This window comes from Gobio gobio (genome assembly GCF_949357685.1).
Source record: "Gobio gobio genome assembly, chromosome: 1".
NCBI lineage: Eukaryota > Metazoa > Chordata > Actinopteri > Cypriniformes > Gobionidae > Gobio > Gobio gobio.
In genome coordinates, this window is record NC_137097.1 from 63971119 (window position 1) to 64259476 (window position 288358).

The 288358-nt window shown below is 39.2% G+C and overlaps 7 protein-coding genes across 11 annotated transcripts in view; 4 read left to right on the forward strand and 3 right to left on the reverse strand.

The window, feature by feature from the left end:
* The window catches only part of dnmt1 (DNA (cytosine-5-)-methyltransferase 1), a 22139-nt gene extending 1365 nt beyond the window's left edge, over nt 1-20774 (forward strand). The window contains exons 3-34 of the mRNA XM_079834813.1: nt 3043-3150; nt 3241-3475; nt 3584-3656; nt 3829-3913; nt 3993-4030; nt 4119-4173; nt 4252-4335; nt 4448-4557; nt 4638-4756; nt 5496-5588; nt 5683-5834; nt 5917-6104; nt 7979-8162; nt 8250-8347; nt 10896-11049; nt 11126-11241; nt 11349-11547; nt 11625-11758; nt 11837-12016; nt 12094-12318; nt 12445-12637; nt 12912-13002; nt 14108-14239; nt 15039-15321; nt 15418-15559; nt 15732-15898; nt 15978-16155; nt 16492-16687; nt 16785-16948; nt 20090-20206; nt 20289-20379; nt 20458-20774. Coding sequence (XP_079690939.1) covers nt 3043-3150; nt 3241-3475; nt 3584-3656; nt 3829-3913; nt 3993-4030; nt 4119-4173; nt 4252-4335; nt 4448-4557; nt 4638-4756; nt 5496-5588; nt 5683-5834; nt 5917-6104; nt 7979-8162; nt 8250-8347; nt 10896-11049; nt 11126-11241; nt 11349-11547; nt 11625-11758; nt 11837-12016; nt 12094-12318; nt 12445-12637; nt 12912-13002; nt 14108-14239; nt 15039-15321; nt 15418-15559; nt 15732-15898; nt 15978-16155; nt 16492-16687; nt 16785-16948; nt 20090-20206; nt 20289-20379; nt 20458-20489 — 4416 coding nt within the window. The 3' untranslated portion in view covers nt 20490-20774. The remainder of the gene's footprint in view (nt 1-3042; nt 3151-3240; nt 3476-3583; nt 3657-3828; nt 3914-3992; nt 4031-4118; nt 4174-4251; nt 4336-4447; nt 4558-4637; nt 4757-5495; nt 5589-5682; nt 5835-5916; nt 6105-7978; nt 8163-8249; nt 8348-10895; nt 11050-11125; nt 11242-11348; nt 11548-11624; nt 11759-11836; nt 12017-12093; nt 12319-12444; nt 12638-12911; nt 13003-14107; nt 14240-15038; nt 15322-15417; nt 15560-15731; nt 15899-15977; nt 16156-16491; nt 16688-16784; nt 16949-20089; nt 20207-20288; nt 20380-20457) is intronic.
* Nucleotides 20775-31977: 11203 nt separating this feature from the next.
* eif3g (eukaryotic translation initiation factor 3, subunit G) lies at nt 31978-39679 on the reverse strand (the record flags this gene model as incomplete). Of its 2 annotated transcripts, XM_079834849.1 has the most annotated exons (10): nt 39561-39679; nt 39439-39485; nt 37230-37318; nt 35597-35656; nt 35115-35219; nt 34738-34933; nt 34544-34651; nt 34324-34460; nt 33963-34069; nt 31978-32076 (listed from the first exon to the last, which is right to left on the reverse strand). In XM_079834849.1, the coding sequence occupies exons 1-10, from the start codon at nt 39581-39583 to the stop codon at nt 32061-32063; spliced, it is 888 nt and encodes a 295-aa protein (XP_079690975.1). In that variant the 5' UTR covers nt 39584-39679. The 2 variants fall into 2 exon arrangements, with proteins under 2 accessions (XP_079690975.1, XP_079690976.1); XM_079834850.1 differs by lacking the exon at nt 31978-32076 and having other exon boundaries at nt 33959-34069; nt 39561-39643.
* Nucleotides 39680-43553: 3874 nt separating this feature from the next.
* p2ry11 (purinergic receptor P2Y11) lies at nt 43554-49298 on the reverse strand. The gene is made up of 2 exons (XM_079834839.1): nt 49223-49298; nt 43554-44703 (listed from the first exon to the last, which is right to left on the reverse strand). Exon 2 carries the CDS (start codon nt 44679-44681, stop codon nt 43782-43784), a length of 900 nt encoding a protein of 299 aa, XP_079690965.1. The 5' UTR covers nt 44682-44703; nt 49223-49298; the 3' UTR covers nt 43554-43781.
* On the reverse strand, nt 49011-60054 carry ppan (peter pan homolog). Its single transcript, XM_079834838.1, has 12 exons — nt 59882-60054; nt 59516-59686; nt 59335-59436; nt 57818-57868; nt 57462-57632; nt 57203-57279; nt 56920-57027; nt 56618-56741; nt 52714-52792; nt 52496-52625; nt 50037-50200; nt 49011-49952 (listed from the first exon to the last, which is right to left on the reverse strand). The coding sequence occupies exons 1-12, from the start codon at nt 59894-59896 to the stop codon at nt 49579-49581; spliced, it is 1566 nt and encodes a 521-aa protein (XP_079690964.1). The 5' UTR covers nt 59897-60054; the 3' UTR covers nt 49011-49578.
* Nucleotides 60055-60835: 781 nt separating this feature from the next.
* angptl6 (angiopoietin-like 6) lies at nt 60836-77299 on the forward strand. The gene is made up of 7 exons (XM_079834898.1): nt 60836-61227; nt 62807-63329; nt 64251-64388; nt 64490-64697; nt 70283-70476; nt 75101-75371; nt 75451-77299. Exons 2-7 carry the CDS (start codon nt 62847-62849, stop codon nt 75633-75635), a joined length of 1479 nt encoding a protein of 492 aa, XP_079691024.1. The 5' UTR covers nt 60836-61227; nt 62807-62846; the 3' UTR covers nt 75636-77299.
* Nucleotides 76048-152091, forward strand: LOC307137294 (vascular cell adhesion protein 1). Of its 2 annotated transcripts, XM_079834873.1 has the most exons (14): nt 76048-76260; nt 84514-84759; nt 84844-85173; nt 129731-129976; nt 130061-130390; nt 142015-142281; nt 142387-142716; nt 143306-143548; nt 146574-146831; nt 146936-147265; nt 147367-147603; nt 150512-150739; nt 150824-151069; nt 151246-152091. In XM_079834873.1, the coding sequence occupies exons 1-14, from the start codon at nt 76206-76208 to the stop codon at nt 151416-151418; spliced, it is 3519 nt and encodes a 1172-aa protein (XP_079690999.1). In that variant the 5' UTR covers nt 76048-76205; the 3' UTR covers nt 151419-152091. The 2 variants fall into 2 exon arrangements, with proteins under 2 accessions (XP_079690999.1, XP_079691000.1); XM_079834874.1 differs by lacking the exons at nt 129731-129976; nt 130061-130390 and having other exon boundaries at nt 76126-76260; nt 151246-152083.
* A 1152-nt stretch (nt 152092-153243) lies between these two features.
* Nucleotides 153244-196320, forward strand: trip10a (thyroid hormone receptor interactor 10a). Of its 3 annotated transcripts, none has more exons than XM_079828853.1 (15): nt 153314-153642; nt 166493-166608; nt 171324-171380; nt 173518-173665; nt 176114-176176; nt 177872-177976; nt 178158-178286; nt 178415-178561; nt 178857-179045; nt 183333-183497; nt 188278-188387; nt 188604-188736; nt 188819-188907; nt 194658-194782; nt 194863-196314. In XM_079828853.1, exons 1-15 carry the CDS (start codon nt 153619-153621, stop codon nt 195012-195014), a joined length of 1752 nt encoding a protein of 583 aa, XP_079684979.1. In that variant the 5' UTR covers nt 153314-153618; the 3' UTR covers nt 195015-196314. The 3 variants fall into 3 exon arrangements, with proteins under 3 accessions (XP_079684981.1, XP_079684979.1, XP_079684980.1); XM_079828854.1 differs by lacking the exon at nt 183333-183497 and adding an exon at nt 184516-184539 and having other exon boundaries at nt 153327-153642; XM_079828855.1 differs by lacking the exon at nt 183333-183497 and having other exon boundaries at nt 153244-153642; nt 194863-196320.
* The last annotated feature ends 92038 nt before the right edge of the window (nt 196321-288358 follow it).

Here is a 288358-nt window from a genome sequence, read left to right on the forward strand (position 1 = left end):
ACCGATTTGTATACAATTATTTAAATTACACAAGGCAGTTTTTATTTTAGTATTTTTATAATAACTTGACAGTTGTTTCTCCAGTTTGTATTTTAAAATATACTCACTCAAACTGTGTTCTTCAATATTTAATAGGGCTGGGTAAAAAAATATTTCTCGATTTTAATCGATTCTCACTTTTATAAAAAATTCTTAAATCCCAAGAATCGATTAGTCATCCTGTTTCAGTTGATGAATGAACGGGACATTACAGCGTGCATCCCTTCTAATAAATCGCAATAATCATTGTGCTTTACTACTATTGATATGAAACAAGGTGTCAGATTTCAAATTGCGTCTTTTTTTTTATTTAATTTTTTACGGAATTCAAAAACATAAATGCCGTTGTGGCGCGAGAACGCTCTGCTCAAGAGAAGCCACAGCGTGGAGCGCACATGAAGGGATCTTCTCTTCCGCCTTAAAATCAGTAACAGCGCAAAATAAACATGAATGAGCTTCTGAAAGTGTGTTAAGATACAGGACAACTTCCCGAACTCCGTATCATGTCACATAGAATAGCTCAATCAGTGTTTCAACCGCAGAAAGACGTCAGTAAAACGGCTTGTAAACAATGTCAACGTCACATTTACCTCGGAAAAACCATATCCAGTGTCCATAAACTGGTTAGTCAGCTCGAAAAATTAACTCTAGAGGAGCATTTTGCTGATTTTATGCACCACATTACATAGGATATTCATTGTTATTTTTAATGTTCTTATTTAATGCATGTAGGCCATTTATGAATGAATCTGGCAAGTTTATGACACTCACCATTTAAATGTTTATATTAATCAAAAAATGATTTGGAGTAGAAATATAATTATGTAATTGTAAAGTTAATATTATAACTTTATTATATATAAAAAACCCATCATTGAGTGTTTGTATACAGATCAGTTCATTTTTTACCTTCAATATTATTAGGCTAGTACCAACTGACTTCCATAGTTTACAGCATTAGTCAAGAGATTTGTTTTCCTTGAGAAAATTTGCTATGTATTATACCTGATGTGCATCCAAAATCGAATCGAAAGCTTGTAAATCGAATTGTGAAATTTGTCAATACCCAGCCCTAATATTTAATGTTTGAAAGAACCTACATGAACAAGTTGAGTTCGCCTCAACCTTTATTTATAAAGCACTTTCAACACCACAATGTGGAAGTCAAAGTGCTGTACGGAAAGAATAAGTAAAAACATAAAACCATTAACCTCTTAACAAGCGCCCCATTTTTGTGGAATTTTTTGAAAACGATATACCCAAATGAAAATGTCTGCAGCTCTTAAACCCTATGGTATATATTCATAAACCTGGTCTTATTTTAAACTAGACACTTGAAATATTGCTACCCAAGAGTCATAATAACTCAAAGTAATATGGGAACAGAGTAATATACATGTAAATATACATGTAAGTGACTCACGTTTTTTGTTTTTTGTTTTCACTTAGGGAAAAAAATATTATAATTTAATGTTAAGAGCCTGAAAATAACTTAAATATAAAACTGAATGTCTAATCATGTCATGATTCAAATATGAGGATGATTCTCTCAGTAATGTGGCTTCTGTGAGCTTTTATGTCAAGAAAAGTCTAGGCGTCATTTCAAAAAGGCCATTTATTTCAGAACATTTGCTATTGTAAAGAGTAGTTTTTCATTCAAATAAATCTGCAATAAACTGCAATATACTACTAATTATAATGGATAAACAGTTACTGAAAAACTAAAGCAACTATTTACAGAGATTACAAAGTGTAAAAAACTCATTTAGCTGATAATAAGTGTCAGTGAGAGACAGCGCGCTCCACTGCAGTTGCGCCATGGAGAACGTGCAGCCAGCGCGCAAACAGTATTCACCAAAGCCTACTTACGCAAACTGCGCAAGATAATGCCTTTTGATTGGTTACTAAGTCCATCAATCAAACCTTTGTTGAAAAGGCATTGGCTGGGCACCGAGTGCCTTTATCCAACGAAAACCATGGGCGCAATGATTGACAGCTCACCAAGCCTGTAAGGCACTTCCTCTATATGATGCATCCCAGAAGAGTCTCTGATTGAAGGAGAGAGACGGGGGAGGGTTTAAAATACGTGGGAGAAGCCATTCTAGCAGGGGGAGTTTGCCAGACCATCGATATTTCATTGAAAATGGACATGATTGATCACGCTAACTCAAAACTCTCTTGCAAACAACGGAGGATTTTTAGTTTTTTCCCTATTTTTTCGTTGTTTTGGATTAAAAAGTGGGATGCATTTTGAAGAATGGACTCTTACACAGAGATGTATGCGGGTGTTTATTGGATTCGTCCGATCTGATCTGAACGACAGGAGATGAAAGATGAGTAACGCTGATATTTTGCTAATGTTTACATGGACGGTCCTTTAGCATTTCATTTAACCCTTTCCTCTCTGGTGTATTTATTGCAAAAACAAGTTCAGAACATGAATCTTGAGTGTTTTAGCTTTCAAATGATGCATAGTTTGTGATAGTTGATTGAATATTTTGTATAAAACAAAAGTAAATAAAAGTACACACCCCCCCACTTCCGTCAACCCCCCCGTCCACGATCCGATGCGGGTTAAGAAGTTAAAACACACCACACAACAAAACACAGTAAATTACGAAATGCTTTCAAATGCTAATGAAAACAAATGAGTAACATAGTAAAAACGTATGTAATTTTATCAATGCTCTACAGTGTTAATTTTTCTTGCTGACTATCGAGCTATGAAGGCAAATGTAACGTTACTTGCCAGAGCTTTTCGTGCTATAACTATCAGTTTAGAGGAAGAGATGTGCCGCTTGAACTGAGGTGCTAACAGTGAAAAGCTTACAAATATCGTCGTGACATCAAATTGTCAATTTGTGATATTCACAGATGGTTTCATCAAAAATAACAGCAACTTATTGTGATTTTATTGGATTATAAAAATGTTTGTTGTTCAAGCATCTACTGAAAACGGCACAGCCTAAAATTATTTCTTGCATTTGTTTCTTCATTGTCTAGGAGTGTGTAAAGGAAAAGCTCAGGTTACTGCAGGAGTTCCTGCTCGCTGATACTCAGGACCAGCTCAAAATCCTTGAGGACAAGTTAAAGAGCTCTGAGCTTTCCACTGTGAGTTTACTCTGCCCTTTCAATCCTCCGGTCTGAAATCATTTCTAGTAATGCGTACTTGAGCTCTAACTTGCGTGTCTTTCTGTTTAGGAGGTTTACACATCGGAGGTGAAGGCCATACTGAAGAAAGCTTTGGGAGTTGCGAGGGTGGAGGACGGCGTGGAGCAGAATGGACATTCAAACGGCCTCTCTGAAAACGGATCTCACAAAGACGATGGCGAGCAGGAGGGAGCCATGGAGACTCAGGAAGGAGATTCTGTAAAGTCTCCCAGCGCCCCGAAGGGAAGGGGTGGCCGTCGCAGTAAAGCAGACTCTGAGCCCAAGAGTGAGCACGGGTTTATAGCTTTTAATTGTCATCCATGTTACAACAGCTGTATCTCTACATTGTGTACATAGTGTTTTTATTAATCACTTCCCCCCCCCCCCCCCCCAGAATCTCCAGCCAATAGCAGGGTTACACGTAACTCTGGGAAACAGCCATCTATCCTGTCAATGTTCTCCAGAGTGTAAGTCGAAAATATAGTATCCGTTTGGTGTCCTTTTGTGCAAATCTGATTTTAATTTTTGCCTTGTGAAATGCATTTTGTGCTTGAGCAGTTGAAATAATACATTTAATTTGTATTAAGTTTTAGTCTCTTTCCATTTATAAATGAATGGTGTTGTACCCTCTTCTAATAGCCCAAAACGCAAGTCTGACGAGTTGAATGGAGAAGCCACAAACGGTGATGCAGAAGTTAAGACTGAGGAGAAAATTACAGAGGAGGTAATATTATTTTGCAACCTAATGCCATTTTATTAAGTCGATGGAGGTAACTTTAACAGCAGCTTTTCCTTTTGTCAAGATCCATGAAGAGAAACGCCTTAAAACGGAAGATGAGAAGTGAGTTCCCTGTTGATACAAATGTAATAAAACTGCCATTCTCCATATGTAATGAACGTATGAGCTTAATTATTATCCCCTCTCTCAGGCCTGACACTGAGAACGCCACTAATGGCAAAATCCAGCCTGTGGCTACAGCCAAGGTGACTCATTTCATTCCCCATTTGTGCTGCTGGTTTTTTTTTTATGCATGAAATTAATCCCATTAATCTGCTCTTTAGACCCCTCCACCTAAATGTCCCGACTGCAGGCAGTATCTGGATGATTCAGACCTCAAGTTCTTCCAGGGAGATCCTGATAATGCTGTGAGCATATTTTTATTTACACTAATTGTTTGAACAGCACCATGACAGCTGTTTATCTATTTAAAGTTGATATTTTAGTTTTTTCAATGCGTCAATATTGTGTGTATTGTAGTTGGATGAACCAGAGATGTTGACCGATGAGCGTCTTTCCCTCTTTGATGCAAATGAGGATGGTTTTGAAAGTTATGACGATCTGCCTCAGCACAAGATTACTAACTTCAGGTGATTTTACATGAATGTTCAGTTTGATGCATCCCTCTTTACTTCCCCAATGATTTGACACTGGTAATCCTTGTTTACAGTGTGTATGACAAGCATGGGCACCTGTGTCCGTTTGACTCTGGCCTCATTGAGAAAAATGTGGAGCTGTACTTCAGTTGTGCTGTTAAGCCGATCTATGATGACAACCCATGCATGGATGGTATGTCCCAAGTTTCTTTACTAAACATTAGTCTACAAGACCAGGCTTAGTCTATCAAAGATGTATTTATTGGTTAAAGGGTGGTAACTGCACTTTTCGTTCCATTGACTTTCATTCAAAAGCAGGCTAATGCATCAGACCGGAAACGCAAACTCGTGTGAAAAGTTTCACGCTTTGCTGTGTTCCAAAGTTTGAGTTTGGTGAACTCTGACCTGTGAATTTGCATCACGTGAAGACCAGTAGAAGATCAATTGTCACAGTGTTGTTTTTATTTTATTTGTGTATTACTATTTGCTATGTCGAATCTATGAAAGGCATTTCAGTGTTTCAAAGACTGAGCATGCGAAACTTCTTCAGACACAGCAACAAAGTCTAGTGTGATCGCGACTGCCACTTCCTGTGAAGTTTTTCTGTGACTAAAGTCATGCAGGCCGCTAGTTTATTAATGTCTCCTTGCTTTTATTTTGACATTCATAGTTACTTTTTCCGGTGCTTTGCAGAAAACGGGCTTTATATCATGTGTATATATATTAAAGGTTCATTATGATTTGGTATTAGTATACTTTAAAGTAATTAAAATAATATAAACGTGCAATTTGGTCAATGGCTTGAATGGAAGACTAGTCATCTAAAATTTAGTTGTGTGCAGCCATTTACAAGAGAGACATTGCTAAATTGTATTTTGCTAATTTTAGGCTTTAGTGCAGATTGAGAATTTAATAACAATTGTTCTCTTTAGGTGGGGTTCCTGCTAAGAAGCTTGGTCCCATCAATGCTTGGTGGATCACTGGTTTTGATGGTGGGGAGAAGGCTTTAATTGGCTTCACAACAGGTACTTTTTTTTGTTTCAATTTTTTATTAAGTATCTTCTAGTCAAATTTCACCATGCACCGTTGGATCCAAATTTTTCTTTTTTTTCTCCACAGCCTTTGCTGACTACATCCTAATGGACCCCAGTGAGGAGTACTCGCTTATTTTTGCTCTGATGCAGGAGAAGATCTACATGAGCAAGATTGTGGTTGAATTTCTCCAGAAGAACCAGGACGCCACTTACGAGGATCTGCTTAACAAAATTGAGGTGAGCTGATTGACATGCTAAAGCTCAGTATAAGTCTCTTGTCACATCAGAAGCAGTGCCAATGTGTTCATCTGTCTTTTAGACTACAGTTCCACCTGCTGGGCTCAACTTCAACCGTTTCACTGAAGACACACTTCTGCGCCATGCCCAGTTTGTGGTGGAGCAGGTGGAGAGCTATGATGAGGCTGGAGACTCAGACGAGCAGCCCATCATCGTCACTCCCTGTATGCGAGACTTGATCAAGCTGGCTGGTGTTACTTTGGGAAAGAGGTGAGTTTAGTATTTTACCTAGTTATTATATTTTGTGATCATTGAGTAATGGTTGACTGATATAAAAGTGTATTGTGGCAAGGGTTTTAAACTATTTAAACCTGTTAAACTAGCCTGAAACTTGATGCTCTTGAATACAATTTTAAATGAGCTGATATTCAATTAGGGCTGCAACTAGCGATTATTTTGATCCTTTAGTTGGCCGATTTTTCAATTTATCAGAAAAAAAAAACTGACAACACTATTCCACATCCTGGCCAATACTGTCTTTCAAACAAGCTGAGTGCTATATGAAACCATACATGGTAAATCTATGGTTAATTCTTGGATATTCACTATGAATAAAACAAGCAAACAAAATGATAGTAAATAAATGGGTTGTAGTTGATCCATGGTAACCACAAATTAACCATGGGTTTTGCTTCAGATCCATAGTTTAACTATGGTATTTGTGCAGTCATACAAATGGTAATCAATATGCCAAACATGGTTTTACTATAAAACATGGATATTTTCTTAAAGGCTAGTCTGTGCTATACATTATGTTCAAAGCAAAATTACTTTAAATCCCTACATTAAAATTGTTAAACGCACACAATGTTCTGCAGGAACACACACTAGCTATACTGCCATTTCTTTGAATATAAATGCAATGTTTCTTACGGCCCATTTACAGGATAACTACATGCGGTTATCCCTTTAGTTACTACTCTCATAAAATACTTCAATTGCATGTTTGCTTTTAAACCTAAATGTAGTGCCTAAATTAATATTCAACGCAAAAACATTTAGCAGAAATCTGCTTGTCTCCCTCTACTGTATTCTGTCTCTGACGCACATGTGCGCCCGCAGCTTCCAGCGCTCGTTCAGCGAAGATTGCAGTGCAGACTGTCTGTCATGCAAAATGGAAATGCTTGCATGAATTAGTAACATTTGCCGATATGGATAACCTGTAAAATGAACGTTTTGTGCACGCAACTGTCAAAGCCCATGACGGTAGGCCTATGTTAAACGATAATTCTTTATTTTAAGCTTCAAGCTAATGCATTAGCATGTTTTGGGCGCTTGGATCACATTCCTTTCCTGCAGCTCACGCTTTCCTTCATTGTTTTTAAATGAATTATCCATAAAGCGTTATTCAGTGCTGTTATTAAAGTGTGCACCGAGGACAGACCGACTAATCAATAATGAGAATCGTTAGAGATGTTCATATTGATGTATCATGGACTAGTTGTTGCCGCTAAAGCCTAGTGACTTAAAGGCTTACTTTAACTTCAGTTTGGGTGAACTATTTCTCAACGCTTTGCTAGACTGAACATTCAGTGGTTTGTTGGGATTCACTTGTGCCATGATCTCATGTTTCTAATGATCCTCTAACCTTCCCTAACGCAGCAGGCAGCTGTACTGGTATGTAAAACCTGATGTTTGTGTGGCTTGGTTTTTTTTATCTTTTCCTATACGCTCCACTTCAGTTGTCTGTGTTGGTGGTAAACTCCTTTACTAGCTGAAAGGGGCGGGTGATGAGAACAACAAGAATATTTTCCATAGCTCTTTACCCCCCTGTCTAGCATGGCTATGCATAACAGATGTTAATTTGCGCTCCCATTGTTTGAATTTTACAAGTTTCCCATTTGGAGAAACTAAGCCTCTGAAGGAACTGAATGTTCTGTAAAGAACAGGACAGATCTGCACAAATGATCTTTAAAACAGACTTTTAAATTATACATTTGCATCAAACTGTCAATCCATTCAGTGTATGTGACCTCCATTCCTATTACATGCATGGCTCTATTTTCACTTGGATGTTCGTGGATTCTGTGAAAATCTAATGTGTGTTTTGTTGCTAATTGCATTTTTGTAATTTTCCACCTCAGGAGAGCAGCCAGAAGGCAAGCCATTCGTCATCCAACCAAGATTGAAAAGGACAACAAGGGCCCGACTAAAGCCACCACCACTAAACTGGTCTACCAGATCTTTGACACCTTTTTCTCCGATCAGATTGACCAGAATAATAAGGATGGAGGTGGAGTGAAGAGACAACGGTGTGGTGTCTGTGAGGTAGGTTCTCCAGAAATGGCCTTTTATTGCAATCAAATTAAGCCTGTAATGTCCATGTGACATGACTGGCATCCCTTTATCATTCAGGTGTGTCAAGCGCCTGATTGCGGCAAGTGTTCAGCCTGTAAGGATATGATCAAGTTTGGAGGCAGTGGCAGAAGTAAACAGGCCTGTCAGAAGAGAAGGTATGCTTGCTCTGTGCAGTCTTCATACCAGGGATGGAAATTGGCACCCGCCACCAGCCAAATGCGGGTGATTTTGTGTTGTAGCGGGTAAACTCGCTTCACCTACCGGCCACCTTGGCGGGTAAATAAAAATAGCATGGCCTACTGTTTCACCTGGATGGCGGACACTTTTAGGGGAGGCACACCTTCAAAAAAAATGTGGCGTTATAAATCAAATTCACAATAAGTAGTAGAGAAGTTAATTTGTGCGTGGTTGCGTTTTAGCGGCTTTCATAGCGGTGGAGTCTCGAGAACATGCGCTGTAAACTTGCACGGTTTTTAAAAAAAATATTGAGCTTGAACGCAAGAGGATCTCCAGATATAGGGCTGAATAGAGAAGTTTTCAATGGGTCTGTCCAGTAACTCGTGATGAACCTCAGGCGAACTGCACACTTTGCAGAGAAGCATTTCAGTTTCTCAGACTGTCTGACTTAAAGCAGCAGCGCTGACAGACCGGTCTATGTGACAGACACATCCGTGCTTCTAAAGGTATAGGCCTATTGTCTTTTTAAATGGATAATCTATTTATATAATCCATACATTATCAGAGCTTGGCAGACAGAATTATCATATATTTTTAGACAGGTTAATTCATAGATTATAGCTTAATTAATGTTATTAATGTATCATTTTAATCATACATAATAAATAATCCTGCCATATAAAGTTTGATATTTATTAAAAGAATATTTAGATAAAAGTGGGACAAATAATTACATAAGTCATCATTTAAGTATATTAATAAAAAAATTAACAGTTTTGAATTTCAGAATTGTCAAAAAAGTGGTTAGTGGTTCAGAATGACTGCTTAAAGGGACAGTTCACCCAAAAATGAACATTCTGTCATTTACTCACCCTAAGTTGTTCCAAACATGTACACATTTCTTTGTTGAACACATAGGAAGACTCATTCCTACTATGGAAGTCAATGGTGCCCCCAAAACAGCCTGGTTCAAATTTTCTTCAAAAATCATCTTTTGTGTTCAGCAGAATAAAGAAACTCATACTGGTTTGGAACATGAGTGAGAGTAAATGATGACAATGTTTTAGTTTTGGGTGAACTATCCCTTTAAAGTGCACCAAATAGGCTACTAAAGAGTTCTTTAGAAATAATAATTAATTAATCAATTGTAAAATAATATAACATTTTATATTGTCAGAATGGGTGTCCCTTATTTTGCCACACTGAAGGTGGCATCCTTAGTAGGCCATGTCGTCAACATGCTTCAGAAGATGCCAAAACTAAGTTACATTGTTGGGACTAAACCTAAAACTGGAAGCCATTAAAGACCACATCATCAACCATAAAATGCCACATCCATTAAACTGCCCTACTCATTTAATGAAATGTATATCAGTTCATGGTTTGTGTGTGTATAAGAGAGAGAATGTCAGTATTTCATTGAGATTTGTGATTAAATAAACTGCCTAAGTATTGTAGAGCTTGTAGTATTAATTTTCACATCCAGTTACACTGTCGGTTAAAAACAAAGTGGCTGGTAAAAACAAGAAAGTGGCTGGTGGATTTCAAAATCTACTAGCCACTCAGTGGCCGGTGGACAAGTTAATTTCCATCCCTGCTTTATACTTTGCCAAATTGTGTTTTGATGATGTGAAACCAATGTCAATCGATAGTCTCTAACATGACTACTGCTTAGGAGACTGATCTCCCCTTGCTTTTTCCTCCTGTATTTGCAGAAGCAGATTTTCACATCTAGAAAGAGTAGCAATGCCTCATTGTTTCCATCTTTTGTTCCAGATCTGTTCAATGCTGAATTCACTCAGTGCTGTGACTAATGCTGATAGTGCAGACTCTTGCTTTAGTCCAGAGTTTCCGCAGGGACTTAGTCTAAAAATTTGCTGAAGTATTGAGTTCTAGGTCTTATAGGTCAATAATTTTAAATGGATCTTAATTGTTTGCCGCCTGCCAGCGCTTGTGAGTATACTGAATGTGTTCTGTTTCTAGGCTTATTGCCCTTAAACGATCAAACACACATTTATGCCCATGTCCATATTGGCAGCGATCATGTTAAAGCTAGATGGCACTTCTTTTTTTTTTTTATAAAAATGCACAATGTTAGGTACCTGTGACTATTGTGCATATAACATATAGTAAATGTGACATTCTAATAATGCCTGTGCATTTGTCCACAAATTCCTGGAAATTACAACAAAATCCATCATTTATCTCCATTTATGAGCTATGGGGAAGTGCAAGTTTACTGATGCTTTGTTCATTTTGAATTTGCTTTACAAGTAATTGTGATTCTGCGTTTCCTTTTTTATGATCATACAGTAGGTCTTAAATGTCAGTCCTAATGGTCTTTAAAAAGGTCTTAAATTTGACTTTGTGAAACCTGCAGAAACCCTGTTAGTCAGGGTAGTGCAGAGTGAGAATAGGATAACCTTTTTAGGAAGCGCTTTATTTCCTGCCAGTTTGTTATCCAGCTCTATGGCCTTGGATTTTGTTTCCCATGTTAAATCTAAATGGACGTCTCTTCTTGTCCAGGTGTCCCAACCTGGCAGTGAAAGAAGCGGAGGATGATGAGAATGTAGAAGAGGAGGATGTGTTGCCAGTTATTAAAGACACAAAGAAAGTGTCTCAGACCAAGAAAAAGAAACCGACCAAGAATAAGATCAGCTGGGTGGGAGAGCCCATCAAGGTATGTGATCTTTGACTTGCGGTGAGAACCTGGATGTCCACTTCTAGAAGTTAAAGTATTGATATTGTCCTTTCAGACTGAGGGAAAGAAGAAATACTACATGAAAGTGCGTGTGGAGAATGAGGTGGTGGAGGTTGGTGATTGTGTGTCTTTCAGTCCTGATGACCCATCACACCCCCTCTACTTGGCCAGGTAACCTTTATCGAAGCAAACTTGGGTTGTTTGCAGTGAGGTTAAACTAAATAGCTTAGATTTGTGGCAATTATAACGTCAATAAAATGTCTTTTTTTGACTTGTAGGATTACAGCATTGTGGGATGATGGTGACAAAATGTTTCATGCCCACTGGTTCTGCCGTGGTACTGAGACAGTGCTTGGAGAGTCATCGGACCCTCTTGAGCTCTTCCTTGTGGATGAGTGTGAAGACATGCAGCTGAGTTTTGTCCAAGGCAAGGTCAACGTCCTCTACAAGGCTCCATCTGAAAACTGGTTCATGGAGGTACAGATGCTGAAGTTGGAGCTACATTTGTGTTTGTAATGAACTGGGCAGAGGTTTTAATATTTGCACGCTTTCAGGGTGGAATGGATGATGACATCAAAGTAATCGACGATGATGGCAAAAGCTTCTTTTATCAGCTCTGCTATGAAAGTGAATGTGCTCGCTTTGAGACTCCTCCCAGTGTCACACCATCAGAGGATTGCAAGTATAAGTGAGTGCTGCTTTTGAACTCCTTTTCTTTCCAGTGGCATTTCTCTTTACATGCACTTTAATGCATGTTTTATGGCAGGTTCTGTGCCAGCTGCACAAGGATTAAGGAACGAAAAGATCAGGATGCACCTCATGCCTATGAGCCCCTGGAGGATGAGGAGACTGACTCTAAAGTCTTCTATGGGTTGGCTAGCCTGAAGGGGGAGCAGTACAGAGTAGGGGACAGTGTCTATCTACCCCCTGATGCTTTTAATTTCACGTAAGGGTTTTAAAAAAATGTTAAGATGTTTTGAGGTTGAAAGGAGTTTTATTAAGTGTGTATGTTTTCTCTTGAAGGGTGAAGGCTGCAAGCCCAGTGAAGCGTTCTCACAGAAAGGAGGATGTTGATGAGGATCTTTACCCAGAATACTACAGGAAGTCCTCAGATTACATAAAGGGCTCAAACCTGGATGCTCCAGAGCCCTTCCGCATTGGCCGCATCAAAGAAATCTTTTGCAGCAAGCGCAGCAATGGAAAGGCAGACACAACCGAGATCAAACTGCGCCTCTATAAATTCTACAGGTGACACATTTTAATTTGCATTTCTCTAGCATGTTAACCACTGTTTTAAATCATTTAAAAGCAGATTTCCTTTTTCCCCCTAAGGTTGTACATTTTAAACTGACCTGATTTGACTGTTGCTTTCAGGCCTGAAAACACTCATAAAGGACCAAAGGGTGCCTACCACTCTGACATAAACCAACTCTACTGGAGTGATGAAGAGGTGAACGTGAACATGGCGGAGGTGCTGGGCCGCTGTCGTGTGGAGTATTCAGAGGATCTTGTGGAAAGTGTGCAAGACTATTCAAGCAGCGGCCCTGATCGCTTTTATTTCCTAGAGGTAAGGATGAGAGTTGGAGCAAACTGGTGGTAGTGTGGTTAAGCCATGATGCTCCTGACTGAGTTTTCAACTTTGTTTCAGCTGCACTGTAATTTTTGAAGTTTTGTCATCTAAAAACATCTTTTCATACAGCATTGCCAACCCTCTGTTTAGTGTTGCTGTTTAATTACTGTATTTGTATGTGTATCTATCTATATTGATGCTGTTATTTTCTTGTACAGCTTTGAGAATGTTTAGCCAGTTGGCGTTTGTTGTTTGACTTTGTTTTCTTTAGGCTTATAATGCCAGGTCTAAGAGTTTTGAGGATCCTCCCAATCATGCCCGATCAGCTGTGACTAAGGGCAAGGGCAAAGGAAAGGGGAAAGGTAACAGTGTAAATTCTCATTCACACCAAGGATGACTAATGATGGCTAGAAGTTAAGAATCTTTCTAATTTAAAAGAATAGCGTAGCTATACAACTACAGCACTTGCTTTTAATAAACAGAACGTTGTGTGTTGGTGTGGACATTAATATATAGGGCTGGGTTTAAAATACAGATTTCCGGATTTTAATCGATTCTCACTTTTGCAAATCAATATCGGTTCTTAAATCCCAAGGTTTTCAGTTGATGAATGAACGGAACATTGTAGCACGCCTCCCATCAAATATTTTTCGAATCTTTGTGCTTTCAGACTTCAAATTAATGGTAACTGATTTCAAATTACGTCCATTTTATTACAAAATATAAATACAGTTTTGGAATTGTGGCGTGAGATAACTCTGGCTCAGCTCAAGAGATGAGCTGATAATTTCCTCGCCTTTAATACCAGTTACAGCGTGAAATATGAATGGGCATCTGAACGTGTTGGAGTACAACTTACCGAAATCTGTATCATGTCACATGGAATTGCTCAGTTAACAAGTTTTACTAACGTCTTTACACTGGATATAATTTTTCCTGAGGTAAATCTGACGGTTTTAACCACGTAAACTCCTATAAACTATATACTATCCTATAAACTAGAAAAATTAACTCTAGAGAGGAGCATTTTGCTAAATATATGCACCATATTACATATTCATTATGTTCTTCAGTATTAAACACCATGCCAGATTTATTTCAAACATGCATTTATGACCTCCACCATTTAAATATTTCATAACTTTATTATAAAAACCTAATTAAGTTTTGTATACAAATCGGTTAATTTTTACCTTCAATATATAGTAGGCTACAACTGACTCCCATAGTTTACTGCATCAGTTTAGAGATTTGTTTTGTACCTGATCTATATCTTAAATCAATACATTTCGATTCACAAGCTTGCAATTCAATTAAATATCAAAGTGTGAAATTTGTCAATACCCAGCCCTGCTAATATAGTTTATTACAGCTATCATTCTTTTTGAAAATGGGCCTTAACTTTGAGATGAAAGTCATGGAATCCTTAGAATTTGTTTCCAATTTGTGCATCGTGATTGTTTGCAGGGAAAGGGAAAGGTAAAGCAGCCTCACAGGAATCGACAGATCAGGAGCCCCAAGAGCCGACAGTCCCCAAACTGCGCACTCTGGATGTGTTCTCTGGCTGTGGTGGTCTATCTGAGGGTTTCCATCAAGCAGGTTGGGCTTCTATTCAAAACTGGATTATGGAACTGTTATTGTATTCGGGGCTCAACATTAACGCTTGTCTAGGACAAGTGAGAATTTTACTAGCCCGACTGGACAAAGTAGCCTGATTTAAGTCAATAACAAAAAATAAATGGGGATTCATAAATGCGAGTGAATCTGATTTTACTACATTTAGTTTAAGTGGCAATTGATGGTGGATAATGTGTAATTTACTGACTAAGAAGGTTCCGCTGTTGAGGCTTATGCAACCCCTCGAGGAGTAATCTAAACAAATGAGCACAGCACACAGAAACGGTTAAAATACTGAGGTGGAATTATATTTATAACCTATGATAGTTAAGCAACATCACACGAACCAGAGTGCTGTCTTCCTGAATGCATTACGATTGAAAATGACTAAATCAATATTTGCAGTCATTATTTAATTATCGTATTAAATCAGTTGGCACTCACTTTTTACACTCAATATTGACACTTTGTTCTTTCAGCAGCAACAATTTTTCCAAATCAAGATCACAGCAGAACCATAGCGCATTTTACAGCCACGTTTCATTACTGAATGATTCAGTGTTTTGAACTAATCTGAGTCGAACAACTGCATTCTTGAATGAATCAGTTGTGTGAACAAATTGTGACGTTTTAAATGTCAAAGCTGAGAGCACAGAATATTGCCTCGGAATATAATTTTTTTTTTAAATTGTTCTAAGTGAATCATTTTACTTGTCCTAAGAACAAGCACATGATATTTAATGTTGAGCCTTGCTTATACATTTCTTTTCCCAAACACCAGGCATCTCCGAGACTAATTGGGCCATAGAGATGTGGGATCCTGCCGCTCAGGCCTTCAGGTTGAACAATCCGGGCACCACAGTTTTCACGGAGGACTGTAATGTCCTTTTGAAGCTGGTGATGTCCGGAGAGAAGACCAACTCTCTTGGACAGAAGCTTCCACAGAAGGGTGATGTGGAGATGCTCTGTGGTGGGCCGCCCTGCCAAGGTTTCAGTGGAATGAACCGCTTTAACTCGCGCACATACTCAAAGTTCAAGAACTCTCTGGTGGTCTCTTATCTGAGGTCAGCATAAGGAGTCTTACTGTAAAATGAGACTTTGCATATTTGGAAATGTGCTGTTGCTGGATGTTTACACTTGTATCGGTTTTTCCTTTACAGTTACTGTGACTACTACAGACCCAAGTTCTTCCTGCTGGAGAATGTGAGGAACTTTGTGTCATTCAAGCGCTCCATGGTCCTGAAACTCACGCTGCGCTGTCTTGTGCGCATGGGATACCAGTGCACCTTTGGTGTGCTACAGGCAAGTTGTATTAAATAATCTATTATAAAAGTGCTAATTTGATGTCAACATGGTTGCCTATTTTAGCCCCCATATCTGACTGTAGATTTAATTTTTGAAATTCTTTCTTTAGCACTTGAGCAAAGTATAACTGAGTGCATATTTAAATTTACTCTTATCTCCTCTTCTGCAGGCTGGGCAGTATGGAGTGGCCCAGACCCGACGCAGGGCGATCATCCTGGCTGCAGCCCCGGGTGAAAAGCTGCCCCGTTACCCAGAACCCCTCCATGTGTTTGCTCCACGAGCATGTTCTCTTAGTGTGGTGGTTGGTGAAAAGCGATACATAAGCAATGTGACTCGGTACGCATTTGTGAACACTTATGTTGGTCTCTTTAATAAATTCTGCACTTTTCTATACTAATCTTGCGCTATTTTCCAGTGGAAATGGCGGCGTTTATCGCACAATCACAGTGCGGGACACCATGTCCGACCTCCCTGAGATCCGTAACGGAGCCGCGGCTCTGGAGATCTCCTACAATGGCGAGCCACAGTCCTGGTTCCAGAGACACATTCGTGGCTCTCAATACCAGCCCATCCTGAGGGACCACATCTGTAAGGTCAGTCCCTCAACGGTGCTGTCGACAGGGACTTGGTGTCATTTGACACTTGGACAATAGTAATAAGGACAATACTTTTTCAGTGGCTTGGAACTAAATGTTGCTTATTTTTCGGTGGCTTGGAACTAAATGTTGCTTATTTTTGCATTTGACACGCAATGTAATTAACTTGGACCAAAACTGCAGTTGTAGAGAAATTTCTTGTCAGACATACAGGAAGTTAAGGGTTAGATACTTGAAGAGCTCCCTTTAGTCTTCTGAATATTTGCTAAATTATGTCTTGCGAGAGAAGGCACCATAGCTCAAGCGGGTTAATAATTGGATTTTGTGGTGTAGGACATGAGCGCCCTGGTCGCGGCCCGCATGCGCCACATTCCTTTGGCTCCTGGTTCTGACTGGAGGGATCTTCCTAATATTGAGGTGCGGCTGCGGGACGGCACCACCACAAAAAAGCTTCGCTATAGCCACCCTGACAAAAAAAATGGCCGCAGTGGCACCGGTGCATTAAGAGGAGTGTGTTCCTGTGCTGATGGTTTGTAATTTGATAAGTTGGAGCTTTTTTTTTTTTTGGTTTCTTTTCAATGAATAAAAAAAAGTCTGACTTACCAGTTACTGTCTTATTGCTCTAGGAAAACCATGTGACCCTGCAGACAGGCAGTTCAACACATTGGTTCCCTGGTGTCTGCCTCACACGGGCAACCGCCACAATCACTGGGCTGGTCTGTACGGCCGCCTGGAATGGGATGGGTTCTTCAGCACTACGGTGACCAATCCTGAGCCTATGGGAAAGCAGGTATTGCCTTCATATATACCATATGCTAACTTGTCATGATATGAAGCATAATAAAAAAAATAATAAAAAAAAACAGTCTCTTAAGATTAACTACTTTCTGGCCCTAAAGTTTTGAACAGGCATTTTTATGTATGTTATAGGGCTGCTCGATTATGGAAAATCATAATCACGATTATTTTGGTCAATATTGAAATCACGATTATGTAACACGATTATTTCACATGACTTTGGGAATGTGTTGCATTTATTAAAAATACACCTTTCAACAATTCAATTGAAATTGTAACATTTGTACTTTTTGAACTATTAAAATAAATAATATAACATATATTCAAATCAAAGTATAAAAGTATTCACGTAAAAATGATAACCACAAATAAATAAGATCAACAATATGGTTCGGCTAGATATGCTTTTCAGGTACGTCTAACATTAGTTTTCAGGTACAGAAATGTATCAAATGTAAAATAACATTGCATATTTAAGTGCATAAATTAAAGATTAATCCTATTAAACTTACAAAAGCTATTCAATCAAGAGCGGTGAGTGATGTCCTTGTCTTTTGTTGTTTGACATTAAACAGACGGCAGTAAAGGCTACTGCCCCTTTAAGACCTAAAGCTTGGATATGCGTCGTCTTTCTCGACTGTATAAAGTTCACTTAAGGCATATACAGACTATGTCTGCTAGGATGCTCATCAAGATGGACATGTTGACACACGTTTTGTGTGAGTTTGTCCGTTCAAGAGCAAGACTTGAAAGAACTCAATATTTGCGCGCTGTGAGACGCACATTTTCTCACAGCGCGCGTCTTCTCCGCGTCTTCTCATTCTGGCACTAAACCTGGGTGAAGACGGCGAAATGACAGCACTCGCATGCATTGAACAAAGTTTACAAAGAGAGAATTATTTGAAAAATATGAAAGAAAAAAAGGACGTTTACACGGCATCCCTGCTCTCGTCAGTTTGTTTCTATATTAGATTGTCATAGGTCACTCTGTTTAATTTTCAAGTGATTAAACAAATTCGTGGTGTTCCCTTGCGTTGCAGCCACTACCATGTAGCAAATCTTGCACGTAGCATGTTTCTGCTCGTCGTCTGATTCCTCGAAGCCAAACTGTTCCCAGACAACGGAGTTGGTTTTGCCTTTTTTGCTCCCCAAACGCTGCTGTAACTGCCCTCCTTCTGCCATCTTTACTCGCGCCGAGTTTTTACATTCCAGCGGTTGATATGCACACTAGGGCTGCAACGACGCGTCGACGTCGTCGATGACGCCGACTACGAAAATACGTCGACGTGCGTGAAATGCTTCGACGCGTCGGCGGCACATTATTTACGTTCTAGAATGGAACAGAAGATCTAGAATAATGGCAGCTTCTGCTCCCGGGCATAGTGAAAATTATAATTTATCATATAAAGCCAGACCGCGACATTCAAAAGTGTGGGAGTACTTTAAACAGAAGCCGAGTAAAACTGTGCTTTGTTCGCTCTGTAACGCCGGTTTCACACTGCGCGCGCAGGCAGAGCAGAAGCTGTGCGCGTGGAGAGCGGGAGCTTTCACACTGCCAATCAGTGTTGCCAAGTCCGCTTTTTTCCGCGGAATTGGGCTACTTCTACACTGTTGCCGCGGGCTGTGTCTCATGTCCGCGGGTTGAAGCAAAAAAACACACATATTTAACCCCCCGAACGCGATGTTTACCAGAGAACCTCCCCGAAACGCGATTGGGCTTGTTTTGAGTAACGAATGGGTGGGTTTTGTTGTGTAAACCTGGCAACCCTTCCAGTGTTCTCTCGCGCAGCTGAACCGTTGCGCGTGTATTGCAACAGACGGTCACATTTTCCGGGGTTCTTCTCCGACCCCAGTACGTCTCGTGCTTTTATTTATTATGGGCTGCATATATCTCCTGTAAATGCGACCTGGTTCCCCTCTGTCCCAAACACATATGCATAAAACATGCTGTATATAGGTAGTTTACATGATTAAAGAAACATTAAAGTTAAGATATGCCTCTAGCTTTAATCATTTAAGTGTGTCTTTGAAGTTTGGGCAAAAACTTCTGGCAGCTTTAGTCGTTGTTTATGCACATGTATCTTCAAAATAGACGACTAGTTATACTATATTAAAACTATGCTGAAAGCTCCTGTATGTGAACCTTTTGCAGATAAATACAAGTGCATTTTCGTTTACTATTGACACAAATCAATAAGTAAATCACTCAACTACTAGCCTATAGTAAACAACTTTTCCTTATTAGGCCCGCTCTGTATACATTTTATTATGAATAGTATCATTATATATTATGTTTAAAAAGCTTCTTGTGTTCATATATTTCATTATAAAATGGCATACTATGTACACTACCTTTCCTGAAATACAATTAATATTGTCATCATTCATTGATTTCATGTTAAAATAATATACAAATTCACTACCCTCTTTGAAATACAATAATCAGTAAAAAAGAATAATAAGATTAATCTGGGAAAATAATCGTTAGATTAGTCGACTAATCGAAAAAATAATCGTTAGATTAGTCGACAGAAAAAATAATCGTTAGTTGCAGCTCTAATGCACACGAGACTCTCAAACTGAGTTTGGCTTCGGGAGGGGCGGATGTGCGCATTTCAGAACGCAAGACAAAATAAGATCGTTCTTGCAAAACTGAACATGGCAAAATCGTTTTTTTCTCGATTGTACCATTTTGGTGATCGTTGGGAGGCGAAATCGAAATTCGATTAATTGCACAGCCCTAATGTGTTAATTTTTTTTATTATTATTTAGCAAGGATGCATGAAATTGATCAAGTTACATTTATGTTTGAGGACTAAGTGTCTTAATTTTCTATTCAAAGAACCTCTCAAATGATTTCCACGTGTTAAGCAGCGCAGCTATTTTCAACATTGATAATTGTTTATCAATTCATATTAGTGATTTCTGAAGGACTGTGACACTGAAGACTGGAGTGATGCTGAATATTTCAGCTTTGCATCACAGGAATTTCATTTTTAAACATTAAATTTTGTGGTCTTCAAGGTTTTTATTGAACCACTTCTCCGTTTTGAGTTCACAAGTGGACTTTCCCCATTAAATAGGAAGTTCTACCCTGTTGCAGTGTTGTTAATTAAGGTGTTATTTCCCCCAGGGACGTGTCCTTCACCCTGAGCAGCACCGTGTGGTGAGTGTCAGGGAATGTGCACGCTCACAGGGCTTCCCAGACACCTATCGCTTCTTCGGCAACATCCTAGACAAACACAGACAGGTATGATGCCTGTGCTAAAGACGTTCAATTCTTGTGAAAAGTATACGTTTAACAGGAACACTAATGTCCTTGTATTTCTCAGGTTGGTAATGCTGTGCCTCCACCCCTCTCCAAAGCCATTGGCCTGGAGATCAAGAGATGTGTGCAGGAGAGAATGAAGGAGAATGCTACAGGTGTGCATTTATTTTTAAGTGTTTAAACTGTCAGTGAGGGAAACGAATACTTAATCTCTTCAACATCCTTTCTTTCAGAGCCTGTAAAGCAGGAGAAGATGGAGGTCTAAAGTCATCTCTTCATAAAACCGCAGCTCATTTGCATTGTGTTTGGGAGTGTGTGAGGCATCAGTCCCGTAAACTCATTCCATTATTCATAAGCTGGTCTGGAGCCTGGCCACTTCAGTGGCTTTTCTATGGACAGTCTGTGCAGTGCCATTATGTGATTGTTTTATCAATTTCTAAATGTGGTTTTAACCGTGTATTTGCAATTACCCACTCTGAGACAGTGGTATTAAATTCTATGTAGTTTTTATATGTTGTAATATTTCAAATAAAGCTCTTATTCAATGGTGTCACAGTTTTCTTTATTTTTTTCCAAAACTGAATGGTCCCAATGGGAACATCTTTGATTCGTTTTAATAGTTTAAGTTAATGATCCCGCTTTAAAGTTATTTCAAACTCTCGTTTCCTAGTTTTGGTGGTCGAAGCTGTTGAAAAATCATTATCCTCTATCAATTTAAAACTGGAACAATACATCTTTGTAACATTGTTTATATGACGCCTGTATTAACCCTAACTGGGTTAAAGTGCAATAAACCAAAAATCAAGATAAACTAAATATTAACCATTGCAAAAGCAATGTTACATTACAAAAATAAAACCTGTATTTAACAAAGACATTTTTACTGTTTTCCAACGTATTCTCCCAAACTGAATATTCTGTATCTACATTTTTAGCTTAATGTTATTTTGTTTGTTGGAGGGGGTGGATTTACAATCCCTTGTTTATTAATGAGTTTAAAATCAGTTTTCTTAAAACAGTGCATCTCTTCTGGTATTTATTTTAGAGGCAATGTCTGCATTTGCTCTCTGATTTGACTGAAGGTCTGAGTTATGCATTCCTGACATGAGTGTTTATTAAATTAGCCCGGCTTCCAGAGAATGAATATATAGTGGTTTTGTAATTTGCTCAAACAAGAGTCATGTAGAAAGACATATAAAGACAGACAACCATCCACAAATACATAATTAGCAAGTGATTCTTAAGATTTTTAACACATTGGTCATTTTGTTAAATTATGGGCGTGAATCATGTGTAGAAGTTGATATCTGTTCTATTTCAGTGAAGTCCTGTCAAAACAGCCTTGAATGGAAAATATATCGCATGTTTTATTATTTTTAGTAATCGAAAGTTTGAGACATGTGACCTTGCCAAAGAAATAATCTCCAGGATATTTTAACTGCGCGCCGGAGAAGAACCAAATACTGGGACTGTCTGGGGAAAAAGGGGACGTCTGGTCACTCGGTTTAACGTTAAGTTAACGTTACTCTAATTATGCGTTACTGGTGTTACACGACTTCACGTCAAAACGTCTTGTATACGGCCATTAATGTGCTCAACCTTTGAATTTTTGTTATGAACTGTATTCTGAGCATTAGTGGTACTTTCTGTTTGCTTGCTAAACTTAATTGATTATGGTGAATGTGTGGCCTGTTATGCAGCGTAACTAAGGTTACGTTAAATGTCTTGTCTCGTCAGTTATGTCATTAAAGTAACATTACTGTCGGTCTTTTAACATTTCTATCGTAAAACACTTGTATTAAATGTTAAAAACACAAATATTGTTAATCTATTTACATCTTACCTCGTACGTAAATAACGCCTTTACCGTTAAACTGACGCGTTGCTCTGGAATGTTCTGAAGCCCGCCTTCTTTGATTTGATTGGTCATTATCAGAAGTGGTAGTCGGGGAGCCAAAGTCTCAAAAATGGGTTGAACCTGACATGGTCTGCCTTTTTTTTTTTTTTTTTTTTTTTTCTGTTAACGTTGACCCTAAGAACCAATAATTGGAGGGTCTGCTCTGCCGGAAATATCGCGAACATTTTAGAGTATGCACCCTTTATTTTTTATCAGAAAAATTTGAAAAAAGATTTTTTCCTCAAATCCTCAGTGGGTTGGGTAGGGTGTTAATAAATGCATTCCAGATATACAGAACACATGTGCTGACAACATCCACTGAAAAAATAACTCTTAAAAAACATTTCTAGATGATTTTGCATCAATTTAATGCAAAGAAATAGGCGTTTTCTCACTTTTTTTCCAGTATTTTCCAGTACCCTGCTGCCATCTGGTAAGCGCTTCCGTAGCCTGATGGCAAAGACTGAAAGACTCAGGAGGAGTTTCTTCCCCCAGGCCATCAGACTCCTGAACTCAGTCACGTGACTTCACTTCACCCCGCACACGCATAAACATCCAGTTTAAACATTAACATCCATATACTGCCATTGCACTGCACTTTACGTTCCTATTGTTACTGTGTAACAACCTGTAATAAACCTTGCACATTATACTTCTTTATATATACATATATATATATTTTATGTTAACCACTTATTTTTAAGTCTACAGTTTATCTCACTTATCATATCCACATATTTTTTATATTTTTATTTTATCTTATTTCCAATTTTTATCTTTACTTGATTTATTTATAATTCTACTTATGTTAATACTTTTTATTCTAATTTTATTCTATTTCTATTTTAATTTCTTGTAACTGTTATTTGCACTGTCCATGGAGCGGACCTGTTTACATTTCACTGCCAGTTGTATATTGTGTATATAACTGTGTATGTGACAAATAAAACTCTTGAATCTTGAATCTTGAATCTTGAATCTATTTTCACCTTTACTTCATTGGCAATCAACTATTCCCCCAAGTTATGACATCTGTCAATATGCCATTCTTTTCACCAAATAGTATACTCATTCCACAGAAAAAATTATAAAAATCCAAACAAAATCAATGGATCTGTGATGATTTCACTACTAGTTGGTGATCAACAATCTCAGAACCTAAATAGAATTTTAAGCTACTCTCAAAATTATGAAAAACATGCTGGATATTTAGCATCATGGCACACTTATGATCTTAGTCATTTGAATGAGTTTGGAACAACCAACAAACGGTAACCAACAGTTACCAACGGACTTCGAAGCTGCTCATCATTGTTTGTGGTATGTGACAGGTCTGCCCCAGCATTTTGGGAAAAGAACGGTAGGCCTAATATGGATATTGTACTGGTAATTAACTGAAAGGACCACACCAGTCTTCAAACAAGTACATTTCTGTTGATTCCTCATCCCAAACGTATCCCTGTAGCAGCAGCAGAATTCATTCTCTACTAGTTTACTTAGCTAGCTTTAGCCGTTTTAGCTAATTTCGGTGGTTTCTTTAAACGGCCATAACTCCTCAAAGGGATGTTTTTTTTTTTTTTTTTTTTAAGTACGTCTACGACTGCTCCCTGCCGGTCAGCTGCTTTAGGGGGTCGGGAACGAGGCTCGGTTGACACCCGAGGCCAACCTTGAGAGGCTGGTTCCCTTAGCAGATTATCTCGGTGCATGGTTATGCCTTCCGAATATATCTGCTTGGGCCCTGCAACTGTAGAAAAGGGATACAGACAGCAGTTCGGCTGCCCTCCCCTGAAGTTCAACAGGTTGGTCTGGACTGCAGTGGTCCCAGAGCAGGTTCGGGTAAGGGAACAGGAAGTTCTCTCTCTGTTGGTAAAGGAGGCCATAGAACGTGTTCCTCTGCCAGACAGGGAGTCCAGGTTCTACAGCCGGTACTTCATAGTTCCCAAGAAGGATGGGGGGGTTGCATCCAATTTTAGGTCTGAGGTACTTGAATCGTTCTCTGAGAAGATTCAGATTCGAGATGCTCACAATTCCAACCATCGTGAGTCAGATCCAGTTTGAGGACTGGTTTGTCACGATACTTCCATGTATCCATCCTTCAGGAAGTTCCTGAGGTTTGTTTTCGGGGGCGAAGCGTACCATTATCGGGTTCTGCAGTTTGGCCTGGCTTTTCCCTCTCGCATGTTCACCAAGTGCATGGATGCAGCTCTGGCTCCAACTGAGTCTCCGAGGCATCCGTGTACTGAACTACATCAACGACTGGCTCATATTGGCCCAGTAGTGGCAGTTCGGCATTGAGATGTCGTCCTTGGCCTTCCTGGCACATAAATTGCCTTAAAATGCTGGCGGTCTACAAAGCTCCGAGGAGCTTTTTCCCGGACCTACGCGGCCACCATGTCCTGATATATCAGTAGTCTCATATCTAATTCATCAAGGGGGTCTGAGGTCGCAGTGGTCAGCCCTCTATGCAGACTGGCACACCAGATCCTCCTGTGGTCACAAGGGAGACTGTTGAGCGATATATGTCTCCAGGGACCAAAATCAGGGAACAGACGTCCTGTCAAGGCAGGGGCTGAGGCCTGGGGAGTAGCAACCTTACCCAGAGGTTGTGAAAGCCATGTGCGAGAGGTTCGGCCCAGTGGAAGTGGATCTGTTCGCGTCTCGAGAGACATCCCACTGCCCTCTGTGGTTTTCTCTCAAGTGCAGACGTGGCTGCTGCGTCTATGCATTTCCCCCGTTCACTCTGCTCCCGGGAGTCTTGGAGCGGGTCCGCCAAGAAGGGATCAGCCTACTTTTAATAGCACCCTGCTGGCCGACCCAGGTATGGTTCTAGAACATCGTAGCACTGCTAGCAGGCCTCCCGTCTCAGGCAGGGGGCACAATATTTCACCCCTGGCCAGAGCTGTGGAACCTTTGGATCTGGCCCCTGAGGGGTCTGGTACCTAGAGGCGGGCCTATCGGCAGGTGTAGTTGAGACCTTACTCAGCTCCAGGGCTCCTTCCATGAGGAGATTGTACAGCATGAAGTGGAATGTGTTTTCCACTTGGTGTAGAGAGCATTAGGTGGACCCAGTCAACTGCCCAGTGGCTTCAGTGCTGGAGTTCGTCCAAGATGGTTTCTCCGCCGGTCTTACCCCATCCACACTTAAGATGTACGTGGCTTCCATTGCAGCTTTCCACTCGTCTGTAGGTGATGGGCCTCTGGGTAAGCACCATTTGGTTGTACGTTTCCTCCATGGAGCTCGGAGGATGAGGACTGCGACTCGGTCCAGAGTCCCAACTTGGGATCCGGCAGTGGTTCTGGAAGGGTTGTCTGCGGCTCCCTTCGAACCGTGTCGGCTGAGGCAAAGAACCTGACCTTTTAAGGTGGCCTTTCTTCTTGCTATCACTTACTGAGGAGGGTGGAGGACCGGGGTCGGTTGCGCCAACTTGCCTGGAGTTTGCCCCTGGTGGAGTTAAGGCCATCTTACTTCCGAGGCCGGGCTATGTGCCCAAGGTGCCATCGAGTGTGGCACGGTCAGTGGTTCTTTAGGCCTTCCATCCTCCACCTCACGTGACGGTGGAAGAAAGGAGACTTCACCTGCACTGCCTGGTCAGAGCAGAGTTCTGGAAAAAAGAGTTTATCTGGAGAAGTCTTCACAGTGGAGGAAGTCAGACCAGTTGTTGGTGTGCTTTGGCTCACCCAAGAAAGGGCTTCCAGCGTCAAAACAGACAATCAGTAAGTGGATTGTCCAGACTATAGCCACGACTTATCAGGTGCGTAATTTGCCTTCAATGATAGCCATGAGGGCTCATTCCAGAGACATGGCATCCTCTGTGGCCCTCCTTTCTGGAATCTCGCTTCCTCGCTGGCACTAGGGTGCTCGCGTCCTAAGTGTGCCTGGGTTTCAGCTTCACACTAGGTTGGGCGTGATTCTCGTGTGGCCTAGTGGGTATTCGTTCCCCAAAGTGTCGTTAGATGCAGTGCGAGTTCCCTCGAAAGGGAACGTCTCGGGTTACAACTGTAACCCTTGTTCCCTGAGAAGGGAACGAGACGCATGGAGCGTCTGCTTGATCGCTATGCTTAGGGAGCGTCCCCAAAGTGTCGTTAGATGCAGTGTCTCGTTCCCTTTTCAGGGAACAAGGGTTACAGTCGTAACCTGAGATGATTTCTTTCACCTGAATGCACAATATTTCCCATTTGCAGATTTGGTTCTGATCTTATTGGGTTTGCTGTGGAGGAAAAGATAGTGAGAAGAGAAGGCAGCAGAGGATTGGGACAGTAAAGAGGAGTGGAGTGGAGAGTGGAGGATTGAACGGAAGAGAAGCGTGGAATGAGGAGAGAAGAGTGAAGAGGATAGGGGTGGAATGAACAAGAGATAAGAATAGTGGAGGAAAAAGAGGAGTGAATTGACCAAGAAAGAAGAGTGGAGAGGTATGGAGAGGAGAAGAGGGAAGAGGAGAATAGTGGAGAGGAGTAGAAGAGGAGAAGATTGGAGAGGATAGGAGAGGAGAGAAGAGAAGAGTGGTGAGAAGTGGAGTGGATTGGAGAGTAGACTAGAGAGTGAAGAGTACAGGAATGGATTGAACAAGAGAGAAGAGTGGAGAGGAGTGGATGGAATAGGAGTGGAGAGGGGAGAAGAGAAGAGGAGAGGATTAAACAAAAGAGGAGAAGCGTGGAGGAGAGGAGGAGAGGAGTGAACAGGAGAGAACAGGAGAGGAGTGATGTGAATTGGAGAAGAATGAAGGATGAAGCCTGAGTTCTTAACCAAACAGCTGAAGAGAAAGCTGCTCAGTCCTAACTATACTGCTTGCATAATATGTCAGAAAACCGACAGTGACGCTAGTCCTCTTCAGAAACTGACAAATCAAGGCTACCCTTCCCTCCTATATGCTGTAACCAACAGAAAGGATGATGTCTCATACAGACTTGACAATGGGCTGAAACCTCAATGTGACTTTCTGAAGAGGAATACTTTGTGGCACACACAATGTTGTGCGAGGTACACAGATCGTAAAACTGTTGACCAGACGAGGAAAAAAGTTGAAAAGCCAGAAGTCAAGCTCTTTCATCCAGCTCATTTCAATTATTCCATGGTGACAATGCGGGCAGATCAGTAGAGCATCCCTCATTTTGATCGCCACTTATGACAGACAGAATGCAGTTTGGGAAAAAGCAAACAAACTTGAAGATAAAGAGATACTACACAAGATTTGTGGTCCTGATGGAAACAAGTGTTCTGATATGATTGCTGAGGTGTTCCGGTACCACAAGGAATTCATGACCAACTACCTGCCAAAGCGTCTTCGTTCACAGGGAAGGACTAGTACTGCCACCACTCCATATGATGCTGCACTAAACCAACTCATATCTCGGATAGATGAGCCCTTTTTCAAAGAGCCATATTCTTAGTTACAGCTTTGAGGGATGAATTCTGTAAATACTTGGAAAGCCTTGGAGTTCAGAATGTTACCTCATACAGATGTCAGTCCTTGATTGCCCGCCTTAGAAGGCACAATGAAGTAGGTGGCAATTGTAAAATAATGGTTGTTCCACAGAAAAGATGTTCCAGCCTGAATGTTCCAGCAGAAATTAATGTTGGCTGCATGCTCTCAAATTTGAAGGAACTTTAAGGGTTACTTCAGTGATTAAGCATTAAGCTTTGTATCAGTAGAAACCCAGTAGTATATTCAAATTATGGTACTTTCCCCCCTCATATCCCCCTGAGACGAGATAATTATGCATTTTATTTCTGGAAAAAATCCTCAGATGATGCAAATATCTGAGTTGACAGCACCAGATGATACCATAGTCTCTTCCTACAACACTGCAAAGAGAATATGGAAGGACGTCCAGAACCAACGTAAGCAGATCCGGAAGGAAGCAAGAGAATCCAGAACAGCTCAAGCCAGTGGAAGTCAGCGGATGCCTGGAAGTATGACTGAAGACCCGTCACTGCAGCTAGAGATATCATACCTGGACACATCCCGAAGAGTGAGCTCTAACCTGTATAACCATCTGGCATGGATGATAACAGATGCAACACCACAGTTAGGCGAGGACGACCGGGTGAAAGTCAGTCCTAAGCAGCAAGAGCAAGAACATTCCACTTCATGCTGTCTGAACCTTGCCCAGGATGACGCCAAGCAGTTGCCAAGATCCCAACACTCTTCCATTGGGAGAAAAGGGTTATGTTGAAATTAAAAAGATGCCTAGGCCATGATGTTTAACAATGTGGACATTTACAACCATGTTAAATATCCAGTATATCCAGAGTAGCCTAAAATTCTATTGAGGTTCTGAGATTGTTGATCGCCAACTAGTAGTGAAATCATCACAGATCCATTGATTTTGGTTGGATTTTTATAATTTTTTCTGTGGAATGAGTATACTATTTGGTGAAAAGAATGGCATATTGACAGATGTCATAACTTGGGGGAATAGTTGATTGCCAATGAAGTAAAGGTGAAAATACTGGAAAAAAAGTGAGAAAACGCCTATTTTTTTGCATTAAATTGATGCAAAATCATCTAGAAATGTTTTTTAAGAGTTATTTTTTCAGTGGATGTTGTCAGCACATGTGTTCTGTATATCTGGAATGCATTTATTAACACCCTACCCAACCCACTGAGGATTTGAGGAAAAACATTTTTTTCAAATTTTTCTGATAAAAAATAAAGGGTGCATACTCTAAAATGGCCACAATTTTTTTTCGCGATATTTCCGGCAGAGCAGACCCTCCAATTATTGGTTCTTAGGGTCAACGTTAACAGAAAAAACACAAATAAAAAGTATGGCAGACCATGTCAGGTTCAACCCATTTTTGAGACTTTGGCTCCCCGACTATGGACAGTAGGCTAGTGAAGTATTTTTACTTTATACTCAAGTACATTTTTCAAGTATATGTACTTTATCAGTGTTTTTCTTTGAAAACTTTTACTTCACAACAGTCCAAAGCATAATGTCGTACTTTTTACTGTGCTACATTTCATAAATAAAAGGTTTTTTTTAACCTTTAATAATTACATAAAATAAATTTAGTATTTTCTTACTTGTACTCAAGTAAAACTTTGAATTACTTTTACTTGAGTAAAAGTAAGAAAGTAAGTACTACATTTTTAATGTCACTAAAGCTGCAGTTTTTGCGGTTCTAGGTTAATGAACAGAACTGCATGCGTCTTGCGGAAGAACATTGTGGCCGGAGCTACTTCTCTCTGTTTATGTCTATGGCGAGTCACGCAGGGCCTGTGCTCCTCCGCAGCGGTTCCTACCAGACCGCTCTGAAATAGTCCCAATTTAAACACTTATTATAAGTGTACCATAATGATTCAGGCTAAGATTAAAGAAGCTAGATCTGTCTCTGTCAAAAAGAGAAGCTTAAATGAGAACACTAATGTGCTGTTTATGAAGGCTATATCTCTAACACCAAGCATATCTGTAGACTCTGATGATTTTCTCCTTGACACCTTTAACTCAAAAGTTAAGAGTGTAATTGATGATATTGCTCCTGTGAAATTCAGGAAAAAGAGTGGCAGACAAAAAGCATCTTTCAGACAAGAAACTCAACAGCAGTGCAAATAATGAAAAGACAATGCAGAAAAGCTGAGCGCATGTGGCGGAAGACAAAACTTGTAGTCCATTATAACATCTATAAAGACAGCCTTCATGCTTTCAATGTGGAACTAGGCAAAGCTAGACAGACCCTTTTCTCAAATATTATAACTCTTTTTGCTACTGTAGAGACTCGACTAACAACCCCGATCACAACATACTTCTTGACAGGTTGGAAAACTGGGTCAGGCTTTCTGGAATGGTCCTGAAATGGTTCAGGTCATACATAGAAGGGAGAGGTTATTATGCGAGTATAGGTGACCATAAGTCTGAGTGGACATGACATGCGGAGTCTCACAAGGGTCAATTCTTGCACCACTCCTATTCAACCTGTATATGCTGCCACTGAGCCAAATAATGAAAAGAAAAAAAAATTTCCAACACCCAGATCTACTTAGCACTATCACCTAATGACAATAGCCCCATTGACTCTCTGTGAAAATGCATTGATGAAGTTAACAACTGGATGTGCCAAAACTATCTTCAGTTAAACAAAGACAAAACTTAAATCACATTATTTGGAAATAAAGATGACATTCTCAAAGTGAACGCATATCTTGAGGCTAAAGGTCTAAAAACAAAACAAAAATCAAGTCAAGAATCTTGGTGTGATTTTGGAGTCAGACCTGAGTTTCAGTAGTCATGTCAAAGCTAAATCATCTGAAAAATATATCAAGAATTAGACGCTTTGTTTCCAGGCAAGACTTAGAAAAACTTGTTCATGCTTTCATCACCAGCAGGGTGGACCATTGTAATGGTTTTCTCACCGGCCTTCCCAAAAAGACCATTAGACAGCTGCAGCTCATACAGACAACGCTGCTGCCAGGATTCTGAGCAGAACCAGAAAATATGACCATATCACACCAGTCCTCAGGTCTTTACACTGGCTTCCAGTTACATTTAGAATTGATTTTAAAGTACTTTTACTTGTTTATAAATCACTCAATGACCTCAATACATTGCAGATATGCTGATTAAATACAAACCAAAAAGATCACTCAGATCATCAGGATCAAGTCAGAAAAATTAGAAAAACCAAGGGTTCATTCAAAGCAAGGAGAGTCTGCGTTTAGCCATTATGCCAGCCGCAACTGGAACCAGCTTCCTGAACAGATCAGATGTGCTCCAACAGTAGCCACATTCAAATCCAGACTCAAAACACATGTTTAGCTGTGCATTTACTGAATGAGCACTGTGCCACTGTATGTCCGACTGATTGTACCTTATCTTATCTATGCATCATGTTTTTATTCTTTTTATAACCGTTTTGGTTTACCGTTGTTTCTTATCTTTGCTTATTTTATCTGTATATCAACATTTTACTTTAACTGTATATTTCTATTTTTTTATGCATATTTTTGGTTAGGGCTGTCTGAGTGCAAGAGATTGGAAAAGGAGAGCAGTGTGCTTCGCTTCATTCCGCTTGTGAAGAGTGAGGGAAAATTATACTAAGGGTTAATGGTATAAGAAGAGTTACGTGCTAAAGGCATAGGTAAAGCGGTAGCAGACAGTGCAAAGAAGCGGACTCAAGAAAGGGGAGGCCCTGCGGGGCATAGGTAACGTCCCCTACAGGAGCCCGTCCTGGACCGACTTGTAAGGTCCAAGAGACATTGCCAACCTGCTCCATCTCTTCCATCTCAGATAGGGGTACCCCGAATTTAGAGAATCAGGGAGTTAGGGATCTATTTATCATCATTTTATTTTTTTTAATTATCTTTACAACTGTTTTATTTATCCTTGTTTCTATTTTTAATTCTTATACATGGTATTTTTATTTCTTATGCATATGTTATCACTATTTTAATTAATTTTCTATGTAAAGCACTTGCCTAAGACAAAAACAGATTAATTCTTGTTGTACATTCTCATACTAGAAAAACTGATGAAGTACAGACAATGGAAAAATGTCCTTAAGCAGAGTAAATACACTTAACTACGGTCTGCCTCTGGTCATTTTTAAGCCCACCTTAAAAAAACATCACTTAAAACTTGAGAGGGGTGCGTAAAGTGCAGCATCAAGAATACATCAAATATATCATACTACATCTAGGGTGGTTTCTGCCTTGTCTTTAATGATGCCCACCTTCAAGACCTCTATAGGATTCCTCACCCCACATTTCTATGTACCTCCAAGAACATTTAACAAAGCCATTTCGGCATTTCCCTCGAGATTTCTTCATTATTCCTTGTTATTTGTAAGTGAATCACTGCAAGTACTTAGAAAACAAGCTAATCAAAGACAAATTGAGGAAGAAAACAGACAACTGTATGATTTATAATTTGCATTTATTTGGATCACTGCCTTACACAATTGGGAGAACAGCTCTAGATCTCCTGGAATAATTATGGGACTCAGTTGTTGGATGGTCTGAAAAGACAAAGAAAAAACATGATTAGATCAGAGATAACATATCTATTGCTCGATTTAGATTCTAAAGGCGCTTATGTACTTCAAGCTAAATCAAATAATTAACAAGCGTGAGGTCATTTCAAACAAAATAAGGCCAAAAAGTTTGTTTGGAGAGTTTGAAACAGCTTGCTTTGAGGCGCCGCCTCCTTTGACTTTGAAATCTCTTCTGGTTTATTTCTTCTGTTCAGATGTGAGTAAAAATATGAACACACTGGAGAGCCACATTATGAGTTGTAATTCTAATTGACAGCAACACTGACACGGTTTTGTTCATGTTAAAAACTAAAGCTGCTTGCAATATATTGCTGTATATTGTATAAAGTGGCAAATAAATAAACGTGATGCGACTGGAGTGTAGAGCTTACGCAAACACATCCACATCGCTATAAGCCGATGGATTCTTAACTGCTGATTTCTCACCTGTTTTTTGTTGTGTTTAGTTTGTTATTGAGCGTAAAGCACGCAGCACATATTTACATATTCATCTAAACGCCACTCTAAGCAACGTGGACGGCGTTGGGATGTTCGCTAACAGTATACCACGAAGATATTTCCCTTTTTTTTGTACATACAAGCGAAGAAGAAAAACGAACTTCGCTGAGAGTACATATGGGGGCGTATTACAGAAATGTTCTATCTTAGGTCTTAACTTAAGATATGATAAGTTAATTTAGGATTTTTCACAATTTCGTATTACAGAAGCAAATCTTAACTTGATTTAGGATTCTTATCCTATCTTACAAACTCTCATCTTATCTGTAGTTGGGAAATCTTAAACCGCTCCATCGAGTTCGGTAATCAACTGTCAGGTCTGTTACCAAGCAACCAACAACGTGCTAACTGCTTCTGAGGTAAACCTAAAATCAAAATGGAGAAACAACAGCGTGCTTTTAATTCCAGCACGGCAGAAATTTACATTTTGATAAGCTACGTTGAAAAGTTAAAGCCTGTTTTATAAATCGCCTTTTGCAACAAACAAAAAAAAAAAAAGTATGAGGCGTTAGTCACGTTGGTTTGGTGCTACTAACTAGACGTTCGATAGGGGCCGTCTCTAAAGTTACATACGACATTGTTATACACATTTCTAACTTCAATAGCATTTGAACGGAATGACTTACAGTATCAAAACCAACTGTACAGTGTTCATCTAGGTGTCAGCTATGATGCACAGCACACGTTTTACATATTCCGTTCAAATGCTATTGAAGTTATAAATGTGTAGGTTCCAATGTCGTATGTAACTTTAGAGACGGTCCCTAAATTTGCGCATATTGAACATCCATCGTCAAACCAACTTTATGCCAGTGAAGAACGAACTGTAATGCTCTGTGACGGCTCATTGGCCTCTGTAATGTGGGTCGCAACTCATCAACTAACTGCAAAATTGTGTCGTGGGAGTCTAATTATGTACAAATATTTTATCATCAAAGCACAGCACATCCTCTGGGTCCTCCAAAGGTCTCTCCACCATCAAACATCACTGCTCTTCATCTTATATTATTAATAAATGTAACGCCCTCTCGAAAAAGGATATTTGTACTGTGATTTTTACCGTTGGATTTCAAAAAGGTTTGAAGTTAGGACACCAGTGGGGTTGTCCTAAAATTGAGACCGCTTTTAGGATTTTTTGTCGAGTTAGGATGCTTCTGTAATACTCATTTCCTATCCATAGTTAAGATAAGATCAAGCACTTAAGAAATGTCATTCTGTAATAACGTTTGTCCTAAATGCGGTCCTAACTGAAATTGCCATGGTTACCAAACAGATAAGATAGGATTCTAAAGTTAAGATGTTTCTGTAATACGCCCCCTGAGCCTTAAGTTAAGACTTTATGGAGGACTCACTTGGCCCATTCCACGTTGAGAATGAGATGATCGTATCCAAAGCCCGACACACCAGCGATGGCTCTAGCTGCGTCCTCACGGCGGTGGAAGCTGATGAAGGCAAAGCCCTGGAGTGATGGGGAAAAAAGTTACATGAATTTCTGCAGAATTTCTGCAGAATAACTCATATGGACTCATATGGTCATTCATGTGTTTCTTACAGTGTGACAGTCAAGTGTGAGCAACTCTGTTTATTTTTAGGTGAACTAATAAACTCATGTTCCTGTTTTGTTCAGACGAGTCAGCTTGGATCTTTTACTTCTCGTTGCTGTATTTGTCATTCGAAGAAGAATCCGTCATGGTAATGTTTCACATCTCTCACCTTAGACTGGCCTGTGTTCTTGTCCTTGGCCAGATAGATCCTAGAGATGGAGCCGAAAGGCCTGAAAAGTTCCTGCAGATCGGTCTCCCTGGTGTCCTCGGAAAGGTTGGTCACACGGATTGTAGCATTATCATCAGCTGCAGAGAAAACACCAACACATTAGCATCAGTCCTCTTGACTGAAAACATCAGTGTAGGAGATTTGCACGTCAAACACGCACCTCTGCGGTTAGGCTGCATGGACTCTCCTCTGCGCGTACCACCGTCCCGCAGGCTGGGGGGGACATACTTCCCAGTCTTGCTTTGGACCGGTTGGGCAGGCTCAGGCTCTGGATAACAAAAAAAATTGTATAAAAAAAAAACAAGAAAAAAAAAAGAATACAGACTCCCAAAATATGCTTAACATGAAGCATACCTGTCCCTGCTGCCTTCTCTTTTTCTCCCGTGGACAGGCCCAACTGCTCGGCCAGTTCCTTCTGCATTGGACCAAGCGTGTCCTTGTACGGACAGCGAGTGGTCCAGTGATCCCCCTTACAGATACGGCAGGACACGATCTTCTGTCCTTTCAGCTTGTTCATAGGGTCCTCATCTTGGTCTTGAGCATTCAAGTCCTGGAAAACAGTGGGGAGAATCACTTCAAGTTGGCATCGGTACAACAGGGAAGTGAAACGCGTCAAAGGACTGAAATATATCAGCTTGCACCAAGTCAGAACTGACAAAACACAGCAACACAACGGTTTCTTAATATGGATCAGAGCAAAAACTGTGAGCTCATCACCATCATCATCATACCTCTTTGCTGGAGATGAAGGTCATGAAGACGTCATCACTCACTGTAGTGGTGGCAACATTCGGACCTGGTTGATCAAATTCAGAGTTGCCAAATTTCTTCCAGTTCTGTTGGGAAATGACAATCAATCTCATAATATGTTTAATGGAGATATAAATGGGCTGGTCATGATTATTGATTAATTGTCTAATTGTGGTTCACAATAATTGGCAAAATGTTACTGAAATTCTTTGTGAAACTGCACAAAGAATACATAAAATAAAATTATGTTGGAAAGTACACAAAAGAAACTCAGTCTTCCTTCATAATTATATAAATATATATTTTGTATAGCATTTAAGTAAATCATATGAGCCTAGATTATAATTTTAAAATGTAAAAAGAAATGTATTCAGCTTGCACTGTAAATATAACATGAACAAAAAGGAATTAAATTGCACAAAATGTATGATTGTGACAGGCCTAGATATAAATTAAGACATACCTTCCTCCTGGCAACTGCTTTGGAAGCCTTCCGCGTCTCAATTTTGAACGTCCGGATAATCTGAACATAGAGAAGCAAAGAAAAAATATGCTAATCGTTTATCGTCAACGGCACTACTACGCGTGGATGTGCTTTTTGGGGACTTAAAGTTTGGATATACTTGTTTGGGACTTGAAACAGTTCAAGATGCTTTGAGTGAAGCATCCTGACCTGCTGCTGCTGAAACTGTTTTTCACGCTTTTATAACCTCCAGTTTGGACTATTCCTTATACAGCGGCTTACCTACCAAAGCTATACATCGCCTTCAAATGGTGCAAAACTCAGCTGCTCGAGCCCTTACATTTAACAACAACAAAAAATCGGCACATATCACTCCCATCCTCAACCATCTTCACTGGCTTCCTGTGGCGAGACCAAATATCATGTGGTGTGACCACTGCAGAGTGTTTTCCATCATAGATACATGTCCTAGATTGGCAGTTTGTGCGCTTTTATATTAAATTGATGGTTTAAAACAAAGTACTTTATTTTAGTATGATTTGGAATAGATTTTTCTCCAATTTGGGTCATTTACAAACATTTCAGGTTTATTTTTAATCTTTGAACACCATGAGAAAATAAATAAATAAAATAAGAGCATTAATTTAATTTTAGTAATTATGCATTTATTAGAAATGTATTATATATTTATGTCTATTTTAACAGATGCCACTGCCAAGCAAAGAAAAAACGCTCGCCTTAGGCAGCATGTTAACTCTGACCCTGCAGCAAGAGCAGGAGAGTAGGAAGGTGTTAAAAAAATCAATTAAATGTTGCACTTGTTTGCAATTTGATTTTTATAAAAATCAAAAACGATTCTGTGAAATATATGAAATATGGTTTAAATACATTTTTTTGTATGAAATGTATTGTTTATTGATCTCTTTAAATAGATGTTTAATAATATTCGAGATCATGTCATTTGGATCGACCACTCATCATGTGGTGCTGCCAATAATAGCAAAAACTGTATTAAATAAAAAAATGTAATATCTAATTTCTGTGGTTGAAATAGGAATCACTGATACAGAATGCTTAAGTGAATGTTTTTTTTTTTTTATGTATCAGTTTTATGAAATTTTCATAGAAAAATAAGTCTGTTAACTACATTTAAAAAGGCAACTCTGAAAAAAAAAAAACCCAGTGAGATCAACTTTTGCAAAAGTGTTAAAAATGTTAAGGAAATAAATTAATTTTAAGATAAATCATGGTCGCACATCATGCCATTTTTTAAGGCTACGGCCAATTCATCTAGATGAAAAAACAGTAAAATCAATTTAAATTAATTAATGAATTTATGTGTACACAACATTCTTAATGTTTATGATTATTTTTTGGATTTTAAAATTGGCCTGTAGAAAATCCTTATACGTCATTGACCCAGTTGTTTGTTGTCTCCATCTGCTTGTTTATTTTAATAAAAAACAGCAGGCTGACTGTTATTTTGATTGTACTCTTGTACTATATTGTGAAGCTGCCTTGGGTTCCTGAAAGGCGCTATAAAAAATAAACATTATTATTAAATATGAAACCTGATTTGAACCCTTTCACAAATACAGTATAATTCATATAAAGAATATAAAACTCTACTGACCTTACACTTCTGGCCATCTTCATCTATCTTGTATTCTGTGACGGTCTTGATGTTACCTTTGACAGTCTCTTTCGGCGAAGGCAGTGAACCTGTTGATAAACAGTTCCCTTATAGATGGATTACTAGGGTTAGTTCACATGGCAGGACAAGCAGTCACAGTATGCACTTTGTTTTCTAACTCTTGTAGAATTATTTTTGTTTTAAAACTTCAAATGAATTGACTGCATGGAATTAGTATGTTTAGTGTTGTCACATATTCAAGTAAACTGTAAAAAAACAACAACAACAACAACAACTATAGATGTTTAAAATGGTAGACATTTTAAGCCGTTTTGAGCATCTATACATAATTTGCCTAATTATTGTCACTACTCACATGTAAATAGTATAGTACATTGAACAAAATACTGTATACAATACTATATTTGGGTGTAGTATAGTGTATAAAACACACAAGCACGCACATACATACATACGTGTGTGTGTGTGTGTGTGTGTGTGTGTGTATATATATATAGGGGTTAAATTGGGTACTGCGTTCCAGCACCTCAGATAAATTAATAAATATATTCAGCAGTCGCAGCGCGAGAACAGCTGGATCGTCTCGTTCGACACTTTCGCCGCTCTATTTAAGTGACAACGAGCACCAGGCAGTCGCGTAATCCATTTGAATACAAGCGCAACATCAATTACATGGCCTACAGTAAAGGCTCTGTGGCGAAACTAGCTGAACCAGACTGAAGAGCTCCGCTCCGATCATGTAAAGTGAAGTGTTGAGGTAAACTATAGGCTGCCTACACGACTGTAATAGTGGCCGTAGTCAGCTATGAGGTCACCGATGATCCGGACCGTGGTATTTTTCCGAGGTGCATCTATAATAAATGTTGTAAAATAATTTCAACCAGATTAGGCATAAAATGACGAATGCGTGTGTGTACATATTCTGAATTAATGTATTAAACTTTATAGCATTCGTATCCTTCAGTGAATTAACTTCAGTTAACCCTTTCTTCACTGACACAGACGAAAATGAATAGACTATCAGCCAGAGTTCAGCTTAAGGAGGGGAAGAGACAGGGCAAGAGAAGGAGACTGAGAGAAAAATGAAGTCTGATGGAAATGAGAGAGTGATGAAATGAGGAGAGAGCAGGTATAATCTACTGCCCCACTAACATGGTTTGTTTTGAAAGCTATATATTATTTTTAGCCTTCAAACCTCGTAAAATACACATATATAGATCAGAAAAATAAAAAAAAATTATTGGGGGACATGTTTTAAAACTCCTTAAGGCGGTATATTCAAATTTAGTTTGCTTTGACCTCATATCTGGAGATAATGCATGGAATATTTATATATAGGCCTACTTAATATTAAAATTGAATATTCAGACAGTATATACTCATTGTATCTCTGTGCTTTGACGATTTTGTTTTATAAAAAAAAACTAATTATTTTTGTGGAAGAAAACGTTGTGACTCCAAGATCGGCTTCTATGGGGGCCCTTGGGTTTGTTATAGCCCCAGGGCCCTACGTGTTCTTAATTCGGGATTTAATCATTTTTATGTTTGAATTTACATTGTGAAAAACAAGGTTGTGTCGCATATTATTTTAACATGGTATCATATCATCATATTAGTGTAGATGGACCAAAATAAAATCATTAAAATATCAAGTAAATAAGTTTTGTGATATTTGGTGCCACAGTGACACTCTTATCCCAAAAACTATTGCTATACCACGATACTCAATATGTTGTTCCACGGTGAGTCATTTTTCCCTGTTGCACCTACACAAAATTTGAGGGTTCCCCCACCTGCCAAATCCCACGTTAACCACTGTATGTATGTATATGTATATATGTATGTATGTATGCATGTATGTGTATATATATAACTTTATATATATATATATATATATATTATATATATATATATATATATATATATATATATATATATATATATATATATATATATAGATATAGTAACGTTAGCCATAACACAAAGCACCAGCTGCCTTCTTCAGCCAGCCTCGGTATCCTGCTTACTTACTTTACAGACATATAAACACACTGCTTATTGTGAAAATTACAGTATGTTCTCAATCGTCTTCATATAATGAGTGTAGTTTAATGAAAGAGTGTTTGAACACGTGTGTGTGTGTGTGTGTGTGTGATGTATAAGCGCAGGCTGCGCGTCGGCCTCGTACCTTCATCTCCCTCCTCCTCCACCTGATCAGCCCAGCTCGGCTTTGAGCTGTCGAGAAACACAAGTCATTAAATGCCTGTTAACCAGCGGTAAGAGTCAATAAAAACGATATGAAAAACTTACTCGTCGAATTCGATCGACGGCATCTTTGCGGGTTGTCTTGAGCCTCGAGAGGAAGCGTTTCCGGGACAGCAGTCGAGGAGAGGACGCGCGTCGCTACAGCGGCCCCTGAGCGCGCGGAGGAGGACTGCAGTGATTTGAATAGAAGGGAAAGTGTGCTAAAATTAGCTAGTTTTTGTCCTCTCTAGGTAAAGACGAGATATCCTAATTATTTTTACCTACCTGGGTCAATGACATGACGTGCATATCTTTGTGTCCAAGTGCATTATTTCTTTTGAAAATAATTTGATACATTCAGGACATAGGCCTATTTTTAAAACCTATTTAGTTTGAATTCATTTTTAGTACATTTCAATAATAGGCTACATATTAGTTTATGCTTTGTTATCTTAAACCCCCAAAATGTCAGGTGGTGCAACTGGCCGAACAAATGGACAGACTAAGAAAACTATTTAAAATGGCGTCTTAATAAAAAAATAACTAAATACTATATGGCATAATTTTAGGTTTGAAACCTTTCATAACACGTTTTATAAATGTCAGTAGTCTAGTTTTAAATCTGTTGTTGAGATAATTGAAAAACGTTTGTCCAGCAATTTGTATATTCTCAAATGTCAGGACATGGAAACATGGCTCTTTTATTATGAATTGACAAGGTAATAATAATAAACATGATAATGCACCATCCAGAGGACCCTAACTGATCCTTGTGGCAGTATTTGAGAATAGGTAGGTTGATACACTTTCCGTGTCAGGTGGTACAACTACAGTATACATACAGATATTTGGTTGTACCGCCTGACACAAAAACAGTCAAAAATTATCTTAAACACTTGTTTAACAACTGCAAAAATATTCATATATATATATATTAATAAATATATATATATATATAAATATTCATGACATCAGTTTGAAATTTTAAACTTATTTGAAGCTTTATTTGTCAATGACCCATCCGCGTAGGGACATAAGAAAATGCCTTTACAAAAATGTAACTACAAAAAAGTAATAGTAACCACAACTTTTCTATGAAATGCGTAATATTATGTTAAGTATGGCTATTAATTTATTGTTTTTTGTCTCAATAATAACTAATGGTTTGGCAGTAAATGTGGTTGCATTGGTTCATTTTATGAGATATTTTTTGAGCTCTTCATTAACATATTTTAAAACATTTTAGTTTAGTTAGTAGGATAGTGTTGTCAATTTTACTGAATTATTTATTCAATGAACGCTATAGTATTAAACTACACTAATATGTAACTATAATATTTGGCTTATGTATTGTAATAGCTATTTATGTTAATGGGAACATATAGAATTAGTCTTTTAATTTATTCTATACATTGTGCGTTCTGAGCTTTTACGATGATACAATTCTAGAGAATGTACAACTTTAAAACACCATAGAGAAAGTCAATCATGATCTAAAACAGCCACATAAACTAAAAAGACTGATGAAAAAAAGGAGAAAACATTTAACATTTAAACTTAACCACCCATATAGAATTAATCTCGTTTTATTGCATTTATTGAGGTAAATTCCGACTAACTTGTACAATTTATAAGAGATAGTTTAATGAAATTATTTATATTACAACTTTGGCATGTTGTAGCTATAGTTTCTAAATTTGTAGGCTTTTTCTTAAAAAATCCTGTAGATCGATTTAGATCAAAAAAGAAAAAGTCAATTTTGGCTTAAGCATGATAATGAGGATCCATCAATGGTCTTGCCTAATTATATCCTTATTGTAAACAAATGCTATAGCCTAGTTAATCAATTACAAAAACTATGGTACATTTTTATAATGGCAAGTACAAGTTAAAATCAAGAGCTTTAAAGTCTGGACTTCTTGAATTATTGACCAAACAACCAGTTTTCCTCATGTGTAAAATGTGCTTTGTTCTAATGACGGCTGATATTACAAAAAACCTGGCCTTCACCGTCCAAGAGGTGACTGTCAAAACCACTAAGAGCCTCATGAATTGTTAAGACAATATCATTTTAATATAAGAAAAGTGAGTTTGACTTCCCATGGCACATTACTTTATGTCTGTTATTAACCAACTTTGCATGTGTGGATGATAAGATACCACAAAAGATCATTTTGCATAAACCTCACGAGGGACCTCACTAAAACAGTTCACACTTCAACTCCCAATGTTCAAACCAGTCAGAGCTTCAAATGTTTTGTTAACAGCAGAATGTACAATTTTCTCTAAAGCTGCTTTAAATCATTAGGTATTAGGAAATTGTCTATAAAAAAAAGTTGACTTAACTCTGCAAAGCCTGACAATATGAAATAATAGTCAGAAAAATGTAATTATTTGAAATGGAACCGTTTATTGAGCCTATAGAGAAACTATTAAAAAAAATGCTTTGCATGTTTGTTTGTTTGTTTTGTTGTTGAGCATCATGCATTATCTTTTTATAGTATTATTTAAAGTATGACACAGTGAGAATATGGAGCTCATATGGAGGGAAAAAAACCCCTCAGTTTCATTTAAAAGCCCAATCGATTAATCGTTGTTTATGCACATGTACATCTTCAAAATAGACGACTAGTTTCACATTAAAACTATGCTGAAAGCTTCTGTATGTGAACCTTTTGCAGATAAATACAAGTGCATTTTCGTTTACTATTGATACAAATCAATAATTAAATCATACTCAACTATTATAGTAAACAACATTTCCTTATTAGGCCTACTCTGTATACATTTTATGATGAATAGTATCATTAGTTATACATAAGGTTTAAAATGCTTCTTGTGTTCATATATTTCATTATAAAATGGCTTAAGTACACTACCCTTCCTGAAATACAATTAATATTGTCATCATTCACTGATTTCATGTTAAAATAATATACAAATTCACTACCCTCTTTGAAATACAATAACCGGAAGAAAAGAATCATCAGATGAATCTGGGAAAATAGTCGACTAATTGAAAAAAATAATCGCTATTAGTCGACAGAAAAAAAATAATCGCTAGTTGCAGGTCTATTTTATAGTATTATTTAAAGTATGACAGTGAGAATATGGAGCTCAAATGGAGGGGAAAAAAACCCTCAGTTTCATTTAAAGGCCCAATCGATTAATCGCGATTAATCGCATCCAAAATAAAAGTTTGTGTTTACATAATATATGCGTGTTTACTGTTAATAATTATTATGTATATATAAATACACACATGCATGTATATATTTAAGAAAGGTTTTATATTTATATATAAAATATGTATATTTATATACAAGTCAAATTACATAAATATAAATACAGTATCTACATGCAAATATTTCTTAGATATAAACATGAAGGAGTGTGTATTTTTATATATACATATTAATTATACAACACAAGCATATATTATGTAAACACAAACTTATATTTCGGATGCGATTAATCGCGATTAATCGATTGCCCAGCACTAGTTTAAATGCTTAGTTTTATGATCAAAGCTTTGTAGCTTTAACTGTGGAAGACAAACATATAATGCAATACGATACAATGATGATTGAGAGATGAACAAATAAGCCAGATGTGTCATATTTGATACTCACATTTTAACATAAAACTTAATTGCTTCATTCCAGTAAGTGTTCCTCTTGAAATATTACTATTTACTCTAAATATAGAAGTTATTCGTATGTTTACATTATAAAAATCATTTTACACATGTATCACGACCTTAAGGGGTCATTTTTAGACTAAAGGCCTTTTAGTTACTAAAAAAAAAAGGTATAAGACAGAAGGCATGTAGATTTTGTGCAAAAGTTTTTCAGCAAAGTTTTGATCGTGTTCTTGATAATTAGAGGCTTTATAAATTTGCATATTCAATATGATGGTTCACTGGAATTATGCATATGGGTAATTTCTCTCTTCTCCTCTGCATGCGTCTAGTTGGTTTTCTCTTATAGTTTCTTGTACATTGAACATTATTAGTTGTGAAGTGCAATATAAAAAGTATTTTTTCCAAGTTACACATTCTCTTAAATATCTTTAATTGGTGTGTTTTTTGCAGCTTCAAAACACATATCAAGCATTTTAATAGTCAGTTCCAGTCAGAAATGTTCTTATTTGCTTTTGAATACAAAAATAGCATGTGCAAAATGTTTTTCATTTGTGGTTTGAGGTTTTCAAAATACAAGCATTACAAGCAAATCGACATCCAGGAAGCCACTACGTCAGGATTTGGTAACAGATAATGTATGAAGATTAGTCATCTGAGCTCCTTCCACAGCAAACTGTCCGTATACTGTCAAACACGGCCATGTACAAAAGCGGATGCACGCACATGTTCAGGGTGGTCAGGCCTTTTGACACTTGATATGAATTGTACACCCAGCTCTTCTTCTTTGTCGCCGTCTTCAGATACTCATGGTACGTCTGCAGAACGTGATAGGGCACAAATGACGTGGCGTAAAGGATGCAGACCAGAGAGACCATCAGAGCTACTTTCCTCTTCTCTATTGTGGTTATGTTTTTATTTTTCAGAATGGTCCAAATCACACCCAAATAAGATGCAAAGGTAACTACCAAAGGAATCATGCAGCCTACAACCATAAGAAACACCCTGTACTTAAAATGGGAATGTTGCAGGCCTTCATCGTGGCATGAGACGCAAAGAGTGTGGTTGCCTTTCAATTCGGTTCCAGCAAATTTGAAGACTGGCGATGAAGCGATGATCACGACGAACCACGTCAGCACGCTTGCGATCTTCGCATGTTTAGGGAGCACGTAGCTCCGGCTGAAGAAGGGGTAAACTATGGCGATATATCTGTTGACGCTGATGCACATGATGAAGAATATGCTGACGTAGAGGTTGCAGTTGAAGAGGAAGCGTTCGATTTTGCATGCGGCAGGTCCAAAGGTCCAGTGCTTCTCCTTGGCATAGTAAATGATGAGCAAAGGCAAGGTCAGGACGTAAAGAACGTCACAGATGGCCAGGTTACAGGAGAACACTACTCCAGTGTGCCAGTTCTGCCTCTCTCTGGTCGCCAGGAGCCACAGGGCAAATAAATTCCCCACCAGGGCCACACACATCTCAATGCTATACATGGGGGGAAGGAGGAGGACTTGAAAGGTGTATAGGTCTTTGTCTGAACTGTTGCTCATCGTCTCTGGTGTTGTCTGACCCCTAAAAAATACAGAGTTGGTAGTGTCCAGTTATTCCTAAACCAGTTATTTGGTTGTTTGACAAAAACTCAATCCAAGCAATTAAAAAAATGCTACACTCTAAAAAAAATACTGGGTTAAAAATAACCCAATTGCTGGGTTAGTCGATTTTCAACCCAACTTGGGTTATTTTTAACCCAGCATTTTTTAGAGTGCAGGTTTTTTTTGTAATATCAGCCATCATTAGAACACAGCACATTTTACACATGGGGAAAACTGGTTGTTTGGTCAATAATTCAAGAAGGTCCAGACTTTAAAGCTCTTGATTCTAACTTGTACTTGCTATTATAAAAATGTACCATACACTCTAAAAAAATGCTGGGTTAAAAACAACCCAAGTTGGGTTGTAAAAATGGACTAACCCAGCAATTGGGTTGTTTTAACCCAGCGGTTGGGTTAAATGTTTGCTTAAAACAACACAATTGATGGGTTAAAACAACCCAATCGCTGGGTTAAAACAACCCAAATGCTGGGTTAGTCCATTTTCAACCCAGCATTTTTATGGTGTATGGTCAGTAAGTTAAAACATGTTTTTACATTGCTTTAACTCATCAAAATAAGTTAAGCAATTTTCAACTTTTTCTTAAAGTTGTACACTATTCAACTGTTTTTCTTTTTTTCCCCATCAGTCAGTTTAATGCAATTTAGTTTGAAATAACTAACGGCAATTATTTAAGGCAGCAACTTGTTATTTTTATTTTCAAGCCACTATTGATTTGCATCTTTTTTTTCACCCAACAACACGCAAGAAACACATCCCACAACCACATTGTTACTTATTTCAGGCTGCCTTTTATATAATATTGCTACAGATGCTATATTTTATATTGTTGTCATAAACATACACTTGCAATGTGCTAATTTTGTTCAAGAACATGAATTTTACTAGTGCATATTTTGAATTGTGGTTTGGTAAATGGCACAACTTGTGCAGAATTGGCTATTGGCTACACTCTTAAAAATAGTTTTTTTGGCACTGATTTGAATACCGATTGAACATTTACATTACACAAAGGCTCTTTAAAGTGGAAAAAGGTTCTTTAGATAATAAAAATGTCCTTCATATTAAGAAAAAATCTATTTGGCATTGCTTTAAAAAACCTTTTAGAACCTTTATTTTGGTCTACAGGGAGTGCAGAATTATTAGGCACGTTGATTTTCTGATCATATTTTTTTTCCAGGCACATTTGACCAATTCCAAACCACAGTAATCCTAATAACTACTATTGATTTAGTATTTAATAATGTATAAGTGATATATAATTGTTCATGAAGGCTGGAAATGAAAAACACCTTATATTCAGGTGTGCAGAATTATTAGGCATGTTTTCTTTTACAGATAAATTGAGCCAAAAAAGAGATTTAACTCAGACTGAAAAGTCAAAAATTATTAAATGCCCATGAGAAGGATGCAATACTAATGCAATACTAGACATTGCAGTTAAGGCGTGACCATTGGACAGTGAAATGCTCGTTGGGTCAGCAGGGTCAGACAAAAACAGGTGGTGAAGAAAAGACACCTGTTTACTGCAAAAGAATTAAGAATTAAGGTGAAGAATTAAGGGTGAAACCATCAGGAACCCTTTAGTCTCCAGCGCCACCATTTTCCAGAGCTGCAACCTACCTGGAGTCTCCAGAAGTGCAAGGTGTCAGGATCTCAGAGACTTCAGTTAGGTAAAGAATCCTAAAAAATGACCCCCACTAGATAAGAATCACAAGCTGAAGTGTTGTAAAATAAATGAAGAAGGTTTTTTTATAGGCTTTATGGACAGATAGGTTGAGAGTGACTCTTGAAGGACCAGCACCACATCCTCTAGTACCACTGTTTGAAGAATTCATCTTCCAGAATCTGGCAGTACGTTTTGGGAGTTAATTTTAGTCCATCCTGAAGTCCGTTTTGCAGAGATGGACTAAAAATGAACTCCCAAAACGTACTGCCAGATTCTGGAAGATGAATTCTTCAAACAGTGGTACTAGAGGATGTGGTGCTGGTCCTTCAAGAGTCACTCTCAACCTATAAAACCTATAAAGCCTATAAAAAAAGCAGGCTTCATGTATTTTACAACACTTCAGCTTGTGATTCTTATCTAGTGGGGGTCATTTTTTAGGATTCTTTACCTAACTGAAGTCTCTGAGATCCTGACACCTTGCACTTCTGGAGACTCCAGGTAGGTTGCAGCTCTGGAAAATGGTGGCGCTGGAGACTAAAGGGTTCCTGATGGTTTCACCCTTAATTCTTCACCTTAATTCTTAAAGGGTTAGTTCACCCAAAAATGAAAATTCTGTCATTAATTACTCACCCTCATGTCGTTGGACACCCGTAAGACCTCCGTTCATATTCGGAACACAAATGAAGATATTTTAGTTGAAAGCTGATGGCTGAGAAAGGCTTCACACAGGCCTCCATTGGCATTCAGTACATTGACACTTCCAAGATCCATGAAAGGCACTTAAAACGTCGTTACAAAGTCTATCTCACCACAGTGGCTCTACAATAATCATACAATGCGACGACAATAGTTTTTGTGCGCAAAAAAAAATCAAAATAACACCTTTATCCAACTTGTTCTTGTCTTCCGTGTGCGCCTCCACGACGCATGCGCGAGAATATGACGCAGATCCGGCGTTCGGACAGATGACCCAGAAGCGATTTGTTTACGAGCAGAGGAAGACGCGCGTGTCTAAGCTGTTGGATTCTACATTGATCGTGCTTTAGGTCTCGCCGTAGTGCTCAAAATGGGGCTTAAGTGTGTATTTCATCGATTCCCGAACACCGGCGCTACGTCATATTCTCGCGCATGCGTCGTGGAGGCGCACACGGAAGACAAGAACAAGTTGGATAAAGGTGTTATTTTGATTTTTTTTTGCGCACAAAAACTATTGTCGTCGCATTGTATGATTATTGTAGAGCCACTGTGGTGAGATGGACTTTGTAACGACGTTTTAAGTGCCTTTCATGGATCTTGGAAGTGTCAATGTACTGAATGCCAATGGAGGCCTATCTGAAGCCTTTCTCAGCCATCAGCTTTCAACTAAAATATCTTCATTTGTGTTCCGAATATGAACGGAGGTCTTACGGGTGTCCAACGACATGAGGGTGAGTAATTAATGACAGAATTTTCATTTTTGGGTGAACTAACCCTTTAATTCTTTTGCAGTTAACAGGTGTCTTTTCTCCGCTACATGTTTTTGTCTGACCCTGCTGACCCAACGAGCATTTCACTGTCCAATGGTCACGCCTTAACTGCAATGTCTAGTATTGCATTAGTATTGCATCCTTCTCATGGGCATTTAATACTTTTTGACTTTTCAGTCTGAGTTAAATCTCTTTTTTGGCTCTATTTATCTGTAAAAGAAAACATGCCTAATAATTCTGCACACCTGAATATAAGGTGATTTTCATTTCCAGCCTTCATGAACAATTATATATCACTTATACATTATTAAATACTAAATCAATAGTAGTTATTAGGATTACTGTGGTTTGGAATTGGTCAAATGTGCCTGGAAAAAAAATATGATCAGAAAATCAACGTGCCTAATCATTCTGCACTCCTTGTATAATGTTCTACAATGAACTAACAATACTTTTACAGTATTTAACTTGGTTGATGTTTATTTCTACATATACACTTTTTAAGATTTCAAGTTGTATAAAAGTAAAATGTATAAAAAAAAGTATATAAGATATATATTAAAAGTATAAATTAACAGTTTTACATTGTTAGTTGACACCTGATGCATTAACTAACGTTTAATGAATCAACTTGTTTGTGATTCAACTCCATCTTTTGTTTTTTTGTACCATGCAATTATAAAACGATTTTTGTTATAGCCAACACAATACCTTTTCATAATCATTTAGCTAGATTATAAATATGATTAAAAAAAAGAAATAAATTACTACCTGCTCACAGTCTTAACGTCAAGTAATTCAGATACACGCGCCACAGTGTGCAAAAGTCATATCTGCATTGTGGTCGGTAAAGTGTTGACTACAAACAGCTCGACCCGTGTATGAAAAAGTCTTCTTCAGCACATGCAAACAATTTTACACCCAAATGATGTTTATGGTTCTTTGTTTCTAGGCTAATGCTACAATGTTATTTGCTTTAATATACAAATACGTTTTTATAATTTGCAGCTGTTTCAAAAACAATAATTCATCGTATTTGGAAACAAAAGGGCTATTAACTCTCAATGGGTTTATTGAAAACAACAATTTCACCTAAAAAGATTCAAGCATAAATAAATCCACATCAAGTAGAGTTATAGATCAATTACCCTTTATTCAACTGACACATGTAATAACATGTTAACATTGTTCCGAGCACATGTACAAGAGGACCGCAACAGAAACAAGCCTTGGTTTTATATTATCATCTGCATCGTTTTAATTGTATGGAATTGTGTATCAATCTTGTACATTTTAAAGAATACGTTTTTTAAGTAAAAAAAAAAAGCAAGTTGATAAAACTTACCAAATATCTCCGCTCTACTAAATACTCCGACAGCCTCCCTTGAAACAGTGTCAAACTTCCTGTCTAGTGCAGGGGGTGCAATTTTTTTTTTGAGAACGTGTGAAATCGCTCAGGCAAGTACACACATGCACACTTGAGTGACACTTCACAGAACCAAAAGCTGCTCGGCGGTTTGAAAATTTATTGGCAATTGCATCCAACTCTATGAACATTTATACAAGGCACAAGTCTGACAATACACTGGATTTTTGCTGATGTTTGCGTAGAAATACATCAGTCTTGACGCATTAATCGAGCAACACTCCCACCTTGTGGTTCAGCCCTTTTAGATGCGTCCACCGTCATTTTCATTTCCTTCAGCTTTTTCCTTTTTTGTGCTTGAAGTCCTTTTTTCCTCCAGCGCCTGTTTGCCGTTTCACACCAGCACGTCCTTTAAACGTTTTGTGTCCACCGTACTTCCCAGTTTCTCCTTTCTTCTGCCCTGCAAATCTATTGCCCTTTCCCCCTTTTTTGCCAAACGTCTTGCCTCCTTCACTCTTCCTAAACCGGTTTCGCCCTTCTACTGCGGTTCTAACCCCAAACCGCTGACCTCCAGCTTTCTTCCCCCTGTCAGGTGACTTAAAACTCTTCCTGTCTTGGGGAGGGCCCTTCCCTGGTGACAGCTTCCTCTTTTTGAAGGGTTTCGTTGAATTTCCGTGGCCACGCTTCCTTTTTGCGCCAGGAAACATGTCTGAGATGGGGTTAAAGAACAAAATTACCACCACTGCCAATTATAGCAGTAAAACTTTGCAAATAATTGAGTATGAAACAATACCTTCGTCTGGTTCCTCCCCTACAGCCTCTCTGTAATAATCTGCTTCGTCCTCAGACTCCTCGGCTGGGGGCTTGTCCTCCTGGTTGCCAGGATCCTCCACTTCATCATCCGACGCCTGCCCATCCTGCTGCCACTTTCTCTTGATGCCCTCTAAGCTCCTTTTCCTTTAAGAAATTAAATACTTTTAGGGCCAAATACTATATCATTAACATAAAAAAGACGCCATATTTACAATAGATATAATATTGTTTACAAGACTGGGTAAAACCAGTCTGATCTACCGGCGATTTGATTTCGCCCTGCAACTCAGTCTAGAAACCTGTACATTCATTTCTACTGCTTCTGTTACACTTTTGCGAGAACCAATCACAGACTGGCTTATCCACCTGGCACGCTATTAGCGGGTTTAACACTATGACGGGTAGAGAAGCAATGGGTCGCTGCCATTGATCACGCCTCACGTGGTCTGATTGGTTGAAGGACTATCCAATTGCGGACAGAGTCATTTGATTTATGCTCGTTTATCACGTCTCTTGTGCAGTAGAAAATACATAGCACCACTCCCCAGAACAATGTTCAATCTTAAATTGAGCTTGGTCTGGTGACAGGCAGACAAATTATTTACAGCTGTTCATGAAGTCTCAGGAGCTAAAACCCAATTACAGGTGATCTATCACAACAGCCTTGGCCCGCCGACCAATCAGAGGCCCTGTTTACACCTGGTATTAACCTTCGTGTTATGTTGAGATGCAGTTTTTGATCGAGTCGACTGAAATGCTGATTAACCCGTTTCTCTTCCCTTGACATTTTGTGACTCATTTAGTGTCATAAACATTCTTTCAAAGTTCCAACACACTGACGTGTTTTGACATGTATACATTCATTACGTTTGTGATGCTCATAGGTCAATTTGACCCACATATTTTAATGTACTATGGCAACTGAAAAGACCCAAAATAAACACTTCTTGGCTATTTTTTTTATGCTGAAAGTAGCTTTTTCCCACTTATTCCAATATGGAAAAATAGTTTGTCTGCTACAAATGGTAAAAATTAACATTCTTCTTTTTTGTGACGCTCTCATTTAGGGTCATGAGCATGCAAATTTTCAACATTCTATTCAGAAGTGGGTCGGGCAGTAATGTTAATGATTTGAAATCAACCTCTAAAACCCAGATAAAAACAAAGAAAGAATCAGGGCGTGCGTTATGGTTTGGCACCACATCACAAATGGAGAATATTTCACCATCTATCTATTGCTCTGGCATATATTTTAAAAACTAGTCACCAAGCATGAAACCTAAAGTCTGAAAGCTTTCAAATTATATTTTAGGTTTAGATCAAACTATTATGATTATAAATATGTACTGGCAAATGTCCCACATGTGTGGGGGAGGGGCTTTCTTAAAAATAGTTGATACAAATATTTTTTTTATATCAGATATTTATTATTTGTACTGTGTGAAAAATATTGATATTAAAAGTTCACTGTTTGCACCAGATTCTATGAGGTTTTGGGGAATTTTATTGAATCTAACTGGACCCACTCCAACAAGATTGCATGCAAATTCGAACATAATATGAGGTTTAAGATGCATTTTGGGCAATCAAATCCCAAGTGGACGAGAAAGACACATTTGTTTACACATGGTGTTTTAATCAGTCTCTCGTCCACTTCTGTCATGATTTCTTTGAGGGGAGGGTCTATGGGCAGGTGAATGTATGGGCTTTTAAAAATATTTAAATTTATGGATAAAATAAGGTCATGCAATTTACATATAAATGCGACCACAGAAAAAAAAAAAAAAAAAAACATACAGAGAGCAGCAGCTTTCGTTTCTGCTCTGACAGCCGCAGGACCACAAACACAGTGATTGTGTGTTAGAATTCAGGATCGGTGAGAGAACATTGTGCTTGGTAAGTTTTTCGTCTTCAAACCAACTTGGGTCTTCAGCTGACAAAGTTTAAATCCTGTCTGGCTAGCGTGCTTCCCATAATGTTTACGCGCTAGGTCAGTAGGCGTCTTTTGCGGCTGTTCGAATACATATTCGACCACATGAGTGTTTACACAACAAAAGCAATCCGATCAAATGTGGAAGTGGTCAAAAGTGGACAAGCTCAAAATGTTTCAGACCCCGTTTACACCTGTATTTAACGTCATCCAGAGAAGGCAGCTTTTCTGAAAGGCGGCATTAAAAAAAGAAAACTAGGAATAAAATCGATTGTGAAAAGAGGTGCTGCAACATACAGTATAAAAAATATATCATGTAAATGTATTCTAACAGAGTGCAAAAATAAAGGAACTTGTAAAAGAGCATAGCGTGCAATTTAAGGAAATGATAGCTCATGGTTAACTTGTGAGGTTTGTGTACACAGCTCCCTGGACAACAACACTGCTCTTTTAACCACCAGACTGCACCACATCTAGCTTTTCATCCCCACCAGAGATGGTTTACTCACTTGTTCTGATCACGTCTCTCTTTTTTTAGAGCAACGTTTTCCTCTTGTTTTCTCTTCCGCTGCGCTTTCTCTTTCAGACGAGCCTCCTTCCTCTTCAGCATCTCCTGAAGCTCTTCCTCTGTTCTTGAGACTGCAGACAGAGGACATTAGCTCAGGGATACGCTCAGTAATGACTACGTTTTGTTTCTAAATGGACTGTTACACAAAGCTATACTTACTGATGGAATGATGAAGCACGTTTCCTTCTCCCATGCCTTCTAATATCTTTACCAGCTGCAGAGTCATTCTGGGGCCAATCTGTTGCAGAACAGACACCCATCATTTTTCAGTAAACAAACTGTTCCAAACCCCAGTGAACGGCCAAATCAGGCGGTGTTTTATGGGGTTAGTTCGCCCAAAAATGAAAATTGTCCCATAATTTACTCACCCCCTAAAGCAATCCTAGGTGTTCATTTTCCTTTCTTCATTAAAGGGTCATGAAACCCTAAACCAAATTTTCTGAGATTGTAACAGAATTGTGTGTTGAACATCATGGAAGACAATGTTACCATCTGTTTGTTTTGAATGAGTGAGAAAATAGTTAATTTGAAACCTTTTTGCTCTATTTTCAACTTCCTGGTTTAAATTAGTCTTCATGTCAATATCATAAGCTGTTTTCTCGTACTATAGTACGGCGATGACTCATCGTTGTCTCAATTATTCATGAGACTGTGTCTTTATCCTATGAGAAGATGCGTTGCTTAATTAATGACAGTACTTGCTTAATTATTCATTACCGCATGCGTTGATAGGCATTTTCCTCTGACTGGCGCTTCAAACTGTGAGATCACACACAGTAAGTGAGAGATGCATTAATGTTTGTTTTTGCTTTGTATGAGTTTCTGCTGAAAGACTGGGAAAGGCTGCTATGCTAAATTGTCTGTCTGAGGAACAAGGACTATCGAAAAAATTTAAGATTTGCATCTGAATCCACTCATCCAGTTATCACTCTCATCAGAGACAACGTCACACAGAGTGAATTATTTGCTTTTATCTACATCCCTTTCCTTTCACCTGAAACTTCCCCCAAACTCCTACTCCCTCTCATGCTGAGATCACCTAAAATACACCCAAAATCTATTTGATTTAATCATGTCAATTCTCACTATACAGCATTATATGCGTTTGACATTTCAAGATTTCTGTATTGGTCTGAGCATAAAAGGAAGTGTGACAAAAGGTTCGGGGCTCGATACTGTAATCAGTTCAGCCCATAACGCAGAGTGTCTACTAGACGCTCTGCGTTATGTAATATTCAGAAGTCAGGTGTGCATCTTTCACACTTTAGGCTACTGCAGAGTATTTGATGTTATGTATGGATTATCTTTCAATTGATTATGTAATTGGCATTATACATTTACCTGACTGTTAATTAGGGTTGGGTATCGTTTGGGTTTTTTTCGATTCCGGTGCCAAACCGATACTTTTAAAACGGTTCCGGTGCCTAAACGGTGCCTGAACCGATACTTTTTTTTTTTAAAAAGGCCACAAAACGAGGTGGATGACATTAAATGGCTTTTTATTTATTTATTTTTTATTTAAATTGAACCATTTATTAAAAGTTTAATGTATACTTAAATGTATGAATATAAATAAATACAAAACACAATTTACTTATTTACAAATTATAATTGACTTATTTACAAATTCACAGTAAAACCTAAGCCACCTAACCCAACTACAACAAGCCTAATATAACTCTTAATTACAGTAATAACAGCAGTAGTCTGTATTCTTGGTATGCTACTAACCAGCTTCGAGCTTCAGCTTTATTTTGAAATATGATCATATTCTCTGGCTAAATATTTTAGAACGCATCGTCTTAATGTTTCCATGGTGACGCGTCATGTTTCTCACATGACACAGCAGCCGCAATAGCGCTGACAGCTCAGCTGTATCGGGTTTATTTCGTTTTTTCTTTTTATTCAAAATATTCACAAACTTCTTAACTGTGTCACGAACTATCTGATGTTCAAATGTGTGAGTGAAGCTGTGTTAGTTGATCTATAAAGCGCAATGGGCGGCGCCATGTTAGTTTGCGCCTCAGAATCGGATCTGTCGGATTTACAACACTTGAGTTCATTCTCGTCTCACGAAATACATGAAAGTAAGTGACCAGTGAACTGGAAGAAGAACAGAGTAAACGCTATAGTTACTATATAATGTGCATGTATCTGATGTGAATAAAACATGTAACGTTAGTCAAATTATAATCGTCTGAAAGGATTGTCATAGCCGCTTTCATAGACATCAGGGTGTGTTTTTTGCTAGTAGCCTAACGTTACTTATGAGCATTTAAATGTCTGAAACCTGGAATAAACATGATGTCGTTGAAAACACTGAATAGTTGTCATGAGTTGTGATGTGACCAGCGCTGAGCGTCTGTCTCTGGCTCAGCCAAAGCGCGAAAGCACGTTTGAATTTTGGCACCGAAATGAGGAACCGAAATCTGCGTTCTGATTCGGTCCGGTACATACCGGTTATATAAGTACCGGTGCCATATTGGAACCGGATTTCGGTACCCAACCCTACTGTTAATACATTTTTGATCTATTCTGACTTACTCTGAAATTAATCTTTAGTAGTTTATGAAACGGGTATAATTTCAACAAAGGGTTAAACGGAATAATTAAATGTGTGACTAACTATTTAATATAAATGACCAAAACCAATTTGCATTCTAACCTAAATTCGAGATTATGATAAATGGAGTCAGGTAAAAGATGAATTGGAATTAAATCCCTTTTCCCAGCTGAAAAGACAGAACGCACAGCGACCTTCACCCGCAATAGTTACCTCCATTGGAACAAATTTCAGCAGCCTTACACTGCTTTGCCTACATTCTCTTCAATAGATCCTGAGTATCCGACAATTCATCCACAGTGTAATCGTTCTTTACAGCCATTTAACTGGCTTAAAAAAACTCCACAAAATAAGCCTCAAAAAGTGATTATATATTTTCGATGCAGAGAACCAATTGCGAATGGCTGGGAATTTAAAGGGTTAGTTCACCCAAAAATGTAAATTCTGCAACTTTTATAGCAACTCTGGTGAGAACTGACTGCTGCTGAAACAGGGGGTTCCATGACCCTTTAAGCCAAACACAATCAGAGTTATATTTAGTAGTGCAAGCTACCCCTCTCGTGGTTCGACAAACTCAAGCTCTTCCGACAGTTCTCTTTAAAAATTCTCGTTTTAGACTTCTAATGAATGAGCGGTGTTTTGCACCATCCTCTGTGCTTTCAGCAATACGTCATGTGTCAGGTCAGAGGTCACTCTTCTGCCAGAACTAGACTCACGTACGGCCGTCTGCCGAAAGCCAGTGATTATGGTTTATAAAGTTATAAATATTGATATTTTTCTTACAAAAACGCATAATTTCGGCGTAGGCCTTTATTAACCCACTGGAGTCATATGGATTACTTTTATAATGGATGGATGAGCTTTTTAGGGTTTCAAAATCTGTGGTTCCACTCACTCCCATTATAAACCTTAGAAGAGCAAGGATTAATAATTTATTTCAAATGTCTATACCTGCAACAAAATGTGTATGTGTGTAAGCATGTTTAAAGGAGTTAACATGGAAAATGTGCCTTAAAACTAAGTTTTATGAAATGAAAGTGAGCCAATGAGTGGCTCTCTGCTGCCACCTGCTGGGTAAAATAGACATTGTCACACTACTCCTAATATTGTTCTATAATTAATATTTAAACATTATAAAATCACTACAATAACATTTACAATCACATTTTCACCAAGGCCTTAATAATATATTTCCTATGGCAAATTGGAGTTAAATTGTCTTTTCCTTTTATGATTTAAGTGGTTACATGATTGCTAAATAAAACTTGATATATTTTTATGCATATGTGCTTAAACAACTTAAATGCTTGAACCCCGATAAATGCTGCTTGCAGCTTTAATTTTTTAATTGAAATGTGTTTGGCTGAAAGAGAAAGTGATATACACCTAGGATGGCTTGAGGGTGAGTAAATTATGGGATTTCTTTTGGATGAACTGTCCCTTTAAGACATCATAGGTGCACTCTCAACGTGACTAGTGGCTTGCAAGGAGTTTCCTCACCTCAGTTAACCGAACAGCACTCTGCTGGGAGGCCATATTCCCACGACCCGAGTACACCTGAGGAAGCTCCGTGATGTTGTGATCCCCGTCCTGCTCCGCCTCGCTCTCAGAAAGGTTGACGCCTCTGAAAAGTGTGCAATGGTCAACAAAAGTGTGACTTAGAAAACCATTTACTTAAATTACAGATATAAGTATAAAGCTGGTGCATCAGAGCGTTTACTTTGAAACATCACTGTTCCGTCAATCATAATACATTTCATCATATGCATTCAATTATGCGGATGAGCTCATGAAAGACTAACTTCATGAGGAGCTCACTGATGTCCTCAAGCTTGTTCATGTTGGGGAACTTCTCCTGCATGAGCTTCTTCACCCCTCGACTCATGCCCACGGGCACCACCTTCAAGCTACTGCAGAAGGACACGGAAAGGGTTAGGAGACATCTTAACAAACCTCACAAGAGCATTCGTTGGAGGGTGCATCAGTGCGTTTACTTTGAAAACAATCACAGGAAAGTCATGTTCAAAAACTTTCATCATGTGCACATTGACTTTGTTACAAAAAACCCAAATCCAGGCTACTTACTAATGACGAAACTCCACCTCCTGAGACACCGGGTCATAATTTAACAGCACACATCTCTTTATGCAGTTGAGGTTGAGCTAAGAGACAAGAGTTTAATGATTAAAACAAGCACAAAAACGTCATGTGTCACCAACAAGAGGACAAGAACATAGACTATATTTGGGCATCAGCAGGTTGTTCACATCACTGATCTCAGAAGACTATACTTGCATCATGTGTGGAGAAAAAAACAACAAGTTTACATCTGTGAGTGACTTACCTTGTGTACGTTGATCGAGGGAAACATGTTCTGGAACATGGTGGCCATCAGCTTGATCTGCATGCCCTCCATGCCGAAATTATTCAGCACTAGCAAAGGATGATGGGTAAACTGCTGTTCATGCATCCTGTGCCTTTTTAAAGATGAAACTACATCTTTGATGAGTGTGTACTGGAACAGAGACAAATTTACTTTTAGAACAAAATACGTTTAGAAGAGCATTCATAATGCGTTCAAAGACACATCAGTGCGTTTACTTTGAAAAGACATCACTCAACAGTCAAAATATTTAAAAAATTACATCATTTGTGCCCTCGGATAGGAGAAATCAAACCAAAGATAGTGCAGTCACATACCTTTGCAACACGGAAATATAACGTTGGACCTTTGGGAAGCCGTGCAAGCCTCTGTGAAGAAAGAGCCATTTCAGTAGTTAACATACTTGATCTCAAAAAGACTGAGAAGATGATCCGTCCATGAACTTTAAAACAGCAAAAAGATATTTACCTTAAAGCTAAATGTAGAAAGTCATACCATGTATTATTTCATACTAGCCTCCAGCAGTGCCTCGTTGCTTTTATTAAATCATTAAAAAATATAAAAAAAATAAAATAAAAAAAAAAAGCCTTTCCTGTAGCTCTAACAGCAGAGCATGGCACTAGCAGCGCCAAGGTCACGGGTTTGACTCCCAGGAAAAGCAAGAACTGATAAAATGTGTTTCTTGAATTAAAAGTTGCTTTGTGTAAAGCGGTCTGCTGAATGCATAAATGTACATTCATTAAAGTCACAATTGAACAGAAATAGCGACGGATCTTTTCTTCTGTTTTGTGACATTTAAGTGAAACAAATTATCAGGGGAAAAAAAAAAGTTCTGTGTTTTGGTTGTTGATTGGATTGAGGAATATCTTAAAGGGATAGCTCACCCAAAAATGAACATTAGCCCATGATTTACTCACCCTCAGGTCATCCTAGGTGTATATGACATTCTGCTTTCAGACGAATAAAATCTGAGTTATATTACAAAAGTCCTGGCTAATCCAAGCGTTATTATGGCAGTAATAATTGCTCTGTTTTTGAAGTCCATAAAAAAAATGCATCTGTCCATCAAATAACGTGCTCCACGCGGCTCTGGGGTGTTAATAAAGGCCTTCTGAAGCGAATCGATGCGTTTGTGTACGAAAAATATCCATATTTAAAACTTTATCAAGTAAACTTTCGGCCGACTGCCTTCCCTGTTCAATTTATGGAAAAATTATTAAGTTCCCCTGCTGTTCGAAAGACTAACGCGACCAGGTTCGCATCTTGAGTTTCACTTTCAACATTCAACACTTTTCCACGGAAGGCGGTCGGCCGAAAGTTAACTTGGTTAAGTTTTAAATATGAATATTTTTCTTACACAAACGCGTCGATTCGCTTCACTAACACCCCAGAGCCGTGTGGAGCACGTTATTCGAAAGACAGGTGCATTTTTTTTTATGGACTTCAAAAACAGAGCAACTATTATTGCAGTTGTAATGCTTGAATTAGCCTGGACTTTTGTAATTTAACTCAGATTGTGTTCGTCTGAAAGAAGAATGTCAGATACACCTAGGATGACTTGAGGGTGAGTAAATCATGGGCTAATTTTCATTTTTGGGTGAACTATCCCTTAAGCAGACTAAATGATTGGAGAAGACAGGCAAAAGTCATCAGAGAAGTCTGCCATTTCACTGGAAGGTTAAATTGACATTTTGGTTTAAAAAAACTAAAAATAACAAAACAAAACAAAAAATATATATATATAGACAGAAGAGGTGTTCACAACAAGAGAAATAATATGAATTTGGAAAATAGACAGGGTGAATTTCAACCGTCATAATGCAAATATACTCACCATGTTTACAGTATTTTCTGTTTTGGTAAATATTGAGAAGTGCGTGATTCCTAACGGTCCGGCCACAGCAACGAAATCTTTCAAGACGTTTTTCTTCCGCACCTGCAACACATGTCGAAGGGTTCAGTGTGTAATTAATCGCTAGAGTTTGAATGAGAGCAGCAGTAATCGAGAGGAGCACCTTTAAAGATCGGGCAGTGAAAGGCTCCATGACTCGTCTCATGTCCAGCACCAGCTGACCGACATTCTTGCCGACCTGTCCACGCTGGAACACGAAGGTGTGCGGCACAGTGGAGTAAGACTCCTCCGCCACACGGCTGGTGGCCTCACGGGCTTTCTTCTGGTTCTTAGTCTATGAGAGGAAAACAGAAATGTAACAAATATCTCTTTTCTTTAGCTTACCGCCACTGAAATTACACTGTCATATGCGAATTAATCAATTTCATATCTCCTCTCAACGACATTTAGATATCACAAATAAAGACAGGCGGACTAGCTGTGTCTCATTAACGTTTACGTTACCTCTGGAAGCAAGTTAAACACATACCTTTGTTTTCCCCATTTTTTTTTCGAACAGCACAACTTTTCCAAGCCGAGAGTGGAAAGCTAAACCTGACTTAAAAGCAAAAATCTTTGCTAAAATATCTCACATGTCTCGCATCCATCTTGAAACTCCTAAAACTCTGCTGTTAACCATGTGGCATGGTTGCGCATGCGCACAAGACTACACGCTGTGTGCATCATGCATGGTGGATGTTTGATCGCGCCGTCTCTTGGATGGGATGAATAACTACATATACACACCACGCGTTGGTAAGTGTAAAGCGATAGGGTGAGTTTCTTTTTCTTCTGCTGAACACCAAAATAAGATATTTAAGTAGCCAAGTTCCATAGGAAAAATAATACTATGGAAATCAATGACTACCGTCAACAACATTCTTCAAAATATCTTCTTCAGTGTTCGACAGAAGAAAGACATTCATACAGGTTTGGAACAAACTATCCCTGTAATTTATCTCATTCATAAAGGCTTATTTGCTGCGTTAGGTTTTGAATGTCCCATATGGTTTTAAAATAAAAATGTGTTGTCATCTCTTTTTTTTTGTTAGTGTTTCTTTTTATTCCTAATCGTTCACACCTCACACTTTTTCCTTGTAAAATATATTAGTTTAAGGTTTAGAAGGGTGTTTAGAGAATAGATAATATTGTTAGCTCAGTGTTAAAACCACAGAAGTTAATAAACTCCCCACTATGAGATAATTATAGTATTACAACTATCTTAATTTCAAAGAAAAGAATATAATCATGTAAATAACCATATATGAATTTGATCACTTTCCAGCACATTCTGTAATAATGCTGCCTTGTTATGGGGGGAAAAAAACATTTAAAAAGAAACTTTAAACTGTATTTCAACACATTGTCCAGTCATGGTCAGTCTGAGTGATGAACACAGGAGTAAAGGAGAGGGTGGTGTGTGTGGGACAGGCAGCGTATGACCAGATAGGAGGGGAGGGCTTGTCTCATTAGGATGGTTTGTAATTATACTCTTCTTTGTTTAGAGATCCTCTGACAGGAGCTGATTTTCCTGCTTTAAAAGTTTACTGTCCGTTAGGGTGTCTCCCTCTGCCCACTGCCTTTGAAGATCTCCTCTGAAGACCAGCCTGGAGCACAGACCAGACATCCACCGCTTCAGTCATCATGTTCAATTATTAACAGCACAGGCCATGTTTAAGTTGTGTTTGGCAATATGATAGTGATTTTTCATTTATATTATAATCTTTTAGTTATATAAGATCAGAAGATCTTGTTTGCATCAGTTGGAGGACAACGTAATGAGTTAAACAAAACCAAAAACAAAAGAGAAGATCATCTGGTGATATAACTGAGAAGGTAAGATAAATATTTGTTCATAGTGTGTTTTATTTTCTCATAATCATGATTCATTTTTCTATGTTTGTTTTTATTTTAGTGAAATAAATGATGTGTCCTTCTGTTGGAAACCTCCTTAGTAGTATTACTTTGATATTTGTATAATGCAGTTTTTTAATAAGTCAAACTTTTTTAAAATACATGTGTGTTGTATATGTTATTATGATAATTTATACCTTTGCTTAACATTTCAACATACTTTTGCTATTAGTTTTGGTAATTTTTTAAATGAGATTTATAATTCCATAGACATCAATGGTTTTTTTAGTTGAGTTGTTTTTAAGTTGTCGTCCCATTCAATGCTTAGACGCTTGCTTTTATGCATTTATGATGTGTGCCAAAGCTGTCATTTTCATCACTATTGACTTTAGCAATTGATTTTGACGATCAGATGAAACGATGGGTTGACTCAGGCTCCGTTTCTGTTGACATGCTAATTAACCCAAGAAATGGCAAAACTGTGTTTTACCCCCCATCGTTAAACAGAAACATCTGGCATGCATCAAAAACTGCAGGCCTCTCCAGTTCCGTTCATGACTGACTGGATGGTTACAATGTTCAAAAAAGCTACAGTGTCTATCTGGTTTAAGCTCACTGGAAAATTAATGCATAATACATTTTTGGCTTTTGGCTTGCTCAGTTGGGGACACCAAATATTCAACTAAATTACTGATCAGCTCATTTCAATTATCTAAAAGTCATAATTAAGAGATAGCATGTTGAAATATGATTTTAAATGTCCTCATTGTTATATAAAAAGTCAAAAATATGATTTTAAAAGTCATAATTGTGAGATAAAAAGTTGAAAATACGACATGATAGTCAAAATTATAAGATAAAATGTTGAAAATATGATTTTAAAAGTCATAATAGTGAGATAAAATGTTGAAAATATGATTTTAAAAGTCATAATAGTGAGATAAAATGTTGAAAATATGATTTTAAAAGTCCTTATTAGATAAAAAGTCAAAAATATGAAATGCGAAGTCATTGTGAGATGAACCATTGAAATTATGATTTAAAAATTCTAAGATAAAAATCAAAATGTTGGATTTAAAGTCAAAATTATGACTTAAAAATCCTAATTATGAGATAAAAGGCTGAAATTAGATGAAAGACATTTAAGAGATGAAATAATGCTTGTTATTGTTTTTTTTTTAAAATACGCTTTTAATTTTTGATTCACACTTATAATAATAATATGTACATTATTGTTTTCATATTGTGCAATATATTTTTTTTACATTTTGAAATCAGTTTACTGTAAAACTTACTTTACCTTTTCATCTAAAACAAAATTAATTTCCTATCATCACTGTAAAGCTGATATGAAGCAACGTGTTGTGAAAAGGGCTATAGGAATAAAGGTGACAAGACATTTTTGCATGTCAGATTCGGTCTAATCATTGAGTTACTAAAGAAAACATGCGAAATAGCTACAATACAATGCATTTAAAATGAAGTTAAACTGTATTAGCAGAGTTCATTTGAGATTTATGCTTGTGTAACTTGCTCAGACTTTGTATTATTTGTTTGTTAGGATTTTGCTGGACAGTTTATTGGAACAGTAAAGCACACTCATGGAGATTCCAGTGACTCGTGCCTTGGTTCTCCTGCTGTTTTTTGGTGGGGCGTGCTTTGTAGAGGGCCGCAAGGAAGACTCTAATGCAGACACCTCCCAGGGTGATGACAGTCACAAAAGGCCATCTCGAGCATCAGAGAATAAGCCGAGCCGCTGTTCCTACACCTTCATCGTACCCCAGCAGAAGTTAACAGGGGCACTTTGCGTGAGCACCAACACGGCCCGTGTCAACCGCTCTGAGATGGCGTCCATGCGCACGCTGCTGGACCAGCAGCAGGAACAGCTGGATACAATGCGTGGGCAGCTGGAGAAGGAAGGCGCACTGACCAATGAGATGAGCGTTCTGCGCCAGGAGAGCGTCAGCATGAACGCCCGCATCACCCAGCTCTACGCCCAACTGCTGAGCGAGATCCTCCAGAAGAAGGATCAGGCTTTGGAGCAACGGCGGCTCGAGAGTTTGGTGTTTAACGCAACATCCCAGGTAGCTTTTCCTACTGTAAAGAAACAGCATTATTGTCTCAGTTGCTTCTCCAGACAGTAGTGAGATTAAATGGAGAGCAAGCAGAGACTTTTCCTTAAAGGGATAGTTCACCCAAGAATGAAAATTAACCCATAATTTACTCACCCTCAAGTCAGGTGTATATGACAGTCTTCTTTCAAACGAATAAAGAGTTATATTACAAAAGTCCAGGCTAATCCAAGCATTAGAATTGGATTCATAGTTGCTCTGTTTTTGAAGTCCATAAAAAGTGCATCTGCCCATCAAATAACGTGCTCCACGCGGCTCTGGGGTGTTAATAAAGGCCTTCTGAAGCGAATCGATGCGTTTGTGTAAGAAAAAATATCCATATTTAAAACTTTATCAAGTAAACTTTCGGCCGACTGCCTTCCCTGTTCAATTTATGGAAAAATTGTTGAAAGTTCCCCTGTCGATCGAAAGACTAACGCGACCAGGTTCGCATCTTGAGTTTCACTTTCAACATTCAACACTTTTCCACAGAAGGCGGTCGGCTGGAGTTTTACTTGATAAAGTTTTAAATATGGATATTTTTCTTACACAAACGCATCGATTCGCTTCAGAAGGCCTTTATTAACACCCCAGAGCCGCGTGGAGCACGTTATTTGATGGGCAGATGCACTTTTTATGGACTTCAAAAACAGAGCAACTATTAAACAAATTCTAATGCTTGGATTAGCCTGGACTTTTTTAATATAACTCAGATTTTATTCGTCTGAAAGAAGACTGTCATATATACCTAGGATGACTTGAGGGTGAGTAAATGATGGGCTAATTTTCATTTTTGGGTGAACTATCCCTTTAAGTCTCCTTTGGACCACTCATGAAGTTTTATACTAAAATTCGGATGACTTTTTGCAACCCTGCGATGGCAAATCCCTACAGGTGCTTCAAGTATCCAGCAGTTACAGAGACCTGGAAAAGAAGTATGACACACTCACTTCTCTAGTGAGCAACCAGAGCCAGCTAATCACACATCTGGAGAAACAGTGCCAGCTCAAGAATCCCGCCAAAACATTGCAGGTAAGAGCCATCTGAGCTTTCATGTTTCTCTTCAGCAATATCCCACATACTCGCAGGTGAAAAAAACTGAAAAGCGAAATTTCTGATGAATTTCTTTACAGGAAGCCACATCACTTCCGGTTCAACAGACAAGTGGTTTTGTGAATGCCAACACAGAGACTAAAGAAGTTGCCAGCAATGTCCAAAGAGACCAAAGTGTCCCTTTGCACCAGGAACAGAGTCGTCAAGAACTGTTGGAGACGTTTGAGGACTCTCCCAGTCCGCCAACAGACACACCTTTCATCAGTTTCCCCGTGACTAAATCTCCAGGTAGCATAAAAATACCTAATGAATTCGCTCTTAAAAATAAAGGTTCCAAAAGTATTTTTTTTTACAGCAATACCAACCACAAAAGAAACATTTTTGGTTCCCCAAGGAACCTTTCATTTACATCATTTACATTTAGTCATTTAGCAGACGCTTTTATCCAAAGCGACTTAAAAATGAGGGCAATAGAAGCAACTAGAGCAGTCAAGGGCAACAATATGCAAGTGCTGTAACAAGTCTCAGTTATTCTAGCACAGAACAGAATTTTCTTTTCTTTTTTTAAAATAAATTAGACAGACAGACAATTTATAGAATGACCTGTTCACCTTTCAGTAAACCGGTTTAAAAGAGCCTTTTTTCTTAGTGTGAAGAACATTTTAATAGTCTAAAAAAACTTTTTTCCAGTATAAGGAACCTTTTGTGCGATTGAAAGATTCCATAGATGTTCAAATTTCTTCATAGAACCATCAATTTCAATCAAGAACCTTTATTTTAACCCTCTCGGGTTCTTTGGGTCAAAAATGACCCGAAGCGTTTTATAATTTTGAAAAAAAAAAAAATCGTCCGAATGGTCCGAAACTTGGTGACTTTATTGGTACTTGTATATGAACACCCCAAAAAATTGGGGACATGATTTGAAAAGTCTAAGTGACTGTAAAAAAAATAGTCACACTGAGGACCTTCAGGTCAAAAATGACCCCCATAGGAAATGAATGGGAAATTGGCAAAAATATGAAAATACAGAGTTTTTTTGTGCATACAATCTACAAATCAGCCAGGATGCAGAAAAAAGGACTCGACAGTGAAGGGGTGAATCTCTAAAACATCAAGAATGCAAAACAGACAAAAAAACTCACACACACACACACACAAAAACACACGCACACACAAATTAACACGTGCCATTCCAAAAGCTAATTGTGTTTTTGTGTGTCTAAGAGTTTTTTTGTCTGTTTTGCACTCTTGATGTTTTCACCCCTTCACTGTTGAGTCCTTTTTATTTCTGCATCCTGGCTGATTTGTAGATTGTATGCACAAAAAAACTCTGTATTTTTGCCAATTTCCCATTCATTTCCTATGGGGGTCATTTTTGACCCGAAGGTCCTGAGTGTGACTATCTTTTTTTACGACCACTTAGACTTTTCAAATCCTGTCCCCTGTTTTTTGGGGTGTTCATATACCAAGTACCAATAAAGTCACCAAGTTTCGGTCCATTCTGATGAAGCTACGATTTTTAAAATAATTTTATAAAACGCTTCATTTTTGACCCAAAGAACCCCAGAGGGTTAAAGAGTGTAGGTTGGCATGTTTTTAGTCAGTTGCTATGCGGTTTATAGGGTGTTGCTTAAGTTGAAAGAGCTCACCCAATGTGGTCCTCCTTCGATTAATTGTATGCCCGTTTTATCATCCACCAAGTGAAAATCTTAGGAAATGCTTAGAAAAGTAACAGCACACCTTACCTCAACAAGCCACCACATGAGATATCATTCATGTCTGCAGCACAAACAGTTTAGGGTTAGGTGTCTGTTTAAAATTATAACATAAAGTATGAGCAATTAGTGACCATTGCCTTAGCAAAAGACTGAGAATCCCAGATATACAAGCCATATGAAACTATCCGTGTTTCCCTTGTAGGAGTTCAATAGCCCTGAGTGTCAGTGACCTGTAGTCAGGAAGCTTTATCTCGGAGCATTCCAAACAGTGTCTTATCAGAGGTGGTGACCCTCATTAGTCTTCACCCGACGTACAGACTGTGAGAGCTGTGCTCCGGCTGAAAGCTGTTTATTAGCACACAGGCAAGTTAATCACCACCTTTATAAAAGCTTTGTGACACAACCCTTGAATTACAATGCAATGCTTTTGCCTCCACCAACCCGAGTGTGAGATTACAGGACGCATGTCGTCTCCATTTAACAGACCCCACTTACACCCGGTGTTATGGCTGCCACGAAACTGTTTTAAAGAACACTCACGCTGACATTTACAATTGAAGAAGGATTTCGAGGTAGATAATTGTATAGAAAAGAGCTGTACAGTGGTTTCGGTCATCTCTTTAAGCAATTTGATAGCTAAAGGGCCTCCTGGGAAGGAATTCAGCATATTTTTATGTTCCCGTTTCTTTCTTGTGTCTTTGTAGCCCCATTTCTACTAAAGGGAAATCTGTTTTTCTTTAGATGGTTTCATAGGTAATGTCTTTAGACATGCATGTTTATTTACATATAAAAAAATCTTAGTCTTGACTTTTGTTTTTGGGGCCTACTAGCAGGGGCGCCGCTAGCAATTTTGGGCCCTATGAAAGAATATGATGTTGGGCACCTTACCACACCAACCTAGCTATCCAAAATCTTTGTCTGCTATTTAATAATACTGACCAATTAAGCTCTGCTCGCTCAAACCAGAATTCCCCAATTGGCTGATGAAACATCGATTAAAATTAAGATACAATTTATACAAAATAAAACTTAATGAAGTGGTCACAATCATGTCTGACCCATCTTATGATGTGTCTTTTCTCTCTCATGCTGTTCACTATTCATATTGACAACATAAATAGACATTATTATACATATAGACATTAAAATAACATTATAATATTTAAACATAAATATAAAACTAACTACCTTTTCTTTATGGCTACAACAATTATAGTAGCCTACAATACAGAGAAATTTCATGTCAGAGTGGGATTTGAGCAAGTCGTTTTAACCGTGAGCGGTTCATGATTGGAGCTTTTTGCTGTATTTTGCCGGAAATGCAGAAATAAGCCATAATTTTGTTATATTTGTAACTCTTTGGTAGATTATACACTTATAATTTGTATTACATTACTACTAGTACTGTTACTACTAATAAAACCAATCTCTGGGGGCCCCAAAAGTGCGTTGGCCCTTAGTAGGCGCCCCTGCCTACTAGAATAGGTTTTCTTGCTTGAATGTTTAAAACGTTTTTCAAAATGTGCACATATTTGACATTGTTGCAGCATCTCTCTTCCCAGTCTGTCAGTAACGCTCTGTTTAGTTCCAGTCTCTATGAAGCCCCTCCTTCCGAAAAGCGCAACGTGCTCTGATTGGTTAGATGGACCAGTGTGTTGTGATTGGTCAACAGCTTTGAGCGTGTTTTGCAAATGTCACGTCCCTTATCGTAACCGCAAGGTTTAACACACTACTTCAAAGCCCCTAAAAGGGACATGGTTAAATGTCAATGCTTTTGCGTCCCCGGAGAAACTTTGCTCGCAAAATGTTTGCGTTCTTCCCCCGAGAAACTTTGCGTTCGATTGCGAAGTTCTTTGGCGGGCGAAGGCAAAGTTTCTCTGGGAAGCGTACGTTTTTGCAAAAGAACACAACGATTTTGCGAACGTGAAGTATCTTGGGTTGAGCGCAAAACTTTTGCGAGAGAACACAAAAGCATTGAAATATTTTTTCCCCTCCTATCTCATATTTTTTTAAATCACCCTGTCCCTTTAGGAGCTCCTGACACTACTAACTTAACCAGGCCTCGCCACTTTTCTTTTTTCTTTTTTCGTATGTACAGGAATTATTTACATGGATAATATTGTGACGTGTCCGTTCCCGGAAGAAAACTCAACTCAATACTACTCAACACCTTTAGAGTGACTTTGTAACTTTGAATACCTTTTTCATGCTCAAACAGCAACACTACACACTAAAGAAAGTTGAAAAAAAAAAAAAAAACATATATATATATATATAAATATAATAGGTTCTTTTTAAAGCTATGACACTTTGCGAAAGCATTCTATCTGGTTTTATTTGAGAGGTGCTATTCATTTTTTAAAGCCAAATACAAGTAACTTTTTTTATTAGCCAAACGCTACAGAGTTGGTTGTGGTAGGAGTTAGTCTCTGAACAGAAATAAAGCACATGTAGACATGTGAGAAGACTTGAAGACTGTGAAATGCAAGGCCAAATTAATTTAAAACATTGTAAAATAATTTTATCTCGTTATTTTAAAAAACCTGAATAGTTTTAATTGCTTACAAATAACATGTGAAGACAATAAAACATTTTTAAATAAAGTTCTAAAAATATAACAAAGCAAACGATTGATTTTATGTTTTGGTCTGTATCTAGAAGAAGGCAGTGATGTGCTGTATAGGTGAAATTCTTTGGCTTGTGGGAGCGGGAATTCCTCTATGGTGAGCTGATAAATGAAGGCTGAGAGCCGCCTGTAAACAGAATACAGATCATGACCTTGCTGCTTTCTGAACCAACAGAGCAGCAGCCCTTCCTTACCGTCTGTCCAACTCCTCCACACTGTCTGTTCATTATAGAGCACTGCCACACGTCTCATGTACTCACACAAATGCTGAATCTAATATCACAAACATAGAAACCACCCATAACTTCTCTAAAAGTTCCAAATCTGCTGATTTTGTTAAACCAAAAAGAGCAGGATCACAAGGTTAGGGATGGAAATGTAAGGGATGGAAATCTTTTGATTCACAAATAAAATCAAGGAAGAAACACCAGGAATATTTCTTAGAAATGGACAGCAAATTAACATGATCCTTCATAAATCATTCAAATATGATGATTTGCTGCTCAAGAAACACGTCCTCTCCAGCAGCTTGAATGTTCCCCGTTGCAATGGCAACCCACAACGGCCACCGGGGCTTATACAGTTTTATAAAGCTATTCATTATTTGTTGTAAAGTGTAAGAATCACCTCAGAAAAATTAATTCTTCTGTCAGGCGCAGTTGAAGCCTAGGACAAACTCTGTCAAGATGAGATGGTGTAGCCAGGCTATGTATGTGTCATTATTCCAACATCATGTTCATAACATGTTACGAAATAAAAAGTTTAATACCTCAGAAAATTAATTTTCCTCTCTTGTCAACACTAGCCTGGTGTGAGCGCGGCGCGCGCTCTTCAGTTGTGGAGGCGCGCGCGCGTGCTGTATATCACGTCACAGAAAGACGTGCACTCAAAGTAATCGGATCAGGTCGTTTACATGGTGGAATTTTTCGTTTGATCGGTTCATAAAAAGGTTTATCCCACCCCTCTCAAACCGATCTTTGTAATACAATTACATTCAGTTTGGCCATTTTTATTCCGATTGAGGTGTTTATATGGAGCCTTTTCATTCGGATTGGACTTTTAAACCGATTACAGTGCTCCATGATGTAAACGCACCAAATGTTGAAAACAGTTGTGCTGCTTCATATTTTTGTGGAAACCATGAAAATTATATATACCATATATATAAAAGTTTGGGGTAAGTAATTCATTAAAATTAATTGATTTATTCAGCAAGGATTGAATGAATCATCCAATAACTATTATTAATAACTGATTACCAATAATAACCCAGCAGCAAATTAGCATATTAGAATGATTTCTGAAGGATCATGTGATGCTGAAGAGTGGAGTAATGATGCTGAATGTAATATTATTGTAATATTATTTCACAACATTTTTACTGTATTTTTGATCAAATAAATGCAGTCTTGGTGAACATAAGAGATTTTTTTTCTCCAAAAAATTCCAACATTTTGACCAGTAGTATACAAGATGGGGATGTGAAAATGTGCTAAATAGGAATGACCAGCACAGTGTCTCTTTTAAAGGGCCGTGGCATGACTGTCATCATGTGCTGGAGTCAGGAGAGAAGACCAGCGGCATCTACCTACTGCGACCACGCAACACTAACCGTCTGCTGCAGGCCTGGTGCGACCAGAGCGGAGATCAAGGTGGCTGGACAGTCATCCAGAGGAGACAGGACGGCTCGGTCAACTTCTTCAGGGCCTGGGATCAGTACAAGGTACATGAAACAAAACACTTGGTAAACTTGATATTATAGAAGTTGTCTTGCTTCACTGCCATTCACAAATCCTCTCTTGTTTCTTCATGGGTTATTAAAGCGTACATCAGATGCGCACTTCAGAATCTAGTAGGTCATCTGGGTACTTTCTGCCTACTGTTTTTGTCTAATATTTAGTTGGAAAGTATGCATATTCAGATGCAACCACAGTAGCAGTGTTGTGTTTCTGAATGAATCAGTTTGTTTGAACAAATCGTTTGCTTGAATAAATACAATGACTCACTCATTAAAGGTCCCATGGCATGAAATTTTCATTTTATGAGGTTTTTCAACATTAATATGAGTTCCCCTAGCCTGAATATTGTCCCCAAGTGGATAGAAATGTTGATCGGTGTAAAACCGAGTTCTGGCTGTCTCTCTCTGCCTTTGAGAAAATGACAGGCCAGACTAGCCAATCCTGAAGTCTCCTGGTTTGACGTCCAAGCAGGAACGGTTACCTCCATTTCCTCCGCCCAGAGAATCTGGCACGCCCATGCAAACGCTCGAGAGATCATGGGTTGTGAACGAGTGAATGCTGGCAGTTTCTCAGTGTTTGGATGTACAAATGAAAACAGAAGTCTTTTTTCAGTTCCTTCTGGTCTGTGATCAGTGATTTCTTATGTGTAGCTAATTATTTATTATTCGTGCACACACTGCAGCTTCTCTCTCTCCCGACAGAACTGTGTTTTCGTGTTTTCTATCTTGTGAGTCAGTGTTTTTGTACGTCCTCGTCGCGTCTATCTGTTCTAAAATGTGCATACAGTCGTTTCTGCTCAACATTAGCAGAGTAACATCTTTAGAGATAAACCTCACACACGCCGAAGCTCGGGCTGCACTGGCCGGTCGGCCTTCAACATCCCCGACCCCCCAGTACTGCATCTGGCCCACAGCGGAGGCACCAAACGCGGGTGAGATTAAGCAGACGGGGGGTAAGCGTGAGCATATCCGGGCTAGCCAGCCTAGCCCCACAATAAACTGGATTACATTCGATTACTGCTGTTGTGTCTTTGTTTGCGCTGTGTACTCAACACTGACGGTTTTCATATGATAGGAACATATCTAAAAATAATGCTATTATCAACACTTACTCGTAACTCGTTCATCTCGACAGCTGTAATGGTACTTTGCATGTGTTACAAAGTTGGTAATGATGAAGAAGGACTCGCTGTGACTGGGACTCGTGTTTATTCAGAACTCTCAGATACAAACACAATAAACTCGCGCTGACTGACAGCGCTCTCATAACTCAGTAGTTACTATAAATAACTTTGTTAGCAATCGCTGAGCTCCGTCTCTGGTACGTTAGTGATGTCCGGTTCGCGAACGATCTTTCTTTTAAACCGGTTCTTTTTAGTGAACCGAATCAGTTCACCAAATCGGACTGAATCGTTCTAAATGGTTCGCGTCTCCAGTCAGCGCTGATCCATAATTTACTAAAGTTACTAACTTTCTGACATGAGTGACAGTCCCTCCGACTAGAAATAGACTAATAACCTGAAGTATATTCTAGTAACTACAACCGTTCACTGAACTGAGACTGACAGAACCGATGTGAAGTGAACTCCGGTCCATCCGTCTCTCTGGCAGCAGCTCGTGCCTCGTAGACCTCGTTAAACCACGCCCCCTCCGCTCATTTCAAATGCAAAGATGTTAGCCAATCACAACAATGGGCGTTTTTACTGAAGTCTCACAGCAGACACGCCTCTTGAAGCAGGGCATTCAGCCACAGGGCAAACATCAGTATTGAAAAAAATGCTTTTTATTTATAAATTATGACATTTTATGACGTAAAAATCATACTAACAATATAAGTACACCTCAGGAAACATTATAAAATAATAGAAAAATGCCATGCCATGGGACCTTTAAGACCTTTATTGACCGTTCGCAAAGACCCGCCCCCTTTAGTTACTGTTGCTATGTCCGACAAGCCATGGCGCTCTCACACCACACACGTTCTCACGTAGAGAAAATACGTCGCGGAGCAAAGAGAGCACTGACAACATGCCGACAGACAGGACAGAGCAAGTTACTTTTGATATGAAACAAAGTCTCAACTTTGAAATTGTCCTTTTGTAAAGAAATTTAAACGATAAATACCGTTTTGTGGCTCTTTTATGTGTCGTGATCGCTGTAGAGCCTCAGTTAAAGCTGCTTGTGAACCGATAATCTTAACCATTGATGTAACTTATTGATATATTAAATTTAAAAAAAAAGTCTTCTTTACCAAGAAATAATATTAAAATCTCTCCCAGGACAGTTCAATTCTATATAATATAATATGAAAAAAATTAAGCGGTTACACTGAGATGGTTCTTAATGTGTTTTTGTACAGTCATTTATTAGTGACAGGCAGCATTAAACCATATTAAATGTTTGTTTATTGCTTATGAATTTCCAAGATTTTCTATATCAGGGGTTGTCAAACTTTTTAATGGCAAGGATCCCTAAACAATCCCCTTGTGAGATCAATTCTTTATTAGGCTTACACTATAATACAATTATAATAGCCTATAATATAATATAAAAATGAATGGAAGTATTTCAACTGATAGTATATTATATCAGTTTAAAATAAATGCTTCAATTGAAGTAATGAAATAGATCTAATAGCTAAATATGTTCATGGGAACATGTGAACTCTTTTATAGTTTTCTAAACATCCCTGAAACCCAAACCACACACACATCTATTTAAACTGATGTGTGTTACTTAGGTGTTTAGAGTTTGCACGCTACACTTGTGGTGGGTGTGTAACTGTAAATGTCTGTTTTGTTACCGTGCTGTGTCCATCATCTGTTATTCCAGCACTTAATCAAGCCACTCTTCTTTAAAACATGATGAGGTTTTATTCCACGTCTTTGCGTTTCTCGTTGCCTCTCGTTTTGAGCTATTTGGACCGCGAACACAACCCACTGCTATGTGCTCACACGCTACATCATTGTCTTTCTATGAAGCCTGTAAACCACATTCACCGGTCCTAACACGATAGCGATACTTACTCTAGCGGTAGAACAGAGCACTGCAATTATTTCTCATTTAAACTACAATCAAATGGTTTTCTCTCCACATTTCGCGTCTGTGTGTATCGCCTGCGCGGCATTTTATTCTTTCTGCGCGGCCGCGCAGGTGCGCAGATTAGAGGGAACATTGCTCCTGACTGCTTTGTCGGACAAAACGGCAGATTCGGCGATGTGAATGGTCAGATCGCCTGTCAATCAAACTAGCGGCGAAGGGTGAATTGTTCAAAGGCCTTTCGCAACTGATGGTCTCTCAACTGTTGCGTTCCAAATTTTGGTGAGATAATGCTAGCCTAGCTCCGCCCTCCTATGTACTTCCGCTCAATTTTCATTTTCCTTCAGTACTCCGTCTGGGACTGCTGTATAGTCTTAGGTTTTCTCCAAACAAATTTTTACCGGTCCAATCAGCGAACAGAGGGAGTGGCTGAGAACGATGACGTTGATGTTGTGCGCTAGTTTGAGTTGTAGTTCAGTAATGGCGGCGCAGAAAGATGCGAGCGAAGCCTTTCATTCCGTTGTGGCATCGCTGCCAAATATCCAGAAGTTAAAACCGGAGCAAGAACAATCTTTGTTGAGTTTTTTTGGTGGCCATGATGTCAAAGTTTGATTTTCCAGCTCGCTCCGTTAGTGGTGAAGGAGTTGGCTGAAGCCCCGGCAATTGTTTCTCGTGCGGTCGGAATGTATTGTCATCATTTACAGGGGCTAGTCAGTGATTTTATTGCCGTCCGTCTCCCACCACCCGCGTAAAAATCCCAGGCCGAATTACCTACTGTTTTAGACAAACGCCAAGGTCATGTGGTCATTTAATTGCTGTCCGAATCCACATCTCTGAGTTTTCAAGAATATATCACTTCAAAATTTACTGTTTATATCCTTTTTGACCCCTGCAGAGCACCGTGCGGTTGTAATTTGGATGCATTTCTAGTCTTGTATTTCTTTCAATGCTGGCAAGTATTTTCAAGAGCAATATATTTCATCACCGCTCAAAAAATAAAAGGAAGAAAAGCACGTAAACATTTGAATTGGGCCGTTATTTACGGCAGCATTTATTCTTATCATACCAAGCATATGATATTTTATTTACAGCATACACTCATGTTACGGACCACGTGAGCAGCGCGTTCCCGATCACAAAACTCTCCCCTCCAACGTGAATAAAGCACAATGCGATTGCACAAGGTTTTATCGCCGAGGTGGCTGCACATTTATTTTTACGGACTTCCATGTGAGAAATAAAGGCGAACGGCGCATGACATACGTCACGACCAAACGTTAGCGATTGGTTATGGCAGATCCAGAGTGGCTCTGGGCAGATCCAATAGTTTTAAACTTCAACAGAGCTCCCGCCTTCAAGGAAGTAAGCGCTTGTCAATGGAGAGCGGCCAGACTCTCGCTCTGTACAAATGAAATGTACGAGAATCTGGTAGGACCAGGCTAAGATAATACCACATAAGCTGCAAAAACAGGGTCCACGGGGCGCTCATGAGCAAAATAATTAGTATTTTAAATGCACAAAATGTACTTTTTAACGCAAAATGAAATGCATAACTATTTCCTATACACAGCAAGGCTTTGGGAATCTGGATGGAGAATATTGGCTGGGTTTGGAGCACCTGCACTGGCTCACCTCTCAGGCCACCTATAAGCTGCGAGTAGCTATGGAAGACTGGCAAGGACGGCAGGTGTATGCGGAGTACGACAGCTTTCGGGTAGAAGCGGAGAGTGACTGGTATCGTCTACGATTAGGCAGTTACCAAGGCAGTGCAGGAGACTCCCTCTCATGGCACAACAATAAAGCATTCACCACTCTGGACCGCGATAAGGATGGCTACACAGGTGAACAGTCGTCGTCCCCCAACCGCCTCTTTTCTGTCCTTAAAAACTATTTTAAAGCCACATTCTCTGTCCTCCATAGGTAACTGCGCTCATTACCAGAAGGGCGGTTGGTGGTACCACATGTGTGCCCACTCTAACCTTAATGGTGTGTGGTACAGAGGTGGCCATTACAGAAGTCGGTATCAGGATGGTGTTTACTGGGCGGAGTTCCACGGAGGCTCGTACTCCCTAAAGAAAGTGGCCATGATGATTAAACCTGCCTAAGCTGAACCGAAACTACTACTCACAAAGATAGGACAATGAGCTCTAAATGTTCTTGTGGAGCTTCAGGTTATTTCATTGCTGAAGTTTTCTTAATGTCAATGGAACAAAGACATGATTTGAATATGTCTGATTTAGTTTTGGTTTATTTGCATTAGACTGTATTGTTTAAACTGTCAAAATATAAACGTCTTATTTTTTAATAATTGTGTATAAAATGTACATATTTTTAGTCACTACCAGAGTATCAGCCAAACTTCTATTTTTTTGTTCTTTTTTCCTTTAAATAAAAGTAAAACAATATTACAGTATTCATTTATAAAAAAGTTATCAATTTATATTTTTTTGTGTCATATTATTTTTAGAAAATATTGCCTCACACTTGTGGGTTTCCTCTTTCAAACTGAGTTCGAGCAGGATTTCCTGTTCAATTTTCACCTTCTTAAGACGCATCACACTCTCCTCACAGTTAGAAGAAAATAAATCCTTTTCAACAGTAAATGTGACTCTGCATCTATCATCCACCAGCATCCTTACCGCTTCACTGTTGCTTATCGTTTGTATGTGCCGACAATGCTTCAGCTTCAACAGTTGATAGGTCTCTTGCTGATCATCCTTGCTCATGCTGGTAAGTTCTCACCATTTTGTCTTTTCTGAGTACCTCATCTCTTTTCATGGCTAAAAGGCCAAAAAAGTCCTCCTGGGTTTGAGTTCATAATAATGTTTGTAACCCTGTTTCTTTGTAGCCCTATGTCTACTAAAACTGAATGTTTTTCTTTAGATGCTCTCATAGATGATGTTGTTAAATCTGAATATTCTTTTGCATATAAATTGTTTTAAAGCTATGGCACTTTGCAAAGTGTTCCATTTGATTTTATCCGAGAGGTGATACTCATTTCTAAAGCAAGTACCTTTAGCCAAACACTGCTTTGTAACTTTTGAAAATGTTTAAAAAGGTGTGCCATTTGTTAAGTCTCTTAACAGAAACTAAAAGCACATGCAGACAGTCCTTCAAGTCGGTTTCACACTTCTAACGCCCAAAAGTTTCACACATGTTGACCTATAATTTTCTTCTGTACTCAAGGGTGGGAACATGTGAATTATATATTTCCTGTTAACCCGAATAAGTTTGCAAACTAAAAAAAATTGAGGCAATCAGTTGTAAGTAAGCAGAAATTGGAGTTTTTTTTGTAATCATACATTTTAAATGCTCTGAACTTGAAATATTTCAGTGAGCCAATTCATTTTACTTAAAAATCTAAATTTTTAGTAGTGGAAACTTGACTGGCTTTAACTTCAATAAATGCTACCTTGCTAACTGTCACATGTCTGTCTTGTCTTGTTTAGCACATGTGGTGTTTTGGGTATTTTGTGTCATGTGTGCTCCTGTCTTCTGTATTGACCCCACCCCTCTTTGTTATCTGATTATTGGTTAATTTGCCCCACCTGTTTCTTTTCCATTACCTGCCTGATTTTGTCACCATTTATATTCCTTGCGTGTCTACAGTCCGGTGCTTGATCGTTGTCTTTCGTGGTTTGGTTTGTTTTCCTGTTTTCTCGTGTCCTGTTCCCGATCCTGGTATGTTTCTTGTTAGCTATGTTTGATTTTCCCCCTCGTGGGTTTTGTTTTGTGTCTATTTTTATTCATTAAATACTGTTTTCCCTGCAATTGAGTCCTCACTCACCTTGTGGTCGAAATACAATAAGTACAGCCTATTGACGTTTATACTGTCTGTGACTTGGATTGGTAGGTACATGGCCAAAATCTTAAATCTTACTGTGTGACCTGGATAGGCTACTATTTATTCCGGACATGGCCATAGAACATCGTCTGGTCTGGATTTGTAAAATGTCCTGGGCTAACAAACATGAACAGCAACATCTTCAGAAAGACAGACAGAGACTCTGAAATGGAAGCACTTGATATTTTCCATTACCAGTCAGAACACAGAAAAGAAGCCACGCCTTGGCTACAATGGACGTGATGAATTTGAAACGAGACCACAATTTCACTTCACATTCATATTTCCTATTTGTACATGCACAACATGTGACAAACGCTTAAAATACAACACGTTTCAAAGATCAAAAATAGAACGAGGTGTCGGTTACAATAGAACATTTTGTTGCGTATGTATTAATACATAAATGTAAAAATAAATAAATGTAGAAATGAATAAATGTGGAAATAAATAAAAGAATAAATAAATATGGAAAAAAATAAATATATACATAAATAAGGAAATAAATGTATAAATAATTGTTTAATTTTGGGATTTTTTGCTTTTAAATGTATATTTATTTATTTTTGCTTTTTTACAATTATTTGTATATTTATTTATGTATTTATTTATAATATTAGCAGCTTTGGAATTCCATAGTACACAGCCTTGACGCAGTTTTGAGCAATCTCTTGCCACAAGTTACAACCCATGTAAATACTGCAAAAACTTTTTTAAATGTGCACTGAAAAAAAAACAATAAGTAAGATTTACTTAATTTTTCTATGGCAAGTTTTTGCGCACTTATTTTTAAAGTAAGTTTCACATATGGAATTAAGTAAACTACTTAACTAAGTTAAGTAAAATTAACAAAGAAAATAATTTTAACTTGGCCAGTAAAAGGTTGAAAAATTTCTACTAAGTGGAAGTTTCCTTTGCAATACATTTGACTAAAAATAAATAACATTGAATTAAACCACACTTTTAAAGTGTATGCTTTACTTAAAAAATATCTAAGTAAATAACACTATATATATTATTTTATTTTACTGCCTTTACTAAAGTGCTAATTTTCGAATTCGGCATTCAATAAAATTATTATTAAAGGGTTAGTTCACCCAAAAATGAAAATTATGTCATTAATTACTCACCCTCATGTCGTTCGACACCCGTAAGACCTCCGTTCATCTTCAGACACAAATGAAGATATTTTTGTTGAAAGCTGATGGCTGAGAAAGGCTTCAGATAGGCCTCCATTGGCATTCAGTATATTTACACTCCCAAGACCCATAAAAGGCACTTAAAACGTCGTTACAAAGTCCATCTCACCACAGTGACTCTACAATAATTTTGCGACGACAATAGTTTTTGTGCGCAAAAAAAAATAAAAATAACACCTTTATCCAACTTGTTCTTGTCTTCCGTGTGTGCCTCCACGACGCATGCGCGATAATTTTTTTTGTGCACAAAAACTATTGTCGTCGCATCGTAAAATTATTGTAGAGCCACTGTGGTGAGATGGACTTTGTAACGACGTTTTAAGTGCCTTTTATGGGTCTATTAATGTACTGAATGCCAATGGAGGCCTATCTGAAGCCTTTCAGAGCCATCAGCTTTCAACTAAAATATCTTCATTTGTGTTCCGAATATGAACGGAGGTCTTACGGGTGTCGAACGACATGAGGGTGAGTAATTAATGACAGAATTTTCATTTTTGGGTGAACTAACCCTTTAATGAAAAAATAAATCATGAATCTGTTAGTCTTGACTTGACTGGCAAAGCTACGATTCGACTTACCCAAACGTGAGCAGCACCCGATGATGGAGAGAGAGCGGCCAGGTCGAGCAGACAAAATTGAAACAACATAGAAGTTTGTAAAAAACAAACAAGAAACTATAGCCTTGCAATGGCCAATCAGAGGTGTTGAAGTTAGAATCCACTCACCGCTGGAGTTTTTGTCCAGTGCCGAGTGCACATGCGCTAATACTCTCTAAGTGTAGACATATTTCAGCTTCACTGATTAAGAACTTTGTGAGATCACGTTCATTGAATGAGTGACAGCTTTTAGTGATTATAAAGGGAGCGCTCTTTGCATGCTGTCTAGGCGATAAAAAGATTATTAACAGGCCTATGACATATTCAGAATTTGAATAATACTTTTGTTTTCTATTCTTGAAAATATTTTTGTATCGAAATCAGGCTAATATAAACGTCAGGAAAAATTGGTAAGTTGTAAGGAACACTATATCAAGTCCAAACCTTTAGGTTAAAATGATAACCGTTTTTTTTGTATTTATTTTTTTACTTGTGTTTCCCCTATTAAAATCCAATCATACAGCAGATCTTCTGCCACTCAGTCCCGGCTAAGGGGGCGTGTTCCGACGGGAAAGTGTCGGCGATGCATACATTTGTTTTTTGCTAAGGAAACATTCGCATTACCTCAACTTTAAAGTCCCAGTGAACCGGAAGTTGCAACCGACTTTATTTCAGTGATTTGACGTATTTCCGAGAGAAACGGAAAACTAAATGAGCAGAACAGAGGGCGTGGTTTGTTTTTTCCTCCCTGTGACCTGATTGGATATAGAAACGTAGGCGTTTCATTAAAAAAAACGCAACTCCTCGCCATCTCTGTTTATTAGCTCGCGGGCAGTTGGATGGGCGTGTTTAATGATGGCATGTCGGTGTCGAAGCCCAAGCCGTCATACAGACGTCATCAAAAAAGGCCTACCAATGTAGAGGGGAGGAGCATTTTCAGATTTTGATTAAAGATTACGAAGCCAAATAATTTTTTGATGCGGATTGACTTGCACGGATGGATTGTTCACCACAAAACTAGCAATTTGCGCTAACAAAGTAAATATGATCAATTTTGATTTCACGAGGACTTTAACAAACTTTTTCCCAACTTTTCCCAAAAAGGCAGGAAAAACTTAGGTAAATAAAAAAATAATAATAAAAAAAGGTACATAACATTGTCTTTCCTAACCTGCTCATCACCGTATCCTCTTGGGTTGCTCACTCGTGCTGAACTTGAAATATTACCGCTCGCTTCTACTGGAGGTCTGTGCACAAACCAGTGCCAAACCGCTTCACCAGAAACCCCGCCCTGCAGCTTATTTCATTGGTTAAGGTTACAGTGACGGGTAGGTTTAGGGATCAGTGTTTGGTCAGTACTGTGATTGACATGACCAATAAAATCATTAATCATCGAGCTGTTCAGAATAGCGCAGACTGTTTGTGTCAGAGCGGCGAAGTAAAAGTCACCTCTTTGTCATTGTGAAAAGTGCTTTTCAGCTTGCACATCAGGGGTGGCCAGAGGGGTGGCCAAGCTTCAAACAGGGGTGGCCATGGCCACCCCTTAACTACGCCCCTGCCAAGATGGCAACGGCCAGCTCGTCCATAATTTGCGCTTCAAAACTGCTCCTCAGAATCCAATGGGTGACGTCACGGACACAACGTCCATATTTTTTTTTACAGTCTATGCTTCAAGTGCAGGTCAGTTTCATCTGTAAATACTGTACTTTCATTGAACTGCTAGCGAATGTTAGCGGTAGCGCCCCTTTTACTATCGTCACTTAATTCATATTATGTTAAGTTGTAAAGTTACAGTAGTAATTTAGCAGACAACTATTCACAATTATATTGTAGGTAACGTTATTGGGAGCGGGGAGACAGAAGTGATAGTGCAGACATCAACAAACAATAATGCAATAACATTTTATTAGGATTTTTTAAAATAGATACAGTCAAAATGTAGTTTATTATTGAATACATGGTGACACTTTACAGTAAGGTTGTATTAGTTAACATTAGTTATTAATGAATTAGTTAACATGAACTAACCATGAACAACACCTCTGTTCAGCATTAGTTAATCTGTGTTACCGTTAGTTCATATCCAGCTGTTCATGGTTTGTTCATGTTAGTTCACCAGTGCATTAACTGATGTTAACAAGATCTTAATAATGCATTAGTAAATGTTTAAATTAACATTAACAAAGATAAATAAATGCTTTATAAATGCAGTTCATTATTAGTTCATGTTAACTAATGTAGTTAACGAATGGATCTTATTATAAAGTGCTACCGAATACATTTTGACATTTTTGTAATTACTTTTTGTACATATTGTATGCAATATAGTGTTGCTAAATTTTTGGATATTTAATTAAATTTGAACATAAAATCAACATTTTGTCTTAAATATAATACTTTGATTTTTACTAAAATAGATGTAGATTCTGGGCAAACATAATAAGGTGGTTGATTTTCACCAAGGTGGAGACAGTTCTGTTTGTAACATGAGGCTAGAAAAAGGGACATGTGAAGAAGAGACAGGTGCGAGAAAAATACACTACGTTATACATGCATACATATATTAATATAATGTATGTTTTAGTTTAAATTTCCAATAACACTACTCTAAAAAAAAAGGCTCGTAATCATAGGGGAACCTTTTTTAGTGCTATATAGCACCAATTTTGGTGCTTCAGTGGTTCTTCAGAGGTGCTATATAGCACCTTAGTAAAATAACCTCTGAAGAACCGCTGAAGAACCTCTGAAGAACCGCTGAAGAACCACTGAAGCACCAAAATTGGTGCTATATAGCACTAAAAAAGGTTCCCCTATGATTACGAGCCAAGAACCATTTTTGGTGCAATATAGAACCTTTTTTTTTTTTGAGTGTAGTTCTCCTCTTTACTTAGTGTATGAGGCTGATGATCCTGGTAGAAGGCAGATACAGAGAGATATTAGGGAAAATTAAGAAAAGGAAAAGGGAAGTGAGGGTACCTTTCAAGATAAAGCCTTTAATTATTTAGGGGAAAAATAGGGTTGTCCATGTTTCTAAATTCTAAATTTGGCCTGAAATTGTGTCCCAGTCCGGCCCTGCCACAAACAGTGAGTAACAGTGTTCATTAATGCCTGATCTGTGATCAGTGATTTCTGATGTGTAGCTAATCATTCAAGTTCACACAGACTTTCTTTCTAAATCGTTTAATACTGTTTATGCATCAGCGAATCAAGCCAGTGACTAAACCATCAACTTCACATGGTTTCTCTTAGTAGCATGAAACAAATCTGTTATTTAAATTGGGATTAAACTACAGAGAGTGATCAGAGAACACTCTCTTTATAATGTTCGGAGCTGTCAATCACACATCGCGAGTGTATCTGCACACTTGCCCAAACTCCCGTTATAATGAATGACGCTGTTATGCTACACAACGAAGCTCTTACTGTATTCATATGGATATTGTGTTTGCTGTTAGTTGTGGTGAAAACATTTTGTGAGAGAAATAGCGTTGCAATGACGAGATCACTGCATTCACACGATCAACAGACTGCCTGTCTACTCAATGCTCATCACTGCAGCCTTTCATGTGATGGGAAAAGAAAAATAATGCTATAAATCGACACTTTCACGATTCGTTCATCTTGACAGCTGTAATAATAAAGAAACAGTAAAAGTATTCGAGAGGGGTTCCACCAAGCCTGTAGTGCTCCAGTCAGAAATTGAAGCTTCCGCGCCTCGATCGCCCCCCGGTGGCCGGTCCCAGTATAGCTCCTAAACCCCACCCCTCCATGTATTTGAATGGGCGCGAGACACACTAAACAATTTAATTACACTTCAAATAATTGTTTCCTTAAGATGGTTTCTGTCCTTTTAGGCAGTTTTTATTACAATAATTTCATTTCAAGTGTTCGTTTTTTAAATAAGTTTAGTTTTAGTGAGTTATTTGATGCTATAAAAACGGGGGGTGTGACGTCATGATTGACAGCTGAGATTGACGGCTTCTCTGAGTGAAGTTGTCACTGAGGCACTAACGGACTTTTTTCTGGATTTTTGGGAGGAGATTGGAGCTTTAGCTTTAATTTCTACATTTCCATAACTGTTTATTTCACACCAACATAATTAATTGTTCTGCATCTGTGAGAGTGTGGGCGGGCTCTTGATAATCGCGCCTCTACTTCCTGTTCTCTACTGCGCAACTCCGGTCCCGAGATGTCAGCGCCGTGAGCGGGCCTATGAAAGCTTCAACTATGGTCAGCGGAAGTCAATGAAGTCGCGTCGTCCATATTTTTTTACGGTCTATGGGTTCCACATGTAATACGCATTTCAAATCCAAAGATGCCAGCCAATCACAGCAGTGGGCGTTTCCACTGAAGTCTCACAGCAGACACACCCCTTCAAACAGAGCATTCAAGCCAGAGGGAAAACAGCAGGATAGAAAAATGCCTTTTATTTCTAAATTATGACATTTTATGATGTAAAAATCCTACCAACAATATATGAGTACACCTCAGGAAACATTATAAAAACAATTTAAAAAATCCACGTCATGGGACCTTTAAAATGTGTCAAGTTTTGAGTACTCGAAAGAAAAAGAAAGTTGTAAATACTCTCACTTGTTTAGTTTGAGTTGGCTCTACTCAAACAAATTCATTATTTTTGAGTGTTTACAGTGTATAGGGCATCTTTAAAGGTATTTTGATGGGAGGTGGTTGTTTTCTAGCTTAGAAAAAAAATGGCACAGCTGTCCTCAACAAGCCACGTGATTTATAATATTTGCTGGATATTAATACATCTGAACACCTGGATCAGTTATGTACCAGAGAGAAAGATTTAGAGTATGCGGGTGGTTTGTTTCCTATAGCCACAAGTATGAGCAAAAGAAAAACAATGTTTGCCTTAACAACCACTATAAACACACCAAACCACTACAGTCAAAATGACTCAGTAGCTCCACAGAGGAAATAATGTCATACTGATTTAGAACGATATAAGTGTGAGTGTGTGTGTATGTATATATATATATATATATATACACACTCACCCTTATATTGTTCTAAATAAATATAAGGTATATATACACCTTATACTATACACTGCATATAGCCTATGCTATTCCTCTCTTTGGGTAAATACAAGCCACACAATTCATAAAACATAAATGCAAAATTCTAGAAATTTTGTTACATCAAGGCAGAACAAAGAATTAAGTCAGAAAAGTCAATTGAGCAAAGTCAGTTAGGAGTTCAGTTGTTTGTTTTCTTAATGAAAATCTTAACTTAACTAAATCTTTATGAACTCCAATACTACTACTTTTCAGATGAATCAGTTTTATCAGAATGCACTGTCTTTGTTCTCTCTTGACAGACTACTGTCCCATTTTCTTCGACCCTCCTGAGGTGGTGGTTAAATATGAAGCTTCATTCTCAGTGAACTGCTCCACCAACATGACAGACAATTTTGGCTTGAGTTGGGAGGGATATAATGACATAGATCTGATCCCTGCCGAGATCTCTGAAAGGCGAAGTGTGATGGACTGGGAGATGCAGCTAACCTGTTACATTGAAACGAACAAAACAAAGTGTTCACAGAATCTGCCACTTATTATTTACAGTGAGTTTTTTTTAAATCTCAGATTATTTTCTGTAATTCATTCAGGACTGTGGAAATCAATACCTCTGAAATCTTCCTCCACAGAGACTCCAGACAGTGTGTCCATCAGCACTGTGAATCACAATGGACCAATGATGGCGGGAAACCAGTATGAGCTCCAGTGTGACGTTCTCAATGTGGCTCCTGTTCAGTATCTCACTGTCAAATGGTACAAAGGACAGACTCTGGTGAATCAAACCAACTTCACTGGCACCATCAAGACTCCAGTCAGTAAAACATCTAAACTCCTGATCCGTCCAGACAGAGCTGATGATGGGGCTCAGTACAGGTGTGAAGCAGAGCTGGAACTGGGAGAAGAAGGACCTCAACCTCCTCCTAAAGTCTCATCAGATCCTCTCAACATTACTGTATATTGTAAGTAAGATCCGTCAGCTTCTATGATTAATCTTTTAAGAACATCTGTTGTCCAAACCAGGCTTTTAGTGGTTGTAGCACTTACCATGTGACACAGGGGCTGCATCTGAAATCGCATACTTCCCTATATATAGTAGGTGGGATGGGGGAGAGATGGGAGAGGATTTGTGAATGGTAGTGAAGCGACATAACTGATGCTGGTCACATGATATTGACAACATGGCGAATGTTTGATTTAATTAAATCTATATTTTTTAATTCATACACCCTCATAAATGTATTCAAAGTAACTTTCTCTCCCACTTGCAACCTCTTCTCTTCTCTTCTCTTCTCTTCTCTTCTCTTCTCTTCTCTTCTCTTCTCTTCTCTTCTCTTCTCTTCTCTTCTCTTCTCTTCTCTTCTCTTCTCTTCTCTTCTCTTCTCTTCTCTTCTCTTCTCTTCTCTTCTCTTCTCTTCTCTTCTCTTCTCTTCTCTTCTCTTCTCTTCTCTTCTCTTCTCTTCTCTTCTCTTCGGCATGAGAGCGGGGCAACCGGTCACAGACTGTTGGTTGAATGTCTGATTTGCACACAAAAATAGGAAACACTTCAGTAGTGTAACGAAGATCCACTGGAGGCAAGTTGAAGGACCCAAGTGCAGTTTATTTATCTTAACATAAAACAAAGACTTGACTTGACAATAACGAAACTCACCAACAGCGGGTTACAACATTCAATACTTGACCAAGACACATGGTAAACATGAGGGCTTAAATACACACACAGACTAATGACAAGACAAGTGACACCTGTGAACAGTGATGAGACAATGAACCAATGACAGGACAAGACACAAGATCACATGAGGGCATGGGAGTCACATGACAAGACCAGGAAGTGCACGACAAGACTGTGAACATGACAAACTCAAACATAACCATGAACATAAACTGAAAACAGAACCAAGAACAATGAACATGAACCATCACCAAAACACCCTGTGACAGATCCCCCCCTCTATGGGCGGCCCCTGACGCCCAAACAATACCATAACACCCATGGCCTAACCGAGAGTCTTAACAAAAAGTCTTGGGGGGCGGTCTTGGGGGAGGGATGGTGGGCCAGGCCCGTGCAGGGGCACCGGACCCAGACATGACCTGGACGGGCCTGGGAGCGTGGGCGGACCTGGACCCTGAGGCGTGGGCGGACCTGGACCCTGAGGCGTGGGCGGACCTGGACCCTGAGGCGTGGGTGGACCTGGACCCTGAGGCGTGGGCGGACCTGGACCCTGAGGCGTGGGCGGACCTGGACCCTGAGGCGTGGGCGGACCTGGACCCTCAGGCGTGGGCGGACCTGGACCCTGAGGCGTGGGCGGACTTGGACCCTGTGGCGTGGGCGGACCTGGACCCTGTGGCGTGGGAGGACCTGGACCCTGTGGCGTGGGAGGACCTGGACCCTGTGGCGTGGGAGGACCTGGACCCTGTGGCGTGGGAGGACCTGGACCCTGTGGCGTGGGCGGACCTGGACCCTGTGGCGTGGGAGGACCTGGACCCTGTGGCGTGGGAGGACCTGGACCCTGTGGCGTGGGAGGACCTGGACCCTGTGGCGTGGGCGGCCATGGCGGCAACGGCAGTTCACCGGGCCGTTGCAATTTTCTTGGGCGGGACAGCGGACGGGCCGTGGGCTGGAGCCTGGACGGGGCCGTGGGCTGGAGCCTGGACGGGGCCGTGGGCTGGAGCCTGGACGTGGCCGTGGGCTGGAGCCTGGACGTGGCCGTGGGCTGGAGCCTGGACGGGGCCGTGGGCTGGAGCCTGGACGTGGGCTGGAGCCTGGACGTGGACGTGGGCTGGAGCCTGGACGTGGCCGTGGGCTGGAGCCTGGACGTGGCCGTGGGCTGGAGCCTGGACGTGGGCTGGAGCCTGGACTTGGGCTGGAGCCTGGACGTGGGCTGGAGCCTGGAGCCTCCACAGTCCCCACCGTAAAAGAAGACCCAGCCAGCAGAAGAGCAAAGTCAATATATTGGGCCAGGGAAAAATGGATCTTCCCCCCTGGCATCTGTGAGCGGATAGGGTCGCTAAGCCCAAACCTAAAAATGTCCTTGAGGGCCACGTCATTAAAGTTTACCTCACTGCATAGTCCACAAAAGTTCTGAACATAATTTTCAATGGCCTGATGGCCTTGACGAAGGCGTAGGAGGGCAACTGCTGGGTCCATTGTTGACGGTCAAGTATTCTGTAACGAAGATCCACTGGAGGCAAGTTGAAGGACCCAAGTGCAGTTTATTTACAATTAAACATAAATCTCAACATAAAACAAAGACTTGACTTGACTAGATCCAAACATAAAGACTAGACTTGACTAGATCCAAACATAAAGACTAGACTTGACTAGATCCAAACATAAAGACTAGACTTGACTAGATCCAAACATAAAGACTAGACTTGACTAGATCCAAACATAAAGACTAGACTTGACTAGATCCAAACATAAAGACTAGACTTGACTAGATCCAAACATAAAGACTAGACTTGACTAGATCCAAACATAAAGACTAGACTTGACTAGATCCAAACATAAAGACTAGACTAGACTAGATCCAAACATAAAGACTAGACTAGACTAGATCCAAACATAAAGACTAGACTAGACTAGATCCAAACATAAAGACTAGACTAGACTAGATCCAAACATAAAGACTAGACTAGACTAGATCCAAACATAAAGACTAGACTTGACTAGACTTGACTAGACTTGACTAGACTTGACTTGACTTGACCTTGACCTTGACCTTGACCTTGACCTTGACCTTGACTTTGACTTTGACTTTGACTTGACAATAACGAAACTCACCAACAGCGGGTTACAACATTCAATACTTGACCAAGACACATGGTAAACATGAGGGCTTAAATACACACACAGACTAATGACAAGACAAGTGACACCTGTGAACAGTGATGAGACAATGAACCAATGACAGGACAAGACACAAGATCACATGAGGGCATGGGAGTCACATGACAAGACCAGGAAGTGCACGACAAGACTGTGAACATGACAAACTCAAACATAACCATGAACATTGAAAACAGAACCAAGAACAAATATAGCTGCAAGCAGCAATACCGGGGCCAAGCGCAAAGAAGAAGACAAGACATGCCAAAATGGCTGGCAGTGTCAGATCAACTGCAGCAATGAGAAATTAATCACGTTTTAAGATGATTTTAGGCAAAAGGCTGAAAATGCATTGTAGTCTGAGAGTGTCAGACCAACTGCAGCAATTAACAATTATACAGTTTAAGAAGATTAGGCAAAATGGCTGAAATATCATATATAGAGTCACTGATAATATAAGTTAATGGTTTATCACTTTTGACCAATAGGTGGCACAGTTACGAAATGTATGTGGTGTGGTCAGAATAAGGGAACAATGACACATGCAAAGTTTGATGCCAATATGTCAAAGCATTGCAGAGATACAGCCTCAAGAGTCATTTTGGCATCAAGGCTCAACTTCGTCACTGCGGTTTACAAAAACGGTTTCATCTATTGATGCAAAATTCCTAACTTTTTGTTGACACAGTCTGAAGATGATACGATTCGATTTTGGTGGAAATTGGACAAACAGTCTAGGATGAGTTTGAAAAAGTAGGTTTTGATCAAATAAGAACATTGGACAGGATGTTTGACCAAATATGGCAAAATTAGTATCTATGTTCTCGGCATGAGCCAATGACTGTATTATGACCAGTTTCATTAAACTAGGCTAATTTAATCAAAAGTTATTAGCATGTTTGTAAATTTGTTTATAACCTCTGACCACAAGGTGGCACTGCCCCAAAACTTTTTGAGTACCTTCAAAGCATGGTGCGGAAGACATGAATTTTGGACAAACAGTTCAAAAGTTATAAGCAAAAATAGCCATTTTTTGTATCTCCGGACCAGTAGGTGGCGCTGCGCCGAAACGCTGCATGTTGCCTCAGGTCATGCTTGTGATGACATATACCAAGATTGGTTTGAATACGATAAAGCGTTGTGGAGATATAGGCTTATGAGTGTTTTTGCAACTGCTACGCAAAATTTGTGTGCGCGTTTATCAAAAACGATTTGACAAATCAACTTGATTTGCAAGATTTTTTGTCAGCATGGTCTGAAGATGATATGGTTCAATTTCTGTGCAAATCGGACAAACCGTCTAGGACGAGTTCGCAAAAGTAGGTTTTTTGGAAAATTAAAAATGGCGGGGAAATTATCATGACCAAAAATGACATCATAGGGTGCAATTGAATCGGCATGAGCCAATGACTCTATTATGACCAGTTTCAATATACTAGGCTAATTTAATCAAAAGTTATTAGCATTTTTGTCAAGTTTGTTATATCTTTTGACCACAAGGTGGCACTGCCCTAAAACTTTTTGAGTACCTTCAGGGCATGGCATGGAAGTCACATACCGAGTTTAGTAACAATATACTAATGCATTTGTAAAATATAGCATTTTTTGTCAAAATTCAAAATGGCCGACAGCCAAAATGGCCGATATGGTACAATTGAATATCAGACGACTCGGCATGCCGTCCTGAATGTAACGAGACCACTTTTATGATTTTTGGACAAACGGTTCAGAAGTTATAAGCAAAAATAGTAATTTTTCGTATCTCCGGACCAGTAGGTGGCGCTGCGCCGAAACGCTGTATGTTGCCTCAAGTCATGCTTGTGATGACATGTACCAAGTTTGGTTTGAATACAATAAAGCGTTGCGGAGATATTGCCTTAAGTGTGTTTTTGCAACCGCTACGTAAAATTTGTTTGCGCGTTTATCGCAAATGATTTGACGAATCAACTTGATTTGCAAGATTTTTTTTCAGCATGGTCTGAAGATGATCTGGTTCAATTTTCGTGCAAATCGGATGAACCGTCTAGGACGAGTTCGTAAAAGTAGGTTTTTCGGAAAATTAAAAATGGCGGGAAAATTTTTATGACGGAAAATGACGTCATAGGGTGCAATCGAATCGTCTTGAGCCAAGGAATCAGAGGAAAAAAGAATTTAGTTTCTAGCCCTTATGGTTCAAAAGTTATTAGCATAAACATGAGTCAAATTTTGGACTGATGGTGGCGCTAGAGGGATTGAGTTTGAGACTCCAAATTTGCTACGGTGACATTTCAGACTGTCCTCTATTAGTGTGCCAAATTTCATAACTTTTTACCATACGGTTCTATGGGCTGCCATAGACTTCGTGGCGGAAGAAGAAGAAGATGAATAATAAATATAGCTGCAAGCAGCAATACCGGGGCCAAGCGCAAAGAAGAAGACAAGACATGCCAAAATGGCTGGCAGTGTCAGATCAACTGGAGCAATGAGCAATTAATCACGTTTTAAGATGATTTTAGGCAAAAGGCTGAAAAATGCATTGTAGTCTGAGGCTGTGTTCACACTGCAGGGCTTAATGCTCAATTCCGATTTTTTGAAAAAATGCGATTTTTTTGCAAGGCCGTTCACATTTCCAATTAAATGCGACCTTTTGTGATCTCCTGTGTGAACGTGAAATGACCCAGAAGTGACCCGCATGCGCAGAAGAGTACTCAACGGTCAACGACGTCACTTGTTGTTTACGGAAGTAGCCAAATATGGGTGTCAGCATTGGAGTTCGTTTAGCTTTATTAAAGTTATTTTCCAGCGGAGCCAGCACCATTACAACCTTCTCATGTTAAGAAGAAAATTAAAAAAGAGGAGGAGAGCAAGGTTTTTGGCCATGGCGTTTTGTGGAGCAGTGGTAGCAACGTCGGTACAGAGAAACGTGTGTGTGCGCCTGTGTGGAGCCGCAGCCAGGAGTGGTGGGAGACTGATGTGAGTGGCTTTACTGATACCGAATTCGTCAGTAACTTCAGAATGACCAGATCCACCTTCAATTATGTTTACGAGCGCCTTCAACTAACTTTGTCACGGGAAGAGACACGTCTGCGGCGGCCCATAGTGCAGAAACGCGTTGGAGTGTATTTACTAGCAACAGGTGCGTACTTCTTTTATTGGCGGTTAGCAACTATTTCTTGTGCATTACCGCCACCACTGGACTGGAGTAAGGAACGGGAGTTACAATGATGACGTTTGTCGCGTATCAACGACGTGCGGGTCGGATATATGTGACCTGGCAGTTCAGACTGAAGACGCATTTCAAAAGATCGGATATGTATCGGATTTGGACCACATACCCAAGTGGCCTGGGTCGCATTTGAAAAGATCGGATCTGTGTCGTTCAGACTGTCATGAAAAGATCACATACAGGTCGCATAAGGGCAAAAAAATCGGAATTGGGTCGTTTCAGCCTGCAGTGTGAACGCAGCCTGAGAGTGTCAGACCAACTGCAACAATTAACAATTATACAGTTTAAGAAGATTAGGCAAAATGGCTGAAATATCATATATAGAGTCACTGATAATATAAGTTAATGGTTTATCACTTTTGACCAATAGGTGGCACAGTTACGAAATTGATGTGGTGCAGTCAGAATAAGGGAACAATGACACATGCAAAGGTTGATGCCAATATGTCAAAGCATTGCAGAGATACAGCCTCAAGAGTCATTTTGGCATCATGGCTCAAATTCGTCGCAGCGATATACAAAAAAGGTTTTGCCTATAAACGCAAAATCCATAATATTTTCTTGGCACAGCCTGAAGATGATACGATTAAATTTTGGTGAAAATCGGACAAACGGCCTAGGAGAGTTTGAAGAAGTAGTTTATTAACAAATAGCAAGATGGAGGACAGGAAGTTTTTTACCAAGTATGGCAAAATTTATATTTATGTTCTCAGCAGTAGCCAAGGAATGTATTATGACCAGTTTCATTATTATAGACAAATTTATTCAAAAGTTATTAGCCTTTTTGTATATCTTGTTATACATTTTGACCACAAGGTGGCGCTGCCCTGAAACCTTTTGAGTACCTTCAGGGCATGGTGCAGAACTCGAACACATAACGAGTTTCATAATTATACTCCAAAGCGTTATTAAACAAAGGCCTAGAATTAATTTTTTTCATAATCCTGTATTTCATGTTTTTTCTATTATTGTGCCACCAAGAGATATGATACCACCATTTTTTATGTGTCCTCGGAGTGAGCCCATACATATGTGTGTCGATTTTGGTGAAAATATCTCATTTTGTTTTTGAGTTATAGACATTTATATGAAAAAACACATACAAAATTACTGACACCTGACTTTGATTGGATTTTACTTCCCCTTAATGTCAATATTTTGACATTTCGGTATTAACACTTGGCTATCGACCTATGTTTCAGAACTTCTGACGCTGGTTTTGTCTTGGTCAGACTAGCATTCGAAGATATCCGCTAATGTTTTTTTAGCGCTAAGTTACCATGCTGCGAAATCTGGCAAGTCTGGTATCTTTGGACTTGGCAAGGATTCAGGAGACAAAAAAAGGTTACTCCTATGAAAACAAGTCAACCACACCCAAAGTTATAAGCATTTGGGAGGGGCAATCTCCACTAGGTGGTGCTGTTTCTAAACCTCTCAGGTTACCTCAGGGCATCGTGGTGATGACCCATACTGAGTTTTGTCAACCCTATGTCAACCAAAAATGTATTACTGAGACCACAAAATATGGCGGAAAATGAATACTTAAACAATAATACTTAAACAATAGGCTTAAACAATAATATTTTATACAGACTAAACATGCTCACACACACAAACACACATTTTGTTGTAGATACAGATATGTGAAATATATGGTGGGAACAAAATGTTTACTGCAAGTTTTTTTCAGGTTTCACATTACTCATCATGTGGCACAATTGTCAATACCAATACTTCAATAGAAAGGAAGTGATGCATTTTACAAAATGTGATTGTAAATGTTATAATAGTGATTTTATAATGTCTAAATATGAATTACAGATCAATATTAGGGAGTAGTATGAGCACAAATTGATGACAAAAACTTAGTAGAAGCTGTATCGTTAGATTTTAGCTCAGCATTTTATGTAATGGATCATAAATTATTGCTGGATAAATTGATTGTTTAATATGTGACAATGACTACGTTTACATGGACAACAATACTCCGATATTAATCTGATTAAGACCATACTCTGATTAAGAATCTACCATGTAAACAGTGATTTCTAATTACCTTAATCTGGTTAAAGTCATACTTGAATTAAAGGTCCCATGGCATGGCATTTTTCTATTATTTTATAGTGTTTACTGAGGTGTACTTATATTGTTAGTATGATTTTTACATCATAAAATGTCATAATTTAGAAATAAAAGGCATTTTTTCTATATTGCTGTTTGCCCTGTGGCTGACTGCCCTGTTTCAAGAGACTTCAGTAAAAACGCCCACTGTTGTGATTGGCTGACATCTTTGCATTTTAAATGAGCGGAGGGGGCGTGGTTTAACGAGGCACGAGCAGGCACGAGTTTGCCAGAGACGGATGGACCTGTGTTCACTTCTCATCAGTTCTCTCAGCATGTCTCAGTTCAGGGTGAACTGTTGCAGTTACTAGCATATACTTCAGGTTATTTGTTTATTTCTAGTCGGAGGGACTGTCACTCATGTGGATCAGCGCTGACTCGAGACGCGAACCGTTTAGAACGATTCAGTCCGATTTGGTGAACTGGTTCGGTTCACTAAAAAGAACCGATTCAAAAGAATGATTCGTTCTCGAACCGGACATCACGGAGACGGAGCGATTGCTAACAAAGTTATTTATAGTAACTACTGAGTTATGAGAGCGCTGTCTGTCAGCGCGAGTTTATTGTGTTTGTATCTGAGAGTTTTGAATAAACACGAGTCCCAGTCACGCCGAGTCCGTCTTCATCATTATTCTACCAACTTTGTAACACATGCAATGCACCATTACAGCGAGATGAACGAGTTAGTAAGTGTTGAGTATAGCATTATTTCTAGATATGTTCCAATCATATGAAAAGCGTCAGTGACGCGCATTGAGTAACGTTACACAGCGCAAACAAAGACACAACAGCAGTAATCGAATGTAATCCAGTTTATTGTGGGGAAAGCTGGCTAGCCTAGCCCAGATATGCTCATGCTTACCCTCCTTCTGCTTAATCTCACTGCACATTTAAGACTGTATGCACATTTAAGAACAGATAGACGCGACGAGGACGTACAAAAACACTGACTCACAAGATAGAAAACACCTTTCTGTCGGGAGAGAAGCCGCAGTGTGTGCACAAATAATAAATAATTAGCTACACATAAGAAATTAATGATCACAGATCAGAAGGAACTGAAGAAAGACTTCTGTTTTCATTTGTACATCCAAACACTGAGAAACTGCCAGCGTTCACTTGTTCACAAGTAATGATCTCTCGAGCGCTTGCAAGGGCGTGCCAGATTCTCTGGGCGGAGGAAAGGGAGGTAACCGTTCCTGCTTGGACGTCAAACCAGGAGACTTCAGGATTGGCTCGTCTGGCCTGTCATTTTCTCAAAGGCAGAGAAAGACAGCCAGAACTCGGTTTTACACCGATCAACATTTCTATACACTTGGGGACAATATTCAGGCTAGGGGAACTCATATTAATGTTGAAATACCTCATAAAATGAAAATTTCATGCCATGGGACCTTTAAACAAAAATCGAATTAAGACATGTGGAGTATGCCTATTTTAGTCGCATTATCGAAGTGCATTGTAGACATGTATACACCTTAATCTAACTATTAACGTCGTCGTGTAGGAGTTTTCGCCGCATTTTGTGACAGGACACACACACACACACCAGGCAAGTGCAGAGCGGAGGAGGGCCTTGGAGCGCGAGCCCCTGTCCTTTTTAAAAATGTATCAAAAGTGCCCCTCTCAACAATCATCAATAATATTGTGACAAATAAAACAGAATTTGAATTATAATTAATATAACAGCGCGTACAAAACAGTAACAAGGCACTCAAATGTCCCGTTTATCTTTTACGTATCTGTCAGTTTGAAATGTCGATGCCATGACGTGTTGCTATGGTTGGTGCGTGTCTTGCTTGACTGCTCATTCTGACACTGCCTCCTCTATATTTTTTTCTTTGTGTTGTAATATGTAAAAGTACATTGTAAAAGTAAAATACAATAAGTTTGTATCTGTAATCTCAGATTCATACTTGTCTGCTTACAACAGCGGTCGAGAACCTCTAGGCTCGCGAGCCATATGGCCATTCAGTGAACGCCTGTGGCTCGACGGCAGAAAAAAACAATCCAAACAATCACGATTTTGAAACCTCAATTTTCATCATTAATCAAAGCTATTAATCGAAATGTAGGCTGTCAAGAAAGAGAAAAAAAAAAACTGAAAGACACAACATATAATATTACAAAAATAAAACAACGTAGCCTATATATATATATATATATATATATATATATATATATATATATATATATATATATATATATATATATATTACATTAAAAAGTACAAAAATCACTAATTTTTATAAAGGAACACTGTCCGACAGCGACACCCGCAGGTAGCCTAAAGTTACAGCGGTTTGCCTGAGCCTAATGATTTTAACAGACCCATGAAAGTCGCACTATGATTGGCCGTCGGGTGGCATGGAGACGTAATGACGTGCCATTAATCGAGCTATGTTCTATATGTAAAACGGGAACATGAACGGAATATTCTAAAATCAACTCATGTAAACACCTTAATCAGATTATTGTCTTATTCAGATTAAGGGCAATAATTAGATTACTGCTGTCCATGTAAACATAGTCATTGTTTATGTTATTATGGAAGTTATTCAGATTTTAAAGAGCAATGTGGTGTTCCTCAAGGAAGTTGTTTAGGACTATTATTATCATCATCATTATTTTATCAATGATCTTCCTCCTGTTTTAAACTGTGCGCAGACAGTCATGTATTTTGTTTTGAAAACCACTGCACAACAATGGACTATAATATCTGGAGGAATGAAAATTTGGAATGATTTACTATCAGATATTATAAAATGAGTTTTACAAGGAAGGAACATTTAATGGAATTTGTTAATGGGATTTGTATGTTTAATTTTATTGTTGTTGATTTAATTAGGGCCTGAGCACCGATGGTGGTCTACATGCCAATATTTAGTCAGTTATAGTGCCACCTGTGGGCAACAGTAAACTGTGATTAACTCCTCATTAAGATTGAACCAGAATCATATTTGGTCAGTGTAATCTTAAGCCTTAGTGATGTAAAATTTCAAAGATCTTGAGTTTTGTTGAACTGAGTTTTGAGTTTTGTCTATGGCATCCTGACAAAGTCTGATGTTTCTGCAAAATTTTAGTTAGTCATAGTGCCACCAGCTGGTCAAGTCAAGTCACCTTCATTTAAATAGCGCTTTCAACAAGTCCAATTGTTTCAAAGTAGCTTCACAGTGTTAACTATCTAACTATCTAACTATCCAGCTAATTTCAATTTTCATATAGTGTCAATGCGGGCAGAACGGTAATATATTTGAAATTGAGATGTCCCCAACTGAGCAAGCCAAAGGCAACGGTGGCAAGGAACCAAAATACCTTTCAAGGCCAGAATGGAGAAAAAGAAACCTTGGGAGAAACCAGTTTGGGTGCCAGTTGTCCTCTGGCCGACGAACAAACAGTGTATGATTATAATTCTGGCAACATTACAGTTCAGAAGTCATATTAGATAAATAGATATTCGTAAGATTATTCGATAGATTGGAGTCGTCGTGCTGGAGACGGGTTTAATGAGGGTGTCGTTTAGATGCAGCATTTACAGGGCAGAGTTTAGTTGACAGGCTCTCTTTAGACATATCAGGGATGCATTGGTCATGTCCAGGTGCAGGTCCACCATCTGATCTGAATACAGCCCGGTAGCAGGAAGTGTGGCAAATACAAATGATTGATGTAGTCCTCCTATTTTTATATTCTTAAATGCATATTGGCCACCGTGCTCTGTGTTCCTAAAGCCCCAAGGTGGTGGTGGCACAGGTGCGAGATCCCTTTCATTGCTCTTGCAGCTTTAATGTAGTTTTGTATTTTTTACTTTTTGGGACCTCATGAAGAGTAGTCACTGCCTAGGTACTGGCTAATGGGGATCCAAATAAACAAATAAACTTAGATCATAGATGGGAAAGAGCATTGACGGCAAAACAGGCAATTTAACTAAGGAAAAATATGTTTTTTTTGACAGTTTTAACACATCTCTGCTTTTTTTTAGGTGTCCTCAAAGTGTGCCCAAAAATATATGTGTAAAATGTGTTGTAAATATCTCATTTTATTTTAAAGTTATAGCCACTTATATTTATTTTATATAGAGAATTGGCTGGATTGATTGGATTTTTTTTTTTTGCCACTTCCTTCCAAAATGTTGGCTTTTGGTCATTATTGTTTAGCTATTGACCTATGTTATGTGTCTTGAAGACATTCGCAAAGGTTTTTTAGGTGCTAAAATACACCTTTTCACATACCATAAGGTGAAACCTGGCATGTTTGGTATCACTGGAATTCAGCAATGATTCAGGAGTCTAAGGAGGTGAATGCTCATTCAGGGCATTGTGCCAATGACGTATACAGAGTTTTTTGAGATATGCCAGTGTCCTCATAGACTATCATGGCAACCTGGATGAAGACAATGAATGCCCATTGTCATCTGACTAATGTTTGGGTGCCTGTGTTGCCATTTTCACGTGTTTTTCCCCTGTTATAGCGCCAACAAGTGGTTAATAGTTGCGATTTTTTTCATGTGATCTCAGACTGAGCTCACATACATGTGACCTGAATTTGGTGAAAATATCTCATTCCGTTCACAAGTTATAGTCATTTTAGTAAAAGAGGTCACGGTTACATCAAACATTTTGGCTCCCCTTAGCGACCATGAATCAAAATGTGTTTTTTTTTTTTATAGTTATTGATAATCACTCTCCAGACAACATTTCTGCAGTGATTTGGTTCTGATCAGGTTAAGAACCTGGGAGTAATTTGCAAAAGTAGGTTTTACAAAAAACCTAAAATATCTCGAAATTGGCGCCTGAAGGGCGAGCAAATCCGAGGCATGCGTTTTGTCCGCCTTGAGCCAAGGATTCCAGCGATATAAGGCACCCGAGGCTATGCCTTACGGTTGAGGAGTTATGAGGCGTTTCGTACTTTTGATCGCCGTTTCGTACTTTTGATCGCTGTAGCGCCCCCGTCAGGCCGATCGGGGTGTGCTTCGGTGACGTCAGTAGTCGTTGTGAGTACTACCATCCCTGCAAGTTTCAAGTCTCTACGACTTACGGTTTGGTCTGCCCGATCAGTTTAAGCTGGAGAATGATGCATCATGGGAAAATGAACAGTTACAATAGGGTTTCAGCCTGACACCTGACTTTGATTGGATTTTACTACCCCTTACTATCAATATTTTGACTTTTGGGCTCGCGAAAGTGCCTAACGACCTATGTTTCCGAACTTCTGACGCTGGTTTCGTCTCGATCGGACTAGCGGTTTCGAAGATATCGGCAAAAAAGTTTTAAGCGCTAAATTACAACGGTGCACAAACCATACGGCGAAACCTGGCAAGTGTGGTATCGTTGGACTCGGCAACAATTCAGGAGTCTAATGAGATGAGTCTCGTGAAAATAAGTCAACCACGCCCAAAGTTCTGAGCCTTTTAAAAAAAAAATCTCCACTAGGCGGCGCTGTTTTCGAAACTTGTCAGGCTACTTTGGGGTATCGTGGTGATGACCCATACCGAGTTTTGCAACAATCCGTTCATGCGTTGATAAAATACAGCATTTTAGCACATAATTCAAGATGGCCGACAGCCAAAATGGCCGATATGGTAAAATTGGATATCCTTCGACTCGGCATGACGTCCCGAATCTAACGAGGCCCCTTTTATGATATTTGGACAAACGGTTCAGCAAAGAAAAGCTAAAATAGCCATTTTTCGTATCTCCAGACCAGTAGGTGGCACAGCGCCGAAACGCTGCATGTGGCCTCAAGTCATGCTTATGATGACATGTACCAAGTTTGGTTTGAACACGATAAAGCGTTGCGGAGATATTGCCTTAAGTGTGTTTTTGCAAACGTCATGTAAAATTTGTTCGCGCGTTTATCGAAAACGATTAGACGAATCAACTTGATTTGCAAGATTTTTTGTCAATATTGTCTGAAGATGATCTGGTTCAATTTTCGTGCAAATCGGATGAACCGTCTAGGACGAGTTCGCAAAAGTAGGTTTTTCAGTTAATTGAAAATGGCGGGAAAATATCCAAGACGGAAAATGGCGTCATAGGGTGCAATCGAATTGGCACGAGCTCAGAAATTAGAGGAAAAAAGAATTTCGTTTCTAGCCCTTACGGTTCAAAAGTTATTAGCATAAACATGAGTACACATTTGGACAGGTGGTGGCGCTAGAGGGATTGAGATAGAGACACCAAAATTGCCATGGTGATATACCAGACCATCCTCTATTAGTGTGCCAAATTTCACAACTTTTTACCATACGGTTCTATGGGCTGCCATAGACTCCCATGGCGGAAGAAAAAAAGACGGGAACGGTTTCAATAGGTGCCTTCGCACCTTCGGTGCTTGGCCCCTAAATATAGCTGCAAGCAGCAATACCGGGGCCAAGCGCAAAGAAGAAGACAAGACATGCCAAAATGGCTGGCAGTGTCAGATCAACTGGAGCAATGAGCAATTAATCACATTTTAAGATGATTTTAGGCAAAAGGCTGAAAAACGCATTGTAGTCTGAGAGTGTCAGACCAACTGCAACAATTAACAATTATACAGTTTAAGAAGATTAGGCAAAATGGCTGAAATATCATATATTGAGTCACTGATAATGTAAGTTAATGGTTTATCACTTTTGACCAATAGGTGGCACAGATACGAAATTGATGTGGTGTGGTCAGAATAAGGGAACAATGACACATGCAAAGTTTGATGCCAATATGTCAAAGCATTGCAGAGATACAGCCTCAAGAGTAATTTTGGCATAATGGCTCAACTTCGTCGCTGCGGTTTACAAAAACGGTTTCATCTATTGATGCAAAATCCCTAACTTTTTGTTGACACAGTCTGAAGATGATACGATTCGATTTTGGTGGAAATTGGACAAACGGTCTAGGATGAGTTTGAAAAAGTAGGTTTTGATCAAATAAGAACATTGAGGACAGGATGTTTGACCAAATATGGAAAAATTTGTATCTCTGTTCTCGGCATGAGCCAATGACTGTATTATGACCAGTTTCATTAAACTAGGCTAATTTAATCAAAAGTTATTAGCATGTTTGTAAATTTTGTTATAACCTCTGACCACAAGGTGGCACTGCCCCAAAACGTTTTGAGTACCTTCAAAGCATGGTGCGGAAGACATGATTTTTGGACAAACAGTTCAAAAGTTATAAGCAAAAATAGCCATTTTTTGTATCTCCGGACCAGTAGGTGGCGCTGCGCCGAAACGCTGCATGTTGCTTCAGGTCATGCTTGTGATGACATATACCAAGATTGGTTTGAATACGATAAAGCGTTGTGGAGATATAGGCTTATGAGTGTTTTTGCAACCGCTACGCAAAATTTGTGTGCGCGTTTATCGAAAACGATTTGACAAATCAACTTGATTTGCAAGATTTTTTGTCAGCATGGTCTGAAGATGATCTGGTTCAATTTTCGTGCAAATCGGACAAACCGTCTAGGACGAGTTCGTAAAAGTAGGTTTTTTGGAAAATTAAAAATGGCGGGGAAATTATCATGACCGAAAATGACATCATAGGTTGCAATTGAATCGGCATGAGCCAATGACTCTATTATGACCAGTTTCAATATACTAGGCTAATTTAATTAAAAGTTATTAGCATTTTTGTCAAGTTTGTTATATCTTTTGACCACAAGGTGGCACTGCCCTAAAACTTTTTGAGTACCTTCAGGGCATAGCAAGGAAGTCACATACCGAGTTTAGTAACAATATACTAATGCATTTGTAAAATATCGCATTTTTTGACAAAATTCAAAATGGCCGACAGCCAAAATGGCCGATATGGTAAAATTGAATATCAGACGACTCGGCATGCCGTCCTGAATGTAACGAGACCACTTTTATGATTTTTGGACAAACAGTTCAGAAGTTATAAGCAAAAATAGCAATTTTTCGTATCTCCGGACCAGTAGGTGGCGCTGCGCCGAAACGCTGTATGTTGCCTCAAGTCATGCTTGTGATGACATGTACCAAGTTTGGTTTAAATACGATAAAGCGTTGCGGAGATATTGCCTTAAGAGTGTTTTTGCAACCGCTACGTAAAATTTGTTTGCGCGTTTATCGCAAATGATTTGACGAATCAACTTGATTTGCAAGATTTTTTGTCAGCATGGTCTGAAGATGATCTGGATCAATTTTCGTGCAAATCGGATGAACCGTCTAGGACGAGTTCGTAAAAGTAGGTTTTTCGGAAAATTAAAAATGGCGGGAAAATTTTTATGACGGAAAATGACGTCATAGGGTGCAATCGAATCGCCTTGAGCCAAGGAATCAGAGGAAAAAAGAATTTTGTTTCTAGCCCTTATGGTTCAAAAGTTATTAGCATAAACATGAGTCAAATTTTGGACTGATGGTGGCGCTAGAGGGATTGAGTTTGAGACTCCAAATTTGCTACGGTGACATTTCAGACTGTCCTCTATTAGTGTGCCAAATTTCACAACTTTTTACCATACGGTTCTATGGGCTGCCATAGACTTCGTGGCGGAAGAAGAAGAAGAAGAAGATGAAATATAGCTGCAAGCAGCAATACCGGGGCCAAGCGCAAAGAAGAAGACAAGACATGCCAAAAATGCTGGCAATGTCAGATCAACGACAGCAATGAGCAATTAAAGACCTATTAAGGTGATTTTAGGCAAAATAGCTGTAAAATGATAAATACAGTCAATAATAATGATTTAATGATTTATCACTTTCAACCAATAGGTGGCACAGTTACGAAATTGATGTGGTGTGGTCAGAATAAGGGAACAATGACACATGCAAAGATTGGTGTCAATATATCAAAGCAGAGTGTCAATATAGTGTCAATATGTCATTGCAGAGATATAGCCTCAAGAGGCCTTTTCATTATAAGTATGGACCACATGGCGGTGCTGTTTTGAAACCGTTTAAGCAGCTTAAAGAAATGGTGCTGATGGCCAATTTCAAGTTTCGTAATGATACACCAATTCATTTGTGAAGCATAGCATTTTATATCATAAAACTGCATTGTAGTCAATGGGAATTTCATGTTTTGTTCTATTATAGCGCCACCAAGTGGCACAATCCTATCATTTTTTTAATGTGTCCTTGGAGTGAGCCCATACATGTCTGTGTCAATTTTGGTGAAAATATCTTGTTTAGTTTTGGAGTTATATACATTTATATGAAAAAACACATGAAAAATGACTGACACCTGACTTTGATTGGATTTTACACCCCCTTACTATCAATATATTGACATTTGGGCATTAATGTCTAGCTATCGACCTATGTTTCCGAACTTCTGATGCTGGTTTCGTCTCGATCGGACTAGCGGTTTCGAAGATATCAGCTAATGTTTTTAAAGTGCTAAATTACAACGCTGCACAAATAATACGCCGAAACCTGGCAAGTCTGGTATCGTTGGACTTGGCGAGGATTCAGGAGACAAAAAAAGTTACTCTCATGAAAATAAGTCAATCTCACCTAAAGTTATAAGCATTTGGAAAAAAAAATTCTCCACTAGGTGGCGCTACTTCGAAACTTCTTGGGCTCATTCAGGGCACCGTGTTGATGACCCAAACCGAGTTTCGTAACAATCCGTTCATGTGTTCATAAAATACAGCATTTTAGCACATAATTCAAAATGGCCGACAGCCAAAATGGCCTATATGGTAAAATTGAATATCAGACGACTCGGCATGCCGTCCTGAATGTAACGAGACCACTTTTATGATTTTTGGACAAACAGTTCAGAAGTTATAAGCAAAAAAAGCATTTTTTCGTATCTCCGGACCAGTAGGTGGCGCTGCGCCGAAACGCTGTATGTTGCCTCAAGTCATGCTTGTGATGACATGTACCAAGTTTGGTTTGAATATGATAAAGCGTTGCGGAGATATTGCCTTAAGTGTGTTTTTGCAACCGCTACGTAAAATTTGTTTACGCGTTTATCGCAAATGATTTGACGAATCAACTTGATTTGCAAGATTTTTTGTCAGCATGGTCTGAAGATGATCTGGTTCAATTTTCGTGCAAATCGGATGAACCGTCTAGGACGAGTTCGTAAAAGTAGGTTTTTCGGAAAATTCAAAATGGCGGGAAAATTTTTATGACGGAAAATGACGTCATAGGGTGCAATCGAATCGTCTTGAGCCAAGAAATCAGAGGAAAAAAGAATTTTGTTTCTAGCCCTTATGGTTCAAAAGTTATTAGCATAAACATGAGTCAAATTTTGGACTGATGGTGGCGCTAGAGGGATTGAGTTAGAGACTCCAAATTTGCTTTGGTGACTTTTCAGACTGTCCTCTATTAGTGTGACAAATTTCACAACTTTTTACAATACGGTTCTATGGGCTGCCATAGACTTCGTGGCGGAAGAAGAAGAAGATGAATAATAAATATAGCTGCAAGCAGCAATACCGGGGCCAAGCGCAAAGAAGAAGACAAGACATGCCAAAATGGCTGGCAGTGTCAGATCAACAGGAGCAATGAGCAATTAATCACGTTTTAAGATGATTTGAAGCAAAAGGCTGAAAATGCATTGTAGTCTGAGAGTGTCAGACCAACTGCAACAATTAACAATTATACAGTTTAAGAAGATTAGGCAAAATGGCTGAAATATCATATATTGAGTCACTGATAATGTAAGTTAATGGTTTATCACTTTTGACCAATAGGTGGCACAGATACGAAATTGATGTGGTGTGGTCAGAATAAGGGAACAATGACACATGCAAAGTTTGATGCCAATATGTCAAAGCATTGCAGAGATACAGCCTCAAGAGTCATTTTGGCATAATGGCTCAACTTCGTCGTTGCGGTTTACAAAAATGGTTTCATCTATTGATGCAAAATCCCTAACTTTTTGTTGACACAGTCTGAAGATGATACGATTCGATTTTGGTGGAAATTGGACAAACGGTCTAGGATGAGTTTGAAAAAGTAGGTTTTGATCAAATAAGAACATTGAGGACAGGATGTTTGACCAAATATGGAAAAAATAGTATCTCTGTTCTCGGCATGAGCCAATGACTGTATTATGACCAGTTTCATTAAACTAGGCTAATTTAATCAAAAGTTATTAGCATGTTTGTAAATTTTGTTATAACCTCTGACCACAAGGTGGCACTGCCCCAAAACGTTTTGAGTACCTTCAAAGCATGGTGCGGAAGATATGATTTTTGGACAAACAGTTCAAAAGTTATAAGCAAAAACAGCCATTTTTTGTATCTCCGGACCAGTAGGTGGCGCTGCGCCGAAACACTGCATGTTGCCTCAAGTCATGCTTGTGATGACATGTACCAAGTTTGGATTGAATACGATAAAGCGTTGTAGAGATATAGCCTTATGAGTGTTTTTGCAACCGCTACGTAAAATTTGTGTGCACGTTTATCAAAAACGATTAGACGAATCAACTTGATTTGCAAGATTTTTTGTCAGCATGGTCTGAAGATGATCTGGTTCAATTTTCGTGCAAATCGGACAAACCGTCTAGGACGAGTTCGCAAAAGTAGGTTTTTTGGAAAATTAAATATGGCGGGGAAATTATCATAACCGAAAATGACGTCATAGGATGCAATTGAATCGGCATGAGCCAATGAATGTATTATGACCAGTTTCATTATACTAAGCTAATTAAATCAAAAGTTATTAGCATTTTTGTCAAGTTTGTTATAACTTTTGACCACAAGGTGGCACTGCCCCAAAACTTTTTGAGTACCTTCAGGGCATGGAGTGGAAGTCACATACCGAGTTTAGTAACAATACACTAATGCATTTGTAAAATATAGCATTTTAGCACATAATTCAAAATGGCCGACAGCCAAAATGGGCGATATGGTAAAATTGAATATCAGACGACTCGGCATGCCGTCCTGAATCTAACGAGACCACTTTTATGATTTTTGGACAAACGGTTCAAAAGTTATAAGCAAAAACAGCCATTTTTTGTATCTCCGGACCAGTAGGTGGCGCTGCGCCGAAACACTGCATGTTGCCTCAAGTCATGCTTGTGATGACATGTACCAAGTTTGGTTTGAATACGATAAAGCGTTGCGGAGATATTGCCTTAAGAGTGCTTTTGCAACCGCTACATAAAATTTGTTTGCGCGTTTATCGCAAATGATTTGACGAATCAACTTGATTTGCAAGATTTTTTGTCAGCATGGTCTGAAGATGATCTGGTTAAATTTTCGTGCAAATCGGATGAACCGTCTAGGACGAGTTCGCAAAAGTAGGTTTTTCGGTTAATTAAAAATGGCGGGAAAATTATTATGACGGAAAATGACGTCATAGGGTGCAATCGAAATGTCTTGAGCCAAGGAATCAGAGGAAAAAAGAATTTCGTTTCTAGCCCTTATGGTTCAAAAGTTATTAGCATAAACATGAGTCTAATTTTGGACTGATGGTGGCGCTAGAGGGATTGAGTTAGAGACTCAAAATTTGCTATGGTGACATTTCAGACTGTCCTCTATTAGTGTGCCAAATTTCATAACTTTTTACCATACGGTTCTATGGGCTGCCATAGACTTCGTGGCGGAAGAAGAAGAAGATGAATAATAATAATAATAGGAACGGGAACGGTTTCAATAGGTGCCTTCGCACCTTCGGTGCTTGGCCCCTAAATATAGCTGCAAGCAGCAATACCGGGGCCAAGCGCAAAGAAGAAGACAAGACATGCCAAAATGGCTGGCAGTGTCAGATCAACTGCAGCAATGAGAAATTAATCATGTTTTAAGATGATTTTAGGCAAAAGGCTGAAAATGCATTGTAGTCTGAGAGTGTCAGACCAGCTGCAGCAATGAACAATTATACAGTTTAAGAAGATTAGGCAAAATGGCTGAAATATCATATATAGAGTCACTGATAATATAAGTTAATGGTTTATCACTTTTGACCAATAGGTGGCACAGTTACGAAATGTATGTGGTGTGGTCAGAATAAGGGAACAATGACACATGCAAAGTTTGATGCCAATATGTCAAAGCATTGCAGAGATACAGCCTCAAGAGTAATTTTGGCATCATGGCTCAACTTCGTCACTGCGGTTTACAAAAACGGTTTCATCTATTGATGCAAAATTCCTAACTTTTTGTTGACACAGTCTGAAGATGATACGATTCGATTTTGGTGGAAATTGGACAAACGGTCTAGGATGAGTTTGAAAAAGTAGGTTTTGATCAAATAAGAACATTGAGGACAGGATGTTTGACCAAATATGGCAAAATTAGTATCTATGTTCTCGGCATGAGCCAATGACTGTATTATGACCAGTTTCATTAAACTAGGCTAATTTAATCAAAAGTTATTAGCATGTTTGTAAATTTTGTTATAACCTCTGACCACAAGGTGGCACTGCCCAAAAACTTTTTGAGTACCTTCAAAGCATGGTGCGGAAGACATGAATTTTGGACAAACAGTTCAGAAGTTATAAGCAAAAATAGCCATTTTTTGTATCTCCGGACCAGTAGGTGGCGCTGCGCCGAAACGCTGCATGTTGCCTCAGGTCATGCTTGTGATGACATGTACCAAGATTGGTTTGAATACGATAAAGCGTTGTGGAGATATAGGCTTATGAGTGTTTTTGCAACCGCTACGCAAAATTTGTGTGCGCGTTTTTCGAAAACGATTTGACAAATCAACTTGATTTGCAAGATTTTTTGTCAGCATGGTCTGAAGATGATATGGTTCAATTTCTGTGCAAATCGGACAAACCGTCTAGGACGAGTTCGCAAAAGTAGGTTTTTTGGAAAATTAAAAATGGCGGGGAAATTATCATGACCGAAAATGACATCATAGGTTGCAATTGAATCGGCATGAGCCAATGACTCTATTATGACCAGTTTCAATATACTAGGCTAATTTAATCAAAAGTTATTAGCATTTTTGTCAAGTTTGTTATATCTTTTGACCACAAGGTGGCACTGCCCTAAAACTTTTTGAGTACCTTCAGGGCATAGCATGGAAGTCACATACCGAGTTTAGTAACAATACACTAATGCATTTGTAAAATATAGCATTTTTTGACAAAATTCAAAATGGCCGACAGCCAAAATGGCCGATATGGTAAAATTGAATATGAGACGACTCGGCATGCCGTCCTGAATGTAACGAGACCACTTTTATGATTTTTGGACAAACGGTTCAGAAGTTATAAGCAAAAATAGCAATTTTTCGTATCTCCGGACCAGTAGGTGGCGCTGCGGCGAAACGCTGTATGTTGCCTCAAGTCATGCTTGTGATGACATGTACCAAGTTTGGTTTGAATACGATAAAGCGTTGCGGAGATATTGCCTTAAGTGTGTTTTTGCAACCGCTACGTAAAATTTGTTTGCGCGTTTATCGCAAATGATTTGACGAATCAACTTGATTTGCAAGATTTTTTGTCAGCATGGTCTGAAGATGATCTGGTTCAATTTTCGTGCAAATCGGATGAACCGTCTAGGACGAGTTCGTAAAAGTAGGTTTTTCGGAAAATTAAAAATGGCGGGAAAAGTTTTATGACGGAAAATGACTTTATAGTGTCCAATCGAATCGTCTTAAGCCAAGGAATCAGAGGAAAAAAGAATTTTGTTTCTAGCCCTTATGGTTCAAAAGTTATTAGCATAAACATGAGTCAAATTTTGGACTGATGGTGGCGCTAGAGGGATTGAGTTAGAGACTCCAAACTTGCTATGGAGACACTTGAGACCGTCCTCTATAAGTGTGCCGAATTTCATAACTTTTTACCATACGGTTCTATGGGCTGCCATAGACTTTGTGGCGGAAGAAGAAGAAGATGAATAATAATAATAATAGGAACGGGAACGGTTTCAATAGGTGCCTTCGCACCTTCGGTGCTTGGCCCCTAAATATAGCTGCAAGCAGCAATACCGGGGCCAAGCGCAAAGAAGAAGACAAGACATGCCAAAATGGCTGGCAGTGTCAGATCAACTGCAGCAATGAGAAATTAATCACGTTTTAAGATGATTTTAGGCAAAAGGCTGAAAATGCATTGTAGTCTGAGAGTGTCAGACCAACTGCAGCAATTAACAATTATACAGTTTAAGAAGCTTTGGCAAAATGGCTGAAATATCATATATAGAGTCACTGATAATATAAGTTAATGGTTTATCACTTTTGACCAATAGGTGGCACAGTTACGAAATGTATGTGGTGTGGTCAGAATAAGGGAACAATGACACATGCAAAGTTTGATGCCAATATGTCAAAGCATTGCAGAGATACAGCCTCAAGAGTCATTTTGGCATCATGGCTCAACTTCGTCACTGCGGTTTACAAAAACGGTTTCATCTATTGATGCAAAATTCCTAACTTTTTGTTGACACAGTCTGAAGATGATACGATTCGATTTTGGTGGAAATTGGACAAACAGTCTAGGATGAGTTTGAAAAAGTAGGTTTTGATCAAATAAGAACATTGAGGACAGGATGTTTGACCAAATATGGCAAAATTAGTATCTATGTTCTCGGCATGAGCCAATGACTGTATTATGACCAGTTTCATTAAACTAGGCTAATTTAATCAAAAGTTATTAGCATGTTTGTAAATTTTGTTATAACCTCTGACCACAAGGTGGCACTGCCCCAAAACTTTTTGAGTACCTTCAAAGCATGGTGCGGAAGACATGAATTTTGGACAAACAGTTCAAAAGTTATAAGCAAAAATAGCCATTTTTTGTATCTCCGGACCAGTAGGTGGCGCTGCGCCGAAACGCTGCATGTTGCCTCAGGTCATGCTTGTGATGACATATACCAAGATTGGTTTGAATACGATAAAGCGTTGTGGAGATATAGGCTTATGAGTGTTTTTGCAACTGCTACGCAAAATTTGTGTGCGCGTTTATCAAAAACGATTTGACAAATCAACTTGATTTGCAAGATTTTTTGTCAGCATAGTCTGAAGATGATATGGTTCAATTTCTGTGCAAATCGGACAAACCGTCTAGGACGAGTTCGCAAAAGTAGGTTTTTTGGAAAATTAAATATGGCGAGGAAATTATCATGACCGAAAATGACATCATAGGGTGCAATTGAATCGGCATGAGCCAATGAATGTATTATGACCAGTTTCATTATACTAAGCTAATTAAATCAAAAGTTATTAGCATTTTTGTCAAGTTTGTTATAACTTTTGACCACAAGGTGGCACTGCCCCAAAACTTTTTGAGTACCTTCAGGGCATGGAGTGGAAGTCACATACCGAGTTTAGTAACAATACACTAATGCATTTGTAAAATATAGCATTTTAGCACATAATTCAAAATGGCCGACAGCCAAAATGGCTGATATGGTAAAATTGAATATCAGACGACTCGGCATGCCGTCCTGAATGTAACGAGACCACTTTTATGATTTTTGGACAAACAGTTCAAAAGTTATAAGCAAAAACAGCCATTTTTTGTATCTCCGGACCAGTAGGTGGCGCTGCGCCGAAACACTGCATGTTGCCTCAAGTCATGCTTGTGATGACATGCACCAAGTTTGGTTTGAATACGATAAAGCGTTGCGGAGATATTGCCTTAAGAGTGCTTTTGCAACCGCTACGTAAAATTTGTTTGCGCGTTTATCGCAAATGATTTGACGAATCAACTTGATTTGCAAGATTTTTTGTCAGCATGGTCTGAAGATAATCTGGTTCAATTTTCGTACAAATCGGATGAACCGTCTAGGACGAGTTCGCAAAAGTAGGTTTTTCGGAAAATTCAAAATGGCGGGAAAATTATTATGACGGAAAATGACGTCATATGGTTCAATCGTTTCGTCTTGAGCCAAGGGATCAGAGGAAAAAAGAATTTTGTTTCTAGCCCTTATGGTTCAAAAGTTATTAGCATAAACATGAGTCAAATTTTGGACTGATGGTGGCGCTAGAGGGATTGAGTTTGAGACTCCAAATTTGCTACGGTGACATTTCAGACTGCCCTCTATTAGTGTGCCAAATTTCACAACTTTTTACCATACGGTTCTATGGGCTGCCATAGACTTCGTGGCGGAAGAAGAAGAAGATGAATAATAAATATAGCTGCAAGCAGCAATACCGGGGCCAAGCGCAAAGAAGAAGACAAGACATGCCAAAATGGCTGGCAGTGTCAGATCAACTGGAGCAATGAGCAATTAATCACGTTTTAAGATGATTTTAAGCAAAAGGCTGAAAATGCATTGTAGTCTGAGAGTGTCAGACCAACTGCAACAATTAACAATTATACAGTTTAAGAAGATTAGGCAAAATGGCTGAAATATCATATATTGAGTCACTGATAATGTAAGTTAATGGTTTATCACTTTTGACCAATAGGTGGCACAGATACGAAATTGATGTGGTGTGGTCAGAATAAGGGAACAATGACACATGCAAAGTTTGATGCCAATATGTCAAAGCATTGCAGAGATACAGCCTCAAGAGTCATTTTGGCATCATGGCTCAACTTCGTCACTGCGGTTTACAAAAACGGTTTCATCTATTGATGCAAAATTCCTAACTTTTTGTTGACACAGTCTGAGGATGATACGATTCGATTTTGGTGGAAATTGGACAAACAGACTAGGATGAGTTTGAAAAAGTAGGTTTTGATCAAATAAGAACATTGAGGACAGGATGTTTGACCAAATATGGCAAAATTAGTATCTCTGTTCTCGGCATGAGCCAATGACTGTATTATGACCAGTTTCATTAAACTAGGCTAATTTAATCAAAAGTTATTAGCATGTTTGTAAATTTTGTTATAACCTCTGACCACAAGGTGGCACTGCCCCAAAACTTTTTGAGTACCTTCAAAGCATGGTGCGGAAGACATGAATTTTGGACAAACAGTTCAAAAGTTATAAGCAAAAATAGCCATTTTTTGTATCTCCGGACCAGTAGGTGGCGCTGTGCCGAAATGCTGCATGTTGCCTCAGGTAATGCTTGTGATGACATATACCAAGATTGGTTTGAATACGATAAAGCGTTGCGGAGATATAGCCTTATGAGTGTTTTTGCAACCGCCACGCAAAATTTGTGTGCGCGTTTATCAAAAACGATTTGATAAATCAACTTGATTTGCAAGATTTTTTGTCAGCATGGTCTGAAGATGATCTGGTTCAATTTTCGTGCAAATCGGACAAACCGTCTAGGACGAGTTCATAAAAGTAGGTTTTTTGGAAAATTAAAAATGGCGGGGAAATTATCATGACCGAAAATGACTTCATAGGGTGCAATTAAATCGGCATGAGCCAATGAATGTATTATGACCAGTTTCATTTAACTAAGCTAATTTAATCAAAAGTTATTAGCATTTTTGTGAATTTTGTTATAACCTTTGACCACAAGGTGGCACTGCCCTAAAACTTTTTGAGTACCTTCAAAGCATGGTGCGGAAGACACATACCAAGTTTCGTAACGATAGACTAATGAGTTTGTAAAATATAGTATTTTAGCACATAATTCAAAATGGCCGACAGCCAAAATGGCCGATTTGGTAGAATTTAATATCAGACGACTCTGCATGCCTTCCTGAATCTAACGAGACCACTTTTATGATTTTTGGACAAACGGTTCAAAAGTTATAAGCAAAAATAGCCATTTTTCATATCTCCGGACCAGTAGGTGGCGCTGCGCCGAAACACTGCATGTTACCTCAAGTCATGCTTGTTATTACATGTACCAAGTTTGGTTTGAACACGATAAAGCGTTGCGGAGATATTGCCTTAAGTGTGTTTTTGCAACCGCTACGTAAAATTTGTTTGCGCGTTTATCGCAAATGATTTGACGAATCAACTTGATTTGCAAGATTTTTTGTCAGCATGGTCTGAAGATGATCTGGTTCAATTTTCGTGCAAATCGGATGAACCGTCTAGGACAAGTTCGTAAAAGTAGGTTTTTCGGAAAATTAAAAATGGCGGGAAAATTTTTATGACGGAAAATGACGTCATAGGGTGCAATCGAATTGTCTTGAGCCAAGGAATCAGAGAAAAAAAGAATTTTGTTTCTAGCCCTTATGGTTCAAATGTTATTAGCATAAACATGAGTCAAATTTTGGACTGATGGTGGCGCTAGAGAGATTGAGTTAGAGACTCCAAACTTGCTATGGAGACACTTGAGACCGTCCTCTATAAGTGTGCCGAATTTCATAACTTTTTACCATACGGTTCTATGGGCTGCCATAGACTTCGTGGCGGAAGAAGAAGAAGAAGAAGAAGAAGAAGAAGATGAATAATAATAATAATAGGAACGGGAACGGTTTCAATAGGTGCCTTCGCACCTTCGGTGCTTGGCCCCTAAATATAGCTGCAAGCAGCAATACCGGGGCCAAGCGCAAAGAAGAAGACAAGACATGCCAAAATGGCTGGCAGTGTCAGATCAACTGCAGCAATGAGCAATTAATCACGTTTTAAGATGATTTTAGGCAATAGGCTGAAAAATGCATTGTAGTTTGAGTGTGTCAGATCAACTGCAACAATGAACAATTATACAGTTTAAGAAGATTAGGCAAAATGGCTGAAATATCATATATAGAGTCACTAATAATATAATTTAATGGTTTATCACTTTTGACCAATAGGTGGCACAGTTACGAAATTGATGTGGTGTGGTCAGAATAAGGGAACAATGACACATGCAAAGTTTGATGCCAATATGTCAAAGCATTGCAGAGATACAACGTCAAGAGTCATTTTGGCATCATGCCTCAAATTCGTCGCAGCGATATACAAAAACGGTTTTGCCTATAAACGCAAAATCCATAATATTTTCTTGGCACAGCCTGAAGATGATACGATTACATTTTGGTGAAAATCGGACAAACGGCCTAGGAGAGTTTGAAGAAGTAGTTTTTTAACAAATAGCAAGATGGAGGACAGGAAGTTTGACCAAGTATGGCAAAATTTATATTTATGTTCTCAGCAGTAGCCAAGGAATGTATTATGACCAGTTTCATTATTATAGACAAATTTATTCAAAAGTTATTAGCCTTTTTGTATATCTTGTTATACATTTTGACCACAAGGTGGCGCTGCCCTGAAACCTTTTGAGTACCTTCAGGGCATGGTGCAGAACTCGAACACATAACGAGTTTCGTAATTATACTCCAAAGCGTTATTTAAACAAAGGCCTAGAATTAATTTTTTTCATAATCCTGTATTTCATGTTTTTTCTATTATTGTGCCACCAAGAGATATGATACCACCATTTTTTATGTGTCCTCGGAGTGAGCCCATACATATGTGTGTCGATTTTGGTGAAAATATCTCATTTTGTTTTTGAGTTATAGACATTTATATGAAAAAACACATAAAAAATTACTGACACCTGACTTTGATTGGATTTTACTTCCCCTTAATGTCAATATTTTGACATTTGGGTATTAACACTTGGCTATCGACCTATGTTTCAGAACTTCTGATGCTGGTTTCGTCTTGGTCAGACTAGCATTCGAAGATATCCGCTAATGTTTTTTTAGCGCTAAGTTACCATGCTGCGAAATCTGGCAAGTCTGGTATCGTTGGACTTGGCAAGGATTCAGGAGACAAAAAAAAGTTACTCCTATGAAAACAAGTCAACCACACCCAAAGTTATAAGCATTTGGGAGGGGCAATCTCCACTAGGTGGTGCTGTTTCTAAACCTCTCAGGCTACCTCAGGGCATCGTGGTGATGACCCATACTGAGTTTTGTCAACCCTATGTCAACCTAAAATGTATTACTGAGACCACAAAATATGGCGGAAAATGAATACTTAAACAATAATACTTAAACAATAGGCTTAAACAATAATATTTTATACAGACTAAACATGCTCACACACACAAACACACATTTTGTTGTAGATACAGATATGTGAAATATATGGTGGGAACAAAATGTTTACTGCAAGTTTTTTTCAGGTTTCACATTACTCATCATGTGGCACAATTGTCAATACCAATACTTCAATAGAAAGGAAGTGATGCATTTTACAAAATGTGATTGTAAATGTTATAATAGTGATTTTATAATGTCTAAATATTAATTACAGATCAATATTAGGGAGTAGTATGAGCACAAATTGATGACAATAACTTAGTAGAAGCTGTATCGTTAGATTTTAGCTCAGCATTTTATGTAATGGATCATAAATTATTGCTGGATAAATTGATTGTTTAATATGTGACAATGACTATGTTTACATGGACAACAATACTCTGATATTAATCTGATTAAGACCATACTCTGATTAAGAATCTACCATGTAAACAGTGATTTCTAATTACCTTAATCTGGTTAAAGCCATACTTGAATTAAAGGTCCCATGGCATGGCATTTTTCTATTATTTTATAGCGTTTCCTGAGGTGTACTTATATTGTTAGTATGATTTTTACATCATAAAATGTCATAATTTAGAAATAAAAGGCATTTTTTCTATACTGCTGTTTGCCCTGCGGCTGAATGCCCTGCTTCAAGAGGCGTGTCTGCTGTGAGACTTCAGTAAAAACGGCCACTGTTGTGATTGGCTGACATCTTTGCGGAGGGAGGGGGCGTGGTTTAACGAGGCACGAGCAGGCACGAGTCTGCCAGAGACGGATGGACCTGTGTTCACTTCTCATCAGTTCTCTCAGCATGTCTCAGTTCAGGGTGAACTGTTGTAGGTACTAGCATATACTTCAGGTTATTCGTTTATTTCTAGTCGGAGGGATTGTCACTCATGTGGATCAGCGCTGACTCGAGACGCGAACCGTTTAGAACGATTCAGTCCGATTTGGTGAACTGGTTCGGTTCACTAAAAAGAACCGATTCAAAAGAATGATTTGTTTGCGAACCGGACATCACGGAGACGGAGCGATTGCTAACAAAGTTATTTATAGTAACTACTGAGTTATGAGAGCGCTGTCTGTCAGCGCAAGTTTATTGTGTTTGTATCTGAGAGTTCTGAATAAACAGTCCCAGTCACGCCGAGTCCGTCTTCATCATTATTCTACCAACTTTGTAACACATGCAATGTACCATTACAGCGAGATGAACGAGTTAGTAAGTGTTGAGTATAGCATTATTTCTAGATATGTTCCAATCATATGAAAAGCGTCAGTGACGCGCATTGAGTAACGTTACAGAGCGCAAACAAAGACACAGCAGCAGTAATCGAATGTAATCCAGTTTATTGTGGGGAAAGCTGGCTAGCCCGGATATGCTCACGCTTACCCCCCTTCTGCTTAATCTCACGCCGCATTTGGTGCCTCCGCTGTGGGCCAGATGCAGCACTGGGGGTCGGGGATGTTGAAGGCCGAGCTTCGGCGTGTGTGAGGTTTATCTCTACAGATGTGACTCTGCTGGTGTTGAGCAGAAAAGACTGTATGCACATTTAAGAACAGATAGACGCGACGAGGACGAACAAAAACACTGACTCACAAGATAGAAAACACCTTTCTGTCGGGAGAGAAGCCGCAGTGTGTGCACGAATAATAAATAATTAGCTACACATAAAAAATTAATGATCACAGATCAGAAGGAACTGAAGAAAGACTTCTGTTTTCATTTGTACATCCAAACACTGAGAAACTGCCAGCGTTCACTCGTTCACAAGTAATGATCTCTCGAGCACTTGCAAGGGCGTGCCAGATTCTCTGGGCGGAGGAAAGGGAGGTTACCGTTCCTGCTTGGACGTCAAACCAGGAGACTTCAGGATTGGCTTGTCTGGCCTGTCATTTTCTCAAAGGCAGAGAAAGACAGCCAGAACTCGGTTTTACACCGATCAACATTTCTATACACTTGGGGACAATATTCAGGCTAGGGGAACTCATATTAATGTTGAAATACCTCATAAAATGAAAATTTCATGCCATGGGACCTTTAAACAAAAATCGAATTAAGACATGTGGAGTATGCCTATTTTAGTCGCATTATCGAAGTGCATTGTAGACATGTATACACCTTAATCTAACTATTAACGTCGTCGTGTAGGAGTTTTCGCCGCATTTTGTGACAGGACACACACACACACACACACCAGGCAAGTGCAGAGCGGAGGAGGGCTTTGGAACGCGAGCCCCTGTCCTTTTTAAAAATGTATCAAAAGTGCCCCTCTCAACAATCATCAATAATATTGTGACAAATAAAACAGAATTTGAATTATAATTAATATAACAGCGCGTACAAAACAGTAACAAGGCACTCAAATGTCCCGTTTATCTTTTACGTATCTGTCAGTTTGAAATGTCGATGCCATGACGTGTTGCTATGGTTGGTGCGTGTCTTGCTTGACTGCTCATTCTGACACTGCCTCCTCTATATTTTTTTCTTTGTGTTGTAATATGTAAAAGTACATTGTAAAAGTAAAATACAATAAGTTTGTATCTGTAATCTCAGATTCATAATTGTCTGCTTACAACAGCGGTCAAGAACCTCTAGGCTCGCGAGCCATATGGCCATTCAGTGAACGCCTGTTGCTCGACGGCAGAAAAAAACAATCCAAACAATCACGATTTTGAAACCTCAATTTTCATCATTAATCAAAGCTATTAATCGAAATGTAGGCTGTCAAGAAAGAGGCAAGATGGGCAGTGTCTCTTAAAAAAAAACTGAAAGACACAACATATAATATTACAAAAATAAAACAACGTAGCCTATATATATATATATATATATATATATTACATTAAAAAGTATAAAAATCACTCATTTTTATAAAGGAACACTGTCCGACAGCGACACCCGCAGGTAGCCTAAAGTTACAGTGGTTTGCCTGAGCCTAATGATTTTAACAGACCCATGAAAGTCGCACTATGATTGGCCGTCGGGTGGCATGGAGACGTAATGACGTGCCATTAATCGAGCTATGTTCTATATGTAAAACGGGAACATGAACGGAATATTCTAAAATCAACTCATGTAAACACCTTAATCAGATTATTGTCTTATTCAGATTAAGGGCAATAATTAGATTACTGCTGTCCATGTAAACATAGTCACTGTTTATGTTATTATGGAAGTTATTCAGATTTTAAAGAGCAATGTGGTGTTCCTCAAGGAAGTTGTTTAGGACTATTATTATCATCATCATTATTTTATCAATAATCTTCCTCCTGTTTTAAACTGTGCGCAGACAGTCATGTATTGTGTTTTGAAAACCACTGCACAACAATGGACTATAATATCTGGAGGAATGAAAATATGGAATGATTTACTATCAGATATTATAAAATGAGTTTTAAAAGGAAGGAACATTTAATGGAATTTGTTAATGGGATTTGTATGTTTCATTTTATTGTTGTTGATTTAATTAGGGCCCGAGCACCGATGGTGGTCTACATGCCAATATTTAGTCAGTTATAGTGCCACCTGTGGGCAACAGTAAACTGTGATTAACTCCTCATTAAGATTGAACCAGAATCATATTTGGTCAGTGTAATCTTAAGCCTTAGTGATGTAAAATTTCAAAGATCTTGAGTTTCGTTGAACTGAGTTTTGAGTTTGAGTTTTGTCTGTGGCATCCTGACAAAGTCTGATGTTTCCGCAAAATTTTAGTTAGTCATAGTGCCACCAGCTGGTCAAGTCAAGTCACCTTTATTTAAATAGCGCTTTCAACAAGTCCAATTGTTTCAAAGTAGCTTCACAGTGTTAACTATCTAACTATCTAACTATCCAGCTAATTTCAATTTTCATATAGTGTCAATGCGGGCAGAACGGTAATATATTTGAAATTTAGGTGTCCCCAACTGAGCAAGCCAAAGGCAACGGTGGCAAGGAACCAAAATTCCTTTCAAGGCCAGAATGGAGAAAAAGAAACCTTGGGAGAAACCAGTTTGGGTGCCAGTTGTCCTCTGGCCGACGAACAAACAGTGTATGATTATAATTCTGGCAACATTACAGTTCAGAAGTCATATTAGATAAATATTCGAGATATTCGTAAGATTATTCGATAGATTGGAGTCGTCGTGCTGGAGACGGGTTTAATGAGGGTGTCATTTAGATGCAGCATTTACAGGGCAGAGTTTAGTTGACAGGCTCTCTTTAGACATATCAGGGATGCATTGGTCATGTCCAGGTGCAGGTCGACCATCTGATCTGAACACAGCCCGGTAGCAGGAAGTGTGGCAAATACAAATGATTGATGTAGTCCTCCTATTTTTATATACTTAAATGCAAATTGGCCACCGTGCTCTGTTTTCCTAAAGCCCCAAGGTGGTGGTGGCACAGGTGCGAGATCCCTTTCATTGCTCTTGCAGCTTTAATGTAGTTTTGTATTTTTTACTTTTTGGGACCTCATGAAGAGTAGTCACTGCCTAGGTACTGGCTAATGGGGATCCAAGTAAACAAATAAACTTAGATCATAGATGGGAAAGAGCATTCACGGCAAAACAGGCAATTTAACTAAGGAAAAATATGTTTTTTTTGACAGTTATAACACATCTCTGCTTTTTTTTAGGTGTCCTCAAAGTGTGCCCAAAAATATATGTGTAAAATTTGTTGTAAATATCTCATTTTATTTTAAAGTTATAGCCACTTATATTTAGAGAGAATTGGCTGCATTGATTGGATTTTTTTTTTTTGCCACTTCCTTCCAAAATGTTGGCTTTTAGTCATTATTGTTTAGCTATTGACCTATGTTATGTGTCTTGAAGACATTCGCAAAGGTTTTTTAGGTGCTAAAATACACCTTTTCACATACCATAAGGTGAAACCTGGCATGTTTGGTATCACTGGAATTCAGCAATGATTCAGGAGTCTAAGGAGGTGAATGCTCATTCAGGGCATTGTGCCAATGACGTATACAGAGTTTTTTGAGATATGCCAGTGTCCTCATAGACTATCATGGCAACCTGGATGAAGACAATGAATGCACATTGTCATCTGACTAATGTTTGGGTGCCTATATTGCCATTTTCACGTGTTTTTCCCCTGTTATAGCGCCAACAAGTGGTTAATAGTTGCGATTTTTTTCATGTGATCTCAGACTGAGCTCACATACATGTGACCTGAATTTGGTGAAAATATCTCATTCCGTTCACAAGTTATAGCCATTTTAGTAAAAGAGGTTCCGGTTACATCAAACATTTTGGCTCCCCTTAGCGACCATGAATCAAAATGTGTTTTTTTTTTTATAATTATTGATAATCACTCTCCAGACAACATTTCTGCAGTGATTTGGTTCTGATCAGGCAAAGAACCTGGGAGTAATTTGCAAAAGTAGGTTTTACAAAAAACCTAAAATATCTCGAAATTGGCACCTGAAGGGCGAGCAAATCCGAGGCATGCATTTTGTCCGCCTTGAGCCAAGGATTCCAGCGATATAAGGCACTCGAGGCTATGCCTTACGGTTGAGGAGTTATGAGCCGTTTCGTACTTTTGATCGCCGTTTCGTACTTTTGATCGCTGTAGCGCCCCCGTCAGGCCGATCGGGGCGTGCTTCGGTGACGTCAGTAGTCGTTGTGAGTACTACCATCCCTGCAAGTTTCAAGTCTCTACGACTTACGGTTTGGTCTGCCCGATCAGTTTTAGCTGGAGAATGATGCATCATGGGAAAATGAACAGTTACAATAGGGTTTCAGCCTGACACCTGACTTTGATTGGATTTTACTACCCCTTACTATCAATATTTTGACATTTGGGCTCGCGATCGTGCCTAACGACCTATGTTTCCGAACTTCTGACGCTGGTTTCGTCTCGATCGGACTAGCGGTTTCGAAGATATCGGCAAAAAGGTTTTAAGCGCTAAATTACAACGGTGCACAAACCATACGGCGAAACCTGGCAAGTGTGGTATTTTTGGACTCGGCAACGATTCAGGAGTCTAATGAGATGAGTCTCGTGAAAACAAGTCAACCACACCCAAAGTTCTGAGCCTTTTTTTAAAAAAATCTCCACTAGGCGGCGCTGTTTCGAAACTTGTCAGGCTACTTTGGGGTATCGTGGTGATGACCCATACCGAGTTTTGCAACAATCCGTTCATGCGTTGATAAAATACAGCATTTTAGCACATAATTCAAGATGGGCGACAGCCAAAATGGCCGATATGGTAAAATTGGATATCCTTCGACTCGGCATGACGTCCCGAATCTAACGAGGCCCCTTTTATGATATTTGGACAAACGGTTCAGCAAAGAAAAGCTAAAATAGCCATTTTTCGTATCTCCAGACCAGTAGGTGGCACAGCGCCGAAACGCTGCATGTAGCCTCAAGTCATGTTTATGATGACATGTACCAAGTTTGGTTTGAACACGATAAAGCGTTGCGGAGATATTGCCTTAAGTGTGTTTTTGCAAACGTTATGTAAAATTTGTTCGCGCGTTTATTGAAAACGATTAGACGAATCAACTTGATTTGCAAGATTTTTGGTCAATATTGTCTGAAGATGATCTGGTTCAATTTTCGTGCAAATCGGATGAACCGTCTAGGACGAGTTCGCAAAAGTAGGTTTTTCGGTTAATTGAAAATGGCGGGGAAATATCCAAGACGGAAAATGACGTCATAGGGTGCAACCGAATTGGCATGAGCTCAGAAATTAGAGGAAAAAAGAATTTCATTTCTAGCCCTTACGGTTCAAAAGTTATTAGCATAAACATGAGTACACATTTGGACAGGTGGTGGCGCTAGAGGTATTGAGATAGAGACACCAAAATTGCCATGGTGACATACCAGACCATCCTCTATTAGTGTGCCAAATTTCACAACTTTTTACCATACGGTTCTATGGGCTGCCATAGACTCCCATGGCGGAAGAAAAAAAGACAGGAACGGTTTCAATAGGTGCCTTCGCACCTTTGGTGCTTGGCCCCTAATAAAAAGGGCATAAAAAGGGTCTAAAAAGGCCTATAAAAAAAAGACTATAGGGTCTGAGCACTTGATTTTTGAGCTGCTGGTTGCAAAAACTTTATCAAGCCTGGTGACATGTGCATCGGAGAGGTCAAAGGTCAATTTTTGCATTTTCAGCTCATTTATCATGGAAAAGTGGTGTTTTTTTTTTTTACCTTTTAAACTGGTATGCCTCTACTGATGGCCCGATCTCCGTCAAAGTTTGCACGCGTCTTTACAATAATGCGACGCACATGCTCAGCCGATTTGGTGAAGTTCTGCGCAGAGCAGGCAATTTTTAGTCATTTAAATGTCATTTCGCATAGGATAATATAGAGCATTTTTTTCACCTTTATAACAGTTAAAGCGCCACGGCGGCCATAAAAGTCTGCAAGCCTCTTTAGGGTCACGTGACGCATGCCCACGCGTGATTTCGTGAAGCTGTATGCAAATCAGGCAGGAAGAGGGCCGCTTTCAGGCATTTAATGGGATTTTCCATAGAAATACATCATTGTGACCCCTTTTTAACCGTTATAGCGCCACCAAGTGGCCAATCGCCACGTCCTTTTTCATGCGGCCACAGAACGAGCTCTTACATATGTGTGCTGAGATTGGTGAAAATACCTCGTTCCGTTCACGAGTTATAGCCAATTTAGTAAAAGTGGCTCCTCCCCCTTCCAACGTTTTGGCAGCCCTTAGGGACCGTGAACCCAAATTTCCACTTTTTTTTATAAGCTTTGACAATCAGACTCCAGAGAATCTCGCTGCGCTGGTTTGGTTCCGGTCGGGCCAATAACCTAGGACTAGTTTGCAAAAGTAGGTTTTGCAAAAAATCCCAAATAGCCGAAATTTTTCCCACTCTGACGAGCAAATCCGAGGCATGCATTTTGTCCGCCTTGAGCCAAGGATTCCAGCGATATAAGGCACTCGAGGCTATGCCTTACGGTTGAGGAGTTATGAGCCGTTTCGTACTTTTGATCGCCGTTTCGTACTTTTGATCGCTGTAGCGCCCCCGTCAGGCCGATCGGGGCGTGCTTCGGTGACGTCAGTAGTCGTTGTGAGTACTACCATCCCTGCAAGTTTCAAGTCTCTACGACTTACGGTTTGGTCTGCCCGATCAGTTTTAGCTGGAGAATGATGCATCATGGGAAAATGAACAGTTACAATAGGGTTTCAGCCTGACACCTGACTTTGATTGGATTTTACTACCCCTTACTATCAATATTTTGACATTTGGGCTCGCGATCGTGCCTAACGACCTATGTTTCCGAACTTCTGACGCTGGTTTCGTCTCGATCGGACTAGCGGTTTCGAAGATATCGGCAAAAAGGTTTTAAGCGCTAAATTACAACGGTGCACAAACCATACGGCGAAACCTGGCAAGTGTGGTATTGTTGGACTCGGCAACGATTCAGGAGTCTAATGAGATGAGTCTCGTGAAAACAAGTCAACCACACCCAAAGTTCTGAGCCTTTTTTTAAAAAAATCTCCACTAGGCGGCGCTGTTTCGAAACTTGTCAGGCTACTTTGGGGTATCGTGGTGATGACCCATACCGAGTTTTGCAACAATCCGTTCATGCGTTGATAAAATACAGCATTTTAGCACATAATTCAAGATGGGCGACAGCCAAAATGGCCGATATGGTAAAATTGGATATCCTTCGACTCGGCATGACGTCCCGAATCTAACGAGGCCCCTTTTATGATATTTGGACAAACGGTTCAGCAAAGAAAAGCTAAAATAGCCATTTTTCGTATCTCCAGACCAGTAGGTGGCACAGCGCCGAAACGCTGCATGTAGCCTCAAGTCATGTTTATGATGACATGTACCAAGTTTGGTTTGAACACGATAAAGCGTTGCGGAGATATTGCCTTAAGTGTGTTTTTGCAAACGTTATGTAAAATTTGTTCGCGCGTTTATTGAAAACGATTAGACGAATCAACTTGATTTGCAAGATTTTTGGTCAATATTGTCTGAAGATGATCTGGTTCAATTTTCGTGCAAATCGGATGAACCGTCTAGGACGAGTTCGCAAAAGTAGGTTTTTCGGTTAATTGAAAATGGCGGGGAAATATCCAAGACGGAAAATGACGTCATAGGGTGCAACCGAATTGGCATGAGCTCAGAAATTAGAGGAAAAAAGAATTTCATTTCTAGCCCTTACGGTTCAAAAGTTATTAGCATAAACATGAGTACACATTTGGACAGGTGGTGGCGCTAGAGGTATTGAGATAGAGACACCAAAATTGCCATGGTGACATACCAGACCATCCTCTATTAGTGTGCCAAATTTCACAACTTTTTACCATACGGTTCTATGGGCTGCCATAGACTCCCATGGCGGAAGAAAAAAAGACAGGAACGGTTTCAATAGGTGCCTTCGCACCTTTGGTGCTTGGCCCCTAATAAAAAGGGCATAAAAAGGGTCTAAAAAGGCCTATAAAAAAAAGACTATAGGGTCTGAGCACTTGATTTTTGAGCTGCTGGTTGCAAAAACTTTATCAAGCCTGGTGACATGTGCATCGGAGAGGTCAAAGGTCAATTTTTGCATTTTCAGCTCATTTATCATGGAAAAGTGGTGTTTTTTTTTTTTACCTTTTAAACTGGTATGCCTCTACTGATGGCCCGATCTCCGTCAAAGTTTGCACGCGTCTTTACAATAATGCGACGCACATGCTCAGCCGATTTGGTGAAGTTCTGCGCAGAGCAGGCAATTTTTAGTCATTTAAATGTCATTTCGCATAGGATAATATAGAGCATTTTTTTCACCTTTATAACAGTTAAAGCGCCACGGCGGCCATAAAAGTCTGCAAGCCTCTTTAGGGTCACGTGACGCATGCCCACGCGTGATTTCGTGAAGCTGTATGCAAATCAGGCAGGAAGAGGGCCGCTTTCAGGCATTTAATGGGATTTTCCATAGAAATACATCATTGTGACCCTTTTTAACCGTTATAGCGCCACCAAGTGGCCAATCGCCACGTCCTTTTTCATGCGGCCACAGAACGAGCTCTTACATATGTGTGCTGAGATTGGTGAAAATACCTCGTTCCGTTCACGAGTTATAGCCAATTTAGTAAAAGTGGCTCCTCCCCCTTCCAACGTTTTGGCAGCCCTTAGGGACCGTGAACCCAAATTTCCACTTTTTTTTATAAGCTTTGACAATCAGACTCCAGAGAATCTCGCTGCGCTGGTTTGGTTCCGGTCGGGCCAATAACCTAGGACTAGTTTGCAAAAGTAGGTTTTGCAAAAAATCCCAAATAGCCGAAATTTTTCCCACTCTGACGAGCAAATCCGAGGCATGCATTTTGTCCGCCTTGAGCCAAGGATTCCAGCGATATAAGGCACTCGAGGCTATGCCTTACGGTTGAGGAGTTATGAGCCGTTTCGTACTTTTGATCGCCGTTTCGTACTTTTGATCGCTGTAGCGCCCCCGTCAGGCCGATCGGGGCGTGCTTCGGTGACGTCAGTAGTCGTTGTGAGTACTACCATCCCTGCAAGTTTCAAGTCTCTACGACTTACGGTTTGGTCTGCCCGATCAGTTTTAGCTGGAGAATGATGCATCATGGGAAAATGAACAGTTACAATAGGGTTTCAGCCTGACACCTGACTTTGATTGGATTTTACTACCCCTTACTATCAATATTTTGACATTTGGGCTCGCGATCGTGCCTAACGACCTATGTTTCCGAACTTCTGACGCTGGTTTCGTCTCGATCGGACTAGCGGTTTCGAAGATATCGGCAAAAAGGTTTTAAGCGCTAAATTACAACGGTGCACAAACCATACGGCGAAACCTGGCAAGTGTGGTATTGTTGGACTCGGCAACGATTCAGGAGTCTAATGAGATGAGTCTCGTGAAAACAAGTCAACCACACCCAAAGTTCTGAGCCTTTTTTTAAAAAAATCTCCACTAGGCGGCGCTGTTTCGAAACTTGTCAGGCTACTTTGGGGTATCGTGGTGATGACCCATACCGAGTTTTGCAACAATCCGTTCATGCGTTGATAAAATACAGCATTTTAGCACATAATTCAAGATGGGCGACAGCCAAAATGGCCGATATGGTAAAATTGGATATCCTTCGACTCGGCATGACGTCCCGAATCTAACGAGGCCCCTTTTATGATATTTGGACAAACGGTTCAGCAAAGAAAAGCTAAAATAGCCATTTTTCGTATCTCCAGACCAGTAGGTGGCACAGCGCCGAAACGCTGCATGTAGCCTCAAGTCATGTTTATGATGACATGTACCAAGTTTGGTTTGAACACGATAAAGCGTTGCGGAGATATTGCCTTAAGTGTGTTTTTGCAAACGTTATGTAAAATTTGTTCGCGCGTTTATTGAAAACGATTAGACGAATCAACTTGATTTGCAAGATTTTTGGTCAATATTGTCTGAAGATGATCTGGTTCAATTTTCGTGCAAATCGGATGAACCGTCTAGGACGAGTTCGCAAAAGTAGGTTTTTCGGTTAATTGAAAATGGCGGGGAAATATCCAAGACGGAAAATGACGTCATAGGGTGCAACCGAATTGGCATGAGCTCAGAAATTAGAGGAAAAAATAATTTCATTTCTAGCCCTTACGGTTCAAAAGTTATTAGCATAAACATGAGTACACATTTGGACAGGTGGTGGCGCTAGAGGTATTGAGATAGAGACACCAAAATTGCCATGGTGACATACCAGACCATCCTCTATTAGTGTGCCAAATTTCACAACTTTTTACCATACGGTTCTATGGGCTGCCATAGACTCCCATGGCGGAAGAAAAAAAGACAGGAACGGTTTCAATAGGTGCCTTCGCACCTTTGGTGCTTGGCCCCTAATAATAATAGGAACGGGAACGGTTTCAATAGGTGCCTTCGCACCTTCGGTGCTTGGCCCCTAATGAACATGAACCATCACCAAAACACCCTGTGACAAGTAGCCTCTAAGGCTGATGTGCCAATCTTTTTTTTGGTGTGTGTGTCTGGTTTACTAGCTTTGTGGGGACGTAATGGTTTTTATACTGTATATTCTGTCCTCTTACAGTAACCCTACCCCTAAACCAACCCATCACATAAACCTCTGCATTTAATTTTTTTAAAGAAATAATAATAATAATTCTGTATGATTTATAAGCTTGTTTCCACATGGGGACCTCAATTTATGGTGACTCTTGAGTCCCCATGAGTCTGTGTGCATTGAAGTTGAAGTCCCCACCAGGATAGAAAAAAAACAGGAATACGCACGCATGCACACACACGCACACGCACGCACACGCACACGCACACACACACACATGTTGGGTTTTCATGTTTTATGGGGACTTTCCATAGGCGTAATGGTTTTTATACCGTACATACCGTATATTCTATCCCCCTACACTGCCCCTGCCCCTTAACCTACCCATCACAGGAGACATTCTGCATTTTTACATTGTCAAAAAACATCACATAGTCTGATTTATAAGATGTTTTCCTCATGGGGACCAAAAAATGTCCCCACAAGGACGAGGATTTCGGATATTGCCATATTTGTGGGGACATTTTGTCCCCATAACGTAGGGATTACCAGTCCACACACACACACACACACACACACACACACACACACACACACACACACACACACACACACACACACACACACACACACACACACACACACACACACACACACACACACACACACACACACACACACACACACACACACACACACACACACACACACACACACACACACACAAACATGGGCATGATTAGAAAAGGCTAAATGGAAAATAGTCTCACTTGTGATCAGACTGCCACAGGAAATGTATGGGAAATATGAAAAAAAAAAACAATCAACAAATGATTTACAATGAAGCCGTCTCTGATATTGTCAAAAGATAGGTTCAAGTGCAAAACATAAGTAATTATGCCAGAAAATATTATTTTAAGCAACTAGGGATAGACCATATATACTGTAAAGGGCAGGCATATTGTTGCACGATGGTATTACATATGATTTTCTTTGGTTCTCACATCAGATGGCACAAATCTTCCTTCAGTGCATTGGATATTGAAAACATTTGCTCTGTTTTTAACTTAATCACTTGAAGATCCTCCTTTATGCCCATTGGGCCAGAATCCATTATCACTGAAGCATATATTGATGGACTGTGATAGATTGAACTGTTAGAATTCACTTTTTTTTCTCCAGTTGACACTTATGAAAATATTTTTAATGAAGTAAGACCAGGGGCCTATACCATGAAGCCGGTTTAGCTGGCTAACCAGATATGTTTAAGCTTAGTTTGTGCTAATCCTGGGTTTTTGGTACCATTAAAGTGGTTTGGCTTTTAGCAGTGTTCATCTCCATAGTAACTTACGCTCCACGGCTAACCTGCTCCAGGGCAGGTTATGTTCTGGATAAGAGATCAAACTGAAATTGGACCAATCAGCTGTGAGCAAAGTGACACATCTATGATGCAATAAAGCCACTCCCCCTGTTTCTACTCCAAATTAAAGGTTACTACATAGCAAATGTTTTTTAAAGACTAAAGCGTCTGGCTTTCAACAATGTTATTTATAATAATAATAATTTTGAATGATTTAGATATCATTTATGTAGTTATTATACCCGTATTCAATTACACATGTATCATTTTAGTTAATCAATCATTAATAGGCACTTTGTTAAAATTAATATAAATAGCCTATACAAAGGTCAAACAAAATAAGCTTTAAAATCAATAAATAAAGCTATAAAAATTACTACATTACTCAATTCTCTATTTATCAACTAAACTAACGTCATAACTTTTACTTGCATTGACGTAGTGAATATTTTCTTTAAGTGGTCCTCTTTTATAGCCAGCTCTTTTCTTCTTGCTGTGTAAATTTGTTTAAATTCTTAATATTTTTCAATCATGTAATATTCTGCAGAAGAGAGAAATTAATCTCGCTGCTTCTCTCACGAGAAGTGAATCTCAGTTTTACTGATCCACAGCGTGTGATTGGCTGTTCACTACTGATGTCACAGCTAAACTCCTAAACTCAGGATCAAAGCCTGGGTTGACAGAGAAAGCGGATGATCAGCATCATGGGACCAACAAAGCCTGAATAGATTGGTTTGGTTTTGTCAACTCGAAACTAATTCTGTAACCCTGAGTTTGTTAAACTACCATCATGGTACAGGCCCCAGATCTAGTTTTAGAATTTTTACCTAAGATAACATTTAAAAAACAATTTTATTCATTCCTTTTTTCTCTCCATGAATATAGCCAGAGTAGTGTAAAACTACTTAACTAAGTTAAGTAAAATTAACAAAGAAAATAAGTAATTTTAACTTAATTATTCAAACTCCAGTACATGATGGGAACACCAGTATCAGAAAAGTTGAGTAGTTTTACTTAATTTTATAACAATGATATTTACGGTTTAATTTCTACAAACTTGAATGAAGTACTAATATAGAATTTACTTACTTTTTAAATTCTTGCCTAAACAAATGTTTTCATGTAGAAATTACATTTGGTTTTTTTCTGTAGTATTTATTTACTTCACCACAAAATCATTTTTATCCGGCGGTGCATGTTCAGTACGCACTCTTCTGATGACGAAATGTGCATCACGCGACCTGCACTCTGACCCTCGCATACGCGTAAAATGTGAAGTATACTTTGGCCTTAACCCTAGAAAAAAAACCCCCAACATAACAGAAACTCTTCTAAACTAACATTAAACACTAAATCTCACAGTTAATGTTAATCTTGCACACAAAAAAAACATAATATAACACTTAATTTTGGCATTTACTGTCCCTTTTGACTGTCATGGCAAAGTATGCTAGGAAATAGAAATCCCAGTCCAGTTTCGGTTACATTTAAGTGTGTCTAAATTTAAATAAACAAGTCAATAACACTCAAAACAGTGAAACAAGTCAGATTACTTAAATAGTTTTGAGAACTCAAAAGAAAAAGAAAGTTGTAAATACTCTAATTTGTTTAATTTGAGTTGGCTCTACTCAAAACAATTTATTTTGAGTGTTTACAGTGTATAGGGCATCTTTAAAGGTATTTTGATGGGAGGTGGTTGTTTTCTAGCTTAGAAAAAATAGCACACCTGTCCTTAACAAGCCACATGATTTATAACATCTGCTGGATGTTAATATCTCTGAACTACTGGATCAGTTACATACCAGAGAGTAAGATTTAGAGTATGCGGGTTAACAACCACTATAAACACACCAAACCACTGCAGTCAAAATGACTCTTAGCTGCACAGAGGAAATAATGTCATACTGATTTAGAACGATATAAGTGTGAGTAAAGGATGATATATATATATATATATATATATATATATATATATATATATATATATATATATATATATATATATATATATATATATATATATATATATATATATATATATATATACTATACACTGCATATAGCCTATGCTATTCCTCTCTTTGGGTAAATACAAGCCACACAATTCATAAAACATAAATGCTAAATTCTAGAAATTTTGTTACATCAAGGCAGAACAAAGAATTAAGTCAGTTAGGAGTTCAGTTGTTTGTTTTCTTAATGAAAATCTTAACTTAACTAAATCTTTATGAACTCCAATACTACTACTTTTCAGATGAATCAGTTTTATCAGAATGCACTGTCTTTGTTCTCTCTTGACAGACTACTGTCCCATTTTCTTCGACCCTCCTGAGGTGGTGGTTAAATATGAAGCTTCATTCTCAGTGAACTGCTCCACCAACATGACAGACAATTTTGGCTTGAGTTGGGAGGGATATAATGACATAGATCTGATCCCTGCCGAGATCTCTGAAAGGCGAAGTGTGATGGACTGGGAGATGCAGCTAACCTGTTACATTGACACGAACAAAACAAAGTGTTCACAGAATCTGCCACTTATTATTTACAGTGAGTTTTTTTTAAATCTCAGATTATTTTCTGTAATTCATTCAGGACTGTGGAAATCAATACCTCTGAAATCTTCCTCCACAGAGACTCCAGACAGTGTGTCCATCAGCACTGTGAATCACAATGGACCAATGATGGCGGGAAACCAGTATGAGCTCCAGTGTGACGTTCTCAATGTGGCTCCTGTTCAGAATCTCACTGTCAAATGGTACAAAGGACAGACTCTGGTGAATCAAACCACCTTCACTGACACCATCAAGACTCCAGTCAATAAAACATCTAAACTCCTGATCCGTCCAGACAGAGCTGATGATGGGGCTCAGTACTGGTGTGAAGCAGAGCTGCAACTGGGAGAAGAAGGACCTCAACCTCCTCCTAAAGTCTCATCAGATCCTCTCAGCATTACTTTATATTGTAAGTAAGATCCGTCAGCTTCTATGATTAATCTTTTAAGAACATCTGTTGTCCAAATCAGACTTTTAGTGGTTGTAGCACTTACCATGTGACACAGGGGCTGCATCTGAAATCGCATACTTCCCTATATATAGTAGGTGAAAAACAGTTCATAACCCAAGAAGTATTTCTGAATTCACAGTACTCATAAAAGAGTAGGCAAAAAGCACCCGGCAAGATTCTGAAGTGTGCATACGATGGACACTTTACTATCCCAAGAGGCCATGGGAGAGGATTTGTGAATGGTAGTGAAGCGACATAACTGATGCTGGTCACATGATAATGACAACATGGCGAATGTAGTCTGGTTTACAGTTAATTTAATGAAATTAAATTTAGGGCTGTGCAATATATCGAAATTATCGAAATATCGCAAATGTACATATCGCAATATGCATATCGCAATGGCACGCAATATCTCAATGATTTTAATAGGCTACTTAAACATTGTGTAAAGTGTAGGTTTTTAGGTTGATGCATATATCAGAGAATAGACTGGGCACACGACTCTTACTTATGTGACTTGCTTGACGTTATAAAGAGTTATTAAACGCAATAACTTGCGAAAAACAACTCCATGCAGTCTTGTGCTGTCTGCTGTCTGACAAAAAACACAGAAACGTGCGCACAAGCCGTTCTTTTTTTCGTGTCTTGTTACTCACTTGAACTGTCAAATACACACATTTTTTGATGAGAATGTCTTGATGAGTATTCATGTAAACGCAGTCGGTTATGCTTTAAGTGAAGGATATCAGTTGGGGAAAGAAATAGATTTTACACACTTAAAACAATATCGTATCGCATATCGAATATCGCATTATTTAACAAGGAAATCGCATATCGCATTTTTCTTCAATAATGCACAGCCCTGATTAAATTTATATATTTTAATTCATACACCCTCATAAATTTATTCAAAGTAACTTTCTATCCCACTTGCAACAATATCTCTTCTCTTCTCTTCTCTTCTCTTCTCTTCTCTTCTCTTCTCTTCTCTTCTCTTCTCTTTTTTTTTCTCTTCGACGTTTTTTTTTGCATGAGAGCAGGGCAACCGGTCACAGACTGTTGGTTGAATGTCTGATTGACAAAATAGGAAAAACACTTCAGTAGCTTCTCAGGATGATTTCCCAATCTTTTTTTTTTGTGTGTCTGTCTTGTTTACTATCTTTGTTGGGACGTAATGGTTTTTATACTGTACAAACTGTATATTCTGTCCTTTTACAGTAAACATACCATCACATAAACCTCTATTTAATTTTTAAAAAATAATAATTATGTATGATTTATAAGCTTGTCTCCACATGTGGACCTCAATTTATGAAAATACATGAAAAAAAACAAGACAAAAAACATGAACACACACACACACACACACTCACACACACACACACACACACACACACACACACACACACACACACACACACACACACACACACACACACACACACACACACACACACACACACACACACACACACACACACACACACACACACACACACACACACACACACACACACACACACACATGTTTGTTTTTGTGAAATGTGAGGACATTCCATAGGCGTAATGGTTTTTATACCGTACAAACCGTATTTTCTATCCCCTTACACTGCCCCTGCCCCTAAACCTAACCCTCACAGGAGACTGTGCAGTTCACTTTCTGTGAAAAAAACCTTGTTCTGTGTGATTTATAAGCATTTTGAAAAGTGAGGACATGGGGAACGTCCTCATATTTCACCCTCTTTTTGTAATACCTATTTCATACCCATGTCATGTCAAAAACATGCCCACACACACACACACACACACGCACACACACGCACGCACACGCGCACACACACACACACACACACACACACACACACACACACACACACACACACACACACACACACACACACACACACACACACACACACACACACACACACACACACACACACACACACACACACAAACATGGGCATGATTAGAAAAGGCTAAATGGAAAATAGTCACACTTGTTTACAATGAAGTAGTCTCTGATATTGTCAAAAGATAGGTTCAAGTGCAAAACATAAGTAATTATGCCAGAAAATATTATTTTAAGCAACTAGGGATAGACCATATATACTGTATAGGGCAGGCATATTGTTGCACGATGGTATTACATATGATTTTCTTTGGTTCTCACATCAGATGGCACAAATCTTCCTTCAGTGCATTGGATATTGAAAACATTTGCTCTGTTTTTAACTTAATCACTTGAAGATCCTCCTTTATGCCCATTGGGCCAGAATCCATTATCACTGAAGTAAATTTTGACGGACTGTGCTAGATTGAATGTTAGAATTCACTTTTTTTTTTTCCACTTGACACTTATGAAAATATTTTTAATGAAGTAAGACCAGATCTAATTTTAGAATTTTTACCTAAGATAAAATTTAAAAAACAATTTTATTCATTTTTTTTTCTCTCCATGAATATAGCCGGATTAGTGTAAAACCATGTAGCCATGGCGTTAAACCATAAATAAACAAAACTTAATCACTGTAGGCTATTCATTGAATATAATATAAAATAATAATATTGTCACAGGTGAGGGCAGGCAGGAAGACAAAGACTGGCTAATACAGTCCCAAACGTAGTTTAATCACAGATAATCCACAGACAGGCAATAGCACAACACACTTAAACATAACAGTGGTATAACGCCCCCTCCGACAAGGTGCAACCTCATGCCGTAACATAGTGACACATGAGGAGGGATGGAGGGGGTTCTGGAGTGGGACGAGGAGATGGCGAAACGATGCAAGGAGGCAGAAGAGAAGGGATGTTGGCAGGACGGTGAGACCAAGGGATGGTGATGGTGGGACGACGATCCCCTGGTGGTGACGATGGTGGTTGGCCAATGGCACAGACCCAGAGCTCCCCAGTGCTGACAGCCCACGGTGGAGTCGGGGAGGGGAGGAGCCGGGATGGTGTAGCGATGACTGAAGGCATTTGAGGGATTACCAAAGGAGACTCGGCAGACGGATCCATTGGCGCAGACGGAGAACTGATGGATTCAAGCAGCAGGTCCGAGGGTCTACATTGGAGCCAAAGGTGGGAGGAGCCAAGACAGAGCCAGCAGGTCGACAGGCCGAGATGGAGCGAAGAGGTCGAAGGCTGGAGGCGAAGCCACGGGATCCTTTCGCACACGTGCAGCAGGTGGATCGATATTACAGGGAATCTCCAGAGACTGCGCAGGGCTGTAGACGTTTCGGTTACTAACGTAACCTCGGTTCCCTAAGATGAGGGAACGAGTATTGCGTTTTGCTAAAACGCTATGGGGGAATTCCTTTCATCGAGATATTGAAGCAAATTTTTATCCAAAAATACCTTTTATACGCAGTGCAGCTGCACAACTCTCAGCAGGAAGCAGCTGCGTGCTGATTGGCTGTGCCGCTGCAACTGCAGCAACCTATAGCGAGACCGTGGGGCGGGACGGACCAATCAGGTCCTTCCAAATTCCCGCCATAAGGGGCAACAGAATTTGCATAGCCAAGGGTATATAAGACCCACTCTCGCAAGGTTAGTCAGGTTAATCGACTGAAGCGACTCCTGAGCAAGTGAGCAAGCACAGCAAGCAAAACGCAATACTCGTTCCCTCATCTTAGGGAACCGAGGTTACTAGGTAACCGAAACGTTCCCTTACGAGAGTACTCTCGTACTGCGTTTTGCTAAAACGCTATGGGGGACCAATGCAAAATGCCGTGCTTGCTTAACGGCTCTAAAGCCGACGACACCAAACCCAGGCCAACCTAGGTGGGCCCGTAATATGATATCAATAATTCAGAATGAGCCAGACCTGAGTCGGGCCCTAAGAGAATGAACACGATATACGTGCAATAATAAGTATAGACCAGACATAGTCGGGTCAGGAATAATGAGTGGCCAGATAATTTGAGCCGTATAAGGAATATGCTTATGACTTATACAATATTCAACCCAGGCCGGACTTATCGAGCCTTAAGGGGTTAAATCTGTTCATACAGCAAGAAGTCCAGCTTGTAAAGCCGGAACATCTAAATTATAGAATCTGATAAAAGTGGACGGGGAGGCCCAGCCTGCCGCCGCACAGATATCATTCAGGGAAATGCCAGTAGACCAAGCCCACGAAGAGGCCATGCCTCTAGTAGAATGGGCTCTAATGCCTAAGGGGCAGCTGAGATCTTTAGACTCATAAGCCAGTGAAATAGCATCCACTATCCACCGTGACAAGGTCTGCTTTGTAACCGCCAAAGCATACAAAGAGCTGTTCAGTTTGCCTGTAAGCAGCGGAACGCTCTATGTATATTCTCAGCGCTCTGACAGGACAGAGCAAGTTAGCATCTATTTCATCTAACGGTGATGAAAGTGCCGAAAGTGAAATGACCTGTGCTCTGAACGGAGTTGAAAGCACTTTAGGTACATATCCATGTCTTGGTTTGAGGATGACTTTGGAGTCGTTTGGCCCAAATTCCAGACACGAGGCGCTCACAGAGAGCGCATGCAGATCACCCACTCGCTTAACTGACGCGATCGCTAACAGAAAAGCGGTCTTTAGTGACAGGAGCTTTAAGCTCACCGAATGCAGAGGCTCAAATGCAGAGCTCTTCATGGCATCCAGGACCGTGGACAGGTCCCATAAAGGGACTGAAGGGGGGCGAGGTGGGTGAAGCCTTCTAGCCCCTTTAAGGAAGCGAACAATGAGATCGTTCTTTCCTAGTGACAGTCCGTTCACTTGAATGTGATACGCTGCTATAGCAGCCACATAAACTTTGAGCATGGAGGGGGAGCAACCCGCGTCCAGAAGCTCTTGTAAAAATGTAAGCACCTCTGACACTGCACAATCATGTGGGGTCAGACTTCGCGCTTTACACCAGTCTGAAAAGACTGACCATTTGCCTGAATAGAGCCGCCTAGTCGTGGGGGCTCTAGCTTCAGTAATAGTATTCAATACGCCTTCAGAAAGGTTCTCATGTACCCGTTGATGGGCCAAACATGAAGCGCCCATAGATCGGGACGGGGATGCCAGATCTGCCGTTCCGCCTGCATGAGGAGGTCTCTCCTCAGCGGGATCGGCCACGAAGCTGTATCTGACATCTGACTCAGCAGTGAGAACCAAGGTTGATTTCTCCAAAGCGGGGCTATTAAAAGCACAGCGCATTTGCTCTCCCTGATCCTCTCTATGACCTGAGGTAACATTGAGTTTGGGGGAAAAGCATAAAGAGGAAGGTTGGGCCATTCGTGGGCCAACGCATCTTCGTGCTTGGAGAAATATATTCGGCATTGAGCATTGTCTTGTGAGGCGAAAAGATCCACTTTTGCCTTTCCAAACTTGCCCCAAATTGTCTGAATTATATTTGGGTGAAGAGACCACTCTGCAGGGGACACTTTGCCCCTGGACAGCATGTCCGGACCCAAATTCAGAATGCCTGGCACATGAGTCGCTCTCAGCGAGCTCAGATTGTGCTCTGCCCATATTAGGGCTTCTTCCGCCATTGAGTGCAGATCGATAGATCTCAGACCGCCTTGGCGATTTATATAGGCTACCACCGACCTGCTGTCCGTTCGTATCAGGACATGGTGGTGTTTTATGTACCGAAGGAAAGCTCTTAGCGATATCGTGACCGCTTTCATCTCTAGGCAGTTTATATGAAGGCTCTTCTCCGAGTCTGACCAGAGACCGGAGATCGGCCTGCCCTCGTGAAGGGCTCCCCAACCTAGGTTGGATGCATCTGTCGAGATAACTTTCCACTTCGTAACAGTGCCCAAACTCACGCCCGTCTTGTACCAGACGGGATTTTTCCAAGGAGCCAGAGCTAACACACAGCTGTGGTCTACCTTGATTTGTAATCGGCCCGAAAGCCATGCGTGAGCTGGAACGCGGCGATTCAGCCAGTGCTGTTGGGGGCGCATGTGCAACAGACCCAGTCTGAGAACTGGCGCCGCCGAGGCCATGAGACCCAACATCCTCTGAAAGTATTTGAGAGGAATGTGTGCACCGGACCTGAGGGAAACCGCTCGGTTCCGAACAGAGAGCGTGCGCTGTGACGTCAGCCGCGCGCTCATCTGCAGTGAGTCCAATACTGTTCCCAGAAACAAAACTTTCTGTGTGGGTGACAATAAACTCTTTGTCACGTTGATTCTGAGTCCCAAGCATTGTAAATGGTTGAGAAGCCAAGATCTGTGGTTTAATAACTGTATCTCTGACTGAGCTATTATGAGCCAGTCGTCGAGATAGTTGAGAATTCTCATTCCCCGAAGCCTCAGCGGGGTTAGCGCCGCTTCCATGCACTTTGTAAACGTGCGGGGAGCCAGAGATAGACCAAAAGGTAGCACCTTGTATTGGTATACTTTCCCCTCGAAGGCGAATCTCAAGAATGGCCTGTGATGGGAGGCTATTTGTATGTGGAAATAGGCATCCTCTAGATTCACAGTAAAAACCAATCTCCCGGGCGAATGTGCGCGAGGATTTGTTTCATTCTCAACATTCTGAACGGACGCTTCATAAGGGCTTTGTTCAGATGTCTGAGATCTAGGATGGGTCTGAGACCACCGTCCTTTTTTGGTACAAGGAAGTAACGGCTGTAAAAGCCCGACTCGCTCTGTGAGGGGTGTACGGCTTCCACTGCTCCCTTTATTAACAGTTTTGATATCTCGGTTCGAAGAACGTGCCTTTTGTCGCTTCTCACCGTTGTCTCTTCCACGGCGCGAAAGCGCGGTGGTCTGCGAGCAAACTGTAGCGAGTAACCTCGTTCTATTATGTTCAACACCCATTTCGAAATGCCGGGAATGGCCCGCCAGGCCTCGGCCTTCGAAGCCAGGGGCTGAATTAATCTGTGGGGCGAGTCGCTGAGTAACAGGGACTCGGTGGCCCGATAACTTTGCGCTAAGTTGGCGCTTATGAGGGAAATGTTTCCCACCGCCTGAGTGCAGGGGGCCGGGGGACATAGAATATTGGTGCTTGTGTACAGGCGAGCGCGTTTGAGTGCGGGCTCGTTGACTGTGAGAATAATGTTTCCAGCCACCTGAGTGCAGGGGGCTGGGGAACATGGGGGAGTGCTTGAGTGTAGGGGTACATCAGGGGTGTCCAAAGTCCGGCCCGCGGGCCAAATGCGGCCCGGGGATGAATTTCAAACGGCCCGCAGCTTGTCTATTAAAATATATTATACGCGGCCCGCCACGCAAAATTTACAAATCATGCAGTTTTACAATTTCAACACAAGGTGGCAGCACTACATTTTAGGCAAGGTGTTGTGGTAAATCGCGAGTGAGTGACAACAGTTATCGGAATGCCACCATGGCCACGTCAAAGAAACGCAAAGTTGATAAGGAGGGCCGTCGATTTAAAGAGCGCTGGAAAACTGATTTTTTTACAGAGATTCGTAATAATTGCGTTTGTCTAATTTGTCAAGAGACTGTCTCTGTTATGAAAGAGTATAATGTGAAGAGGCATTACGAGACAAAACATGCCAACTCCTATCAGATGTTCTCCGGCAGCGAACGAGAGGATAAAGTTAAACAACTGGAAGCCTCTCTAGTTTCCCAGCAGCGATTATTCATCAGGGAAAAAGAGTCCAAAGAAAACATCACCAAAGCAAGCTATGAGGTGGCAATCTTTATCGCTAAACATGGAAAACCTTTCTCTGAAGGCGAGTTTGTTCAAGAATGTGTTATGAAAATTGCTGAAAACATATGCCCAGTTTGCGAATGTTTGCCTGGCTCGCAACACTATTGTAAGGAGAATTGAAGAAATATCACCCGACATCAAAAGACAGGTGACTGAGCGTGGCAGTAATTTTGATAATTTTTCTTTGGCCTGTGATGAGAGCACTGATATTTCAGACACTGCCCAGCTGCTAATTTTTTTGAGAGGAATTGATGAGGACATGAACATCACAGAAGAATTGCTGGACCTCAAAAGTATCAAGAGTCAGACACGAGGTGTGGATTTACTGCGGTGCGTCTCCGAAGCTATTGATGATGCGAAACTGCCCTGGGAGAAATTATGCGGAATCGCTACTGATGGGGCGCCCGCTATGACTGGAGAAAGAAGTGGACTAGCTTCATTGCTATGCAACAAAGTGAGCGAGCAAGGGGGGAATGCCGTCAAACTCCATTGCTTAATTCACCAACAAGTACTGTGCGCCAAATGTCTGCAGTTTGATCATGTTGTGTCTCCGGTGGTGAAAGCCATTAACTTCATTCGTGCCAAAGCCCTGTATCACCGCCAGTTTCAACAGTTTCTCTCCGACATAGATGCGCAATATGGAGATGTAATTTACCACAATGATGTAAGGTGGCTCAGTCGGGGGAATGCACTGCAACGTTGTTTCTGTCTTAGGACTGAGATAGGGCAGTTTTTGAATGAAAAGGGTCATGCAATGAAAGAACTGTCAGACCCTAAGTGGCTGGCAGATCTAGCTTTTATAATTGACATTACCAAACACCTGAATGCATTAAACGTCAGCCTTCAAGGCTGAGGCTGGCGAGCTGAAGGCGGCGCCTTGGTGGGCTGGGCTGGTCCGGCTTTAGCGTGACGGCTAGTGGAGGAGCTGGAACGCTTAGGCAGGAAATGTCGCATTGCCTGCGAAGCCTTCTGTGCTTCAGTGAAGCGCTCCGTGAACCCAACCACGGCGGGACCAAATAATCCTGAAGGCGACATGGGCGCGTCCAGGAAAGCGGTCTTGTCCGCATCCTTCATCTCGGTTAGGTTAAGCCACAAATGGCGCTCCAACACCGTCAGGCTGGCCATGCATCTGCTGATCGCCTGAGCGTTGGCCTTGGTGGTGCGCAGGGCCAAGTCAGTGGCGCCGCGCAGATCCTTCAGAGCCTCGTTGTCAGGAACAGACTCATCCAGGGAACGGATGAGTTTGGCCTGGAAGACTTGAAGCACCGCCATGGAGTGTAGCGCTGACGCCGCCTGGCCGGCGGAGGCGAATGCTCGACCGGCGAGGCTGGACGTAGTGCGGCAGGCCTTGGAAGGGTGCACAGCCTTTGACTGCCATCCTCTGGCGGAGGGCGGGCAAAGGTGTACAGCGACGGCTTCCTCGAGGGGAGGAAGGGCTTGGTATCCTTTTTTCTTAGCGCCATCGACTACCGAGAGCGCTGGAGAAAAGGAGGATTTGGCGCGAGAAGAAAATGGCGCCTTCCACGACTTTGTTAGCTCCTCGTGGACTTCTGGGAAGAAGGGAGCGGGTCTTTGAGCGGTCGGTTGACGGCGGTTCTCGAAAAACCACTCATCCAGTCGGCTTCTCGTGGGCTCCTCGGGCTGAGACCAGTCAATGCCGAGGTCGTCCACGGCCTTGGTGAGCAAACGCATAAGCTCAGCGTCGACTGAGTTTATAACGGCGCTAGCCGTCCGCGTCGAAGTGGCGTGCTCCGAGGTGGCATCCGACCACCCGCTTCCGGATGCAGCAAGGGAAAGGCTGTCATCCTCTTCCTCCTCTGGTCCGCCGAAGGAAACAGCAGCAGCTGCCATGCGAGGGGAGCTGTGCTGTTCCTCGACGAACAACACGGGCAATGGCGAGGCACACGGGGACATGCCCGGCGTGTGCTCGTCAGAGCGCTCCGGTGGCCTCTGGTCGCGACGTTTTTTCTTCCGTGGCTCGAGAGGCTGGGAGCAAGGGAAGGGATCCGAGTCGAAGCTGGCGAGCCGAGCCCGAAGGGTCTGCAGCGTCAGCTCGTCGCACTCCGGGCAGCCACCCTGGTTGAGTGCAGCCTGCGTGTGGTCTCATCCGAGACATGACACGCAGATGATGTGCCGATCCTCGTCCGCGATAAAACCTCTGCACGAGGTGCAGGAACGAGACATTTGAAACAACGTCTCGGCTCTTTTTGGATGTGTAAAACACAGAAGGTATTTGAAAAGGATATAGTGCCGGATGGCGCAGCTGGAAGGCAGGCTGAAGGCGGAGAATCTGACGTCCTCAGGCTGCAGTGTTCCGCTGGGTGCGTGTCGATGGCAGGCTTCGATCCGGAGCTCAACGATTGCAAGTCGCTGAAGAAGAATTAATCTGACTAACCTTGCGAGAGTGGGTCTTATATACCCTTGGGTATGCAAATTCTGTTGCCCCTTATGGCGGGAATTTGGAAGGACCTGATTGGTCCGTCCCGCCCCACGGTCTTGCTATAGGTTGCTGCAGTTGCAGCGGCACAGCCAATCAGCACGCAGCTGCTTCCTGCTGAGAGTTGTGCAGCTGCACTGCGTATAAAAGGTATTTGTGGATAAAAATTTGCTTCAATATCTCGAGGAAAGGAATTCCCCCATAGCGTTTTATCAAAACGCAATACGAGAGTACTCTCGTAAGGGAACATCCGGCAGTGAGGCTGGAGGACTGGCAGTGGGGCTTTGTGGTGCCACACACAACATGACAGAAAAACTGTATGAATAGTACAGTTCATGCAGGTTAATGAAAAGAGGAGATCCTGGTCCATATTGTCACTGGTACTGTCTGAAAACAGCGATCATGAAGGTACCGGGTGGGATAGGGTGGGAATAGATAATTCCCCATTTATCAGCCAGTCCTCATCGTCTGTAGTTACTTCTTCTTTGTCCGCTGGTGTCGTGACCCTGGTCAGACTCATGTTGGAGCTTCACTTCTGGGGCGAGGGTCGGCTCTGTCCTCTTTCTCTCTGGCTGACGCGTCGCGACGGGTGGTAGCTCTCCGTCTGCAGGGGGCTCACACAAGAACCCTGCGGTTGATGGAGGTGATTCGGGCTCTGGGTCTGGCTGTGTTCTGGACCGGGACGCCACGATCTCCAGACACCGGATAAAAGCATCTCTCCAGCTCAGTCTAGTGGTGTCTGGGAGGTCCACAGGGTGATGGTAATTTGCCCCGAACAGAACAGTAACTTCAGGGTCTCATCATCATAAGAGCAGGTGATGGCGAGACGGAAAAACTCCTCCGAAAAGGATAAAAAGAGCCACGGCCGAAAACCTTGCTGCGTAATCCATATTAGGTCCGGTCATCTGTCACGGGTGTGTGCTGGCAGGAAGACGAAGACAGGCTAATACAGTTCCAAACGTAGTTTAATCACAGATAATCCAGAGACAGGCAATAGCACAACACACTTAACGGTGACAAATATGAAACAATACAGTATTTATATTAATACTTATAATATTAGTATTATTTTATAGGAATAAATGTGCATAATTTAGAGGTGAATATTGTCCAGTACAATGAAATTCCCCTCAAAATCCATGTTTTTATTAAACAAAAAGTATTATTGAAACAAAATATAGTACATACATTTAATAAAAATTTTTTTGCACTTATTGCCATCTGTCTGTGACAGCTGAGGATAGTCAAAAAGTTAAAAGACATTCCACTTTTTTTCATTCCACTGCCCTGCATCTCATGTTTCGAAGCACGTTCTGGTTTTATTGCTCACACTTTCCTAAGGAACGGCGTTTTATCACTTCTGTAAGCAATTGAATTTTAGCTTGACATCGCCAAATATGGACTTTTGCACAGTAATGTATAAATAGATGAGTGCCCTGATTTATGAACGATGCTGTTATTCTGTGATAGAAATTAATTTGTTTTAAATCTCATCCAATTCTGTAGACGGCAAATGTCCTGTTCAGCTCATCCCACAAAGAGTTGTTGTGAGATACAACAGTTCTGTTTCAGTCGACTGCAAAACTTACGTCCCACATGTAGGGATGGGATGGGAGGCCAGTGAGGGAGAAGTGCCTATGAATTCATCAGTCAGTCTGATCACATGGAGAGTGTCAAACCTGACAGAATGGGAAATACAGCCATTCTGCCACATAAACTTAAATGATCCAGATAATCCACAGTGTCTATCAGACCTCCCAGTGACTGTTTACAGTGAGTTTCTGTTATTTGATATTTTTATCTTTTCATCCTCAGAAATATCTAACGTATGTACATTCATGACTGCAGACATCAGAGTGTGTAAATCTTCCTCCACAGAGACTCCAGACAGTGTGTCCATCAGCACTGTGAATCACAATGGACCAATGATGGAGGGAAACCAGTATGAGCTCCAGTGTGACGTTCTCAATGTGGCTCCTGTTCAGAATCTCACTGTCAAATGGTACAAAGGACAGACTCTGGTGAATCAAATCACCTTCACTGGCACCATCAAGACTCCAGTCAATAAAACATCTAAACTCCTGATCCGTCCAGACAGAGCTGATGATGGGGCTCAGTACAGGTGTGAAGCAGAGCTGGAACTGGGAGAAGAAGGACCTCAACCTCCTCCTAAAGTCACATCAGATCCTCTCAGCATTACTGTATATTGTAAGTAAGATCCGTCAGCTTCTATGATTAATCTTTTAAGAACATCTGTTGTCCAAACCAGGCTTTTAGTGGTTGTAGCACTTACCATGTGACACAGGGGCTGCATCTGAAATCGCATACTTCCCTATATATAGTAGGTGAAAAACAGTTTATAACCCAAGAAGTATTTCTGAATTCACAGTACTCATAAAAGAGTAGGCAAAAAGCACCCGGCGAGATTCTGAAGTGTGCATACGATGGACACTTTACTATCCCAAGAGGCCATGGGAGAGGATTTGTGAATGGTAGTGAAGCGACATAACTGATGCTGGTCACATGATAGTAACATGGCGAATGTAGTCTGTACACACACACTCATACTATACAGAACTTTTTAGCGGTCATGAAGTAATTACTTGTTCAAAATAAGTACTTACTCAAAAGAGTATGCTATTTCAGACACAGCCAGTGTGTAACTTTTACTTGTTAAATTTCAAAATTTCAAAATTTGAGTAGTCTTGCTAGTTTTGTTACAAGATCAAAATATGAAATAACAAGAAATGCATGATGCAGTGCAGAAACAAACAGTTTTTTTTGCTCCATCCTGCAGTTAAACCGATCATCAATGAGACCAAACTGCCCTCCACAGTGCATGTGTTTCGAGGATATCCAGTGGGGCTTGTTTGTGAAGCCGAGGGAAACCCAAAACCAACAATCAGCTGGAATTTCAGCCCAAAGGATCCAATTTATAGTGAAACTCTTACTATAACAGATTCAACACCAGAGGATGTGTACTGCATTGCAAACAATTCTGTTGGCAACACCACCAGACATGTAAAAGTGTCCAAACAAGGTAACTAACATTTACATTTCATTTGACATTTAATCAAGTTAATTTAATTAAATGAAATTTATGTTTTTTAATTCATGCACCCTCATAAATTTAATAAAAGTAACTTTCTCTTCCTTTTGAAACAACATCTCTTCTCTGACAACGTTTTTTTGGGGGTTTTTTGGCATGAGAGCGGGGCAACCGGTCACAGACTGTTGGTTGAATGTCTGATTGACACACAAAAATAGGAAACACTTCAGTAGCCTCTAAGGCTGATGTGCCAATCTTTTTTGTGTGTGTGTCTGGTTTACTACCTTTGTGGGGACGTAATGGTTTTTATACTGTACAAACTGTATATTCTGTCCTCTTACAGTAAACCTACCCATCACACAAACCTCTGCATTTAATTTTTTTTAAATAATAATAATAATTATTCTGTATGATTTATAAGCTTGTTTCCACATAGAGACAGAGCGTATTTAGGCCACGCCCACACCGGGGGGGAAAACAATCCAACGCTCTCCATTGACTTTGCATTGCGTGAGGCTGCCTCATTGTCATTTCGGACTTATAACAAAAAACAGAACAATGTCTAAAAGCGGATATGTGACAAAGTGTACAGCAAACAAGCTAAACAACACAGAAATACGTTTTTATAAGCTGTCGACCCCAAAAAACGAGAGTTTAAGAAGATAAAAGTGGATACAGGCAATACGAAGTGAAGCTTCAGCTGAAGAATGGGGACATTTTGGGATCCTGACACTCAGTATACCTCAATATGTCTATGTGTGCAGTAAACACTGTCACTGTTAAGTCAAATATCCAAATGTCCGTTTTATATATTAGCTATATTTACTGTCGCTGATTATGTTCGTCGTAGTTCTCAGTGTAATATAACCCATCGCGCTGTCTAATGGCCTGAATCCACTTTTTTGTCCTTAAACACTCGTTTTTTTGGGTCAATAGCTTATAAAAACGTCTGGGTTTTTGCTTCTGGGTTTTGTTTAGCTTCTTTGCTGTACATTTTGTCACATATCAGCTTTTAGACATTGTTCAGTTTTTTGTTATAAGTCCGAAATGACAAAAAGGCGGCCTCCCGCAATGCAAAGTCAATGGAGACGGTTTGATTGTTTTCCCCCCGGTGGGCGTGGCCTTCAGATTATGACGCGTGTCGCTCTGTCTCTATGGGGACCTCAATTTATGGGGACTCATGGGGACTCATAAATTCTGTGTGCATTGAAGTTGAAGTCCCCACCGGGATAGAAAAAAAACATGAATACACATGCACACGCACACACGTACACGCACACACGTACACACACACACACACACACACACACACACACACACACACACACACACACACACACACACACACACACGTTTGTTTTTGTGAAATGTGAGGACATTCCATAGGCGTAATGGTTTTTATACCGTACAAACCGTATTTTCTATCCCCTTACACTGCCCCTGCCCCTAAACCTAGCCCTCACAGGAGACTGTGCAGTTCACTTTCTGTGAAAAAAAACTTGTTCTGTATGATTTATAAGCATTTTGAAACGTGAGGACATGGGTAACGTCCTCATATTTCACCCTCTTTTTGTAATACCTATGTCATACCCATGTCATTATGCACATTTGTGTCCTGATATTTCACAAAAACATGCCCACACACACACACACACACACACACACACACACACACACACACACACACACACACACACACACACACACACACACACACACACACACACACACACACACAAACATGGGCATTATTAGAAAAGGCTAAATGGAAAATAGTCTCACTTGTGATCAGACTGCCACAGGAAATGTATGGGAAATATGGAGAAAAAAAAAACAATCAACAAATTATTTACAATGAAGCCGTCTCTGATATTGTCAAAAGATAGGTTCAAGTGCAAAACATAAATAATTATGCCAGAAAATATGATTTTAAGCAACTAGGGATAGACCATATATACTGTATAGGGCAGGCATATTGTTGCACGATGGTATTACATATGATTTTCTTTGGTTCTCACATCAGATGGCACAAATCTTCCTTCAGTGCATTGGATATTGAAAACATTTGCTCTGTTTTTAACTTAATCACTTGAAGATCCTCCTTTATGCCCGTTGGGCCAGAATCCATTATCACTGAAGCATATAGGCTATTGATGGACTGTGATAGATTGAACTGTTAGAATTCACTTTTTTTTTTCCAGTTGACACTTATGAAAATATTTTGAATGAAGTAAGACCAGATCTAGTTTTAGAATTTTTACCTAAGATAAAATTAAAAAAACAATTTTATTCATTTTTTTTTTCTCTCTCCATGAATATAGCCGGATTAGTGTAAAACCATGTAGCCATGGCGTTAAACCATAAATAAACAAAACTTAATCACTGTAGGCTATTCATTGAAAATAATATAAAATAATAATATTGTCACAGGTGAGGGCAGGCAGGAAGACAAAGACAGGCTAATACAGTCCCAAACGTAGTTTAATCACAGATAATCCACAGACAGGCAATAGCACAACACACTTAACGGTGACAAATATGAAATAATACAGTATTTATATGAATACTTATAATATTAGTATTATTTTATAGGAATAAATGTGCATAATTTAGATGTGAATATTTTCCAGTACAATGAAATCCCCTCAAAATACAGGTTTTTACAAAAAGTATTATTGAAACAAAATATAGTACATACATTTAATTAAAAAAAATGTTGCACTTATTGCCGTCTGTCTGTGACAGCTGAGGATAGTCAAAAAGTTAAGACATCCCACTTTTTTTTCATTCCACTGCCCTGCATCTCATGTTTTTAAGCGCGTTCTGATTTTATTGCTCACACTTTCCTAAGGAACGGCGTTTTATCACTTCTGTAAGCAATTGAATTTAAGCTTGACATTGCCAAATATGGACTTTTGCACAGTAATGTATAAATAGATGAGTGCCCTGATTTATGAACGATGCTGTTATTCTGTGATAGAAATTAATTTGTTTTAAATCACATCCAATTCTGTAGACGGCGATTGTCCTGTTCAGCTCATCCCACAAAGAGTTGTTGTGAGATACAACAGTTCTGTTTCAGCCGACTGCAAAACTTACGTCCCACATGTAGGGATGGGATGGGAGGCCAGTGAGGGAGCAGTGGGTATGAATCCATCAGTCAGTCTGATCACATGGAGAGTGTCAAACCTGACAGAATGGGACATAAAGCCATCCTGCTTCATAAACTACAATGATGACCAGTGTCTATCAGACCTCCCAGTGACTCTTTACAGTGAGTTTCTGTTATTGATATTTTTATATTTTCATCCTCAGAAATATCTAAAGTGTGCACATTCATGACTGCAGATATCAGAGTGTGCAAATCTTCCTCCACAGAGACTCCAGACAGTGTGTCCATCAGCACTGTGAATCACAACGGACCAATGATGGAGGGAAACCAGTATGAGCTCCAGTGTGATGTTCTCAATGTGGCTCCTGTTCAGTATCTCACTGTCAAATGGTACAAAGGACAAACTCTGGTGAATCAAACCACCTTCACTGACACCATCAAGACTCCAGTCAGTAAAACATCTAAACTCCTGATGCGTCCAGACAGAGCTGATGATGGGGCTCAGTACAGGTGTGAAGCAGAGCTGCAACTGGGAGAAGAAGGACCTCAACCTCCTCCTAAAGTCTCATCAGATCCTCTCAACATTACTGTATATTGTTAGTGAGCAAAATATTGTTTTTGTCTCTATTCTCCACATGTAAAGAAGCTAGAAATGTTCTTAAAATACAAACTGACAAGTATGTTCTTTCTTTTTCAGATAAGCCACAAATTAAACATTGTCAGGACTGGTTTCCAACGACAGGGACCTCATTGGTTTCATATACAAATTCATCTTCTCTTGTGGGTAACCCTCGTCCAAACATCTCTTGGAGACGCAAGTCATCACTAGTCAATGCTTCTATACTTCTCAACACAAATGACTCTGACCAATATGAAATCACTGCCAGTAATGAACTTGGTGACTCCAAGTGTATCCTAAACATCACAGTACAGTGTAAGTATGAGAGTTCTTCTGTATTAACGGGATAGTTCACCCCCAAAAAGTCAGCATTTTAAGTTGCTCCAAACCTGGATGAATGTCTTTCTTCTGCTGAACACAAAGGAAGATATTTGGAAGAATGTTTGTAACCGAGCAGATCTCAGCAGCAATTGACTGCCATAGTACCCCCAAATTTGGTAGTCAATTTGACTGCCGAGATCTCCTCGGTTACAAACATTCTTCCAAATATCTTCCTTTGTGTTCAGCAGAACTAAGAAATGTATACAGGTTTGGAACAACTTGAGGGTGACAGGATTTAAATTTTTGGGGGAACTATCCATTTAAAACCTGATGTTTTGTGTCTCTGATGCCGCGTTCCAGGCAACCCGTAACCCGTGTTTTTCCAACCTTCTTCCGGTGAAAAAGCACTGGAACGGCAGTCAAACCTGTGACTTCCCACCCGTGAACTCGTACTAGACCGATGTACTCCCAGTTACTCGCTCTGACGTCACCTAGCCCGCGAAACAACAATGGCAGCCCCAACGGATGCGGTGTTTATGAAACAAATATACAAGTAACGTAAAATAAAAGGTATAACAGCTTCTCTTGCCGTATGCCGTTTTTGCGAGCTTTTGCGAGGAGCATTGGTGGAGGAAGTACTGAATCTCAGTACTTAAGTAAAAGTACAAATACCCAGAGATATATTTACTTTAGTAAAAGTAGAAGTACCACAATGACAACCCTACTTAAGTAAAAAGTACCTGATTTTAAATGCACTTTAAGTATTAAAAGTAAAAGTACTTGCATTACAATTTATTCTCTTAATGTCTACTCTAATAATAAAAAAAGGCATTTTTTGGGGTTAATACAATTCTGGTTATCATGGTGACCTGCAGAGTTAAATATCATTATTCTGAAGCAATATTCTCACTATAGTGGTCAGTGAACAGCTTTGACGTATTTAAATCTGCATATTTATGATAATTTTACCTTTTATAAAGGGCATTTTTCCCCTAATCTTATTAAATATAGGATATGCTTCAGCGTTCCTTTTCTTTTATATTCTTAAATTGTATCAATACATTAAATTAGAATAAGAATATATAAGGCTGTTACCAATCAAATTAAATAATTTACACTGAAAAATTACAACTTAATTAAATGATGTTATGAGATTGTTTTAAATATTTTTTGAATACAAATAAGAAATGTTGGAAAGAATGTTTGAACATGAAACTAAACTGCCAGTAGGTGGCGGCAGGTATTAATGAGTGAATCATTGAGTCGATTCGTTCAAGAATGAGGCAGTCGTTTATGAACAGGTCATTGAATCTTTGATTCAACCGATTCATTCAAAACATGGAATCATTCAGTAACGCTCTGTTGCTGCTTTGTTTGGAACTATTTTTTTTTTATAGAGCTGTCAGTGTCATGTGAAATCAGTGACACATTTTCAGTCGTGATGACACACAGGAGAACAGCACTCATGGTCGCTAGATGTTTTTAACTGCATTATATGTTTTAAATATAAAAACTCCACATTTTGAATCGTAAGTGCAGTATGTGTCTGAGTTTCTCTGTGTGAGCGGCGCTTATTTGTTTCAATTTCTCCTCATGAGGCTGCGCGAGCGCCTCAACAGCGCAACCTTACCGTCAGTTCATTACAAGAGTATAAGTGTTAAAGGATTAGTTCACTTTTAAATAAACTTTTGCTGATAATTTACTCACCCCCATGTCATCCAAGATGTCCATGTCTTTCTTTCTGCAGTCGAAAATAAATTAAGGTTTGGATGAAAACAGTCCAGGATTTTTCTCCATATAATGGACTTCAATGGGCTCCAAACGGTTCAAAGTCCAAATAACAGTTTCAGTGCAGCTTTAAAGGGCTTTAAACAATACCAAACGATACCAGACGATGAATAAGGGTCTTATCTAGCGAAACGATCAGTTTCTGCGAGAAACCGAGCAGTATTTATGCTATTATTTTACCTCTTAACAGACGAGCGTGATCATCTCAGAGCTCAGCCATAATTTCCGCCAAATACGAGGTCAAATACGAGCGTGGTCATAGATGTATACGTAGATGCCTCATTAGCGACTGCACGGATCAGTAGAATGAGGCATCTACGATCTATATATCTATGACCACGCTCGTATTTGACCTCACTTGCCGGAAATTATGGCTAAGCTCAGAGATGATCACGTTCGTCTGATAAGAGGTAAAATAATAGCACTAATACTGCTCGGTTTCTCGCAGAAACTGATCGTTTCGCTAGATAAGACCCTTATTCATCGTCTGGTATCGTTTAAAGCCCTTTGAAGCTGCACTGAAACTGTCATTTGGACCTTGAACCGTTTGGAGCCCATTGAAGTCCATTATATGGAGAAAAATCCTGGAATGTTTTCATCCAAAACCTTAATTTCTTTTCGACTCCAGAAAGAAAGACATGGACATCTTGGATGACATGGGGGTGAGTAAATTATCAGCAAAGGTTTATTTAAAAGTGAACTAATCCTTTAATGTCGAGCCCTGAAACTGATCAGAAAATGTAACGAAACGTTGTAGAAATGTAGTAGAGTAGAAAGTATAATAATTGCTGCAAAATGTAACGAAGTAAAAGTAAAAAGTATGCACTATTGATTCTACTTAAGTAAAGTACAGATACATGAAAATGTACTTAAGTAAAGTAACAAAGTATTTGTACATTGTAAATGAGCATAAGCCCCGTCCTGTCCGCCATGCTTTGTTTACATCTATAGCTCCCACAATTCCTTGCACTCGGGCAGTTTGGCGTGACTTTGCCTGGAACGCTACAGAGCCGTGAGTCGTGGTTTGGAGTTGTAACTGACAGGCTCAAAAACCTGCCTGGAACGCAGCATGATTGTCTATTTAAAAATGATGATTGTTTTCTCACAAAAATAGATCCTCCAAAGCTGAACTGCAGGGAGAACTACAAAGTAAAAGCGAATACACCCTTCCAACTTTCTTGTCCAGCTGATGGATTACCAAAGCCTGATGTCTCCCTCTACAAAAATGGGAAAATTATCCAACTTCCTTACTATCCCACATGGAACGATAGTGGCTGGTATCAATTAACCGCGACTAACCGACATGGAACTGTGAATTCTACATTCTTTCTAAATATTCTGTGTAAGAAAAATTCTTCCATTCTTTAGGCGATATATATTTCTTTAACAACCTGAAATAAAAAGGACAACTTTACTTCCTACACAGATGCCCCAGTGTTTTCTATCAGCCAAGACATGTTTGTCGTGGTAGAAGACAGCAATATAACCCTAGAGTGCCATTCGCTTGGTAACCCAGAACCTAAAATGTGGTGGAGCTTTAAAAACAAGAACATCTCCATTGGGAGGCGCCACATCATTGAGAGAGCCACGTCTACCAGAGCTGGAGTTTATACATGCAGTGCCACGAATGAATTTGGAAGCAAGGAAAAGACCTTCGTAGTGGAGATAAAAGGTTTGGACTATGACTGTGATAATAATAATAATCTGATATTCATTCCCCATGAGAGTCTATTAGAACAAACTTCTATATTGCTACTCAGTCATTTAACCACACAATGAATGTTATGCTAATGAGTTTTATGTTATCTCTTCATGAACTGAACATACATTTTCCTTTTTCCTTTTTAGACAACTCAACAAACTACATTCTAATTGTTGCAGTGATTCTTGCACTGCTTGTTTTAATCATTGCAGTATTATTTATCTGTGCGTGGAAAAAGAAAAAATCAACTGGAAGTTATCTTGTACAGCCAGTGCATCAGCGAGAAATGGTTCCGTTAAACAATGGAGGCAAATGCTAACGTTGAACAAAGATGATAGGCTATATTGGACACATATTGAACATCATTCAGATTACAATGATAAACACTGGTGTGTAAAAGCTCATATAGCAGCATGTGCTGTCACTTGTATGACTGTGTGTCAGTGTCAAAGAAGAATGTCTGGGATGATAAAAAAAGAAACATTTAAAACGTAGGCTATCAAGTCATCGTATCACATGACAACAAAATGTTTTCCTGTATGTTGGTTATGCCACACTGACCTTCATTGGCTGTAAAGTGAGATTGTCAAAGTTGGTTTAATAGCCGCGTGAGAAGAAACAGATCTCTTTGTGGTAAATGGGCCTAAGTTATTAGGCCTACATTTGTTAGAAATGTTTATGTATAAACGCAGATAAATATGTAGGCGATATATAAAAATAACATCACCTCATCTTCATGCCTTAAAAAAAAAACTGTCTGAAGATGGACAATCTCCAAGTCAGAAATATGCTTTCTACGTTAGACACATTTGATAACACTTTTCATTTGTTGTTCTTTTTTGGTAAATGTCTTTTTTTTTAAGTGACTAGTATTGACAGATAGTAATATGCTTGTAATGATGCAATAATGGGAAAAAATGCTGTATAAAATATTTTGAAATAAAACAATATTTAAACAATAAAAATTAAAGATTATAGCCTACTATTTGTGCTATTTTTGTTTTGTTTTTTGTTTCTTTATTTCTTTGAGTCTGTAGCTGTACAGCACGGGACCCACGAATAGACTTTTCCGGTGGACATTATATTTTAGTGAATTTCTCTGACATCATACATGTCACATTTTTAAAGAGCACATTCTGGGCTTTGCAGAGATACCAAATGTTCGGAGGTTTCACCAGAACAACAACAACTTCTTGGTCTTTAAAAACGGCTGACATTAATGTTACTCTTATGGAAATATGATAATACTTTGTAATTATAATTTAAATCGGATTCGTTTTCAAATTGTTTGTTATAAATCGACACCTCAGGAAAATGTTATGGGGTTTCTAATCAAAATATGAATTTCTGTTACGAAACAGGGCATTGATTTCATACATGTCCACTGTAGTGGACGCCAGGACTTAAATCATGTTTATCAGGCATTGTGGAGACACAACAAGTGAATAGGGAAAAAAATTACATATCAAAATTCCTATGAAATATTAGATTTTATTATGAAAATGTTGCCAATTATTACTCCCATTATTACACTTCTATTTTCATTACATGTTGCACCAAGAACACATTCATATGCAAATTAGATGCAGTGTATAGATACATTGTATTGAATGGGAAAATCCAAGTATGGCCATTTTACCCGCATATTGCATAAAGTAAAATGGTATATCAATGCATTTTGTCATATCTTTCAGAATCATCTTAAAAAAATCCTGAAACCTAAAAATTGATTGGTGAATTAAAAATAAATCCCATTGTTTTTGACTACATGCAATTTCATGTAATTTTATTTTATTAGTCCTGGTGTCAACTACAGAGGACATATCATAACATATGAATACAATATAATCATTCAAAAATGTTTTTCTTTCCCCATTTGTTTCTTATGCTCTAAACAATGTAATGACATGAAAAAATACTAAATTCAAAAAAAAAATTTCCTGGGTCCCAGGAGGATATGTAAAATTTTTGTGTGACTTTAATTTTTTTTATGTTTTTTTCTACATGGTTTCATAGATCCAAACTAGTTACCTAACTGACCATTGTATAATATTAGCTTACATAGGCCTATACAGTATAAAACAGCTGATTTTTACTGATTAATAAAATGAATGTAAAGGACGTTTGTCAAGAGTATTGTAAATGATTGTTGACGTGTGTTGTTAATAATTTAGTAAAGGTCATGTCCTTCCTCTCTGTTTTTGAAGTTCTCTCACTCCGACATGCCAGTCTGAAAGCTGGAAACTGGATCCGGCGGCTCCTTTAAGAATTAGGGATCTGGGAGTGACGCGGCAATGAAATCCAGTTGATCCTTCTCTTGCTCTGCAACGAAAAGTATTTGTGCCACCGCAAAGTAGCTCGCGCTGGAGAACCGTATCGATTTGTTCAGTGTTGCGCGTGAATGTGGGAAAAAAAGAAAGAAATGAGTCGCTTTCTTTGATCCTATTTTGAACATCTGTTACTCTTGTAAGTTGGGATAACTTTTCAGGCTTTAGAGTGAAGTGGTAGGAGAGCTGAACATGGACTGGGGCACTGAGCTTTGGGTAAGTTCGGCGGATAACCTGTTTTAGGTTTCATTTTTCTGTTTTGGAACGTCCGATTCAGATTCAGTGACATCGATGAACTTCTCGATTCAATGCATGGGCGTAAATGCGATTTCTGACAATTGTTTTACAAACTGGAAGAGGATAAATGCCCGAAAAGAGTAACATTGTCTGGCATATTGTGAAACGGGTTGAGATTTATGAGCTAATTTGTCGAACCTATCAGTTGTCATCATTTAATTCCATGAATTGCCACGTTTAATGTGAACATCCGCTCTAACATAAAAGTTGGGCAGAATCATAGCAACGACAACAACAACAACAGAAATCGCTGTTACCTTCATATAATCGATGACGGCCCAGTTTATTCAATATGACTTGGGTGAACTATAACCAACAACTTTAGCCACTATTTTGTGTTTAGTAGATCTATCTATCTATCTATCTATCTATCTATCTATCTATCTATCTATCTATCTATCTATCTATCTATCTATCTATCTATCTATCTATCTATCTATCTATCTATCTATCTACTGATAGATATGTTTTGAAGTCAATACAGTCTATCAGTAAACAGATAGATAGATAGATGTTTTGAAGTCTATCTATCTATCTATCTATCTATCTATCTATCTATCTATCTATCTATCTATCTATCTATCTATCTATCTATCTATCTATCTATCTATCTATCTATCTATCTATCTATCTATCTGTCAATCTGTCTATATATCTATCTGTTTTCTGATAGATAGATGTTTTGAAGTCAACACTCTATCTATCTATCTGTCTGTCTGTCTGTCTGTCTGTCTGTTTTCTGATAGACTGTATTGACTTCAAAACTCTGTCTGTCTGTCTGTCTGTCTGTCTGTCTGTCTGTCTGTCTGTTTTCTGATAGACTGTATTGACTTCAAAACTATCTATCTATCTATCTATCTATCTATCTATCTATCTATCTATCTATCTATCTATCTATCTATCTATCTATCTATCTATCTATCTATCTATCTATCTATCTATCTACTGATAGATATGTTTTGAAGTCAATACAGTCTATCAGTAAACAGATAGATAGATAGATGTTTTGAAGTCTATCTATCTATCTATCTATCTATCTATCTATCTATCTATCTATCTATCTATCTATCTATCTATCTATCTATCTATCTATCTATCTATCTATCTATCTATCTATCTATCTATCTATCTATCTATCTATCTGTCAATCTGTCTATATATCTATCTGTTTTCTGATAGATAGATGTTTTGAAGTCAACACTCTATCTATCTATCTGTCTGTCTGTCTGTCTGTCTGTCTGTTTTCTGATAGACTGTATTGACTTCAAAACTCTGTCTGTCTGTCTGTCTGTCTGTCTGTCTGTCTGTTTTCTGATAGACTGTATTGACTTCAAAACTATCTATCTATCTATCTATCTATCTATCTATCTATCTATCTATCTATCTATCTATCTATCTATCTATCTATCTATCTATCTATCTATCTATCTATCTATCTATCTATCTATCTATCTATCTATCTATCTATCTATCTATCTATCTATCTATCTATCGTTTAAGATGTTTTGGCTTTGTTTAGCTGCTCAGACAGGTTTAATAGTCTTGCTAATAGGAATTGCTAGCACCTAATTCATAATTTCCTGTTGTTTGATTTGAATGTTTTCTGTGGATCATTTGGAGGCATTTAATAAGCAGTCCCTGGCTATGAGCTAAAGAGGAGCTCATGAATTGAAGATCTTTATTTAGTGACGCCAATCGCGTTTGCTTGAAACATTTCTTTTTATTCACAATGATCAACTACGCATCAGTCACTCAAAGCAGTTTTTTTTTTTTACAAAGGTAGAAATAGGTTGGAGAAATAGTCGGTGCTTGTGTCTGATTGCATCATCATCAGCTGTATTTCATCCCGCCTGTTTTAGTTCTCCCATTTCCCGGACCGCCATCACATCATGTCCCATCTGCACAGAGGTTCCCACCTCTTTTCGACTGGACACAGATTTTACACAGACCTTTCCACATGCCTGCAGTGTGCAAATTGAGCGTTGCGCTGAAGTGGGTGGAGATTGTTTGACCTCGTTGTTGTTGCTCCCCTTAGGCCTCTGTCCGCTGTCCCCTTTCCATCTTCTACTGCACCAGCCTAATTAGTTTTGCCCTGATTTGATAAAAACACACCACTTCACGTTGCTGTTTATTTTGCGGTCTACTTCACTAGAAAGTTTCCCTTTTGCGTGCTTTTTAAGGGATGCTACTGTGGCAACCAGGGAAATTACTGTAGTTTCAGCTCTGTAGTAGACAGAAGTGAGAGCTTGGGGTTCGTGTGGACTTGTTTCTCAACTGTAGATGCTTGAGGCGGTCCAGGAGGGAAGGGCATTGGTTCTCATAAGTCTGGCTTTGGTTTACCGTCACTCTTAGCAATGTCTAACCTAATTGGTTTTGGCCGGGTTAGTCATTAAGTGCCTTTCCCATGGCTACACTGTGACATCTGTCCACTCCTTTGCTGTTAAGCCACCAGCTATTTTTGACAGAGCAAGATTTGAGATGTTTACCGACGGGAGTGTGGCTGATTTTTGTTGATTTTAGGGTTTGTTTGAATTCTTTCTGCATATCTGGAGAGAAATGCCGCACAACAGGCTCCTTATTAAGTCATTAGAGCATGACGAAGGACAACGGCATTTCGCTGTGGCCTCCCGTCTCATGGAGGCTGTAGACTGCTCTCTGCTCAGGCTGCGAGAATAGCTTTGCACTATGGGGAGGAGGAGTTAATGATGGCAGAAAAATACAAGGGGAGGGGGGAAGAATGGGCCGAATACAGTGCTACAGAATAGATAAGAGGAACCCTGCTGTAAATTGTGCGCGGGACTGTTTTTATAGCTTGAATGGATGTTTGCTGAGGGGATCTCTGTTGGTTTAAAGATTGTGATGATAGCAGTTGGCGTGAAGTTTGATTGTAGCCACCGCTGATTTAAATCTAGGGGAGTTGTTTCAGTGCATTAGCTACAGCCGTGGCCAAAAGTATTGGCAGTGGCATGAACTAAGTTTGCTTCAGTTGTTGTGATGTTGACTTGCATTAGGGCTTTGCACACCTGAAATGGTTAACCCTGGGTCATTTTAAACCCAAGTTTATGCTTACAATACCCGGGGTTAAAAGTTAATCCTGGGTATTCGCGAGCTGCCGTTTCACACTGCACATTCCTAAATCCTGGGTTAATATATGCATATATGTGGTGTCAGTGTTACTGACTGGACAAATGCAGCATGTGACCTGTTAACATAAATGCTCTAGCATTGGGCGTCCTCATATATTACACATTGCTGACTGTAACTATTAAAGGGGCTATATGCAACTTTTTCCCCAAAATAAACGTAACAATAGCCTTTTTATTTTACCATTTATGACTCAAACATCTCCTGATGAGCATACTGACACCTTGTCCGCTCACAGTGGGTTCACCTATAAGCGTGTATCCTATTTTTCCTATTTTCTGGCGAGTCGTTTTTTTCCCGCGCTGTCTGCGGATGTGACGTCACCACCGCTGCGAGAGCGAGCAGAAAATAAGAGCAGTTCTATTTTTTGGCCACAGGTGTCAGTCGCGAGTTTAAATTTCAGAAAAACACATATAGCCCCTTTAACTATAAAGTTAAGAATGAAACGGTCTCTTCTTCACTCTAATTGTTGTGTTTTCCATCGTCGTTTGACTTTTTTCCTATTATGCGCAGAAACAACTTTTTATATACATTAGAGCCCGACTGATACAGATATTGGGAAGTAAAAAAAGATCCATATCGATATATCAGCCAATATTATTTATGTGTGTATATTATAGTATAGCACCGGTCAAAAGTTTGGACACATTTCCCCATTGATGTGTCCAAAGTTTTGACTGACACTGTATATACTGTATAATACAGTATGTATACATAGGCCTGCATTGTACATAAATAAAACAGAACAAACATACAAGTGAAAAAGTTATTTTCAGGTTTTTCATAGGTCTAAACGAGATTTTCAGGTAGGCTTCAGAAAAAGTAATCAAATGTAAAATATCACTTCATAGTCTAAGATTAACCCTTATTAAAGTTATTCAGTCAAGCCCAGTGAGTAATTTTTTTCTTCTGTCTTTTGTTATCTTGTCTTTTATGAGAAAAACGCTTCCCTGCCATTTTCGGCTTTCCATGTTTTCACTGTTATATGGTAGAGGGTGCTATTACACATCTCCTGATCAAAAACACAGACGAAGAAGTAGAAACGAGTGATCTCATAAGCAGATGCATATGTAAAATAACGTAATCATCAACTTTAAACAGCATATAAATCAAAATGGCTAAGTTATTGAATTAAATGTCGACCCAGGACGAGCTACATGATTGTTAAGGCCTGTACACACCGGGACGAATATCGCGCGCGCTTATCGCCAGCGTTTTTCGTGCCGTTTTTCGGCGCGTCTTGAGTGTTCACACCCAAGCGATTTTCACTGGCGCTGCGCCGAGTGAACGTGCACATTCAGTAGATGCGCTCCCGGTACACAAGATGGTGCTGCGGCACTTTAAGCCTCTGACACTCGCTTGTCACACAGAAGGAGAAGAGACAGTATTTACGTGCCTGCCAAAACCATAGACATATTATGTATATGGACAAAACCATTCACACACTTTTTGCTAACTGGCAAGCAGCATTAGCAGTTCATCTTCTTCTTTGTCTACTTACTACTTCTTCGTCGTATCAATGTGTGCACGGCAAGACCGTTTTGTGCTTGAGCGCCACCAAGTCGTGTTTTACTGTCACTTCAGCAGCTCCAGGCACGTGAACAAAAGCGCCGATCTCATTGGTCGGACAGTTTTTTACGCGTCGCGTCAAAATAAAAAAACGAACCCGAGGCGTTTTTTTAAAAATGACGCTTTTACGCCTGGCGTTTTGCGCGTCGGTGTGAACACTCACATTGGCGCCCATTGTTTAGTCCCGAGGCGTTAAACGTCGGCGATAAACGCGTGCGAAAATCGTCCCGGTGTGAACAGGCCTTTAAGCTTTGGGGTGTTGATGGACTCGAGCTACTCCATCTGTGTTTGATCATCGTTATGAATCCAATCTGTATGTAGTCTTTGATGACAAATGCAATTTTCTCAACTTTTTGCTCAAAATGTTGCTTTTTTTCATGAAACTTACCCACATTCAAGTGTTGATACAAATATTTGATATATTGCATGTTCAGATATTCACAAATGATATCCTGTGGGCCATGAAACTTGTGAAAATGACCAAAAACACTGGTGGTGAATGGCAAGTGTCAAATTCCATGTTTAAGTTCACTTAAGCCATAACCGACTATGTTTACGGTGATACTTGATAAAACAGGCATTTTGACATAATTTTGTGTGAATATTCGCTGTGAGACGCGTGGGCCTGCTTGGGAACGCGTTCATATCTGTGGCATATCTGCAGCATATACACCAATGCCGATATATTTGCGACAGGCTCATATCGGCCGATAAAATCGGCAGACCGGTTGTAACATTCTAACACTGCATCGTTTCACACTGTACAAGTTTGTACCCCAAAGCTTCACAGTCTTATAGCTCGTCCTGGGTCGACATTTCATTTAATAAGATAGGCGTTTTGATTTATATGCCGTTTAATGTTGTTGATGGTCGTATTATTTTACATATGCATCTGCTTATATGAGATCGCTCGTTTCTGCTTCTTCTTCTTCTATGTTTTGATCAGGATAATATAATGTAAACAACATGAACGTATAGTGAATCAAAAGTTATCCAGGGAGAATGCCACGATGTATTGTGTGCTTGTGTGTGTTCGTGCGGGTGCTTGTGACTCTTTAGCTCCGCCCACTGCACGCTTGCACTATTTCATAACCCCGGGTAAAAAGAGGTGCTAATCCTGCATCTAAATTACGAGTATGAAACACTCCTTTACCCGGGGTTAAAATCAGTGTTTAGAACAACGATAACCAGGGTTAAACGGTACACAACACACACAGTTTTGCCAATCTCGTGTTAATCTTGAGTACATAGAGTAGTATTGCATCCTTCATACCTCTGAAGAGTCTTTAGTTTGATCATATTTATAAAAGACAGAAAATAGCCGTGCTCGTGCAGGCGTGCAGTGGGTGTAGCTAAAGAGTCACAAGCGCACAAACACACAATACATCATGGCATTATCCCTGGATAACTTTTTTTTCACTATACGTTCATGTTGTTTACATTATATGCACTTACGCACCGATTGCAAACAAAACAGACATTTGATGCCATTTCACTCACCGCCTGCGGTTTTGACTAGTGACCGGGAACAAAAAAACACACTTGCAGATCTCCGTTGCTTCTCCAGAAAAACAAACTGCATCCTTTCCTTAACGATAGGTTATTTGGGAAGCTGAACAAGGTTATCTTTCCCTCACAACCAACTCGCTTTTATCTCTTTTTGCATTACAATGGCCTCACATGCAAGGAAATTGCTGCAAAGAATATCGCACCTGAAAGAACCGTTTACTGAATCATGAAAAACTTTGAGGAGAAAGGCAAGTAAAGAAAGCTTCAGGATGTCCCAGAGTGACCAGCAAGCGGCAGGACTGTCTCCTCCTGAGGAGTCCGCTACAGAATCGTGTCGTCACCGGTGCAGAGCTGCTCAATATTGGCAACAGTTGGGTGCGAGTGCATCTGTATGCACAGTGAGGTGAAGACTTTTGGACAACGGCCTGGTGTGAAGAAGGGCAGCAAAGAAGCCACTTCTCTCCAAGAAAAACATCAAAGACAGGATGAAATTTTGCAGGAACTACAAGAATTGGACAGCAATTTCTTCTGACTGTTTGGGACTTCTGAAAATTGATTGTGCGGAGAAGGTGAACTCTACCATGTGTCTTGTGTCGTGCCAACAGTGAAGCATCCTGCGACTGTCCATATGTGGGCTGCTTTTTATCCAAGGGAGTCTCCCAATTCCGCCCAAAAACACTGCCAGGAATACAGAATGGTATGAAAACGTCCTACAAGATCAACTTTCGTTGGTGATGATCCGTGCATTTTCCAGCATGATAGAGTACCATGTCACAAAGCAAGAGTGATAATGAAGTGGCTCTGAGATCATTACATTGAAATTTTGACCTGTGGTCAATCCTCGAAACGTGAGTGGACAAGCAGAAGCCCACAAATTGTGATCAACTCCGAGCTCTAATAAGGCGAGAATGGATCGCAAGCAGTCAGGATTTGGCCCAGAAGCTGATATCCAGCATGTCAGAGCGAATTACAGGGGTTATAAAGAAGAAGGGTCAACACTGTATACTGACTCTTTGCATACATGTTTTTGCCAATGAAATCCTTTAAAACGTATGTAATGCGTATCATTGTTTTCTATCATAGAAAACGTGAAAAAAAAAAGAATTTACAAATACTGAAGCAGCAAACTTGCGAAAAACAAAATGTATGTCACAATACTTTTTTGACAAAAACAGCTGTTACATTTAAAGGTTTAGTTCACCCATCTTTCACTCATCGTCAGAACAAAAGTTATAATAATTTCATAATTTTTGGTCCATCCATCCAAAAGTCTTTGTACTTTCTGAAGTTCAAAAATGTAGATTACTGTATACTTAGATATTCAATAGATGAGAGTATTAAAATATCTTTGTTTCCAATGTATAATAAATGACATAAAAATGAAGATATTCTAAAAATATCATTTTTATTATTGTTAAGCATATTTAACCCCCAAATTCTCAGTAGCCTACTGTAATGCAAACTAAAAAAACACTACTTTAAATATGCATCAGTTATGTATGATGTACTGAATTTAATTTATGTGGATTTTAAGAAAAATGAAGTACTACATTTACATTAATGACAATGAGTTGGATTTTCACTTGTATGATAATGAGCATTTTATTATACTTATACGATGAGTATAATTGTAATTAATGTCTCCATGTGGGTACTAAAATAATTTCCTGCTTTTTCTTTTGATTTTAGGGTGAATAACATTTCTTAACATTCTTTTCTTTTTATGTTTCAACTATTTGCTGTTGTCTTAAAAAGATGCAAACTGACAGAAGCTTAGCTTGGGACATAAACAACTGTCTCACGAGGCGTTTGTTTTGAAACAAGTTGAAAAGCGCTCTTATTTTTGCGAGCGAGTGGGTTGTGAGGGGGTAGGGAATTCTTCTCTTGTTCTATATTAATGGACTCCATTTTGAGGAGAGAGGAGGAGGAGGTGGAGTCAGGACATGGCTTGGCTTGTTAGGAATGTCATCCCAAAAGGCACCTCCCTCCTTCCCACTTCAAAACACATATCTACATCCAGGCCGATGGAGGTAGCACTGAGGGGGTGGGGGACGTTTCAAGATATCATCACTCTCAAATGGTCAGGCCCGTACTTGAAATGTAACAGAGCGCCCCACCAAATAAGGAACTGTGAAAAGGGAAAAATACAGCCAAACCAGGCATTTTCAAATGTTCTTTCTTTGGAAAACGCTGGCAAATGTTTGACAACTTAGTCCCTAGGTGTGTTTTTGTTTTGCTTCGGGAAAATGGAATGTTATATTCATATTTTTGTTGAGCACAGCTGAAATGCAGCAGGAAGTGGGGAAGACTTCCACTTCCTGTGTCCTGTCTACTCAGTCACTTGTGGCAGGATGAGTTTAAAGCCCTGAGGAACCCTCTGCCTCCCACAGATAACATTATAGGGTCACGGGTTGCAAACAGGCAGGGAATCTCCGGGATGTCCCTTATAGTTTGTTTATAGCCTACCTTTAGCTTTGGACTTGTGCCGATTGTATTTACGCTTCAAAATTTATGAAGTAAAAATCATACGATTTTGTTAGTCACACAGACTTTGTTTTCTGCAATGATCCAAAAGCCAATGGAAAATCCTATTGGGATTTTGTCGAGGGAACCAGGGTGATGCTAACTTCCGGGCTGGCCTACAAAAATAGCTCTCTATAGAGAATGCAATTTTTGGCCATTAATTTCTGCAGAAACGAGGATGGCATACTGTCTGCTCTTCCTCTTTTTCACTTGCGTTTTTGCTTACTCTCACATTAGTTTGATCGACTACACTCAGGAGACTTTACACAATCTGATGCAGGCTTTCAGCTCTAAATATGTCATACTGAGCTCTGTTAGATTAGTAAAACTTATGACATGCCTTTCCATCTTCTTGATTACATTAATTTGGTCAAGATCACCTAAAGCTGCAGTGTATTTACAATTATTATGCATGGAGCTTTTACTGGCTCATATTAGATGAGACGACATGTAATACAGTTGTACTTTTAAAAAAAATGTATACGGGTTAGAAACTTCCCCTTATAAATTCATAAGTTAAAGCTAAAATCTTGATGTTGCTTTAAAAAAGTTCAGCGAGACGTTATGAACTAAAAAGCTAAAATCTCTGATTCATCCTTAGTACTTCAACTGAACAATCTCTGTTGTTGGCCCATTTTCTAGCGTTTTCTGTTCCATATTAGCCCTTTTCCAGGGTTTCAACATCTCTGTGTTTTTTTATTTGGCAGTCACATTTTAAAGAGTCTTGAATCTTTTATGGGATCCCATCATGGGATCATTTGAAGGATTTAGTTTTAATTAATTTAGTTTTAATACATTTTATGAATAGACATATTTTATCACCAGAAAAAAAACATTTAACATGAAAGTATTATGCAATCATATTGCATTTTCCTTATTTTGAATCTTTTTGACTTCTCCTTCTCCTGACTTGAATCCTAGGGTTCTATGCAGAACAGCATTGAAGCCTTTTTTCATAAGAGTGCAGGTTTATAATGACATGTCCCTATGCTGAGCTAATTTACCAGTTGACAGGTTATGAACCCGAGGCTCATCATCCATCGATTCTTGTTTTATTGCTTATATGCTTAGAAGTACATTTCTTATGTTTGCACACAGTTCTGTTGACAAGGGCTACTCTAATGCATGTTTCTTACAAATAAAGTGAATACTTGTATATTTTCAGTTTTAGGTTAAAGTATGGCATAGAACTGCGCAATGCTGGATAAATTAAGAATCATGATTTTTGTTTCAAATAGAGATCATAATTCTTCCATGATCATTTACTAGAGGTTCTGACAAAATCTTAATTGCTGCAGTCTATTTAAAATGTTTAATTTATTTGAACAAATTATAAAATAAAAAAAAAATCGGTTTGATTGAATGATTCATTGACTCACTCACGCTTGTTTTATTAATGGATGAATCAGGGTTTTTGATCATATCTTTTGAATTGATCCAATGACAAACTCTAAATAACTAAACCCTAAACCAACTTTTTTTAGTTAATGATCTGCAAGACTGGGACATTATCAATGCTGTTCATTGATTCGGGTAAATGTTTTAATTCTATAATATATGGTGTAAAATCGTCTCAGTGCTGCCCTCTTAAGGTTGAACGGCGGTTACTGCAGTTGAATTTTCCTATTGGACGTTGTAGGTAATCGGTTCTTCCAACGGCTCACTACCCGCGCCCCTGGCACGAGCAAACCTCGCCCTCAGAAATGTTTTCCCCAATCACATGATGAGAGCGGCTTCACTCCAGAATGAACTGTCATGTTACATGAAGTAGAAACATTATGAATTAAACTTACTTGACACTTGCTATAAACATTCTAATGAAGAAAATGCGGTTAAATAATGCAGTTGTCAGTACACGTCAGGCTTTTCTTGCGATATGATTGCCGCCCGTCATGTGTACAGATAATTTTAATGCATGAGACGCACTTTTAAACCCTGACACGCAAGTGGTTGCCGCGGTAACGAACAACAATACCGTAACGTGCTGGTGTATATAGTGTAACTTTTATTTGAGGAAATCTGTTTATAATAGGCTTTTAGGTCTGAACTTATTGGTCCTGCGCTGCTTATTGATTCCGTTAATTTGAATGAAAATACATTGTGGGCCCTATTTTAACGATCTGAAACGCAAGTGTCAAAGCGCGAACCGCAAGTAACTTTGTGGGCGGGTCTCGGCGCTGTTGCTATTTTCCCGGCGGGATAAATGGCTCTTGCGCCCAGCGCAAATCTAAAATGGGTTGGTCTGAAGTAGCTTCATTATTCATAGGTGTGGTTTGGGCGTAACGTGAATAAACCAATCCGAGCGTCATCCAACATTCCCTTTAAAAGCAGGTGCGCAAGTTCCATTATGGATTGCTATTATTATGGCGTATTTACCAGGCGCACGCCAGGAGCGGTTCACAGCCGAGGAGACTGATGTTCTTGTAAGAGCAGTGAAAGACAGAGAAGTGAAGTTGTAATGTTGTACATTATGGTAAAGGTGATTTCACAGTCTTTTTTTTTTCAGTCTTTCAGTTTTTTCAGTTTTTCAATCGATTTTTTTTTCCTGGTTCTTGACGGACAAACCAATTTGTCAGATGTCCTTATATACATATATGTCTTGCCACTATTGGGCAAACAGGTCTTATCCTTAATTATTACAATTAGCCTGAATCATTTGTAAGCTAGATTTATGCCTATTTTTTCACATCTTCGTGGCACACCACAATGATTTCCGTCATCTCATGTGTTAATATTTTTTTAGTGTAACAATTTATGATTTGCAAAAATAACTGTTGCATCTGTGTAGATTACATGAGCAAAGTGTATGCGCGTTGTGCACGCTATACATTATGGTCAAGCATGCGCCCTTAAAATAGCATAATGAACAACGCGCAACGCGCCACTGACTTTAGACTAGGTTTTTTCTGGTCAGTGGCGCAATTGTTTAATGGAACAGCAAAATAGCACCAGGGATTGTTTGCGCCGGAACACGCCTCCTTTTTTGCGCTGAACCGCCCAGGGAGCGCAAGTGCATTCACTAGTTTAGCGACGTGCTTCTGTGGAGGGAAAAGCGCGCTTTGCGCGGGTGCAAAATAGGAATGACACATGCGTCAGTGTACAAAGTCAATTGCGCTGGGTGCAAGATAGGGCCCTGTATGTATCTGATCTATTTTTAGTGGCATTCAGTATTAGGATTTGACTGTTCATTCTCTCTTTCGCTGCTGCTTCACTAGCATCGTAGGCATCGGGAGTTAACGCAGTTTGATAGGCTCCGGGTAGACAATTCACCCTCCTCCACTTCAGGTGAAGGTAGGAGAAATGACCGCTCCGTTGCAAAGCTACTGGCGTCACTCCAGTCATTCTCCATCTTTGCGACTTGCGAGTCAGACAGCTGTCAATCAATCCGTCACTGCGGGTCTCAGGTGCACGCCCCCCGCTCAGCCCCGCCCTCGGTTCGTCCCCTCTGTCTCCGCTGGGCTCTGCCCACTTTTCCAGCATTTTTCAAATATTGCTAGTGGGTGGAGTTAAGCGCTGAGCAGGGGTTTAGTTACCCTTTAACAGTCACTTGTTGTCACCACCTACTGGTGTAACAATGTAATCGATACAATCGTTATTTGAAGAGCCAAGTTGCTTTCATAAGGATCGCTACCATAGACATCAGTGTTTATATCCTAACTGTAAACTCTTTGTTTTATCACAGTTCATCTGTGAAAATAGGAATGTTAGTAACACAGAAATATCAATACTGTGTGGTTGAAAAGACTGTGAAGCTGTTTCATACATACATGACAACTTCTCTTTCTGGGTCAGTGGCAGAGAGTGACATCTTTTAATGATTAATCGTACAGCTCTAGTATGGCATGGTGAAAAAAATCTGTAAGAAGAAAAGTGTTATGCTTCCCTATAATAATAATAATATCATAAATTGTGGGAGGTGCAACAGCTACCTCCTATAAGAATAAGAATGACATCAGACCACCACAATCAAATGATTAGTGTCTGGTAAATAAAAATAATTAAAAAAAATGTTTTTGTATTACAGGACCAATATGATATCCTTGATAAACACACACAGTCTGGCTTGGACTTGGTGGAGAAATACGTGAAGTTTGTAAAGGAGCGAACGGAGATTGAACAGAATTATGCCAAGCAGCTAAGGTAAGAGATCTTAATATCTTGGCTATCCAGTTTTATCGTGTACATGTGTATGCATGCTTGTGAATGTTTATCCAGAGCTAGGGCTGATTGTGAAATATTCGGGTCCCATGACTTGTTTGGGGCAGAACTGAACTTGTTGGCACCTCTGAGCTGTAGGGTTGGCCGTAGCCCAGAGGATAAGCATATCCGCGCCTGCTCCCCTTCTCATTCATGACTAGGCCTCGACAGTCGCTTGATCTCTGCCAGACTCTGTTCAGAGTTCCGCCCGTTACCTCTTTCTTTCCTCCCTCCCGCTCTGAGAGAAGAGAGGAAGTGGGAGCAGACGGGCATATGACTGAGGGGGATGTGGATGGATAGAGTGAAAGTGTAGAGCTTAGCATTGGCTTCTGTCTCGGATTCTCATGTGCAAAGGAAGGAAAGAAATGCACCCTGGTTTTGATTACGATGGCCTTCCTTATTTGACACATCTCGTTGCTTTCATTTTGAAGTCAAGCTCTTTGGATTACACAATTGTGCTTGGTCAATCGAAACTGAAACACGCCACAAATGTTCAATGTATGTCCGAGCTTCTGTCCTTACTGGCAGGACCAAGGGTGACATGGTTCATGGGCCAGTGACTATAAAGAAAATGAAAGTCCATTAAAGTCCCTGTAAAGGCAATTCTGAGATTTGTTTCTAAACACATTATAAATGTTAGAAATGTATTGCTGAAACACATTACAAAAACTGTGAACTATGAAGTACTGAATTCAGAAGTTAGACCGTTAAACAGTTTTTCACCGTTGCTGTGCTCAGGATTTTCTGGGCGGGGCTAAAACGGTGGCTCGATGACGCACTGGAGCCACCGAGCCTGGCTCCTCCCCTAACACGATCATAACTAGAGCACATTCGCATCAGTTCGATCGCGAGTTACTGTTAGTACTGTTAGTTACTATAGTCAACAACTTACATAACAGCTTACAAAACAAAAACGACGAAGAGGTGGATTAATTTTGTGAACAGTAACCTTGATGGAGAGCTGAGGATCATCACCGACACCTACCTCTGCAGTGACTTTACACCGGATCGTTTTACAAACTTTCACCGGAGACAACTGGGATTCACTGATAATCCGCTGCAGAACCGACTATCCCCCGCCCAGGCCTTCATCCTCCCGTCCCGCCGACATCTGGTACGTCGTGATCATAGACGCTCGTGATCAGTGAGTGTTGTCTTGTGTGCTACAGCCGCTTTCCCGCGAGTGGGCGTGGTTTCGGCGCCGAGAGCGGACACACCCCCAGCGTTTGAGAGCAGAGAATGCTGCTCATTGTTTCAGGTTTTTGATAAGCTATTTTATGTACTTCCCGGATTTTTTTATGATTCAAATTTGGCTGGGTGGTTAATAACACATTTATCTGTGGTGTGAGGAACTTAGAACACATGTTTAGTTTTGACTTTACAGGGACTTTAAAGATTTACAATTTGTATTCATGTTGGTTTCACATGATTTCGAAAAACATTGACACAATTTTCAATGTGTATCATAATGTGGTGTAACCATCAAGTAATAACATATTTCCTAAACAACATTAATTCATAAAAATCATTGTTTTTGGTGAGTTGCACCACATGACATTTTACTACCTGAAATAACTTGATACTAACTTGACTTGAAACTTAAAATAACTTAAAGTTTATATTTTATTGACCTTGACACATGCTCATGGGGGTCTACAGGGGTCCTCTCTATGATACAAAATTATTTTTTTCATGTTGGTTGCATCGCTTGTAGGGATGCACCGAATATTCGGCCACCGAAAATTTTCGGCCGAAAAGACTTTTATCACCGAAACAACATGGCCGAAATGTTGTGATGACGCAAACAGAAACCGCGACCTGCACGTGCTTGTCTGAAGCAACATGTCCGCGGTGTGGACGTATTTCAGTATATCTGAGAAACACCCACGTCTGCTCCACGCACAGGCACTGACAGCGAGAGCTCATGTTGAGAAGAGCTCATGATGAGAAGAGGACCAGACTTCACTGTGAAACCGAACGCAATCTTTAACAGTGGGCATGTTTTAAGCGCGGAACACACTTCAATCTGGCGGCAGCGCGCGCGCGTGAACGCGATCATCTGCGAACGCGATCGATCATCTCTTCCTAAAGAATAAACATGAATGAACATCTAAGGTGTGTTGAGGATACATTACAACTTACTGTCATGTGTATATATGTGGTGTAATCGCTCAGTCAGTGTTTCAACGGCAGAAAGACCTCAATATAACTGCTGTAAACTAAACAGTCATGTAACGTTAGCATCATTTACCTCAGGCAGTCATTCAGTGTCCACAGCTGTTAGTTCACTAGAAAAATCAACTCTTTCACTAAATATATGACCTATATTAGCCGTTATAGTCATTATATTTTACTTAACCTGTTAATGATATCTTGATTATTTCATGTATGTTTAAATAAAATGACAGACACTGACTGTGTATAAATGATTATATTTCAACAACGAATTGGATAAAAAACTATTTTATAATTAGATTTAGAAGTTATTGCAAAAACTGCCTTATGTGAAGTGTACATGTTTGTGTACGATGTTATTTGAGTGTTGATTATTAGACCTAAAAATACATAGCAACTGAATTTAGGCTAATAGTTTGGGCTCTGTTTTTAACCTTTAATATTAATGTGCAAGTAAGGGCTCCCTATATAGTTTAGAGCAATATATTCAATAAACTTTTAGTTATAATTTAATTCATTTAAGGACAGACTTTTTTTTTTCAGTTAACCAATAAAAATAAATAAAAAGCCATTTTGTAAAACTGCTGTGCCGAACCGTCAGTTTTGTGTACCGCTATCCCTATTCTACAGTTAACATATGGGCTATGGCAGTCTTTGCTTTGATACACTATTATGTTGAAGGCCTACAGAGAAAATAAATGTATCTTTAAGCAGTTGCACTTGTTCTGAATGCACTTTCTTGTAGTCCTACAGAGAACAATTTTAAATGCACTAGACCTAAATGCACTTTGTTTTTATGAGAGAACATTTCATTTAAAAACCTTTCTGTAGGCCTGTACATTATTATTTAATGTACAAATGAGTGGGGTCAAGTTAAACATTTTAGTTTGAATTTTATTTTATACTGTGCATTGTTGCAATGTGCTAAATAAATATTGGCATAACTTGTAATTGATTTATTCTTTGAAACTTTAATATTAATGTATGCAATTGCAATGCCTTGATTTTAGTAAAGTTAGTACACAGTCATAGCCATAAATGCAATGGTACTAATATTTGGCATAATTTCTTTCGGTTTTCGGCTTTCGGCCTTGGTTTCCTCTTTTTCGGTTTTCGGTTTCGGCCAAGAATTTTCATTTCGGTGCATCCCTAATCGCTTGACTTTGTCAATCATACCACATGAGTTTTTTTTCTACGTTTGAAAGAATAGCAATCCACACCACAACTATAACAATAATTTAACTTTTTTTTTTTCAGCTGATGAATGATAAAAACATTGACAAAAAAGAGCTTTTTAAAGCATTTAAAGCGGCAGACAAAAAAAAAAAGCAGAACATTCTTATAATAAACAGAACATTGTTTGCTGGTGTGGACGCTAATATAGTTATACAACCCCAAATCAGAAAAAGTTGGGACAGTATGGAAACATTTCAATAATTTTCTCACGTATTTGTTGGCAAACTGGCGATCCTCGGCCCATCTTTGCTCCTAAAGGATTAGACCTTTCTTGGATGCTGCTTTTGTACCAAATCATAATTACAAATTACCTGTTGACATCGCCTGTTTCAAATCACATCATTATTTAACCATTTTACCTCATTACTAGCCCTAAATTGCTCCTGTCCCAACTTTTTTTGAAATGTGTTGCAGGTCTGAATGACAGGAAAGGATGCATATTTACAAATGACATGAAGTTGACCAGGCAAAACATGAAATATTTTGTGTTCATATTGTCTGCAATGAAATACAAGTCAAAGTTAATTTAGAAATCATCCATACTGTCCCAACTTTTTCTGATTTGGGGTTGTAGTTATCGGCAATTCTCCCTTTAATTTAATTTTTTTGCTGAAACTGTGCTCCTATTGGGCGGACATTTTGACCACCCGAGCAAAAACATTCTGTATACCAATATGATATAAAAACTAATTGAAAATTTTAACTGATATAATAAATCAGTTCTTGTGGTGCCCCCTCAGCAATTGGTGCCCTATGATGGGAGCGGCGGTGCTGTTCGTATTATCATCATCATCAATCATCATCAAATCATTATTATCATATCATCATTCATCATATATCATCATTATCGTCATCATCATATCACTTACTTATATTATTACACAAGGGGATGTTTAGGGCCTGCCATTTAAAAAGTTTGAAAACCCCTGATATAGACAATAATAGATATGGAAACTCCCTTTCTGCCTGATAAACGCAAAGTGTTCTGGTAAGAAAAATTAGTAAAGAGAAATTTCCCTATGACATTCCCCTAAATACTCTGATGTCTGTGTTTTGGAAAGCTCAAGTTCTGCACTCAGTGTCCCATGCAAATGCTTCACGGCCACCTGCTCCAGCAGGACCTCTGCAGTTTTCGATCTCCAGCGTGGCATGTTATGCAACCTTTTCGCTATTTGAAACTTGACCTTTTATTATGATGTTGTTGATCCATCAGGCAGTGTCTTTTTTTTTCTTCTTCTGGTTGCTAGGAATTTAACCAAGAAATACAGCCCCAAACGAGGCAGCAAAGAAGAGCAGGAATGCAGGTAATTTTGCACGTTTCAAAAGCTGTATGAATGAATTTTCCTCACAATTGTGATGACAAGTGAACTATCCAACCTGAACAATGTGCTATCAGAGAATAAAGCTGACAAATCCCCAGTCACTATAATCAGTTCACTGTGGTACGCTGAGCTATGTCTGATGTTGCTACGGTGACTAAGCAGCAGGACCTGTGGGGCCGTTGCCGACTCCAAACAAAAAGCACATGAGCTCAACAAACGAGCGCATACACCTGTAAATGACTTTACGTGTGCTCCCTCTGGAAAGCAAAACTAATGAAGTCACTCATGCAAATCAGGCACTATTTAAATCAGCCACAGGTGATGAAACAACATTTGCAACACACTGAAATACGCCACATTACAGAGGATCAGAGTGAAACATCGGGGTGTGATTGGATTGTGAAAAGCAGGCTATTATTGTTGTCAGTGTTGGGGAAAGTTACTTTGAAAAGTAATGCATTACAATATTGCGTTACTCCCTTAAAGGTCCTGTTCTTCGTGATCCCATTTTTCAAACTTTAGTTAGTGTGTAATGTTGCTGTTAGAGCATTTATAATACCTGTAAAATTATAAAGCTCAAAGTTCAATGCCAAGCGAGATATTTTATTTAACAGAAGTTCCCTTTCAAAGCCTACAGCGAACGGCCGGTTAGGACTACATCCTGGTATTTCCTGCTTTAATGACGTCAGTAGAGCAGTATGTCGACTAACCTCCGCCCACAAGAGTACGTGAAAAAGGGGGCGTGGTCTTGTTGCTCCCGCGTGGATAAGAGGAAGTGTTGCGTTCGGTTGCGTTCGTATAGTTTGTTTGTCGCCATGTCGTCGAGACGCTGTTATTTTCATCCCGGAGTCAAATCACCTTTGTTTGGCTTTCCCAGGGACGCTGTACTTAGAGATCATTGAGCGCATGCATCCCCGTTATGGTGAGAGGCGTGACCTTTCCGGTAACGTGCGCTCTGCGTGCCCTAAGCTGCTGTCGAATCACAACACGGGAACCGCTGGCACAATCAGAACTCGTTACGTATTTCTGAAGGAGGGACTTCATAGAACAGGGAAATCTTTCAAGCCGTTTTGAGGACAGTGAAAACAGCAGTATACAGATAAGTAAATTGTGTGAAAAATACTGTGTTTTTTTACACGTGAAACATGAACACATGTTATATTGCACACTGTAAACACAATCAAAGCTTCAAAAAAACACGAAAAACGGGACCTTTAAAAAGTAACTAATCGAGTTACTTAGTTACTTTTTAAGAAAGGTAATGCGTTACATTACTTTTGCATTACTTTTTCTCACCTGGGCTAGGCTTGTTTTTGTTTTTTTTTATAACAAAAAAGTGATTTTTTTGTGCAACGGTAAAGACCGCTTCATACCAAAATTGAAATAATAAGCCCCAGGCTGAGGTAAAAATGCAAAATTCAGTCGAGGGCGCAGCTCTGCTGTGCTGCCATTCTGGATAACGGTAGAATAGGATGCAGGAGAAAAAAGTTTTACCAATAAAAACAAAAAATCTAGTAATTTTCATCATCAAAGGTCAGCAGCAAGACATTGGCAAATTAAATATATAGGTAGATTATGCATAAAAATAGTTGTTTTATTTAACATTTCATTATTGGAGGTTTGCATTTTGCATTTGACTGATTTTATTCATTTTGAGAAGTACAGAATCTTTATTGTGCTAGTGAAAAAAATAAATGCTCACATTTAGTCTAGAACTACAATAACCATCATGTTTACACACAACGCCTCTGCACTTATTTTTCTCAACATGGGGGCAGTAGAGCTGTCAATCAAATTAATGTGAAAAAGTAACTCAGATATTTTGTTGTAAATTTGAAAAGTAATGCGTTACTTTACTAGTTACTTAGAAAAAGTAATATTATTACGTAACTCAAGTTACTTGTAATGCGTTACCCACAACACTGATTGTTGTTTATAATATTTTGACTGATGCATAGAGTAAAACTTGTTTTAATCCCCTAATGAGGTTTGATTGTTGATTAGTCTGAAATGAAAGATTCATTGGTGAATGAATGAGCAATGATTTTTAAAATTGCAGTTATCACAAATGACTAAAAGAAGGGCATGGAGATTCGTCATTCGTATCGCTTTTCTTTAGGTTCTCCAATCACCAGGCCTTTCTGGACATCCTGAATGAGATGAACGACTATGCGGGCCAGAGGGAGCTGATCGCTGAGAACATGATGATCAATATCTGCATCGAGCTCACGAAGTACCTGCAGGAGCTCAAACAGGAGCGCAAGATGGTGAGAGAACGAGAGCGGCAGACGGAGAAACTGGGCCATGCTTAAAATAAAGCATGCTGTGGGACGGAGGGCTGGGAAGGACACAGAGAGGGGGATTGTGGGTATGAAGGAGAGGCAGTGGAGAACTTGTGAAGAAATATTATAGTCTACTGGGGAGGAAGTCTCTTTTTGATTTGTGCCACACTGTTAGAGGAATGCTTTGGTTGTCTTCATAAACAACAGTTGATGCCCACGAAATAACCTCAGCTGTCTCCTCTTGTTTATCACTTGGAATTTATGGGACACTGTTTTATTGTTCGCGCTTCCTAAGGCAAGAATCACGACCATTGCTCATACTTAGAGTTAGAGATTTGAATAAATGACTAACCATGAGTATTAAACTCAACCCAGCATGTTTCTGATATAGACTAGAATGATACCTCTGATTTAAGAGGTAAATATGCGTTGTGCTAAGTGATCATATTTTTTGCCTGGCAGACGATATTATTGGTGGGAAAAAACCCCACATAGAAATTTAGAAGGAGGGTCCTGAGTTCTATCCAGGGATCAGGATATCAGAAGCTAACATCTGTATATGCCCTAGCAACCTCCCAGAACAGCCTAGCAACCACATAACAATAAAACACTCGGAAGCACTTTAGTACCAACCACATAGTAGTGCCCTGGCAACCATTCACAACAATTTATAGCAATAACCAAAATCATTAAAACACTTTAGCTACCATAAGCAACACACTGGCAGCCACTATGCAAAGTTGCAATGTAATGGACGTAGCGACAGATCTTTTCTTCTGTGTTGTGATGTAACTCTCATTGAAAAGGATTATCCAAAATAATAAATGTAGGGAATTGGTTTTGTCCATCGACTGTTGATGGAGGCAGATTTGAATACGAGCTTCGTATTCGTAAGTCGATGCTAAGAAAATGGTGGGGTTTAGGCAGACTAAATTATTTGAGAATTCCTGCATACATCTCCAGAGTTCAATTTCACACAAGATAAGATTATGTTTTAATAAATTATGAGGTTAAAAAAAAGGCAAGAAACATGCATGGATGCATGTTATAGATCTTACTGTGAATGATTCATTTAGAAAATGGATAGGAATTTATATTTCATGCAGACTTCAAACTAATCATAGTGTTGTACAAGAAAGCACACTATTTTTCTTATTAAAGGTCCCATGATGTGGGTTTTTTTTATTATTTTATCATGTTTCCTGAGGTGTACTTATATTTTTAGTATGATTTGTACATCATAAAATGTCATAATTTAGAAATAAAAGGCATTTTTTCTATCCTGATTTTAGTCCTCTGGCTTGAATGCTCTGTTTGAAGGGTAGAATAGTCTGCTGTGAGACTTCAGTGGAAACGCCCACTGCTGTGATTGGCTGACATCTTTGCATTTGAAATGCGTATTACATGTGGAACCCCTCTCAAATACTTTTACTACGTTTTTTTTTACTATTACAGCTGTCAAGATGAACGAATCGTGAAAGTGTCGATTTATAGCATTATTTTTAGATCTTTTCCCATCACATGAAAGGCTGCAGTGATGAGCATTGAGTAGACAGGCAGTCTGTTGATCGCGTGAATGCAGTGATCTCGTCATTGCAACGCTATGTCTCTCATAAAAGGCTTTCACCACAGCAAACACAATATCCATATGAATACAGTAAGAGCTTCGTTGTGTAGCATAACAGCGTCATTCATTATAACGGGAGTTTGGGCAAGTGTGCAGATACACTCGCGATGTGTGATTGACAGCTCCGAACATTATAAAGAGAGTGTTCTCTGATCACTCTCTGTAGTTTAATCACAATTTAAATAACAGATTTGTTTCATACTACTAAGAGAAACAATGTGAAGTTGATCGTTTAGTCACTGGCTTGATTCACTGAAGCATAAACAGTATTAAACGATTTAGAAAGAAAGTCTGTGTGAACTTGAATGATTAGCTACACATCAGAAATCACTGATCAAAGATCAGGCATTAATGAACACTGTTACTCGCTGTTTGTGGCGGTGCTGTCGAATCCTTATCGTAAAGTCTGTTTGTAAAGCCTCTGCTGACATTGCGACTGAATTAAATGTAAAAAATAAACTGAATCGATTTTCTCCAAATTCTCTGGGTGGGCAAAGCAGAGGAAGGGAAGGTAATCTTTCCCCGTATGACGACATCTAGGGAAGATTCCAGATTGGCTCATCTGAGCTTTCATTTTCTTAAAGGCAGAGCAGGACACCCAGGGCTTGGTTTATACCTATCTCCATCTCTAGCCACTGGGGGACCATAGACAGGCTAGGGGAACTCCTATTAATGTGAAGGGAAATGTCATGGGACCTTTAGGAAAATTTCTTTAACAAAAGTTTTTTTCTTATTTGATTATGATGTCAGAAAGCCCAAAGCACAATGACAATGTTTTGCTCTCTTTCTCTCCCTCTAATGTACAGCATCTGTCAGATGCCAAGAAAGCACAACAGTCTCTCGAGGGCACCTACAAGCAGCTCGACAATGTAAGTTTCTCTCTGTGACAGGTTGTGATGGAGACCCTGTTGTGGGCGGTGTGTCATACTCTGTGACCCTGTCAGAGGCTTGCGTGACGTCTCTTTATGGCGTAAGCGCTGACTGTGGGGAGAGTGCTCTTTTGTAGAGGGACTGAAAGTGATTGTTTACTGATTGTTTTTGTGGCCATTGTGTTTGTTTCGGTGACGGTAAGGAGTGTAAACAGAGACCCATTCAAATATTTTGATATGCAATGTAATATAGTTATTTCAGTTAATTACGGGCAGCTCTTTCAGATTTCATTAATGATAATTGATAATGATGCCCAATATGTCAATTTTCTTCGGTGCACATTATTTTAAAGGAAAAAAGTTGAAGATGAAATCTCTAAAACTACTATTGTTTTTTGCCGTTATAATCATTTACACAGAGGTAGGGAAATATAGTGATAAAAGATTAGTTCACTTTAAAATGAAAATCACCCCATGATTTATTCACCCTCAAGCTATCCTAGATGTATATGACTTTCTTCTTTCAGATGAACACAATCAGAGTTCTATTAAAAAAATATGCTTTATAATGGCTGTGAATGGGGCTCACCAGTTTGAAGCTCAAAAAAAGTGCATCCATCCATCATAAACGTTGTCCACATGGCTCCAGGGGGTTAATAAAGGCCTTCTGAAGCAAAGTGATGGGTTTGTGTAAGAAAAATATTCATATTTAACACGCTATAAAGTAAAATATCTAGCTTCTACCAGACTTCCTTCCATATTCAACTTATGAAAAAAGAGTAACTGGGGCAACATACTTTTCTTACAAAAACCGATCGATTCGCTTCATATGGCCTTTATTAAATATATATTGGGTCAAAAACAAAGAAAGGCCTGCACACTATCTACTTTCAAAAGTATCAAATGTAAAAAATGACCATGCCCATGACCTTCATCAGGCATATGAAGTTCGTGGGACCAAAACGTTGCAGCAAATAAAGCATTTTTGATACTTTTGCGAGTAGATAGTCAAAAAATCTTTTGTTTTTGACTTTCTTGGTCCTTTTTCCTACACACCTATCCATTACCTGCAGATGTGTGAGGGAAATTGTTTATATATTAGGTTATCAGTAAGTGAGGGTGCTCCAAAACTATGACACAATTTACATTTAGAAGATGTATGCAATATGCATTCAAAATTCAGCTACTTGCCATATTTTCTGTCCAATCAAATGCTCTCTAGAATTTGAAGTTTCTCACCCCTTACATGATAAAAGGATGATACAACTGTGCCTGAAATCAGTCACTTCACACTTTTTACTCACCCTTTGTGAATGTCAAGTAGTGCACTATATAGGGAATACGGAGCGATTCAGACAATGTAAATATGCTTACAGTTTGGCATCAGTGTCATGTGAACTCCATACTTCGATAAAACTGCACTCAAGCCCCTTCACAGGGACTATTCAATATTTATTCAAATTTGCCACATGAATGCGCATAGCAGGTTTGAATTCAGTGATGCAAAATGCCTTGTTTTATTTGTGTGTAATAGCCAGTAGAAATATGTCAGAGGAACAAAGAAAGTGATATAGGTTTGGAGCAACATGAAAGTATCTTAACTTTTAGGTAAATTATCTCTTCAATTGCTGCAAATAAGAGCACTGTGTAAGCAGTCACCAACACGGATGGCTTTGATTTGTTTTTTTTTGGTAGAGTAAAAAACGATTTGAAAGGGAGTGGAGAGAAGCAGAAAAGGCTACTCAATATGCAGACAAAACAGATCAAGATCTCAATGCCACCAAAGCCGACGTGGAGAAGGTATGTATATGTTAGATCATTTATATAAAGGCTTCCCAGGTGTTGCCGCACCCTTGTATGCACATCTTCCCATCCAGCCATCTCATTTCCATCATATCCAAATGCATTATTGTTGTTTCCTTGTTCCTCTTTATGTGCAGGTGTCTGATTTCACTTTCTTTTTCTCTGCATGTTACCACAGGCCAAGCAGCAGGCACATATGCGAACACACATAGCAGAGGAGTGTAAAAACGACTATGCTGCACAACTTCAGAAGTACAACAAAGAACAGAATCAGTTCTACTTCACGGACATGCCCCTTATTTTCAATGTAAGAAGCACATGCCTCAGTCCTAACATGTCGAGGCGCATCTCTTCCTGTCAGCTTACTGTGGGAATGATCCCAGACAGTCTTGCAGAGTGCATACTGATTTCTATATGCATGTTTTTTCACTGCAGAAGCTGCAGGACATGGATGAACAGCGTATCAAAAAGATGTCGCAGGGCTACATTTTGTTTGCAGACACGGAGCGTCAAGTCATGCCCATCATTGGGAAGTGTCTGGAGGGCATTACCAGAGCGGGCACGAATGTCAACGAGAGGAACGTGAGTCTTTAGTTGCATTTATAGAAAAGCGGTTTCATTTCCTGCTCTCATGTAACCAGGGGTGTCCAATCCTGCTCTGGGAGGGCCACAATCCTGCAGAGTTTAGCTGCAGTCCCAATTAAACATACCCGAAACGGCTAATTAAAGCCTTCAGGATTACTAGTGTGATTGGGCATTACATTAGGACAGGACATTAGCCCTCCGTGAGAAGGATTGAACACCCCTGCATTACACTTTGAGTCAACCCTCTGCAAGCTGACACATATGGTAGCTAACACTTCTCTGTGTTATTCAGGACTCTGTGGTTCTTATAGAGCAACACAAGTCTGGGTTCGAGAGACCAGGAGATCTGGAGTTTGAGGACTACAGTCAGGGCATCAACCGGGCATCCTCGGACAGCAGCCTGGGCACTCCTAAAGGTCCCCTAGAGCTGTTGAGCAAGAACAGGAATAAAACCTTCCGGTTGTTTAATAAGAAGAGCAAGGTAGGCTTCACTACTCCATGAGTATCCAGAGTTTCTTCTGATGAAATTCCTGTGTTCTTTGTGGTTCCCTGCTGGAAAAACCTAGTCATAACAACCAAAGGTGGCCAAAGCTTAGTTAACCATCTCAACCAGATCCCACCAGCTTGTCCATACTGGTCTAACAGCTCTAACCAGGTGGACTTGGTCCCAACTGCTGATAGATCACCTGATCAACCATCTAAATCTGGGGTGTCCAATCCTGCTCCTGGAGGGCCATAATCCTGCAGAGTTTAGCTCCCACACATCTGTCTGGAAGTTTCTAGTGTTACTGAAGAGCTTGATTTGAAGAGCTTGGTTCAGATGTGTTTAATTTGGGTTGGAGGTAAACTCTGCCGGAAGGTGACCCTCCAGGAGCAGGATTGGATACCCCTGATCTAAATGAAGCTTGACCAAATTTGACCAGCTAGAACCAATTTTGAACCCAGCCACCAGAACCGTATAATTTTCTTGCTGGATTTTCCAGCAGGTTTCTACAGTACCAGTGTCCAATTCCACTCCTGTAGGACCACCAGCATAAGTTTTGCTTGCCTGGAAGATTTTAGTTATCCTGAAGACCTTGAATAATTAGTTCAAGTTCCATTTAAGGTGGCCTTCCAGGAGCAGAATTTGACACTCCTGCCCTACGGGATGATAGAGGGGAGTCACAGTCTGAAAAGTAACAACGGGTTGGCTTGAGTTGATTTGTGGGTAAGACATTGTTTCAGGTCTTTGAAAGGTCAGACTAGAAAAGGTATTCGAGCCAAAGCTGTGGTCTCTTGCACCCTTCGTCTCCCTGCCACAGCTGAAAGATGCATGATGTTTAAATCAACCATTACCCTTCCTCACCTCGACTCAATCTCTCTGAACACAGATCATTACGTTTTTTTCAGTATGCACTCTTTGCATGGCTATCTGGCTGTAAGTGGGGATTGAAAAGCCCCCAGCTCTGTTGTTTAGCTCAGCGTGTGACCTAGTGCTCATTCTGCTGTGTCTGTGCTTTTCTTTGGGACACTGCATCGCTCTGCTATGGGCCTTAACACACACACACTACTGCTATTATATTCTGTATAATATATCCTTCAGTCCCATCACAATGACACCTTTGTGCACCGTGTGCCATCAGGAAAGATGCTCGGTTGCATCTGGTTAAGTTGTTAAAGAGAAAAATCCTCTTAAAATGAGGCGAAGCATTTAAAACATTCCCTTCTCTTCAGCCATGTGATAATTCAGAGCTCTGCATAGGATTGAATGGATCTCTCTTTGTCCCTGTGGCTTGTATAGTTCTGAAGTGTTTTCTAGGAACACTTCACCTTCATATTAATAACATCATTTCCTGCTCCTCCAATAATCCAATTTCCTGTTTGTTCAGTGCTCGGCCTTCTTCACATGACCCTCAACGCTTCCTCTGCCAGCCTTCCTGAGCTTGCCAGCTTAACTGTCCAGTCTTCTCTTGTTTCATTTCTGTCCTAATCATTGTGCAGATCCATTCTTGCGAGTTAGCAAATATCATGTGTTTTTTTTTTTTTGACAAAAGTTGCACCTCCAATCTACTTCCCCTTTCCTTCACCCTTAGTAGTGTAGATCAAACATCTTCTTTTGTTCCTTGGCGCTTTACTTTTTGCTCGCCGTGCATGTTTGCTTTCCGGCTGAGACAGTCACAATGCCGAGAAGCTAAAACCAATTTATGGGGAAATACTTATTTTTAGCACCCAACTGTCATTCGTTTAACCATATAGCTTGTAGAGGATTGTTTGATGCAAATTCAGGTTTTAAACCGTTAAAAAATCTTGTATCAGGGTGAAACTTATGCTCTGTTCCACTTAGTGAACTGCCTACCTAGAAAACCTAGAAAAGGGTCATAGACCCTCCTAAAGTAAAAATTATTTCAAACAGTAGGGAGCAAAATTATGCTGTAATATAAGATGTCTTGCTAGCAATCACATTTATAAATGTATATAAAGTAGTTATTAATGTGTGATTTCATGAAAATATTTGTGTTTTTTTGGTGCTAGGATAAGGATTGGTTTTTTTTTTTGCGTTTCTTGTGTGCTTTAAATACATGTTGTGCTTATTAGAATATCTTAGCCAATGTCAACTTCTTTTGGAATCAACTCTGGGCTGTAGATTTAACTGTGAAGTTGTCTTTGTAGGCAGATCACTTTGTTCTGGAACAGAGAAAGGGATCTTTTCATGTTTAGGCCGATGCAATCCAACAGAAACCTCTGAATGTTGAACCACAAAAAGTGGTTTCTTTCATTATATGCATAATGGGGTGAAAAAAGTAATAGTTTTGTAGATTGACTATTTTTATGCTGCCTACAGTAAAACATTCTCCTGGAAAGCTTATGCATTTGGCTGTCATGAATTCAATGTGATGTGCTCTCAAGTGATTTTGTTTGGAATGAAATGGAACTTTCTTGGCTTAGTCTTTTTTCTGCCAAAGACCAGAACCTTTTTAGCAAATTAAAAAAGAAAGAATCCTACAGTGGATTCGCTGTAGGCGTGTAATTCATGCCTTATTTTATGCCCATTTTCGTGGTGCAACATTAAAATCTTAAACATTAGGTTAGTAATGATCTTTGGGTAATGATGGGTAGTCTGTCACACAATCCTGTCACCTCAATCTTTTTGGAAAACTGTTTTTCATCAACATTTAAACAAAGTTTATATTGACCAGACGTTTTCAAACCTGTCCTGTAGGACCCCCAGCGCTGCACATTCTGTATGGCTGAATCCGAAATCACCCATTCACTATTCCCTACGTTAGTCAACTAATATAGTTCGCTTGAAGGAGTGAATGAAAATGAGTGCGTGAAGTCGGACAGCCGTTGAGTGTACATCGGCTATACACTCGTTATTGTGGTGCAATGTGGAATTGAATGAGTGCACTCAACGTCCACTATGGTATCGGACACCACTACAAATGGCTGTCCCCTCAAATAGTGCCCTATTTGAGGGTATAGGGGGCAATTTCGGATTCAGCCTATGTCTCCCATATTTGACACACCCACTTCGGGTCTTGCAGTTTCTAATAATGAGCTCATGAGTTGAATCAGGTGTGTTAGATGATGGAGACATACGCTGCGTCCCAATTCGCATACTATCCGTACTAAATAGTATTCGAAAAAAGAATTAGTATGTCCCAAATCTTAGTATGTTGAAAAGAGTATTCCAAAGATTCCCGGATGGTCTACTATTTCCGGTCATAATCCGAAGTGCAGATCGATGCGCACTCTAACGGCTGATATTGCCCACAACCCATTGCGAGGTGGACGAGGATTCGATTAGAACTACAAACGCGGATAAAAAGGGTTAAAAAAACTACAAACATGACGGTTACGCAAGTCTGACGGTTAAGTAGAGAGGATTAGATAAAGGGGTTTGAGTGAGAAATTAGTATTTAACCTGACGAAAATATATTTATTCAATGTTAGCCACATTATATTTCACCTGCAGCAGCATTGAGAACTTTTGTAATGATACGTTTGGCCATTAACTTTTTCAAACACATGAGAGGAGTGTCTGCATTAAAGACCCACGAAGGGCAGATCAACGTGCTACTACATTTCTCTCCGATACGGTAGGAAATTAAATTGAATGTGGAGGATTTATATCTGACGATGATTGACAGGGCAGTTTAAACATTGATGGGCTGCACATAACTAAGCAACAGAGTCCGTTATAGATGACAAAGTAGTATGTCCCAAAGCTTGCATACTCTTCTGCTACACACTCAAAAGTATGTACTTTTTCTTCACAAAAAGAGTACATACTTTTAGGACGTAGTATAGGTAGGTGAATTGGGACGCAGCAATACAAAATGTGCAGTGCTAGGGGTCCTCCAGGACATGTTTGAAAACCCCTGATATAGACCATGGTGGTGCAATTTACATGACCTCAACTTGTGGTGCCATGTTCATCTCATCCTTACAATCTTTCCGGCATCTCTTGACGGCCACATTACCCATTGAACTAGCCAAGACTTAATTGTTTTCTGATGGAGCCATTGTTTGCGTCTTCATCGGTCTGATTGCTTTGCTGGGGCTTGTGGGTTTGGGTTTTCTTTGTCTTGCTTCTCTTGGCTCTTGCTGAGGTTGGTCCAGTGTTGTCTTCGTTGCTGTGTTGATGTTGCTTTGAGGTGTTTGATGGTGTCTCTTTATTTTCCCTTGTCATGTGTTTTTTTTTGTTTGTTTTTACCCTTCCCACTGTCCCTTCTCCTTCCGTCCTATCCCTGTGTTCCTCTGGGTTTGTGCCTGGTGTCTTTCCCAGCTTCCCTCATCCTCGCTCAGTCCTTTCGCCACACCTCCCACCCCCTCGCCCGCTAACGGACCCCCCTCCCCCAAGTTTGGCCGGGACCCCCTGTCGTACTGTTTGAAGGAAATCAATAAGACAGTCAAACCCCGAATCTCTTCCTTCCGGACCCTCAAGAGAACGGTGAGTGTGACAGGTCAGGGATCAAGCAACCTTACTACTACACCTGTGCGCTGCTGCTGTTGGCACGTCTCTTTAGGGCCTTCAGCAGCACTAGATTGATCTGGGTCTGATTAGTGGTCACATGCACATGAATGGTCACAATGAAGTAGAAATCACAGCTCTTTCACCACTTATCTTCACAACAGCACCAGCTCTTCACCTTTTCCTGCCACACTCTGTAGTAATCTTAAAACACCTATTTATCTGTAGCCAAGGCTGACGTCACAACTAGCCAACTCGGAAAAACTGATAACAGTAGATGTCACCTACTGAATGCTTTGGCTGAAATCTCAAACTCTGCTGTCAGCGAGTCTTTCACACTCAGCACTTAAGAATGGAAGATTGGTTGCAAATTATACGGCTGCCTCTGATGTTTCCTTCTCATTCTCATGCATTTCAGTGTCCCATATTGGCAGCAGATCCACATAAAGCGAGCTGAAATAAGAACAGGAGCAAAGCGTGAATGTAACAAGTTAGACTGAATTAGAATGCGGTTCACGTAGTTACTTTGTCCTTTGAGTGAGTGTGATGTGTGTTTGTCCCTCTGGGGCTTGTAGTATGTTGTTTGTCAGCTTCTGTGAAAACTGTTCTGCTTTGCTTTCTTATTTTGTTAGTCATTTAAGTTTAAGAGCGCCAAAAATGCTAAAATGTCAGCAAATTTAATGTTTGGAGGAGATTTGAGCAGGGCAGTCGCATGTCAGTTCTTGAATAAGAGGTTACTGATGCCATTATGCACATCTACCAGGGCTGTGCGAATGCAATCATATATCAGGATTCATGATATTGCATCATACTTCAGGTTCCTACAGTTGAATTAATGAAGAAGCAGGTCACATAAAAGCTTAAACGCGTTCAAACCTGCTTTTGTAAGATGCAGTACTAGACAAAAGCGAGAGATGCTAGGAATCAGAAGGAAAAAATTCACTAGTGTGATGCCAGCTTATGTAAAGCACTGTCTGTTTATTTCTGTCTTTCTCAGTTTACTCCAGAGAAACCTAAAATGGTATGGGCCGTACTTGCCGTATACATGTATATTTCACTTCCTCTGTCTGTTTTTAATGGGTTGTTTTCTGCTTCTGAGGATTTTCACATATGACCACCTCTACATCTTCTCTAAAATTACAGATTTTTCTATCATTCACTATTGTAGAGGTGGCCATTCTCAGTGAAAAGCAAAGCAGCCTCTGGGTTCATTAACAGTACACTATCTATCATGGCCCTTAAACAGTGACAAGCCATTCCAGGGTGAGACATTGCTACACAAAGGCATATACACACAGAATCTATGCATTGATGCTTAAGCCAGGCTGTTATGGTGTACTGCTTTGGATATGTTATAAAGTTGCATTGATAAATCTATGCACATGGTGTAAATGCATTGTGGGTTGCTCAAAGGAATATTCCCGGTTAAATGCAATTTTAACACTATTGACATAATCTCTTCCTTTGGGTTTGTAAAATCAATGGAAAACCGCAATACACTTTTGGTGGAGGTCTATGAGGCAAGTCTAGGCTGTCGATTTAACATGCAAATGCAATTCATTAGTTATGGGAAAAAATGATGCTTTAACATTATTAACGCATCGGCCCGCCCCAGACCCTATGTAGGTCATCTTACATTTCATACAGTTGATGACGACGAACATAATACAGGGCAACAACTCACTGTATGAGCCTATAGAATACAGTTATAATGTCCCTATGTCCCTAAAATTCAAGATATCAGGGCAAAAATGCCCCGTATGAGTTGTCTCATATTTAAATAATGATATAGTTAAGCAATATCACACAAGTGCTTTTTTGTATTGATTTAAAAAAACTGTCAAAAAATTGTCTGCTGCTCAATTTTTTCAATAAAAATATTACCTATAAGGCCAGAGCAGAACTGTTGTGCGTCTCCTAGCAACACACAGTGGGGTTTCATTTCTGAATGAATCCTCATTTTGAGCAAATCAATCGGGTGAACCAATGCTTCAATGGCCTTTTCATAATGAGAGCCGTTTACTTCATTTCTGAATGAATCAGCCGTTTGAATGAATTAATGACTCAATGACTTAGTCATTTAGACATTTACTGACACCTACTGTCAGTTTTAGTTTCTTATTTAGAATATAATTTCTTTAAAAAAAAATTGTAATGTACCATATTAATAAAAAGTAAATTTAAAGGTATAGTTCACCCAATAATGAAAATTCTGTCATTTACTTGCCCTCATGGCCGTTGAAGCCTAAAAGTTTGTGTAATATGTGAATTTTGCATTTTAAAAAGTTAAGGAAAAAAATTTTCACTAATAGAAATTCTTTCCAGTTTTCTTATTGAAAACATATTCAATTGTATTAATTCAGTGCTTGCCAAACACAAGTTACTTCCTTTTTTTAACGAAAAAGGAAGTATTGCTTGTCAACAAAATTAGGCAATGTGTAGAAATAACATTGGTAAGAGTTTGACGGTAACAGGATTGACAATTTTAAAATGTTTAACCCAAAACTCCACTTGCCAGCATAAATGCTAAGAGCACATGGCACTAATGAAATCAGGATTAAAGACTTTTAACCAACCCACTGTGTGATCAGTGATCAATTCTGTTTGATCGGCTCTGGGTTTAAGAACTTTTTAGATTAAAATATTTTCTCTGAGAGAGCACGCATACCTTTCAGTGCTTCTGATCTTATCAGTGAGGGAAAGTGGCATCATTTCCTTTATCTGACATAGTTGTGGCAGATAATTCCACCAATTTAAAAGCACAGTATGGTACGGTAACAGAATTGACACACGCACACAAGATAAAAGTTATTTTTAAACCTGTTTAATATTGTAGAATTAGGAAAATTACTGTTTAGGGCGTTTATAAATAAAATACATGAAATCTTACCAAAAGTGAAATAAAATATTTTGATTGCACAATGATACCTGATGGAAAAAAATACATTGACTAACAAGAAATCATGATTAATCAACTATGAATTATTTGATTAAATAATTTTTTTAATCATGACTAACAAGATAGCAGTGATGGAATGATGGCGATGTGATGACATTTTGCTTGATATAAGGTCGGTAATGGTATAATGTATATCTTAAATGGTTAAAAAATAAATAAATGAAGTGATGATAATAATAATGATATAAATATCTAAAATATAAAGATATAACCGAATCAAATCAACACCTAACATATACCACACATGATTTTAGTGCACTACACCCTTCTTTTAATGCACCACCTCAGCTTAGGCATACATACAAATAGAAACTGTACTGCGAATGAGAAGAGGAAAAAAGAGAAGGGAAGAAAAAAAAAAACCATGCACACTGACACAGAAACTAGGAGAGGTGTGGGATGTGTTAGGTATGTGTCATTTTATTGTTACTATTGTCATTTTGTCATTGTTATTGTTGTTATTATTATTACTACTGTAATTATTATTGACATCATTGTCGCCATCCTCGCAAAATGTTATCATCGCCATCTTTAGCATTCCTATTGTTTTTATTACTATTGTTATTATTATATTAATATTGATATTAGTATTGCAATTGTACTGTCAATACAAAATATTATCATCCACATTTAGTATTACTATTATTACTGTTGCTATTATTATTTATATAAATGTTATTATTATTATTATTATTATTATTATTATTATTATTATTATTATTAATGTTTTTATTTTTTTCTGTCAACACAAATATTATCACCTTTTTTATATATATATATATATATATATATATAATTTTTTTTTTGTATGAGTACCACTACTGTTATTATTATCATTATTATCAATGTTATCTATTATTATCATTGATATTACTATTGCCGTCAACACAAAATATTATTATCATTATTATTGTACATGCTATTACTATTTAAATACTTCTACTATTACTATTATTATCTGTCATTGCTGCTTATTTTTCATTGCTGTTATTATTACTGCTGTTTTATTGTTGTTTTGTTAAATAAAAAAATCTAAAATCATGATTTTCAGCTATATAAGACCATTTTTACAGAAAATATGATATTGTTATGGCCTGTAACATCTTGTGATCCATGACAATGAGTAACACATTATTAAAATAACCTATTAAAAAGCAGAAAAAAAGACTTTGGACACCGAATGTACCTGCAATTATAGAATCGCCCTAATAAATTCTGTTTAATCAAACAAGATATTTTCCCATGTAACACAATAATGACATCTTATGGGGGTAATTTCTCAGCCAAATGTGATGTGTGATTAATTAATCGCCACATTGTGTAATTAATTCGATTTAAAAAAATGTATCACTTGGCAGCCCTGCTAAATATATTTCAGGTAACTGTGTTAACACAAATATTAGCTTCACAGCTCTGCCTTTTAAACTCCTTCGGTCTCTATTCCTGATAGAACAGTCTGTGGTAATCGACAGCATATCACAGGTTCTGTTCAAAAAGCTAGTTTCATTTAACCCAGAACATTCTTTTGAGTAAAACTGCTTATCACCCATTTAAGCATTTTGTACTTGATACACTACTTTGGGTAGTGTGCAAGTGGAACAATGGAGCAATTGTAACGGGCTGTGTAATTACCTTGGTAATGAATTGCTGCATTACAGCTTTTGCTACTGCAACCCTGAACTCTTACTGTTGGGTCTCTGGTTCACATTTTTCACTGCTTATCTTGTGGTGTTGGAGGGGTGCTGTGTGTTTGTGTGAATGTCTGTGAGTGACACGATCTCCCCTGATTCATCTCCCCAGCCTGTGGACACGGAGGGCTTCACCCATCTTCCTCCTGAGCAGCGCAGGAAACGCTTGCAGCAGAAGATCGACGACATCAGCAAGGAGCTCCAGAAGGAAATGGATCAGAGGTGAGTTGCCTCTCCGACAACCATCTCTATGGCAACTGGCCACAGCTGAATCCTCAGGGTTACCGTGGTCTGGGCTTTGTTTACTAAGCTCTTCAGGTCTCGGAGGAATCGGTGGAGTTGAGTGCCACGAGTAAACGTATCTGTTTGTTCTCTGTCTGTCACGATCAATCCCTCTCTCTCTCTATCTTAAATAAATATATGTATATCTCTCTGCAGCGAGGCTCTGGGAAAGATGAAAGACGTATATGAAAAAAACCCTCAGATGGGAGATCCTGCCAGTTTGGCACCGCAGATCACTCAGACGGCACAAAACATGGAAAGACTGCGAGGAGATCTAAACAAATATGAGGTTTCATTTTAGCTCTGTCTGTACATCTTAATCCGCTTCATAAAGTCTTTCTCAGCACACTCACGTCTTGGTTTTGTTGTAGTCCTGGCTTTCAGAAGCAGGAGGCCGGGGAGACTCGATACGATACTCCACACACTCTCTGAACAATAACGGTGCTCACAACCCCTGCAGGTCAGTTTTATTTCAACAGTTTACATGATTTTCTGATTATGGTGTGTATCCGGATTAAGCCTTTATTCTGCAAGTCTTTTACTTCACAGCTATTGGAATATTACACTGGTCTACAGCCAAAATCCTTCTGAAATAATAATTCTGGGTCACTGAGAATAAAAACTATGCTTTAAATAGTTGATTGGCTCTAGTTTTCAAGATATGCTATTGGGTCAGTATATACGACCTTGACCTGGGAATGGCGGAGGATAAAGGGAATGAGTTCTAAAGGAAAGGGGTCTCAGTTTAAAGGTGTCATGAACTGGCTTTAAAAAAAAAAAGTTTTATACTGTTGTCTGAGGTCAAGTTATGACGTTTGTGTGGTTTTTACATTCAAAAACATCATAATGAATAAGTAATAGGCTATTTTCTGCCTTGGTTTTGAGGCTCTGAAAAACACTCGGTTTTGATGGGAGTGCCGCACTGAACACTTGGAAGTAAACGCCCACGGCTAGGATTGGATAATTTGCATATTTAATGAGCTTCAGCTACCGTCTGTCCCAGGAATCGTCTGGGGGAAAGGCTCAGAGAACTGGCAAAATATCAAACAAACACAATGATTAAATCACTCACACACTCACTCACTCACTCACTCACTCGTGCGGACACACACTCACTTGCGCGGACACACACACACACACACACACACACACTCGCGCGGGCGGATACACTCACTCAGTCACTTGCGCGGACACACACACACTCACTCGTGCGGACATGGACACACACACACACTCACTCACTCACTCACTTGCGCGGACACACACACTCACTCACTCACTCACTTGCGCGGACACACACACTTGCGCGGGCGGACACACACACACGTTGGGTTTTCATGTTTTATGGGGACTTTCCATAGGCGTAATGGTTTTTATACCGTACATACCGTATATTCTATCCCCCTACACTGCCCCTGCCCCTAAACCTACCCATCACAGGAGACATTCTGCATTTTTACATTTTCAAAAAACATCACTTAGTCTGATTTATAAGATGTTTTCCTCATGGGGACCTAAAATGTCCCCACAAGGATGAGGATTTCGGATATTGCCATCTTTGTGGCAACGTAGGGATTACCAGTACACACACACACACACACGCACACACACACACACTCACTCACTCACTCACTCACTCACTCACTCACTCACTCACTCACTCACTCACTCACTCACTCACTCACTCATGTCGTGCAGAGACACACACACACTCGCGCCAGGCCCATGAAGTTACAAGTCCGATCACAAGTGAACCAATTCAATAACACCTTCTCCACCCTGTGACAGCGTGCTAAGGTATGTAATCAATAGATTTCAAACGATATGTAATGTTATGCATTAAAAAACATGTTTTTGCCTACTCACATAAGTGTGTGTTCAGAAGGAAGCTTATGCAGGGATGATCCTTAGCTCACGAGTTGGTGGGCGGGGCTACAGAAGCATATTTATCTGTAGATGCGGCGTCTAGGTCCTATTACATAAGAGATCCGCATATCCTGAGAGCTCTCGTTTTCTGGGCCTGGTGTCAATAAAAGCTTTTCTTTGACTAACAAGGAAGTTTTCAGCTCTGAAACTTACAGGATATTCTTATATTACCATGACCTTTTATATATCAAAAGCTCAAGGGAAAGTTGATTTCTAGTTCATCACCCCTTTAAACCAGAAATGACTAAACTACATCTTTGACTGGGTTTGGACAGTACTTGCTTTTATAGGCAAAACAATGATGCCATCTGTAGCTGGTATTGTGTCATACATGAAATGATTTGCATTATGTTGGCTGTGTCTGAAATCACCCCCTATACCCTCATTCACTACATTAGTCCACTAATAGAGTCCACTTGAAGGAGTGGACACTGAGTGTGCTGGAAAGGGCTGCCACTTTTGCATAGTTTGTGCTTGCTGTTTAATAATTATTTCAAACTTAGCAAACTGGCAGCTCCTGTGGTAATACGTTTTATCTTGAACTCAGGCATGGAAACGTCTATGTATAAATCTTAATTAAACAAATTTAATAATCAATTAAAATGAATTTATACCTGTAAGATATTACGCTGTAATCACATTGGACCAACGGTTTGGAAAATGGATGGGTGATTCAGCGGCGGGCTCCCTCTTCTGGTGAAACGGCACGGGACTCTCATAGTGCATTATAGGTATTCTCTGGCCATTTAGGCCTTGTCACAAATGGCACACTTTATGTGCACTTTCGGTCTTGTGGACTTCTCTTGTCCACTAAGTCCACGAGACCGCAGTGTGTCCCACTTGTCATTTTAGGTCTCAGAAGGGTGCTCGCGAGCGGCCCTTTTGAAGTCGATATGCGCCCTAGATGCGCACTTCTGCCGAGCCCGCACTGGTGCGGGTTACGCCGCGGACTTCTTCCCGGCAGTCAAAGTGGCATTACGTCGTGAAAGTGCGGACTCAGAGGAAGACCGTAAGGATTTAGGGTGCCATTTGGGACAGGGCCTCTGTGTACATTGGTTGTACACTCGTTAGTGTGGTGCATTGAGATTGAAAGAGTGCACTCGATGACGTCAACTATGGTTTCAGACACCACTACAAAAAAATGTTGCCTCAAGTTGTGCCCTATTTAAGGGTGGTAGGATGCGATTTCAGAAACAGCTGTTATTCCTAGAAGTCATGGGTGATGCAATCATAACCAAGCTTACCACACTCTGCTGAACAAATTGCCCTATGTATGTCAGATCTAAAAATTATACAGCAGGGGTGCAATTCCTGGAGGGCCACAGTCCTGCAGAGTTTAGTTCCAATACGCTATCTTGTAGTTTTTTAAATGGACCTGAAGGACGTGATGAGCTGGATCGGGTGCGTTTAATTAGGGTTAAAGTCTGCAACTGGGTTTTGCACCCCTGTCATAGAGTGTCTGCTCTCTTATTTGTCAGTGTTTGGCTAAACAGAAATCAAAGCCCATCAATGCTTGCAGACTATTGCTGGACAGTGACAAGAGATGCTCCGTTTAATGAATACAAGAGACAAGTCTAGAAGCGCAGAGTATACGCTGAATAGGACTAAACTATGTACGTAATAGTTTTTTGCCTTTTGTTTCATAATAAATTTGATTTATATAAAGTGTTACATAAACAGGAAAGGTACTATCTACACAATATATATATAGACGTAAAAACTTAAAGGTCCCATGATGTGGATTTTTTAATTATTTTATAATGTTTCCTGAGGTGTACTTGTATTGTTAGTATGTTTGAAGGGGCGTGTCTGCTGTGAGACTTCAGTGTAAACACCCACTGCTGTGATTGGCTGATATACTCACGATGTGTGATTGACAGCTTCAGCCATTATACAGAGAGTGTTCTTTGATTGCTCTCTGTAACTTAATCACAATTTAAATTATTAATTTGTTTTATGCTACTAAGAGAAACAATGTGAAGTTGATGGTTTAGTCACTGGCTTGATTCACTGAAGCATAAACAGTATTAAACGATTTAGAAAGAAAGTCTGTGTGAACTTGAATGATTAGCTACACATCAGAAATCACTGATCACAGATCAGGCATTAATGAACACTGTTACTCGCTGTTTGTGGCGGTGCTGTCGAATCCATACCGGAAAGTCTGTTTGTAAAGCCTGTGCTGACATTGCGACTGAATTAAATGTAAGAAATAAACTGAATCCATTTTCTCCAAATTCTCTGGGCGGGCAAAGCGGAGAAAGGGGAGGTAACCTTTCCCCGTATGACGACATATATAGGGAAGATTCCAGATCGGCCCATCTGAGCTTTCATTATCTCAAAGGCAGATCAGGACACCCAGAACTCGGTTTACACCTATCGCCATTTCTAGCCACTGGGGGACCATAGACAGGCTAGGAGAACTCATATTAATTATAAAAAAAACCTCATAAAGTGAAATTTTCATGTCATGGGACCTTTAAATATCTTGGAAACAGTAGCCAATCAGTTTGTCATATTTTAATTCAGCTCATCAAAATGCATAATTAATAGCGCATTTTATCTCTGAAGCAGACACTACAACTTCTAGACACATTGTAGACCAGTGTTATCAGCATGCTTCCAATAAACTAAGAATTGCATGTTGTCTTCCTTCTACTCTCTTGTGTAAATACCATTAGATTTATTCATTATTAGTAATTCTACATAATGATTTAATCAACTCATTATCATTTGTGTCCCTGACAGCCGCACACAAGAGTGCAATGAATGGGAAAATGTAGGTCATGAGTTAATTAAAACAAAACAAAAAACTAAAGAAAATTTCCCTTAAAGGGATAGTTCACCCTGAAATGAAAATAATCATATTTTACTCACTCTGCTGTTGTTTCAATGCCCTATGTCCTTCCATGTTTTTCGGACCTCAAAAGGAGAAATATTGAAAAATGTCCTGCACACGCTCCTTCCTATAATGGCAGTGGATAGCGACCAGGCCAAGAAGGATACAAAAGTATCACGCAATGATACAGGGAGACGCGCGCCATATATGGAAAGTGTTCAGGAGGCATACTATAAGGATTTCCGAGATGGAAACCTTATTATTCAGTCAAAATACTGAGCTCGGTCGTTACTCTGTGCGCGTTCCTGTGAGTGCGTGCGAGCCGTCAGCAGCCGCTCACGCTCACTATAACTCGCACTGTTGTCATGGTACCCAGGATAAGCACACACACGCACCATTTTGAGAAATCCGGCTCAATAGAAACGTCTATTGGTAAATAATAATACAATAATATTAATAATAAGGTAAACCACCTGAAGTGAATGTTGAGACATATGCGAGTAAGCGTGAGCGGATGCTGGCGGCTCGCACAAACTCACAGGAACGCTCAGTATTTTGACTGAATAATAAGGTTTCCTTCTTATAGTATGCCTCCTGAACACTTTCCATATATGGCACACGTCTCACGTATCATCACCTGAAACGTTTGTATCCTTTTTGTAAAGTTTTAGCCTGGTCGCCAACACTGCCATTATATGGAGGAGCGCGTGCAGGACTATTTTTTAAAATTTCTGCTTTTGAGGTCCGGAAATGATAGAAGGACATAGGGCATTGGAACAACAGGAGGGTGATTTAAAAGATGGCTTTATTTTCATTTCAGGGTGAACTATCACTTTAATAATACAAATATTACACAGTAGGAAACTTTAGATGTCAATATATTGTAAAGTGGACCTTGTATTCAGTCTGCAATCATTTTTACATTTTGGACTTTAATGCACAGATCAGGGGCAGGTTATTTTATGTTATTAAATTTTTTTTTAAATCACACCATTAAATTGAAAGTGTTGGCCGCTTTAGTTATTATTATTTTTTTATACTATGTATACATCGATCTGCGTGATGTTAATGTCACAACGTTTCTTTAGTACAGAGTGAGACGTTTTTACACCCCAGTCATTTGGGCACTGGGAAAGAAATGAAGAGTTTTGAGTTATAGTATGTTTTTATAGTACATCAAGCTCTTCTTAAAGGATTAATAGAGAGATTTGTCCTCTTAAATGCTTGTAAAAAGCCATGATTTCTCGTAGCTTGACTCCTTTCGTTTTACTCCAATTGCTTAGCAATGTGTATATACGGCGATATGAATAAACACAGACATCAAATGAATACAGGAATATGGCAGCTGTCTTATTCAGATTTTTAGAAACCGTAAAATTGGTTTCACCTGGTCATGGCGATTGGATTGCGTTTACATAATCCGAATGTTCCTGTGCTCTTTTTAGCCCTGGAGCTCTCTCAGATGACACGGATCCCTCCCATGCCATCTACACCGAGTTTGATGACGACTTTGAGGAAGAGGAACTCGCCACACCTATTGGTCAATGCACAGCACTCTACAATTTCCCAGGTACGTTTGAAGAGCTTCACACAAGGGCTATCGTAGCCACCTCTTGACCTTTGACACTCGCGTCATCCATCTGTCCACAGGCTCCAGCGAGGGAACCATATCCATGCAGGAAGGGGAGGTGCTGTCTGTAGTGGAGGAGGATAAGGGCGATGGATGGACGCGAGTGCGCCGGAACAACGGGGACGAGGGCTACATCCCAACTTCTTATGCTACCATAACGCTTAATAAATGACCTCATCCCCTTTCCACCCACTGCAGCAGAGATGCACTATACCAAACACTATGAGTAGCTTTAGATTACCACTCATTATTTCCCAACATGGCTTGCTGCTTCTCTCAAGAGGGAGAATTTAGGGGGGATCACTGCACGACGGGCTAATACACTCCTCCTCTAAGGATGAATGAGTATCTCAGGGTGTGTATTATGTGAGTAAATGAGGTAGAGACGGTTGGGATCATTTTTCTCCTTTTGCATGGGAATCAATGCAGCAGGGTGCCATGTACTCGCAGCTATTGCTCAACAGACACATCAGTTCCTGTGGTGACTCTGTCTGATGGTGACTTTCGATAGCAGTCTATCAGCAGAGCTGAGATATTTTGTCTGGCCATGATCCACTCAACTTGTCCTCCACAAATATCTTCCATCTGCACCTCGATGATGTGATTTTTGCGTCTGGAGCAAAAAAGTATAACTATCTCTGCAGGCAGAAGTCCAGCTCAAAAGCAATGTTTTAACTTGAAGTATTTGCTTTATTTGAGTGGCCAAAAATACTATTTTACCGCAGTAAGTGTTGCATATGCTTTCAGTGTGCAGTAACACGAATGCCACATCTATGAGTCCATAAGACCTAACATTTCTGTGTATAGAAGTTACTGAATGTTCAATTAATATTAGTAATAGCTCACCCCATAAGACTATTGCACAAATACACAAGTTGACGTACTCCGCAGCAGTACAAAATTATGACAATCAAAGTCTCATAATCTGAAGAGAAAAGCCACAGTTCTCAAATCTACAAGTATGTAGTACAATAAATAGTTTGTTAAAAATAAAGGTATATAATTTATTGAGTATATAAATAAGTGTTTGTATATTAAATAAACAGTAAATCACATTTATTAAAGGGGTAACCGCACACATTTGCTATCTCAGATAGTGTACTAGCAACTAAGAACAACTATTTTAGGCAACAAAAGCAATATATTTTAGGCATCACAACACCACTATTGTCTTATTAGCTTTTTATTCTTGATGAATAAAGATTGTATAGTTAAGAATAGAGTTCTAAATTCTTTTCAATATTTGTTTTATTTGTCTTTGATTGAATCCAAGGCAGAACTGTTATTGTTTAAGTCAAGGTGCCTTCAACTTTGTGTGTACCATACTCAAAATACACTGTTTTATTGTCTTTATAAAATGTCAAGCACATTTCCAAATTGGCATGTTTTGTTTTTGTGTCAAACTCCCAATTGGAAGGGGTTTTTCCAAGCAAGTCATATAGCTTTTGAGATGAGAGTTACTGATTTTAACAATTAGGAAAAAAAGGATTTTACATATTGAGGTCACATGATCATGATACCATTGTTTTTCATATCTTACAAGTGCCGCCTGCTGGTAATAGGGGGTTTCAGCTTAAGTACAAATTTTCATATGCTTAAAAAAGTGGCAGCTCTGGTTAGGAGGATTTCATTTGATGGACATTAAGTTTACATTTTCTATATTATAAACAGAGCTTCAACTGCTCGGCCTATAGTCAAAGAAGAAGAACATCATCTTCGAGCCACAAGTTAGTTCATATTATTATAATAAAACCTCTCTTTTTTACTATTTATTTTACTTATAAATCCAGTAGTAAAACGGGTAATACGCATAACTGTGGTTACCGTAAACAACATAAAGTTAAAATCACCCAAAAATTAAAATTCTGTCATCATTTACTCGCCATCATGTTGTCCCAAACCTCTAAGGGTTTTTGTTTTGTTGTGTTTTTTTTGCCTTTGTTGAACACAAAAGAAGATATTTTGAAGAATGTTCGTAATCCACAGTTGATAGACTCCTGTCTGGTGATGATGAACGAATTTTCATTTTTGGATGAACTATCCCTTTAAGCTTTCAGCTAAGTTTATTCTGAATATTACTAATAATAAATGTATCTATTATTATTATACGCTACCGTCGGTTTTTCACATCAAGAATACATATTAAACAATGGTAAAACCACGACCTCTCGTGGCTCGTTGATTTAGGGAAGGTTTCCAACAGGTGGCAGTATTGCACAACAAACCTAAACTGGACCGTGGGTTCGCTCATACATACATTTGCAACAGATTTGAAATAACACTGTTGTCCGTGTAACCTATAGGCTACAGACTAAAACATAAAAAAAGACACGTTTTGGAGTCCAACTAAACCCAGTCAAGGTAGTTGGAAATGACTGACAAACGAGTGATCTTTTGATAGACGTGCAAATCTGAACAGCTGCCACATTTTAAAGCAAAACGCCACAGATTGTAAGGTGCACATATCAACATAGCTATCTATAGGCTTCTTGACAACTCGCTGACAAGTAGCCTACTTAAATGCCTAAAAATCTAAAATATTTGATGAATAGCCTATAATCACAACGCAAATCATTAACAAAAATATAAGACAATGCATTTGCTTTGCACACTAGCCACCAAATGCCCCAAACGTCCGTTTATGAAGCAGCATAACAGGTCAGGTGTTATTCGCAATAATTGAGAGGGACGTCAGAGAAATGATTTTCGATTGTGGAATCGATGAGAAAGAATCACTTCTTCCACATGTTTATAGGACATCAGTGCTTGTCTAGAGGGCGCCAAATCTAAACATATGCAAAATGTACAACGATAGAACAGATTCCCCCAAATGCTGTGATCTTGCAACACTTCAGTTATTTAAATATACATTTTATGTTTATTTATGAATACATTTAAGAGTTTTATCACATCAAGTGTGGATGTGGATTCATAAAAATAATCTGAGAGTTGTATAGGCCTATTGTTAAAATAGCCATACGAAAATAGCCTTTATGAAAATGAACAATGGTTTTACTACAATTTTGTTAAACCATACACTCTAAAAATGCTGGGTTGTTTCAACACACATTTGGGTATTTTTTTAGAGTGTATGATAACCACAAATGAACCATTGTTTTGCTAAAGTACCCTTACAGAAAAAAAACTCACATGTGCAAAAACATATGACCTGCAAATGTGATTTTACACATGACACAACACACAAGTGAAGCGTGTTTTTCACATGCATGGGAAATGTGTGCTTTTGAAACATTTTCGTGTGAATCCCATGTCAAATTCCCATGTGAAAGATGTACATTCCCATGTGTAAAACATGTCAAATTCCCATGTGAAACACGTGATCACATGTGGAACATTATGTGAAATGATTTTTTTTTCTGTAAGGGTAATAACCACATAGTTTAACCATGGAATTTGTAGTAAAACTGCATGTGGTTATACAAATGGTAATCAATCCGCCAAAAATCATGGTTACTTCAAGGGTTATTTAGGCCAATGCTCAATATAACCTAGGCTACTATGATATGTTCCAGTGGCACGCAACAACGTTTCATCTGGAAAATAACATACTTTTGAGCCCATTCAGGGCAGATGTGGGATATTCCTATTTGGCATCTGTGACATCTGACAGTCTGTCTGATGCTCAGAAAATCTAGCATTTGTTTTGTAGGTGTACAATTATCAAGAGGGAAAAAAACTGTTTAGACATCTGTCTCTAGGTTATGTGATCATGTGAACATTTCCTAATTTATGCGTTTTATTTGTTTAAAAAATATGATGTTTATAATTTACTGTGTAATTTACTGTAACTAAAGTGTGTTCCATTATGTTAAGTCAAGACAGTGTCATAAAATCTAGTATGAACCACATAGTCAAGGGGATAAAATTAGACCAATCTACGTTTTTGTGTAGTTGACTCAAAAGTAATGAACAGTCTAAAAGGAAGCAATTTAATGACTTGTAAGACTATAGTCTCAGCAGTTTATGCAACCGACCCATGTACACTATTCCAAGAACAAATCACGACTTCAATGGAACTCAGCAAAAGTGCTTCAGTATTGGCACTTAGTGCATCATACAATTGTCATGTTTATGTTAGCAAGTGAACTACTTGGACTAAATTAGGCTATTAAATGATAACTTTTAGGTTAAAACATTATGTGTGGCAGATTTTGCTTTGCAGTGACAGTCCTAATCACCTCCCCATCGCATACACTTCTGTTGCAGGGGATTTTGGGTAATATTACCTTTAAAAAAAAAACATACCTGGATGCAGACTTCAGAAATCCACCTGAAATAGTAGCCTATCCAAGCACCCTTGGAATACTATTTTGAAAAGTGTACTATTTGCGACAGAAACATTCTGTTCTTGCATGCTATTTGGAACACATATGTAAATCGGTACACAATTGAGGCCTGTTTTGGGTTCTTGATAGAATCCTACCTGTTGCTCCATTTCTTTATTCGCTCATGTCCACAGCCTTGAGGATTTTTTTGTTTGTTGTAGAAATCACATCTCATTATCTGCCCAAAATATGACATTTGATTGACCTTTATAAAGGCTTCTTGTAGCAGCTATCTTGCTTGCTTCCAGTTTTTAGGAGACATTTATAAATATACGCTATATTCTCTCAGCAGTGAATTAGTACCGAATGCAACCGGTTACTTTGAGCTAATTGCATGCTTTTTGCAATTAACCCAATTATCCGGGCCGTTCCTCCTGCGTCCCTTATATTGTGTCACAACACATACTTAAGTGGAATTTGTATCCACTTTGTTTTGAAAAGGAAAATAATGGTTGGCCTATTCAGTAAAGCAGCTTTTGTTATTGTGCCGACATGAAAACTGCTGGTAGCCTAAAACTTAATAGGTTAGTGGACTACCATATTATTTTCACTTTCATTTGCTATAATAAGACACAGGCCTACTGAAATATTAACAAACGTAATCTGCATGCATTTCTTTCTCATTCAAAATTAAGCATTAAACTGTTCTTTAATTATGTATTATTATTTTTATTGACATGTCATACATTTATTAGTGAAACAGAGTTGCCATCACATGGATACTGTGCTGATGAGGGACAATTACAAAGAAATGCTCCAGTGGGAATTTGCTGTGAATTGCAAAAGAACAAGCTTCAAGCAAACTATTAAGCAGAGACAGATCTTTTATTAAAGAAATTACAAATGAAATTAAATTACAATTAGTCTATGATGATTGTGTAGATTTATACAATTTTATACAAAATAGCATTACATAAAAAACCCTGGATAGTTCCGGTTCTTGATGCTGATTGGTCAATTCTGTTTCAACAACTAGATCTCAACAACACTGCACAACACCAACACAAACAATGAATATAGGTCTACAGTCAAAAACTGTCCCATGAATTATGTATTTCAGCAAAATCAGCTGTTTATTATTAATTTAATGAAGTATTTGCTGGCGTTATCTGTGTAATTTAATTTTGAGGCCAAGGCTTTTCCTGTCATCCATGCGAGAGATACTTGATGTTTGTGTGCGCGTGTGGAAGCACGCTTTTGCCGAAGTGCAGAGGTAATATTATTGAAAAGTTTCCTGTTTTAGTTATGGTACGTTACTATATGTTCATCGAGATAAACAGTTTAATGACGGTTCTTACTTTCAGGCAATCTTGCGCTGTGGCGCCATGTCTGGTTTAACCTAAATTTCGAAAAACGAGTAACATTGGGTCAAACCAATGGCGTGAGTTTGAGGCAGGGCTCGGAGTGTTTGAGAAAACAGTCGTTTGCTGAATAGATGACACCAAAGTCTGCACTCTAAGAATTAAAATAAATAAATTGTACAGGTAACTTACATCAGCATGGTCTAGCCTGAAAAATAAGCTTTTCGATGCTATTTGAGCATAAGAAATGACATGTGTGGGACAGTTCATGAAATAATTTGTTGCTGATTTGAAATATGTTATTTAATTGTCAGTTCACTAGCAGTTTTGAGATTTAAGGATTCCCCCCTTCAAATAGATAGGACTTGGATGCCTGAAATAGCTGTCCGGAGGGGTCGCAAATATGGCCGCCGAGTGAACAGACTTTCCTTCGAAAGGGACTTTGATGACACTTCACTTTCAAGAAGGTTTGTGATTTCATATATGCAGTGGTTTTTCATTTAGATTCTCTTAAAGCATCAAGTTCACAGCTTGACATGATATTTGAATTTCTTTGTGTTTTATGGTGTTGTGCTGATGCTTAAATATTGTGTCTCTTTTGTTTGCTCCTCAGGCGGTGCACTACCTCATTTGTATGCTTTGACATTGCTCTCGAAAACACATTAAAGGTCAGTTTTACCATAACACTGTGCTAACCTAGCTGAAACTGATAGGTCCCTGGTTAAGAAGAAGGGCTTCCTGGGGAATAGGCTCTTCACAAAGATAATCCGCCCCACCGCTGGAACCATCACTCTTTCACTGGTGAGAGCAAGACCAGCACTTTATAAAAGGAAATGCATAAAACATCAGCTCCACCATTCTAGATTATTATGTACTCAGCAAATAGACGCACAACAACTGATTTCATTTTCTTCTTATTCGTCAAGTCACTTCACTGCAATCAGAAATAAATCCAGAAACATTAAGACTTGCGCAATGGGGTAATAAAAATTAACCTAATTCAAAATGTATATCAGAAGTGAATGAATTAATTTAATAAATGCATATTACTGGGGAACATAATAACATTCCTTATTAAGAAAATGATGGATGTCAGGATGAGTAAAACGCCACAGTTTTGATTATATTTGTAAGTTTTGCAACAACGTTATATGTGCTGTAAACTATATATATGGCCCCCGAGGTTTGTGTTTATTGAATGTGTCTCATGTGCCGCAGGAATTACTTGCACTTAGATTGAATAACAGCCAAATCTGTTTGGAAGCAATACCTGCATTCAGTTAATGGAATGATTAATGATGTTTTTGCTGTATAATTTTGATACGTCTAGTCTGGAGGTTTCATGTATTACTCTGGTGTATAATCTACAAACGACTAATGATTTTAACTTCAATAAAACATGGCACATGAGCACTCAAAATATTGATTTAACATGACATATACTAAAGAGCAGAAATATGAGCATGACGGAGACCGTTCCCAAGGGAGAATGATGAATTGGTTTGGCACTTTCCGTCTTTTTGTCCATTTCCTTGTCAGCATTTGTGACTCACTGAGTGAGCTGCTGGAGGTGATGAGGTGTGTATGTGTGTGTCCATGTATGCTCTTTATGTGTAAATGTTTGATGTTATTTGATGTCACACTCATGGCTGCACTTCTGCTTGTATTGTCATACGGTAACTGTATATATGCGTGAGTGGTTTGTTTACAGCTTATCAAAGGACCAATTTCCGTTTTGTGTTCATATCGCAGCGGCTGGATATTTTCAGGATGGAATTGCCCATCTGAACATTTGAGAGAGCACTTGACTGTTCTTTTCACACAACATTAGTCTCCTAACTAGAGTATAAGGCACTTATGAAAAGCACTATACAAACATTATTCTTCAGTACTGCAATCAAAACAGCTATTGTGCATTTTTGTCTGTCTGTCTGTCTTTCATCCATCCATCCATCCATAAAATGCTGGGTTAAAAACAACCCAAGTTTGGTTGAAAATGGACTAACCCAGCAATTGGGTTGTTTTAACCCAGCGATTGGGTTAAATGTTTGCTTAAAACAACCCAATCACTGGGTTAAAACAACCCAATTGCTGCGTTAGTCCATTTTAAACCCAACTTGGGTTGTTTTTAACCCAGCATTTTTTAGAGTGCATCTATCTGTCTGTCTGTCAATTGTGTCTGTCTGTCTCTGTCAATAGTCTCTCTGTCTCTGTCAATAGTCTCTCTGTCTCTGTCAATTGTATGTCTCTGTCAATAGTCTGTCAATTGTCTGTCTCTGTCAATAGTCTGTCAATTGTCTGTCTATCTATCTATCTATCTATCTATCTATCTATCTATCTATCTATCCATCTATCCATCTATCCATCTATCCATCTATCCATCTATCATCTATCATCTATCATCTATCATCTATCATCTATCATCTATCATCTATCATCTATCATCTATCATCTATCATCTATCATCTATCATCTATCATCTATCATCTATCATCTATCATCTATCATCTATCATCTATCATCTATCATCTATCATCTATCATCTATCATCTATCATCTATCATCTATCATCTATCAATCTATCAATCTATCTGCATTTTAGTTGGTTTGATAGTATCATTGAGGCTTTTTTATGTATCACACGTGCTTGCATGGAAAATATAATTAACAGATAAGGTAAAACCACAGTTTTTGTGTTAAGGTTAATGTCTAACCTTTCACAATGTTATTAATGCATCTGTCTCTTCAGTGCCAGTGTTTTCATGTTTGTGGCATATCACCCTCCTTTTCATTATCAACTGTTGCAACAAAACAAGCAATTAATTTGCAGCCTAACGATGCTGATTAAAGATAAAATACTAGTTTCATCATGAAGTCCCTGTTTAAAGGGAGCACAGATAAAAGACGACTCTGTGAGCCATGCCACACACAGGGCAGCACAAATCAGCCTTTGAGCGCATCAGTCACTTTACCTCCCATTTGAGAGTCATGACAGTCAGTAAGTGATGAACCACCCACACACTATGTTTTGACCCCAGAGTGTTCTCATGTAAGCTGAAGAGACTCTCAATCAAAACATTCTCAATCAAATCTCGATATGAAGAGACCTCTCAATCAAAACCATTGCTTTGAGACGAAACATCAATTCCAAAAGATCAAATGCACGTTGCCTGCTAAAAATCAGCTCTACACGACATAAAGGTGGCTAACTGTAATGCTCCATTTATTGAACTGGCAGTAACTAGATTTAAAAATTTTGCTTAGAAAATGTAAGTTCTGCTTGCTATAGTACTGCCTGCTAGATGAAAAGAGCCCACCAACAGTTTCTTTGAATCTGGTCTCCATATATCGGTTCCCTCCTTCAAAGTCTATTCCTTCACCTGTTTTATCATCAACCAGGCAAAAATCCTACTGTACATTGATGCAGTGTTTCCCAACTTTTTTCAGTCACTGCACCCTTTGAAAATGTTCGATAATTTGTGGCGGCCTGCACGAGTGTTGTCATGATACTGGAATTTCTAACTTCGATAAAATACTTTGAAAATGTTCAAATACCATTTACGATACCGTGAGGAAGAACTGGCTTAAGCCGGGTGCACACTGTGCCATGTTTGGCCACGATTTGGCCGTCTGAGACAAATTTTGCAAATCCTAGAAATATTCCTCTGATCCTAGGCTAAAATCTGAAGTATTTGATCGTTAGTTTGACATGTTCACCGACAGCCGATTAATGACCGCTGCGATCAAATTTTTACCTCAGACAAATGTGTCGGAAGATTTGCCGCCAAGCCATGCAGTGTTACTTCTCCTAGGACAACCATCAAATTGTCCTCATTTTTCAAGACAAACCATGACCAAAATGAGCACTAGAGATTTCTTTGTGGCCACCATTTCAATCCCGCGTGTAATGCAGCTCACTGATTGATGATGTAAAACTGGGCGAGTTTTCTTGCGTGTCCGTTTCTAACGCGCTTTGACTATCGTACAGTCTGACAGTAATGACAACTTAAGCCGCGTTTCCACCGCAGGAACTTTCCCCAGGAACTAGGAACTTTGGGTGGGTACTCTGTGTGTTTTGACCGCAGGAACCGGGGTCTAAATGAAGTTCCGGGTAAATATTTACCCCTCCGAACGGCCCTGCTCCCGAGGTAGTACTTTTTCAAAGTTCAGGGGTGGGACTTGGGCGCTGAACATGCTGATTGGTTGAACTCACACAACATTTTATTTCAACTGCCACAAGTCTTTTGCGAGGTTCGTTCTGCGTTCAGTAAATATCAGTCTTGCTCTTTCTGTCCAATGGCGCGCGTTCGTCTCAGCCATCTCACGGTCAATGTCCGTAATAGCTGATAATAACATACGTTGTCTTATTTTAAATCTAGCTTTACGAGCTTTCCGAATACGCTTTAGTTTTAGTGCTCGTCTCTTTTCCACCGTTTTGTTAATTACAATGGCATGGCTTTCAGCGGGGATCGTGTTCGTACAGTCTGACAAGGAACAATTGTGAAGGACTATTATAAATCCCACAGTGTGCACCCGGCTTTAGGCATACTGTCATGTAGATATTTTTAATAATAGGCCTATCTAATTTTTGCCCATCCATTGAAACCCTAGGCAATCAATGATTTCTTCTGAAGAGATCACTTTATATGATGATTTTAGGTCTTACGGGTTTGGAACAACATGAGGGCGAGGAATAACAGAATTTTCATTTTTGGGTGAACTAACCCTTTAAAGTTTTTCAGGTAGGTTCAAGAGCAGGGATGTCCAATCCTGCTCCTGGAGGGCCACTGTCCTGCAGAGTTTAGCTCCAACCCCAATTAAACACACCTGAACCAGCTAATCAAGTTCTTATTAGGCATACTAGAAACTTCCAGACAGGTGTGTTGAGGCAAGTTGGAGCCAAACTCTGCAGGACAGTTGCCCTTCAAGACCAACTTTGGACACTCCTGTTCAAGAGTGTAACGGTTCGGTTGTGGTCAAGCGCACAATGACTAATAAGTTAAATGAAATGGCTTTTAATGACAAACACAGGAGATTCAGGAGAAGGGCAACCAAACACTAGCATTAACTTTACATTTATGAGGACAGACAGAGACTGGGTTAAAACAAACAGAGGCCTTAAATGAACAGAGACAAACAAGATCATTAATGAACACAGGTGGAAACTAATGAACTAATCAACAACAGAGAAAACTAGGTCACAGAGGGCAGAACTAAAAACACAAAAGGTCACACATGTGACCGTGAGTAATAGGGCTATTCAGATAAGAAATATTACAGAAACCGTAATCATATGTAAAATAAAGCCAGAGCTTTCCCTATCCAATCTTTTTTTCCCCTCGTCTCAAGAGATATCTGCATTCACACGAAACCACTGAAACTAACTCAAAATGATGTAGTATACATGCTCGATCAGTATGTGGCGCTGTAATTCTGCCACAGAAATACACTAAAAATGGAGAAGACTTGGAGTGCGTGAGATCTGGGCTGCGTCCGAAACCTGGAAAATGCTGCCTTCGGAAGACACATTTCAAGGCAGGAAGGCACCAAGGTTCTCCAGATCTAATGTTAGCTTCACTTCCTGTCTACTGAGATACCTTCATCTGATTGATGTTTGAATGCAGCATATTTGTATCCTTCGCTACCTTTGATATCCCACAATCCTGTGCGTTCCATTTTGTGCCAGTTGAGCTGAAAAAAAAAGATGGTGTCCGAAAGTTGCATCAGTTTGTGCGTAAATGAACGTTTTTTTTTACCAATGTTTTCTACTTCTGATGTCATTTCTAGCTAGAAATTACTAATGTAGTAATCACATTTTTGTTTAGTTCTCACCAAAGCTCTCTCTATTTAGCTGTAGATCATTAAACGGTTACACTGCCTAAGAAGTCTGTCCGAAATTGGTTTTGTGAGGTGCCTTCATGCACAAACACTGACTTACAAGCCATTGTCAGATAAGGTAGCGAGGCATCGAGTCAGCTGCCTAGGTTTTCGGACGCAGCCCTGGGCTGCGTTCAGCCCCAACAAAACGTTGCAAAACGTTTTTTAAACATAAATGGTGCTGCGTTGAACACCCTGTTCTGATGACGCAAGTGTTGCAACTATGGCAGCTGAGAAGGCCATTCTTTGTATTCTATTTGAAGAATTTTCAGAGCCTGATGAAATCGATATAAATACGTGTTTAATACTGCAAAATATGCTCTATGCAATCACTGCCCTTGCCGTCCAGAGTAAAAGAGAACATCCCCATCCCATTTAATTAAATTTTTTTTATCTCCTGGTAATCAATTCTAATTTAAATCATTTTATTTCTTGTTCTTACTTTAATACCTTGCATTTTCTTTCTCATTTTTATGTAATGCACTTAACCCTCTGGGGCTCTTCGGTCATTTCTGACCCGAATTTTTTTTAAATAAAAAATGTAAAAAATCGTAGCTTTATCGGAATGGTCCAAAACTTGGTGACTTTATTGGTACTTGGTATATGAACACCCAAAAAAATTGGGGACAGGATTTGAAAAGTCTAAGGGGTCGTGAAAAAAATAGTCACACTCAGGACCTTCGGGTCAAAAATTACCCCCAAATTTTGCACGCGAATTTCGGACTCAGTGTGCAAAGGCCTTAAGTGCCAAGTCCTTAAACACAGCCACTGACTTTTCAACTCGGGCGTCAAACGCAAATTGGTTTCAAACACGTGTATGCACAAAAAGCACCAAATGAGCATCTTGCGCACGCACTGGATGCGCGAATGAGGCGAAATAGAGTCTTTACGTTGACTTAACATGGCAATCACTCGCTCCGGATGCTATATTGAAGGACGACCCCGGTTGGGAATCATTGCGTTGGAGCACTTGGAAAACTAATATCACACCTCAAGACATATACCCCTGGTTTCACAGACAATGCTTAAGCTAATCCTAGACTAAAATGCATGTTTGCGCTATTTTAACTGAAAGAATCTTGCACTGACAAATCTTAAAATATGTCAGTGGCATTGTTTTGTCTCAAGATGCACACCAGTAATGTTTTTTTTCTTGGGCACGTTTATAAAAATTACTTAAATGTCCTAATTGAACTAAGGCCTAATCCTGGCTTAGTCTAAGACCTGTCTGTGAAACCGGGCCTTGATGTATTCATGTCTGTAGCACAAACGGTTTGGACTTTGTTCAAATCTCTCGCCAAAGCATGAGCAATAGTAACATTTTTGCTTGCCTTAACAAGCACCCACAGACCTTATAGATTAATATAGTTACTGTATTAAGCCGTGGAAATCTCACACTGATGTTTGTGCCACTCTGGTCATGCAGACCTGATTTAGTTCACTGAATGGATGCATGAGAGCGAGAGAGAGAGAGAGAGGGCAGAGATGAAAGGGAGGAAAAATAGGAAGAAGGGGAAGGGGGGAGAGCTTTGCCGTTTATCTTTCGTTCATGTCTGTGCGCCTGCCGAGGGGGATAAATGGGCATCTTTAAATAGCTCTGATTAATTAAAGTTTTTAATTGCTAGCAGTGCTGGCCTCTTGCTGTCAGTCAAAGGGGTGCAGGGGTGTGTGTATACAGGTGTCATCCGACAGGGACAACTGTATACTTTTCTCACCCGCTCTGTTGACACTTGGGGACACATTGTCGTGCCAACATTATAAATACACACACATACACAGACTCTGAGACCTTTTGTCACCATGGCAGCTTAGAGCAGCTCTGTGTTAATGGGTTTGCGTCGTCATTAACCTTGCGCTACCGTTCCTTCATTAAACTGCTATGCGCTAGATTTGAGTTAAGCCACATGCAAATTCTGCTCTCTGCATCCTCGTCATCATCTTTCAGGCTGATTGCATCAGAGATTGCTTCTGGTTGCTTCTTGGAGCTGCTTGATAGTTCCTGTAATGCTTCAGAAACAGTACAGTAACATATGAAAGAAAATGTTGCAGTATCGTCTGCAAAAAATATTTTTCTTCATCAGAACGTCTTATCTTGTTTTCCAGTTGAAATATGCAATCATACAGCGGGTATAGAAAAGAATCACCCCCCTTTAAAATCACATTTTGTTGTTTTGCAGCCTGAAATGAACACAGACACAGTTTTTGTTTTATTCAGTTGTATTTACTCAGTGCAACTTATAACATCAAAGTGAAGGATATAACACCAACATGTCATAAAAAATAAAAAAACAGAATCACTGAGTTGGAAAAAGGATCACCCCCTTGTTTCAGTATTTTGTTGAAGCACCTTTTGCTTTAATTACAGCCTTTAGTCTGTTGGGATATGTCTCTACTAACTTTGCACATCTAGACGTTGCAATATTTGACCACTCTTCTTTGCAAAACTGCTCAAGTTCAGTTAAATTTGAAGGTGACCGTTTGTGGACTGCCGTCTTCAAGTCATTCCACAGATTTTCAATGGGCTTTTTTAAGTCTGGGCTCTGACTAGGCCATGCAAGGACATGCACCTTTTTCTCCTTCAACCACTGTGTGGTCAGTTTTGCTGTGTGCTTTGGGTCATTGTCATGTTGGAAGGTAAATCTTCTTCCCATTGACAACTTTCTGGCAGAGGGGAGCAGATTTTCCTCAAGAATTTGACAGTTTTTTGCCACATCCATTTTTCCTTCTATCCTGACAAGTGCTCCAGTCCCTGCTGCAGAGAAACAACCCCATAACTTGATATTACCACCTCCGTGCTTTACTGTAGGAATGGTGTTATTTGGATGGTAAGCTGTATTGGATTTTCGCCAGACATACCGTTTGGCGTTGAGGCCAAATTATTCAATTTTAGTTTCATCTGACCATAACACCCTTTTCCACGTGGCCTCAGAATCTTCAAGGTACGTTTTGGCAAAGCTCAGTCACGACTGCATGTGGCCTTTCTTGAGGAGTGGCTTTTTTCTTGCAACCCTCCCATACAAGCCACATTTGTGGAGAATTTGTGATATTGTTCTCACAAGCACACAATGACCACTCTTTGTCATGAATTCGTGCAACTGCTTCAGAGTTGCTGTAGGCCTCTTGGTAGCCTCTCTGACCAGTTTCCTCCTGGCACTTTCATCCAGTTTGGAGCGACGTCCTAATCCAGGGAGGGTCTGTGTTGTACCAAATACCTTCCACTTCTTAATAACGGACTTCACTGTGCTTCTTGGCATTTATAAAGCCTTTGACATTTTTTTTTGTATCCATCTGCTGACTTGTGCCTGTCCACAACTTTATCCCGGAGATCTTTTGACAATGCCTTGCCACCCATAGTTGATTGTTTTCTTCAGTTGCACTACCAAGGACTGAAATGCTTCAGGAAAAGCTTGTTTCATACTGAGCTAATCAAAATGACCAAAGCTGATCATAGTTGAGAGTCAATTGGCTTTGTGTGCTATTGAGAAGGTGATTAACTACACCTGATTGGGTTTACAAGTCATTTTTAGGAGGGGGGTGATTATTTTTCCAATTCGGTGATTGTTTTTTAATTTGTATTTTTTTTTCTGACAAGTTGGTACTATACTTGGATGTTATAAGTTGTAAATACAGCTGAATAAAACAAAAACAGTTTTTGTCCGTTTTCATTTCAGGCTGCAAAGCAACAAAATCTAATTATTTTAAAGGGGGAGGGGGGGGGGGTAATTCTTTTCTATACCCACTGTACTTAAAACATGATCAATTCACAAGTAAAAAAAAGTAGGCTGATTCAATTCTGGCCGATGCCAATTAGCTGATAATTATATTATGCATATTGCAATATAAATCATTTTAAATGCTGAATTTCGGCATCACAACAATATGACTGTACAGTATGAAATGTGGATATTCATTTTGATATGTGCTAAATAAATATATAGTGTTGTACAAATCCAAATGACTGTTTTAAAAGATTAACTTTAAGTGAGCCTTATATGGCAGCAAAGGTAAAAAGAATATAAATGTAAAAAGAAATGTAGCATTCACTAAATATCCAATAACAATATGGTACTGATATACTGTAAAAAAAATCTTTAATGATCATCTTTTATCTCTTTTAAACTATAAATCAAAGAGTCTTTTCTTCACTATTGTGATCTAAATCTGCTGCTCGAACAAGAAAAACTGTAGGGCGGGACTTAATTTTGTCCATGGGGAATTGTTTGGATGGAGAAGAGATGAACTGCAAGAGGGAGGGGAAGTTATTTTGAGCAAAGATTATGAGAGCACATTAAAAAAAAATATGATGTGCACGGATAAATCATTTATAAGAGATACTGCAATATTCTATAAAAAAACAAGAATTGTCAATTTAGATTTCATGGTGAATTTAACTGGTGCTTACATTTATCCTGGTCTTTTTCCAATTCCATCTGTTCTGCCATACAATAAATCCTGGAAATATATATGAATATTTCCAACACTCACAGGTCCTGTTGGCATAATACAGTAAAGCAGCCTCAGGTCATTGGTTTCATTGAGCTTATCTCAAAGCATTTGGCAGGTTTGGAAGTGTGTGACATTGCCTGGCCTTGCTGGGCCTCTCCAGGTTGCTTGCGTATGCAGGGGAGCCAGTGCTGATGGATGAGTCAGCTGGGGGAGTGCAAATCTATCCCCAGGCTGCAGCCATGGCCCAGTGATGGATGGCCCCTCTGAGCTATACGCTGGCCTGATGGGTCATGGGCCACTCCAAACCCAGAAGGGCCTGTGTATTTCAGAGTAGAGAAGGAAACGGGCTTCTTATTCGTGCTCCATGAAACAAAATCTGTGCTGTCTTGACGTGTGCAGCTGTTCAGTGTTTGTTGAGGTTGCCATTTATGTAATACAACAGAAGAAAATGCATCCTGACCCTAAGATGCTTTAATAAGCACAACAGTGTATGACTCCACTTGTTAGATTAGTCACTCTTGTCCGAGGGTTGGTTTGTAACAGCCCCAGATTGTGTCTCTTTAAAGTGCAAGACTGCAGTATACAGCTGATGTTAAGCAGGGAGGCAAACAGCTGGAAGACATTTACATTTTCACCATTATGAATGATTCAAATGCCATTTATTAATGAATCAGCTTGCCTAAAACCATCGGTAACATTCTGGACATTTGCTTGAGTTATGTAATATAATAGGAAACACTTTTTTGTGTCTTTGTTACATATGTTATATGTCCTTGCTGTAGTAATAACATTAAATTATGCATAATTACATGCAACTAATCCTTACCCAATTATATATTAAGTAATTAAAATGACTTCGTACTTAAATGTATTACTGTAACAAGGACACTTTAAAATTAAAGTGTAACAATATAATTTAATATATTTAGTTCTGTCAAATCGATTAATCATGATTAATCGCTTGCAAAATAAAAGTTTGTGTTGTATGTGTGTACAATACATAATTATACACACAGGACACACATATATTATGTAAACACAAACTTTTATTTTGGATGTGATTAATCACAATTAAAGCTGCTCTATGTAACTTTTCCGTTCTCTAGAAGTCGCCAGTTCAAAACAAAGGCGTAGTTTGATGCGCCATGTTTGAGTGCAGAATCTTGGGACACATGGTCTTCACCTCACAGCTGGTGGAAAAGAATCCGGATAAGATTCGGGCAGAAATCATGTTCATGGATGCGATTATTACCATTACTGTAGTATGAAGCAGAGCAGGACCGAGTGTTGTGGAGATGAGCAAGGCCGCTGGAGCGATTGTTAATAAGAAGAGTGGAACGCATGCCTTGCGAGCAGCGGGACTTTTATTATGCCACAGTCACCGGCACCACTTCTGCTTTTCTCCGGGCGCCGCAGCAATATGGCAGCCCACTGCTCCGGGTGTGTGTGTGTTCACTACTGTGTGTGTGCACTTGGATGGGTTAAATGCAGAGCACAAATTCCAAGTATGGGTCACCATACTTGGCCACACGTCACTTCACTTCACTTCACTTTTCCGGTCATGAGTATGAGGTAACGCAGCTCTTTTTTTATATTAGATACATCTGAGTGTGTTGAAAATGAAGCTATGACGTTACTCTGTGTGTTCGCTCAGCGGCTGCTATGACACTTGTTCACACTGCAGTGAGAGTAAAGCGTTTATGCAAAAATAAAACCGAGGGTAATGCAGATATGATGCCATCGACAGGCGACTCCCTCACACGTCCCGGTTCCTCAGTTGAAATAGCAATTTATTCACGATTTACAAATAGTTGGAAACATTTGGCATATTGTAAGTAAAAATTAAAGAAAGTTGTTGCGCTCTCAGTTGCAAGTGAGTTAAAACAGAGGAGCATGAGCAGACGTTTCAGCAGATTGCTATCCTCAGTGCACCATGCAATTGACAAAATACATTTTGTATTTTCTAGACTTCTGTCTTTTTTGGATTCAGTGTGTGGCCAGCCATTTTTTGTTTTGCTCAAGGATATTGTAAGTACTCAACTGAACAAAATATACAACACTGTCCTAGTGGTTTTTGGATATTTTACTGAAAAAATGTTACACAGCACTAAATATAATATAATATAATAAACTTGACTTGAATTTTCTGCGACTGCACTGTAAAAAAAAATTTCCGTTGAAACTAAAACTGAAACTATCTGAGTGAATGAGTCAAAATAGTTTACACCATTTTGTTTTTCAGTGTGGGTTGCTTGTATTGATGGTTCCAGACTAATTACTTCTTTTTTTTTTTGTCCTATCAGAATGTCTGTTAATTCTGGCCCTGTACTGTCTTACTGAGAGATGTATGCCCTTTTACATTTGAAGGATGGAAAATCCACAGGGAAATGCCTTTGTATTGAAAAAAAAACAAGGTGTGTGGAAAATCTTACTTCAATAAAATAAATAATTATGTGGATTGTAGTTACTTAAGATGAATAATATGTTTTTCATTGTAGTTATTTGTCATCAGTTCCAATGACATAGTGTGACTCATTTGTCATGTGGTATGACATGCACAATGCTGTTTAACCGTATGCCTTGATATGACTGTTAATCGGATCGATCTGTGGCAGACTGTGGCTTGTAATAAGCTCATTATTGTGTCCGCGTCTACCCACTGTAGCATGGCAGTGTTACTGAAGCCATTGAGTTTTTGCTGAATAGTATCACAAAAACTGATACAGCTCTGAAATTGCCATTTTATGATGAGACAAAGCAATCCCCTTTTTGTTTCAGAGATGTTTACTGAGCAAAGACACCAGCACAAATATTACCATCAACGTCAATTACAGTAGCGTCACTCTAATCTTACCCATTTCTTAGACAATATCTGCCATGTTTTTATATCGCTGTCAGATATTACAGTAAAACTATGCACATGGACGCCATTTAAAGAAATAAAAAGACAATTATGACTTATAATTACAATTTTTTTTCTTGTAGCTGCACAATTATTTCTTAATTACAAATGTTCATCTTTTATAATCAGGACTTTGTTCCTCACTGTTAGGTGGCTGTAGAAGGCACACAACGAAGAAGATACACATTTTAATATAAGAGAATATATTATATTATTAATATAAGAATATCCGTACCTAACCCAACACAAACAATAACCGACAAAGTTCTGAGCAGAACAGGGAGTAAAAAAATACACATAGCAATTTAGGACACTGAACAGGCACAGCTGGACAGAGATTAACTACTGAAACACCATAGCAACTCACAAGAACAATTTAAAAAAATATATTTTGTAATAGCCACTTTATATCACACAGTGAGTTTATTTCTCACAATTAAGACTTAAAAATTAAATAATAAATGTTTCTTTATTTTTTTGTCTGAAGAGAAACCAAGCTTCCATGATTGTTACTTTTACTTTACTTTTGAATTGTATTATTATTGAAAAATCTATCCAAGTACTGATAATTTGAATTCCCATATAGGCTACTCTACTAATGCACTATTCACTTATATAAACATTTCTTTCAGCATTTATTTTCAACATGGTTCTCCCTGGTGTGTTTGTGTGTCTGCCTGGCAGGAGGTTAATTCGGAGGTTACAGTTTTACATTCCGTTCATATGTTTGTTCTGTTTGCGTCATTCTTTTAGCCTGTATATAGTCCAGGCAGTGTGATTTACTTTCCATTTGTCCTGTTTGTTTGTGTTTTCGGTGCTTGTCAAACCAACACATCTAAATCGATGTTTCTTTCTGTGAAGATTGGCAGTTCTATTCTGGTCAATTCTTTCTCAACTTACCTCAGCAGACAAAGAAAAACTAGCTGAAAACTGTTCAAACGCATGCATCTTACTCTTAAAGTTCACAGAAGCTTATTTGACTACCGTGAAAGTACCAAAAATCAATCTCTTGATGTGCAAAGACTTCACCAAGGCTGACAGAAAATTAATATAGTCCCTGTTTTTATGATCTCTAGAGATGGAGTAACTGCTCACAGGTTTTGAGACGAGCTTTATGAAAACATAAGGCCTGACAGCGTTGGAGCTCCACTTCTGAGCCCATTCTAACCCTGCAGCATCATTAGTCCTCACTGCTTCTTTCATAAAAATAATAGATAGAGCCGCACTGACCTACTGCACTATTTATAAGGCTCAAATGGTCTGTCCTGATGCCCTCATGCACAGCGGTGGATATGCTAATGATAGTTTTGCAGAAGTCCATGTGGCGTTGCCAAAAGCAAGCAATTGAGAAATGCCTAACCTTGCTGTTGGGTTATGACTTGCCTCTTTGTTTTAGAACTTGGAATGAATCTAATATGAATAGCTTAAGTACAAAGAGGGTCTTCATTGTTTTGATGTTTTATTTTCGGTTGTTACCTTGAAATTAAGCAATTTAGGAAAGTTAGTTTGAAAGTGTAGCTTTTTGAATAATCCACCAAAAAAAAAAAGTTTTGCTAAAGTTGTAGGGTAGGCAATTTCGTAGTGGCTAGCGACTTTGAAAGCATGAGACTCCACCTTCCCTTCAGAGCATCTCCAAAGCCATGCCTGCAACGAAAAACACATGAGTGTAATGCACACAGCAGCGGCTGCAAAGTGTCACGAGACGAGAGACAGTGTTAAATTACTTAATGTCTCAAAGCACATAACATTACAATAAACATAAACAACTTACAGAGCTCTTGCTTGTACCACCTGACTGCTGCAGATTCATTTCGCCGTTGATAGTGTTGATATAGAAAGGCGTAACGGCTTCGGGAACAGCTCCGGATAGAACATCCCGGGTTGCCATCTCCTAATTATGGTTACAACATGGCGTGAACGCAGAAAAAGCTTGTTGTTTTTGTTCAGAAAGAACTGTAAAATGTGGCTGTGGTTTGTTTATGGCACTCTGTTACTGTCTTTCTACAACTCTGTCTATTAACTTTAGTCTTACACAACGTGCTGATGACGTGTGATGTCCGCTTGAGCAGGGTGGTCGGCGGTATGGAAATAAATGTTGACAGGACCGAATGCAATGATTGGATGAAAATGTTTTGGTCCTGAGAAGATATATGTACATGTTTTATTATTTAGACCTCTTTTATTATTGATTGCTATCAGGATGTGAAGAGAGTTTCAACCAGTATAACAAAGTGTTTATAAAAAATGCCTACCCTACCTTTAAGTTATGAAAATGAATGGTCTCTTTTTATAAAATATTAAATGTTATGATTTTGCAAACATCATTGGGACATTACTTTTGAATGTTCTTTGAACATTCTAATTTCTAAAACAAGTAACATTTAAACAAATGTTAGATGAACATCCAACTAAACGTTTCAAAAAGTAAGTTCCATTAACGATTTATAAATAATGTTTTTATGTTAACATTTTGAGAAAATTATTAAAGACCAGATAATTTTGAACTAATGTTCTATTAACGTTACTGGAAGAATGTTTGTTCATAACTTTTAGAGAACCTTGCTCCAACATTTCTGAGAATGTTAGCTGGGAAGCAGCTCATAGTTTAAAGCTGCACTATTTGCCCTCTTTACCACCATCTGTGGTTAAAACATAAGTTTATTTTCGGACATTGGAGAACTGGCACCCCGACTGAGCCTGGTTTCTCCCAAGGTTTATTTTTCTCCATTAGGTCACCTAATGGGGTTTTGGTTTCTTTGCCACTGTTGCCTCTGGCTTGGCTTGCTCAGTTGGGGACACTAAATTTTTCAACTAAACATCGAAATAAATCTAATTAATAAACTAAATTAACCATTTAAACTAAATTACTGATCGAATTATTGATCTAAAGCCCACACTGTCACTGTATGATAATTGAAATGAACTGATGACATCAGCGTTTTTTCCAGAATGGCTATACAGCTGAATAAAATTATGCTGCATTATTTTCCTGTTTAACACTGTAAAGCTGCTTTGAAACAATCTACATTGTTAAATTGCGATATATAAATAAAGTTGACTTGACTGACTTGACTTGACATTGACACTTCAACACTGCTCTTCAATGAGGATAAATCTGATGGTTTGAGGTATGCACATGGTATATCAGAGCAGAACTGACTCACCGACTAGTAAGAAGAAAGGCATACAAAGCAATTTATGGAAGTAATATATAGTAGCCAGACTTGTTTTTCCCATTGTTTATGGACATAACATAAATATAAAAATTTCCCTGACTGCTCAAAATATAAATCATTATTGCAGGCTTACCAGTGTATTGGGGAAAAGCAAAAACCGCTTGACCACTGAGTTTATGTATTCACGTAATAGTAATGGAATTTTGTTACCTTTTTCCCAAAAAAATATTCCCTTGTGCTCCGCTACAATCAAGATTAATTTTGAAGTAGTTAAGCTACTAAAAAGTGATGGATGGAAAAAACACACAGAAAAAGTGGTTGAAAACGGTGTAGTGTAGTATCAAAACTACAATAGGGGGGGAATGTCTTACTAGATATAATTATAAGATGAAATATGTTTTTTGCAAAGGCATTTACATTTACATTAAATGCAACTAATAAAAAACAGCCCTAATTTATGAATCAATGAATAATAACCCGCGGTATTTAATTGGATATTTCATTACAAAAAGATGAAAATGCTGCACAGGGACTATTGAATTGGTGATTCTTTCTTTGAACCAGTTTGAAACTTGAACGAACTGAATCGCTAAAATTAAATCCGACTTCTCAAATTGTACTTTAAAGAGAGAGAATGTTTTAGTGTGATTGATTGTCACCTTGCTCGCTCATTAGCTATGTTTCCATCCAAAGTTACGAATGTAACTAATGCGCAAAATTGCAATATCGCATAAAACATTTGCGAATAAAACACGGTTTCCATCCAGTGAGTCGAAGATAACATAATCGTCACTTCCTGATAAACTACTGTTAAAAAATCACTAAGGAGAAGCCACCAATATATAATTTTCGTATATAATAAATAATGTTCGTCTCAATAAACTTGTTGTCATGCTTTCAGAGGCAGATGGTGCTGTTTGGGAACACAGTCATGTAAGACAGTTCTAGGAGGGAAATATACCGAGCATCTTTGACAACAGACTTCCGAATGACCAAACCAGCATTTCAGATGCTTTGCAAACAAGATTTTTCCGCTGGTTAGTACAGTTATGCTGTTACATTGCGAAAGTCACATTATCTTTCTTTAATGCGCATCGAGGAATTTATCCGGTAAATGCATTTCCATCGTAGTTTATGCGCGTGTTTTCGTTTCGGACAGAACATTTATCAGACTCAAACGACCGCATACGTTTTTTCCATTCCATTTTTTTCCATTCCATGTTTCCATTCAGTATTTTATTTTTCATGCAATATCCCAAAATGCGCATTAAAATAGGTGGATGGAAACATAGCTAGTGTAAAGCTGTGTGCGCATTCACACTCATTTAGCATTTCTGTTATTCGTTGTAAAATGTTATGGGAAAAATACTACTGAAAAATGTTAAGCTGTTTTAGTCAGTTAGCCACCATACAGTATAGTGATGCACACACATTTTGGGTCAAGACCTGTTTTCATACTCACTCTATCTAGAAATTAAATTGGTGTGCGTTGTGGACTCATTCAGATGAAATGTCAGCACCTGGTGGAGAGGCACTTGACGGAAGCCAAGCATGGAATCATCAGCTCTGGCAGTCTGATATCATGACCAGAGACAGGAGGGGCTGGAGGGACTTGTTATTTCTCATACGCTCATCCTGGTTTCAGATAATGTCAATCTTTTTCCTCCATTGCGCACAAAAACTCTTCTTTTGGCTTGTCGGCTGTTACCCATCAGCCCTTGCTGCAGCAGCTGGCTCTCCATTTCCAGCTCGTCTCAAACATATGTCTGATCCTCTGCAGCCCAGTGCTAATTCTGCCATTTGTTAACATATTTCTGTTGTTTTGCTAATGAGAATTTGTTGGAGTAGGTCCTTGTAGCACAAGGAGTTCCAGGAAAAAAATCAAAAGTAGATTCATAACATGCACACTCACAAACTAATGCGCTTGTAATTGGATGACTAGAATAGAACGACTTGTGTATTTCATTATAAATGGCTTTGGTAACAAAAAGTGTTTACTTGGAGTATAAATGTAAGCGAGTAAATGCATCTAGTCTCCCATGTGTCATTTCAGGGAGGCTGTACTGTGTATCAGTGTGGTGTGTCATGGATAAATCCAGGAGTTACATCATTTATCACCGTTACCCATCTTCTCTTTCTTGCCTTTCCCTTGTTTTCTTACTCTCTCAGCCCCTCTTTAGAGCCCTGGGGCTCACTGCATTGCACCAATGACATTTAGGCTGCACAAGAGACTATTTCATCTTTCAGGCACCAGAGCTTCCTTATTCACTGGCAACAAGTGCAAATTGAAGGGAGCGGATCAGGCGACGGTTTGTGTGTGAGAATGTGTTAGGCAGTGCGCTTTCTCAAAATCATTTGAATGAGAAAAATATTATAAAATATGAGAATCGTAACATTAGTATTACAAATGACATTTTACATTATTCTTATTTTTTTAAATAATAATAATAGCAACAGGTATACAGTTTTATATTCATTTTGAAAGGTTATAGACTTTTATTTTAATTAGGGATGCTCCGATGTATCTGCCAATAATCTGTATATGGCCAATAAAAGCGAGGAAAATGTCTATCTTTTCCCCTTCCCTCCACCAACACCTGTACATTATACCATCTAGCAACAAACCATATACTAAGCTACAGCTGCGCCACCTACTCTGCCAGCTTCAGCCGTCCATCACATTCTTCTGTCTCAGCAGCTCTACGATGGCAAATTTTGGCCGGTAATTTCTATCCCCCAGCTCATCCAGCCATCTGATCTTTTTCAAATAATTTCATCATTCTTTTTCTTATCTGTGCTCACAATTGCTCTAAAACCCCACTCACACAAATCCTTTCATCCTAATCTCCATTCCTCTTCCCAATCCTTCAACTGTTCACAGCAATACGGCTCCCGTTTACTCTGATATTTCTCAAACAGCTAACTCTTCAGTCCATCTACCTTTTTTTTTCTACTGCCTCTAGGAATTCTTCCTTGCGTGGGACAATCCAGACTCATTCACCTCCATTTCTATTTTAAACTGGTCTATCCTTTTCCCCCTCCATCCCCCATTCCAACCCCTCCCTCCCCCAAACACCTTACATCGTACCATCCAGCAAATCCCATATACTTAGCCACAGCAGAGCCACCTACTCTGCCAGCTTCAACCGTCCATCGCCCTTCTCCTGTCTCAGCAACTACGCTCACAAATTTAGCCGCTGTTCACAGCAATACGGCTCCTGTTTACTCTGATATTTCTTAAACGGCTAACTCTTCAACCAGATACCTCATCCAGCGGATTCTACCACACACAGGCCAGTCTGGACTCCTTTAACCGCCATTTCTTTTTTCAACCAATCTATCCTTAAAAGAGATGAATAATTGACTTGTCTTCTTTTGCCGTATGCCTCACCTTCGATTGCAGAAGCAGCCCCAAGATCTTTGACTCTCTTTCAGAAGAACTATGCTGGATTCCCATCAACAATCACAGACTCGCTTATGTCCTCCACCTTCTCGATGACTTCTAATTGTCACACCTCCATTTGCACCACCAGGACACTAGATGGCAGACTAGTTATTCAAAGCTCTACTTTTACCTGTGTTTTAAAGACTGTTGTGTGTTTTGTACCATTTTGGGCTTTCCACTCTCATCAAAGTTTTCACTGACCTCTGCGTTCTGCTATTAGAGGAGAAAAGTTACTAGCACTTATAGGTCACCTCAATCACAGCATCAGGATAAACCCTCAGGGGAAGCCCTTCTTGTCCAACATTCTGTCGTAAGCTGCAGCCACAGTTACTCAATGACAGAGTTAGATTATGCATGCAAATGGAAATGCGTCTCTGCACTAATGGTCTAGGAAATTAATACTCATACACTCAGACAACAGAGCAGTTGCAGAAATCATAAACATGGGCAGATCACATTCCACAGTTGAGCCGAGCCGCTCGCATATCCGGACACCTCAATCTCATAGCCGACTCACATTTCGGAAGTTCAGACTCCCGGCTCCTGAATCATACAACCAGCTATCTAACCAGCAGATCAGAAATCTCACTAATGCTTATCATTGAAGCCTTGCCATGCCTAAAGCTCAATTTCAGCTTTCTTAACCGGCTGGAACTGTTTCAAAGGTTATCACGCCGACCTACTTATCCTCTGCTTCCCATTTCTACACTCAAGCTCTGTAGAGTCCATGTTCTCCCCATGCCTTTCGGCTTCCTACAATGTTCAGAATTTGCCCCTACTTCCTCCGCCTTCAATCCGTCTATCCATCCCTACATCTTTGACATTTCAATCCACTCTCTAGACACTCTCATATTCACTCTTTGGAGAAACAAAACAGAGCAATTAGGAGTGTCTTACCCATTTTACATCTGCTCTTTCTTACTGAAACCGGAAAACTGGCCACAGATCCTGGTTCAGCAAACACTTCCATCAAATCCTTTGTATCACCGGCATATCTTCAGAACACCACTCGATACATTCTATCGGCATTGGAGCAGCGACATCAGCGGCCAGACGAGGTATCTCAGACAAGATAATCTGAATCTTCACAAGCATATCTTTCTTACATCTGTAACCATCTCAACGACCTCTGTCAAGCCAAGCCTACCTCAGCTCTTCCCAATATTTGGGGTCCTATTCACTCGGCCTACATTTAACAGAGCTGATGCCCGCACTCTGAGTCTCCCAGCCACCAATACCAGATACCAGAATACTCTCTTCCCCTTCATCCTCTCCCGATTCATCCCTAACTTCAGCAACAAAAAAAATCTCAAATTCATTGTTTTGGTGTGGTCCTTGCTCATGAAATGAGTTTACTAGTTAACTGAGGTTCGGGAGCGGGGCCACGCCTCAACCAATCACCTGACTTCTCAAAACCTTATATCAGGCCGCCCCTTATAGTACGGTTTGTCTTGTTCTCTCCATTTAACCATATTTACCATCCCCAGTTCTTTTCCTTTCCAGGCTGTATCGGGGGGTCCTTATCACTCGGCCTACATTTGACCCCTTCTCTCTAACCCTTCATCCTCTTCCTATTCATCCCTGATATCTTAAAAAAATTATTTTCCAACATTCATTGTTGTGGTGTGGTGTAACTAATTACTCTTGTGTACAATTTAGGGCTGTCTAAAGGCTGATTTCTACTTCTGCATTGGACCTGTGCCATAGCTGCTATGCTGTGGGATACGCGCCGATTTTAATTTATACCTCTGTGTCGTTGTCTGCGTCAACATGCAATTACTTATGGAGAGGGAGCATGATAACCCCTGGGGGTTCTGGCAGACCAATCACAGCACTTGTGGTCCATTTAGAATTGACACGTCGTTACATTATTGGAGAGGTGCAGGTCAGGCTACACCGTAGGATACACATGCTACACACAGCCTACGACGTAGCTAAGGCGTTCACGTGACGCAGAAGTATAAATTGGGCTTAAAGGGTTAGTTCACCCAGAAATTAAAATTCTGTCATTAATGACTTACCCTCATGCCGTTCGACACCCATAAGACCTCTGTTCATCTTTGGAACACAAATGAAGATATTTTAGTTGAAATCCGATGGCTCAGAAAGGCCTCCATTGGCACAATGCACGTTACACTCTCAAGACCCATAAAAGGTACTAAAGACGTCGTTACTAAGTCCATCTCACTACAGTGGTTCTACAATAATGTTATGAAGCGACGATAATAGTTTTTGTGCGCAAAAAAAACCTAAATAACGACTTATATAGTGATGACGATTTCAAAACACTGCATCATGAAGCTTCGAAGTGTTATGAATCAGCGAGTCGATTCAGCGTTTTGGATCGCCAAAGTCACGTGATTTTAGCATTTTGACACACGATCCGAATCGTGTCAGTAAAGCATTAACAGTTTAGCAATAATAAAGCCGGCTCTATTTGACCTTATTATGAATCACCTGTAGTTCAGCTTTGTTACTTCTGATAAGAAACAATGTCTCCGCTTTGAAATTCTGTCCATTCTAGCACAAAATTCAAACAATAAAGGGCATTTTGACACTCTTCGACACTTGTTTTGACGCTGTAGCCCCTCAGTTGAAGATTTCCCAACTTTAATACAAGTTATAGTACGAAAAAAAACATGAATGAACATCAAAAGGTATGTTAAAGGTTACAGCACAACTTACCAAAATGTCTCATGTAATCGCTCAACCAATGTTTCAACTGCAGAAAGACATCAATAAAAAGGCTTGTGAAGTATGTCACTGAACATTGTATTTACCTCAGGAAAATTATCCAATGTTTTGAGTTTGTTAGTTAGCTAATAAGAAAAACATTAGAGTGGATATATATATATATATATATATATATATATATATATATATATATATATATATTATATAAAGATGTAGGTCTGGAATTTGTCCATCAGGAATTGATTGGATCATAGAAAGTGGGCAGGGCAAACAAAATGCAGGATTGCATTGTTCATTTAGATTTTGTGATGATTTTAAAAGACTGTTTACACCAACACAAATGTTCAACATGAAAATCTGGTAAAATTTTCATGCAAAGTGTGTGCGAAGAGGATTTTTTACTCGAATGCCTGCAGGCGTTCTGACTCTTACAGTGTCGGTCAATCAAACGAAGCTTTCTAGTGAAGGAATCAAATATCAGACATCATTTTGAGGACCTCGTGCAGTCTGGGCATTTATGACCGCAGGCTATAGTTCGTCTCGGGAGGAATTCTCTCTCAGAAGCATAGATTTGATGTCCACAGCTCTTTAATTGGTCCACTGTAGATCACGTGACCTCTGCTTGACCTGCTGTTTGAGTGCTGTGGTTTTAAAATCATGCATTTCAAAAGGCTTAGCGGTCATTTCTTTTAGAATATTAAGAAAAGAATGCCATGCCTATCTGGGTCCACAAAAACATGCAGCCTGGAAAATGAATGTGTGTGTGTCAAGTGTCCACACACAGCTTGCGCATCTTGAACGATCACGTGCAGTTGCTCTTGTTGCTGCAGTAAACATATCCCTCTCTGCCAAAGAAAGCAACAAGAGTAGGCGCAGCCAAAATAAGAGCAAGGGATGGCATCAATCTTTTAGATTATACAGTCCCCAAACAGTTTTGCAACTTTCCAAAACATGTTTTTATTATCACCAGACAAGTCTTTTTTCCAGATAAGCTTTATGAAGGTTGCAGCAGTGATAAAATTGCCATGTGCAGATGTAGCTGCCGGCTGTGCGGACATGCACCAGGCTTCATATAGTCTCGGATGCCATCACTCATCCGGATAAGGCAATCTCACACTCGTCTGGGAACGCCTGTGTGCCCTGTAGCGATTCTAAGTAGGGACGTTAGTGGATGGACTTCTGTTTAGGATCTGTGCGTGTCTTAAGATGGAAAACTCCAGCTCTTGTCTACTTTACTGAGCAGAACTATAGATTAAAGGTGCTGTAAGTGATTTGCAAGAAGAAAAAAAGTATGGAATGAGATTTGTTCAAATTCATTGGGCCTGGGACAACTTTTATGGATTTTTTTATAGCTTTTAAATATAAATGAAATAGATTTTTCACGCTTAAAGTATTATCGTTCGTATTGCATATTGAATTATTTTAACTTTTCACTTAAAAAAAAAATTAACCCCCATCTTATCCTACCATAGAGGACATGAATGGACCATGTAGTGACATATTACTTTTTGCATGCTTGGTTAAAAGCAACTGAATACATGTGTTAATGCTTCCAGATGAACTTAAATCCTCTAAAATGTTGTAAAATGCACTTAAAACTTTATTTCTACAGACCACTTATACTATAAGTAACTACATGTCAACAATTACTAACACTAACTCTTCCCTAACAGTCTACTAATACTCTAATCTGAGTTAGTTGACATGTATTTGCAGTTACTTATGTTAGAATGTCTAAAGTGGACTATGGAATGAAGTGTAACCAAATACACTACACAACCACTGGGTTTACATGATACCGCCTTTATTTTGGACCAATAATTTCCATTCTGTTTTGTTTTTGTTTGCTCTGTTTCCATCTGCCTGTGTCCCATATCATTAGTTAATTAACCCTTCACCTGTTTCAGTTCCTGTTAATTATCCTGTCTGTTTGTATTCTGAGTGCTGTTTGCTCATTGTTCCGTGTCGTTTGAGTTTGTGTGGTTGTAGCTCCTGAGTATTCGTTATTTTTGGATTGAAACTACTGTTTCCCTTGGATTCTTCTTGTCATGCCATTCATTGTAGCAACTACACGTAATAAGCATATTTTATGCAGTTTTGTACATGTACACAATTATGTACAACTCATTTAATACAAGTTTAGAAATAAAAATGAAACATTTAAAAGTAATTCAAGTGTAATCAACCGGCTTTTGTTATCCATTTCCACCAAAATGGTACTTGTTCTAGTGCCAGAGCTGGGCTGGTGTTCGGCTGGGAACAGTGAACCAAAGGAGCCCTGTGTTTCAGTGATAGCAGAACAATTCCTTGATTGACACTTTAGTTCAAAAGTTAGTACAAAATGGTTCTGAGGACTTCTTTTACTTAGTCTTTTTACGAATAAATAATTGTATTGTATGCAAGCCATTAGGCGTTTCCATCACACCAAATGACCATCGTCTTTATAGATCAAATAAAATAATCACAAACCTTTATTTTATTGAAGAAATGCACAAAAATGAATCCATGCTAATCAGCTGGGTTGTAGTAACACCACAGCTTCAACACAAAAACTACACAATAATCACTGAAGAATAACTCCAAAAATGAGCCAACATTTCAGTAGAAAAAATAACCCAGAGTTTATACTGTATATTTAGGAAGTAAGAATATTCAGTTGGAGAGTTCAGTAGCGAATCCTAAATAATTGTTCAGTTCATGCAAATTTGTGTTACAATGTTGTGAAACAGGACCAGAGATATCAGGATGAGAGCAGAACATTGAGAGCGGAGAGGGAATATTCACTCGTCTCTCACAAACAAAAGAAATTAGTCAGCTTGGTTCCTGAATTAGCCAAGGTTGAGTACCACTGCAACTGAACTAAAAGATGCAGCTCGAACTGGCCTGGGTGACATTTATGCTTTGACTATTTTTACAGATCTCAGCATGTATCCCACCCATTACTCAGAGTCCATTTCTGAACTGAAACAGGAGGTCTGAGTCAGCTCTGCCCTATCTTATTAAACAGCCGCTGCGAAATGGCTCTATTATTATGTCAGTGTCGGGCTCCCCTCTCAGCTCCCAAATTTCGCAATTAACAGCAGGATTATGTATCTTTGTCTGTGCTGCGGTGCTCAGGTGGGAGCGATATCATTTTGTCCCGTTCTCAGTGGAAAACGGAAAGATGGAACAAAAGGATTTTTTTTTTTTTAATTTTGGGAGTGCTGTATTTCACCCTCCAGGACTGTTCCTGAATAACTCTATTGACTCAGCTTTAAACAAATACACGACTCCCATGACTCTCTGAGAGCAGACTGAACTGTGTTTTTTTTATAAACAGTTGTTTTTTTTGACGTATGTTTTGGCCCTCAGCTTCAGGAGGTTGAGGGAGGCGCACGACTCTCCGGTGTTCCCCCACATGCTCTGTTACATCTAAATATGCATAAATATTCATCATCCTAGCATTTGCATCAACAGCCTGAACACTTTCATCTCGGCTCAGAGTTTCAGAAAATAGTTGGTGGGGGTATTTTTTTTTATATCCTTTTCCCTCCTTCGCTGTTGTTGTTTGGAGGCGAGTGAGGATCAGGCGCTGTGCTCGGCTGCCTGAAACACGATTAGCAGCGGAAGCCGGATCAGTGCGAGCGCATCATTAGCTACACTGCGGAGGTGATGTTTTTAGCCTCATTACAGACCTGGGATCAGCGATGACCCCTTCCGACACACGTATGCTGCACCCAGGGGGAAGCTGGACGTAGTCCACACAAAGCTCATCTCCATGGCCTAATGGTTTTATCTCTGTTCCACAAAATAATCGCTCTCGGCTTCTTTTTTTTTTTTTTTTTGCTGCTCTTCTAGGTGGGGGAAGGTCACCTCTGACACATTTCAGTGATTACCCCTCCCTTATGTCCTTGTTTTCCCAGACTCAGATGGCTAATGCTGTTTTTGTCCTCTCCTGTCTCGATTTCTTTCACTAGCGAGCATCAGAGTGCGAACGAGACGGAAACGCAGGTGTATGGTGTTTGTATGTGTGGGGTGTGTGTCTGTATTATAACATTACAGTGCGTGTGATGAAAAGCTCTCTCGCTCTGCAGTCCTCCTGGAGAGTTCAATTTTCTGTTATTGCAGGGAAATTAAACATGGCTGTCAGCTTGCCTTTCCAATGAGGTCCATCACATATTGAGCGGAGGGGGTGCGCAGAGTCGAGATGGAAATGCATGCAGGGGCACGCAGGCACGTTCTAAAATACACAAACCAACACACACAGACAAACAATCATCCAAATTATTGCTTAGGCACTTTCAATCAAGGTCTTTCACACATACGAGGACTGATTTATTATTATTATTTTTTGGTTCCATTCTTTAACTTTTGTGTTTGTCTTCTCCAGACACAAACAGAACAAAAAAATACTGTAAGCCTAATTTTGCAAGAATTTTGCCCCCAGCAGTTGCTGATGTTTCAAAAACCATTCAGAAAAAGCTTCCCGCCCCTCTGGAGATACAGTAGTTTTGATCTCGTCAAAGTTTTTCTGGCTTCCCATCACATGTCTGGAGAAGATGAGGTAAATGCGTAATGCAGACTGTTTTTAGGCTTATTCAAGATTCAATGTCTGTTGGATTTTCATGTTTGTGGAAGATTGTGTGGCACATATTCCTTCTCCCTGCATATTTATGCTTGCAATGTCTGTCATTTGTCGAGTTTCAGCACTACAGTGTAGGGAGTATTTATTTATTTATTTATTTAATCAGAGACATTACAAGAATAATACATAGTATGTAAAATATGCCAGATTTAGCCAACACTGGCTAATTTTCATCCGCAGTCCCTTGGCAGGTTGATGTTAAAGGTCCCATGGCATGAACATTTCATTTTATGAGTTTTTTTTAACATTAATATGAGTTCCCCTAGCCTGTATATGGTCCCCAAGTGGCTAGAAATTTTGATGGTTGTAAACCGAGTTCTGACTGTCTTTCTCTGCCTTTGAGAAAATGAGAGCTCAGACGAGCCGATCTGGAATTTTCCTGTTATGACGTCATACAAGGAAAGGTTAACTCCCCTTCCTCTGCTTTGCCCGCCCAGAGCACTCGGAGAAAATGGATTCAGTTTATGTCAGCACAGGCTTTACAAACAGACTTTACAATATGGATTCGACAGCACCGCAACAAACAGTGAGGAACAGTGTTCATTAATGCCTGATCTGTGATCAGTGATTTCTGATATGTAGCTAATCATTCAAGTTCGTTCAGACTTTCTTTCTAGATCATTTAATGATCGCCGTCTTGATGCCCTAAGCGTAATGCATCAGTGATTCAAGCCAGTGACTAAAACGATCGGTTCTGTTAGTAGCATGAAACAAATCCCTTATTTAAGTGATTAAACTACAGAGAGCGATCAGACAACACTCTTTATAATGTTCGTTTGACAGAGGGCTCTGTCACGATCACGGCAGCACTACATTTTACACGCACATTTTATCCACTATCCACCTGGTTTATTGTTTCCTACCCTTGGGTGCACACAAGGGTCAGGTTAACGCTTCAGTAGCATACATAACACACACATATTCACACCATTATCACATCTTTTTCCAAATGCCCTTTATAAACACACACAGACAACAGATACATTAATCCATAGATGTTTATTGGACTTATCTGCATATTATGTTTTGTCTTTGGTCGCGGTCTGTTTGTGTTGTGGTTAGTCCAGGTCACCGGAGGCAAATGGCAATCAATCTGTCAATCACACGTCGCGAGTGTATCTGCACACTTGTCCAAACTGCCGTTATAATGAATGACACTGTTATGCTGCACAACAAAGCTCTTACTGTATTCCTGTCGATGTTGTGTTTGCTGTTAGTTGTGGTGAAAGCATTTTGTGAGAGAAAACGCGCTGCAATGACGAGATCACTGCATTCACACGATCAACAGACTGCCTGTCTACTCAATGCTCATCACTGCAGCCTTTCATGTGATAGGAATAGACCATAAAATAATGCTATAATCCACACTTTGACGATTCGTTCATCTTGACGGCTGTAATGGTACATTACATGTGTTACAAAGTTCGTAGAATAAGGTGGAAGACAGAGTCGACGTGACTGGGACTGTTTATTCAGAACTCAGCTACAAATAAGCTTGCGCTAACAGCACAGCGCTCTCAACAACTCCAGCTCTCCGTGGTTCACGCGCAGTCAGCCTCTCTCTCTCTCTCATGCAAGCTGTCAGTGCGTGCAGTGCCTCGCTAAACCACACCCCCTCCGCAACATAATCTAACACTCATTTAAAATGCAAAGATGTCAGCCAATCACAACAGTGGGCGTTTTCACTGAAGTCTCACAGCAGACACGCCCCTTGAAATAGGACAGGAGAAAAAAAAACTACATTTAAAACACAAAAATACCATACCAGAATATCTATAAATGTTGATTCAACAGTAACCATATTTTCCGTGGCCTGTTATGTGTTTTAATCCTTTCAACTCTGAGTATTCTACTCATGTGTTTCCCTAAAAGCATTAGATAACTGACCAAAGTTCTTCTCAAATAATCACCCCTTGTGTATACCATCCTGTTGTCTGATAAATATAATCCTTAAAAACAGGTAGAGCAAAACCATTTAAAATCCTACAACAACTACTAAGTTAGCAAATTGAATCGAATGTTCCTTACTTAAAAGGGAAAACTTAGTTAAAACATTAAAGGAACACGCCACTTTTTTTAAAAAATAGTCTCATTTTCCATCTCCCTAGAGTTAAACAGTTGAGTTTTACCGTTTTCGAATACATTCAGCTGATCTCCGGGTCTGGCGGTAGCTCTTTTAGCATAGCTTAGCATAGATCATTATATCTAATTAGACCGTTAGCATCCCGCTCTAAAAATGACCAAAGAGTTTAGATATTTTTCCTATTTAAAGGTCCCGTTTTTCGTGTTTTTTTGAAGCTTTGATTGTGTTTACAGTGTGCAATATAACATGTGTTCATGTTTCGCGTGTAAAAAAACCACAGTATTTTTCACACAATTTACTTATCTGTATACTGCTGTTTTCACTGTCCTCAAAACGGCTTGAAAGATTTCCCTGTTCTATGAAGTCCCTCCTTCAGAAACACGTAACGAGTTCTGATTGTGCCAGCGGTTCCCGTGTTGTGATTCGACAGCAGCTTAGCGCACGCAGAGTGCATGTTACCGGAAAGGTCACGCCTCTCACCATAACGGGGATGCATGCGCTCAATGATCTCTAAGTACAGCGTCCCTGGGAAAGCCAAACAAAGGTGATTTGACTCCGGGATGAAAATAACAGCGTCTCGACGACATGGCGACAAACAAACTATACAAACGCAACCGAACGCAACACATCCTCTTATCCACGCGGGAGCAACAAGACCACGCCCCCTTTTTCGCGTACTCTTGTGGGCGGAGGTTAGTCGACAAACTGCTCTACTGACGTAATTAAAGCAGGATGTACAGGGATGTAGTCCAAACCGGCCGTTCGCTGTAGGCTTTGAAAGGGAACTTCTGTTAAATAAAATATCTCGCTTGGCATTGAACTTTGAGCTTTATCATTTTACAGGTAATATATATGCTCTAACAGCAACATTACACACTAACTAAAGTTTGAAAAATGGGATCACGAAGAACAGGACCTTTAAAACTTGACTCTTCTGTAGTTACCTCATGTACTAAGACCTACGGAAAATGAAAAGTTGTGATTTTCTAGGCCAATATGGCTAGGAACTAGTCTCTCATTCCTGCGTAATAATCAAGGAACTTTGCTGCCATACCATGGGTGCACTGCCACAATGATATTACACAGCGCCTAAAAAATAGGGGAGGCCCTATTTTAAAAAAAAGTGGAGTGTTCCTTTAAAATGGTGAGAACAAATGACGTGCTTAAGAAGATCGAAACGTTTCCGAGTAAGGAAATTACTTTTTTTCTTACTGAAACTATCTATTGATGTGTTCTCAGAATGTGTCAAGATGATATATTCATGCTGCCTGTTGTGTTACAAAAAAGAGAGATGTTTTGTATATCGTGTTGGTTCTTGTGACCGTATTTAGCAAACAACTCACCTTCATGTAATTCCAAACCAATTTGACCTTTTCTTTCTTCTGTGAACCACAAAGACTAATGTCTGAAGAATCTGGTCGTTCCGTTCCATGCAATTACAATAAACTGGGACTGGAGGTTTTAAAATTAAAAAAGCATGGATACCTTTTTGTGAGGAACACTAGTTATGTAAATGGACCGTTCACCCAGAAATACAATTTTGTTGTTTACTCCCCTTCATGTCGTTCCAAACCCATAATACTTTCGTTCATCTTTGAAACGCAAATTCATGTTTTTTTTTAATATATATAAAATATGTTTGTGCTATTTATGTTTGTGTTTATTATTAACAATGTGCCCTTCCATATTTTATACTCGAATATACCTTGCATATTTAAACCTCATCAAAACAAGTAAGAATAGAGGATATATTTAAACCCATATATATCAAGATTGGATCCCACCTTCTGTGAAATGACTTCTTTGCTCTGAGAAGCACAGGTTAAGATGCATATTCAAAATGATGATGTTTTTAATAACATTTTAAAGGTGCACTGTGTACATTTTAGCGTATCTAGCGGTGAGTTTGCGAATTGGAAGCACATAGAGAAGCTACGGTGGCCGACACAGGACAAAGATGTCTTCACCTGAGACAGCAGAGAGTAGCTAGCGCTCTGTAGAGAAGTTTGTCCGTTTAGGGCTACTGTGGAAACATGACGACGCAAAATGCGATTTCACTGTAAGGGGACCTGCGGTGTATGTAGATAGAAATGGCTCATTCTAACGGTTCATTATGTAAGGCCTTTATATACCACTGAAAACATAGGGATGTATATTATATTGCATTTCTGTCAATAGATCCTCATAAATATTTCACACTGCACCATTAAAACTTTGACTCTTCAAAAAGTTCATAAATACATTGTAAATCATCCATATGTTTCGATCGGTTCGATCCAAGTTTTCTGAAGAGACATGATCGCTTTATATGATGAACAGATTTCATTTATAGGCTTTTATTCACATATGGACATTGATCACAATGCGCAAATCAAATATTGTAAACGGAACATGCTCGAACATGCTTGCTTGTTGCTTGTCATTTGTGTTTCAAAGATGAACAAAGATGAGTGAACGTGTGAACTAACTCTGTTAGTCCCTATCATAGACCATAAAAAAATATGGATGAGCCTCCGGAGGTCCGAATATGGCGCTGACTAGTGTTAGACCGATATATCGGCCGGCCGATATATCGGGCCGATATTTGCGATTTTTAGGCCGATATTTGCGATTTTTACGTGTATCGGCATCGGCCGATACAAGGCTGCTGCGTTCGCCGATATTTTTTCCCCTGCATTATTTACAGACAGGCGTCCACAGGGCAGCTCTCACCGTCTTCAAACTCTTGCTCTCCCTCCCTCGCGCATATTAATCAAAATCAATTGAGAATTGACACGATGGTAAAAGGTCAAAAGACTGAAGTTTCACATGGAGCATTGGGTTAAGTGCACCTACACTTTAAAAAATGCTGGGTTAAAAATAACCCAAGTTGGGTTGAAAATTGACTAACCCATCAATTGGGTTGTTTTAACCCAGCAATTGAGTTGTTTTAAGCAAACATTTAACCCAACCGCTGGGTCAAAACAACCCAATTGCTGGGTTAGTCCATATTCAACCCAACTTGGGTTATTTTTAACCCAGCATTTTTTAGAGTGTAACCATTAAATGACTAGGTTGTAAATAGTTTTAAAATGAAGTATAGTACAGTCAGTGTGCACTTTATTATGCTGCTTGCTTGTTGATACTGTGTGCAATAGTGTAATTATTTTATTTATGCTTAAATATTTATTTTCAGAATTTTTCACCACTGAACTTTTTTTTTTTTTTTTTTTCTTGTTCTACCTCACCTGTTTTTACTATTTGTTAAATATTGTTTTTTTTAGTTCAATAAATGTTCCTTTTTTTAAATTGTAAATTTTAAATTGTCATCATCCTGATCATTGTGTCATTTTTATGTTGTAAATTGAGGGAGCAAAAGCAGTATCGGCTTCAAATATCGGCTCAAGAAAATCGGCCCCCCGTATCGGTCATCGGCTAAGGCTGATGAAAAAAAATCGGTATCGGCACTAAAAAATCCATATCGGTCGACCCCTAGCGCTGACATCTTGCGCAGATTTGGGAGTCTTGGGACCGAGTCTGCTGAGCAGTGACCTCGGGAACGGAGTCTGCGCAGATGCAGAACAAATCATTAGTAACAATGTTGAATCACTTTGTTGTTAATAATCTGGTTAATCCAGTTCACAAAACTGCTCTGAATGATACACTAACGAATCTGATGAATTCAATTCTCTAACAGAGTGTGATTTACATGCACAGGCTTACTGATTATGTTTAATAATCTGACAATGTGCAAGGTCATGTAAACACCTTAACAGCTTAAGCAAAAATTGATCCACATACTGATTTTTTTTCCCCATTACCTCTATTTCGCTCTGTATGTGGGCACCTTTACTGCTGTTCTTCTAGTTTATTCAGTGTGTTTGTCTGACTGTATAATAGGAAAAGACCGTTTCTCGCCATGCTGGTTTATTGATTTGCATTTAAACACTTAAAACAGATTTGTATAGTTTTTTTGATATTGGTGCATTGTTGCGCATGTAAAAACATTGAATTAGTCAATTATCTGGTTGCAGTGGCTTTTCAATTAACAGCTTACTGTATCTATAAGGAACTATCTTAAAGTTTGGTCCGTTTCTCACTCATACAATAGTATGACTTCAGAAGACTTAAAATATTTGTCTGCCTATCAGCAGACCAAGCTCAATTTAAGATTGAACATTGGTCTGGTCTGTATTTTCTTCTGCACAAGAGACGTGATCAACGAGCACAAATTAAATGACTCTGATTGGTTGAAGGACTATCCAATTGCGTACAGACCACAAGAGACGTGATCAATGGGCAAAGACCCATTGCTTCTCTATCCGTCATCATGTTAAACCCGCCAATAGCGCGCCAGGTGGATATGCCAGTCTGTGATTGGTTCCCGCAAAAGTGTAACAGAAGCAGTAGAAATGAATGTACAGGTTCCCAGACTGAGCTACAGGGTGAAATCAAATCGCCGGCAGATCAGACTGGTTTTACCCAGTCTATGTTTCACTCAGATATATATCACAATAGGGAAAAAAAGACTATTGCAACCTCCATTTCATGCTGACTTTAAGTTGGTTCTGTCTTTGTTTCCAGATGTGCACTCCAGCCAACACACCAGCGACATCAGGCTGGGTTTACCCAGTCTATTGAAATATTGTATAGAACATGAAACTTTTATGGACTTTTATTATAATTTTTTTTAACTTAAACTTCGGCAATCCATTCTAAAAACATTCTTTCCTCAAAACGGTCTTTGTCAAAGATCATTGCTAAGGCTGCCGGTGTCAAATCTGCATTGATAAATGCATAAAACTGTTCTCCAAATTTTCTTTTGTGATTTAAATGCTTTGTATGCTTTGTCACTGTGGTTGAATCCATCCATATCACCCATCTGTCAGTTCTGCCATTTATATTCAAATCTTATTTGATCAATTTCCTCATTTATTATCAAAAGTTTGTTTTGTCAGCACAGCACGTTACCCCAAGGACCCTGTTCTGCACTTCCACTATCTCCTTACCCATCTCATTCATTGCCTTCACACACACACACACACGCGCACGCGCACGCACACTCTCTCTCTCTCTCTCTCTCTCTCTCTCTCTCTCACTCTCACTCTCACTCTCACTCTCACTCTCACTCTCACACACACTCACACACACTCACACACACTCTCACACACTCTCACACACTCTCACACACTCTCACACACTCTCACACACTCTCACACACTCTCACACACTCTCACACACTCTCACACACTCTCACACACACACACACACACACACACACACACACACACACACACACACACACACACACACACACACACACACACACACACACACACACACACACACACACACACACACACATACAGTATGATTGAAATCTGCTGTTCAATCTCTTCTCGTACCCTTGGGACTGAGAGCGGAAAGAATAGTGCAGAGAGGTCAGAAAATTATGAACTATTTTATGAAAATGTCTGTTCATTCTTTTCTCTCTTCTATATTAAATTTCTGGCCACTGAATGGAAGAATAAAGCTGGTTTTGCAGGTGTGAAAGAAGCTCTTCAAAGTAGCTGAATGTGCACTATTTTTGTGGATGGGCAGTGTTGGGGGTAACGCATTACAAGTAACTTGAGTTACGTAATATTACTTTTTCCAAGTAACTAGTAAATTAACGCATTACTTTTCAAATTTACAACAAAATATCTGAGTTACTTTTTCACATTAATTTGACTGACAGCTCTCCTGTCCCCATGTTGAGAAAAATAAGTGCAGAGGCGTTGTGTGTAAACATGATGGTTATTGTAGTAGACTAAATGTGAGCATTTATTTATCTCACTTGCACAATAAACATTCTGTACTCCTCAAAATGAATAAAATCAGAGTACTATGCAAACCTCCAATAATTAAATGTTAAATAAAACAACTGTTTTTATGCATAATCTACCTTTATATTCAATTTACCAATGTCTTGCTGCTGACCTTTGATGATGAAAATTACTAGATTTTTTGTTTTTATTGGTAAAACTTTTTTCTCCTGCATCCTATTCTACCGTTATCCAGAATGGCAGCACAGCAGAGCTGCGCCCTCTACTGTTCATGCGTGAATTTACATTTTTACCTCAGCCTGGGGCTTATTATTTCAATTTTGGTATAAAGAGGTCTTTACCGTGTCACAAAAATATAACTTTCTTGTTATAAAAAAACATAAACATGCCCGGCACAGGTGAGAAAAAGTAACGCAAAAGTAACGTAACTTGCCCCATCACTGTGGATGGGAAACAGACAACTGAAGTTTCCATGATTTTTTCCCCTTTGGAAAGACCGGCTTCAGTTTACTGGTTCCGGTTAGTTTATGCTTGTTAATTGGTTGGCCATTCTAACCAGAAAATGTTGTTCTTAATCAGTATTTTTGTCTTTTTTTTGTGGCGTCTTTCCTTTTAAAAAAGGTGAGCATTTTAAAAACACACAAACAATGCAGACTGAATCCAGAATTTTGGAGGCGTGAGAGTGTTTGTGCCCTTTACAACGATGATCAGTAAAGTCTGTAGTGCTGTTGATTTTTCCCACATGTCCTCAAGCATCCTTGCTCTCTTACCCTCGATTAGTTCCTGTAGTTCACCTCCTCAGAAGGTGCTGTGTTAGTAGGTGTGGACAGGCACGTCTGACCTGAGCAGGGAAGCCTATAAATGAAGCTGTAACAGAGGAGTAGAAGAGTAACAACGGGTGGAAATTCCTCTTGGCAGGATAGTGTAGAGAGCACATCTGCTGTGATGTAAATTATAACTCTGTTCTCCACAGCAGGCTTTTAGTGTGTGCAAACTTTCTGCAAATATTGTCTCTGCAGACAAACTACTCCAGACTGCAGACAGAAATGAGTTTTATATTAAGGTTTTGTCACATAAAATTCCTTTTTAAATTGCCCAAATTTTCTCATTTATTAGATAGAATCCATGGTTTGACTGATGAAATAGTGCCTGCTGAGAAGATGGATAATTTCATTGTTCTTCTTTTTCTATAACATTGAGTCTTTTTTTATTTTCTTATTTAATTTAGTTTCTATAATGCATTGGAGCAGTTTTTTGGAGGCTGCAAGGGATTTTTAAGGTTTCTGCTGACAATTTGAAAGGGAAAAAAACATGTCTGGATATACTTTTGTGGAAAAATATCTATATTTGTAAGTTCCTCTGTCCTTTCTTTGAATGCGCATTAACATTCTTACATGAATGGTTTGTGCTTTTGTTGTATCTTTTTATAGAGTTTTCCTCAACTGTCGCCTTTATCTTGCTCACTGAGGACTGCAAGGCAATATTGTAAGCAGCTTTTTTAAGCAGGTCTGTAAAAAGCTTCTTTGGAACAGTATATATTGTTAAACGTGCTATTGAGCTGAACTGAAAATGTTTCTATTCAGATTATATACAGTATGTCTAGTAATACTTTCTCGTCTTAATACTGAGGATACATTTCCTAGATGATTTTTAAATAATATTTTTAATAATATATATTACATTTTAATAATTTGCTAATATTTGATTTTGGAAATGTTTTCTGCAGTATAAATACATCTTGTTAAAAAGCATAAAAAACATGATCTTGAGCCAAATAAGCAATAATAATTGTATTACAGTAAATAAAATTAAGAATAAAGTATTAGTTCATAATGAGTTCTATGAATAAAGAACTAAATATTTGTATATAGTCTAATAATATATTAAAGGGTTAGTTCACACAAAAATTAAAATACATTTTTAATAAAAAAAATCCGGGGGTTAATAAAGGCCTTCTGAAGCGAAGTGGTGCATTTTAATAAGAAAAATATCCATATTTAAAACTTTATAGACTAAAATAACTAGCTTCCGGCGGTCAGTGGTACGCGAGTCGACTTTTAGCGACGCGCTAAAAGAGTAAACCCTTGACCCTGTGTAACCCTGTTGTATTGACGAACGCAGAAGCGCAGAGGATGGAGCAAAACAAAACACTGGTCATGAATTAGAGTCTAAAACGAGAATTTTTAAAGAGAAATGGCGGAGGATTTCGATATATCAGAAGAGGGGCTTGAGTTTGTTGCCCAGCACTATCCGCCAGAGGCGTGCAATGCTCCTATACATCGCGTTGGGGGTTACTCTTTTATGCCAAGTCGACTCACGTTCCGCTGATCGTCGGAAGCTAGTTATTTTAGTCAGATCATATTTGCAGGTCCATTGGATCTATAAGAGTGAAAAGCCTTATGGTGTGTTCACACCGGACGCGAATGATTTACATGTTAAGTCAATGCAAAGAGGGGAATAGACATTTTGCGGTGCGATTCGCGCGAATGAGGTGTCGCGAATTGAGCGTTTGACACGTGATTCACGCGATTTGCGTGAATCGCCCGAGTTGAAAAATCTGAACTTTGGCGGATATTCGCGCCGCGTTAACCAATCAGGAGCTTGCTCTTGTATACCCCTTTTCCACCAAGGCAGTGCTAGAGCTAGATCGGAGCCAGAGCCTAGTTCTCCGTCTATACAAATTACGGCGAACTGCATGAATGCGTTGGATTCGCTGTGTTTTCGTTGTGTTTTGATGCCGATGTAGGATCGTAAAGCCATGTGAATCAATAGTAACGCAACATTTGCATTGTTGATGGATGGCTTGTTCGCAGCGGTGCTGTGCAGAGACCGATCGCCGTATGATAACGAGTCCAGCGAGAGCACACGACTCCTTACGTGGATCGGTCTGCGCAGCGCCGATGCATCTCGAACAAGCCTGGTGTGTGTTTGTGTTTCTTGCTGCCCAGGGTTGCCAGGTTTTCACAACAAAACCCGCCCAATTGCTACTCAAAACAAGCCCAATCGGGTTTCAGGTGGGCTTCCCCGGTAAAAAACACATTTGGGGGTAAAATATGTTTTTTTGGCATGGTTGCCTACTAAAATTCGCATTCCCGGGGCTAAATATCACATAATTGGGGTCGCTTCAACCCGCGGACATGAAAAACAGCCCGCGGCAACAGTGATGAAGTAGTCCAACTTGGCAACACTGCCGCTGCCTCGCTAGCGTTGCTGAGAAAGATGAGACGTATACAGTGACGTAACACCTGGCTCTGTTGTGGCTCTCAGCATGTGGAAAAGCAAACCGGTTCTTAGAAGGCTCCACAGTCGAACCAACTATGAACTGGGACTAGCTCTGGCTCTGGACTAGCTCTAGCACTGCCTTGGTGGGGTAGCTGTCAAGGGGTAGTAGTGACAACAATGAGGAGAAAATCTGTATATTAATATCTGGTTCAGAGAATATGATTATCACTGTGATAACATGAAATGACATGAAACAAAACCCAGTCTCTGTTTGTTAAATGCAAGTTTATGTTTGATCAATAATACAAAAGTATAAGTAAAAGGTATAATAAGCTATACATTAAATAAAGCAAACAATTCAGTCAAACATTCAAAGTCAGTGCTAGTCGGCTACAACTGTAACGTAAAGTTATAGCCTAAAAATAAAAAAGTAATGAAACTTCACTTTGCCCTCAGCCTAAACGATTTGCCAGGGAACAAATTATAGATCCATGAGACCAAAGATCGCCTGTTACATATACACAAGACAAATTATAGCTTGAGACACCAGAGAGACATCAGAGCCAGCGGCAGACAGCAGAAGGACTAGCCGAGGAAAGGCTGCTCTCGCCGGGGTTAACGAGCGCGGAGCGCCGCTGATCCACTGGAGCTCACAACTCCGAAAACGCCAGATAAAATGTTCAAATAGGCACTCTTTTTATAAATAAACCAAAGATTTGAGCTTTAAACAACTACATTATCGCCTGAAAAAGTCTTAAAGCTAAGTTTTGTCACACATTAACAGTAGAATTTAACAAAAAAGACGTGTAAACACAGCCCATGTCAGCCATTTCTCAACGAGACGAGCCGGCTGGCAGAAGCCACTCCCATGACGTGAATTTGCGTCTGTTGTGAAGTGAGTCAACTCAAAATGTTCAAGCGTCCAACTTCGCGTGAATAGCGCAAATTATTTGTGTCATTCGCGTCTGGTGTGAACGCTACATTAGAGTCTAACACCGTGCCTACACCGGATGTGACTGTTGTATATAGACAGCTGTCCACACCAGACACGACAAAGCGACCGTTGCAAATCCATTTGTCTTTCGTGTTTGGTGTACTTTGGTACTACTTTTAGGGGTAGATAAGGTAAGATTTAGGGAAAGATGTCCCTTCGAGAGTACTGCCCCAGTAACGAGCCATTGTACCCCTAAATCTTTTTGCACATTTTCATGTATTGTTTATTTCAAGTAATTTTTTGTATTTAGGCTACATCAAGTATTTGGGAATCCTTGGCCTTTGTTAACACAGACAAGCTGTTATATTAAATATCAGAACACTCCTGGCTAAACAAATTACAGCAGAAAAATGTTGTATAAAGTTTGATATAAATATAACTGGATTAGCTGCTTACAGAAAACCACTCCTGCATCACCTGTTCCCCTTACACTTGCTTTACAAACCTGTTGTTTTACCTCCTGTTGTTGTTGTTGTTGTTGTTGTTGTTGTTGTTGTTTGTGGTGGTGCTGCTAGACTCCAAATCCCATCATAGCCCATCTGCTCTATTACCCTCCATTTGGACGTCCATCTTGATCCTCCATAAAAAACCTCAATTTTCTGGCAAATTGGGTTTGTTGCCTTGTTCTGTTGCTGGACTGAGTAATTATACTTCGAGCGCACAGCTCACTGGCCGCATATCACATACGATTGGGGACCTCTTAGCTGCGGAGACTGTGTGATGGAAAAGTTTTGTAAGTAACGTAAGGGCACAAACAGAAAGCAAACATTGCTGGGTGCCTGAGCTGCTGCCAACATGAGCAAGAGCTTAATTTGGGCTATAAAAGCTACTTGTCGGTAAGCTCCTTTCTCGCTTCTCGGCTCAGGCGGTGCGGCTTGCTTTGTGCACTTTTTAAGATGGACAAAATATCTTTGAAAATAACAAATTACTTTGAAAAGCTCAAATAGCAGTTCAATTAGAAGTAGAGTGCCAGGTAGTCCTGCTGTGTAATTGGGCACCATCTCTTTACGTGAGTCAGCAATTTATGGCGGTCTCACTACTAACGATTTACTGCTATCCCTCACAGCGTGAGCAGGCGCGAGCCGAGCGATGAAGAGAGCGAGGGAGTCTGGGACTGGCGGATAAGCACTACCTTAAATTCGGCCGCTGATACAGTGGAAGTGAGAAGCCTTAATTCAATCTTATTTTGCTTGTGTATTGCTGTTTAATGGTGTGGTGTAAAAATAAATGAATCAATACTCCTGCCTGCATGTCTCTGTTCCCACCAGAGTAAACAGTTAGGGAATAATTGAATGAGTGCCTCTCAGACTGAGACAAATGACTCTCATCTGTGACTGATTGTACTTACCCGCCCCTGCTCCCCCGTCCCCATCTCGCTCGCCGTCCCATTCCCTCTCTGCCCGTGTCCTCTGACTAATGTTAAAATTCAAATCAGCGTTATTGGCAGCAGAACAAACTATTTGGTGCCAAATGTTTTGGATTCGCTCTCTTCCGACACTAGAAACAGGAATGAAGCATCGTTCGTTCGGTCGCAGAGAACATCATTATTACTCGCATTTGTATTAATTTGGCCCATGAGAAGTTTTTGAATGTATTTAATGACTAGCTAAATTATTTTGACTTCTTCCTCAATGTATGTGTTAATTAGCATTAGGGTAAACGTACCTATTAAGCTCACTAACATCTACATTGAGACATTTTAGTGCACAGGGTACTGGTTTGAGTATGATGAAATAAAATAAAATATTAATCTCTCACACAAATAATAATTTATTTTAAATGACAAAAGCATTTAAATTAAGATATACATCATTAAATTCAAAAAGGCTGGCTGTGCTTAATGGGTACATGTTTGTACCCTTTATAAGCACAGCCCTGTTGCCATTAAGCTCACAACATGTTTTTTTGGGGAAATTCTTGTCTATTTTAAACAGCATTTTTAAAGAATAGTTTTATAAAGATTAACTTGAAGTGACAACCATGAGTTAATATTTAAAGTCTGTTTATGAAGTATTTACTTAACGTTTAATGTGGATGAGCTTAAAGGGAGCACACTGAGCTTTATTGGAACAGCAAAAACCCTTTTTTAATTAATAAATATTATACAATTAAATTTAAAAGGACAATTTTGCTAAATAAATAATCTAGGTCATGTATTAAGTTCATACATATTTTAATATGAACAGCTATTATTGAAAATATCTATGAAATTATACTTTTTCTTATTGATATCACACCTGAAGCTGTGATTTTCATAATACAGCAGTGTAAAACCACAGAACATCAATAAACTGTACATTTATAATATAATGGATTTAAAAGTGCAAGCCAGTAATGCCTGTGAAGTAATATATTGGTGCAGTACACACAGTCTTATACAGCTAGTAAGCTAACAATGTTCTGTAGCACCTGCGCTATGTTGCTAAATCTTCTGGCTCTAACTGTAATTATTTCCCACGTCCAGGTTATAATATGCAAAAGTCGAAACATTAATCTCTTAATTTTGTAGTAAGAAGTTATACTTATCGAAAATAATGGCTTAAACATCTAAAAAATTGCACATTTAAGGGGCTAATCTGTCGGTGAAAGTTTTCAGACAGCTTTCAAAATGGCCACCAGACAGTGTGAACACATGGATACCCATATCTCAGTGTGCAATGGTTGGATTATCTTGAAATTACAGGAGGTATATAGTAAAAAAACACATCAATTGGTTAAGACATCAAGATAGGATGATACATATTTTTTTTCTTTTTATAATCTGAGCTCAAGCATAGTAGTGTGCTTAATGGGTACTTGTACTTAATAGCAGGGGCGGTTCTAGACCCTTTTTAGGGGGGCTTCAGCCCCCCTTAACTTCTGCCCAGCCCCCCTAAAAAAATGTGTGATTAACCTTTAAAGCATATGAAACTGGCGGGAGGCTTCGGCTTCGTCCCGTCTTTAAGTCTGCGTGTTCTTCAATCCGCAGCGGCGCCGGGCAGAGCGCACGTCAGAACTCAGAAGCAGAGGTGTGTGCGTTCATCTGAGCCTCATTGGTCTGTCATCGCTCGTCAATGTCAAAATATTCGAGAAAACCAATCAAATCAGAGTAGGCAGGCTTTATGTTCACACAGATTATGCTGAGGCTAAACGCGAATTTTAGCAGCGCGACTCGACGTCAAGTGAAAGAAATGTAAGCTAAGACTCTTCTTCTTTAAGTCAGAAATGATAAACAAAGACAAACATATTCAGGCAAATGAATAGCCTACACTTTTGTCTAATTTCGCCAATTTGAATGGAAAATAGGCCAATGTGATTCATAATGTAATTAACAAACAAGAAATATTAACAAAACCGTTTTCTTCAGATTAGGCATAAGATTAATAATGAATGTGTACATATTGTAAATTAATATTATTCCATGTGTAGCCTTCAGCAGACCTGCCAACATGTACGCATTTTTCGTACTCGGCACGCATTTTGACCCTTTGGTACGCTTGTACGATTCGCTGCTCTCTATGTACGCATTTTGTTGCATCTCGCATTTCGCCGGTTTCAGTGCAATCTATGACGTTGATTCTGCTGCTGAGCCACAGCGTGAAAGTGGATTGAACAGCTTTCGGCCAATCAGAGCGCTTCATTTTAACCCTCCGCTTACATGCCCGCCCCTCCTAGACAAATGCTTCGAGCCCGCGCCGCGCGCGTTCGTTTCATTTCAGTCAGTGCTTCAAGCAAGCTAGGCAGGCCGGATAACTGCAGGCTTGCATGCCATGGCTGAACTAGTGATGGGCAGACCGAGGCTTCGGGAAGCACTGAAGCAGTTGAAGCAAATGTGTCATATTGTTTTGAAGCTTCGAATCAATCTGACACCCGTCTCTACGGCGCCATCTAGTGGTCATTTCCATGTGTTGATCTGAAATACCTTGACAATGATCCATGTAAAAAAAAATTGTTTTTAACATCTGTCTGACAACTACATGATCTTGGTTTTGTAACCTGTAGCCTCGTCATTGTAAAGAACTATATATATTTTGTTTGTTATACAAAATGAACATTAATAAAATAAATAAAGCCACAATGTGTCACATTTGTCACAAAACATTTTTATTCAAAAATATGAATTGCTCTGCTGTTGAAGGACTCAGCTGACTTCTTTTTTTACATATAATTTCTCCAGCCTTTGAAAAAATCCTCTCACAAGGGACACTTGTTGCTGGCATGCACAAATATTTTTGGATGATGTATTGTTGCAGAAGGCTAGCTGCCTATCACAATACACACATCTCACTTTATTTGGTGGTTCCAAATGGAAATGCTCCCACACCACAGATGTACGGCATCTCTTGCGTGCAGCCTCCATTTTTATATATTCAATTAATATATCTATCTATATATCACCTATGAATCTATATCTATATAATTCTATATATCTAACTTATGCTGTGCTATCTATCTGTCACTATCTAACTTAGCCTATATGAATGTGTCACTATATCTATCCTAACTATATGTCACTGTCTATACCTATCAGTCAATATATCTAATTTAAATCTAGCCTAAATATAACTAACCAAAGCGCACTATAAATCTCACTGCTATCACAAAATCACTGCTATCACAAAATCACTCTCCTCTCACAAAAACCCACGAGGTGAAGATGGATTTACTTCACTTTTAAACTGTGGTGGTTTATACAGATGTCACTGTGTGGTTTGTTCCCGCCCCCTTTAATCAACGCAGTTTCGGAAAGCGCCACCTGATGAAACACTTTGAAGCTTCATTTAGCCATAGTCACGTGACATGGGTGTTTCGAATCACAGTTCGGAGCAGTGTTTCGAAACATCTGCGCTTCGGGATCTCGGCAAAGCCCCGAAACGTCTGTTTCGCGTCTGCCATCCCTAGGCTGAACCGCCTCACAGAGATGCGCTGTTGGCGGTTACAGCCGCGGATGACTTGACGAAAATTTATATTTTAAATTTGGGCGAGTGGCGGTTGAACCAATCAAATGGAAAAAAAATATATGCATTCTTAAATATTGTTACAGTGCACTAAGCAAACCTGCAAGCTATGAGCCCAGCTGTCAGTATGGAGGCCTAGGCTAAGTTACTTCTCGTAGATATTTTAAAACAGCCAGTCGTTGTAGTCTACCACTCGGGGAATAGGCATTTAAAACAGACAGATTATGGAGTGATATAAAAATGGCATCGGGCAATGGCAGCGCGAGATGTTCAAGAACGCAAGAGCTAAACTTCTACAAGCTCAATAACATCCATAGCAAAAAAAAAAAAGGTAAAACAGTAGTCGAAAAACTTTGCCCATCGTTTATTAGCAGATGTGCAAGGCAAGCGGGCAAGTTTTGGGGTTGTTATGGATAATTAAAATGTGAACATGCACGTTGCACAGTTGTGCGGTTGACTTTCAGCGAATTTTAGTGAATGAATAGAGTTGGCGTTTCTGTAATATCAAATCTCCATAATTCTTTTCTTGTATGATTTTGTTTGACCTGCTGGTATAAAATGAATTAACGTAACTGTTGTGTTGTGTTGCGTCGCATCTTGCCACATTCAATGTAGAAAGCATTGCTTTCGTTTGAGGGTGCTTAACTCGCACCAGTAGACAAAAAGTTACCTGATTGTGACAGATTGTCGAATTCACATGACACATTATAAATTAGCATTATAGTCTGCCATAGCCTACCCTACAGTTTAAAAAAGACCAAAGCCCTCTGATGCAGGGAAGATGAAAAATGGGGATAAAGACAGAGGTAAAGTGATGTAATGAATGAACAGTTTATCTAATTGCATAGTATTAAGATACTAGTAAATGAATGGCAGTTATTTTTACCTTAAACTTTATGCTAACAATTGTGCTGGGTTGTCTAGAGAGGCACCAGACAGTGTGACTTTACCTTAATCTTGTCAGATTTTTTTAAACGCATGGAATATCAGTTTTTTATTAATGTTTTTACTCTACAGTTGTGTAGTTGTGTTAAATTATATAAATTTTTATTTATTAATTAAAATTCATATTTAATTTGATTAAATATTAAATTAAATGTACATGTAAATTAGTAATAATAGTCTATTTATATAATAGCAACATTTTATGTCAAATTCAAATAAAATATCTACTACTCAGTACTCATAAAGTTTCTTCAAGGTTGGCAGGTCTGCTTCAGTAATTAAATAAAAAAGCTCAGCTATTTCAGCCTGTATTGGGCATAAGATTAGTAATGAATGTGTTTATTTTGTGAATTAATTTAATAAACTTAAAACTTTAATAAACAGTAAATTAACGTGTCTAAGCAAAGTATTCATAAAACATATAAATGTCAGTATGTTAATATGTAAACCATATTTACTTTCTTCTCTGACGAAAATGGAAAAACCTATATCAGTTAAAGCTCAGCGTTAGGAGGGGAAGAGACTGGGAAAGATAAAAACAGAAAAAAGAGAGATGTGGAGATAAAGACAAATAATCTACTGCCCAGTGACATGGTTTTCAAGCTACTGTTATCTAATTTTTTGGCCTTCAGAACATCTTAAAATGCACATATGTAGATCAGAGAAATAAACATTTTCTCGGGGGAGCTTTATAAGTATTACTTTATAAGTATTAATAAACAGCCATCCTATGGATATGCATGTTAGTAAGCTACTAGTTAGTGCAATTTGGACCCTAAAATACCCTCACTGGGGGCTAAGCCCCCCTAAAATGAAAATCCTAGAACCACCCCTGCTTAATAGGTACGTTTACCCTAATTCACATATAGCCTGGGCCAATCCCTGTGCTGGCTTTAAGAAGGCTGTGAAAATTGGACAGAATGAGGAAGCTCCTGTTGTTGTTGTTGTTGTTGTTGTTGTTGTTTTTTCTATTCCTGTGGGATCAGGCTCTGGCGTATGGCAAACCTCCTTTAGGCTACATAGTTTAACGGCACCAACCGAAAACAAATTGCCAGTGGGGTGAGAGAAATAGACTTAAAAATAGACTGATAGCAAAAGTCTTCTTACACAATTTTGCTTTTGCAATGCCCAACCAGACATTCTACTAACTAAGTAACTTTGCAACTACATGTCAACTAACTCTCATTAGAGCTGCCTCTGCTGCACCTAGACACGACCAAATGAATGTCAGCAGAGACTGTGTCTATTAGACAATCCCCTTTCATCGCCACAGGTCCCCAGCAGGGACCACAAGAACCCAGCAGGTCTTCTGCCCAGACCCTGTAGACCTTATTCAGAGCAGCGCCATGACGGAAGCGAGGCTGTGAAAGACAGACTTATCATGTTTTCAATGTCATCCGCTGTAAAAAGCTGTACAAAGCTCCTAGATCACTTGTAATTTTCCACAGCTCATATTGCCAGAAGTTTTTTGTCTACTGAAATGTCTTGGAAAGATATTTTTGTAGTGTTTCATCAACAGAACAATCTAAAAACACTAAATAACCGTACAACCCACTGAAGAGATGGATGTCTATCCCTCACAGCCTCGCTTTCATTCCCGTTAAAAATAAAAGATGGCGCTGTGAATAAGGTCTATGGCCAGCTTCAGCTCCATCCCGACGTGATGAATCGATCTTCAAGCAAAAGGAACTGGATGAATATTTAAATGCTACTGATCCCGATCTGATTTCTGACTTGTGATGCAGCCTGAATCATAATCACACCATGTTCGTTCATTAGCCAGAGGAGAACTGACCCCCTAACTGAGCCAAGGTTTTTTTTCTCCTTTCGGTCATGATGGAGTTTGGGTTCTTTGCCATTTTCACCTCTGGCTTGCTTAGTTGGGGACATTTTCAACATGAGAACTGAACTGAGCTGAACGATGACATGATTTCTTTTGCAGAACTGCTTTATAGATTAAATTAACTAATTTAATAATTGATGATCGTTACAATGGAACTGAATCAACACTGAACTGACTTAACAACAGCCGAAATGCATTATTTTCCTGTTATCACTGTAAAGCTGTTTTGAAACCATCTGTATTGTATGAAGCACTATATAAATAAAGGTGGCTAGTAGAGTTTTGTTAACTCTCTGCTTATTATCTGCTAACACTTGATGTTGATGGTCCCTCGAAAGACATTACTAAAAGTGGCTTTTCAACTTGTCAACTTATTCTACTTTCCCGAACCCTAACACCTAACAGTCTACTACAGTCAGTGTTGGGCAAGTTACTGAAAATTTGTTACAGTTACTTCTTTTAAAGGTAATTACTTTACAAATTACTGTATATCAAAAGTAATTAGTTACTAGGGAATGTAACTTAAGTTGCTTTTATGTCTGCTTTTTAAATGTAAATATGAAGAGTACTGAACAGTCAAACACTATAAACATAATTTTTTAGACCTATTTATTGTAATCTACAGGAAACAGGCCTTCAAATCAAGCAGTAGTACAAAAGTGCCTTTTAATACTTGAAACGAAATAACAACCGTCTCAGTCATTTAACAGGTTTTTTTTTCTTTCTTACCACATTAGGCCCAATGGAATAAAAGTGATTGGCCTACAGTATTAACACTAATCAAAAGAGAAAACAAAGGTGCCTTGAGGTGCTGCATATAATTGAATATGTGATTTAACAAAAGCTTAACAAAATGGTTTAACAAACATGCCTCATAAGGCAAAGCTAAATAGAGATAAGAGATGAGATTCTCAACAAACGTTAAAATGGGCTAACAAGTCTCATCTCTCAAAGCTCATCGTTCTGAAAAGCACGGTGTGCTCTGATTGGCCAGCGATCCAGTGCATTGGGATTGGCTCAAATACCTAATGCATCTGACGAATGTCACGCTTCTTATCATATTTGGAACATCAGCTCCCAAAGCAAAGAACTATTGATAGATGATAATGTCGGTTCTACCATATAAATGCGAACCCGAATCTGATCCGGATGATGCAGATGACCAAGCTGATCGATCAACGTTTCCAGCGCGACTGGAACAGAAAGTATCAGATCGGTAAATTTGCATTTGATATCGTTGAAACGACTAAGACGTAGAAACAGTCTGTGCTCTCCCAGGTGCTATAAACATTCCTCCGAAAAATGCGCAGCACACAGTCGAATATTTGGGTTGTACTGTTCTGGAACATTGTTTGGCCTTCCACAAGAGGCTAAGCTTTATTTAAAACAAAGTAGACATGGCGGTGTGGGAGGCAACAATACTACAGCGAGAATGAGCTTCTTGTCTGCAAGAAAAGCTACTTGTCTCTTTCACAAAAGAGAGTAACGCGAATAACAAACTAATTTAAATTTCAGTAATTGTAATTGCGTTACTTGATTAAAAAAAACATTTGTTACATTGCGCGTTACCGCTATAAAAAATTTTTAATTACAATAACGCGTTACTCCCAACACTGACTACAGTCTACTAATACTCTAATGAGAGTTAGTTGACATGTAGTCGACAAGTTACTTATAGTTAGTAGAATTTCTAAAGTGGACCATCAAAATAAAGTGTATCCAAACTTTATATTTATGAATTGATCATAATCTGAATTATTTTTATGAATTGAGGGCGGGGAATTGAGCAAACCACAACCATCCAATCAATTCCCAATGACAAAGTGAAGTCCCACCTAAAAAAAAAAATTCTTGTTCAAGAAGCCATTTTGCTCCAATATACATCACAATCGGGAAGAAAAAATATTGCAACTTCCGTTTCATGCCAATTTTAAGATGTTTCCATCAGCTTTAGGAAGATTCCATCAACGTCATCGTTATTCAGCTATAAACTTTAAATTCATGATGTACTGCTTTTGAGTGGAACCCGCTTCATGGTTTGCGATATGCCAATGGCTTTGGGGGCTAGAACATTATACTAGTACAAGTCTGTGATTGTGCCTTCCCATCTTCTTGTCCAAAGCCTTTTTCATTAGATTATTCAAACGTATTTCCAGTTTTGTATGGGATTGGAAAACCCCTAGGATTCGGAAAGACTTTCCCCTGAAAAATAGGAGTGATGGAGGTTTCGCTCTCCCTAATTTCTTATATTATTATTGTGCGGCTCAAGTTAAAAAAATAAGTCTATTGGTGCACTCATCAGGTACTACTGATTGGTGTAAAATAGAATCTAAATCCTGTATAGCAACCTCTTTATAGCAACCACCTACCTATTAAAATAGCAAACTATACATTGAAACCCGTTGTTCATTCTACTCTTAAAATATGGACTCAACTACAACAGCATTAAGACGACAACTTCTGTTTTAGAAGCAAAAATCATGCGTTCCTCCCTGCCAAACTAGACTGCATTTAAACAATGTCAAGATAAGGGCATCACTCAGTTTGGTGATCTTTTATATTGATATATATATATTTTGCTAGTTTTAATGATTTAATGGTTTTAATGATTCAATTTTAATCAAGCTGACCTTTTTAGTTATTTCAGATACATCATTTTGTGAATGCCCTAAGCCCATCATTTCCATATATTCCATTTAAGTCTCCTGCTGACTCTCTGTTTGAAGCTTCTCTCCATCTGCAAGGTTTTATTTCAAGAATATATACAATTTGCATGTCTTTAAAAACTGTAGGAACAGACAAGATTAAAAGTGGATAGGAGAAAGAGCTTGGAACAGTATTTTCAGAGGAATTTTGAAGCAGTGCCCTTTTCAGGGTGAATGGTAGTACCTCTTGTGCCCAATTGAGTTTAATACAGTTCAAGTTTGTGCGCTTAAGCAGAACACGGATTGCTTCTTTTAATCCTACTTTTGACAAGACCTGTATAAGATCTGACTCACAAGTTTTGGACGTGCCCCACACCTACTATATACTGGTCAACCATATTTGATACACTTTCACAAGTGTGTGCACTGAAGCCATTTGCTGAATTTGCTATATTTGGTGCACCAGGTGATGAATCAAGTCTGACTCGAAGACAACTAAACATTATTGCCTTTGCATCCTTATTGGCTCGCGGATGGGTTTTATTATATTGGAAATCTACAAACCCACCTAAAGCTTCACATTGGCTTCAGGATTGTTACACCTTTACTTGGAAAAGATTAAATATTCAATTAGAGGTTCTCATAAATTCTCATATGTCTGGCAACCCTTATTATCATATTTCTCTGCCATAAATGTACTTCCTGGGGAGTAATGGGGTTTACATTAATATTGTAACTTTTTTTCTTTTTCACACATCTCTCTATATGGTAGTCTCATGGTGTTTGATGCTTCGGTACCTTCACATATGAAAAACACAAAGGCCTATTTCTCTCAAATATTGTTCACAAATCTGTCTAAATCTGTGTTAGTGAGCACTTCTCCTTTGTCGAGATAATCCATCCACCTCACAGGTGTGGCATATCAAGATGCTGATTAGACAGCATGATTATCCACAAGTTTCTTACGCCCCATGAAGCCTTGCGTCTAAAGTGGGAGAGTCTTCCGGTTCGAAGTAAACAAGCGGGACATTATGCATTTCCATTGTAGTTTAAGCGCATGTTTTCGTATCGGTTAGAAAATGTATCAGACTCAAACGAGCGCATAAGTGTTTTATGCGCATTTATAGAATTCATGCACATCTTGGCATTTCCATTCAGCTTTTTTTGACGCGATATCCCAAAATGCGCATTAAAATAGGTGGCTTATATAAACACATAGCTTATTGACATTCAACAGCTGACAGTCATTCAAACTATCCAAATTTGCTAACAATGTGGGAACACAACCTCAACGAACTTTCAAAAGGGTGAAACAACAGTACCTTTACCCTCCGCGGTAGTTGGTTGGGAGGATGATGTGAAAAAGGGGCCTTGTGTCACTTACGGTAGCATTTTTAGCTATTTTCTAGATTCAGTAGCCTGTGATGGTAAGGCAGTCCTTCCAAAAAATTCGGCTTTTTTTTGTGATTTTTGCGGGCAAAAAATCCTTGATTATGCGGCACGTTTTCTTTAAAAATGCGATGGAAAATGCGGGATTTTTATGCGATAAAATTGTGGGAACTTGCAAAAACTGCGGTTTGATGAAAAAGAGAGAAAAAAAAAAGCACTACATCACAGAAAGTGCTGGGAATATTTAAGTTCTCATCTTGTTTTATTGAAGACCTTAATAAACACATGGCTCAAATTTACAAAACATTAAGTCAAACAAGTTCTGTAGCTTTACAAAAGGAATATGCTACAAAGATGAATAAATAACTTCCTGTTTTACAGAGGTAGCGATACAAAACAGACATTTGAGTGCTTCCAATGCACAAAGTGCAATCTCTTAAAGGGTTAGTTCACCCAAAATTGAAAATTCTGTCATTAATGACTTCCTCTCATGTCATTGGACACCCGTTAGACCTCCGTTCATCTTCAGAACACAAATTAAGATATTTTAGTTGAAATCTGATGGCTCAGAAAGGCCTCCATTGGCACAATGCACGGTTCACTCTCAAGACCCTTAAAAGGTACTAAAGACGTCGTTACAAAGTCCATCTCACTACAGCAGTTCTACAATAACTTTATGAAGCGACGAGAATAGTTTTAGTGCGCAAAAAACCCCCTAAATAACGACTTATATAGTGATGACCGATTTCAAAAAACAGCATCATGAAGCTTCGAAGCGTTATGAATCAGCGAGTCGATTCATGATTCGGATCGCGTGTCAAACTGCTAAAATACGTGACTTTGGCGATCGAAACCGCTGAATCGACTCACTGATTCATAATGCTTCGAAGCCTCATGATGCTGTGTTTTGAAATCGGTCAACACACCGAGAAACTGCTTTGCGCGGTCTTTTGCTGTTATTTTTGTTGGCTAATGGGAATTTGCGTGCTTCATCATGGTTTCACGATATCTATGGTTTCTCCACGGGTTTTGCAGCTTTTCGATGACGTTCACGTCGGGTAATTACGTCACTTCAAAACGTTCCCATGGCAATAGGGGGAAATGGCGGCTCTTGTGTAAAGTAAAACGAAAAATTTTCAACTTTCTGCTAATATATATGATATTTTTGCAACGAAAATGCGGGGAAATCATGCTAGCCCCGCATATTTTGCACGCGGAAATAGGCAATTTACACAGCAAAAGTGTGGCGTATTTGAAAAAATGCGGCCCCCGCATAAATACGCGGACTTTGGCTGATTATGCATTAAATCATGCGATCGCATAATCGCGTTTTTCTGGAGGGACTGGTAAGGCGATGAGCAATTTGAATCTGTCGGAAACGATCTAAAAGCGGACATTGAGCCGAGCCTGAGCCTACACGTATCCCATCACAAGGCATGGGTGCTAGCATCAGTGACAGGTGAAGTACAGACAGTGGGTTGTTCTAACTATTGCATAGTTTTTATTATTATATTTTGTTCATTTTTGTTATTATTATTACTATTATTATTTATTTTCATTATCTTTTGTACTATTACTGTTTAATTAACATCATATAAGGCAGATTGTTCTGGGTTGTTTGGGAAGGGATTGAAAATGAAAAAAAAAAAATACAATCTCTGCACAAACAATAGCATTTGCCTTTGGAATAAGAATAAAGAGGGAAAAAAAGAGTCTACGATTGCATCTCAATTCAGACCCAGTAATTCTTTCCCCAGCGATTCAGGCTGAAAACCCATTCGCAAATCTGAACTAAAAATGATCCATCGTCAACCTTGCTACGCTTCAGTGCTAATTTCTGTCTTTTGGACACAATGATATTTGATCCTTAATCAAAAATGACCTATAATAACTAGTTTCACCCCAACTACTTGTAAGAGCTGTCCTGAAATGATTGAAGGATAACTGGTAAATGTCAGTTGGAGGGAAGTGTGGCAGATGTTAATGTAAATGTGAGGGCAGACGCTGCAGGCGTTCATGAAAACTCAGCGCTGTCTGTTGGCGTTAACTGCTTTAAGTGCATGATGGTTCAGGAAGAAGCTTTAAAAGGCTAATTCCAGCTTTACATGGCCTCTACTCCTGCTGGTTTCCGCTCGTAAAAGCCCCCTGTTTTCTTATTGATGACTTTTCCCTCTTCTCATTCACTTTAATCGCATTACCATATGAAACAGAAGGAGCATAACTATAAGGCGAACATCCATATTTTATAACAGTGTTTAATTAGGCTAACCTGTGTACAGGCGAAGCAAACCTACTGCAGGAGACCTAGTTTTGCAGAAATAGAAATGGGGATCATTAATAACATTAACAACACTTGTGAGGATGAAAAAGGTCTGGTATACAGATGGAAAATATAAAAACTTTAGGGCTTCCGGTGTTCTATGTTCAATTTATCTTATTAGTATGCGAGTGAGCGCCGTGGCATTTACAAAGCAAACTTTATATTAGAACGGCAGGCGTAATACGCACACCTTGGTTTCTTACCTTGGAAGCTGGCACGCATATTAATTAATGCATGCATATTTAACTGTGTGTTGGGTATTTGTCGTTATCTACTTTACAATCTACTGTTTTCTTAGCAGTCACGCAAATGTGCATAGAAATTAATGAGCATATGTCTGCTGTGTGTGTGTGTGTGTGTATGTGTGTGTTGGGAGAGGTAGAAGGCCAGCTGGGAGGTTAATTAAATATGCTGGTTCCTTGGAGGCAGAGTGGAACGTAGCGCACCTGCCTGGGCGCACCAGCTCTCTCGGCGCGTGGCATGTAATGAGAGGCGAGAGTGTGTGTGTGTGTGTGTGTGTGTGTGTGTGTGTGTGAGAGAGTGCAAGCAAATCTCCTTAGCGAGAGCTGTGTTGCTCTGAGGTTGGGCTATGTGTTTCATTTACTGCTGCAAACCAATGTAATTAAAGAAAGAAGTGATTTCATTTCCGTGGGAGTCAAAATATTGACAGTGAGCGTGTGGTATTTGCACACTATACGCCTGAACGATAATGACCCTGAGCAGGCAGAATGAATGAGATGCTTATCCTTTCGGGAGGCTGTTTGGGAGATGTTTGTATTGTTCTGACCTCTAGAGCATTCAGTCCACCCTGCGGTTTGTATTTTACTTATGTTTGAGTGCGCAACAATGAACTGTGACCTGAGCTTCCACTTAGAGTAAAGGTGAACGCGGCAGGCATTATACAGAGAATGAGGCATTGTACCATCTGAAGGCTACAGGCAGAAAAGTGCTTCTTGGACTGCTGATGGAATAAGGTTGCTTGAATATTTTTATCTATCGAACTTTCCATCCATCCATCCATCCATCCATCCATCCATCCATCCATCCATCCATCCATCCATCCATCCATCCATCCATCCATCCATCCATCCATCCATCCATCCATCCATCCATCCATCCATCCATCCATCCATCCATCCATCCATCCATCCATCCATCCATCCATCCATCCATCCATCCATCCATCCATCCATCCATCCATCCATCCATCCATCCATCCATCCATCCATCCATCCATCCATCCATCCATCCATCCATCCATCCATCCATCCATCCATCCATCCATCCAGCTTCTTCTGCTGGCTTCTTCTGTCTAAATCGTTTTATCCATCCCATCCCAATCTACATTTTTTATTTATTTTATTAATTATTTAATTTAAATGAATGTATTTTATTTTACTTTATTTTTTATTTTATTTTATTATTTTATAAAAAGTGCCTCTTACTCATTACTCCTTTGTTTTACTCTATACAAAATTGACATGTTGAGCTGACTGAGCAACATGTCACTCCACTCACTCATTCATTACGGGTTAAATGACCAACTCATCCAGTAAATGTCCTCGTTCTTAAGTGAGCTTGTCCAATATATATATATGCTCCTTCACAGCTGGCTATTTCCAAGGCTATTTGCTGAATCTCGGTTTTGCAGTGTATTACATTCAAAAGACTTACGAGTCCATGGGAGAACGGTGCGTTCACAACCGGAACATCACTAGCACAGCCTAACAGCCTACCCATAAATAGCTGAGAAGAGACTGACTATAACTCTTATCTGCTATTTAACACCAATATGGCGATAAAATCTGTGAATATGAAATTTTAATTAACCTATAAAGAAGCAGCACAGAGCAGTGTCATTCAATATCTGCGAAATACATTAGCTGCCATATGCCATAAAAATGGCAAGTCCCACAGAAATCTCAATGTTCACGATGAAGACCGGGATAATACGGCAGTGACGTACGGTGAGATCGGTACTGGCGGCATTTGAGGAGCATTTCATTTGTTTGTCAAAACCACAACAATCAAATGCCTCTGCAGAATCCCTCCAGGAACAACTGCCTTGAGGGGTGAATTCCGATGTATAACATGAAACAAAACTGCACGCAATTCTGCGCTGGAGTTGTCTGCGATTGTTCTGTCTGTGCTCGAGTCTGACAGGATCACTGGGCTTCTGAGCTGCACAGGTCCCTGTGCTCGGCTCCTCAGCCTGCAGCTGGAGATAGCGATCAGACATTTGACACTGCGCGAAACGGCAGGGTTTGCAGACTCTGATTTGGAGCCTCAATTCTTAATGAGGATCTGGAGGAGGACGACCTCAATCTTTCACTCATCTGATGCCTAACAGATGCCTCCCATTTTTATTTCTGCTTCTCTAGCTTCTTTCAAGCCTTTTGTAGTTCACAACAATACACCTCGAAGCAAACAATTGCCAATAAACCAATTGCGCTGGTGTTATCTGTCGCCGTGAAGCCTTTTCAGTTTGTCGGAGTTGCAAGAAAGCTTTGTATGTTTGGTAGCTTTCAGATGAACTCTTCAGGGAGAATGTGCTCTACTGTTAAGACCTCAAGATGTCATCTGAACTGTCATGCTTTCACATATGTATTATACACACACTCTGCTTTTGCCGTTTCTTTTTGTGTTTGGGTCAAAGCCAGGGTTGTACGGTGACGCATTGCTGCCACATACATATTATTTTTTCCACTCAATTATGTCGCAATAACGAGATGTTATGTCGTTGTAACGACATCTTTTCTCGTAATAACGAGATATGTCGTTAAAACGACATAATGTTCTTGTTTAAAACGACACATTTTGAACATTTGACCTCGATTACGATTAATGAACGATTATTTTGCTTTTTTTTTTTTTGCCCTCATTAGGTTTTTGAGTAAGTTCACTAATAAGGTTTGTACTGTAAATATTTTCTACTATTAAAGGTGGATTTTTTTTTTCTAATGAAAAAGTGCATTTCTTTGGGATTTTAAAATACTTTAAGGAAACGGTTCACTTTCAGCAGTTATTGTCTATGGAGCAGATTTCTGTTTGTTGTACATCAGATACAGATAAATTAACACTGTAGGCCTACATTACATTTATTTGAATGCATTAATGAGAGAGTGATTGTGTGTGTGAATTACTCTTACTGTCGCTATTCATTATGAAGCTGTGGTTTGTACTTACTTCAAAGGTATTATAATAACGGTTGAGTTTCTAAGCTACTTTAGTGACTTTACTTTAGTCACAGGACAGCGTTGATCCTGCGTTTCTGTGCTCCTCTGCGCGCGATCTTCACGTGACGTGCAAGCTTCTGTCTGAGTGTTCGTTTGTCACAATAAATCAGGCATTAGTTCAACATAATACACATCTGATGGTCGAAACTCGCTTTAATGTTCAAACTGACAGGGCTTAAACCACATACAAACAGGGCTTAAAAACGGAAAAAAATATCAATCGGTTCACTCCGAGCAGAATCGATATTTTAACGTTTCCGTTTTTGCGTTCCTCATTAAACATTACTGTTCCGAAAACGGTTTGATTTGAAAAAATAACGGGTAATAACGTTATTTTTATTTAATTTAGCCAAACAAACAAATATTTATAAATAGACTTATTTTCACTCAATAATAATATAATGCATGCTAATAATCAAATTCAGTCAGCTAATAAAGCTTGATCATTTAATGCAATATAACATACCATTTAATACGAAGCATCAACCGTCTATATAGAAAACATTGACCTGTCCTGTATTGACAATCTGAAAGACTATAGGAAAAATGTTTGATAGATGCTAGCCTACTTGGATAGGCTTAAACGAAATCCATAAACTAGCCTAAATCAGACTATTTGAGCTTAAAGTCCGTACTGCTTATTTAAACATACGAAAATAATGTCCTCCAATACCTGCGCTTTCATTGTAGACCTCAGCGGGGAAATAAATGTACTTGAGGCATGTAAATGCGCACTCTATAGCCTACTGACTTGCGTTACCGGTAGATTCATAGATGATGGTGCGCGGGCATTTCACTCACGCTTGATCCGTCAAGGTCACATGCTGTACTACTCTATTCATTATTGGTCACTGCCAAATGAAAATATTAAAGAGAACGATAAAATAACGTTATTAACCGGTTAATAGTCATTTCAAATTAACGTTTCTGTTCAGAGGCTGCCTTCAGGGCGCGCGTGTTGTCGCGTTTAAACGCATTTACTTGACAAACTTTACGAGCACCAAAGTGAAAGCAGCTTCGGGCTTGCGCGCGCCGTCTCTGTGTGTGTGTGTGTGTGTGTGTGTGTGTCAGCGCGTAGGCTATAAGAACAGCAATTAACTGACCTGTATAAACTGTGTAAAACATGCAGCTACTATAGTGATTCTGGGCATCTATAAACTATTACTGCTCCTGCATCTCTGTGTGCCTTCAAACTGCACTTGATGTGACTGACGGGGCGGAGTCACGTGAAAACTGAAATAACCGGCATGGGAAAAATACGTCGGTTAGAGGTTCTGAATGTCGGTTTCGGTTATTTTTCGATTAATCGTACAGCCCTACTACACTTCATAACAGATAGCCTTCATCTAAATCAAAATTTCTTAAACTTTTTGGGTTCATGGACCGCTCATGATTAACCTCAGTGGCGTAACTTTAACCTAGTAATGACGGACCCCGGTGCAGCCACAAATATCATAACTAGGCCTTTCTATAGGCCTACTGTAATTAAAACATGTATTCAAAAAATTTTATTAAAAACAGAAAGACACTATAGTTTCAGCCTTACTCAAAGGCCGCGGAAAAAGGCCAGTGGGTTCGTTACGCACGTCACTCCATTCCTGACGTTCTTGGTTAGCTTCTAATTTATTAAATATACAAGCAATTAGTTGATGAAACATTGATCAAAATTAGTTGATGGATTTTGTAGTTTCTGAAATGGAAATCGCTAAAAACCTTTCTTTTTTTAATTTAATCAGCATTAAAAGGTCATTAAAATTAACTTTTTATAAAGGGCCAAGGTCCAGTTGTGCTTTCAGAAATCCATTCAGAATATTTTAAACTGACACAGACTGTCTCTTTCTGTTTAAATGAACAATGTTTACTCGTTCTCTGTTAACTGGACCAAGAAATTCATGTTTATTTGTCAGCAAAAGGGACAGCTCATTTTTGACAGCTCAAGGGCTTTTGTGAAAACTACAGATTATACTTCCGAATTTTGGTATCCATGCCCACAGACAGTTGGATTGACAGAGGGTCATTAACAGAACAGTTGTAAGGGTCGGTTCATCACTGAAAATGTCTACCAGTGCTTGAAGTATTAAAAAGAAAATGTTCCGGTACTTCCAGTGCAGGAACTGCTTGCTTGCAATGACGCTTTGAGTGGCAAAGTACCAGCAACATGTGAAGTGCTGGTCTGCAAGAAAAAGTGATGGTATGCTAAAGTTGACTACAAACACAAAAGTTTTTCAGATTGTCCGTCACTGTGTTCTCTCCGTATTTATAATCCTTTGCAGCCTTTATCCGCTGCCTACAACATGTAGCATCCTTCACTGGAAACCTAATGTAACTCACTCCAACTAAATGTTTACTCTTTGAATTATTGCACCCGGGACACTATTATGTTTGCTAAGAAGTTTTTTTTTCTAAAGCAAGGCGGTATTTCACTGTGGTCAAGCGTATTCATAGCAGACTAGTGAGAGTGGCCTTGGATGGCAACATGCCCAGTGCATTATGGGAGTCAAAGTTTTCTTACCTATATAGCAAAAGGGCAGACAGCAGCCTTTTTTCTCACTGTTTTCTCTAGTCAGGTAGCACCGATTTAATTTTTCCTGCCTTTCTACTATATAGGCAGCCAAGTTTTATTGAAAGCTGTGTTTTTCAAACACCTTGTGGGTGGTAAATAAAAAAATAATAATAATTTAAACTATAAATTAAATGCATTATAATTAAAAGATAGACAGACAGACAGACAGACAGACAGATCTAAAAACACAGGCGAAGAAGACGCAAAAAAAACAAGCGATCGTATGTAAGCAGATGCATATATAAAATAACATGATCATCAACATTAAACATCATATAAATCAAAACTATCTAACATTACTGAATGAAATGTCGACCCAGAACGAGCGATAGGATTGGGCAAGAATTAGGGGTGTTGATGGACTCGATCTACTCCATCTGTGTTTGATTATCATTCTGAATTTGAAAATTTTGTTCAAAATGTTGCTTTTTTAATGAAACTTACCCATATTCAAGTGTTGATAAAAAAAGGAATGCATGAAGCTAGAATAAAAGGAGAGGGTCTGCTCTTTCATATATTTCATGCTCAGATATTCATACAACAAAATATTCAATGGGTCATTACATTTTTGTGAAAATGATTAAAAACCCTGGCGGTGGCTGGCAACTTCTTTTTTTCTTTTTTTTTAAACGCCGGCGGGGAATTAGTTAATGAATGATTTTATGTCACAAGATAATTATTATAACAGAAACCTTAAAATAAGGCTAGCTAGAAGTAGCTATTCATTTTACTTGTATTGAAGACAACATACAGTATGTAAAAAAATCTTACCCCAAGCTTCACCCCCCGTTAAGCCATAACATTTATTGTCCGGATGGACCTGCCCTCTCAATGTTCAAATGAAACTATGCCGCTGATTTGGGTGTCTGTTTGACAGAACAACAGAGGTTCAGTATTGAAGCTCTGACCCTCGCCAGGATCACTGACAAGAACAGAAATGAAAGGGAGAGATGAAAAAGCCCAGTGTGAAATGTTTCACTATCTCATGGCTGAGTTTCTGCATTGCTGTCTGACTAATGAATCCCTGGCGTTTGAGTGGCATCATTGAAGCTTGTTCTTTCACGCCATGCCTTCGTCGTCGTCGTCCTCCTCCTCCCTCTCTTTCTTTTTTCATTCTCTCTGCCGTCCATTGCCCCTCGCATCCATTCACTATTGTCAGTCTCATTCTTTTTTATTGTCAGTCTGCAGACAAGCTATACAAGACACCATACATGGCAAACACAATTCATACACAGTAACAGAACTGTGCCACATTCACAAACTCATTGACTTCGGTGAGTGCGCACACACACACACCAGGCTGATGAGAGATATAATAAATGATGACCTTTGACGGCTCTGTCTGAGCCCGCCATGGTAGCTGAATGATCAAGTTTGAAATCTCCATAGAAACTGCAGGCCGCCTGTTTCCTCCCACTCTTCAGCTGGCTTTTTTTTCAGGGCGTCTCTTTCTTTTCGCCAGGCTAATGTGGTTTAGGAAGGCTAGAGCTGAGGTTTTTGAAGTGTGTGCGTTTTGTGTTTTTCTGCAATAATAAACACTGCACAATAGGTAATCAGGTCTGGATTCTTGCTTTGAGAGTGTTTCTGTACTTTTTGCGTGAGCGAGTGTTCATGATGGAGACAGTATAGGTAGTGAATAGCGGGAAATGAGGGGTATGATGATTACAGAGCATGCTGTTGCCACAGACTCATGTTTCTAGCATCCATCCCTTTCTTCTCGTATTTTCTCTATCCTGCAATCATTTCATCAGGCGCTCTTCTCCTCTGGGCTCCTAATCATTTCCTCTTCATCCTCCATGCCATCCCTCGCCCTGCGTTTGGCGCCAAAATAAAGGGATGTCTCTCTCTCTCTCTCTCTCTCTCTCTCTCTCTCTCTCTCTCTCTCTCTCTCTCTCTCTCTTTTGCTACTTTGATTGTCACATTTGCCTCTATTTTGTACTGTTTTCATTGGCACAAATGGCTTTTTTCTCCTCACTGCCAAAAAGCTCGCGAGTAAGTCTCCTGCAACAGCTTAGTTTTCAATCTTCATCAACAATAAAATGAGAAATCAGCATTAACACAACAGCACATTTCTTTAGTGCAACTATAAAAATGACAGCGCAAAGTACACAGTAGAGTGGTTTGCGATTCATTAGAGACACATCCAATTCTAGTGATCTTGTAATTTTGGCTGACATCACCTAGTCTGCACAGGCTTTTAATTCATATTAACCATTTACATGAAATTAATATTGTATTGGGATACAATTTTATCCAAAGCGACGAAGGTTAAATCGTGCATTTAGGATAAAATAAACATTTTACGACAAAACAAACTTGTCGTTACTAGCACCAGTTGCTCTACCAGTGCCTCCCAAAGTGTTTTTTATTATAACCAGGTGAAATACCTTGCTTATTTTTAACTGTACTCAGTTAATTATTTCTAAAAATTAGTTGCTTGTAAAAAAAAAAAAAAAAGGAGCAGAGTATGACATTACAACTAAACCAACTTACGCCTCTGGGAAGCTCTGATCTACAGGAACACTAACTAATACATTTACATTTACATTTATGCATTTAGCAGACGCTTTTATCCAAAGCGACTTACAGCTTGGGGGTACAATAAGCGATTGGTCGTGAAGAGTCGAGTGAGCGCAACAAGTGCCTGAAATACTTAGTCCGTGTACATTTCTCAGTGTAGTACAGGCTAGAGTAGGGAGGGAAAGAGGAGGAAAAGAGGAAAGGAAAGGTTTTTTTTATTTATTTTTTTTAAGTTAAGTGCTCACGGAAGAGATGAGTTTTTAGCTGACTTTTGAATGTTGTCAATGAATCAGCATTTCGGATGGCGGTGGGCAGATCGTTCCACCAGCTGGGAACGTTGAATGAAAATGTTCTGGAAAGGGATTTTTTGCCTCTCTGTGAAGGTACCACAAGCCTTCGCTCCTTAGCTGAACGAAGGCTTCTGGTGGGGGTGTGGAGTCATAGAATCGAGTCAAAGTATGCAGGAGCTGAGTGCGTGGTGGCTCTGTAGGCAAGCGTCAGCGCCTTAAACTTGATGCGAGCAGCGAGTGGTAGCCAGTGCAGAGTGATGAAGAGTGGTGTGACGTGGGTCCTTTTGGGCTCGTTGAAGACCAGACGTGCCGCTGCATTCTGGATCATTCGAAGTGTTTGGATCGCACAAAAGGGGAGTCCAGCCAGAAGCGCATTGCAGTAGTCAAGTCTAGAAATAACCAGGGCCTGGACAAGAAGCGGTGTTGCGTGTTCTGTTAGGAACGGTCTGATCTTCCTGATGTTGTAGAGCGCAAACCTGCACGAGCGAGCTGTCTTAGCAATGTGTTCTCTGAAGGACAACTGGTCATCAAATGTAACTCCAAGATTTCTGAGTGATTTTGAAGGGGAGATCAGGGATGTACCTAGCTGGATGGTGAAGTCATGTTGCATAGTGGGACTGGCGGGACAGATGAGGAACTCAGTCTTTGCCAGGTTGAGCTGTAGGTGATTTTTACTCATCCATGCCGAGATGTCAGCCAGACAGCTGGAGATCCGTGCAGCTACTGTGGGGTCGTCTGGTTGGAATGAAAGGTAGAGCTGAGTGTCATCAGCATAGCAGTGATATGAGAAGCCATGTGCCTGTATGATGGGACCTAATGAAGTAGTGTAAATGGAGAAAAGGATAGCTATTTAGGCATTGTTTAAAGGTTCATTGTGCAGTATTTATGAGGATCTATTAACAGAAATGCAATATATTATTATAACTATGTTTTCAGTGGTGTATTGGACCTGTACTGTTATTTTTTTATTACCTAAACAGTACAGCACCTAAAAACATCAACCTGCGCCCTTGACACACTCCCCACTTCTTTTTTCAAAAGTGTGTTTAACTGTTTAGAAGCAGATCTCCTAGAAGTGGTAAACGCCTCACTTCTTTCTGGGACTTTTCCAAACTCCCTTAAAACCGCAGTAGTTAAGCCTCTCCTGAAAAAGAGAAATCTGGATAACTCCATATTGAGCAACTACAGACCAATCTCAAATCTCCCCTTCATAGGCAAGATCATTGAAAAAGTAGTTTTCAGTCAGCTGAACAAATTCTTAAGCTCAAACGGATACTCAAACGGAGACAATTTTCAATCTGGTTTCCGACCGCATCACAGCACAGAGACGGCCCTCATTAAGATAATAAATGATATTCGCCTCAATACAGATACAGGCAAAACATAAATTCTGGTACTACTGGACCTCAGTGCTGCATTCGACACTGTTGACCACAAAATACTTCTTGACAGGCTAGAAAATTGGGTTGGGCTTTCTGGAATGGTCCTCAAATGGTTCAGGTCATACTTAGAAGGGAGAGGTTATTATGTGAGTATAGGTGACCATAAGTCTGAGTGGACATCCATGACATGCGGAGTCCCACAAGGGTCAATTCTTGCACCACTCCTATTCAACCTGTACATGCTGCCACTGAGCCAAATAATGAAAAATAACAAAATTGCTTACCACAGCTATGCTGACGACACCCAGATCTACTTAGCCCTATCACCTAATGACTACAGCCCCATTGACTCTCTATGTAAATGCATTGATGAAGTTAACAGTTGGATGTGCCAAAACTTTCTTCAGTTAAACAAAGACAAAACTGAAATTACTACATTTGGAAACAAAGATGAAATTCTCAAGGTGAATGCATATCTTGAGGCTAAAGGCCTGAAATCAAAAAATCAAGTCAGGAATCTTGGTGTGATTTTGGAGTCAGACCTGAGTTTCAATAGTCATGTCAAAGCAATAACTAAATCCGCTTACTATCATCTCAAAAATATATCAAGAATTAGATGCTTTGTTTCCAGGCAAGACTTAGAGAAACTCGTTCATGTTTTTATCACCAGTAGGGTGGATTATTGTAATGGTCTTCTCACCGGCCTTCCCAAAAAGACCATTAGACAGCTGCAGCTCATACAGAACGCTGCTGCCAGGATCCTGAGCCGAACCAGAAAATATGACCATATCACACCAGTCCTCAGATCTTTACACTGGCTTCCAGTTACATTTAGGATCGATTTTAAAGTGCTATTACTTGTATATAAATCACTCAATGACCTAGGACCTCAATACATTGCAGATATGCTGATTAAATACAAACCCAACAGATCACTCAGATCATCAGGATCAAGTCAATTAGAAATACCAAGGGTTCACTCAAAGCAAGGAGAGTCTGCTTTTAGCTATTATGCCAGCCGTAGCTGGAACCAGCTTCCTGAACAGATCAGATGTGCTCCAACAGTAGCCACTTTCAAATCCAGACTCAAAACACATCTGTTCAGCTGTGCATTTACTGAATGAGCACTGTGCCACTGTACGTGCTTTGTCCGAACTGCTTGCATTTTAATTTATATGCTTAAATTTAACCCTGTTTTTATTTTTATTTTTAATTATACTCTTTATTTTTATCTTTCAATATTTTCTTTATTTTTTATTTCTTTAAATTCCTATTATAACTGTAATATTTTTATTTCATTTCTGTGTAAAGCACTTTGAATTGCCACTGTGTATGAAATGTGCTATACAAATAAACTTGCCTTGCCTTGCCTTGCCTTGCCTTATCTACATACACCGCGGGTCCCCTTACAGTGAAGTCGCCATTTTGAGCCGCCATGTTTCTACAGTAGCCCTAAACGGACAAACTTCTCTACAGAGCGCTAGTCTTCTAAAACTTTTATTAGTCTTAGAGGCTGTTTGCACAACATCAGTTTCAACAACGACAAAAAAACGTTTTATGCATTTAGGCCGTTTATTTACATAAAGGCGTTTTGGGGGCCTGAAAATGTGAACTTTTGAAAACGATATTATCATGTCCATGTAAACTACAAAAAAAGGTGAATTTGTGAAAAATTTGACGTCATGTGCATGCGTATTACTTGTTTAGTCTATAGGTGCGTAGTGTTTCTTTACAAAGTGAACTACTGGCCTGGCATGAATAATACAGCGTTTGTAGTTTTCGCGGCTCTGTGTCAACGGGGATTGTTTTGACCAGGTTGCTGTCTGCAGCCAGCAGCCATATCACCCTGTAGCCCAAGACTGGTTTCTTACTGAAGCTAAGCAGGGCTGAGCCTGGTCAGTACCTGGATGGGAGACCTCCTGGGAAAAACTAGGTTGCGGCTGAAAGAGGTGTTAGTGAGACCAGCCAGGGGTGCTCACCCTGTGGTCTGTGTGGGTCCTAATGCCCCAGTATAGTGATGGGGACACTAGACTGTAACAAGCACCGTCCTTAGGATGAGACGTTAAACAGAGGTCCTGACACTCTGTGGTCATTAAAAATCCCAGGATGTCCTATGGAAAAAGAGTAGGGTTGTAACCCCGGCATCCTGGCCAAATTTGCCCATTGGCCACTGTCCACCATGGCCACCTAATCATCCCCATACACTGATTGGCTTCATCCCTCTGTCTGCTCTCCACCAATCAGCCGGTGTGTGATGGGCGTTCTGGCGCAATATGGCTGCCGTCGCATCATCCAGGTGGATGCTGTACATTGGTGTGGTTGAGGAGATTCCCCCCTTCTATATGTAAAGTGCTTTGAGTACCCAGAAAAGTGCTTTATAAGTGTAACAAATTATTATTATTATTATTTAATCACTCTCTGCTCTCTCTGACGATTACATTTTTGTCCTGTGTTGGCCCCGTAGCTTCTCTGTGCTTCGAAAGGGAGGGGCGGTGGGGGATGCTATTCACAACCTCACCACTAGATGCCGCTAAAAATCACACACTGCACCTTTAAGTCTACAGTTGTAACTTAACTTTCTAAAATGTTACATATATTTAATACTAATTTCATGTTGGTTAAAGCTACACTATGTAACTTTTCCGTCCACTAGAGGTTGCCTGTTCAAAACAAAGGCGTAGTTTGATGACGGCAAGTTTGAGCGCAGAATCTTGGGACATGTGGTCTTCAACTCACAGCTGGTGGGAAAGAATCGGGATAGGACTCGGGCAGAAATCATGTTCATGGATGCGATTATTAACGTTACTGTAGTATGAAGAAGAAGCAGGAGCGATTGTTAATAAGAAGAGTGGAACACACGCCTCACAAGCAGCCGGACTGTTATTATGGCTTAGTCTCCAGCTGGACTTTTATTATGCCACAGTCGCCGGAGCAACTTCCGCTTTTCCAGTCATGAGTATGAGGTAAAGCAGCTCTGTTTATCATATTAGATACATCTGAGTGTGTTGAAAATTGTTATGACGTTACTCTGTGCGTTCTCTTGGCGGCTGCTATGGCACTTGTTCACACTGCAGTGAGAGTAAAGCGTTTCTGCAAAATAAAACCGGAAACCGAGGGTAACGCAGAAATGACGCCATTGACAGGCGACTCCCTCACACGTTCCGGTTCCTTGGTTAAAATAGCAATTTACTCACGATTTACAAAGAGTTGGAAACATTTGGGATATTGAAGTACTCAACTGAACAAAATATATAACACTAGCCTAGTGGTTTTTGGATACTTTACTGAATTTTTTTTACATAGTGCACCTTTAATGTTAATATTATCTATATAATGTAATGAAGCTTCCAAAAAAATGCAAATAATGATACAATGTTAATTAATCAAACATTTTAATTATATTATAATTTTCTCACTCTCATGTTGTTCCAAACCTGCATGACTTTCTTTCATCTGTGCATCACAAAATAATATATTTTTGAAGAATATCTCAGTTTTCTTTTGTCTCTACAATGAAAGTGAATGGGTTCAATGTTATCCATTTGAAACTTTATAAAAATATCTTCTTTTGACTTTCACAGAAATAAAAAAAGGTTATTCAGGTTTGGAACGGTATGAGTTTCAGTAAATGATGATAGAATTGTCAGGAGAGCATTCCTCCAACATCAAACTTACAGTCAGATCTGGTATGCAACCTGCATTTTTCATGATCCAATCAGTCACCAATGGGGGGGGTTTGAAAATTTCTAGTTGAAAATTTCACTCTGAAATGCATCACATTTTGGAGGTAAAATTGGTTCATGGTTATTCTACCCACTCTGTCAAATCTATCAAAATGTTTCCTTCAGAAATGTGCAGTATGTATCTGTGTGAGTGCAAGAGCTTTCACCATATCAAAGCTTTTCATCTTTTGCGAGAGTTCCTATTTTCATCCCTCATAAATTTACATTCATCCACTTGATAAAACACTTTTATCCAGAGGGACTTACAGAGCATTCAAGATAAACATTTAATCAGTTTGTGTATCCCTTGGGAATCAAAGCTGTGACCTTGGCTTTGCTAGTGCCACCCTCAACTGGTTGAGTTGCAGGAACCTAAAATAACACAATCCATAATTCTGCTGCTGTTGTATTGATATTTTGACCTTCACGACCACTGCTGAGCTTTAGCAATCATGTCACACTGCATCACTCATGCCATCTTTTGTCCCCAATTCACTTTTTATCTGACTTCAGTTGGATTGAAGTGTGTAATTTTGTTGTCTTTGAGGGGGCGAGGAGGAGGAAGATGAGGGGAAGGGAAAGCAGCAGGGTGCGGTTTTAGCATAAGCATATGCCTGCATTAAAAATGTAACCAGGAGCTGTTAAAATAACAAGGGAATGCCAGAATGTTTGATGGTAAGTAGGACAGAACGCTAAATCTTTTATTTTGTACCAAGCTGACGTATGGCCACTAAGGGTCTCTGCCCTCCAGTGCGTGGCTTCATTCCACTGAGTCCCCTTCCTACCTTCATTGAAATCTCTCTCTTCCTTTCCCCATCCCATCCCTCCATCCACTCACCCAATCAGGAGTGCCTGCTGCAGGTGTCCACAGTAACTCTAGCTGAGTTGCAAATGAAAGCTAATGAATAATGAAAATGGCATCCGTGATGTTGATCGAAATGCTTTTTTTTTATATTTATCTCGGTTTATGTGCTCAGCTAGAGCTCTGCTGTATCCAAGGAAAAGACATTCTGCTGTTTTACTCCTTTCTCGAGGAGATACAGTGCTATAATCAATTGTTTCAATCGCTGAAACTGGAAATGAAGATTTTCCAGGCTATTGCTAATCCCCACCGTCGCCCCCGCCCATCTCCATTGTTCTCCTTCAGTGCGGTACGGGAAAGGTCAGGATGGAGAGATGGATTTAAAGCCTGTGATTGCAGCAGAGAATCATGTGTCCTTTCGGAGATGAGATTGAGGGGTTGTACATCTCCCTCTGTCACCGGTGAGAGTGTTGACCTCTTCCACCTCTGCCTTTTCAAGACTTGGTGAGAACAATCCTTGGTCCATCCAGGCCAGCATCCATGCTGACAGATAGGAGAGAGCATGAAAACAATGAGCTTATCTGGTTGAAATCCATCCAAAATGAGGCTTCATACTGTATGAAATGAAAGGAACTACAGTGGTACCGGAATTTACTCACGTTTCAAACAATTATCACACGTGATTATAACACCCTTATAATCTTATTGGGGTCTTATTGGTTTATTTAAATGAATTAAGTTATTAAAGGATTAAAAAGGAAATAAAGTTCCAGTTCTATTGTAGTTATGAAGTCAACTATTTGCAAATTATATTAGGGCTTTCAAAAGATTAATCGCGATTAATCGCATCCAAAATCAAAGTTTGTGTTTACATAATATATGTGTGTGTACTCTGTTAATTATTATTTATATATAAATACACACACATTCATGTATATATTTAAGAAATATTTGCATGTATATACTGTATATACGCGTTCTTTCACTGCTATAACTAAAGTGTCGTGTTGGAATTCGCACTAACAGTAAGCCTTTGATTTGATTGGCCATCTCACTCATTCTTTAGACCGCTGAGGCAGACCAACCTAAAAATGAAACATTTTACTTTTGTCATCCTAGCAACAAACAGAGCAGTGTGTAATGGAGTACAGCAGAGCAGCATCAACAATATCAGATTTGTCAATTTGGCTATTTCTAATTATTCGGGGGGACTTGTCCCCCTCAATGTCTATGGTGGTTATGGCCCTGCTGTACCTGCTTGTATTATGTTGTTTACTGTGGTCTGCAATCGTGTGATTTTTGAAGTGTGACATCAATAAAACCATTGTGAAGACAAAAAGGTAGGCTATTGAACAGTATATTGTTTTTCCTATTTTTTACCTGCTAATTTCATTTCATTTTGAAATGTGTGAAATGGGATTTAGTTAGGAAAGAGACTGATGGGGTTTAAAAAAAAACACATTTTGAATAATTATATCTGATTAACATAAAATGCATATTCAAAATCCAACCCGTTTTCTGTAGTGGTATAGGTGCACTTGTTAACTCCCCCTGGTAGTGTTTTTGTGTCAGTAAGAATTTTTAAAATGTTTTTGAAAGAAGCCTCCTATGCCCACCAAGGATCCATTTACTTCATCAAAAATACAGTAAAACAGTAATATTGTGAAATATTATAACAGTTTAAAAGAACAGTTGTCTATTTGTGTCTATTATGTTTTGTTCAGCTTAGTTTAATTTTGTTTTGGGTTGTTTTAGGGTACGTCTACATTAATCCAGATAGATTTGAAAATGGAGTTTTCATTTCAAAACGCTTTCCATCCAGACCACCGTCTTCCAAAAGTTTCTCATCCACACTGAAACTTCAGTACACGCCAAACTCAACTGACTGCGCATGCGTAAAACCTCATAAAAGCTCACTGAGATGATACAGACATCATAAAGTTATCACACAATTCTTCTGGCAGGATCATTTTATTTAGCAAAATATCTCGCCATTTACTGATGCGTCCAGGTCACACTTGGTCAACCATTATTATGTTTGGTCTAAAAAGCAACTCCACTTGTGTTTTGCTGCAGGGCAGCAAATGCAAGGACATTTTCTGTCATCCTTGCAGGACTGTGATATGAAGTGTGAAAAGTAACATATTTTAGCAACTGTGTGAAAGTGAATATAACAGGCACAATAGCGGTATAAACATACATATCTATAGGTACAATATGCGTCACATGACTAAACATTTCAAATTCCTCCGTCTACACAGTCCACACTACAACGCGAAGACAGCGTTTTCAAATTTATCGGCTTTAGAGAGTGTTTTCAAAAAGCTACATTTTCGTTGACTTAAAACGCCGTCTTAGTGTGGACGGAAGGCCAAAACGGTGAGAAAAAGATGCGTTTTCAAAGAAAACATATTAGTGTGGCCTTAGTTTCCTTGTGTCCATTTAGTCTAGTTGTTCACCTGTTGCTCATTAAGTTTCCTCATTTACCCCTGTGTATTTAAGTTCTCTGTTTCCTTTGTTCAGTTGTCCATTCTCTGTCATGTTTAAGAGGTTGTTCTGTTTCTAATGTTCTGAGTATTTTCAGCTCTGTTAATAAAAACTAGACTGCTGCATTCATATCCCATCACGTCTTTATTTTGCATTCCAAGCTGTGACAGAAGAGAGGATCTAAAAATGGATATAGCAGCAATTGATATTGCCACAGGGAGAAGTTTTCAAGGGCCTAAAGGAGCCGTTATCTTTATTTTTTTAAATGGCAGAATTCTGGAAGACTATGTAGAGGAATTTGCCAACATCTGCCACCTTGCATCCTGCAATAACCTTTATGGAGGGATTCAGGTGTGGGCTAGACGATGAGATCCATCTATTAATACCAAGTGGGGATACCTGCTGGACCTTAGAACCAGTAAGGAACTGTGGCTTTCGAACCTTGGCCCTGTCACCCCTTCCCTCGTCGGGAAAAAAGTAAACTCAAGTAAAATCAGCCTAGCTTATAATATAGTGTCCTCTCCTATAATACTGTTACCTTTGACAAGAAATGCCACATGCAAACATCAGAGGGAGCGTGAGAGTTGTCACCAGAATTAAACAAAAAGTAATAAAATGCAGATTACAAATAATTGCATCATCACACAATGGGTGTGTCTTTTCAGCGGTATATGGTGATAACTGTCCGCAAAACCAACTAAATTTAATGTAAGCCGATGCATCATGACAGCGCTAAGACCAAAGCACATTACTGACAGATACTTCCGCATATGGCATATCAGTAGACTAGCACAGCAGCCAATTATATGTATGTAACAGACCATATTATGATTTGGGAAAGATGATATACAAAATACAAAAAATAAACTATTGTACAAAATTACAGCAATGCACATGGTCGCTAAGTTAGTACATTTACAGACTGACAAGTAATTCTGCAAAATAGCTGTTTTCCCAACTAAAGCTTAACATATAATAGTGGCAGCGGTGGCCAGAATAAAATTGTTCACGTAACCTATTATATTAAAAAAAACTTACCCAAACAATTCCAGCAGTAAAGCTTTAGCATCAAAAATTGTCAAATTATCAATTATCAAAAGCTGAAGAGGATACCACCTCCATCATCCAGTCCAACCTCACACCCGTCACCACTCCAGACTTAAAGCCCAGAGCCATGATGGCAGAGCCCACCGCAGACCGAGAACTAGAGCCTGCCACGATGCATGAGTCCGAGCCAGTAAGGAGGACTGAGCTTAGCCTCACCCCGGAGCCCGAGCCTCATGAAATGCCTGGCCAGGTGCGTGAGTCGGCAACATCGTGTGACACCGTAGGAGTACTAGTGGACTTTGAGGGAATGGACATACTAGTGGACTTTGAGGGAATGGACACACATGCTCTCACGGCTGAGGGTGAGCTGCTGCTGGCCTCTGCATTGTTTTATGTATTGGAAGAGGATGTTTTCCTAAATCTCTTGTCCCCACTTGTCCCGTCCAGCTCGAAGTCTCCTGTGTCTCCAGAGTTCCCACTAAGCCTCCCTCTCCCACCTCCTTTTCCAATACCTGCCAGTTCCTGAGCCCCACCTCCACTTTTTCCATTCAGCCCCTTGGTGTCTCCTCTGACGCCACTCTATGGTGTGGAATTGCCTCTGGTCTTCCGGTCTCCTGCTCAGCCTAGTAAAGAGGATCCCCTGGCTCTGCCTCCAGCCACTGATCTCATCACTGAACCTCGGCCCGTAGACCTGTCGGCTTTGCCTTGGCTCCACCCCTTTTGCTCCATCAGGCTCTGAGGACCAAAGCGAAGATTGGGTACCGTTCACATTTTAACCGGTACCGGTACCTGAAATTCGGTACCGGTACCCAACGGTACCTTTTTTCGGTACTTTTAGGATGTTTACATAAATAACTGTAAAGAACCTGTGAGTAATTTATAAAAGTGTTATTGACATTATGCCAGAGCTGCCCTGGTCGCTGTCTGCCATTGTCTGTGATGTTTGATTACTGTAATATTTACTAGTAAATAGAAGGCTACTAGGTACTTAATTTAATTCATAAAAACAACCATATTATAATTTTTCTTTTTAATTTCATTTCTATGAAAAGATTTCCCACAAATTATGTGTTATGTATTTTCTGGTAATCAAATGAAGACATAAAACATTCATTTAATTTATCTTTTAATTTAATTAAGCTTTTTTTTTGTCAAACAAAGTGCTGCACAACTGAGCTTTATATGGTTAAAATTAAAACATGAAGAAAAATTAAAATTAAAAAAATTAAGTTTTGATCATTTATTATAACATTAGTGTGAGTATTATTATTACATTGAGATATCTTTAAATTCTACTTTACAACAGTAATTTAAGTCAAGTTAGCCGAACTTTTATTTTGACAGGTTGCCGTTCATTTGAGTTTGTGTGTGTTTATGATATGACGGTATTTTTTCTGAAATGAAACGGTAAAATGCTCATGAAGTCACGTTCGTGCGTTCATGTCCTCATATGAGAGGCAGAGATGGAAACATGCGACGTCACACTGATTCTGAGTGAGTGTGTGTGTGAGGTAAACCCATAGACTGTAAAGCATGTCTATGGCATTCATTCGCACAGAGACACGCATGATTCGTATTTAAATGGTCTTTTCGCGGTTTAATATTTACAGACACTAGTCTAAATCACAATATGCGTTCTCAGGTACCGAAATTTGGTACCGATTGATTTAATGTGAATCGGTACTCGGTAGTACCGACGTAATTCGGTCGGTGCCCTTAAAAGTACAGAGTTCGGTACCCAACCCTAAAGCAGAGCCAAAGGGAAAGCAATCCTACTGGCTCCACTTCAGTTCAATGGCACCTTGGCTCCACCTCGGATGCTTGTCACTGCTGGTTCGCCTCTGCCTCCAGGACCATCAGTGTTTCCCAGTCTCTTTCTTTGTCTTAGTCTCTATTTCCATCGGCTCTGTCCATCGTCTAAAAACTAAATAAAAACTAAATTGCTGCGTTTATATCCCATCTTAAATTAATTTTTATTTTTTAACCCAAGCTGTGACAATTTGAGTATATTTTAAATTGTAATTTATTCTTGTGATGTCAAAGATTAATTTTTAGCATCATTACTCTAGTCTTCAGTCACATGATCCTTCAGAAATCATTCTAATATAATGATTTGCTGCTCAATAATTTTTTTAAAATTATTATTAACAATGTTGAAAACAGTGAGATTTGTTTCAGGATTCTTTGAATAGTTATCACTGTAAAAAAAAAGAAAAGGGGAAAAAAAGAAAATGTACTGGTAATTTTCTGCCAAGACATTATCCAGTAATTTTACGGAGATTTCAGTTAACCCAAAATACAGGTAAAACTGTAAAAAACATTACGGAAAATTCCTTCATACTTATACAGTACAGGGTGCCTTATTTGTACGGACTTTTTTTTACAGTGAGCATTTATTAGAAACAGAAATCATCTGCAATATTATAAATGTCTTTATTGTAACTTTTGATCAATTTAATGCATCCTTGCTAAATAAAAGTATTAATTTAAGGGTGTTTTTTTTCTTCTTCAGTAGCTTATCCATGAGCTTAACAAGCAGTGTCGCTTTCAGTGCCATCTGCTCTCTCTCTCTCATTGAAATAAACAGATCATTGGGCTACCACGTACCGTGTAAAACGGCTTTTAATCCGTTTGCTCAGTGTGACTGAATATTGAGTATTGGATTTTGCTTGTTTGTAGCATCAGATCCACTCCAGTGGATTGTCCCTAAATTTTCTGCCCCCAGCAAAATGTTTCTCTTTACTCATCTCACCCAGCCCTCTCTATTCTCTTCCTGTGTCCTATCGCCTCTGTTCTTTCATTGCCCTTTCGCTGGATTTTATCTCCTCTCCATTCTTTCTTTCAGCAGTCCCTCGATCCTGTCGGTCGGAGAGTAAACACTGAGTGTGTAATTGCTCCCTGTGGCCTTCTGTTTTTGTAGTAATTGCTCTAACGATTGCAAACTGTGCTTCTGATGTCCCAGACCAGTCCAAGGTCACCTCAAGGCAAACACAAGATGAAGAGTAATAGGCATGTCACACATACACGACACACAAATCTCCTAATGCAACTGTCAATGCAGTGTCACAATTCTATGGCCACTTGCAATGTCCATCCTGAACACAAAGTAATCAAAGGTATTAATGTTAAAGGGGTGATGAACTGAGAAATCAACTTTTCATTCAGCCTTTGATATATAAAAGTTAATCGTGATAGAAGAATATCCTGTAAGTTTCGGGGGTGAAAACTTCCTTAGTAGTCAAAGAAAAGCTTTTATTGACACCAGACCCAGCAAACGCTCAATCTCAGAATGCAACAAGCTGTGACAGAAGAAGTACGCCTGATTCTGTAGCCCCGCCCACCGAATATAGGCCTAGGTGGAGCTAAACCGGATCGAACTTCCAAGCAATAAACATGCTGCATAAGCTTCATTCGGATTCCAATATTATGAATGCATGGATGAACTTTATTTTTAATGAAGATCCAGCTCACGTGGGGAAGACATTGCGCGTTTGTTCCTTATTTTCACCACGGATTCGTTTGTAAACAAGAGACTGTATATGCAGACTGGATGAGATTACATGAATCAATGAAGCAACACACTAATGTGAGTTAAAAAAAAAGTTTTATATGTGATAGTATTGCATTGTTACAGATCGTTTGATATCTATTGATTATGTGTACGTGTCTAACTGAACATCACTTAGCACGCTGTGACAGGCTGGAGAATCCTTTATTTGAGGTGTTGTTGGTCATTGTGCTGCGATTCGTGATCAGACTCGGACATGTTTGGGCCAGGGCTTGCAAAGCCCAACGTCCCGGGGCTATGTGTTTTCCAGACGGGCTACCAAAACGGATCACTGGCCTGCCGACGGGCTTAAATAGTGAAATAACATTCCTTTCTTGATGTGCGTTGTTCACTCTCTTGAGCGTAAGTTTTGGTCATGCTGATTTGTCTGACTGTGTGTGTGTCAGTGATGCACGGTTCACAGTTATATCCACCGATCGGGCGGGCCAAGTAATAAAAAATAGCATTCCAATTAATTGCGGGTGAATGAGAGAAATCATTGTGTTTGTTTGATAAAGACATTTTGCGAGCCCTCTGGGAGAATCATTCTGGTTGCCGTTTTTCCACTCGCTTTCAAAACAAATCCTCACGTGTACTCACTGGGAGCAGAAGCTCATTATAATATGCAAAACTGTTATCCAATCTTAGCCGTGGGCGTTTACTTCCAAGTCTTTAGTGCAGCACGACCATAAAAACCGAGCGTTCCATGAGAGAGGCTCAAAACCGGGGAAGAAAATAGCCTATTACTTGTTCATTATGATGTTTTGAATGTGAAAACCACGCGCATGTCATAAGTTGACCTCAGTCAACAGTATACATTAAAAAAAAAACCAGTTCATGACCCCTTTAACATGCAACCAGTGAAGAACAATGCTGAAGAGTCCAAGCTGATTTTGGAAACATTATAAACATTAGTGACTTACATTAATAAATATAACATTTAATATTCTATGAATAAATACATTATTAGAATATTAATATATTAACACAGCTGACCTCAAAAAGTTAAATAATCAAAAGAAGCAATTACAAACCACTTACAATATGGTCTCTTCAAAGAAATTAATGTTTCATATCTGTATAAAACACATCCTCTTTCAAAAGTTACACCTTTATACCTTATTTCACCATAAAAGGTGCCGCAGTGAGAGCTTTTGCACCTTAGAGGGTTCAGTGTTGTCCAGTTCAGACCCTATTGATTCTCATTGTATGGACAAAAACAGATGAAACATCAAAATATCTTCCTTTGTGTTTCACAGAACAAAGTCACTCGATCTCTCCTATTGGTCAACAAAGCTATAACGGACGTTTGCACCAAGATGCAAGAATTCTGCATTTCACTCCATGTTTTTAATGAACACTGTTACTTGAAAATAAACAATCAACACATTTATACCGAGCTTAAATCTGTCTTAATGTTCAAATATTAAGCCTTTGCTATGTTAACAGAAAGTTCAGAATCATAAAACACAAAAATGTCCCAGCATAATAAGCATATTTTTTTCCCTCAAGCAACTTGCCTAATGAGGTGATGTCGCTGTAATGCTGATATCCGGCTCAATACTTTAAACCAGAGAAGTGGCTTAATAATAAACACTGAACCCTAAATGGCTAAAGGTCACTTTAATAGCCGGTTTCCTTGACAATCATTATTGTGGAAATATTTGTTTAAAAGTTAGCTTTCTTTCCAAAATACTGTAACCAAAGCTCCCCTGAGAAATGTTGGATTTCTCTGCTCTGCATATGTGCATTTTAAGATGTTTGAAGGCCAAAAAAATTGATGACAATAGCTTTAAAACCATGTCAGTGAGCAGTATATTATTTGGTCAACGGGTATTAACTGTATGTTTTACAGTATAAATAATTTACTTAGACAAGTTAATTTACTAAAGGAACAAAGTTTATTAAAATTATTTCACAATATGTACACATTCATTATTAATATTATGCCTACAGCACTAAAGTAGAGTTAATACTATATTAGACAATTATTTCACAATCTTTATTATATACACCTCGGAAAAATACAGAGGTCTGGCCATGGTTACATGTACGTACTATATAATAACTGTAAATAATGCATAATTAAATACAACTAACCCTAAAATAGTGATGTAATGTTGTGTCGAGAAATCCCGGAAGCTTTCAGTGAAGCTTGTATCGCTTGCTTTAGACCAATGACGTCATCGATGTTGTCCGACTCCGAAACCTCGCTTCAGCCTGACTGGTTCAGGATGCGATTGGAATCTTGCCCTCTGCCCAGCCAATTTCCAGTATAGTAAAAATAATATTGCCCCTCCTGCCTATGTCCAAAGAATTGGTTTACACACATTTAATAGCCCCATTCAGTTCAAGCCAATACGTTTATTACACAGTTATGTTATACACATTATATTCATATAAATAGATTAGTCTATGTGGAAATTGATTTTATTTCTTCACCGTTATATCTAAGCCTTAACTGGCACAAAATACAGTGTATCACAGATCACATCAGATCATCTGTAATGTATCGGCTTTGTTTTACACTCTTTGACAAACAGATGGTATTGTGAGCAAATGAAGCCTTGAGAAATGAACCCTTTTGTGAACCATTTGGCTGAAAAGCTTCAATGCTTCACGAGGCTTCATCTCGCCACCAATACCTTAAACCTAACCCTAAAGTAATGTCTAGTGTTTGTCATGTTTCCTGGTTTGTCATGTGATTCCATTGTGCCCTCATGTGATCATGTCATGTGCTTCCCTAGTCTCTTGTCAGGACTCATGTTGTCAATGGTTGATTTAGTCATGTGGGTTCTGAGTTCAGTTTTGTCATTGGCTCATTGTTTGATTGTTCACAGGTGTTCCTTGTTAGTCATCAGTCTCTGTGTATTTAAGCCCTCATGTTTGCCACGTGTCTTGGTCTAGTATTATGTTTGTGTCACTGCTGTTGATGAGTTCATGGCCAAGGTAAGGTTCAAGTCCTGGTATGTTCTGTTCTATTGTAAATAAACTGCACTTGGCTTCTCATCAAGCTTGCTTTCAGTGGATTTCGTACCCTACATCTCTAGGTACGTTGTCAATTAATATTACTCCGTACCTAAATGAATAATTACTTTGTAATAATGACATCTTAAAATATAGTGTGACCAGTGGCATTTTAATATCATAAATAATATTTTTTACTGTCCTGAAGGGGGCTGCAAGCTACACTAGAATTTGTTCTTTCTGTCCATTCAAATGCGTGATATTTATTTTAAAGACATAACCAAAAATTTAAATATGCAGTTGTACTGTTTATCTAGGTTTTATTTTTCTTCTTTTTGTCAAATGACTGTCATTTTTAGATTTGACGCCAATAACCTGGCAAACTTTGGCATTAGTTATTTCTCAACCACCTGTAGCAACCTGTTGCATTTGCATCCAGGTGGCCTGATCTAAACCTGTGTGCTCCAACTCCTGAAAATGGCATTTAAGCCAGTCATATTAGAGCCTGCCATATCAAGAAAATGGTGGCAATATTTGTGTGTAATATGCATCAGGCAGTCAGTGACAGACTGTGAGATCTGTGGGTGTGCCATCTGAGACTTCCACCATCCATAACCCAACATATGCTGCTAACCAGCCATGCAGGAATTTTCACCAGGAAGATTAATTACAAAGTACGCCAGAGTCCAGCGTCCAGTTCTACTACCAGACCTGTTGCTCTAAATGGTTTTTGATCTTTCCCAACGTGGTGTAGAATCCGTTCTGACACCCTTTTATCACTCTATCGGTGGTAAAGAGCCTGGGAAATGGGCTCTCAGAGACAGGACTGCAGCATCCCTCAGCGAAGTCAGGAAAATAACTAACTGCCTGAGAGTGGGTGAGACTGATACGTGAGTGGAATCTTTAGCTGACTCTTAGAGATGGGGAAAAGGGCCCCCGGGGGGTTTTGCGTGGCCCGTCGTCGGCACGTGACGATGACAAATGACGTGTGAGTCCTGGCGTGATGGCTGCAGTGTGTGCATGTTGGGATGTGGTGACAGGCTGGAAACCGCAGTGCCGTTCTCCCGGTTCTCCTGTTGACACTGGCTAGCTGTGATGAATGCAAAATTGATAGGGCTCATTGAAATTCACAGACAAGAGGAATCTCCATTGACTAGTTCAGCAGCGGCAGCAGCTTGTTTGGAGGAAATTAATTTAATAACAAGATCAGTAAGGCGTCCTGATCGTGGCCTTGCCCCAATTTCCATTTTAATGAATTTGTGTGCGTGAGGCATTTCTGGGCTAGAAGTCGTCACCTATTACCTTTCCTGCCCCTTGAGCTGTGTTTTGTTTGTTCAGCTTGGAAGCATGACACATTGGAGGAATAATGGTGGGGAACACACTCTTCGCTCTGGGTATCAAGTGTCAGATATTTGCCATGTAAGCATAATCTTGTAGCTTCTTTGTAATATAGATGTTATATACTTTCAAATTCCAGCAGAGCTTATCAACTTGCAGGCACTTGTCTTTTAATGTATATTTTGATGTATTATGTATGGGGTGTGTGGTGAATTGAAGTTTTGAGTCCATAGACATAATAAAGATTTATGTGACGACTTGGGGGACAGCTGTATTCACTACGCCTGCATTATACAGCAGAAATGCAAAAGGAATACGGTATGAATTCTGTGTTTTCGCTCATCTGACGAGATACCCTAGAGATTGGCCTCTATGAATGCGCTTTTCTCTGCAAAGGCAAATTAGTTGTTGTGTTGTTTTTAGACATTATCTTATTCTCTGTCTCTTCAAATTCTTCTCTCCTTATATCTGCCTATGGCTGCACTAGTCCAGACTGTGTTTTTTTTTTTTCTAATTTGCTCTCCAACAGGTCTCTCATTTATCTACGGGCTTGTGCGAGAGTAAAGACTCTCTTTCTGCTGAACTGTGACTGCTCCAAATCCTCAGGCAGAGAGAACAACTCAATCACACTGAAACACTGAGAGCTCTCACAAAGGCCGGTCATTTGTTTCAGAGCTCCAGACTTTTCCTGCAGACACTAAAACTGATGGGATACAACTTCATTTTAAGTAATGTTATAGGTCCTAAACTTTATGCTTTCTCATTTTCAACACATAGAGCAGTTTATTAACCGGCACTTAACTCTTTCCCCACCATTGACGAAATTTTTGGTCATTTATGAGACAACGCTTCCCCGCCATTGACAGAATTTTCCGGCTTTCCGTGTTTATAACGTTTTCACTGTTATATGGTAGGGGGTGCGCTATTAGGCATCTTCAAAGAGCACTCAATCTCCAGCTCAAAAGCAAGTAAAGAAGAAGCAGAAACAAGTGATAGCATACGCGAGTAAATGCTTATGTAAAATAACATTAATCAACATTAAACCGCATACAAACCAAAACTGCCTAATGTTACCGAATTAAATTTTGACCCAGGACAAGCTATAGGACTGTGCAAGCTTTGGCGGTGTAGATTGACTCAATCTACTCCATCTTGTGATCATCGTTGTGAATCCCATTCAGACGTAGAAAAAAAAAGTAATTTTCTCGGCTGTTTGTCAAGTCAAGTCAAGTCAAGTCAAGTCAAGTCAAGTCAACTTTATTTATATAGCGCTTTTAACAATGTAGATTGTTTCAAAGCAGCTCTACAGTGTTAAACAGGAAAATAATGCAGCATAATTTTATTCAGCTGTATAGCCATTCTGGAAAAAACGCTGATGTCATCAGTTCATTTCAATTATCATACAGTGACAGTGTGGGCTTTAGAAAAATAATTCGATCAGTAATTTAGTTTAAATGGTTCATTTAGTTTATTAATTAGATTTATTTCGATGTTTAGTTCGATGTTTAGTTTGCTCAATGTTCAGGGTTACCTGTACCTAGTGTTTACCCAGTTATTGTCATTACAACAATTAAGTACATAGACTAATGTGGGTTTTAGAGTCCTTGTTTCGCATGAACATACTATCTAGCATATGTATTAGTTCTCAAAGAGAAAAACGTAGGATTTTTGTTGAAAGGTATGCTTTTAAAAGTCAAGTCATGGGACATGAAAGTGTAGTGTATTCGTAGAAAGTGGCAGCAATATGCAGGTCCACGTGGAATCTACACCTGCCGAAACAGAAATCAAAATTTTTAGTGAATTCGAAGAACTGTCAATCAAAAAAAATCCCTTACTCTTGAGTTACATATTTTTAAATAAAATACATATTTTAATTAAAGCTGCAGTCTGTAAGTTTTGCCTATTTGTTGCCATCACTGTTTGAAACCTGCAATTGCAGTTATTTGCAAAATTATCATCTTTGCGTGGGTTGTGCATCGGCGCTTGTCTGGCTATCACCAGACCAAGCTCAATTTAAGATTGAACATTGGTCTAGGGAGTGTGCTATGTATTTTTACTGCACAAGAGGCGTGATAAAAAAGCATTAATTAAATGACTTTGTTCGCAATTGGATAGTCCTTCAACCAATCAGACCACAAGAGGCGTGATCAATGGGCAACGACCCATTGCTTCTCTATCCATCATCGTGTTAAACCCGGCAATTAGGCCTGTCGCGATAGTCAATAAATCGATTAATCGCACGATAAAAAAAAGAGCTCTAATTTTTCCAGCCGCGATAATTTCCAGCGTCCGTTTCTAAATCCATTTTTGCAGAGCATTACATTATATGATCACGCTCTTATACATGTAAATGCTTCTAAGCGCGACAAGACACAAGAGAACACGCTGTGTGTCAGTGTGTGTGTGTGTGTCAATGTCCTGTCTGTATGGCTGCGTCTCATGTCAGCTAATCGAGGGACACTCTGAGACACACACACACACACACACACTCGACGCAGTCTCCTGCTCCCATCGAGTTCTCTTTTGCTTATGGACAAACAATAACAACACCACAGAGAATTTTGAGTATTCTCATATTAGGAGTCTTAAATGAATTTAAAGAGTTGTGAGGAAATGAGATGACGCGGATCTCACGCGCTGTCCCGCGCATGTTCTGCTGCGGCTGTTCTTAAAGTGACAGGAGCACTGATGATGCCTGTCATTAATGTTCATCAAAGAACAACGGGAACAGAGAAAATTGTAGCTTTAATGATGATTAATCTATATTTCATTTACAACCCCAAATCAGAAAAAATTGGGACAGTATGGAAAACGCAAAAAAAAAAGAAAAGAAGTGATTTCTAAATTTACTTTGACTTGTATTTCATTGCAGACAATATGAACACAAAATATTTCATGTTTTGTCTGGTCAACTTCATGTCATCTGTAAATATGCATCCTTTCCTGTCATTCAGAACTGCAACACATTTCAAAAAAAGTTGGGACAGGAGCAATTTAGGGCTAGTAATGAGGTAAAATTGTTAAATAATGATGTGATTTGAAACAGGCGATGTCAACAGGTGATTGTTTATGATTTGGTACAAAAGCAGCATCCAAGAAAGGTCTAATCCTTTAGGAGCAAAGATGGGCAGAGGATCGCCAGTTTGCCAACAAATACGTGAGAATTATTGAAATGTTTAAAAACAATGTTCCTCAAAGAAAGATAGGAAGAGATTTGGATATTTCACATTCAACAGTGCTTAACATAATTAAAAGATTCAAGGAATCTGGAGGAATTTCAGTGCGTAAAGGACAAGGGCGCAAGCCTAAGCTGAACAACCGTGATCTCCGATCCCTCAGGCGGCACTGCATCAAGAATCGTCATTCATCTATAAGCGATATCACCACATGGGCTCAGGACTACTTTGGCAAACCTTTGTCAAGTACCACAATACGTAGTTACATGCACAAATGCCAGTTAAAACTGTACTGTGCCAAAAGGAAGCCCTATGTTAACAGTGTCCAGAAGCGCCGTCGACTTCTCTGGGCTCGGAGGCATCTGGGATGGACCATCACACAGTGGAAACGTGTACTGTGGTCAGATGAATCAGTATTTGAGGTATTTTTTGGGAGGAATGGACGCCGTGTGCTCCGGACCAAAGAAGAAAAGGATCATCCAGACTGTTACCAGCAACAAGTCCAAAAGCCAGGGTCTGTCATGGTATGGGGTTGTGTCAGTGCCCTTGGCAAAGGTAACTTGCACTTCTGTGAAGGCACCATTAATGCTGAAAAGTACATAGAGATTTTGGAGCATAATATGCTGCCTTCAAGAAGACATCTTTTCCAGGGACGTCCATGCATATTTCAACAAGACAATGCAAAACCACATTCTGCACACATTACAAAGTCCTGGCTGCGGAGGAAGAGGGTACGGGTACTTGACTGGCCTGCCTGCAGTCCCGACCTGTCTCCAATAGAGAATGTGTGGCGCATTTTGAAGCGTACTACAACCCCGTACTGTTGCCCACCTTAAGAATTGTTTGCAGGAAGAATGGGACAAAATGACACTTCATTACTTGGTGTCTTCAGTCCCTAAACGTTTTTTAAGTGTTGTGAAAAGGAATGGCAACATTACAAAGTGGTAAATGCTTTACTGTCCCAACTTTTTTTGAAATGTGTTGCAGGTCTGAATGACAGGAAAGGATGCATATTTACAAATGACATGAAGTTGACCAGACAAAACATGAAATATTTTGTGTTCATATTGTCTGCAATGAAATACAAGTCAAAGTAAATTTAGAAATCACTACTTTTTTTTTTCTTTTTTTTTTTTTGGGTTTTCCATACTGTCCTAACTTTTTCTGATTTGGGGTTGTATTATTTATGCAGTTAAGAAAGGTGTTTGATAACTATTACATTTCTGTATCTTAACAGGGAAGGCACAGGTAAAAAATAACATTTATTATAATGGGTATGTGTAAAGATTGTTTTAAGTTCACTTAAATTATAAGTTGTTTTTTTTAAAGCCTAATAAATGTTGAAATTGAAATAGCTTTCAGTTATACTGTAATGTAACGTCATTAATGTTTCATAGAGACATCAGTGATACTGGCCTTCATTCATAAAAACATGACAATACAACACACATTTAAAATATGCTGTCAATAAATTGTTTCTACATTAATTTGGAGAGTAACTGAAATTATTACAATATCAAAACATTAAAAACGTATTAAGCGTGATTAATTACAGAAAAAATTTGATTTAATTAGTTAATTTTTTTTAATTGATTCCCAGCACTACCTAAAACACAATCATCTGCTGCAGTTTTCCAGCTGTTTATTCAACTGCATTTTTTTTGTTAACAGACTGAGAGTACATTGCTTTTTTTGTTTTGTTCATTTATTGTGGATATTTAAAATGCTTTCCGTTTTCAGTGTTAAATAGTCTTTAGAAATAAAAGTTTATTGATCTCTGAAAAGGTGTACCTGCATTATTATGCCATTATCATTATTTTAGATGAAAATGGTCTCAGAACGACAATATTATCGTTTATCGCAATAATTTCTTGGCCAATTTATCGTCCAGCAAAATTTGTTATCGTGACAGGCCTACCGCCAATTGCACGGCAGGTGGATAAGCCAGTATGTGATTGGTTCCCGCTAAAGTGTAACAGAAGCAGAGAAATGAATGTACAGGTTTCCAGACTGAGTTTCAGGGCGAAATCAAATCGCCGGCAGATCAGGCTGGGTTTACCCAGTCTACATTGGCGCGGCTCCTCAGCACGAATTAATCTAATGTTTTGAGGAGTATGTGTGGCTGTCACAGATTCTACGTCTTGGAAGTATGACCAAAATAAGAATTTATGCCGGAAAATGTCATCTGAACAATTCTGCCACTTTTGTTCTGACCAACTGAGAAAACAAAGGGTCCCATTTTATATTAGGTGGCCTTAATTACTATGTACATCAAAGACAAGTACAATGTACTTATTGTGTTCATATTGTATTGCAAAACTCTTTTGCTGATATTGAGGTGGATACGGGTAAAGTTAGGGACAGGTGTGGTGGTATGGGTAAGTTAAAGGGTAGGGTTAGGTGTAAGGAATGGGTCAACAGTGTAATTATAAATGTAACTACAGAAATGATTTACAGATGTAGTTACATACAGGTATTTTTTTTTAAATGTAAGTACAATGTAAAAACATGAACACAATAAGTGCATTGTATCAAATGAGTACTTTAAATGTTAGTACATAGTAGTTAAGGCCACCTAATATAAAGTGGGTCCAAAAAAAGCATTACAATAAATCGTGCTACCAACTGTGATTTAAATCTAACGATTGCTTAGCTCATAACACATCAAACCGTGCAATTTATTATTATTGTTATACTTTGTTCTCGAATTGTTAATGTTAACAACATTAGCATTGCATGGCTATTTGACGTAACATTATGCATTGCATGACGTGTGTTTAGTGTGTATTAGCATTAACTGTAGATTTCAATTTCTGTACAGTCAACTGTATAGCCTATTGTACACATTTCTGAGTGAAACAAGAAGCTCAGTGAGAAAAGAAAAATAGGATGGAACTTCATCCACTAGAAACAGGTGGGATTAGAAAAAAGTGAGTTTGATGTGACATGGTTATAGTTGATGGGCTGAAAAATAAGTTTGTGCATGAATAAAGTGTAAATTCAATCTGTTCATCATATAAAGCATTTGCGTCTCTTCAGAAAATTTGGACTAAACAGCTAAATTCATATGGATTAATTTTACGATCTCTTTATGAACTTTTTGAAGCAAAAGTGGTAGTTGCAATGGACTGTCAATGGAGGGACAGAAATCTCTGAGATTTGAATTTATAACATCTTAATTTGTGTTTTGAAGATGAACAAAAATCGTACAGGTTTGGAACGACGTGAGGGTGAGTAGATGATGACAATTTTTTTTATTATTTTTGGGTGCACTAACCCTTTAAATCTTACTATGAAATATTACGACGACAAATACAATTTTCTTGCAAATAACTTGTGTGGATGAATAATTCACAAAAAGACCAGGATTATGTATTAAAAGCAGACAACATTTGTAGGGCTGTAATCAACCAAAGAAAATCTTAGGGGAAAAAAACTTTAAATTAATTAGCTGCGCACTGTTGTCTGCCTAAATGAATTATAAATAAACATAAAAAACTAGTAGGCTATTTGCTGTTTTTGTGAAATATCAGGACACAAATGTGTATAATGACATGGGTATGACATAGGTATTACAAAAAGAGGGTGAAATATGAGGACGTTCCCCATGTCCTCACTTTTCAAAATGCTTATAAATCATACAGAATGAGATTTTTTTCACAGAAAGTAAACTGCACAGTCTCCTGTGAGGGCTAGGTTTAGGGGCAGGGGCAGTGTAAGGGGATAGAAAAAAAATACGGTTTGTACGGTATAAAAACCATTACGCCTATAGAATGTCCTCACATTTCACAAAAACAAACATGTGTGTGTGTGTGTGTGTGTGCGTGTGTGTGTGCGTGCGTGCGTTGATAAAATTATAAAATAATTTCAAATCCATATCAGTTTATTTGTGGCCGCGCGCGCCAAGGTTATTTTCGTAAACGAAGACTAAAACTATTGGTCAAAAAACATTTTCGTAAAGTGAAATAAAAAAAAAAAAATCAAAATAAATGAAAAACTAAAACTAAACGAAACTAACAACTCTTACTGAAAAACTAACTGAAATAAAATAATAATCAGCAAAAATAAATATTTGTTTTCGTAATTAATAAGCTCTCTTTACTGTGGTGGAAAATCTGACCTGTGGCGGTTGAGGGAGTGTGTATGGCTCTACTGCGCGTGAAATGCGCTGAGGAGATAAACCTGTCCTGTGACGCGACGCGTGCAGTGAACTAAGTCCTAAGTCCTAAGCAGCTGCTCACAAAGAATGCGTTTGTGGCAGTGAAATGGGAAATGACACAAGGTATTGAGACGCACGTTGAACTTCTTATAACTTAAGATCACTGCTTTTAGAATGATGTTTCACACGCGACAAGAGACTCAGGTGCAACAGCAACTACTAGTAACATTACTACTGTGTGTTTGAGATTTCATGTTCGCATAATATTGACAGGCTCAAAGGTGTTATCATTGTTTTTACAAATCATTTACTACTAATAATAATATTATCCGATTCCGTGTGGAGACATTTCCCCACAAAGTAGGGAAAACCCGGACACACGCACACACACACACACACACACACACACACACACACACACACACACACACACACACACACACACACACACACACCATATACACTTCATTATTTAATCACACTGTCTTCACAACAATTTGTTTTAGCTGTAGTCAGATGACTTTAGCTGTGGTCACACTGCTAGCCTATATTGTACTACTTTGTCTGGAATTTATCATTTTTACTTTTAGATTTTTACAGTGCATTTATTTGGTTCTTGGTTCAATCTCAGACTATTGTTTGTCTTATAGGTCATAGTTTGACTCTTAAAGGTGAAGACCCAACTTTATGCATGTTTTGTAAGATTCCCCTCTCCGTTAAACATATTTTGTTGGACTGTCCTGGGTTAAAACAAGTGCTCTTTTATCAAGTTATTTCAATTAAAGGGGCTATATGCAACTTTTCCCCAAAATAAACGTAATAATAGCCTTAAACATCTCCTGATGAGCATACTGACACCTTGTCCGCTCACAGTGGGTGCACCTATAAGCCTGTATCCTATTTTTCCTGTTTTCTGTCGGGTCGGATTTTTCCCCGCGCTGTCTGCGGATCTGACGTCAAGCGCGTGCGTTCATGTTAAGGAAGAGCAGTTCTGTTTTTTGGCCACAGGTGTCAGTCGCGAGTTTAAATAAAAAAAAAACGCATATAGCCCCTTTATGGATTTATTTAGTAAGATTATACATGAAAAGGTTTTGAATATAGCCTTAGATGCTGACATGGCATTAAATAAAATAGTCTGTATTCCATTATTTTATTATTGTTATTAAGATGTCTGCTTAAGAGTAAACTCTAATCTGTGCAAACATTAAACTTTGCTGAAATTAAAAATCTTGATTTTGTCTTTACACTTCGTTCTGGTAACTCTGCTAAACTATTATTACTAAAACT

Coding starts and splice junctions, on each gene's coding strand:
- angptl6 (XM_079834898.1), top strand. CDS start 62,847: ATGGAGATTCCAGTGACTCGTGCCTTGGTTCTCCTGCTGTTTTTTGGT. Junction 70,477..75,100: donor GGGCCTGGGATCAGTACAAG/GTACATGAAACA, acceptor TCCTATACACAG/CAAGGCTTTGGGAATCTGGA. Junction 75,372..75,450: donor CGATAAGGATGGCTACACAG/GTGAACAGTCGT, acceptor TGTCCTCCATAG/GTAACTGCGCTCATTACCAG.
- ppan (XM_079834838.1), bottom strand. Junction 57,869..59,334: donor CAGAAAATACTGTAAACATG/GTGAGTATATTT, acceptor CTTTCTTCACAG/AGGCTTGCACGGCTTCCCAA. Junction 57,280..57,461: donor CCTCGATCAACGTACACAAG/GTAAGTCACTCA, acceptor CTTGTCTCTTAG/CTCAACCTCAACTGCATAAA.
- trip10a (XM_079828853.1), top strand. CDS start 153,619: ATGGACTGGGGCACTGAGCTTTGG. Junction 176,177..177,871: donor CCTACAAGCAGCTCGACAAT/GTAAGTTTCTCT, acceptor TTTTTTTGGTAG/AGTAAAAAACGATTTGAAAG. Junction 178,562..178,856: donor CGAATGTCAACGAGAGGAAC/GTGAGTCTTTAG, acceptor TGTGTTATTCAG/GACTCTGTGGTTCTTATAGA.
- p2ry11 (XM_079834839.1), bottom strand. CDS start 44,681: ATGAGCAACAGTTCAGACAAAGACCTATACACCTTTCAAGTCCTCCTC.
- LOC307137294 (XM_079834873.1), top strand. CDS start 76,206: ATGCTTCAGCTTCAACAGTTGATAGGTCTCTTGCTGATCATCCTTGCT. Junction 143,549..146,573: donor TGTAAAAGTGTCCAAACAAG/GTAACTAACATT, acceptor CCAATTCTGTAG/ACGGCGATTGTCCTGTTCAG. Junction 147,266..147,366: donor TCTCAACATTACTGTATATT/GTTAGTGAGCAA, acceptor TTTCTTTTTCAG/ATAAGCCACAAATTAAACAT.